The sequence below is a fragment of the Salmo salar genome, chromosome 15 (genome assembly GCF_965601325.2).
Source record: "Salmo salar chromosome 15, fSalSal1, whole genome shotgun sequence".
Lineage (NCBI taxonomy): Eukaryota > Metazoa > Chordata > Actinopteri > Salmoniformes > Salmonidae > Salmo > Salmo salar.
In genome coordinates this window covers 70,769,464-70,998,545 of record NC_138305.1, presented here as the reverse complement: position 1 = coordinate 70,998,545, position 229,082 = coordinate 70,769,464, and the positions used below count along the sequence as shown (strand labels likewise).

Sequence of the window (229,082 nt, the reverse complement as noted above, 5' to 3'; positions counted from 1 at the left end):
TACATGCAGTCATATATATAGGTGGTGGTCCACCTACACCGGCATCCCTCTATCGCTTAATATCCCATCAACAATATTCATCGATTTTTCTTCCTCTCAGAATACAACCCACACCCTCACATTACCATTCATGTAAAGCAGGTGGTTGATAAAGACTGCAACGGTGGTTTTAATCAGTTGCCTGTGACAGATTTCCAGGAGAAACATTGTAGGAGAAAATGGGAGATTGATAGATCCTAGGACCGACAGTAGGTACATACACTAAGTGTACAAAACATTAAGAACAGCTGCTCTTTCAATGACATAGACTGACCAGGTGAATCCAGGTGGAAGCTATGATCCCTTATTGATATCACCTGTTAAATCCACTTCAATCAGTGTAGATGAAGGGGAGGAGACCGGTTAAAGAAGGATTTTTAAGCCTTTAAACAATTGAGACATGGATTGTGTGTGTGTGTGTGTGCCATTCTGAGGGTGAATGGTCAAGACAAAATATTTAACGGGGTACGATAGTACATGTCAGGCGCACCGATTTGTGTCAAGAACTGCAACGCTGCTGGGTTTTTCACGCTCAGCAGTTTCCTGTGTGTGTCAAGAATGGTCCATCACCCAAAGGACATCCAGCCAACTTGACACAACTGTGGGAAGCATTGGAGTCTGCATGGGCCAGCATCCCTGTTGAATGCTTTCGACACCTTCTAGAGTCCATGCCCTGACGAACTGAGGCTGTTCTGAGGACAAAAGGGGTTGGGGGGGGCAACTCAATATTAGGAAGGTGTTCCTAATGTTTGGTGTACTCATTGTAGAACTGGAATATACTGGTAACTGACAAAATAAAGGAAATAGCAACATAAAGTGTCTTAACTGGGTGTAGGTGTCTGGAACTCTATCAGAGTAATGTGACATCATTCTTCCATGAGAAATTCCATCATTTGGTGTTTTGTTGATGGTGGTGGAAAACACTGTCTCAGGTGCCACTCCAGAATCTCCCATAAGTGTTCATTTGGGTTGAGATCTGGTGACTGAGACGGCCATGGCATATGGTTTACATCGTTTTCATGCTCATCAAACCATTTGGTGACCACTCTGTGATGCCCTGTGATGGCGGCATTGTCATCCTATTGGGGCATAGGCATGGTAGCCAAAATAATGGCCTGCCCAGCATTTTTATACATGACCCGAAGCATGATGGGATGTTAATTGTTTAATTAACTCAGGAACCACACCTGTGTGGAAGCACCTACTTTCAATATATTTTGTATCCCTCATTTACTCAAGTGTCTCCATTATTTTGGCAGTTACCTGTACATAGAACTGCAATCTGCGCCGAAAGCATCACTCAAATGCATGCCTACTAGACGGCCATCTTGGGGACTTATTTGGAATGTTCTGTTTTACTGATAACTTCTGCTGGATTACTCAGTGTACCATGCCTTATGATCACAACAGTAGATCAATTGAACTGCACCTTCACAATGGTAGCCAAGGTCCATAGAACTTAATGTGAGATAGAAAACTGTCCATTCTAGACATTTCTCTCGTTCCCCTGACTGTACGCTGCCTCCGTCTCCCTGAGCACACAATAGGCCTCTGTGTGCTGGGCCCACGGAATGCTGTGAGATGGCAGGGCAGTGGGGATCGCTGCCTGATGAGGATGGTGGCTGGGGGGGTTGAGGAATGGTGGGGAAGGTGGGAGGATGGAGGGGTTGGGGGGGGGTTGATCATTCAGGACTGTATGACTGCAAAGAGGCTCCATGGGTCTAGAGGGTGTCTAGGTTTCAGCACGGTGGCCACTGTGGAGGGGTGGCTGAGGTTTGCTGAGTACACAGAGCGGAAGGGGGGGGGGGGGGGGGTCTGCTTCAACGTGGGGAAGTCGAGCAAAGGACAGGGCCATTCTCAGTCTATAAAATATTTTTCTTATTGTATCCATTTTCTATTATAATTTCATAAATGGTGCAGGAGGTAATATTTGTAAAGTTGGACAGCTTACCCAGATTACCAAATAGTAGATAACACAGAGACCATGGGACCAGAAAGGTGATAGAATATAATCTACTTTTTTTTCTCAACGCTGTACAATTGCACTGTGTTTAACTAGAGGAACTCTAACTTCTGCTGAAGAGAATGAGGAGAATCTGTGGAATATTTGGATTTCAGTGCACATCTCTGGCGTAAAGATGTCTTGGTGAAAAAACTCCCCCCAGTGGAAGTAAGGTAGTACTGTCTGGCTACTTCAGCTTTAGCGGTGTGCCTTGTGTGTGTGTGTGTGTGTGTGTGTGGCGTGCGTGTGTGCGCCTGTTTGCACTGTAAGGCCTGTATGTCTGTGTCATTATGGGGAGGAATGTGGGAGAGAGTAAAGTTGGCAATGAGTGAGAATTCCATTCACGCTGGGTGGTAGATGTTCTTTAATGAGAAGTGAAATGAATGATGCATCAAATCTCTACAATTCTCTAATTATGGAGTTTTGTTTCACCACTCCGCACACAATTAAAATGTTCCTCTCGCTATGATCAATATCAAATTAACGTCTAAGAAGTCATCTAAAATTGAAAGCAGAGGATATGTAGAGATTGGAAAGTAGCAATTCCCTTTGGATAGTAAAAGCATAAAATGAAGACGTCACAGACACTTCTTTCCTCATTGGCTTTTCTTCCAACATCATTCTAACCTTCTGTCCTACAAAGTAGAAAGCATGCCTCTCAGACCCAAGAGAGTTTAGTGAGGGTCAGAAAAACAAACCTTTCAAACCAAGACGTTTTTTCGCCAATTTTAGCATACCGGCAACTTTTTGCAGACTTTTCTTCATACTGTATTTGAACGATTTTGCCAACAGCAAAGCCTGTACTTGTATTTCCACCAACCGACGTAGTCATGATTGTGGTAATATGTTGAAAAGTCCCGCCAAACCCTCAGTATTAATACAAACAAACAACATCCCCCTCTTCCTCAGAGAACACCAGCGTAAATGGAGAAAGATGCCAGTGAGAAGTAGCCTGACTGTGGACAAAACACTTCTCTTTGTTCTCTTCTTTAGCACTTCATGAAGTAGTTGTGATACTGGGGTTGTGTGCACTCTGATATTGTCAGGCGTGTGCGTACTTGTGGTGAAGTCAGGTGCAGGAGAGCGGAGAATTGTGAACAGGCGCACACTTTATTACGGCAGGAGAGATATACAGATGGATGCAGCTGTGTCAAAAAAACTCCTCCAGCCAACAAGGCAAAGTGTATAGCGCGCACAAATGTCACACAACATAAATGTATTGCAATACAAATAAGCTTTGTGAAAACACATGGAAAATAACAAACGCATAGCCTAGTGCGTAGAACACGTAACACACAAAAATGTCACACAAAGACATGAGGGGGAACAGAGGAATAAATACATGTAGTGTGATTGGGGAATGCAAACCAGGTGTGAATGGAACAAGACAAAACAAATGGATAATCGAAGAATGGAGCGGCGATGGCTAGAAAGCCGGTGACGTCGACCGCCGAACGCCGCCCGAACAAGGAGAGGGGCCGACTTCGGCGGAAGTCGTGACAGATATGTGCTTGTGTGAAATCGTCCAATGATATTAGCTGAGTACAAGGTTGTGTAGGTTACTTTCTAAATGTAATCCGTTACAGTTACTAGTTACCTGTCCAAAATTGTAATCAGTAATGTAACTTTTGTATTACCCAAACTCAGTAACGTAACCTGATTACTTTTTGTTACTTTTGGATTACTTTCCCTTTAACAGGCATTTTAGGTGAGTCTGTTAACTACTATATTTCACCAGAATACTTTTTCACCCATAATCCTGTCCAAATACAGAATCTCCAACCCCCAAGTCTTTCAAACTGACTGTCCATTGTAGATTCTTCTAAGCTCCAGGGCTTTATCCAGGCTCTCAGACTACTGAGGCTGAATCAAAGCAGCAGGCACCGGTATATTTCTTTTCCCATGTGAGACGACGGGGGGGAAGTTAAATTTGTGCAGGCAGGGAGGGTGGGGCATGGGGGCTTCTCACACAAGATGGAGGCTGAGGGGACAAAGCTGGCATTCATGGGCTGAGGAATGGAAAACATTTTCTCCTGAAAACAGAGAAGCTACAACCCGGGAGAGGTAGTGTAGGGAGACCATTGGTTAGCGTGTGGCCCTTTGGAGCAGTCACATTCCTAGCGAGGCAAATCCAAAGGCTCCACCAGTACCGGGTGAGGCCTCGTTTATTTGGTAATGCAGGTAATATTATGTCACCTCGTAGAGTCAACCTGGAAGTGGATACTATAGCATTCTACCCAACAGCTGTACAGACTACACAGTCTAAAACCCACGTAACCTTATACGGGTGGGTGCAGAAACGTTTCAACTACGAGGACGTTTGGATGGGGAGTCTGGGGACCATTGGGGGCCTTGACTGTCTGCATGACAATAATGTCTCCTGAAAGAATTCCTTGAAGTGCCTTGAAGTGAGCTCCTCTTGATAGAATCTTGGTAAATGTAATCCACCAATTTATTCCTCTCCGTAGTGAGGTTTTTCATACTACATGAGAGATAGATATCCGATAAGGTACACATTGTAACTGTTTAAAAATATGAGAAAAAGTTGATAAATGCACCTGTGTAGGTTCCTATTATCTTATGTTTACTGTAATAGCCCGTAATGTCTTAACCAGTCAAATAATTTCCCCTTAGCAGGAGAGGCTAATTTATACCAGTGTGCTGATAATGCTGAAGAAAAGGTCAGTTAGTGTGTTGCACACAAACACTGAGCACATGAAGGATCAGAGAGGTGAGGAGTGATGTGTGGGCAGGCTGCCCAGACAGAGACTGAAGAACAAGACAGGAAGCCTGTCCCCTCACTCAGAGGCTTGTGGGTAGGAACACTGGGCCTGTGTGTGTGCGTGCATGCGTGCGTGCGTGCGAGAGAGAGAGAGTGTGTTTGCGCGTGATGGACCCCTGACAGATGCCCTCTCATGGGATACAACAGACACACAGACAGTGACACAGCCCGGATGTGAGGCGCTAGATCTGGAGTGAGTCTGCCACCTGCAGGCAGAGACGTAAACAGACAGCAGAACAGGTCTTCTAGGTTTATGATGGAGTAGCATCGAGTTGCCTCAGCCTAGAAAGGTAAACCGCTACCTGCACTGCCCTACTGATCTTAAAACGGTTGTGTATTTACTGTTTTTCAAGGTTGTGGATTTGAAAGGGTTATTTTAAACAAACAATAGAGTAACAGTAATGACGTCTTTTTTAGGCACTAACTCCAGCATGGCTCATTGGCCAAAGCCTATGGCCAAAGCCTATGGGGAACTGGATAAACACAGAGAATAAGATCTGTGGTAAACACTGGCTTGGGCGTTCTTATACGTTTTGTTCTATGAGATTTTCATCAGCTAGCATCACTTTTTGGGACATTTATGTAATCAAAACAAGCACATGAATCACACGAAAGCTTCAAAATTCATAAAGGTTAAGTTAACTGACTAATATCAAATCAAATCAAATCAAATTTATTTGTATATAGCCCTTCGTACATCAGCTGATATTCTCAAAGTGCTGTACAGAAACCCAGCCTAAAACCCCAAACAGCAAGCAAAGCATGTGAAAGAAGCACGGTGGCTAGGAAAAACTCCCTAGGAAAAACTCCCTAGAAAGGCCAAAAACCTAGGAAGAAACCTAGAGAGGAACCAGGCTATGAGGGGTGGCCAGTCCTCTTCTGGCTGTGCAGGGTGGATATTATAACAGAACATGGTCAAGATGTTAAAATGTTCATAAATGACCAGCATGGTCAAATAATAATAATCATAGTAGTTGTCGAGGGTGCAACAAGCACGTCCGGTGAACAGGTCAGGGTTCCATAGCCGCAGGCAGAACAGTTGAAACTGGAGCAGCAGCACGGCCAGGTGGACTGGGGACAGCAAGGAGTCATCATACCAGGTAGTCCTGAGGCATGGTCCTAGGGCTCAGGTCCTCCGAGAGAAAGACAGAAAGAGAGAAAGAGAGAATTAGAGAGAGCATATTTAAATACACACAGGACACCGGATAAGACAAGAGAAATACTCCAGATGTAACAGACTGACCCTAGCACCCCGACACATAAACTACTGCAGCATAAATACTGGAGGCTGAGACAGGAGGGATCAGAAGACACTGTGGCCCCATCCGATGATACCCCCGGAGAGGGCCAAACAGGCAGGATATAACCCCACCCACTTTGCCAAAGCACAGCCCCCACACCACTAGAGGGATGTCTCCAACCACCAACTTACCGTCCTAAGACAAGGCCGAGTATAGCCCACAACGATCTCCGCCATGGCACAACCCAAGGGGGGGGCGCCAACCCAGACAGGAAGACCACGTCAGTGACTCAACCCACTCAAGTGACACACCCCTCCCATGGACGGCATGGAAGAACACCAGTAGGCCAGTGACTCAGCCCCTGTAAAAGGGTATACATACAATATTACATCATTGAACAAAACGTCTAAGATCTCCTAAGCGTGTGTTAACTTCAGACCTTATTTTCGGCGTTTATCCCAAAACCCCATTCTTTCCCCATTTATTTCCTGGGGCGGCAGGTAGCCTAGCGGTTAGAGTGTTGGGCCAGTAACTGAAAGGTTGCTAGATTGAGTCCCTGAGCTGACAAGGTAAAAATGTTGTTCTGCCCCTGAACAAGGCAGTTAACCCACTGTTAAAAGTACACATTGTTACAACTGTAGTTTCCATCTCATCCAAGGAACCCTGTAGTTCTGTCAGAGTGGTCATTGTGTTCTTGATCACCTCCCTAACAAGGTCCTGTTTGGTCAGACTGACAGCTCTAAGCAGAGTCTGGGTAGTTCCATATTTTTACAATTTCCCAATGATGGAGACCACTGTGCTCTTGGAAACTTTCAACACTCTAGAAATTGTTTTATACCCTTCCACAAATATATGCCTCATCACAATTCTGTCTCGTTGATCTACTGGAAGTTCCTTGGACTTCATGGTGTAGTTTCTGCTCTGACATCCACTGCCATCTGTGGGACCTTATATAGACAGGTGCGTTTCTTTCTAAATTAAGTCCACACAATTGAATTGGCCATAGGTGGACTCCAGTCAAGTTGTAGTGACGTCTCTAGGATTATCAATGAAAATTTGATGCAACTGAGCTCAATTTGGAGTGTCATAGCAAAGGGGTGTGAATACTTATGTAAATGAGATATTTCTGTATTTCATTTTCAATAGCCTACATTTGCAAAAATGTCTAAAAACATGTTTTCACTTTGTCATTGAGGGGTATCGTGTGTAGATTGGGGAGAAAAACAATTTAATCAATTTTCAATTCAGGCTGTAACACGAGAAAATGTGGAATAAATCAAGAATACTTTCTGAAAGCAATGCATGCTACGTGACACACTACCATATGGTGTCGCTACACAAGCTACAAATGACTAGAAAATCCACCAATGCCATCTCTGCTCATTGGTATGCTTCATTTCACCATAGCCAATGTAACCATGAAATTGTAAGTAGTTGAATTAAAAAAAAGGTAATTGTATTATTTATTTATTCACATTTATTCACAGGTTCACAGGTGACAATACAACTTCTTGTTCAACAGTTGCAAGAAGGTTAGATCATATTGCATCTTACAGCAAGGTATTTAAAGGTTTTGGCAACGTTTTCCATAGAAACTGCTCAGAAAAGTAGCCTATAATTAGATTTGTACTGTGCCCCTAGCCACTGAATCACGTAACTGAAATCATACCCATACGCGTGCCAAGGATCGTACATTTCTCACCCTCTTCCCGGGGAAGAGTCTAATCTGGATCCTCGGGACGTACAACTCTGACGTCACCCCATTGCGGTTGACAGCTCTACCCAGGTAAGAGTTAAGATTGGGTTTAGGTAAAGGTCGGGGTAATGGTAGGGGGTTATGTTAGGTTAGGTTAGGGGTTTAGGTTATGGACGTCCCAAGGATCCCGTAACAGCACAGCCATCTTCCCGTTTGGATTCACTTGTCATTGGTCACTGGCCCATTTCATCTGTCGACCAACTTCTGCCAGTCACAACTCCACCCCCCACGCGATAGTATCAAGTCCTCAAGTGCATGAAAACTGACATAAAGCCTCCGAGGAACGAAGCACTGGACACAGATCTGATTCCTCTACAGTGTTTATTATATTCTAAGTGTATTGTTGTTTTGGTTGCGATCCACACCTTTAATAATGCATTGTCTGAAACGTCTGCGGACTACTAATGCGGGAGTTTTACAACTGCTCAAACACGCTGTCAACTCCGCACGGGTTGGGAGCGACAGCAATGGCTTATCCAGGATCGAGCAACAATCTCAGCTGTTATGCACAAGCGCAGCGTCACACAGCCAGCGTCAGCAACCCTTCCATCATCAAGCTGTCAATGACACAGACGAAGCAGAGTGCAGGTAAATACATACTCTTTCCGTAATTGGTACTGTAGAATAATGTGACTATGCAGTGCCTACAGAAGGGTTGCCCAACTGGCGGCTCATAAGCCAAATTCGACCAGCAGGTGATTTTATTGAAACCCCCATTTATTAAAATACATTTTCATTGTTGGACATAAAATACTTTAAAATCACCAAGATATCAATTTCAATTGAAGAAATATTTTCCCAAGTATTCCCACCCATAAATATAGACATATGTTATCGTATCCTAATGTAATACAGGTTTGAAATTATAATTTTTTTGTCAATTACTATATCATTGTGCTTCTTGATGTCAAGCTGAAACAATTGATATAATTGTTCCAGCCCCCCGACCATCTGCTCAAGAAAGAATCGGCCCACATCTGAATTTAGTTGGGGAACCCTGGCCTACAGTGGTGACAAGTTGTCTCAAAGAGTGAAATGATATTCTTCAGTTGAGATCATATAGGGTCGTTCCATTTAATTTCAATCACTTTTTGACCGCACCCCTTTTTGATTTGAACGAAACTTTCTATACATATTTGCCCATGGTAAAGTGGACAGAAACTAACTTTTTGAACCTGAATGCCAAAACATTTCGAAAAAATGGAAGTGCACGAAGTTGACCCATTTTGCATACACTAACCTACCATGAGACATTCATGTGTTTATCACTGGAAAAGATCAACAGTCGAGTTTGATATCATTGAAAAGCTTACAAACAGGGTTGTCAAACTATTTAATCATTTATTGAAACATAAGACAAATATATATAATCATGTCCTTTTTAAACCTTTAACTTAAATTATCAAAAATAATCTAATTTTCGCATATGTCATAATTTTACATAATCGGCGGTGTTTGTGTTGTGTCCATCATCAGTTAAGACATAGCATGCTCTTGAATACAGGGTGGGTGTCATGTTGCTGTCTCGACCTCTGAATGCTCGGCTATGAAAAGCCAACTGACATTTACTCTTGAGGTACTGACCTGTTGCACCCTCTACAACCACTGTGATTATTTGACCCTGCTGGTTATCTATGAATTTGAACATCTTGAAGAACAATCTGGCCTTAATGGCTATGTACTGTTATAATCTCCACCCGGCACTGCCAGAAGAGGGCTGGCCACCCGTAGCTTGGTTCCTCTCTAGGTTTCTTCCTAGGTTCCCTGACTTTCTAGGGAGTTTTTCCTAGCCACCGTGATTCTACATCTCCATTGAGTACTCTCTAGGGTTTTAGGCTCGGTTTCTGTATAAGCACTTTGTCACAACTGCTGACCTAAAAAGGGCTTTATAAATACATTTGATTGGTTGGCTGAAATGGGAATGAAATGTACATTTTAACCTTAATATGGTAGCACAAAGATGGTTGGAGGTCCAAACATCAGAGAATGTTGAATTGAATGGGTATATATATATATATATATATATATATATATATATATATATATATATATATATATTATACTGTCAATCCTCCATAGGAAACCTAATGAAATCATAGAAAGATACATAATACAATAGACATTTGCATTTATGATGATATTCCACGATGAATTGTATTTATATGGTTGAATGACATGCACCCTTATTCAAGAGCATGCTGTGTCTCAACAGATGGTGGGCACAACACAAACACCTCAGATGTCAAATAGGGTCTAAGCTATAACATTTGCGAGAAAAATAAAATCAGTTAAAAAAAAAAGTACATAATTGTCATTAAAAGAATTACAATTCAAGAAATTCTAAAATAGTCTGTCAACCCTGTTTTGTAAGCTTTTAAGTGATATCAAACTCAACCGTTTATTTTTTCCAGTAACGAAGACATGGATGTCTCATGGTCGGGTGGGGTATGCAAAATAGGTCAACTTTGAGCACCTTTATCACCTAAATGTTTTGGCATTCAGGGCACTTTCTTACCACTTCTCCCATAAGCAAATATGTATGGGAAGTGCTGTTCAAATTAAAAGGGGTGCGGAAAAAAAGGGATTGAAACCAAATGGAACGACCCTATAATAATGAGTTAGTGATTTTCAGTGATGGGGAGTAGTGAACTACATGGCCATCAGCTAGTCATTTAAATACATGTAGCTTGGTGGAGGAAGTTGAACTAACTTCAAATCTTGGTAGTGTTTTCAGTAGTTACCCACTGGGCACAGACGTCAATTCAATTGGTTCAACGTCATTTCATTGTAATAATGTGGAAGCGACATTGATTCAACCAGTGTGTCCAGTAGGTAAGAACTTGTTTTGCCATGTAGTGGTGTATCTAACTACTGGAACTACACACTAAATTTTTACAAAAATAACAGAAAATATGGCTAAAGTAGGCAAGATTTCCTTTCTTTTTCGCCATCAGACTTGCCTAATTTTCACTTCAAACAGTTTTTGTGTTTAATAGGCTAAATGACATTATGTTAACTTCTGACTCCAGAGTGATCTGTTCTTCCAATTTGTATTTGATGACGTTTCTGATTTAAATATAACTTTTCACGAAGTAGTTTGGATGTAGTAAACGACTTTTTCAAAGTAACTTTAAGTAAACTATATGTTTCTAGATTTAGTGTTGCTTAACTTCTTCCAGTGTGAAGTAATCGGAAGCTTGGTAAACCACACTGAGTGTACAAAACATTAGGAACACCTTCCTAATATTGAGTTGCACCCCATTTTGCCCTCAGAAAAGTCTCAATTGGTCGGCGCATGGACTCTACAAGGTGTCGTAAGAATTCCCCAGGGATGCTGGCCCATGTTGACTCCAATGCTTCCCACAGTTGTGTCAAGTAGGCTGGATGTCCTTTGAGTGGTGGACCATTCTTGATACACACAGGAAACTGTTGAGCGTGAAAAACCTAGCAGTGTTGCAGTTCAAATCGGCGTCATGAATTGTGTCTCAATTGTCTCAAGGCTTAAAAATCCTTCTTTAACCTGTCTCCTCCCCTTAATCTACACTGATCTGAAGTGGATTTAACAAGTGATATCAATAAGGGATCATAGCTTTCACCTGGATTCACCTGGTCAGTCTATATGTCAGGGAGAGAGCGGCTGTTCCTAATGTTTTTTACACTCAGGGTATATTTTCGGAGTACCATCCCTATAACTGCAGATTTTTTATTCAAATTAGGCTTGTCTACAGGAAATTAAATTAAGCTATTATTTTTGATTCAGACATTTTGTTATGCATACAAAGTGGACTTCAAACGAAATTCCCAATAATACTCCATCCAAACAACTACTTTAATCAATAATACTCCATCCAAACAACTACTTTAATCAATAATACTCCATCCAAACAACTACTGTAATCAATAATACTTCATCCAAACAACTACTTAATCAATAATACTCCATCCAAACAACTACTTTAATCAATAATACTCCATCCAAACAACTACTTTAATCAATAATACTCCATCCAAACAACTACTTTAATCAGACTAAATGTAGGAACATGGAGCTGAATAGTCAGTGGAATTGGTTTGAAAGCAGATGTTAAGATGAACTACACTTCTACACTACACTACTGTGCATTAGATCTTCACTACACTACTGTGCATTAGATTTTCACTACACTACTGTGCATTAGATTTTCACTACACTACTGTGCATTAGATTTTCACTACACTACTACTGTGCATTAGATTTTCACTACACTGCTACTGTGCATTAGATTTTCCCTACACTACTACTGTGCATTAGATTTTCACTACACTACTACTGTGCATTAGATTTTCACTACACTACTACTGTGCATTAGATTTTCACTACACTACTACTGTGCATTAGATTTTCACTACACTACTACTGTGCATTAGATTTTCACTACACTACTACTGTGCATTAGATTTTCACTACACTACTACTGTGCATTAGATTTTCACTACACTACTACTGTGCATTAGATTTTCACTACACTACTACTGTGCATTAGATTTTCACTACACTACTACTGTGCATTAGATTTTCACTACACTACTACTGTGCATTAGATCTTCACTACACTAGTGTACATTAGACCTACACTCCACACACTACTGTACATTAGGCCTACACTACACTACTGTACATTAGGCCTTACACTACTGTACATTAGGCCTTACACTACTGTACATTAGGCCTACACTACTGTACATTAGGCCTTACACAACTGTACATTAGACCTACACTACTGTACATTAGACCTACACTACAAACACTACTACACTCTCCTTCTGGTGCTGGGGAGAAAAGAAAAACAGAACATTGTTCATACACACTTGTCTTTAGTGGTTAAGTGCTCTTTTGCACATGTTGTATGTTTTGAGAAAAGTTATGCAGATGAGAGTGAACTATCAAAACACAGTGTACAACGTATATGCACTGGTAATCTTTAACAATGACCCTGTCAGACCTACAGTAGTATTGACATCACAGGAAGTGGTAATGGCTGGAGCGGAAAAAGGGGAATGGTATTAAATACATTGTTTCCATATGTTTGATGCCATTCCATTGGCTCCATCCCAGCCGTTATTATGAGTCATCCTCCCCTCAGCAGCCTCCACTGATTGATATGATGCACTGTGTTGTCTGGTCTTAACAGGAGCAGGTTGATCTCTGGGATGGAGGACCTTCTCTTCTACACCATTACAGAGGGCAAAGAGATGATCCCTGTCTCTCAGTTCATCTCTGTGAGTCTCCATCTCATCACATCCACCCTCACTGTGTGCCACCAAACAACACTAACCCATACAGTGTATTTTTTTATTTAACCTATTTATTCATTATTTTGCTGGAATGCGCATTGATAATATTGACAACTACTCCGGCTTTCCGTGAGGTCCTTTTAAAGTTGACCCAACATGTACTGTACCACAACACATTGTAGTTCCTAAAGCAGCCTTTGGGCTTGCTGTTTTCACTTGAGCTAAATGCACACCGAAGGAATCCCAGGAAGTGTAAGACGAGCCAAGGCAGGAATCCATCACACCATGTCACAAGCCCAGGCTCAGGTTTGAAAAGTGTTGGGGAAATGCCTTATGTAACTTTATGACTAATAGACAGGTGTAGCTGTTGTTAATGAGGCTAGAAGTGAATTCTCTTAACCCTTTACACTCGTGGCAATTGGCCTATATGGATAGGGCAAAATTGAAATGTTTCTTACAGAATAAATATGAAATGCATAAGCATTGTAGCAATTGAAAGGGAACCGTTTGGAGATTGTGGGAACATTATTAGACCAAAGTGGAGGACACAACAGTTCAGCTGACACATGACTTAATCCAAAAATGACACTGTTGATTTTATGTGCATTTTATATTTACTGTACCTTTCGCCGCATTTGTTGATAACGAAATCTAAAAATATTTTGGATCAGGAGCATCAAGGGGGTCCAATCCGGCCTGAGTAAAACATTTTTTTGGGGGGGGACTCAATTTACTTTAAAATGACTAAAACCAAATCAAAACTGTGTAGAAATAATAATGTGCCTATATTCATACAGTTTCTTGACTGTCCAGTTCATTAATACTCACTAGACAGTCAGGTCGCATCGATAATTCCATAAACTATGGTTATGGGACTATTATTAGCACATTTTGAAAGCAAGGAAATATAACACATTTTCAGTATGGCCCTCATGGGATTTTTTTATTTGTAATTCTCTTTTTTTTTTTTTTACACAATAGACAACAGGCAATTTCTGTTCAAAACAACCCAGGGTATGACACCATGTCAACTGTACATCAAACATAGTGATCATAAACACTGTATACAGTATGACATGGGCTTTTATGATATGGAAATGTGAAGTGCACATTTGGACTCATGGGCGTTTGGCTTGCTTTTATGACATCAAAGCGGTATTTGTTGTAATAATCAACGTCTCATCTTTCAAAAAATAAATAGAGCACTCAAAATGTACAGCATTTCCCTCACTCAGACAACAAAACATTTGCAAAAGTTTCCCAATTCGCGGGAGGGATGTAGGTCTCTTCTCGCCGCGTGCGGTGCTCAGGATCCGATGTAGTGCGTCTTATTTTGTGTGAAGTGGTCAAAGGTAATGCAGTAGCAGGGGAGTGCGCAGTGCTTCTCAAATGTACATTTCTATGCGTTCTCCACACTCTTGTTGTCACGTTCGTCGTAGGAAGGAGACCAAAGCGCAGCGTTGGTATCGTTCCACATCTTTTATTTTAATGTGAACCTTTGCAAAACAAACAAACTACAAACAAAACACAAACCGTGACGAAAGAGGTGCAACATGCACTCACTCAAAATAATCTCCCACAAACACAGGTGGGAAAAACAACTACTTAAATATGATCCCCAATTAGAGAAACGATAACCAGCTGCCTCTAATTGGGGATCATACAAAAACCCCAACATAGAAAAAAGAAACTAGAACCAAACAACATAGAACTAGATAACCCCCCCCCCCCCCCCCCCAGTCACGCCCTGACCTACTCTACCATAAAAAATAAGAGCTCTCTATGGTCAGGACATGACACTTGTCCTCACCAGAACGTACTCAAGAGAACTTCTTCGAACTCGGAGCATGAGAGTGTGGAGCGCGGAAGTATGCATACTGAGAAACACCTGCTGTGTTCCCTCCCAGGGCTTTTACGACACAATTTAGAACAGGGATGGGCAACTCCAGTCCTCGAGGACTGAGTGGTCACACTTTTCCCCATCCCTAGCGAACACAGCTGATTAAACTAATTACATTATTAGTTGTTTTAGCTGGGGGCGAAAAGTGTGACACCAATCAGGCCCCCGAGGACTGGAGTTGCCCATCCCCTGATTTAGAACATCATAGAAGTCTCAGCGCAGTTGGTGAAGAAGTCATACAAGCACAGTCATCCATAGCACCATGCATGCTAAACTTGTGTGTGAAGAGACTCTGTGTCCCCTCCCAGTGCTTTTACACCATAATTCATACCTTCAGAGCCTTTCTTGGTGCCCCTCATATGCATATTCAAATGAACTCTGAACAGTACAGGGTACCGGGGTCTATTAAAAGATTGGGTGGTGTTGTGGCACGGCGTGACATTTGACAGGCCATTGTCTCATGAACTTTGAATCATCATCAGCATGGCTTTGAATCAAAGAAACACTGGTAATGGTTTTTAGATGGCTCTAACCAATGACTGTATATGAATAAACAAAGCCATCACTCACATGACACCATTCATTACCATGCGAAGACTCATATAGCGCATTTGAAGCCAAGGAAGTCGGTTAAAGGCCCAGTCCAGTCAAAAACGTGATTTTCCTCTGTTTTTATATACATTTCCACACTGTGAAATTTCAGCCTGTTTTGGTGGGATGGAGTTTTGGCCTGCCTGGTGACATCACCAGGTGGTAAAATTAGATAATAGACCAATAAGAAATAAAGTTCCAAACCTCTCTGCCAATAACAGCTAGTTTTCAGTTTTCTCTTACCCACTATGAACCACTCCCAGACAGTCCTAGCTAAATTCTTTGCTAAGAAGCTATTTTTAATTCTTTGTTTGAAAACAAGCACAGTAAGGTACTTAATTGTTACCCAGAAATGATTTGAGTGCTGCCACCATTCATTTAGAATCTCAAGTTGAAAGCCGACCGGGGTATGGCAGGCTGCCATTAGCGACTAAATTATCCTTAGGGATGGTTCTAAATATACAGAATGGTTACCTGGAGGAAAATGGCGGAGGGTCATGCTTTTTCAATTTCAGTCATGGGGAATGTTTAGTATTTTTTAAATCCAGTCCAGGGAAGGGACATGTCATTTTTAATTGATGACATTTCTATATTTCTCTGTGTTTTAGAACTAGTTGCTTATTAGGCTATATATTGATGTGTGCCCGATGCCGCCTCTCATTTCTGAATCTCCACTGGGCGCGCAATATCAAGCGCGCCTATAGGCCATTTTAGTGTGCTCTCAATCAAATGATCCATAGCCTTTAGGCTATGAAGTGCATGCTCGGAGAAGCACAGAGCAAAGTTACATTTCTATGATGATGATGTAAATAAAACTAATCTGCATTACACACTGCAATGGCTATTCCAACCCTGAGCCCCTGCTCTGATCTTGCTGATCCAAACCTTTTGTTGTGCTGTCTAACCAAGGGCTGTGCTGTGTAGGGCTATGGTGGCAGTTCAGGAGGAGAGTCAAAGGCTTCTTCCGAATGAATGAATGAATGAATGAATGAATTATCTTGTGAGCGGACTAGCCTTATAGCCTATGTTCTGTTTGAGAAGCGGAGAGCGAAGGCGAGGAGGACCAGAGGTCAACTTTGATAGCTTGCCCATGATGTATTTATCAGAGTTATTGAATCTCACAGTAAAACCAGATTAGAGTAAATGACGTTGTGGTGCTGAAACTTGAAGCAGCAGCTACAGCATAATCAATGGGAAATGGACAGTTCATGGTGCTGAAACTTGAAGCAGCAGCTACAGCATAATCAATGGGAAATGGACAGTTCATGGTGCTGAAACTTGAAGCAGCAGCTACAGCATAATCAATAGGACATGGACAGTTCATGGTGCTGAAACTTGAAGCAGCAGCTACAGCATAATCAATGGGAAATGGACAGTTCATGGTGCTGAACGTAGGCAAATTATAGTAGGCGTAATTCATTTCAACGTCTTCATTTTAATTAGACTTTACTAACCACAAGGGGGCTTTGTGTTGGAGCCTATTTCTTCCTATTTAAGAGGTAGGCGTACCAGTTTGACAGATGAAATTAGGCAATAGGCTGCCATATTCATAATTCCTCCACCCACCATGTACTCTTTAAATAGGCTACCTCCGTGTCAGTGAATGGCTGTTAAGTTAAATCCAAGACTCGAATTGAGGAGGTATGAGAGGGTATTGCATAGGCCTACCTTTCATTTTTTTTAAAAGCACAGGCCTAACCCTTGTTAGCTTAAGATTTTGAAGAAAATAAAAACGCATCCGATTATATAAAGTGATCTGTAACCGTGCTTTGGTCAGCTAGCTTTGCTTTATGCTAGAAATAAGATTTAAAATACCTGGGAAAGGATGCAACACATTATCATAGCTTATTGTGAAATAGACACAAATTACTTATTTGAAATTCGTGACAGGCACACGAAAAGTAAACATTTTTGTTTGTATTATGCGATTTTCATCACAAAGCATTTCATGCATATTACACCATTTTCTTTCTTCATAACACATTTGTGTACATTACACAAATTCCAATATGTTGTGGCTAAAGTTAACTAGGCCAGCTAGTCGAGGTCCAGAACCCGATGGGTTAGGCCAGAGCCAGAACACACGTGGGTAAAGCGGCAGTTTGAAAATTCGTCACTGGCTTTCATACTCTAATTGTTTAGAGACGATCCAATCGCTAATGACTTTGTTTTGTACAACACCCATCGTGCCCCTCATCCCCACAAACAACTTTTATGATGGCAGTCGCGACTGAAGTATGTAGCGTGCGACAGAGCAGTGGAAGAATATACTGTGTGTCGTCAGGCTACACTTTCTCTGCTTCTCGCAGTTTTTTTTTTCGTGCTGACAGATTTTGGGGCAGAGTCAAGCCTCTCGCTTTGCCTCTTCCTCTCTGAGCACTGTATTATCTTTGTGCATGTCACATACCAACATGTCTTACCATCTTGTATTTTAATATGGTGCAATGCTTGATATTCTTACATAATGATGACATCTGCTTTGACCTTATATTGATCTGCCAGTTTAGAGGAGGGAGATGTGCCATTTTGTTATGTTATTCTGTATATGTTTGGCATGACAGGGAACAGTGACATGGCAGAGGACTTGGCTGTAACACACAGTGATCTGAAAGGACTGTCACTGAACTGTAGCTGTGGTTACCCCCCCCCCCCCCCCCCCCCCCTTTTTCTCCCCAATTTCGTGATTACGATCTTGTCTCATCGCTGCAATTCCCCAACGGGCTCGGGAGAGGCGAATGTCGAGTCATCGAAACATGACTCGCCAAGCCGCGCTTCTTAACACCCGCTCGCTTAACCCGGAAACCAGCAGCACCAATGTGTCGGTGGATACACCATCAACTGACAACCGATGTCAGCCTGCAGGCGCCCGGCCCACCACAAGGAGTCGCTAGAGCGCGATGAGCCAAGTAAAGGTCCCCTCCCCTAACCCGGACGATGCTGGGCCAATTGTGCGCCGTCTGTGGGACTCCCGGTCACAGACGGTAATGACACAGCCCGTCACTACAACCCCAGGCTGTAGTGACACCTCAACACCGCGATGCAGTGCCTTAGACCGCTGTGCTACTCGGGAGGCCAGCAATTCTGTTTCTTAACTAGTTTCATTGAAGTACTTTCTCTCATTTAACTTCTCAGTATCTCAATAGCTGTACAATTCTGTCATCATTTCTTCTGCCATAAATTACAGATACACTGTACTTCCCCCAGTAAATATAGCTTTGAATGTTGCTGTCCTATACAGTATGTCTGAATATGATATCAGCCTCTCATGAAAGCCACTGCCCAATGTGAAGTATTGACATGCGATAATTAAACACAACAGTTCAGTGAAGCAGTGTGTGTGTTGCTCATTAATGCATTGATCAGACACTCAGGCTTGAAAATAACCTTCCGGACCCTCCCAGGAGGCAAGTCTGCTGTCACAGCATATGATGCCCCAGAAATAGGCACACTTGTTGCATATAGATGTCAGAATGACTTGAAGTTGGCTTAGGGGAGGGATTTCAATCAGTGATGTACTGGTGAAAAAAAATAAAGTAGGTGGATAAACTCTGATCGCTGGTTGCGGTGAAAAAAGTCATGCTCCCGTTTTAATGCATTTTTCCGCCAAAGGTGGGCAACGAAAACCTCTACACCACTGATTCCAATACAGCAGGGACAGTATGTGCCTTCCTCCATTACAGAGTCGTTTACAGGACTGCTTGAACCCTTGTGGCTGCTCACTTAATGGGAAACAGGGTTGGATCCAATTCAGGTATTGAATATGACACACTAAAACAATTATTGTAGTCCTGTATATCCTCAGTTTTCTCTAAAACGAAATAAAAGTAATTATATTATTATTAACCTTTTAATGTACTACACATGTCCTTATCATTATGTACAAATATATATATCGACTCTATTAGGCCCAGCATCTGCAAGACCAGCATGGGGGTTAGCTCAGCAGTCTACTGAGAGAGCTCAAATATGGACCTCCCTACCCTAGAGATGCTGTGTCAGTGTTGATCAGCTCACCACAATCCCATTCCCCTTTCTCCCCCCCCCCCCCCCCCCTCATTTCTTTCTCATTTCTCTCGGTCTAATTGTCTCTTTCTCACTCTCATTTTGTAAATGTTCCTCTCTCCTTCTTCCAGGCGTTGAGGAGCACAGGTTTATTGACATCGGATCCCAGGCTGAGTGACTGTATGCGTCAGCTGCGCCAGTCAATGCAGGACTCTGCCGGAACAGTCATGATGGACCAGAAGCTCTTCAGGAAGTGAGCAATGCTCTATTTTCACGTTAACCCCTTACACTCATGGAAATTGGCCTATATGGATAAGAATATGCATGAAATTGAAAGGGAACCCTTTGGAGATTATGGGGAAATGATCAGACCAAAGATGAGGACACAAGACTGAATCCCCCAAAAATTACACTGTTGATTGTATGTGCATTTTACACGTACGGTACTTTTCACAGCATTTGTCAATAACAAAATACTTTAGATGCATTCAGTAACATACATTTTGAAGTAGTTGCAAGATAAGGAAAAAAGATGACAAGGGTTTGAGTAAAAGGTCTAACTGGTGTGGCCACTCACCTCTCCAAACTTTGCACAGTTCCTTAGTAATTTCAATGCACTTTTATGACTCGAGGAAAGAGCCTTCAACTAGAAGGTGCTTGTTTGAGCTCTCCTAGCTTTGCCGTTGAGGAACTGAATCAAGCACACTTGTACTTTTTTATTTGTAATACAGCACTGCGTCCCCACTCTCACACAATTACTGTTGTTGTTTACACAATCCAAAAAACGGTCCATTTGAAATCGCAATCTGAGTCAGGTGGGAATAATTTGAATGTTTATTCTATTGCCAACATGACTAGCTAAGTTATAAAATACGATCATACATGGTTAGGCTTTTAAAAGGCACTTCAGACTAACAGATTGTACCTTTTTTTTTGTGCATAGAATGGCGTGCGTTCAAGTGCGTGTTCTGCTGCAAATTTTCTTCACAGTACGACAAATGCCGGCCCATTCTGTCCAGGGTGTAACGCATGTCATCCTTGTAACTGTGGATCAAACCTAGCAATCATAAACGTTGATAGTGTAAATTACATGTTTTCAAATATAGAAATGTGAAGTGTACGTTTGGACCATATGGGTGTGCGGTTTGCTTGTGTGACATCAAAGTGATATATTTATTGAAATCTCATCTTTCAGAACACATCGACTCCTCTGCGTTTACAGCATTCCCCTCACTCAGACGACAACAAATGTGCAAAAGTTAGCCCAATTTAGCGGGAGGGATGGGGGAATCTTTTTGTTGTGCGCGGTGCTCAAGTTTAGAACCGCTCAGTCAAAACCCATACAACGCTGTTAACTGGAGAACCTAAGCTCTGACGTCATGTATAGTATTTTACTGTACAGCCACTGGGTTCCAATTTGGGTGCTTATCAATGGCAAAATCGTTTTCAACCCGTATACAGGATGACAGGAGCTGTGAGTGAAAAGGGCTACTATTCTTACCAATGTCCCAACCACTCTCTCTGAATGACCAACCAGTGGAGGTGGTTGAGAGTTTAAAATACCAAGGGACACAAATTGATAACAATCTGAGTTTTACAGAGAATGCAGGTTGTATTTTTATTTATTTTTTAAAGCAAGCCAACACCTGTTCTTAATCAGGAAATGAAATGGGTTTGGGGTCAGCCAGGATGTCCTGGAGAGGGTGTACAGCAGCTTGGTGGAGAGCATCCTCACATTCAATATGACAGTCTGGTATAGTCATCTGAGCGTGAGGGGCAAAAGCAAACTGACCAGCATAGTAAACACAGCCAGCAAAGTAATTGGTTGACCGCAGGCACATTGTGGAACATTCTGTTCCACAAGGCAACCAAAAAGAAGGCACTGGCTATCATTGGCGACCCCTCCCACCTTCTACACCCTCAGTTTGAGAGGCTTCCCTCTGGCCAGCGCTTCAGAATGCCCATGGCCAAGAAGAACGTGTTCAAACATTTATTTGTTCCTTGTGCTGTTGGACTACTAAATGTAAAGTAAATTGTATCGGTATATGTACTTATCTATCTAGTGCAGTTGGGACAGTGGCTGTTTGTGAGTGAATGTATTAATGTCCTCTGTTGTTAGTATACGCAACATGGTGGACTGACTGGTTTAAATGTGTATGATGTGAGAATGTATGTGATTCTTTTAATGGAAAAATGTCCATCCTGGATGGACAATAAAGTTTTTATTCTATTCTTTTCTCTAATGATTTGGGATAAGATGGAATGGATATATCCTTACTTTGCCATTTTATCATATATATTCTCTTGTGAGATGGTTTAGAGAGAGTATTTACTAGTAAACACTATGATTATTTAATTCAGAAAGTTTGAATGATGTATTGTGTCTCTCTATCCCACATCGAGTATTCTCATTCTTCTGGCTGATTTGGCAAAACACCACACACACACACACCAAAGAAACTTCCAAGACTATTGTTTTCCACTCTCTCTGTCTGTATCTGTGTCTGCTCTTCATACCTCTACAGTGGACAGGTGGAGATTTGTTATGGAAGGGATGTTTTGATTGTGGGTGTATAGTAGTGTTTCTGTTGCGGTTAATGTAAGGCGAAGACAGATGGACCGCGTCTGTCGTTTTAATGGACGACAGCTGCCTCTGATCCTCACTGATGCACATGTAAACGTAAAAAATGCAGAGAGAGAGAGAGGGAGAGCGATAGTTCTGGAATTGTTGGCGAACAGAGTATGACATTTGTGCAGGGCTTAAGGCTAGACAGGAGCTAATGAAAGGCCAGCGCAGTGGGTGAACTGCAGACAGTGCTGGTTGTATTAGCTCAGCTTATCAGCGAGGTCTGATGGGCTCTAGACTGCTGTCCAAACAGTATTACTTCCTAAGTGGCAAAGCTAACTTAATGAATGCAGCGATGATTCAGACACTGGCCTGCTACAGTAGCGGGTCACTGAGTCCTGTCTGGTAGACTTCTTCTTACATTGAATTACTATATTCCAGTGATTGAATACTGCATATCTACAGTCCCTTTGTAAATCTTAGATTGCGATTTGGTATTGTGCTTGGTATTGTTTCTAAAGTAGGGCCAAAGACACAGACACACACACACACACACACAGAGAGAATGTCATGTAGAACAGAATAAGAATGTGTTGTGATGAGACATTGGTCTTTCCTTCTGTGGAACACTCTGAGGTGGTCATTAGCGATAAGCCACAAAAAAAAATCCAATTTCTATAAATGATGCGATCCTTCTATTCGCCTCCCCAGTGGCCCAAACTCTAAACCAAGTTGCGTATTAACAAGCCCCGACGGATCTTTCAGCTCATCACAGCTATGAGAGCAATTTCAATGCCGTTCTTTGGGATCACGTCAGTGCTTACTAAACTTAGCGCAATGTTTGTCTAGTGCTAAAGGCAGGTGTGTATCTACAATATGATAGGCTGTCTATTCTCAGCGTCTAATTTGGTCACAGTTGGGGTCCAGTTTTTTATTAGGATTTCATCATAGGATCAGTAGTGTATCTGTTCCACAGTTACAGGTCACTTAGCCGTGATACATGGTTGTTGACTCCTAGACACTGCATAACAGTCAACAGCCTTGTATTAGTGCTATAGGTCACTGACACTGTGTGTGCTAATACAGTAGTTATACTATTAAAAAAATAATCTAAAGTGACTGATCATAGTGTGTGCATACATTTGTACGGCTGACCCCAGCAGGAATCGAACTCACAACTCTAGCGTTGCAAGCACCACGCTCCACCAACTGAGCCACAGTGAGTATAGAAATCAAATCAAATCAAATGTATTTATATAGCCCTTCTTACATCAGCTGATATCACAAAGTGCTGTACAGAAACCCAGCCTAAAACCCCAAACAGCAAGCAATGCATGTGAAAGAAGCACGGTGGCTAGGAAAAACTCCCTTGGAAAAACTCCCTAGAAAGGCCGAAAACCTAGGAAGAAACCTTGAGAGGAACCAGGCTATGAGGGGTGGCCAGTCCTCTTCTGGAAGGCCGGGTGGATATTATAACAGAACATGGTCAAGATGTTAAAATGTTCATAAATGACCAGCATGGTCAAATAATAATAATCATAGTAGTTGTCGAGGGTGCAACAAGCACGTCCGGTGAACAGGTCAGGGTTCCATAGCCGCAGGCAGAACAGTTGAAACTGGAGCAGCAGCACGGCCAGGTGGACTGGGGACAGCAAGGAGTCATAATGCCAGGTAGTCCTGAGGCATGGTCCTAGGGCTCAGGTCCTCCGAGAGAAAGAGAGAATTAGAGAGAGCATATTTAAATTCACACAAAGTGTATATATGTGATGTGTGATATTTATGTATGTGTTTCAGGTGTGTGGGCGCTAACATCCTGCTGCTGACCCAGGCGTTCAGGAGGAAGTTCATCATCCCAGACTTTGAGGCGTTTGCATCCAACATCAACCAGCTGTACTACAGCACTCAGAGGCAGATTGGGGGACACGTGAGTTCTGCTTTCAAACCTTTGGTCCGTGGGCTACACTATACACACATTAATTCCCACGTTAATAACGTTCTCTCACATACTGTACACATACACACCTTCACGTTCACATATGAGGACATGCTAAAATTAGCACACCACCAAACATTTGCTTGCACGCATTAAAAAAAACATTCGCTTGGACACTGTGAAAAGGTTACATCACTGCACCATGCTAAAGTAAGCTCACTGACAAGCGCGCACTGAATAAAAGCATGCACACATTGTACATTCGTAGATGCATGCATATACTGTACACACGTACTGTACATACCTGCCTTTGACATACATGACACGTGACTTATCCACTCCATTCCTTTGTCTGTGTGTCTTTTGCTCAGGTGGCAGATTATATTCCTCAACTGGCTAAATTCAGCCCTGATCTGTGGGGGGTGTCACTATGCACCGTGGATGGACAGAGGTGAGATTACAGCATTTGTGTTATCTGCTCTATGCACCGAGTCTCCTTTTATCCCCACTGGTTTCCATCTTAAGACACACATCCCATGTCACTGAAATGAAGAGCATTGTATAGGCAGTCCGCATGTCGTCGTCCCCCCCCCCCCCCCCCCCCCCCTCTTGCCTTGTCAGTGTCTGCCTAACTTGTTCATGTAGAATCCTCCTCTGTATCTGCTTTCACCTCAGCCTCCCTCTCACTGTCCCATGATCTCTCCCCTGTGCCCTGCTGGCGTGATGCAGACATTCTGCAGGTGACACCAAGGTTCCATTCTGTCTTCAATCATGTGTGAAGCCTCTGGAGTACGCCATCGCTGTGCACGAGATTGGCACTGAGCATGTGCATCGCTACGTGGGCAAAGAGCCCAGCGGACTCAAATTCAACCAGCTGTCACTGGATGAGGAGGGTGAGAGACTGTTACCGTAACCCTGACCCTGACCCTGTCTGTCTACACTCTTAGAAAGGTGCTATCTAGAACCTAAAAGGATTCTTCGGCTGTCCTCGTAGGAGAACCCTTTTTGGTTCCAGGTAGAACCATTTGGGGTTGTATGTAGGGTTCTACATTGAACCCAAAAAGGATCCTACCCGGAACCAAAAAGGGTTTTTACCTGGAACCAAAAATGGTTCTGCTATGGGGACTCTTAGAGCGTATTGCTAGACTCAGACACCTAGAACGTGGATCTTTCAAAAAAATATTGGGGCCAATGTGTGACATTGGGATCAACCTTTTTAAATGCGTTGTTTTAAAGCAGTTCCACATGTGAACTTAGAGGAATAAAAGTGAAGATATTCAAATTGGCCCATAACTCCACCTATCCAACAACATAGGCCTAGGACTAAGGATCGTTTAAGCTGGGTTCATACAGACATTGGCAAGTCAAATTCAAGGACTTTCAGAGACTTTGTCAAGCACTTTCTTCTAATTTTCAAGGACCTCGATGTAATGCAGTTGTATAATGTGTATAATTGTACAAAAAAAGCGTTAAAAGACAATAGGCCTAGCATTGATATTCAAGCTACTATTACATTCTAAAATATGTGAGAATAATGTGGACATTGCCTGACTTAATAGATTGGATGTAAATTTGGCGATTTTTCTGTAGCTTATGTAGCAGTAGCATTCATCTCACCATTTGAATCTCACCATCGCTGTTTTTATAATGAGAAAGTTACCAAAAACCAGATTCCTTTTTTAATTGAAGGACTTGTATGGAAAGTCAAGTTGAGTCCTACATTAGATGTTGTCGTTCTCATAATAACCGCACGTGGTTTTACCACAACAGTGTAGCGCGACACCCTTCAATTGAAGCCGCAGGAAACAAACGAAAGTGGCCACATCTCTCACAAAAACGGATACAAAATGAAATTACGGATAATTATAAGGGAGCAGGAGAACTTGTAAATTGGATACAATAATTACAAGGACTTTTCAATCACCAAATTGAGGAAATGTCTGATTTTCAAGGTAAGGCCTATTCCAGTACTTGCATTTCTGAGCTCCAAATTCAATTTCAAATAGGCAACATCAAGCCCCTGTGTTTAAAATTGCAGTTGTAACATGAATAAAAGTATGTATCTGTCATGTTATTTCATTACCAGATCATTTTGTCAATAAACCCACTAGGCTATGTCATTTGTTGTCATTATATCCAGAACAATCCATAGAACTAGTTTTGGGTGTTGCGCAATAGTCTATCCTACACGATTGCGCACAGTAGACTTGGTGTCCAAACCAAGGCACAAAAACGTGAACACATTACCTTGATGCTTTCCCTGTTAAATCTAACGAGACCCTGTTGTAAATCAAGCAGACGACAGATGATCAACCTCAATTCGCTAGAGATATTAGATCCAACGTGGATCCAGGCACAACTGTCTTCACCAATTGAACAAATGAGAACCAAAATATTCTGGACGTTCCTTGCGAACAGCTTTTTTTTTCCAGCACTTGGGCTGTTGCTGCATCGCATGCACTATCACAACAGCTGTTCGTCACTCGACTGTCATTCGGAAAATTCCTTCCTAGATCAGATGACGATGTTTGAAAATATCACAGCATATCTAATCACCAAATGCTCAAGAACCACGTGAATGACAGTACCGATTTTAGGTTTTAATTATCAGTGTAAGGGGACTTTCGGTTAGAAGGATTCGATTTCGCGACACATTTATTATTTTTGGACATGTGTACCCATGAAAACTGTTTTCAGCCCCATAACATGTAGTTACGCTGCATTTCGGAGATCTCCTATATTAACAACTGTGACAGCTAGATCCAGGATTCTTACAGGGTTCAAGTTCAATGTCAAATTTAACTGATTAATGCTTATATGTGATATAATGACAACTTACACTGTCATAACCCACTGTTCCTAGGCCTTCATTGTAAATAAGAAGTTGTTCTTAACTGACTTGCCTAGTTAAATAAAGGTTAAATATATATTTTTTAAAGCCATGATCCCCCTTATATCTCAATGAAATGACAAGAAAAAAAAGGAAATTATTATTAATGACTTATCAACAACTGTAACAAGTTGTCCAGTGTAGGAAATCCTCAGTGGTACCCTAGTTCATAGAAAGACCCATGTCTCTCTATCCACTTCTATGTAGATGCTCCACACTTGAATGCATCTGAGTACTGAGGGAAAAACTTCCTTACGTTGAACCCTCAAATGATAACATTGACTATCGCCTGATCTAACCTAACTCAGTTGTAAGGGTAGTAAGTAGTTAATTCCAATGTTACACCGTGGAAGCAAACAATTACACATTTCAGTAAACAATTGTGGCAAGACGAGAGCCAACCTCTCTGCAACTACAGGGGAAAATATCCATCAGCTTGACCAATGATTGCAACAAGCTGTAGGTACAGTCAATAGAGCAGGAACAAGCAAGAACAGGCCATCTGATCATAAGCAAGTCAATACATCTTATCTGCAGGTTCCCTCTCAGCTGGCTAGGTGCCGTTACATATGTTCATCTCTGGCACACACGTGCATGTGTTAACTTTCTTATTGGAAGTTATTTTAGTGGACATATCTTTAGGTTATATGGTGGTGGTGGAGTGTACGACAGTGACAACATTGTCCTCTCTCTGGACAGATAAACCACACAACCCTATGGTGAATGCCGGGGCTATTGTCATCAGTTCTCTGCTCAAGGTAAGAGGATTCCTGGGTGCACTGATGTTTATAATTAAGTGATAATGCCCTCGAAGCCGGTGTTTGGAGGATATATTGGCACTGGTGTTAGGCGTTTTACTCTAAAAGAAATGTGAGATAATGTCTTGATATTTTTTATAGTGGAGATCAAGTTTATAAATTGCCTGGCTGGGCTGATGAGACAGTAGATTGTGCAGTCAGATTGAACAGAGGAAATAGGCATTTTAACATCATAGATTTAGCCGGTGGTAACTTGTGGAATAGATACCGGCTGTAATGCGGTTTTAACCAATCAGCATTCAGGATTAGACCCACCCGTTGTATAATCTCTTATAAGATTTTCATGAGGTTTTGGAATTAGAGCTCTACTCTTTGCTCGCTAACTGAAACAAAATCAGTAGTACATTACATTCACACAGATTAAGCATTGCTTTGCATATACTGTATGAATGCAAACTGCTATACACCAAATCCAGTCCAACAAGAAATCAGGAAAACTGTCGTAACTCGTACAGCCAAGTATCACGGTCAGACTTTACAGTCAATCATTGACCAATTCCCCCAATTGCTCAATTTAGTGTGGACAGAGGTCAATAAGCTATCACCAGCGGACTCGCTATCAATCAGCATAGCCCTCATTCTAACAGCTAAAGCAGTGGGGAAAGAGGGCTGGCCTCTGCCTTATGTAGACATGTACCTCTATTCTACTGTGTTTTTCTCTCCCTGCCTGGCTGCCTGTCCTTACCAGCTGACTGGAGAGATATGCCTCTTGGCTATGCGGGTCACGTACAGTAGTGGGGGAGGGGGTTACTGTCGGGGGGGGGGGGGGGGGGGGGGGGGAGTCGGGCCAATGAGACAGCTGGGAAGAGAAGGTGTGTTTGTTTATTTTTTATGTCTTTGACAATCATAGGGTTCTTTAATGGTCTGATGCAGACGGTTTTATCTCAATATCATATCATTTCTGGGTAACAATTACAGTGCCTTCAGAAAGTATTCATAACCCTTGATTTATTCCACATTTTGTTGTGTTACAGCCTGAATTCAAAGTTGATTAAATATTATTTATTTTTTCACCCATCTACACACAATACCCCATAATGACAAAGTGAAATTAAAATGTCTACATAGGGTCCTTTAAAGGTCCAATGCAGATGTTTTTATCTCAATATCATATCATTTCTGGGTAACAAATAAGTACCTTACTGTGATTGTTTTCAATTAAAATGGTCAAAAAGAGAAAGAAAATGCTTCTTATCAAAGGGCAATTGACCCTTCCCTAAGCCACGCCCCCCTTGTTTACTGTTGCAACCTCGGACAACACATCACCATTCAACCAATGGTGAAATCCCCTCACAATGATCTCAAACTGTGTTTCTAATAAACAATTAAATTAAACACAGACCACCCCTGGCTAATCAAGAAATGTTGGGCTGGGCTTAACGAAGAGTCAATTTCTCATGCAAGAAGTTTGCTAGGTTTGTCTGGGAGTGGTCTGAGTGGGGCGGGGAAAACTGAAAACTAGCTGTTATTGACTGAGAGGTTTGGAACTCTCTTTCTTATTGGTCTATTAACTAATTTACCACCTGGTGACGTCACCAGTCAGGCCAAAACTCCATCATACCAAAACAGGCTGAAATTTTAAGCGATCTTTTAAAATGTACACAATTTCACAGCATTATTCCAACCTCATAGTGTGGAAATATATATAAAAACAGAAACATCAACTTTTTGACTGCACTGGGCCTTTAAGTACATGAAGCAAGAACAGATAGAGATGGCTGAAAGTTATTTAATTGGCTAATAGTCGTTTACTCATACTGTACTACTTGTACTCTTCCAAGTCAGTGTAGCACCTCTAGCACGTTTTATTTAGAGTTTATTCAATTGATTTATAAATGTTGTGCAAATTTCAGTTGATCTTTCAGAGAGAGCAGAACTCTCAGAAGTTATGAGTGGAAAAACGTGTCCCTACTCATGAACACTTCATCAGAATATTACTAATCAGTAAGCCATGGGTTGCACCACATCAGAAGAAACCTATTCCTTGTGGACAACTCAACTAGTCACAGTAATGTTTCAGATCATCTCTGACCTTTCAGGACAGGGTGGCTCAGAGCAGTAAGGGGAAGTACCAGTCTGTGCCCTTTTTGGTGACTTAACGACTTGGCGCTGATTTTTCACTGGACCCTGAAACCTAAGCAGGGCAATAATCTGCCTCTGAGCTGCAAGCCCATGTCATACTCATCACATTACCACACGTGGACAGACAGGCGGACAGACAGACACCGTGACTAAATGTACCCCACACGCCCACCCAGAATCTGTCTGACAGGTGCCAGAATACACAAACACTGCCACCTAGGGGCCGAAAAGCTCTCTGCATAGTGTCAATACAGAAATGCTACAGCATAAGAACACTGTACTAAAATGTTTTTTTTTTTTTTACAGCCTAACTCGAACAAGGCAGAGAGGTTTGATTATGTGAGTATCCTTTAAGATTTCAGACTTCTGACATGTCTTATTAGTAACAATGTACATGTTATACACTGAGTGTACAAAACATTAAGAACACCTTCCTAATATTGAGTCGCACCCCCTTTTGCCATCTAAACAGCCTCAATTTGTCGGGGCACGGACTCTACAAGGTGTTGAAAGTATTCCACATGGATGCTGGCCCATGTTGACACCAATGCTTCCCACAGTTGTGTCAAGTTGGCTGGATGTCCTTTGGGTGGTGGACCATTCTTGATAGACACAGTAAACTGTTGAGCATGAAAAGCCCAGCAGTGTTGCAGTTCTTGACACAAACTGGTGCGCCTGGCACCTTTTCCTTCACCCTCTGAATGGCACACATACACAATCAATGTCTCCCAATCAATAAGGGATCGTAGCTTTCAGCTGGATTCACCTGGTCAGTCTATGTCATGGGAGGAGCAGGTGTTCTTAATGTTTTGTACACTCGGTGTATTCTTTCATCTCACAACTGACACATCTTTTACCGTAGGTAATGGAGTACTTAAAGAAGATGGCCGGCACAGAGTATGTGGGCTTCAGCAACGCTACGTGAGTGTCGAATTGAACGTTATAATATGCAAATGCAATTATCCATTATTGCAGCCCATACAGTAACTTCACTTTGTGGTGCGATAAACTGCTTGTAATATGTATTTGCCTTCACAGTTTCCAATCGGAGAAAGAGACCGGAGATAGGAATTTTGCTATTGGTTACTACCTGAAGGAGAAAAAAGTGAGTCTGGGTGTTTGAGCTTCACGGAGTCTTACCAATAGTTGTACCAATTCCTAAACTCTTAGACTATGTTGATTGTGATCTAAAACTGTGGCCTCTCTCTCATTTTGCCTGACAGTGCTTTCCTAAGAATGCAGATATGATTGCAGCCCTCGACTTCTACTTCCAGGTGAGACAAAACATTTTTAAAGAAGTTTGCTGTTGAATCCAAGAAGGTCTTTAGCTTTTTCCTAGGCTTAGATTCAATCCGTAGCGCTGAAGGTCTGTGCTGTAGCGCGATGGAAATTGAAAGGTGATTTTTCGATTGAACCTACATATGCAGCGTTTACCATGAATGCAGTCTCTGCAAACGCGGGAACATTGCCTTTAAATTTCAATCAAGCTATAGCGCAGACCTTCAGCGCTACGGATTGAATCTATCTCTGAGTTTCTGTCCCTGGTGGAAACACTCTGTATTCGACTAAAGTACTACCCTGTACAGTAAACCAGAGGTCTCAACTATTCTCTGTTTTCCTCTCAGCTGTGCTCCATCGAGGTGACGTGTGAGTCAGGCAGTGTCATGGCTGCCACACTGGCCAACGGGGGCATCTGTCCGATCACAGGCGAGCAGGTGCTGAGTGCGGAGGCCGTTCGGAACACCCTGAGCCTCATGCATTCCTGTGGAATGTACGACTTCTCTGGCCAGTTCGCTTTCCATGTGAGTTATTGAGAAACAGAGGTCAGAGGTCAATGACCCGAGGTGATCTTATTCTACTATAAAGTATGTGGTCAATTAGAACATTCCCCTTTATCTCAGATGTGCAATATTGCTTTCACCTATCCTATGTTGTCAGATAAGTAGTTAAATGAAAGGAGACAAGTTATTGTTATTTTTCAGAATTTATTGCTTTTGTTTTTTGTTTCTGTTATTGTTTATTTGTTTTGTACTGTCTTGGTGTGATGCGTTGGTGGGGTTGGGTGGGATGGGTGCCGTGGGTGTGGGTTGATTAAGGACTGGGGATGTTGTATTGTTTTCAATGTCTCTTATGTTCCCAACTGAATTGTATTGCTTTTCTTAAAGATAAGAATCTATTTTAGACTATTTGAGATGCACCTGGCTGTAAGTGTCCTACTAACCTTCATTCCACCTGTTATTTTTTCCAGGTGGGTTTACCTGCTAAGTCTGGCGTTTCTGGTGCAGTACTACTGGTGGTCCCTAATGTAATGGGAATAATGTGTTGGTCTCCTCCGTTAGACCGTGTCGGAAATAGTGTCCGAGGCATTCACTTCTGTCAGGTACACAGACAAGAACAATTTCTATCACCTATGACTTACGTTTTTGGCAAACCCAGCAGTCGACATTTATTCTCAGTGATGGCCTTGTTTGTTTTTTTTACATTTAGAAAGTATACTTTGTAACTGTATGAGACATTGTAGAAATGGAAGATTCAAATGGAATAGAATGTTGAATAGTAGAGTAATCGGTTATTTTCCTGTCTGAATTTTCCCATTCTATCTGCTGATTGATCAGGAGCTGGTTTCTCTCTTCAACTTCCATAACTATGACAACCTGAGACACTTTGCAAGGAAGCTGGACCCTCGCAGACAATCACTTGATGATAGAGTAAGTAAGGGATAGAGTACACACTAAATACTTATTTTCATTTTTTCTTATTTTAACATTTTAAACTCTTTGGAAAATTCATGTTTTCTGTTGTCTCCTTTACAACACTTGAAACACCTCTGCACTTCAATAGCCTTCTTCTATGTTGATCGCCCATCATTGAGATGTTTTCTTCTGCCCCCTTCAGAACAAGTCAGTGGTGAACCTGATGTTTGCAGCTTACAGTGGGGATGTCTCTGCCCTGAGGAGGTAAAGACTGCATCCTGGAAGACTAGTTATATAAATTCAAACCATTATAGTCGGTCCTAATGATTTTATAAGAAATTATAGTTTGCCTTTTCATGACCAAGTGCTGGGCGCCAGACAGACGAGAAGAAACTTGTGAAATGATTCCCATAATACATTTAAATGTATGTTCTGCATGGAACAGACGACCCCTCGTATCAAATCAATTTCGGTTAACTTCAATATAATTACTATAGAGCTTTTCAGAAAGTCATTTGTCTCAAATCCCTTATCTCTTAGTCTCAACCATCTGTCATTCCAATTAACCTTTTGCTATACTCTTCTTTTCTTCCTAATCTCGCTCCTGTCCTTCCCTAGGTTTGCTCTCTCGGCTGTGGACATGGAAGAGAAAGACTATGATTCTCGTACAGCCCTCCACGTGTCGTCAGCTGAAGGTGACACTATAATTTATGATAGTACTGTACTCCCACATAACATGTACTTCACCTTATCGTTCACATTTGGAATTCAAGTGTGGCTGATATGGTTTAATTTGAGTGGATGGCGTCGCTGTGTGGACAATAGATATGTAAATGCATCACTGGTTAGTTGCACAAACGCATTACCGTATATTGAAGTTGAATTCTTCCTTCCTGTTTCTTCAGGTAATGTGGAAGCGGTGATCTTCCTAACAGAGACGTGTAAAGTGAACCCCCATATAAAGGACAGGTAGGGACACCACTGCCTCTGCCTGACACTTTTAATAACTCACACGTCTCTGAGAAATGTTCCATAATAAAGGCCCTTTTGGCATGGATAATGGAGACTTTTTAAAGTGTCCAGATCATTAAAATCACTCTGCTACACCAGAATAGTTAAGGGCTAGAATGATATCTTCAACTGAGTCTCATTTGTCACTTGTTTCCCTTTGCCTCGCACCACATTTGCCTCAGTAGCTGTAAGCCCATTTCGAAAGCTTTTTCCTGGCCGCTCATATCTTTCTCTGTGTTATCAGGTGGGGAAACACACCCCTGGATGACGCCAGGCAGTTTGGTTGTGACGGGGTGGTGTCAGTCTTGACGGAGTACCAGCGGCTGTACCCACGCAGTAGTGAGTCCCAGTCAGAAACAGAAGACCAGAGAAAGTTAGACACATTGAAGGTGGTGGTTTAAGCCAGACGGACTGGATGTGTCTAACCATACGAAATGCAGCCATTAGTGAAGAGGTGTAAGCGAGTATATTTGATAGGGTCAAACATCACTGTGTATAAAGGTTGGGGTTTGCCGCAGCATATCGCACTCCGCTGTGAGAGATTGTGCTGTCCCAAGCACACTTTCTTTGTCCATGTTGCTGCACATAAAAGCTTCAGGAGTCTTCAGGAGTGGACAGAATCATTGTAGCACTGTTTTATGTTGACATGGCACCAACAAGTGATCAGTTGCTAGTTCAGGTGAACTTGGCAATTTTTTTTATAAGTACACACACACTTTGTCCTTACGCGTCACTTAAAAATGCCAGTGTGATGCACATGTTATGTATATATGCTGCCAGTGTTTGTAATGTATTTATTTATACAATGGTTTGTGATGGTTTAATTATGTATGAAGCTACAACGTTAGTATTTAGTTAGTGGATTTTATGCCACTATACATTCATTATAACTGCATAACGCACACAGCATTGTAACGTTACATATTGGCAGGTTATAAATATACTGTACAAATCTAGAAATATATTAATCTACCTCAATAGGAAGTTTCATAAGCAGGTCAGAAGATATTTACATTTTTACATTTTAGTCATTTTAGCAGACGCTCTTATCCAGAGCGACTTACAGTAGTGAATGCATACATTTCATACATTTTTTCCCCCTGTACTTGTCCCCCGTGGGAATCGAACCCACAACCCTGGCGTTGCAAACACCATGCTCTACCAACTGAGCCACACGGGACCAGATATGAGTGAACTATGCGCCACGACAATCATTTTGCTTCTGGTCTTTTCTCCTCTTTGGTGTGAATACTCATTGGCCCAACATAAGAGAAACACAACTGTTATGTAACTATAGAAATGGCATGTCTAAATGGGATCTTTTGAGTGATTGAGACTGATGAATATTCATGTATGACAGTGTCCCATCAGTGTTTCCTTTTTAAACATGTACATGAATCTACTGATTTCAGATGACTGTTGTTTTGATATGTTATAAAACCAAAGACACACACATCCAGGGGTTTCTTACTGGGAGTAAGTGATGCTGTTTTTAGACTGCTTCCTCAGGTTAAACTGTCAATGTAAGCTTGCTGCTGTCAATAAATGAGTGAAAATGTCTAACGGTTTTTATTTCAGCATGCAATCTCAGCACACAATTGGATTATATCAAAAGGTTCAAAAGGGCGTGGTTTTGGTTAAATTCAAGTTTGACAAGATAATGGAGGATGTCAAGACATTAAGCAATAGTAGCAACATTCCCAGTACCTAATGATCTCTTGTTACACACAGGATGGCTACATATTGTTGCCATTTATTCCACATAAAAATAAAAAAAGAACACGAGAGGTAATAAAAACACAACTTATTGTGCTGTGTCTGTATGGCAGTGAAATTACAGATTGGATCAACTCCTTGCTTCCCCTGTTGAAAATAAACTTCAGCTTTACATTCAGATGGAGAACATTGCTCTTCATGGGAGATTTGAAAGACATGTTCAAGTGCTGCCCGCTGTAAGTGTTCAGTTTACAAAAACCAAGTTGGAAGAGTTAATGCACATCGCCGCTCCTGGGCCCCCTCTCGCCTTGCCATCCACTTGCCTGCCATATTGCCATCAGAGTCCAGAGATCCTTCTGCTTCACTTCAAGCCTTCAGGCTCCTCCAGACCTGAGTGTGTAAGCAGCTCTCCATCCCACAAGCCAAACGCTGGGCAGAGAGGCCCCCTGAACGTGGCCCTCATGCTGTGGATCACCTTGGCCTTCGGGATATCCACCAGGCCTATAAGGCCGGCCTCATAGTCTAACAGGATGCCCACGCGATCAGGCTTACCCACCAGAGGCACCGGCACCCTCTGGTTGGTTGTCATGGCGAACCACTTGCGCTGTACGTAGCCGAACACCCAGGAGGAGCGGTTGGTGCCTACGCAGTCGTCCCGTGACATCGCCTCCTCAGCCACGCCTAAACGGAACTCTGAAGACTTCTTCACTGTCACCTCCCAGTAGTGGCGGCCACCTGTGATTCGCCCGTCTCCGAACACCACGGCCCAATCACGGAAGCGCTCAGGGTTCTGTTGGACATGGCTGGGGTCTAGGCCCAGGACCCGATAGATGACACCTGTATCCTTCTTAAAGAGGTCCAGACTGCTGTGGGCTGTCCTGTCGTCCAGCTTAAACTGCACGTCTTTAGCGAGAAGCAGAATAGAGAGCAAAAATGATTAATAGATATTGGCAACTGCAGAACGTTCTCTAGAGGGGCAAATACATATGCATGGTGAAAGTGGAGACATACATGACGTAAGACATGTTAAAACGTTGTGATTTACTAGCAAATCGATTTAAGCTACTAGGGTATTTAAGCTACTAAGGTAAGAAAGCTGAAATGCAGTTTACTAGTCCTTCCAAACACGATGTAACCAAACTTTTCAAAGCTTGTAAATTCTGTAAACTTGGTGAAATGTCAGATTTCAAAACAAAAGTTAATTTACGCATGGAAACTTTCAAAAATAGGTCTACACGTTAAGATTTACAACACAAGCAGCTGGTCGCGAGCGCACTCAGAATTCGTATTACGCAATCTCCCCTGCTCTGACCTCTAGTTTGCTATGAGCTGAAACTAAGGCAAAGGGCGCCTCACTCAGTGTCCACACGCAGTTCAAGTTTCTACTCACTATTGCCCGCCGTTTGGGTAATATACCATCTTATCGCTGGAAGAAGTGTCCCACGCGTTTGTCTGCGGGACAATGCGCCCCTAACTCGTCCTGCCAAGCGACAATAATGCCCCAAGCCAAGGGGCATCGCCATCTTTACTCACACAACAAAGCTATTTCCTTCGTGGTAAATCTTCAAACTATGATTCTTGCTAAATGGCGCCATCTATGGCACCGGAGAATGCATTGAACATAACCATACTGGACTTCATTTACCATTGAAACCTGGTTAGGCGCTGTCCATGGTGCTAATTTGACTTTTGACTGGCGAAGGAACACTCAACACGTGGGCTCTGTCCGGTGGTAGGACCTCCACTTTGTATTTTTAAATTATAGAGTACCACAGTATGAGTCATAATACCCATAAAACCTAACGGTCAAACAGGGAAATGGTTCCAATCGTTTTTCCACCATTCATTTTTCTCATAGGGGATTTCAGAAACACTTAAAATAATGTCTGTGTTTTGCGTAGGCTTACCCTGGCGTGACATTTTCATAACCGTGTAAATCTCTCTAGGACAAGGTAACTTTTATAAATATATTCGCCTGTATTTACCCCCCAAAAATGAAATGCTAATTAGCTGCTAATGTGGCTATCATAAAGAACTATAAATGCCATGATGATCTGGACGAGTCTGCCGAATGGCGGCAAAGGTAAGAATCTCTGGATTAACTATCTAATGTTAGATACATGTAGTAATGAATAAATTGTCTACATTTCTTTAAATTGACAATTCTGTGAACTGTCTTGTGCAAGTTTTAAATTGCCACAATATCTGTTTGCAAAGGTGTCAGCTGGAGATGACGTGCAGGAGCTTGCAGAGATTTGTAGATTTGCATGATGTCTACTTTGATGATAATTAGCAGTTTCGAATCTGAGAGTAATTAAAGCCGAATATATATATATATTGATAAAAGTCACCTTGTCCGAGAGAGATTTACATGGTTATCAAAACGTCATGAAACACAGCCCTTATTTGAAGTGTTTCTAAAATCCCCAATGGGAAAAAGTAATGGCGGAAAAACGACTGGAACCATTTCCCTGTTTGACTGCTAGGGTTTATGGGTATTATGATACTTCCACTGTGGGGCTCTATTATGGCTCTGACTATCTTGTTTCAAATGTTTGTTTAGTCATCCTACAGCCAACACATTCAAATGTTTGTTTAGTCATCCTACAGCCAACACATTCAAATGTTTGTTTAGCCATCCTACAGCCAACACATTCAAATGTTTGTTTAGTCATCCTACAGCCAACACATTCAAATGTTTGTTTAGCCATCCTACAGCCAACACATTCAAATGTTTGTTTAGTCATCCTACAGCCAACACATTAACATGAAATTAAATTTTTTCTAACTTTTCTTTGACTACCATGCGGCCTACGTCACAAAGGGGGACAGGTGTTTCATTCAAGGAAAAGAGGAAGATAACTATTGGCTTAATATAGGCCTAATGTTTTCTTGGTGTGAGGAAATTGTCTTTATTTTTAAGAATATGCAGCCAGTCAATGACTTACAGGTGACAGAAGAGCCTCCTAAAAACGTCTAATGTAGGGCAATATCTAACCTTAGGCTACTTTGAATACAGAAATAGCTAGTCTGTATTTTATTTTGAAACTCAAGCACCTAGTCCTGATGCCGATGATAGAGGTAGCTAGGACTGTCCCTTGATACTTTGTACCAGTGTCAAGTGAAACACTGATTGAGCAAGGTTTTAAAAAGTGCTTGTCCATATCCCCGAGAGACTCTCGCATATCTAATGACACATAATATATATTTTGTTCTATTAGTAAGGCCTGAATTACTCCCATGTTACATAACTAGATTCATTTTTTCATGCATAAACAGTGCCTTCAGAAAGTATTCATACTCCTTGACTTGTTCCATATTTGGTTGCGTTACAGCCTGAATTCCAAATGTTTTGTCACCATCTACACACAACACCCCATAATGACAAAGTGAAAAAAATGTTTGCAAATGTATTCAAAATGAAATGCAGAAATATCTCATTGACATAAGTATTCACACCCCTGAGTCAATACATGTTAGAATCAACTTTGGTAGCAATTACAGCTGTGAGTCTTTCGGGGTAAGTCGCTAAGATCTTTATACACCTGCATTGAACAATATTTGTACATTATTATTTTTTAAATTCTTCAAGCTCTGTCAAGTTGGTTGATGGTCATTGCTAGACAGGGATATTCAATGTCTGCTTTTTTTTTTACCCATCTACCCAGTGGTGGTTCTAGCTTGTATGGCTCCCTGGGCCAACCCCCCCCCCCCCCCCCCCCCCCCCATTATGAATGATTTGTGGTTTATTTGGCTAATTGCATTAGTACTGTACAAAGTTAGAGGTGTGCTATTTGATAGATTCCTCCACTCCCCCTACCTCGGGCTTCCAGTGGGGAGACCCGAGGTCAACATACCCCCCCCCCCCCCCCCATCTCATACTTCTGAGTGGGAGACCTTTCCAGGCAGTAGCCTGCCCAGCTCACAAACTAGAATCAGGGCGCCCACTCCGACAAGGTTAATTGACCCACAGTCCCACACGGTGACATGATATCATTGACATGACGTGCAAATGAGCGATAGAAAACCGATCGTGCAAATGTTACCATTCCAATTATTTTGTGCGGGCGCCCCCCGTGCCGCCCCCAGCAAGATGCCGCCTTGGGCGGCTGCCCTTGTCACCCATACCTAAATCCGCCACTGCATCTACCAATAGGTGCCCTTCTTTGCGAGGCATTGGAAAACATCCCTGGTCTTTGTGGTTGAATCTGTGTTTGAAATTCACTGCTCGACTGAGGGACCTTACAGATAATTGTATGTGTGGGGTACAGAGATGGGTTAGTCATTCTAAAATCATGTTAAACACTATTATTGCACACAGAGCCCATGTTTACTGCAGAATTTATTTAGGCTTGCCATAGAAAATGGGTTGAATACTTATTGACAAGACATTTTAGCTTTTCATTTTTAATTACACTTGTAAACATTTCGAAAAACATAATTCCACTTTGACATGTTGGGCTATTGTGTATAGGCCAGTGACCCAAAAATATGAACGTAATACATTTTAAATTCAGGCTATAACACAACAAAATGTTGAATACTTTCTGTAGGCACTGTACCCGTTGGGAGCTAAATGTGTCTTGGTTTATTGATGAACGCATACAATACATACAATGTAGGCCTACAGTTGATTTCTTTAGTGTGTATATCGTTAGAGAGAGATTATAATGTTGATATGGCGGGTGCGTTCTTTAGCGTTCTCCTATCATCTGTTTGCATGATTGGAGAGTTAACTCAGATCACAACTGCATGCCACAGTTCACATCTCTCAGTGTGGCGCAGGACTTGTTCTCTCGCTTGCACTCTGCTCTCACTGCCTCGCTGCGAGTGCTAGACAAATATGCATGAAGAAAAAAAACGCTCACGAGTCACGACCGACCAATGCAAAAGCGAAGCCCTCAGTCCCACAGAACATCCCTTCGGACCTCTCCCCTGCGGATATAACCGCGGTTCTGCCAAAAGACAGACACAAAGGAACGACGGGTATGAATTCGTTTTCAACAGGGAGCTGAAACTGGACAGTCAACACGGATGAGCCCTGTCTCACTCACTCCTCTTCATGCCTTCATGACGTGCGTTTCTCCTTTTGTTCAGTCAACAATTAATCTGAGACCAACGCTCGATGACCGAACGTGGTCCATATTTTTCACAGCTGTAATTGCTTTACACGTTTTGAGATCGGCTACCTGGACTTGACAAGACAGCACAGAAGCAGTGTTTCCGAACACCGTCCAATGATCGAGACTTTTCTTGGGGAAAAGAGAAGCATCTTGGTGACTCATAGGCTACTCTTGATTTATTTGCTTTATGTTGACTCTTACTGAGAATTCGTGCGCGCCTGACTTCAATGTGGGAATCCTGCGTTTTTTGCATTCCGCCTTTTGGATGGTGATAACCACGCGACAGCAAATCCCGCGCTGGTTTCCCGCACGTTTGGGCAGTTAGTCGTTAAATTGCTATTACTTGCTAATGCCAGGTGTATTGGAGATGCCACAGGTGCATGGTATGGGTTTTATATGAAGCAGATGCTCAAAGATCACATATTATTCAGTGTATGAATATGAACGAGTACATGATTCTTTTGCGTGTGTTTTTTAATCAGCTTGGATAGATAGTTGAATACGGTTGTGAGGTGAAGTAATTTACCTGCCTTCTGAACTGCAAACAACTTCAATGTCCCTCCGCATTCTGTATAGCTATTAACCCAGACTGTAACACAATGGACCTCAAAGTAGAATCTGAAGAAATGGACTGCAAAAAGCCACCCGCTATTGAGATTTTTGCTCACAACTCAACGCTGCACGGAATTTCGCACATCTTCACCTATGAGCGAGTCTGCGTCAAGCGCAGTCTGTGGGTCGTGTTCTTCCTGGGCTCCTTGACTTTATTACTGTTTGTGTGCGTGGACCGAATACACTTCTACCTGGAGTATCCGCATGTCACCAAACTGGACGAGATCTCGACCCCGATGATGGTATTCCCCGCTGTCACGTTCTGCAACCTAAACTTTTTCCGCTTCAGTCACGTGACGCGCAATGACCTGTACCACGCAGGGGAGCTGCTCGCGCTGCTCAACCAGAGGTGCGTTGAAACGTGTGACAAAATGGGGATTTGCAGTGGCACTCTATTCCCTATAAAAATGCACTAGGTTACGTTTTGTCTAGAGCCCTGAAATGCTACCTTATGCTCATGTGGCCCTGGACAAAACTACACAGGGAATAATGGTGCCGTTACAGATGCAGCCAAACATTTGAACTTATAACCATAGATCAGAGGGGAGTCATCAGTGGGAGTTTATTAGTCGTAGTTAGGCAGTAGCCCTAGTTCCCTTCGACTAATAATCACGTTCAGACTGATTTGCTATGTGTACTCAAGAAGAGGATGTGTAGTGTAGAGAGATGTGTGTGACATGATCTCCTGTGCAGAGCACATAGCCCACAGGTGTCACCAGTAGCCACCAGTTTGGTGTAAGACATGTAAGTTCAATTGAACAGTGCTGTAGTGCAGGTCTATATTGTTAGCTTATTGATTTACAGATCCTCTCTGTGAGACATTCAGCCTTTACAATAGTCATGACAAGTCAAAGGCAGAACCGAATCAGTCATAAGTAAGAAGAATGGTGAACCTGGCAAGGTGCTCCATTGTCTGTAACAGTGTTGTGCCTCACATCCTCAGGAAGCACTTTGTTTTCCCTCTGATGCTTTGATTTCCTTATTGTTGGTGAGTCATGCCAGCCCCGCTTAGAGAGAAATCCCCGATTTGTCTGCCTTGGATGGATGAGCCGAGAGGGCTTTACTGTCACAAAACCCCAGAGAAGAGCAGCTGCAGCAGCTGTGAGAGGACGGTATTACCGCCTCGCTCACTGGTGCACAGCTCCATGCCATCTCCAACTTGGAGTAATGTGTGGGGCTTAAGACGCTAGAGACAGGCTTTGCTTGCTCTGATTAACAGGAGCCACAAAACCATATTGTAAAGAATGCATTTTGCAGACTCTCCAGACTGCACTCCGTAGTCTTTACTAAGTATTGTAATATTAGTCCCTACATTCCATCAAACCCTTGGGATTCATTATTACCCAATTCCAAACCTACACTCCAAAAAGGGTTCTTCAGCTGTCCCCATTGAAAGCGTTCTACATAGAACCCAAAGGGTTCTACCTGGAACCAAAGATGATTCTTCAAAGGGTTCTCATATGGGGATAGCCAAAGAACCCTTTTAGGTTCAAGACATAACCTTTTTCCTAAGAGTGTGTGGTTCCTTATTGTTTCTACCAGGGATGACAGATAAGGTATAGTTATCTTAAATAAAAAAAAACGGTTTATATTGTACAACACCGTGTGCAACCAGACATTGGCTTTCTAAGAGTGCGAGGAGGGAGTGGAGGAGGTGTATCATATTTCCATGCAGACAGAGTTTGACTAATACCTGCCGGAGACTGTGTGATTAACACACCGCTATCCCCCGTGGTGTTTTGATTTGATTTGATAAGGATCCCCATTGGCAACAGCTAGTCTTACTGGGGTCTGACACATAGTGAAAGAGACATTACAGACAACAATGCTTTACACTTTACATACAAAAACATAAATGTGTAAACATCACAGACTTAAAAAAAACAAAAAAGACAACTAAAGACACACACATTTAAATAAGAACAGTACAACTGGAGAATAATAATGTGTGGGTGTGTGTGGTGTCGGTATCGTCTCACAAATGTCAGGGCCGATGGCTGGTGAGACGATCACAGCAGGCATGTCTGGCTCTCCATCCCCTCCCTGTTTGATCGTGTTGCTGCCCTGCCGGACTCCGCAGCGACAGCTGATGCATTTCATCAACACACACAGCATCTGAGGTGGAGCTACGGGAAAGACACAAGTGGTGGCAGGAAGAGGAAGGACTGTCACTGGACCGAGAGAAAATACAGCAGAGAGACGGAGAAAAACCATGAGGGAGTGGAGCGAAGGGATAGAATGAGGGAGAAGATGAGAGATGGTTGCGAAAGTGGGAGAGAAACACAAGAACTGACATAATTAAGGATATAAAAGAGGAAATCCAAAATAGTATGTTATAGGGCCCCGTAGGCACCAGTGGGTTTGGTGGTCTGGTTTTCATTCAGGGGGAAACGTCCCATTTCATCATTTATGACAATTCCACGCTGTCACTAGAACTGGTATTTACGTCACGGTGGTATGACTGATGAATGCTTTGTACAATGTACCATCTGATATAGGTTTCTGCTTCTTGATTGAAATGGTCAGTCTTTGTGAATTAAGCTTTATGAATGAATACATTTCCTTGTCCTCGCTCTCAGGGGAAGAAACGTGTGTCACATTATCAAGAGGGCGCATTTCCATATAATATCACATGACAGCAGACCCAGTAGCTGTTTGAAATGGTAGACCGACATTATATAATCATGTGGGCACTTGTTCTGAGGCAACATTTATATTGTTATGTTAAACCCATAGTCTTCAGAAAAGAAAACGCTTGAGAGATTAGATTTTTTTTTTAAAGGCACGCTTTTCAATTTCAAACAGGGAGAATTTAAGAATTCTGTTTCCAAAAAGTATGAACTTTGTCTATTCAGGGAGTCAGTGAGAATGGCTGCTTAAGCAGAGAGGGAAATATCAGGTTTTCTTCCCCATTTCCACAACTTTAAAACCACTTGACTTGTTTGGCGAATTAGAGTCGGTGCTTATTCACTTATCCGGTCTCCCATGGTAGAGAGGCAATGTGGTTATTTCCTCATTTGTTAAGCCCTCATCCAGAAATGAAAGTGCTGGTGGTGTGAAATCCAATTGAGCGTCTCTCTCTCTCTCTCTCGCTCTCGCTCTTGCTCTCTCTGTCTCGCTCTCGCTTTCTCTCTCTCTCTCTCTCTCTCTCTCTCGCTCTCTCTCTCTCCCTTCCTCCCTCCCCTCTCTCTCTCCCTTCCTCCCTCCCCTCTCTCTCTCTCTCTCTCTCTCCCCGCCACCTCCAGTGTTTGCCATGGCTGCTCTGGGGAAATGTCTCGTGGCGGGATATTAAAACTCCATCCATACTGTGGGAAAAGTGTCAGCTCGTACTGATTCTGTCAGGCTTGTGTGCGTTTGGGATTTTTATCTCATAAGTACACACTTGACAGCTTTATCCACTGCAGCAACATTGGGGAGCAAAGGCCTCAACTCAATTAAGTCCTCCTTTAATCAATGGAAGGCTCTGTTTGAGATGGCACTTAGCAACAGCCGTAGAGAACATCTAAATTGGATCAGATAGGTACCTTCCGAGGTACTGGGCTGTACTCTCACCTCATTGGCATAATGAACCAAATGTGGGAGGTGGAATAGTAGGTGGGTAATTCAATGTTTAATGGCTTTCAGTTTGATGAGTCTGGCTTTCTATTAAACTTAGTTTACTCAGGTGATTTGATGGCTCTGTAACCCCTAGACTTTTTACATAGATTGGCCACAGACTTTAATGCAGCACATGTATTTTATGAGAATCATTGTGTGCCCGTTTACACTCTGCCAAGACCAATTGTTCCAGACCACACATCTGATTAAAAACCCCTTCTTATGAGTCAAACCTAAAACGAAATCACACTCATTCCTTTAAAGTTTTGACGTGTTTGGTAAAGCCATGTAGTGATAGCACAACACGGCACCACCAAGTCAATATGGAGTGTGCCAGCGGACGTTATGCTGCTATTTATTCATGCTGGGCAGCAGGCAGACATCACGGTCAGATTTAGCCGGCCTCTCAGCTGCTCTATTACAAGAAGATCTCCCACTGATTATGTTGTGTGCAGTGAGTGGGTTGACTCTCCCTTCCCACTCTGTGACTCGCGCGCAATTATTATTGTGTAGATGGAATGAAAACATACACACATGAACACACATGCTTGTGCAAACACACGTGCACAATCCAACTCACATGGACACCCACAGATGCACGCACGCATGCGCACACACACACACAGTGTGTGTGTCGTGAGTGAGTGAGTGAGTGAGTGCATGGGTGCTAAGGTGCGGAGAGTCAGTGCAGGTGGTCAGTCCAGTTCAAGTGTTCAGCAGTCTGATGTCTTGCAGATAGAAACTGTCTCTGAGCCTGTTGGTATCAGACCTTATGTTTCGATACCGTCTGCCCGGCAGTAAGGGAGTGAACAGCTCGTGGCTGGGCTGTGTGGGGTTCTTGATGATGCTGCGGGACTTTCTCAGACACCGTTTCAAGTAGATGTCCTGGATGAGTGGGAACATGGCCCAAGTGAAGACAGTTGGTTTTCCCAATAGTTGATAGAATTCTCTTCTTATTAGTAAACCAAAACTAAAGGGATTCACAATAAATTTTTTCAATGTAAGATCACAATGTGACATTGTCTTAAAAAATATCTATATATATATTTATTTGTGTTATGCCATTTCCATAAATGTTTCACATCTTATTCTTAAAAGCTCACGTCTGCCCAAGCTAATTGTCATGCTTTGAAATATGTTTTTTTTTTGTGGGAAGAGGAATAGCAGGAGGAAGGGCATCAATTGACCTATTTTTGAATATGTTGAACAATTAAGTTTGTGACTAAACTATTTTTGATGCCTTCCTTCCTTCCTTCCTTCCTTCCTTCCTTCCTTCCTTCCTTCCTTCCTTCCTTCCTTCCTTCCTTCCTTCCTTCCTTCCTTCCTTCCTTCCTTCCTTCCTTCCTTCCTTCCTTCCCTTCCTTCCTTCCTTCCTTCCTTCCTTCCTTCCTTATCTCTCTAGGTATGAGATTAGGGACACCCACCTGGTGGAGGACAGTGTTCTGGAGGCCCTGAAGGACAAAGCTGACTTCCACAACTTCAAGCCCCGCCCATTCAACATGCGCGAGTTCTATGACCGCACAGGACATGACATCAAGGACATGTTGCTGGCGTGTCACTTCCGGGGGGCCGAGTGCAGTGCCGAGGACTTCCAAGTGGTAAGTTACCTGAGGGCCTTGGATCATCTTTCAAGACAATAGTTGTATTTATGTACCAAAGACAAAAAAATAAAACAGCATCTACTACTAATGCTTTCAAAAACGGTATGATCCAGTATGTGCATCTCTGCTCTGCTTCCTGAGTCTGTTTGTAGTACATCTGACTGCACCTCAAAGTCAAAATTGACCTATATCTAATTTAATGCTGTAATGAGCGTGGTGGCTCTACTGTGCTATTTGACTCAACCAGGCAGGAATGCCTTCTTGTGATCACCCACCATGCCCACATGTTTGAGAGCTCTGGCAACAAACAGAATCCTTTTTCGTAATTTGTTTGTTAATTTATTCAAACACCGTTTGTAGTGTAATCCCTCAAACTCAGGTTGGAAGCTAGTCTTTTATCTTTCATTATTTGGGATTTATCCCATCAAAACAAGAGAGCGGCTGGCATGGCATGCTGTGTGGAGCTATCCTCAGAGACTTGGTGTTCAACGCTGCATGTGGGAAGTAGATGTGGAATATGCGGTAGAGATGGGATGAAAGATTCATGTTTAAGGGAGACTGTGGGTGTCACGGTCGTTGTAATAACATGCAGACCAAAGCGCAGCGTGATATGGGTTCCACATGTTTATTGAATGAAACGCACAAAAAAACAATAAAGAACAAACGAAACGTGAAGCAAATGAAGTGCTCACAGGCAACTACACATAAACAAGGTCCCACAAAACACAGTGGGGAAATGGCTGCCCAAATATGATCCCCAATCAGAGACAACGAAAAAACAGCTGCCTCTGATTGGGAACCATACCAGGCCAACATAGACATAAAACAACCTAGATAACCCACCCTAGTCACACCCCGACCTAACCAACATAGAGAATGAAAAGGCTCTCTATGGTCAGGGCGTGACAGTGGGATACTGTATGTAATGGACAACATATGTGGCTGGCACTGTAAACGTTTGTTTTGTAGTTACTGCAGCTAGCTGATGCTACTTCATCATAGGGTCGCTGGTGGACTTACCATTAGGCAGAAGAGGCCATTTCCTTAGGCCTCACATTATCAAGGGGTCTGGGCATATAAAAAATACCTTGGCAAGAAAAAGTATGTGAACCCTTTGGAAATACCTGGATTTCTGCATAAATCGGTCATAAAAGTTGATCTGATCTTCAGCTAGGTCACAACAATAGACAAACACAGTCTGCTTAAACTAATAACACACAAACAATTACCCGTTTTCATGTCTTTGTTGAACACACCGTGTAAACATTCACAGCGCAGGGTGGGGAAAGTATGTGAACCCTTGGATTTAATAACTGGTTGACCCTTTTGACAACAATAACCTCAACCAAATGTTTTCTGTAGTTGCAGATCAGATGGTCAGGAGGAATTTTGGACCATAGATCTTTACTAAACTGTTTCAGTTCAGCAATATTATTGGGATGTCTGATGTGAACTGCTCTCTTGAGGTCATGCCACAGCATCTCAATCGGGTTGAGGTCAGGACTCTGACTGGGCCACTCCAGAAGGCGTATTTTCTTCTGTTGAAGCCATTCTGTTGTTGATTTATTTCTGTGTTTTGGGTCATTGTCCTGTTGCATCACCCAACTTCTGTTGAGCTTCAATTGGTGGACAGATAGCCTGACATTCTCCTGCAAAAATGTCTTGTTAAACTTGTGAATTCATTTTTCCGGCGATGATAGCAAGCTGTCCAGGCCCTGAAGCAGCAAAACAACCCCAAACCATGATGCTCCCTCCACCATAGCTATGTTAGCATGTTACAGTTGGGATGAGGTTTTGATGTTGGTGTGCTGTGCCTTTTTTTCTCCACACATAGTGTTGTGTGTTCCTTCCAAACAACTTAACTGTAGTTTCATCTGTCCACAGAATATTTTGCCAGTAGCGCTGTGGAACATCCAGGTGCACTTTTGCAAACTTCAGACGTGCAGCAATGTTTTTTTTGGACCACAGTGGCTTCATCCGTGGTGTCCTCCCATGAGCACCATTCTTGTTTAGTGTTTTACGTATCGTAGACTCGTCAACAGAAATGTTAGCATGTTCCAGAGATTTCTGTAAGTCTTTAGCTGACACTCTAGGATTCTTCTTAACCTCATTGAGCATTCTGCGCTGTGATCTTTGCAGGACGGCCACTCCTAGGGAGAGTAACAACAGTGCTGAACTTTATCCATTTATAGACAATTTGTCTTACCGTGGACTGATGAACATCAAAGCTTTTAGAGATACTTTTGTAACCCTTTCCTGCTTTATGCAAGTCAACAATTCTTAATATTAGGTCTTATGAGATCTCTTTTGTTCGAGTCATGGTTCACATCACACAATGCTTCTTGTGAATAGCAAACTCAAATTTTGTCAGTGTTTTTTATAGGGCAAGGTGGCTCTAACCAACATCTCCAATCTCGTCTCGTTTATTGCACTCCAGGTTAGCTGACCTCTGACTCCAATTAGCTTTTGGAGAAGTCATTAGCCTAGGGGTTCACATACTTTTTCCTACCTTCACTGTGAATGTTTAAATTATGTATTCAATATAGACAAGAAAAATACAATAATTTGTGTTATTAGTTTAAGCACACTATGTTTGTCTATTGTTGTGACTTAGATGAAGATCAGATCAAATTTGATGACCAATTTATGCAGAAATCCAAGTAATTCCAAAGGGTTCACATAATTTTTCTTGCCATTGTAAAAAATGGTTTAATTCATTTTTTCCACGGGGCGCTGTTGGAAACCAAGGATGTAGAACGCGTTTCCCTATCGCCCCTGAGTTAGTGACCAAATGTATATACACTGATCAAAAAAATAAAGGGAACACTATAACAACACATCCTAGATCTGAATGAAAGAAATAATCTTATTAAATACTTTTTTCTTTACATAGTTGAATGTGCTGACAACAAAATCACACAAAAATAATCAATGGAAATCCAATTTATCAACCCATGGAGGTCTGGATTTGGAGTCACACTCAAAATTAAAGTGGAAAACCACACTACAGGCTGATCCAACTTTGATGTAATGTCCTTAAAACAAGTCAAAATGAGGCTCAGTAGTGTGTGTGGCCTCCATGTGCCTGTATGACCTCCCTACAATGCCTGGGCATGCTCCTGATGAGGTGGCGGATGGTCTCCTGAGGGATCTCCTCCCAGACCTGGACAGTCTGTGGTGCAACGTGGCGTTGGTGGATGGAGCGAGACATGATGTCCCAGATGTGCTCAATTGGATTCAGGTCTAGGGAACGGGCGGGCCAGTCCATAGCATCAATGCCTTCCCCTTACAGGAACTGCTGACACACTCCAGCCACATGAGGTCTAGCATTGTCTTACATTAGGAGGAACCCAGGGCCAACCGCACCAGCATATGGTCTCACAAGGGGTCTGAGGATCTCATCTCGGTACCTAATGGCAGTCAGGCTACCTCTGGCGAGCACATGGAGGGCTGTGCGGCCCCCCAAAGAAATGCCACCCCACACCATGACTGACCCACCGCCAAACCGGTCATGCTGGAGGATGTTGCAGGCAGCAGAACGTTCTCCACGGCGTCTCCAGACTCTGTCACGTCTGTCACATGTGCTCAGTGTGAACCTGCTTTCATCTGTGAAGAGCACAGGGCGCCAGTGGCGAATTTGCCAATCTTGGTGTTCTCTGGCAAATGCAAAACGTCCTGCACGGTGTTGGGCTGTAAGCACAACCCCCACCTGTGGACGTCGGGCCCTCATACCACACTCATGGAGTCTGTTTCTGACCGTTTGAGCAGACACATGCACATTTGTGGCCTGCTGGAGGTCATTTTGCAGGGCTCTGGCAGTGCTCCTCCTGCTCCTCCTTGCACAAAGGCGGAGGTAGCGGTCCTGCTGCTGGGTTGTTTCCCTCCTCCACGTCTCCTGATGTACTGGCCTGTCTCCTGGTAGTGCCTCCATGCTCTGGACACTACACTGACAGACACAGCAAACCTTCTTGCCACAGCTCGCATTGATGTGCCATCCTGGATGAGCTGCACTACCTGAGCCACTTGTGTGGGTTGTAAACTCCGTCTCATGCTACCACTAGAGTGCTAGCACCGCCAGCATTCAAAAGTGACCAAAACATCAGCCAGGAAGCATAGGAACTGAGAAGTGGTCTGTGGTCACCACCTGCAGAACCACTTCTTTATTGGGGGTGTCTTGCTTATTGCTTATAATTTCCACCTGTTGTCTATTCCATTTGCACAACAGCATGTGAAATTTATTGTCAATCAGTGTTGCTTCCTAAGTGGACAGTTTGATTTCACAGAAGTGTGATTGACTTGGAGTTACATTGTGTTGTTTAAGTGTTCCCTTTATTATTTTGAGCAGTATATTTAACCTTCCAAAATGGTATATATTTATGTTTGGTCAGGCGTCTGAAGAGGCTTCTAAACAATTCAGATCAAGTCTGAGAAATGTAAGTTTGTGATGTCGTCTACCTGGCCAAAAACGGAATCTGCAAGAGCAGGCCGCAGCAGATTCCGTTTTTGCCCTCTCCTGATTCACCCCCGCCACCGGATGCTGCGGCTAATGTCGGCCCCATGGGAACACTGATTGTGGAGCTGCTACAATCCTTGATGGGCACCCTCAAAACCGATATTTTCGGTAAAATTGACTCTCTACCAATTTCTGGTCAGAGATATCAATTGTCAAAGACAAGCTTAAAAAAATCTATTGAGAGTATACAGAATAAGCTCAATGCACACGGAGCAGCCTTGAGACCTGGAGCACAGTGCTACAGACCACAGCTCTCGCATTAGCGAGCTAGAGGCTAACATTGGCTCAAGAAACAACTACCTCAATAATAGATGCCAAGATATGGAAAGTAGAATGCAGAGGAACAACATTCGTCTTCTGGAAATACCGGAGGGAGTGGAGGGCCCAAGACTGACAGAGTTCATGGCCCAGCTGCTTCAGGAGCTGCTCGGCCTGGAGGAGAAGCCGTTGCTAGACCGGGCCCACCGCACTCTGCGTAGCCGACCCCGGGATGGAGAACCCCTTGACCATTTGTCATCAGGGTGCATTTCTTTCACGTCCGCAATGACATACTGAGGAGATCAGGAGAAGCATCTCCTCTCCTCTACAAGGGTAAAAGAGTCTCGATATTTGCGGACTACACCATGGCTGTGGCTAAGAAGCGGGCTAGCTTCGGAGCTGTGAAGCGCCAGCTATGCGTCTACCCTGCGGTTCTGAGACTGACTTTATCGGACGGCTCCATGCACAGATTCGAGGACCCGGCTCTAGCCACAGATTTCATCAACAAGAACGTGAAAGCGGCTGTTGTACCGCATGGTGTGGAACAAATGGTTGGTTAGCTGGTCTTGTTAGCAGGCTAGTTAGCAGGCTGGCAGACTGGTTGGCTAGCGAAGCCAACTTTGCTGGGTTCATTGACCCTTGAATGTCATTATTTTTTTAATTTTCATTTCCAACCCATGTTGGTGAGTATACAGTTGACTCCCAACTATAATGTGATGCAGTGCAGATATGTATATATATATATATATATATATATATATATATTCTTTATTCCACTCACATTGTTGATTTTTATTTGTATCATTACTATTTTATTTTGATCTAAGGCGCCTCTAATGTCAACATCTGTCTGTTTTCATGGTTCAGTCGCAGTTTTACCACTTTTATTGGTCTTAAACCTCTCTTAACTGAGGTTAGGTTTCCTTAGACTCTACTGGGGACCAATATGTGCATGTTTGGTTTACTCTGGTTAAATGGTCACACATCTCAGGTAGCACAGAGTAAGCGTTATCATGCTTTGCTCGAAACTTTTTTGTATTTAGGGTTTTGCTTACATCTCAGTTGAGGAGATGCTTCGGCAAGGGAGGGTGTGAGGGAAGGGGTTTTCCCCTCTTTATTTGTATATAGTTATATGTTTTTTGCACTTCGTCGCTTGTCTTTGTTTTTTAAATCTGTGCTATTAGGGTCAACTAAGATCTTTAGTTTACATTGTACCTTGTCCTTAACACATCCTCTCTCTCTTAAGACATGACTCAGCCTAGTGTAGCCCATCCAGCTGGAGGGAAAGGTTTGAATTTTCTTACTTGGAATTGCAGGGGCATCAAGAACCCAGTTAGTAGTAGTAGTAAGGTACTACACCACCTTCATCAATTGAAAGCTCACATAATCTTTCTCCAAGAAACTCATCTGAAGGTATCACAACACTCAAGTCTTAGGTGCAGATGGGTAGGTCAGATGTTCCATTCCTCAATTCAGAGTAAGGCAAGAGGGGTGGCTATTGTACTTCACAGATGTTCTAATGTGATCACAGATCCCCATGGTAGATACATCATTTTCAGTGGTAGGCTGGTTTTCTCTCCACTCCCTGATATGTCCTCCCATATGTTGATCTTAGGTGGTGACTTTAACTGTTGGTTAGATCCACATTTGGATCGATCCTCCACTAAACCTACTACCTTGTCAACCTCAGCTAGAGTTGTCCGAACCTTTGTCTGAATTCGCAGTTTCAGACCCTTGGAGAATGTTTAACCCATCTGGAAAAGCATCCTCTTTTTTGTCATCGGTTCACCACACTTTTAAACGCGTAGACTACTTCCTTGTAGATGACAGACTTCTCTATTCCATATCTTCATGTTCATATAATCCAATTGTTGTATCTGACCACGCCCCTGTTACTATGGAAGTGGTCTTTCAAACCGTTGACAACCTGTGACCGCCTTGGCGGCTAAATACTCAACTGCTCTGTAATGAACACTTTTGTCCATTTTGTTGTGGGTCAAATCGGCTTTTTCATGAGTACAAATAGAACCCCAAACATCTATGCGTCTACTCTCTGGGAAACTTTGAAAGCTTATATCAGAGGTTAAATTATTTCCTACACCGCACATGAGAGCAAACTGAAAAAAGATAGCATGTTAACATAGCCTGTATTGCCTAATTAGATGACATCTCCAGATATTTATAAGGAGCGTTTGACTTTGCAAGCAGAATTTGACACACTATTAACAGACCAGGTTGCTGAACTGCTTGTCAAGTCTAGGAGCACTTACTACGAACATATAGCGTTTCAGGTAAGACCCAAGTGCAGACTGTGTTGATGTACCAATGTTTATTACAGCAACAGGGGCAGGCAAACGACAGGTCAAGGCAGGCAGGGGTCAATAATCCAGAGTAGTGGGGCAAAGGTACAGGACGGCAGGCAGGCTCAGGGTCAAGTCAGGCAGAGGTTGGTAATCCAGAGTAGGGGCAACGGTACAGGACAGCAGGCAGGCTCAGGGGCAGGCAGAGTGGTCAGGCAGGCGGGCTCAGAGTCTGGACAGGCAAGGGTCAAAATCAGGAGGGCGAGAAAAAGAGTGGGGAAAAGTAGGAGATGAGAAAAACACTGGTTGACTTGACAAACTGGCAACAAACAAACAGAGAACACAGGTATAAATACACAGGGGATGATGGGGAAGATGGGCGACACCTGGAGGGGGGTGGAGACAATCACAAGGACAGGTGAAACAGATCAGGGTGTGACAGAACACGGAGATAAAGCCAGTAAATGATTAGCTCACAAGTTACGTCAACTATCATCATCACACCAGATTCCTAAAATTCGTACATCGTCTGGGATATCATTAGACCCTAGGGGGATCAATGAGGAGTTCAAGAGATTTTACCAGTCTTTATATACTTCTGAAAGTAAAGCGGATATATTGGAATTGGATAATTTCTTCCAAAAGCTTCTCTCCCCTATTCTAATTGAAATGTACTATGAGGCATTTGTAAATGGTGCTCTCCCACAGACTCTCACTCAGGCAACCATTTGTTTTATTCTTTAAAAAAAACTAAGACCCTCGTGACTGTGTATCATACCATCCAATTAGCCTGCTAAATGTCGACTATAATATTCCAGCCAAACTTCTGGAAACGTGTCTGGAAACAGTCCTCCCATCAATTATCAAACAGGATTTATTAAAAATAGACACTCATTCTTCAATCTTCGATGATCATTTAATAGTATATATAATCCCTCTGTCACCAATGCCTTTGAAGCCATTATATCCCTGGATGCGGAGAAAGCGTTTGACCGGGTGTAATGGAAATACCTTTTTTACACTCTAAATAAATGTGGCTTTGGATCCAAATTCATTACTTGGATAAGACTTCTGTACTCATCCCCTCAAGCCTCTGTCAGGACTAATAACACTCAATCAGGTTGCTTCCCTTTGCACTGATCGACACGCCAGGGTTGCCCTTTATGTCCCTTACTGTTTGCCCTCGCCATAAAACCCCTTGCAATAGCACTTCGCTCCAACCCCCTCATCAAATGTATAGTCAGATACGGACACCAACACAAACTGTCTTTATATGCAGAGGATTTATTATTATACACATCCAACCTTTCTGTTTCTGTTCCTGCTGCCCTTGCCACTTTCACATCTTTCAGTCACACATCCTTCAGTATAAACTGAATCTCAGTAAAAGCAAATTGATGCCGCTTAATGTGGCTGCAAAAAAAATCCCTTTACATAACTTGCCATTTAAAATTGCTCAGAGTAGTTTTATTTATCACAATCAGATTTGAAAACCTTTTTCAGGCCAACTTTGCTCCTCTTTTAACTCGTACTAAGGACGATTTGGAATGCTGGTCTTTTCTACACCTCTCCTTACAATGCTAGACTTCATGTGGCTGGAGTGTGTCAGCAGTTCCTGCAAGACTAAGGCATTGATGCTATGGACTGGCCCGCCCGTTCCCCAGACCTGAATCCAATTGAGCACATCTGGGACATCATGTCTCGCTCCATCCACCAACGCCACGTTGCACCACAGACTGTCCAGGAGTTGGCGGATGCTTTAGTCCAGGTCTGGGAGGAGATCCCTCAAGAGACCATCCGCCACCTCATCAGGAGCATGCCCAGGCGTTGTAGGGAGGTCATACAGGCACGTGGAGGCCACACACACTACTGAGCCTCATTTTGACTTGTTTTAAGGACATTACATCAAAGTTAGATCAGCCTGTAGTGTGGTTTTCCACTTTAATTTTGAGTGTGACTCCAAATCCAGACCTCCATGGGTTGATAAATTGGATTTCCATTGATTATTTTTGTGTGATTTTGTTGTCAGCACATTCAACTATGTAAAGAAAAAAGTATTTAATCAGGTTATTTCTTTCATTCAGATCTAGGATGTGTTGTTTAAGTGTTCCCTTTATTTTTTTGAGCAGTATATTTCTATCAGTGTCTACTGTTTTTTCTTCCCAATACGTTTTTCAAAAAGATCGACCGGCCTAATTCTACCTTTTATATGGTACAAAAAGATCGACCGGCCTAATTCTACCTTTTATATGGTACAAAAAGATTGACCGGCCTAATTCTACCTTTTATATGGTACAAAAAGATCGACCGGCCTAATTCTACCTTTTATATGGTACAAAAAGATCGACCGGCCTAATTCTACCTTTTATATGGTACAAAAAGATCGACCGGCCTAATTCTACCTTTTATATGGTACAAAAAGATCGACCGGCCTAATTCTACCTTTTATATGGTACAAAAAGATCGACCGGCCTAATTCTACCTTTTATATGGTACAAAAAGCCCCATAGGATACGAACACAGCTTTTGCAGAGGCCCAAACATCATCTATACCGACATCTTCCCTCGCCCACTCCTCCGTTACGGTCCCTTACTCCTCCTTCACCAAAAATAAATGTCAAAACAACATTGAGTATCTGGAATCAATTTAGACGTGACTTTGGGTTTCAGACAACCTCTTCTTTGGCTCCGGTAGCCTCAAACCCAGCTTTTCCCCCATCTATGGTTGATGGTGCTTTCTCAACATGGTCTAGTCTCGGTATTAAAAGATTTATATTAACAATACATTTAGTACGTTTGAACAATTATCAGCTTAATTTGGTCTCCCCAGACATAATTTCTTTAGATTCTTACAAATCCGGATTTACGTCCACAGCATAGATATCCGATTCCCCATCCTTCCTGGTGAAACCCAGTTTGACACATTTCTTATCCCACTTCCTACTCTGAAAGGCACCTTGTCAATAATCTAGAGTCAAATTTGCTCACTACAAACCACCTCATTAAACAATATTAAATCCTCATGGAAGGAAGAACTGGGTGAGGAAATATCTGATGAACTATGGGAAGGGCCACTCAAAAGGGTACATACCATTTCTATTTGCGCTCGGCACGGACTCATTCAATGCAAACTCATTCATAGGGCTCACTGGATCAAAGCAAGATTATCCAAAATGTACATGGATGTGAACCCTAAATGTGTACGATGTAACCAGTCTCCTGCTAATTATGTACATGTTTCGGTGTTGCCCATCTCTTGTTGGTTTCTGGAAAGACATCTTTAACACACTCTCAGAATTAAGCAGCACATAGATCGAACCAGACCCTTTTATTGAATTATTTGGGGTTTCCTTATCCACAATACAACTGACCAAAATGAATACCGGTGTAATTGCCTTTGTCACTTTGTTAACGAGACGATTCATTTTACATAGATAGAAATCCTCTACACCTCCTTCTCATGCTCTTTGGATTAAATCCGTTTTGAATTGCATAAAGTTGGAAAAATTTAAACACACGCTCAATGTGGGCTCCCTTCTTTTCTTATGTTAAACGACTACATTTCCCTGCAGTTCCTGAGTGATGTTTATTTATATTTATATATCGGTGATGTAAGAGGCCTGGTATGTGTATACACGGCATCTCAGATGTTAAGGAGGACTGTATTATCTGTGCTAGTTGACCTGTAACAACTGTATCAAAATATATATATAATTTGTCTTTGTTTTTTTGGTGTTATATTTCTGCCTCACGCTTTGTTTTGCTGTATTGTTGTCTTTGATGTATTGTTTTATATTACTACCAAATAACTTACAAGTGCAATTATTTTTTAAATGCTGGTGTTGAAAACCCAATAAACAAAGTAAAATAATATATATATTTTTTTCTTCCGCTTGAGGCTCCCTCTTGAGGCATAATAAAGAAATAATAAAAAAATCCCCATCAAAATGTGTGTTTAAGCTAGAGATATCATTGTTTTGCATGGGCTGCGTCTCAATCCACCGCATCCACCGATGTCGGCCTTCCGCATCTGTGGTGGAAGGTGGCCGAGCTACAGCAGTGTTTGTCAGACCAGGAGACATCCCGAAAATCTGTCTTCTCACGAAAACATCTGTAGTGTCCAAACGGTTTGGGATACACACTAATATGACCCTATATGGAAAGATGAGACTCTCCATTTTGCTCTATGAAAAATGAATGGAAGTGAATAGGGCATTTCCACATAAAAGGCATACGGGGAATTCCACTATAAATTATTATACTTTTTTCCTGAGTTTTCTTATATCATATATCTCTCACATACTTCCTTTTTATTTTATTTTTGACTATCTGTTTTTCCATGTATGATTCTCTTATTAAATGCATGTCTATCTGCTAGTAGCAGTAAGGCCAAATTCAATGTTTCTTCAAATAATATTTTGAAATGTATATTGTTTATACCGACAGGGGTGCTAACATTCAAAATCAAATAGCCAATTGATCCTTGGTATGACCATCTTGAAACAATTCCATATGTTAGCTAAGGAGAAACAGCCCCGGGCCCTTAGACTAGCGGCAGGCACGTGCACAGATAGGGCTCTACCTCTACCTAGGGGCAGGCACGTGCACAGACTCCAGTCTTGCCCTTCCAGACTCCAAAGTGCCCTTTTGGGTGGTGGTATAATTTTCCCCCTAAATGATACTTTTTTGTATACATTTGTATTCATAGTTGTTCAGAGCCCACTGCCCTGTACGGGGCTCACGCACGACCGGTTGCGCCTTTTCCCCCCAGTCTGCCCTGTATGGAGATTGCGCGCGCCCGGTATCCAAACATGCATGGCTTGAGAGATGTGCTTACCGGTTGAGTCTGTGTAGCTACCTAGTTTAAAAATACACAGTACTGCCACAGCAGCATATCATTTGATTAACACTTTGATAACACGTGAGTTAGCCTACATCATCATCAATATTTGATCTGGTTGGCTGATACACGGAGCAGAGAGAGGCAGAAAGACAGAGAGGTAAATCACAATCAGTAAAAGAAATCGAGCTAGCCAACAAGCAGATGTACATCAATCATCCACATCAATGATCAGCTGATAGCCCACCCTCTTTTCCCGATGCCAATCATGCCTTTAAGATAAAACAGTAGTTTATCAATCCCCCAGAGGGGAAATTTGATTGCACCAGCCAAAACATACATTACCAGTAAATACACCATAAAAACAGAACATAGACACGTTAGACATTAAAAGCATCATCATCAATATTTATTACAAAAAATGAAGTGTCCGTGTTAAAAAGCCTCATATCTTATGGTAAGAAGGCTCTGTGGAAGGTCATCACACTGTCTGCCATCACACTGTGATGCTCCAGGCAGGTACTATGGAGTGTTGGCTTCTAAACTTCTACGCTTTATGAGGATTCTCTTATCCAACATGGTCTCTAATTTGTCCTGGTTGGTGCCGATGCTAGATCCAGCCTTTTATGATGATTTTGTTTAGCCTGTTTGCTTCCTCCCAGGAAGATTACACTGTAAAGCAGGACACTAGCCACAGAATGGGTGCATTTCTGAGCAGACATCGAAGGATCTGAGCTTCCTTAAAAAGAATAACCTTTGCTGAGCCTTTTTAAAAACCATGGAGGTGTTCTCTTTCCAGTGAGGCATATCGTCAGTCACATTTAGCTCCAGGTGGTTTTGGCTGCCCCATGCCACAAATTAGGATATGTCATCTCTGTATAGGGAATCATCATCCTTCATGATGCAGCCTACAATGGCTGAATTGGCTGAAAACTTTATGTAGGTGACAGGTGGCTTGGGAGTGTCGGCAGTCTGCTGTGTAGAGAGAAGAGGAATGGTGACAAAACCGTCCCTTGTGGGGGACACCTGTGTTAGTGATGATGTTGTCTGAGACCAAGTGGTTCAGTAGTCTGACGACCCACTGCAGCCTGTCGGTGAGGTAGTCCATGACCCAGGTGATGGTGAAAGGATGTACCTGCAAGACCTGGAGTTGGCCGGGCTCGAACATGGGGCTGGATGCAGGCACTGTAACTAGCTTGCTTACAGTTTGTGATGATGAGTGAGTGTGTCGTTGTTCCATTCATGTTCAGTCTTGGAGAGAACACAGCCTTTGTACTTTGCTCCATTGATTTAGTTTTGATGAAATGGTGATTTTCCTGGACACTGTCGTATCTCACCAGAGGACAGTTATGGAGGATTTTCTCTTTAATGCATCTTTGAAAGCCCTGTCCGGCCATCCCTCTCCTGTTCCACTCCCCTCCTGTCCACGCAGCACTCCTCAGAGAGAGAGAGAGAGAGAGAAAGAGAGAGAGAAAGAGAGAGAGAGAGAGCGAGAGAGAGAGAGAGATCTCCTCAGAGACTTGGCATTCAAAGCTGCATGTGGGAAGTAGATGTGGAATATGCGGTAGAGATGGGATGAAAGATTCATGTTCAAGGGAGACTGTGGGATACTGTATGTAATGGACGACATATGTGGGTGGCACAGTAAATGTTTGTTTTTTATTTTTCTGCCGCTAGCTGATGCTAATTCATCATATGGTTTTACTCTAAAATCTCCCACTGGGTTAAAGTCTCCTCGCCATCAATCTGCTGCGTTGGCTAATGATGGACACTCCGCCAGTTGCCAATAGTCTTAGCTGTCTTCCATTCATTTTCAGTCTTGGAGAGTACACTGCCTTTGTACTCTGCTTACTGCCCCATTGATTTAGTTTCAATTCAATTGGGATTTTCCAGGACACTATCATATCTCACCAGAGGACAGTTATGGAGGACAGAGAGGGAGCGAGAGAGAGAATTGAGTCAAGGTGTTAAGATATGAATTGTTAACTATTTACAATCTTTGGTCATACGCTGGCATGTGCAGGTGAGGCTGGAGGTGAGGTCTTTGCCAGCGCCCCATTGATGGGCATAGCAGCGTTGATCAGTTCCTGGCACGCACAAACACACACTGCAGGATCTACAAGCTCTAGATAAGTGGAAAATCTGTTTGCTTTGAAGATCTTCTGGTCTTTGATGTTTTGCAATACACTGTGAATGCTAGCTACCATATTTATATTTTTCACAAAGAGTTGTTGATTATTTTTCAGGTCAGCAGGTCAGCGTGTGTGGAGTAAGATTGTGTTTTCATATTGGTCTCATCGCGACAACGTCCGTTGAGATCAAGTAAGATTTTCTGATCGCATTATCCAATCATTACGGTGAGTAAGATGATGTCGAGGATGAGTTGGATGAGATGTTTCATGTAACAAGCCTCAGCCATTAATTCTGAATTATATATTCCATTATGATATGCCAACCAATGGGATGGAGATGATATATTGCAGAAAGTGCCTGGGGTGATGGATGCTTGTACAATTTAACAACCAATCCAATGATGTGGAATAAGTGGAAGGCCCAATTGCATCTGATTAAAAACTGATTGGTGAAAAAAAACACTAATTTAATTAAAAGATTCGAAAAACATCCTTCCTAGATTTCATTATGATATCGGCCTCATTCTTAGACCATTGCTTTTTTTAAAGGGTTGTCTTTAAAGCAGTAGCCCGATGTGCATGTAGGGAGAGAAATTACTGTCCACTTGATCTACACTGAGTACTTTTTGAATCATCTACTTTCGGCTGATTAGCGTTATTCAGGTACTGTACCAATACCCCTAGCGCAGAGACCCCTAGAGGGCGGAATTCTTCCTGATGTCGTATTACCTCTAGTTGTCAACGCAGTCAGCCCAGCCGGTAATACACCCGAGTCTCCCATGGACTGGCTCATATACACTGCTCAAAAAAATAAAGGGAACACTTAAACAACACAATGTAACTCCAAGTCAATCACACTTCTGTGAAATCAAACTGTCCACTTAGGAAGCAACACTGATTGACAATAAATTTCACACGATGTTGTGCAAATGGAATAGACAACTGGTGGAAATTATAGGCAATTAGCAAGACACCCCCAATAAATGAGTGGTTTTGCAGGTGGTAACCACAGACCACTTCTCAGTTCCTATGCTTCCTGGCTGATGTTTTGGTCACTTTTGAATGCTGGCGGTGCTAGCACTCTAGTGGTAGCATGAGACGGAGTTTACAACCCACACAAGTGGCTCAGGTAGTGCAGCTCATCCAGGATGGCACATCAATGCGAGCTGTGGCAAGAAGGTTTGCTGTGTCTGTCAGTGTAGTGTCCAGAGCATGGAGGCGCTACCAGGAGACAGGCCAGTACATCAGGAGACGTGGAGGAGGCCGTAGGAGGGCAACAACCCAGCAGCAGGACCGCTACCTCCGCCTTTGTGCAAGGAGGAGCAGGAGAAGCACTTCCAGAGCCCTGCAAAATGACCTCCAGCAGGCCACAAATGTGCATGTGTCTGCTCAAACGGTCAGAAACAGACTCCATGAGGGTGGTATGAGGGCCCGACGTCCACAGGTGGGGGTTGTGCTTACAGCCCAACACCGTGCAGGACGTTTGGCATTTGCCAGAGAACACCAAGATTGGCAAATTCGCCACTGGCGCCCTGTGCTCTTCACAGATGAAAGCAAGTTCACACTGAGCACATGTGACAGACGTGACAGAGTCTGGAGACGCCGTGGAGAACATTCTGCTGCCTGCAACATCCTCCAGCATGACCGGTTTGGCGGTGGGTCAGTCATGGTGTGGGGTGGCATTTCTTTGGGGGGCCGCACAGCCCTCCATGTGCTCGCCAGAGGTAGCCTGACTGCCATTAGGTACCGAGATGAGATCCTCAGACCCCTTGTGAGACCATATGCTGGTGCGGTTGGCCCTGGGTTCCTCCTAATGCAAGACAATGCTAGACCTCATGTGGCTGGAGTGTGTCAGCAGTTCCTGCAAGAGGAAGGCATTGATGCTATGGACCGCCCGTTCCCCAGACCTGAATCCAATTGAGCACATCTGGGACATCATGTCTCGCTCCATCCACCAACGCCACGTTGCACCACAGACTGTCCAGGAGTTGGCGGATGCTTTAGTCCAGGTCTGGGAGGAGATCCCTCAGGAGACCATCTGCCACCTCATCAGGAGCATGCCCAGGCATTGTAGGGAGGTCATACAGGCACGTGGAGGCCACACACACTACTGAGCCTCATTTTGACTTGTTTTAAGGACATTACATCAAAGTTGGATCAGCCTGTAGTGTGGTTTTCCACTTTAATTTTGAGTGTGACTCCAAATCCAGACCTCCATGGGTTGATAAATTGGATTTCCATTGATTATTTTTGTGTGATTTTGTTGTCAGCACATTCAACTATGTAAAGAAAAAAGTATTTAATAAGATTATTTCTTTCATTCAGATCTAGGATGTGTTGTTTAAGTGTTCCCTTTATTTTTTTGAGCAGTATATAAAACAACCTCCATTCAGTCTGAAAAGGAGTCAAGCTCCTCCATAACTCGATTTAAGGGCTCAACGGTGGGAAAAAACCCCGGAAAATATGCAAACCTTTTCACCACCATGCTTGAGTGGCAAATGCTACTTCCTGATGTTGCGGTGCGCTTTCAGCCAGGAGTAAACAACAGACTCACGGGGTGTGCAACATCCGGAAATTATGTAATTAACAGCCAATGTTTACTTTTTAATGTGGGGCTATTACAGTCAATTGCAAATTAGTCTGACATAATGTATCTTACCTCACCACCACCAATGAGATGGGTGTGGTTGATGCATGTCGAATCGGAGCTTCTCAAAGTTAGGGGGCGTGGTCGACAGTGCGGACCTCATCTTTGCTCTCACATCCAACCTGGATCAATATTTGGTTTTAATGCAGACGAGAGCACTTGATAGTGCTTTCAAGACAACTGGGAATTCAAAAAAAAAATTGTGGTCAAATCATGACGTCTGTGATCTTCAGGTCGGAAAGTCGGAGCTCTAGAAAGTGGCCAGAGTTCCCGAGTTTGATTTCCAAGTTGGATGACCGTTAAACATTTTTTTTTATCCCAGTTGGAGCTGGATTTTTCTTAGTTCCCAGGCATCTTGAACGCACAGAAGTCTGAGATTTCACTTACCGGCATGTCAACTGAGCCAGGATCACAGTAAAATGGATTGGGAAGTAGGTCCCAAAGTGCTCTTCCAAGCGTTGGAGGTGAGCAGTCGTCACTCGTGTGGGACACTTACTGATGCTGTTTTCTGTTAGCAACATGCACAGCCGAAGAAAGGTGGCATGGTTCGCTTTTGTGAAAGATCTCTCCAATAAGAATTCTTCCCTCTGAATCCACTGATTCGGTCACTCATCTGTAGAATGTTTTTGTTACACAGGCAAGGAGACACATTTTATTTTCATTATCTAGAAAGTCAACCAAGTCTGTATTTTTTTTTTTACATCCATTGTGAATGACAACAGTTCCTCTCTCAATGTGAAAAATCTTTCCAACACATCCCCCTTGACAACCACCAAGCCTCTGTGTGAAATAGAACATTGTCATACTCTGATCCCATATCTCCACATAGTTTCACGAACAGGCGTGCACGCAGTGGATGTGGTTTGATGTAGTTTACAATCGGAGTTACCTGCTGCAGTATATCTCTGAGTTGTGTGCTCAGCTCTTTTGACGCCAGTTGCTCTTGCTGTATCATATGGCAGAGGCAAATACATTCACAACTAGAGTGCAGAGGCCTACCCGCCATAGATGGGGCCCCATCTGTGAAAAAGCCCACCATTCGATCCCATGGAATCTGTTTTTAGTCACTATAGCACACTGAACATCCTCTGTGCCGTTTCATGCTCGGGAATCTTGAGACAGAACAATAAGTCCTCATGAATAGCATCCCCCAACATGTATATCGAACAGAAGTCAAAGCATGGGCATCTCAGCCCTCGCAGCCAACGTCCATTTGGAGAGCATAAGCTGCGTAGTTTTTGATTCGTTCAGTCAAAGTTTACTCTTGATTGATAGCAATAGCATAAATTCCTAATTTAACAGTGGTATCTGACAGTTATTGATGTGAGTTTCTGTGCCTCTGCCTCCCCAATCATTGTTTTCACCATAGCAACTGCAGCCGGTAATATCAAGGCCTCTGCAACAGTGTGGGGTTTCATAGTGTAGCAGGCCCAGCCATTCACCGTGGGAATGATTCAAGTGCAACGGTCAAGGGCGGCCTTTTCCCACGATCTAAGGACATTCTCTAGTTGAATTTTATCTTTTAGATTTGAATAGCGAACCACATTACAATGGTTTTGAGATACAAAAGAAGATATTATAATATATCGTTTTTATTATTATTCTATTCAGGGTCCCACATGGGGTTGCGACCCTTAGTTTGGGAACCTCTCGGTTATGACACAATGACAGCGAGCTAGTGCAAGAAGCAACTAGGAAACATATTTGTCTGAGGTATTCGTATCAACAATTAAATCAAATGTTTTGAGAAAGAGGGAAAATGACGAAGTGATTGCCAAATGAATAAGCATAAATGATAAAGAGACAGCAATTACAGAGTCATTGAGTGAATCCTCCACCCCCTTGCTGCCTCTCAACGGCTGATGGATGGAGGGAATGATCAGGGATAATTGGCCTCTTTAAATATGGCTGTGGGACAAAGAGATGGAGCTGGTTCAAAAAGCCTCCCAAATGAACTGAGGGAGAGAGCTGCCGAAAAATTAGAAAAATGAGAGACAGAGAGAGATATACAGAGAGAGACAGACGGAGACAGAGAGGAATAGAAAGGGTGAGAAAACACCTCTAGGGACCTCTGCATCCTGCACTGATTGTCTGCCCCTCTTTCCTGTTTGTCAAATGCAGGCTTTGACAAGCCTACCCAGGGAACCGGGCACAGCAGCTGTTAGGTTACTGTGGGTTTCTTCTATGTTCCCTGCTGTACGCTGTGCCATGACAGCTGTGCTATTACTTCCTTCCTCTGATCACTGTCTGTCTGTCATGTCGACTCCGGCAACTTCCTTTTCCTTGCGGGGCTTGGTGATAGACAAATGCAAAGCAACAAATCGCCGGCTTCCTCACAAAAAAAAAACTTTTGATCTTTGCACGTTGCTACCTCATTTTAGCTGTGAAGGCAATGGAAGATAGAAAGCATCAAATTGCATCTGAATTGGGCTGAAACAAAAGCACTCTGTGTGACGATTAGACGATTAATGATTAACAAAACGAAGTCAGGCTTAACTTCAACTTTGTGACCTGTGTGGGTGTTCTTTATTGGAGGCCTCTCCAACGTAATCTAGGAAGAATCAGGAATTGCCCAAGGCAACTGTCTAGGCCCCTTACTTTTCTCATTCTTTGCTAATGACATGCCACTGGCTTTGATTAAAGCCATTAAAGTGTGTCTATGTATGCGGATGACTCAACACTATACACGTCAGCTACTACAGCGACTGAAATGACTACAACACTCAACAAAGATCTGCAGTTAGTTTCAGAATGGGTGGCAAGGAATAAGTTAGTCGTAATTGTTTCAAAATGAATAGCATTGTTTTTGTGACAAGTCATTCACTAAACCCTAAACCTCAACTAAATCTTGTAATGAATAATGTGGAAATTGAGCAAGTTGAGGTGACTAAACTGCTTGGAGAAACGCTGGATTGTAAACTGTCATGGTCAAAACATGTTGATACAACAGTAGCTAAGATGGAGAGAAGTCTGTCCATAATAAAGCGCTGATCTGCCTTCTTAACAACACTATCAACAAGGCAGGTCCTCCAGGCCCGAGTTTTATCGCACCTGGACTACTGTGTGGTCCGGTGCCACAAAGAGGGACTTGGCTCAGAACAGGGCAGTACGGCTGGCCCTTAAATGCACATTAAGCGCTAACATTAATCCTATGCAGGTCAATCTCTCTCTTGACTTCATCACTACTTGTTATTGTAAGAAGTGTTAACAAGATGAATGTACCGAGATGTCTGTTTAAACTACTAGCACACAGCTCGAACACCCCATGCATACCCCACAAGACATGACACCAAACGTCTCTTCACAATCCCCAAGTCAAGAACAGACTATGGGAGGCGCAAAGTACTACATAGAACCATGGCTACATGGAACTCTATTCCACATCAGGTAACTGATGCAAGGGGTAGAATCAGATTTAAAAAACAGATAAAAATACACCTCACGGAACAGCGGGGACTGTGAGGAGACACACACAGGTGCAGACACATGCAAACGCACACACACGCCTACACACGCACTCCACACACACATACATTGTAATATTGTTGTATGGTGGTATTATACATTTTGTATTGTAGATATGTACTGGTGTAATAATGTTATTTGATGTGCTGTTTTATCTTTTGTTTTTTGTGTGACGTAAATGCCTTAATGTATTTGGATACCAGAAAGAGTAGCTGCTGCCTTTGCATTAGCTAATGGGGATCACTAATAAATGCAAGTACAAATACCCTCAGGTCCTCGAGTGGTGTTTATCCAACCATTCTCCCGCTTTCTTTTTCTCTCTTTTTTTCTCTCTTTTCTCTCTTTTCCTTTCAACAATTTCTCTCATCTCTCCTTCATTTTGACCACAACATCTCCTTCGCACCACCCCCATGGGCATGACAATTCTCATTATCTTTTCATGCTGCACTCTCTCTATCCTCCACTCCTTTTCCCTTTCCCTCTTTCTCCCGTTCCCCCGGAATCCCTCTTCACCCCTTTTCTGTGAGTGTCAGGTTTTCTAGAAAAGACAAGAGAAGTGAGGCGGAAATTTAAGGAGCATGTGAAATCACTTAAAGGGCAGCGTTGAAGTTGATCCCTCATGCCGTTGTGATGAGGCATGCATGCTGTACCAAATGAGTTTCATTCCCTCTGCTGAATACAATGTATTTAGTGCTGACCATCTCAGAATTTTGATCAATGGTAAAGATAACCACTTTACCTAAAGCAGTGGGTGAATACTCGTAAAGCTTATGAAGAAGAGTGATACAGTAATGTTATAGGCTAGCCAATGCCCAGCTGTCAGCACTGGACCTTCCAAATAGAGCAGGAGACTGGAGGTGATGGGAGAGTACATTGTAGAATAATAGTGAAGACATCAAAACGATGAAATAACAAATATGGAGTCATATAGTAACCAAAAAAGTGTTAACCTCTTACATCTAGATGTTCCGCTAGCGGAACACCGCTCCAATATCCAATGATAGGGCGTGGTGCGAATTACAAACTCCTCAAAAATCCCAAAACTTCAATTTTTCAAACATATGACTATTTTACACCATTTTAAAGACAAGACTCTCCTTTATCTAACCACATTGTCCGATTTCAAAAAGGCTTTACAACGAAAGCAAAACATTAGATTATGTCAGGAGAGTACCCAGCCAGAAATAATCACACACCCATTTTTCAAGCTAGCATATAATGTCACAAAAACCAAAACCACAGCTAAATGCAGCACTAACCTTTGATGATCTTCATCAGATGACACTCCTAGGACATTATGTTATAAAATACATGCATGTTTTGTTCAATCAAGTTCATATTTATATCAAAAACCAACTTTTTACATTAGCATGTGATGTTCAGAACTAGCATACCCACCGAAACTTCCGGTGAATTTACTAAATTACTCACGATAAACGTTCACAAAAAACATAACAATTATTTTAAGAATTATAGATACAGAACTCCTTTATGCAATCGCTATGTCCGATTTTAAAATAGCTTTTCGGTGAAAGCACATTTTGCAATATTCTGAGTAGATAGCCCAGCCATCATGGCTAGCTATTTTGACACCCACCAAGTTTGGCACTCACCAAACTCAGATTTATTATAAGAAAAATTGGATTACCTTTGCTGTTCTCCGTCAGAATGCACTCCCAGGACTTCTACTTTACACCCAATGTTGTTTTGGTTCCAAATAATCCATAGTTATATCCAAATAGCGGCATTTTGTTCATGCGTTCAAGACACTATCCGAAGGGTGACGCGCCGGCGCGTATCGTGACAAAAAAATTGTAAATATTCCATTACCGTACTTCGAAGCATGTCAAACGCTGTTTAAAATACATTTTTATGTGATTTTTCTCGTAAAATAGCGATAATATTCTGACCGGGAGACGTTGTTTTCGTTCAAAGACTGAAAATGTAAAAGGGACTCTTCACGTGCACGCGCACGCCCGTGTCATTGTTCTCAGATCGACCACTATCCAAATCCCCTACTGTTTTTCGCCCAGGGACTGCAGAGTCATCATTCCCCGTTCTGGCGCCTTCTGAGAGCCTATGGGAGTCTTAGAAAATGTCACGTTACAGCAGAGATCCTCTGTTTTCGATAAAGAGGCTATAGAAGGCCAAGAAATGGTCAGAGAGTGCACTTCCTGTATAGAATCTTCTCAGGTTTTGGCCTGCCATATGAGTTCTGTTATACTCACAGACACCATTCAAACAGTTTTAGAAACTTTAGGGTGTTTTCTATCCAAATCAAACAATTATATGCATATTCTAGTTTCTGGGCAGGAGTAATAACCAGATTAAATCGGGTACGTTTTTATCCGGCCGTGAAAATACTGCCCCCTATCCTAAACAGGTTAAACAAATCAAAATATATTTAAGATTTTAGATTCTTCAAAGTAGCCACCCTTTGCCTTGATGACAGCTTTGCACACTCTTGGCATTCTCTCAACCAACTTCACCTGGAATGCTTTTCCAACAGTCTTTAAGGAGTTCCCACATATGCAGAGCACTTGTTGGCTGCTTTTCCTTCACTCTGCGGTCCAACTCATCCCAAACCATCTCAATTGGGTTGAGGCCAGGTCATTTGATGCGCAGCACTCCATCATTTTCCTTCTTGGTCAAATAGCCCTTACACAGCCTGGAGGTGTGTTGGGTCAATGTCCTGTTGAAAACCAAATGATAGTCCCACTAAGCGCAAACCAGATGGGATGGCATATCGCAGCATAATGCTGTGATAGCCATGCTGGTAAAGTGTGCCTTGAATTCTAAATAAATCACAGACAGTGTCACCAGCAAAGCACCATCACACCACCTCCTCCATGCTTCACGGTGTGAACCACACAGCGGAGATCATGCATTCACCTACTCTGCGTCTCACAAAGACACAGCGGTTGGAAACAAAATTCTCAAATTTGGACTCATCAGACCAAAGGACAGATTTCCACTGGTCTAATGTATATTTCTCGTGTTTCTTTGCCCAAGCAAGTCTCTTCTTCTTATTTGTGTCCTTTCGTAGTGGTTTCTTTGCATCAATTCAACCACGAAGGCCTGATTCGCGCAGTCTCTGAACAGTTGAGATGTGTCTGTTACTTGAACTCTGTGAAGCATTTATTTGGTCTGCAATTTCTGAGGCTGGTAACTCTACTGAACTTATCCTCTACAGCAGAGGTAACTCTGGGTCTTCCTTTCCTGAGGCGGTCCTCATGAGAGCCAGTTTCATCATTGCGCTTGATGGGTATTGCGACTGCACTTGAAGAAACTTTCAAAGTTCTTGAAATTTTCCGCATTAACTGGCCTTCATGTCTTAAAGTAATGATGGACTGTCATTTCTCTTTGCTTATTTGAGCTGTTCTTGCCATAATATGGACTTGGTATTTTACCAAATAGGGCTATCTTCTGTATGCCACCTTGTAACAACACAACTGATTGGCTCAAACGTATTAAGAAGGAAAGAAATGCCACAAATTAACTTTAAACAAATCACACCTGTTAATTGAAATGCATTCCAGGTGACTACCCCATGAAGCTGGTTGAAAGAATGCCAAGAGTATGAAAAGCTGTCATCAAGGCAAAGGGTGGCTACTTAGAAGAATCTCAAATATAAAATATATATTTTGATTTGCTTAACACTTTTTGGGTTACTACATGATTCCATATGTGTTATTTCATAGTTTATGTCTTCACTATTATTCTACAATGTAGAAAATTGTAAAAAATAAAGAAAAACCCTGGAATGTGTAGGTGTATCCAAATCTTTGACTGGTACTGTATGGGTGTACATGTTCACATACACTTAAGCTGACAGGCATGCACACACAAGCACACACAGGCAGACACCAGACGCATGGATACACACACACACACACACACACACACACACACACACACACACACACACACACACACACACACACACACACACACACACACACACACACACACACACACACACACACACACACACACACACATATGCAAATGTACACACACATTCACAGGCATATGCATACCACAGGAGGCTGCTGAGGGGAGGAGGGCTCATAATAATGGCTGGACTGGAGTGAATGGAATGGTATCAAACATATGGACACCAGGGGTTTGATGAGTTTCGAAACCATTCCATTTATTCCATTCCAGCTATTACTATGAGCCCTCCTCCCCAATTAAGGTGCCACAATCTCTTGTGATGCACACACAGGCATAGGCACACACACACACTTCATGGCTCACTCTCCACACAAAGCACATGATCTTGTCTGAGAAACCAACCCAGAGGGACAAGAGGAACTGACCCAAAATAAATATTTTATTTGTTTTGCCATTTCTCCACAAAATACAGCAAGATAGATTACAGGCGGCATAAAAAAATACATTGAATGAGATACAGAAGTTTAAAGTGGATGAATGCATTTCTCTACCATCAATTCTAAGCTTCCCATGTCTTAGTCCAGTCTGATAACCCTATCCAAACCCCTCATTGAAAGCGGCCTCCAGATGGGAGATAATGCATCTCCGATTGTTCTGGGAATGGAGCGTCACCGTGCATCACTGTGACTCCAGTTGGCTCCTAGACGGATCAGTGGCGTTGCTCAAACGCAACCTATTTGCCCAGACCTGAGAGAGAGAGCGAGGGAGGGAGAAATGCTCTTTATGAATACATTTCAGACGGTGTAGAAAAACATTGTGTCTGAAAATAGCTCTATGCTGGCTGCACAGCTTTTCTCTACGCATGGTTTATTTATCCTGAGGATTAGTGCAGGTGAATGGAGGGCTGGCTTTCTGTGCTGTGGGGGTTTGATGCAGGCTTGCATGGGCATGGACCGCCTCTGACTCAGACCCCTTTAATGCCGCTCTGAGGGAATGGCAGAGACAGGAGTGGGGAGTAGGGTTGAATATTTTCCCGGTATTTTACAGATGTTCCATCTAAGAATAAATCATTTTTCTCCCAGGTAACCCGGTATTTCCCGCCAAAACCGGAAGTGTCATTCAAAAGCATTATAAAGCGTATAAATAGGCCTATGTCTGGATTTGATTAGAGCTTGGATCAAAAATTCAAGCCCGATACTACCTGAGCCTGATGAGCCATACATTAAATACATTTGATGAGCCCTACAGTAAAGAAATGCACTGAGCCCAAGCCCAAAATAGCCCAAATTACATTTACATTACATTTAAGTCATTTAGCAGACGCTCTTATCCAGAGTGACTTACAAATTGGTGCATTCACCTTATGATATCCAGTGGAACAACCACTTTACAATAGTGCATCTAAATCTTTTAAGGGGGGGGGGGGGGGTTAGAAGGATTACTTTATCCTATCCTAGGTATTCCTTAAAGAGGTGGGGTTTCAGGTGTCTCCGGAAGGTGGTGATTGACTCCGCTGTCCTGGCGTCGTGAGGGAGCTTGTTTCACCATTGGGGTGCCAGAGCAGCGAACAGTTTTGACTGGGCTGAGCAGGAACTGTGCTTCCTCAGAGGTAGGGGGGCCAGCAGGCCAGAGGTCATTATCCAATACATATATGATATAGACTACTGCACATTACACACGACAGAAACACATTAAAGCCCATAGATGTAGCTAGCTATATGCTCTCTTTGGTAAATACTGTAATGAAACTAGCTCCAGTGGGCTAATCTTTCTGAGTGTGAACTGTATTACTGTACTGTATTGTATTATGCTGTATTATATGGCTGGAATTATGAAACTCATTCAAACCATGATAAAGCAGGAAGATATCACGGGATTCTGGTGCAGCACATGCGGCCAACAAGTATAGGCTAGTAAATTTGATTTTAATTTTGAAATATAATCCAGCCTATAGGTATAATTAGTAGGCTGACACATATATACCTTTCATAATATTTCCCCTAATGTTATTAGCCTTCCTCCTCTTTATCTATTGTTGCTACATTCGTGGTTGTAGTTTTCTCCGCGGCTCTAGATTGTGTCTGTTCTAATGGATACGTCAGGTGTACAGATGGTCGTTGCATAGATAGATGCTTCCGCAGTTGTCGGTATTCTCGTACTAGACTTACGTAATTTCAAGCTGCAGACTAGTAATTCTACATCTAGGATTTGCTCTTATTCTGTAGTGATCGATTGTCTCAGAGTTGAACCATTTCCAGCCGTGTAGCCAACGCTACACGCTGTCTGGTCTCCGTGGCCTATGGAGTTGTAGTTCTTAACCATTTCAACATGTAGCGTGAGCTCTTCAACATGTAGCGTGAGCTCCTGTCCTTCATGAGATCACCGAATGAAGCAGACTCGTCATGACTGTCCCTTAAGTGTCCATGGACCACTCCCACATTCTCCAAAATAGAAATATTGTTTAATTATTCAAACTTTTGATGTCCAAGGGTCTCTCTGTGTTCCACAGTTTACATTCCAATCTGGAACACTACAGAGCATAGAGGCAGCGTATTTTATGACCGACCATAATACAGCCGACTTCCCGCTCTCCCCCTCTACAAGAGAGAGCATGCTGTAGAGCGGACCCACTGTAACCTGATCCTTCAGATTGTCACAGGAGAGTAATGACAAAATGTGGCCTACCTGTCACAAGAAAAAAAGTTACCATGATGAGATGATAGGTCTACATACATAGTGAACTGCGCTCCATACTGAGATGGGCTGTCTTTTCCCACCCTGAGAGTTGATGATTCATCATGCAGAGGTCGTGGAGAAGCCAGATTTAGACATTGCATATAATAATTTAACAGTTCCATTTCACACCATGCTGTTCATATAAATAATTTATTATAATTTACCGGTTTCTCACAGTTATTTATCCCATGAAAAGGGAGTGGTTTTGGGCGGTAAATCCTGGTAAACCTGCCATTCAAACCTAGTGGGGAGCTGTGGTGGTGGAATTTAGACTGGACTGTCCTGACCCCAAATGTGTGTCTCAGGGGGTTGTGATGGTAAATATGTCTGTAAGTGGGTGTGTGTTTGGATATTATTTAGTCGTTGACGCTGCCTTTGTTTCATTTCATCCAGTGTCACCCCTTTAAAGCCTCCCCAGGGAAAATGCAACATGAAAAACACAGACATAAACAGACACACAGACATGCACACACAGACACACACGCACAATCCCTTGTTAGGGAAAATACACAGAAAACAGGGCTAAATTTCAAATAATGGCAGACAAGGAACAGAACCTGTAAAACAGCAATTGTGTTGAAAAATAATCCAGGCACAAAAGCAAGGGAATGAGAGAGGGAGAGAGAGAGAGAGAGAGAGAGAGAGAGCTGAGGAGGTAGAGCGGTGGGGAGAGGAAGGATAATGAGGCAGGTGCTGCAGGTTCTGGTTTGTGTCTGTGTGTCTTGGGTGTCTTTCATGTGAACCATTCCAAAGCCACAGTCTCTCTCCTATGCATATGAATGCAGGGGAATTGTAGAAGTAATGTACTGTAATCACAGCAGGAGGCTTTGAAGTCCTAATAAGTATTCACTTCATCTTCAGCACATCCTTTGGCAAGGTCGGACATGCGGACAACTCAATATTAACCCCATGCACTGTTACGTGTGTTTGGATGGGCAGGGACAGACTTCTTGAATAAATGTATCCACAGCACAAAGTGGGTCTGTGGCATGTCATTGTCACAGACTGCTTAAACTGTGTATTTAAATGTTTGGCATGGGCCTAATATCTAAAGATAAACTCTGAAGTATGCAAGCCCTCTGGGTGGAGGGAAGGGCGTAGGGCGGAGAGGGGGGTGGGTGCAGGGGACAAGGGAAGGGGAGAAATGAAACAGAACAGATGGACAAAGTGAGGGGAGAGAGAGGCTGTAGGCAGTGGAGCTGTCAGACACAGACACCCATTGACATCCCAGTATGGGCAGGAAGCTGATCTAAACTACACAAGCACACAGGGATGATGAGGGGAAAGGAGGGAGGAGGTAGGGGCAGAGTTAAATGAAAAGAAAGATATAATAGCCTAGGAGAAGAAGGAGGCTAGGTTAGATTGAGGCGTAAATGGGGGGGTGAGATAGGACAGAAATATATAATAGTCTAGGAGAAGAAAGAGGCTAGGTTAGGTAGAGGTGTAAATGGGGGGGTGAGATAGGACAGAAAGATATAATAGCCGAGGAGAAGAAGGAGGCTAGGTTAGATAGAGGTGTAAATGGGGGGGTGAGATAGGACAGAAAGATATAATAGCCTAGGAGAAGAAGGAGGCTAGGTTAGATAGAGGCGTAAATGAGATAGAAAGATATAATAGCTGAGGAGAAGAAGGAGGCTGGGTTAGATAGAGGCGGAAATGGGGGGGTGAGATAGGACAGAGTTAAAAGAAACAGAAAGAAAGATGACATACACAGTAATTGTTGAGAGAGGAGGTTGAGTCTAGGATAGATAGAGGCAGAGGGCACATGCAGGGACAAAGCAGGGGGATGTAGACTAGAGGAACAGGGGGATTTAGACTAGAGGAACAAAGGTTTGTAGACAAGAGGAGCAGAGGGGTATAGACTAGAGGAACAGAGGGATGTAGACTAGAGGAACAGAGGGGTATAGACTAGAGGAACAGAGAGATGTAGACTAGAGATATGTAGACTAGAGGAACAGAGGGATGTAGACTAGAGGAACAGAGGGGTATAGACTAGAGGAACAGAGGGATGTAGACTAGAGGAACAGAGGGATATAGACTAGAGGAACAGAGAGATGTAGACTAGAGATATGTAGACTAGAGGAACAGAGGGATGTAGACTAAAAATATGTAGACTAGAGGAACAGAGGGATGTAGACTAGAAATATGTAGACTAGAGGAACAGGGGGATGTAGACTAGATGAACAGAGGGATGTAGACTAGAGGGATGTAGACCAGAGAAACAGAGGGATGTAGACTAGAGGAACAGAGGGATGTAGACTAGTGTCACGACTTCCGCCGAAGTCGGCTCCTCTCCTTGTTCGGGCGGCGTTCGGCGGTCGACGTCATCAGTCTTCTAGCCATCGCCGCTCCACTGTTCATTGTTCCATTTGTTTTGTCTTGTTTCCCCGCACACCTGATTTACATTCCCTAATCACACTACATATATATTCCCTCTGTTCCCCCCATGTCTTTGGAATTGGTTTTGTTACATGTTTCGTGTTATGCGCCAGGCTGGTTTTTCCCCGGGTACCGTGTTGTACTCGAGTGTGTTTGATGTTTAACTTATGCATTATTGTGACTGTTGTCGCGCTTTGTACTTTTGCCATTTGGCTGGAGGTTTTTTGATGCAGTTGCGTCCGTCTGTTGTTACTTCTGCCAATTAAAATGTGCGCCTGATCACAACTCTCTGCTCTCCTGCACCTGACTTCTTACCAGTAGCGCACGCTTGACAGAATTCCACACCACCCATGGAGTCAGCAGGAGCAGGTTCCCCGGTCCGAGGGATTGAGGAGCGCGTCCGAGAACACTCGGCGATGCTGCAACATCTTGGCACCACGATGGATTGCGTTGTCCAGACCATGGACCACTGGGAGAGACAGGGAGTCTCTCCAGCGCCTCGACCAGCACAACCGGGGTTACCACTACCCGTCCCTCCTGTATCCGGTCCCAGTGGGATACGTCTCGCCCTTCCCAGGGAGTATGATGGGACGGCAGCACGGTGCCAGGGGTTCCTATTACAGCTGGACCTATACCTGGCCACCGTTCACCTGGCTCCCTCGGGAAGGGAGAGGGTGTCCGCCCTTGTCTCGTGCCTCTCGGGGAGAGCTCTGGAGTGGGCAAATGTCGTGTCGGGAGAAGGAGATGCGGCATTGGACCACTTCAACGAGTTCATCCGCCGCTTCCGGGCAGTCTTCGACCATCCGCCCGAGGGTAGAGCGGCGGGTGAACGTCTCTACCACCTGAGGCAGGGGACAAGGAGTGCCCAGGAGTTCGCCCTGGAATTTCGGACCTTGGCCGCCGGAGCAGGTTGGAACGACAGGGCCCTCATCAACCACTATCGATGCAGCGTGAGCGTGGACGTCCGTCGGGAGTTGGCCTGCAGGAATGCCACCATCCCCTTTGACCAGCTGGTGGATCTGTCCATCCGGTTGGATAACCTGCTGGTCATCCGCGGACGTCCACAGAGGGCTCTGTCGGTTTCAGCTTCCAACACCCCTGCTCCAGTGCCTATGGAGCTGGGAGGGGCTGCGCTCAGGGAGGCCGGAGGAGGGGCCTTCACGTGCACCACCTGTGGCTGCAGAGGGCACACTGCTGGTCGGTGCCGGGTTGGTGCCTCTGGGAGTCGAGGCAGCAGGCAGGGCTCTCTGGCGTCACCCCAGGTGAGTTTGCACCACTCTCATCCAGAGCCCTCTGTTGTCCACCTGTTTGTGCATGTTGTTTTTCCCGAGTTTTCCCCGCATTCCCAGCATAAGGTGCTCGTCGATTCAGGCGCGGCTGGGAATTTTATCGACAGAGCATTCGCCCTTAGTTTAGGGATCCCCATTGTTCCTGTGGTTAGACCCTTCCCGGTACACGCTCTGGATAGTCGACCGTTAGGGTCCGGGTTAATTAGGGAAGCCACCATCTCTCTGGGTGTGGTGACACAGGAGGGTCACGAGGAGCGAATCAGTCTCTTCCTCATTGACTCCTGCATTTCCCGTGGTACTAGGCCTTCCCTGGTTAGCTCGTCATGACCCCACTGTTTCATGGCAACGGAGGGCTCTCACGGAGTGGTCACGAGAGTGCTCAGGGAGGTGTGTAGGAGTTTCCGTTGGAGCTACCACAGTGGAAAGTCCAGACCAGGTCTCCACCGTGCGCATCCCCCCCGAATATGCCGATTTGGCTCTCGCATTCTCCAAAACGACTCAATACCACCCCATCGACGGGGGGATTGTGCGACAAATCTCCTGATAGACGCCGCACTTCCCAGGAGTCACGTGTATCCCCTGTCGCAAGCGGAGACGGCGGCTATGGAGACATATGTCTCCGAATCCCTGCGTCAGGGGTACATTCGGTCCTCCACTTCACCCGCCTCCTCGAGTTTCTTTTTTGTGAAGAAGAAGGAGGGAGGTCTGCGCCCGTGTATTGACTATCGAGGTCTAAATCAAATCACGGTGATTTGATAACCTCTACCTCTCATCGCCACGGCGATTGAGTCACTGCACGGGGCGCGCTTCTTCACTAAACTGGATCTCAGGAGCGCTTACAACCTGGTGCGTATCTGGGAGGGAGACGAATGGAAGACAGCGTTCAGTACCACCTCAGGGCATTATGAGTACCTCGTCATGCCTTACGGGTTGATGAATGCTCCATCAGTCTTCCAGTCCTTTGTAGATGAGATTTTCAGGGACCTGCACGGGCAGGGTGTAGTGGTGTATATCGATGACATTCTGATATATTCCGCTACACACGCCGAGCATGTGTCCCTGGTGCGCAGGGTGCTTGGACGACTGTTGGAGCATGACCTGTACGTCAAGGCTGAGAAATGCCTGTTCTTTCAGCAGGCCGTCTACTTCCTAGGGTATGCATTTCCACCTCAGAGGTGGAGATGGAGAGTGACCGCATTTCAGCTGTGCGTAATTGGCCGACTCCCACCACGGTAAAGGAGGTGCAGCGGTTTTTAGGGTTTGCCAATTACTACCGGAGATTTATCTGGGGTTTTGGCCAGGTGGCGGCTCACTGCTGAAGGGGGGTCCTGTACGTTTGCAGTGGTCGGCTGAGGCGGACAGGGCATTTGGGCACCTAAAGGCTCTGTCTACCTCGGCTCCCATGCTGGCCCATCCGGATCCTTCTTTGGCGTTCATAGTGGAGGTGGACGCGTTCGAGGCTGGGATAGGAGCCGTGCTCTCTCAGCGCTCGGGCACGCCCCCAAAGCTCCGCCCCTGTGCCTTCTTCTTGAAGAAGCTCAGCCCGGCGGAGCGAAACTATGATGTGGGGGACCGGGAGCTGTTGGCTGTGGTTAAGGCTTTGAAGGCATGGAGACATTGGCTTGAGGGGGCTAAACACCCTTTCCTCATCTGGACTGACCACCGCAACCTGGAGTACATCCGGGCAGCGAGGAGAATGAATCCTCGTCAGGCAAGGTGGGCCATGTTTTTTACTTGTTTTGTGTTCACCCTGTCCTACAGACCAGGTTCCCAAAATGTGAAGGGGGACGCACTGTCCCGGCTGTATGACACAGAGGAGCGGCCCATGGGTCAGACTCCCATACTCCCGGCCTCCTGCCTGGTAGCGCCGGTCGTATGGGAGCTGGACGCGGACATTGAGCAGGCGTTACGTACAGAGCCCGCTCCCCTCCAGTGTCCCGTGTTCCGTCTACTGTCCGTGACCAGTTGATCTATTGGGCCCACACATCACCCTCCTCTGGTCATCCGGGGATCGGTCGGACGGTGCGCTGTCTGAGTGGGAAATACTGGTGGCCTACCTTGGCAAAGGACGTGAGGGTTTATGTTTCCTCCTGCTCAGTGTGCGCCCAGTGTAAGGCTCCTAGACACCTGCCCAGAGGTAAGCTACATCCCTTACCCGTTCCACAATGGCCATGGTCACACCTGTCGGTGGATTTTCTGACCGATCTTCCTCTCTCACAGGGAAACACCACGATCCTGGTCGTTGTGGATCGTTTCTCTAAGTCCTGTCGTCTCCTCCCTCTGCCCGGTCTCCCTACGGCCCTACAGACTGCGGAGGCCTTGTTTACGCACGTCTTCCGGCACTACGGGTGCATGAGGATATAGTGTCTGATCGAGGTCCCCAGTTCATTTCGAGAGTCTGGAAGGCGTTCATGGAACGTCTGGGGGTCTCGATCAGCCTTACCTCAGGTTTTCACCCTGAGAGTAATGGGCAGGTGAAGAGAGTGAACCAGGATGTGGGCAGGTTTCTGCAGTCTTATTGCCAAGACCAGCCGGGGGAGTGGGCGACGTTCGTGCCCTGGGCAGAGATGGCGCAGAACTCGCTCCGCCACCCCTCCACTAACCTCTCCCCCTTTCAGTGCGTATTGGGGTACCATCTGGTTCTGGCGCCTTGGCATCAGGGTCAGACTGAGGCTCCTGCGGTGGACGACTGGTTCAGGTGCGCGGAGGAGACATGGGAGGCCGCCCATGTTCACCTCCAGCGGGCCGCGCTGCGCCACAAAACCAGCGCGGACCGTCACCGCAGTGAGGCCCGACCGGGTCTGGCTCTTGACCCGAAACCTGCCCCTCCGCCTGCCTTGCTGGAATCTGGGTCCGCGGTTTGTGGGGCCGTTTAAAGTCCTGAGGAGAGTGAATGAGGTGTGTTACAGGTTACAGCTTCCCCCCGATTACCGAATTAACCCCTCGTTCCATGTGTCTCTCCTCAGGCCGGTAGTGGTTGGTCCGCTACAGGAATCTGAGGTACGGGAGGTTCCTCCGCCCCCTCTGGACATCGAGTGGGCCCCGGTGTACTCCGTTCGGTCCATCCTTGATTCGAGGCGTCGGGCGAGGGGCCTTCAATACCTTGTGGAGTGGAAGGGGTACGGTCCGGAGGAGAGGTGCTGGGTTCCGGTGGAGGACGTGTTGGACCCTGCAATGCTGCAGGAGTTCCACCGTCTCCGGCCGGATCGCCCTGCGCCTCGCCCTCCGGGTCGTTCCCGAGGCCGGTGTCGGCGCAGTGCTGGAGCCGCGCGTCAAGGGGGGGTACTGTCACGACTTCCACCGAAGACGGCTCCTCTCCTTGTTCGGGCAGCGTGCGTTTTTTGATGCAGTTGCGTCCGTCTGTTGTTACTTCTGCCGATTAAAGTGTGCGCCTGATCACAACTCTCTGCTCTACTGCACCTGACTTCTTACCAGTAGCGCACGCTTGACAACTAGAGGAACTTGAGGGATGTAGACTAGAGAAACAGAGAAATGTAGACTAGAGATATGTAGACTAGAGGAACATGAGGGATGTAGACTAGATGAACAGAGCGATGAAAACTAGAGGAACAGAAGGTTGTAGACTAGAGCGATGAAAACTAGAGGAACAGAGGGTTGTAGACTAGAGGGATGTAGACTAGAGGAACAGAATGATGTAGACTAGAGGAACATGAGGGATGTAGAATAGAGAAACAAAGGGATGTAGACTAGAGACACATGAGGGATGTAGACTAGAAGGATGTAGACTAGATGAACAGAGGGATATAGACTAGCGGGATGTAGACTAGAGGAACATGAGGGATGTAGACTAGAGGAACAGAGGGATGTAGACTAGAAGGATGTAGACTAGAGGAACAGAGGGATGTAGACTAGAGGCACTTGAGGGATGTAGACTAGAAGGATGTAGACTAGATGAACAGAGGGATATAGACTAGCGGGATAAAGACGAGAGGAACATGAGGGATGTAGACTAGAGAAACAGAGGGATGTAGACTAGAGGAACAGAGGGATATAGACTAGAGGAACAAAGGGATGTAGACTAGAGGAACAGAGCGATGTAGACTAGAGGAACAGAGCGATGTAGACTAGAAGGATGTAGACTAGAGGAACAGAGGGATGTAGACTAGAGGAACATGAGGGATATAGAATAGAGAAACAGAGGGATGTAGACTAGAGACACACGAGGGATGTAGACTAGAAGGATGTAGACTAGATGAACAGAGGGATATAGACTAGCGGGATGTAGACTAGAGGAACAGAGGATGTAGACTAGAGGCACTTGAGGGATGTAGACTAGAAGGATGTAGACTAGATGAACAGAGGGATATAGACTAGCGGGATGTAGACGAGAGGAACATGAGGGATGTAGACTAGAGAAACAGAGGGATATAGACTAGAGGAACAAAGGGATGTAGACTAGAGGAACAGAGCGATGTAGACTAGAGGAACAGAGGGATGTAGACTAGAAGGATGTAGACTAGAGGAACAGAGGGATGTAGACTAGAGGCACTTGAGGGATGTAGACTAGAGGATGTAGACTAGATGAACAGAGGGATATAGACTAGAGGGATGTAGACTAGAGGAACAGAGGGATATAGACTAGAGGAACAGAGGGATGTAGACTAGAGGAAGAGAGGGATGTAGACTAGAGGAACAGAGGGATATAGACTAGAGGGATGTAGACGAGAAATTTGGTCAAATGGATTAAAGTCCCCGGCTATTGGGAGCACCGCCTCTGGGTGAATGTTTTCTTGTTTGCTTATGGCAGAATACAGCTCATTCAATGCTGTCTTAGTGCCAGCCTCTGACTGTGGGGGTATGTAAACAGCTACGAAAAATAGTGTGGTCTACAGCTTATCATGAGATACTCTACCTCAGGTGAACAATAGCTGGAGACTTCCTTAGATATCGTGCACCAGCTGTTATTTACAAAAATACATAGTCCGCCGCCCCTTGTCTTACCAGACGCCACTGTTCTATCCTGCCGGTGTAGCGTTTAACCTCTCTAGTGGGTGTGGGACGCTACCGTCCCACCTGGCCAACATCCAGTGAAAGTGCAGAGCACCAAATTCAAAAACAGAAATACTCATTATAAAAATTCATGAAACGCACAAGTGTTATACATCGGTTTAAAGATTAACTTCTTGTTAATCCAACCATGGTGTCAAATTTCAAAAAGACTTTACGGCGAAAGCAACCTATGCGATTATCTGAGAACAGCGCCCAGCAGACAAATCATTACAAACAGTAACCAGCCAAGTAGACGAGTAACAAAAGTCAGAAATAGCGATAAAATTAATCCCTTACCTTTGATGATCTTCATATGGTTGCACTCCCAAGACTCCATGACACACAATAAATGTTTGTTTTGTTCGATAAAGTCCCTCTTTATATTCAAAAACCTCCGTTTTGTTGGTGCGTTTTGTTCAGTAATCCATTGGAACAAAGCGGTCACAACAGACAGACGAAAAATCTAAAAAGTACCATAAAGGTTCGTAGAAACATGTCAAACAATGTTTATAATCAATCCTTAGGTTGTTTTTGTCATAAATAATCGATCATATTTCAACCGGACAATAGCTTCGTCAATAGAAAAGGAAAAACAAGAAAGGCACGCTCCCGGTCACGCGCAAGACTCATGTCTGGAAATTTCCACTGTCCTCTCATTGAAAGTGGCCTTTCACAATGCCTAAAGACTGGCCACATGTAGTGGAAGCCATAGGGATCGTGAACTGGGTCATAAGTCTTTGTATGGTGGATAGGCTTTCAATGGAAAAACAGGCATTTGAAAATAATAGCACTTCCTGGATGGATTTTCCTCAGGTTTTCGCCTGCCATATCAGTTCTGTTATACTCACAGACATTATTTTAACAGTTTTGGAAACTTTAGAGTGTTGTCTATCCAAACCTACCAATTATAAGCATATCCTAGCTTCTGGACCTGAGTAGCAGGCAGTTTACTTTAGGCACGCTTTTCATCCAAAATTCCAAATGCTGCCCCCTACCCTAGTGAGGTTAACCAGCCAGCTGTATGTTGATAGTGTCGTCGTTCAGCCATGACTCCGTGAAGCATAAGATGTTACAGTTTTTAATGTCCCATTGGTAGTTTAATCTTCCCCGTAGCTCGTCGATTTTATTCTCCAAAGATTGCACATTTGCTAGCAGAATGGAGGAAAGTGGGGGTTTATTTGATCGCCTATGAATTCTCACATGGCAGCCCGCCCTTTGACCCCTTTTTCTCCGCCTCATCTTCGTGCAAATCGCGGGGATCTGGGCCTGTTCCTGAGAAAGCAGTATATCCTTCGTGTCAGGCTCGTCAGAGTCGTGAAAGGAAAAAAAGGATTCTGCTAGTCCATGGTGAGTAATCACAGTCCTGATGTCTAGAATTTATTTTGGGTCATAAGAGACGGTAGTGGAAACATTATGTACAAAATAAGTAAAAAAATAAGTTACAAACAACGCAAATAAACAAACAAAAAAAAAACAATAGGTTGGGGACACGTAAAACGTCTGGCTTCTCCCCGACGCCATCTTACATCATCTCCAGTGAATAATATACTGTGCTTTCTACTATACAGTGACAGCAGTGGTATATTCACTATATTGTAATGTGGTGGTAAATATGAAGTATACTTAGTATACAGTATTATGGATTTGATCAATATTCAGCAGACAACAAACCGTCTCCCACCCTGATGTACTCTACATGTAGTCTAATGTAATGACATGTTTTCCATCTTACATTAGCTAGTACTGTAGGCCCTTGGGGACCCAGTCATCCATACACACATTACACAGTACACAAACCCACAGATCCACAGTCACTGCATGGCTTAGCACAGTTTCTCTGGACCCCAGCAAAGTCGGAGGTTTCCTCCCCTCCCTAAAAGAAATGATCTAATGTGTCAGCCACTCACAAAGTATAGATTACTGATCGCTGTCCATGGTTGTGAAATTGCAACGTCTAGGCAGCTGCCTATCAATCGGCTTTCAGATTATGTGGTGCTAGTACTTGTAGTAGCCTATAGCTTTGATTTAATTACATTTACATTTAAGTCATTTAGCAGACGCTCTTATCCAGAGCGACTTACAAATTGGTGCATTCACCTTATGATATCCAGTGGAACAACCACTTTACAATAGTGCATCTAAATCTTTTAAGGGGGGGGGTTAGAAGGATTACTTTATCCTATCCTAGGTATTCCTTAAAGAGGTGGGGTTTCAGGTGTCTCCGGAAGGTGGTGATTGACTCCGCTGTCCTGGCGTCGTGAGGGAGCTTGTTTCACCATTGGGGTGCCAGAGCAGCGAACAGTTTTGACTGGGCTGAGCGGGAACTGTGCTTCCTCAGAGGTAGGGGGGCCAGCAGGCCAGAGGTGGATGAACGCAGTGCCCTTGTTTGGGTGTAGGGCCTGATCAGAGCCTGAAGGTATGGAGGTGCCGTTCCCTTCACAGCTCCGTAGGCAATCACCATGGTCTTGTAGCGGATGCGAGCTTCAACTGGAAGCCAGTGGAGAGAGCGGAGGAGCGGGGTGACGTGAGAGAACTTGGGAAGGTTGAACACCAGACGGGCTGCGGCGTTCTGGATGAGTTGTAGGGGTTTAATGGCACAGGCAGGGAGCCCAGCCAACAGCGAGTTGCAGTAATCCAGACGGGAGATGACAAGTGCATGGATTAGGACCTGCGCCGCTTCCTGTGTGAGGCAGGGTCGTACTCTGCGAATGTTGTAGAGCATGAACCTACAGGATCGGGTCACCACCTTGATGTTAGTGGAGAACGACAGGGTGTTGTCCAGGATCACGCCAAGGTTCTTAGCACTCTGGGAGGAGGACACAAGGGAGTTGTCAACCGTGATGGTGAGATCATGGAACGGGCAGTCCTTCCCCGGGAGGAAGAGCAGCTCCGTCTTGCCGAGGTTCAGCTTGAGGTGGTGATCCGTCATCCACACTGATATGTCTGACAGACATGCAGAGATGCGATTCGCCGCCTGGTTATCAGAAGGGGGAAAGGAGAAGATTAATTGTGTGTCGTCTGCATAGCAATGATAGGAGAGACCATGTGAGGATATGACAGAGCCAAGTGACTTGGTGTATAGCGAGAATAGGAGAGGGCCTAGAACAGAGCCCTGGGGGACACCAGTGGTGAGAGCGCATGGTGCGGAGACAGATTCTCGCCACGCCACCTGGTAGGAGCGACCTGTCAGGTAGGACGCAATCCAAGCGTGGGCCGCGCCGGAGATGCCCAACTCGGAGAGGGTGGAGAGGAGGATCTGATGGTTCACAGTATCAAAGGCAGCAGATAGGTCTAGAAGGATGAGAGCAGAAGAGAGAGAGTTAGCTTTAGCAGTGCGGAGAGCCTCCGTGACACAGAGAAGAGCAGTCTCAGTTGAATGCCCAGTCTTGAAACCTGACTGATTAGGATCAAGAAGGTAATTCTGAGAGAGATAGCAGGAGAGCTGGCCAAGGACGGCACGTTCAAGAGTTTTGGAGAGAAAAGAAAGAAGGGATACTGGTCTGTAGTTGTTGACATCGGAGGGATCGAGTGTAGGTTTTTTCAGAAGGGGTGCAACTCTCGCTCTCTTGAAGACGGAAGGGACGTAGCCAGCGGTCAAGGATGAGTTGATGAGCGAGGTGAGGTAGGGGAGAAGGTCTCTGGAAATGGTCTGGAGAAGAGAGGAGGGGATAGGGTCAAGTGGGCAGGTTGTTGGGCGGCCGGCCGTCACAAGACGCGAGATTTCATCTGGAGAGAGAGGGGAGAAAGAGGTCAAAGCACAGGGTAGGGCACTGTGAGCAGGACCAGCGGTGTCGTTTGACTTAGCAAACGAGGATCGGATATCGTCAACCTTCTTTTCAAAATGGTTGACGAAGTCATCCGCAGAGAGGGAGGAGGGGGGGAGGGGGAGGAGGATTCAGGAGGGAGGAGAAGGTAGCAAAGAGCTTCCTAGGGTTAGAGGCAGATGCTTGGAATTTAGAGTGGTAGAAAGTGGCTTTAGCAGCAGAGACAGAAGAGGAGAATGTAGAGAGGAGGGAGTGAAAGGATGCCAGGTCCGCAGGGAGGCGAGTTTTCCTCCATTTCCGCTCGGCTGCCCGGAGCCCTGTTCTGTGAGCTCGTAGTGAGTCGTCGAGCCACGGAGCAGGAGGGGAGGACCGAGCCGGCCTGGAGGATAGGGGACAGAGAAAATCAAAGGATGCAGAAAGGGAGGAGAGGAGGGTTGAGGAGGCAGAATCAGGAGATAGGTTGGAGAAGGTTTGAGCAGAGGGAAGAGATGATAGGATGGAAGAGGAGAGAGTAGCGGGAGAGAGAGAGCGAAGGTTGGGACGGCGCAATACCATCCGAGTAGGGGCAGAGTGAGAAGTGTTGGATGAGAGCAAGAGGGAAAAGGATACAAGGTAGTGGTCAGAGATTTGGAGGGGAGTTGCAATGAGATTAGTGGAAGAACAGCATCTAGTAAAGATGAGGTCAAGCGTATTGCCTGCCTTGTGAGTAGGGGGGGAAGGTGAGAGGGTGAGGTCAAAAGAGGAGAGGAGAGGAAAGAAGGAGGCAGAGAAGAATGAGTCAAAGGTAGACGTGGGGAGGTTAAAGTCACCCAGAACTGTGAGAGGTGAGCCATCTTCAGGAAAGGAACTTACGGCGTCAAGCTCATTGATGAACTCTCCAAGGGAACCTGGAGGGCGATAAATGATAAGGCTGTTAAGCTTGAAAGGGCTGGTAACTGTGACAGCATGGAATTCAAATGAGGAGATAGACAGATGGGTCAGGGGAGAAAGAGAGAATGTCCACTTGGGAGAGATGAGGATTCCAGTGCCAGCACCCCGCTGGCTCGATGCTCTAGGGGTATGCGAGAACACGTGGGCAGACGAAGAGAGAGCAGTAGGAGTAGCAGTGTTATCTGTGGTAATCCATGTTTCCGTCAGCGCCAGGAAGTCTAGGGACTGGAGGGTAGCATAGGCTGAGATGAACTCAGCCTTGTTGGCTGCAGACCGGCAGTTCCAGAGGCTGCCGGAGACCTGGAACTCCACGTGGGTCGTGCGCGCTGGGACCACCAGGTTAAAGTGGCAGCGGCCACGCGGTGTGAAGCGTTTGTATGGCCTGTGCAGAGGGGAGAGAACAGGGATAGACAGACACATAGTTGACAAGCTACAGAAGTGTTGTTTCTTGTATTATTGTCTCTTGTGTCTTTAGAGAACTGTTTCACTTTGATATCCTTTTTCTTCTGTCATGATTTTCTCTTTCTTTTCTTCTGTTAACTAGATATTCTTTGTTGTTCTTCGTTAGCTAGCTAGCTTCTTCCAAAAGAGTCCCTAGCAACTGCTTAGCAACTGGTAAACAATTCAGCTAGCTAAGATAACTACAATTTTATGAAAAATAGTTATTTTTCAAAAGCCTATCTTCTTTGTTTGTTGCTTGTTTTTTCTCCTCTTCATTCTTGCAGTTTTCTTTTGCTTTTTTCCGATGTACTTCACTCTAAAAACCATGTAAATTTCAATATTTGTAGGAGCTCATTTTTCAGCTGCTGCTGCTCAAATATTTAATATATATATATATATATATATATATATATATATATATTTTTTTTTTTATATTTGAGCAGCAGCAGCTGAAAAATGATATATATATATAATTTAATGGATACAGTGGCTTGTGAAAGTATTCACCCCCCTTGGCATTTTTCCTATTTTGTTGCCTTACAACCTGGAATTAAAATAGATTTTTTTGAGGGTTTGTATCATTTCATTTACACAACATGCCTACCACTTTGAAGATGCAAAATATTTTTTATTGTGAAACAAACAAGAAATAAGACAAAAAAAACAGAAAACTTGAGCGTGCATAACTATTCACCCCCCCCGAAGTCAATACTTTGTAGAGCCACCTTTTGCAGCAATTACAGCTGCCAGTCTAAGCTTGGCACATCAAGCCACTGGGTTTTTTGCCCATTCTTCAAGGCAAAACTGCTCCAGCTCCTTCAAGTTGGATGGGTTCTGCTGGTGTACTGCAATCTTTAAGTCATACCACAGATTCACAATTAGATTGAGGTCTGGGCTTTGACTAGGCCATTTAAAGACATTTAAAGGTTTTCCCCTTAAACCACTCGAGTGTTGCTTTAGCAGTATGCTTAGGGTCATTGTCCTGCTGGAAGGTGAACCTCCATCCCAGTCTCAAATCTCTGGAAGACTGAAACAGGTTTCCCTCAAGAATTTCCCTGTATTTAGCACCATCCATCATTCCTTCAATTCTGACCAGTTTCCCAGTTCCTGACAATGAAAAACATCCCCACAGCAATGATGCTGCCACCACCATGCTTCACTGTGGGGATGGTATTCTCGGGGTGATGAGAGGTGTTGGGTTTGCGCCAGACATAGCGTTTTCCTTGATGGCCAAAAAGCTCAATTTTAGTCTCATCTGACCAGAGTACCTTCTTCCATATGTTTGGGGAGTCTCCCACATGCCTTTTGGCGAACACCAAACGTGTTTGCTTATTTCTTTTCTTTAACCTCTTACATCTAGACTTTCCGCTAGCGGAACACCTGCTCCAATATCCAATGATGGGCGTGGCGCGAAATACAAACTCCTCTAAAATACAAAAACTTCAATTTTTCAAACATATGACTATTTCACAGCATTTTAAAGATAAGACTCTCCTTTATCTAACCACACTGTCCGATTTCAAAAAGGCTTTACAACGAAAGCAAAACATTAGATTATGTCAGCAGAGTACCAAGCCAGAAATAATCAGACACCCATTTTTCAAGCTAGCATATAATGTCACAAAAACCCAGAAAACAGCTAAATGCCTTCCCTGTAGCTCAGTTGGTAGAGCATGGTGTTTGCAACGCCAGGGTTGTGGGTTCGATTCCCACGGGGGGCCAGCACAGAGAAAAAAAAAAATAAAAATAAAATAAAAAAAATGGGAAAATAAAAAGTATGACATTATATGAAATGTATGCATTCACTACTGTAAGTCGCTCTGGATAAGAGCGTCTGCTAAATGACTAAAATGTAAGTGTAAATGCAGCACTAACCTTTTATGATCTTCATCAGATGACAACCCTAGGACATTATGTTATACAATACATGCATGTTTTGTTCAATCAAGTTCATATTTATATCAAAAACCAGCTTTTTACATTAGCATGTGACGTTCAGAACTAGCATACCCCCCGCAAACTTCCGGGGAATTCGCTAACATTTTACTAAATTACTCACGATAAACGTTCACAAAAAGCATAACAATTATTTTAAGAATTATAGATACAGACCTCCTCTATGCACTCGATATGTCCGATTTTAAAATAGCTTTTTGGTGAAAGCACATTTTGCAATATTCTAAGTACATAGCCCAGGCATCACGGGCTAGCTATTTAGACACCCGGCAAGTTTAGCACTCACCAATATCAGCTTTACTATTATAAAAGTTTCATTACCTTTTGTTGTCTTTGTCAGAATGCACTCCCAGGACTGCTACTTCAATAACAAATGTTGGTTTGGTCCAAAATAATCCATCGTTATATCCGAATAGCGGCGTTTTGTTCGTGCGTTCCAGACACTATCCGAAATGGTAAAGAAGGGTCGCGCGCATGGCGCAATTCGTGACAAAAAAATTCTAAATATTCCATTACCGTACTTCGAAGCATGTCAACCGCTGTTTAAAATCAATTTTTACGCCATTTTTCTCGTAGAAAAGCGATAATATTCCGACAGGGAATCTCCTTTTCGGCAAACAGAGGAAAAAATCACAAAGGCGGGGGCGGTCGGGTCACGCGCCTAAGCCCAGAGTCCCTTGATCGGCCACTTGAGAAAGGCGATAATGTGTTTCAGCCTGGGGCTGGGATGACGACATTCTGTTTTTTCCCGGGCTCTGAGCGCCTATGGACGACGTAGGAAGTGTCACGTTAGAGCAGAGATCCTTAGTAAAAGATAGAGATGGAAAAGAAGTTCAAGAAATGGTCAGACAGGCCACTTCCTGTAAAGGAATCTCTCAGGTTTTGACCTGCCATTTGAGTTCTGTTGTACTCACAGACACCATTCAAACAGTTTTAGAAACTTTAGGGTGTTTTCTATCCATATGTAATAAGTATATGCATATTCTAGTTACTGGGTAGGAGTGGTAACCAGATTAAATCGGGTATGTTTTTTATCCAGCTGTGAAAATACTGCCCCCTAGCCATAACAGGTTAAGCACTGGCTTTTTTTCTGGCCACTCTTCCGTAAAGCCCAGGTCTGTGGAGTGTACGACTTAAAGTGTTCCTATGGACAGATACTCCAATCTCCGCTGTGGAGCTTTGCAGCTCCTTCAGATTTATCTTTGGTCTCTTTGTTGCCTCTCTGATTTAATGCCCTCCTTGCTTGGTCTGTGAGTTTTGGTGGGCGGTCCTCTCTTGGCAGGTTTGTTGTGGTGCCATATTCTTGAATTTTTTTACTAATGGATTTAATGGTGCTCCGTGGGATGTTCAAAGTTTCTGATATTTTTTTGTAACTCAACCCTGATCTGTACTTCTCCACAACTTTGTCCCTGACCTGTTTGGAGAGCTCCTTGGTCTTCATGGTGCCGCTTGCTTGGTGGTGCCCCTTGCTTAGTGGTGTTGCAGACTCTGGGGCCTTTCAGAACAGGTGTATATATACTGAGATCATGTGACACTTAGATTGCACACAGGTGGACTTTATTTAACTAATTATGTGACTTCTGAAGGTAATTGGTTGCAACAGATCTTATTTAGGGGCTTCATAGCAAAGGGGGTGAATACATATGCACGCACCACTTTTCCGGGGTTTTTTTCTCTAATTATCTGAAACAAGTTATTTTTTTCATTTCACTTCACCAATTTTGAATATTTTGTGTTCGTCCATGACATGAAATCCAAATAAAAATCCATTTAAATTACAGGTTGTAATGCAACAATATAGGAAAAACACCAAGGGGGATGAATCCTTTTGCAAGGCAATGTACATGTTTAGTCTTCTCATGCTAAGCCTAAAGTTTATGTTCCACGAAACTATAAGCCTACGGTGTTGCAATGCTGCTATTTAGAATGCTGACTGGTGGTAATAATGTATTTACTTGTTCAGTAATTAAAGTGTGAAATTCAAACATTGCCGATTGTAAATTGAATTTTCGTGTCAACAGCATACTAATCAGTAACAAATAGATTTTTTGTCCTGTATTAGCCGTCCTGTCGCTCTCTTGCAGTTTGCATACAAAGTTTGTGCTGCTTAAAACCTGTTGAGGACAGACGTTCCGCTAGCGGAACCCCGTTCTGCCAGCGGGACCCCTAGCCAACAGCCAATGGAATAGCAGGGCGCGAAATACAAAACAACAAAAATACCATAATTCAATTTTCTCAAACAATCAACTATTTTACACCATTTTAAAGATAAGACTCTCGTTAATCCAACCACATTGTCCGATTTTAAAAAGGCTTTACAGCGAAAGCATAACATTAGATTATGTTAGGACATCAACTTGACAAGAAAACCACACAGCCATTTTCCAAGCAAGGAGAGGCATCGCAAAAATCAGAAATACAGCTAAAATTAATCACTAACCTTTGACGATCTTCATCAGATGACACTACCAGGACTCAATGTTAGACAATACATGTATGTTTTGTTCGATAAAGTTCATATTTATATCCAAAAACCCTATTTTACATTGGCGCGTGATGTTCAGAAAATATATTGCCTCCCAAAACTTCCAGTGAATGAGCACATCAATTTACAGAAATACTCATCATAAACGTTGATAAACTTTACGACAGTTATTGAAAGCATTATAGATACACTTCTCCTTAATGCAACCGCTGTGTCAGATTTCAAAATAGCTTTACGGCAAAAGCACATTTTTCAATATTCTGAGTACAGAGCTCAGCCATCAAAGCAAGCTATACAGTTACCAGCCAAGTTATGGAGTCAACTAAACCCAAAAAAGGTATTATAAATCTTCCCTTACCTTTGCTGATCTTCGTCGGAATGCACTCCCAGGACTCCCACTTCAACAAGAAATGTTATTTTTGTTCGAAAAACTCCATATTTATGTCCAAATACCTCCTTTTGTTAGTGCGTTCAGATCACTATCCAAAGGCATAACGTGCGAGCGTAAAACCAGAGACATAAAGTCAAAATGTTCCATTTTTTCCAAACATGTCAAACGATATTTACAATCAATCCTTAGGGTCTTTTTATCATAAAACTTCGATAATATTCCAACTGGACAATAGCGTATTCATTACAGAGGATGAAGAAGCAGCGGCGCGCCAGCGTGCTCGTGCAGTAAACAACTCACTGGTCCCAGGCAGTCCACTGATCGACTGAGCTCCTATTCTCTGCCCAGTAACAGTAGAAGCATGAAACAAGGTTCTAAAGACTGTTGACAGCCAATGGAAGCCTTAGGAAGTGCAATATGACCCCACAGACACTGTATGTTTTGATAGGGATTAGAAAGAAAAACTACAAGCCTCAGATTTCCCACTTCCTGGTTGGATTCTTCTTAGGTTTTTGCCTGCCATAGGAGTTCTGTTATACTCACAGACATCATTCAAACAGTTTTAGAAACTTCAGAGTGCTTTCTATCCAAATATACTAATAATACGCAAATATTTGACTCTGGGCCCGAGTAGCAGGCAGTTTACTCTGGGCACGCTTTTCATCCGAACGTGAAAATACTGCCCCCTATCCCGAACAGGTTACTAAAACCAGTATTTAGCTGAAAACCTATTTATATTACACATTGGTACTCGGACTCCACCCAGTCGGGGCTATCCGCCTCATCACTCGCAGACTTCAATCCGTCTGCACGCTTCTTCTATAAAGTCTTTGTTGTCATTAAATGAGACGGCTCATTTTCATGCATTTTTTTGTTGTTGAAAAATGCTGCACCGAAGATCTTAGTCAGATGTAAAAATGCACGACTGAGATCTCTTTGGCAAAAACGTCAAAATTAATAACACATTTCTTATCTTAGATTAATTCTCAAAAAGGACAAACGGTACAATTGCCGCTTTTTTTCTAGTTTTTCAAGCAAAGGTCTTTTAAGGAAGTATGACTTTACCAGTGTTCACAGAAGGCGAGTCACGCTCATGAGCGCTGCTGGGTCTCTGCAGTCACCAGATTGTTTTCTGGGAGAGGACGGTGAGGAGAAGAGGGCCGGCACTCTCACTAGAGGAACTGTCACTATTCTCGTGGAGAGGAAGAAGAGGAGGAGCAGGGCCACTGTCATTGTCGGGCTCGTGCAGTGAGATCTGTGTCGGGACTGGGTGGCTGCCTACAGTACTAGCGTCCACCTGCGATGGTGTTTCGTCAGTCGAGGACAAGGTGGTAGCTTTGCTGATGTAGCCATCTTCGGTAATTTTGCACGAGCTTGATCAGATAAAGCTTTTTTGCATCGTTTTTGTGCACCTCTTGGTATGTTCTTTTGTTCGTCCATCTTGAACAACGCACTCACTCTCCATCCGAGTCCGACCTGATTTACCTAACTGTTTAAAAACTTGATAGCCCATTAGGTGAAGAGGCAGAGGAGGGCTGCATCCTGCGCCGCCGAGTAATAGGCTAATTAGATGCATGAAAACAATATTGTCTGTCTGACTCACCTACTACCCATGTAGATTGGACAACAAACACTTTACATTTACATTTACATTTAAGTCATTTAGCAGACGCTCTTATCCAGAGCGAGTTCACTTCCCTTGCTACATTTGGAAATGAAACAGGGCTACTGTCAAAATTATTTTTTTAAATAAAAAAAATTATAATTTAGACATAGGTGTGAGATGAAGGGCCCATGAGCCCCCCAGCCTTGCGGGGTCTGCGGGGTTCCCCTACTCCAGTGTCCACGGTCCTACAGGCTATAACAGGATGCAGTGACATTCTGCCAACAGTGTCTGGGGAATGGTAGCCTCATGCTACTGAGGCCCTGAAAGCTGATTCATATTTCCTCGATGTTCATGTGCAGTTTTATGTCAGACTCAGACTAGCATTTTCTCCACCTTCACTGAACTATTCAATTAACAACCGACGGCTCTGTCTTGGCCTGCAGGGCTGGGTCTCAGGATCATTTATTTGGTTTGACTTTATTTTGGTTTTGTTGGGTGATTTGTGAAGAATAACAGCCTCGGCATCCGAGGGGGTGGAAAGGGAGCAAGATGGTTTGTGTATGTGTGTGTGTGTGTGTGTGTGTGTGTGTGTGTGTGTGTGTGTGTGTGTGTGTGTGTGTGTGTGTGTGTGTGTGTGTGTGTGTGTGTGTGTGTGTGTGTGTGTGTGTGTGTGTGTGTGTGTGCGTCCTCCCTCCTCCTCAGGTTGCAGATGTTATGGAGATTTATGAGCCATCATCCTCCAGGTATTGATGAGGAATCACGTTGAATTAAGTGTGTCTGTGCGAGAATGTGTTTTTGTGTACGTGTGTGCACAAGTGTGTGTGTGAATGCATGCGGATTCGTGGGTAAGGAAGGATACAGTGAGTGTAAAGTGTGGGTGTGTGACATGTGAATCTAACTGTATGTGACGTCCTTTCGTACCTCATATCACTCATTCTGAGGATATGTCTCCTGTTGCATCCAAAACATTGCCAAACCGTGTCACCTGTGGCAATGCAAGCATTAACCCACAGAGAGCTGCACGGCTATAGTACTCATAAGTCAATGTGTCTTTTGAGTGGCCATTCCCCACTTGTACACCTGATGAGTGGACTCTTAAGCTGAACAAGGGCACAAAGCAGAAGACAGTGTTCCCCACCAACTGTGACTGTTCACCCCAACTCTAATGTGTTAACTGCTAGTGTTTACCACCCACACACACACTACAAGGGTAAATGTGATCCGTCTTTTCTCTTCATACAAAGGGATGAAATTAAACTCATCGCTCACATAGACCGAACCATTACACTCATTGATTACCAAACAGACCCAGAAAGGGGACATAATTCATCTCCCCAATCTGCAGCCTAAACTCTTGTTTCGGAATGACAGCTATATGTGAAATTTCTGATACAGAATCTTAATTTGACCAGTATTTTCTACTATACAGAAAAAAAGCAGGAAGGGAAAGGAAGTATCTAGTCAGTTTCACAACTTAATGCGTTCAACCGAAATTTGTCTTCCACATTTAACCCAACCCTTCTGAATCAGAGAGGTGCGGGGGGCTGCCTTAATCGACATCATCTGCGCTCGAGGAGCAGTTGTGGTGGGGGTTAACTGCCTTGCTCAAGGGCAGAATGGACCATTTGTCCACCTTGCTGGCTCAGTGATTTGAACAAGCAACCTTTCGGTTACTGTCCCAACACTCTAACCGCTAGGCTACCTGCCGCCCCCAAATTCAAACTTGTAGTGTATTTGAGTTTTGAAAAGGCTACTTAAGTTTGTAGTTTCTACTTTGAAACTTCAGACTTGATTTGCCCTTATGAAAAAATGTATCAACCTCTACAGAAATGTCCATTTAAAGAGACATTTCTAAAATGTTCAACTCCATATTCATCATCTCCAGCAACACCTCAACATCAACATATGTGAAAACTGCACGTTTCAATGTTTTGTAGTAAAAAAAAGATAAGAGGAAGATAAGTGTTTCCAATGGCATCATCGGTGTGCATTGTGTGATTTTAACCAGTTATGAGTAGGCGTTGGCTACTAATTGCCTGCTAATGATCTACTAATTGGTGATCACGTCATTGGACACACTTATCTTCCTCTTATCTCTTTTACTACAAAACATACTGTAGAAACACACCATTTTCACATATGTTGATGTTGGGGTAGTAATGGAGATGATGAATATGAAGTTGAACATTTTAGACATTTCAGTTGATAATAATCCACCTAATAATTCACATTTCCTGTTGCTGCAGGATTATTTCCTGCTGTAGCAAACTGGTTCAAATTAAGATTCTACATTTGTAAGATGTATTTTTCTTCTTCTTTATTTTTTCGTCATTGGTTTATTTCTTTATGCTATGCTGATAAGTCGAGTGGCGCTCCAGAGTTGGACGGCGTTGTTTTCTCCACCACATCTCTCTCTCTCTCTCTCTCTCTCTCTCTCTCTCTCATTGACCTTCAGATGACGGGGACACACCTGCGTAATGTGGCTGGCTGTGTTATCTCACTATGCTCCTCCAGCCGACAGCTTCTGCTTCCTCTCGCTGCTTATGGCCCTGCAGGAGCCGCCAGGCCCAGGCTCAACCACTTCATTCCCCTCCCCTTGTGCTCAATTAGGAAAGAGACTATTTGTTCACATCCAGAAGGGTACACACAACAGCAGCGTGGAGCTCTGGGAGGGAGAGACGAGCGAGGCCCACCGGACTGAGGAGAAGCTTAGCTCAGATCACATACCCTGCCTCGGGTCTTAATTAATCTGTCTCTTTATGAGGAATCTAGTTCCCCTCCTCTAGCCCTCTTATCATGCAGCCTTGAGCTTGGCAACATTAGGAGAGGACGGTGAGTGGTTGATGGTGTTTGGGTGGCTGGGGTTATTAAGACAACAAGCATCACCAGCTGTTCTCCAGATCGCAACTGTCTCCACTGTCTTAGGGTGTTTGTAGCACCCGCCGCGTTGCACAACCACAGTTACGACCGTCATCATAGCCCTCGTATCACAATGCAAACGCTCTCCATACGACATCTTCCCGATGGATCGTGTATACATCGTGCCTACGTTGAGCAGACGCGCGCGTGTGTGTGTGTGTGTTATCTGGGATGTAGAGATGCGACCTGCCCCATTTATTGAATGTGACTCAAACAATAGAGAGCATTCATTTCAGCCATAATCAAACGCACAATATGCAATATACTGTATGCAAATAAACGACGTCAAGAAATAACACAGAGGAATTACAAGGTGTATTACCAGCAGCTCGGCAGGCGTATTAAGAGACCTGTGTTGTTTTAATTACAGCCAGATAGCAGCAGGCAGAGATAACTTTGAGTGGCAGTCATCCCCTGTGTCTTATTACACTTCTGAGACTGACATTCACAAATGACTTCATGCTGTGGCCGCGGGCTGGATGGGTTCAGATTATGGATAGACGGGGGAAAGCTGGCATCCATTGACTTGCACAGAGAGTAGCGGAAGGAAGATAGCATTGAGAGAGGAAAGAGGGGGTTTACGACGCTGTGGTTTGGAATTAAAGAGAAAGTGATTGCTCTTACACTTGAACACTCCGGGAATGTAAATGATGTCTTTGTGAAGAATATGAGGGCATAAGTCTCAACGAATTATAAGGCTGCCAGTGGAGGCTGTGCAGTGATGGGAAATATTGATCCCATGGAGGATAACAGTATATTACTAGAACTGTGAAGTCATTGGTGGAAAACAACAGATTTGTTTGGGTCATTCATGGAAATTCATGCAGTTTCAGACAAAACTCTGTCTCTCTTTTTCACTGCTTGTCTTTTTCCTTGTTCCAGGAAACACGTAATAAAGCCATCCTATTCCCCAGTACTGCTCTATTCCCCAGTACTGTTCTATTCCCCAGTACTGCTCTATTCCCCAGTACTGTTCTATTCCCCAGTACTGCTCTATTCCCCAGTACTGCTTCCCCATTACTGCTCTATTCCCCAGTACTGCTCTATTCCCCAGTACTGCTCTATTCCCCATTACTGCTCTATTCCCCATTACTGCTCTATTCCCCAGTACTGCTATATTCCCGAGTCCTGCTTCCCCATTACCGCTCTATTCCCCAGTCCTGCTCTATTCCCCTGTACTGCTCTATTCCCCATTACTGCTCTATTCCCCAGTACTGCTCTATTCCCCATTACTGCTCTATTCCCCTGTACTGCTCTATTCCCCAGTACTGCTCTATTCCCCATTACTGCTCTATTCCCCATTACTGCTCTATTCCCCATTACTGCTCTATTCCCCAGTACTGCTCTATTCCCCAGTACTGCTCTATTCCCCAGTACTGTTCTATTCCCCAGTTCTGCTCTATTCCCCAGTACTGCTCTATTCCCAAGTACTGCTCTATTCCCCAGTACTGCTTCCCCATTACTGCTCTATTCCCCAGTACTGTTCTATTCCCCAGTACTGCTCTATTCCCCAGTACTGCTCTATTCCCCAGTACTGCTTCCCCATTACTGCTCTATTCCCCATTACTGCTCTATTCCCCATTACTGCTCTATTCCCCAGTACTGCTCTATTCCCCATTACTGCTCTATTCCCCAGTACTGCTATATTCCCCAGTACTGCTTCCCCATTACCGCTCTATTCCCCAGTCCTGCTCTATTCCCCTGTACTGCTCTATTCCCCATTACTGCTCTATTCCCCAGTACTGCTCTATTCCCCAGTACTGTTCTATTCCCCAGTACTGCTCTATTCCCCAGTACTGCTCTATTCCCCAGTACTGCTCTATTCCCAAGTACTGCTCTATTCCCAAGTACTGCTCTATTCCCCAGTACTGCTCTATTCCCCAGTACTGCTATATTCCCCAGTACTGCTCTATTCCCCAGTACTGCTTCCCCATTACCGCTCTATTCCCCAGTCCTGCTCTATTCCCCTGTACTGCTCTATTCCCCAGTACTGCTCTATTCCCCATTACTGCTCTATTCCCCATTACTGCTCTATTCCCCATTACTGCTCTATTCCCCAGTACTGCTCTATTCCCCAGTACTGTTCTATTCCCCAGTTCTGCTCTATTCCCCAGTACTGCTCTATTCCCCAGTTCTGCTCTATTCCCAGTACTGCTCTATTCCCCAGTACTGCTCTATTCCCCAGTACTGCTCTATTCCCCAGTACTGCTCTATTCCCAAGTACTGCTCTATTCCCCAGTACTGCTCTATTCCCCAGTACTGCTCTATTCCCCAGTACTGCTCTATTCCCAAGTACTGCTCTATTCCCCAGTACTGCTCTATTCCCCAGTACTGCTTCCCCATTACTGCTCTATTCCCCAGTACTGCTCTATTCTCCAGTACTGTTCTATTCCCAAGTACCGTTCTATTCCCAAGTACTGCTCTATTCCCCAGTACTGCTCTATTCCCCAGTACTGCTCTATTCCCCAGTACTGCTCTATTCCCCAGTACTGCTCTATTCCCAAGTACTGCTCTATTCCCCAGTACTGCTCTATTCCCCAGTACTGCTTCCCCATTACTGCTCTATTCCCCAGTACTGCTCTATTCTCCAGTACTGTTCTATTCCCAAGTACCGTTCTATTCCCAAGTACTGCTCTATTCCCCAGTACTGCTCTATTCCCCAGTACTGCTCTATTCCCCAGTACTGCCGTTCGCACTAAGCAGACCTCCTAACTCCTTCTCCTGTGGTATTGATGGTTGTCCTGTTTGATGCTAATGCCTTTTAAACCCAATGTCCACTTCAAATGTCCCCACTTTTCTTCAAATCCAGCTCCTCATTTCTCTTAATTACAATCATCACTGGATCGGCTACGTTCAGGTCTCAGTGTGTGCTTATGGTACTATGGTTGGTTTTCACCATAGCAACTGTTCCAATGAGTCAATTACTCCTGCACACACACACACAGAGAGAGAGAGAGAGAGAGAGAGAGAGAGAGAGAGAGAGAGAGAGAGAGAGAGAGAGAGAGAGAGAGAGACCTGTAGGACTTGACACCTGTGATTTGTATTTGTATTTATTATGGATCCCCATTACTTCCTGCCAAGGCAGCAACTACTCTTCCTGGGGTCCGGCAAAATTAAGTCAGTTATACAATTTAAAAACATTACAATACATTCGTTCCATAATTCACAACACACTAAGTGTGTTAGTAGTGGGTCAGGTGCTGTTTGGATTCTAGTTACTCCCTCAGGCATCTGTGAATGAGCTGCTTCTCAGGTCAGTCTCCTCCTCAACTCTCACACCAGTCTGTGATCCACACTATCAAAACCAAATGGGACCTCACTATGATGCATTTCTGGGTTAATAGAGGAGTGAGATATTCTGTAGCTACTGACAATGTCAGTGTTCATTAAAGGTGTCGAGCAATTATGTTTCTACGGTTGAATTAGAAAAGAGGAGCGCATGTTCTCTAAGAGCCAGCCCATTATGAAGGCAGTGCTGCCAACTCACAGAAATCTATTTCATAATTATTTGCCATGGAGTGGTAGGCCTCAGTGTTGATCAGTGTTAACTCATAGACACTATTTTAATTGTTACATTTCTCAATCATGCAAAATGTGTTACGAATGGAACCGATTATCCAATTCCAAAAACCATTTTCATATTCATCTGTAATACAACAAAGAGAGATTGTTCACACTGCCTGCCCTATTAGTGTGACTTTCACAATGTGGCAGTTTTAAAGCTCAGAGCTACAACCCGTCTCAACCTTTTGGTCAAAAATGTGTGTTGCATAAAACTGTCCTAATTAATTTTTCACCCTGAACCCTTGGCCCTCTACCAACTATTAGAGCAGTGTTCTTTTGGGAGGGTTTGTCTCTATGTTTTTGAGGGCATACTTTTGTGTGTGTGTGTGTTAAGGCCCCTGTGGCGATCGTCATCCCCTGCTGTCCTTTTCTCTCTGGCAGAGCGCAGCAGAGAGGCTGGGGCTTCAGCCCTGAGCGTTCATTTCACTGGGCTGTCTGGACCAATCACAGCCAAACACCATCCCCCTAACCAAACACACGCACAGAGACAAAAAGAAAACAATCGATTCTCTATTCAAGCTGTGTCTGTGTTTAAACTGAAGCCTTGTGCACAAAGCAAAGCACTTTCCCTTAGCTTTAAACATAACAGTATGAATTATTCCCTGCAGAGTTATTAAAGAATTTTCGATTCACATTAAATCATCATAGCTGGCCAGTGGCTAGATACTGTATGAAATTGTACAATGATCCAGCTACTTCTGTCTGTTGAGGTGAGCACTTCAAGTGTTGTGTACTGAATCCGTTATGATGTCCGTTCTCACTCACACCTCCTGCTTGGTTCCCTGTGACCAGCCAAGCGTTGAGTTATCTTGAACTCCCAGCTTCCTGTCACTCTGCGGTTCAGCAGGAAGTGATGGTGTGAATGCCGCTCGTTGAGAAGTCAGAGTTGCTTACATGCGCTATCTGAGAAACGTATTAATCTCTATGTGCTCAGGAACGCCAAGCGACAGCCTGGGAAATCTGGAACCTCAGTGGATTTCCGTCAGCAGAGTGTAACATTTGTCACACGAGGGAGGGGGGTTCGCTGGTGGGGGAAACTGCCAGCGTTTCATTCCCCTCAGTCGGTCCTTTCCCTCCTGACTGCACCAAAGGCAACACGAGTCCCACGGATGATTAATTAGTTAATTTATGAGGCCATTCCCTAGTTCTCTAAAGAACTTTGTTGGAACCCTGTTTTTGGCTGATAATGGCTGATTTTGGAGTATCAAAATGATAGGTGTTACATTAAAGAGGACCTCGCTACTTAAATCTTAGTTTCAAGCTGACTGCTGCGAATCTGATGAAACAGAGACTTTCCTGATTAACATCTTATACAGAACAGAGCATGCAGATGAATAAAGAACCTTCTTATCCCTCACCCAAACCCTTTCTTGTCATTGCCCTTTGTTTTGAGCGTACACTATATCTAGGCCCGTAGAGACATCTACAGATGGGAAATGAGGATGAGGAGTGGAGAGTTAGACAGTAGGGAAGCAAATCTCAAACAGGATTTATCCACTACAGCAGTGGCTCTGCCCTGCATCTGCATCATGGCTTCTTCCACTTTCTCTGCCTCTTTTCCCAGTGGTCAAACAGCCCACTGCACAGAGCTCTGGGCAAACTGCCATGGAGCCTCACTGGAGGGAGTGTCAGAGGGCAGATCTACAGTATGTGACCTTCTACCCGAAATTTTTACACTGTCTTGACTAGGGAGGTACTCAGATGTTGTATAGTGGACCCCACTGTGTGTGTGTGTTAGTGTTGCGCGGGTCAGCTGTTTGTTCACCCGCACCCGTCCACAATTGCTCATGGCACATCCGTAACCGCCTCACTATGTGATTAAGTGAAAACCTGAGGCCTGCACTCGACCCTATGCGCTGTAGCCTATACAGTAAGAGACAACAGATTATTTTTTTATTTTTTTTACAGGGGTGCAGGAATTTTTTTGGCCTAATTTTGATATGTTTCTGCTTAATTTCCAACATTTTGGTAGGCTATTTGTTAGTTAACTTGCCCATAATTAGATACATGCAGCTTCTCTCTTTAATTGCTTGTTACCCTATAAGAATAAATAAACCCTTGCTCACAAGAATGTCATAAATCGAATGAATGCTTCAATCTAGTTGACATCGGTAAAGTTTTCGCTTTCATCTCGTCTTGCTCCTCTCTCGGAGCAAAGACATTTAGGGATTAGAGAGTGTTACGTGAATTAAGTTATCAATGTTCTTAAACCAAACTTCAATTGGACTACTCAGTCTACCCCACCAGAGTGTGTAAGATTCTGGTTGAATGAAGCAGACGGATAGCCAGCCTACAAGGGTCAAAATGTTTATTTATGAGAGCTCTGAAAATCCTTACAATGTACAAAGCCTTTTATATTAACACACACACACACACACACACACACACACACACACACACACACACACACACACACACACACACACACACACACACACACACACACACACACACACACACACACACACACACACACACACACACACACACACACACACACACACTAGCTTACATCAGTAGAGAACTCCACCCAGCTTTAGGCAGCTGTATTTTTCCACAGTACCCAGACCACCTGTCTCCTTATCTTTTGCCAGCCTAGCTGTTCCCAGGCCGTTGTTTCTCTCCCTAACTTAAGGAGGCCTCTTCTCCTGTTCCTTTCCCAAGGTCGTCTTATCAACTCTGCCTCCCTCGTTTTGATGTGGTACCAGTGTCTTACTCACACACAGTATTGCAATATAGTTTTTAACCCATTATTATAGCCTTATTTCGAATACATTTCAACAGGTTATAAGGTTTCTGAGTGAAATCATTTAGTCAAACCTTTAATCATATAATATCATTACAGAGAGAAAATTCAATAACAAAAACAAAAATGGTAAGATTTTTGTGCAAATTGTCCAAATGAGTTTGACCGATTTTAAGGAAATTAAAAGCTGTGAAAATGACCCAACATTTTTCTGATAAGATTTCAGTTCAGCTTGGATGCATATTTGATGTAGTTTAAATACTATCAGCTTTAATGATGCTGATAAAGTTAGCACCTTTACAGACGATCCCTAGCCGTCAATTCATTCTCTCAAGATGCTAAAAGAAATCATATTTCTCCAGTCCTGTTTCCAAGTCAAATTAACATTTGGTGTATCATAATTCTTTCAGTTAGGCTACTATTTCATTTAACCCATCTGAACAGTACAGTTCCCTTGAAGTGTGTCATATTTGAAGTCCCCGTCTTGTGACTGTCGAATCTCTTTGTATGGCACCTCACAATCATCACACATACAGTGCCTTCAGAAAGTTGACTTTTTCCACATTTTGTTGTGTTACAGCCTGAATTTAAAACAGATTAAATTTAGACTTTTGGTCTCTAGCTACATAAAATACCCCATAATGTCAAAATATATATATATATATTTTTTTTACAAATGAAAAAGAAATGAAAAGCTAAAATGTCTTGAGTCAATATGTATTCAACCCCTTTGTTATGGCAAGCCTAAATAAGTTCTGGTGTAAAACATTTCTTAAATCTGCTATATTTAACTTTTTGGGCGACCCAATCAAATTCATATAGAATTGTGAGTTATAGATTTGTCATTCTCATTGAAAGCATGTCTAAGAAGCTATATATCTGTTCTGTGTGCTATTTTTATGCTTCCCGGTCTTAAGTTTAGTTTCTGCATCTTTTACTTTCAGTTTTGTACATCAACTACAAACAGCTAAGAAAACAATATTTTCGGTTAAGTAAAATATATTTCACAGCAGTTTCGATGGTAAAATGATTCTTTACACTATACTGTACATGCTTGTTTTGTCACAAATTAATATGAAGTGAATTACAGAAAGACTCACAGCTGTAATCACTGCCAAATGTGCTCAGGGGTGTCAATACTTATGTAAATGAGATATTTCTGTATTTCAAAAACATGTCTTCACATTGCCATTATGAGGTATTGTGTGTAGATGGGTGAGAATTATTTTATTTTTTTAACCATTTTGAATTCAGACTGAGTAACAACAAGATATGGAAAATGTAATGGGATAGGAATACATTCTGAAGGCACTGTAACAAAGCCGGCACTGCTATCATCCTCTTTTACCACTTCACCAAATCTTACCCAAACATTTCTGTCCCGGGCCTTCCCTTCTCTTTATTTTCAACTTTCCATTTAACCCTCCATCCAGGAAATGTTTTCTGCCCAAGTTCCCAAAAGTATTTGGCGATTGGCATGTATTTGACTGGCATATACCACACGGACACATGGTGAAAAGGGCGTGTCAGCGACTCTTCAACCTCAGGATGCTGGAGAAATTCGGTCTGTCCCAGAGGGCCCTAACAGTGTTCTACAGGAGTACTATTGAAAGCATAATGTCGGGCTGCGTCACGGCCTGGTACGGCAACTCCACTGCAAGGCACTACCCAGGGTGACTGAGCGCACCATTGGGTGCGCACTGCCTGCCCTCCAGGACAGGCCAATAAGATCATCAAGGACCCCAGCCACTTGAGCCATGGCCTGTTCTCCACACTTCCTTCACTCAGATGCGGGCAGTACAGGAGCATCGGGGCGATAACTGGAAGACTGGCCAATAGCTTCTACCCCCAGAACATCAGGCTGCTGAATAGCCGATAGGCAGCTACCTGCTCCCCCTGTCCCCCTCTTGCCCCCCCCCCCCATGGATATGCTACCCGCCCCCAACAAACATTTACCCTGCCCACACCCACCCCCCAATGGACATTAAATCCTTGTTACAGCGTAAATATGTTTATATTATATATTTTTTTATTAATGTTCCATTCACTTCTCACTTCCCCCCTGCTGCTCCCCCTATGGACATTCCACAATGGACTCTTCCCCTGCCCCCACCACCCAATGGTCATTTAACATTGCTACAGTTGTAAATGTAATAATATTAATAAATATTATTATTATTTTTGTTATTATTATTATTCTTACTATCCATATTTTATCTCATTCACTTCTCTTTTTATTTGATATTTTATTTTGACCTGCACTGTTGGAGCCCAGAGCATAAGATTTTCACTGTACCCTGCAATTACATCTGCGTCCCTGTACATGTGACTAATAAACTCAATCTAATCTAATCATAGGCTACAGTTAGGCCCTAAAGCTTATAGGCTTTCGCACTAATATCAGATACAAATAACGAAAGAAAAACCTCAATGCAGCCTATAGATATGAATTGCACAAGAATTACACATTCTATGCCTTTTATCTCCTTTCAATATGTATAGAGGCGTTTCTGTGGATGCATACAATATGTATATGGGCGTTTCTGTGGACGCATACAGTATGTATAGAGGCGTTTCTGTGGACGCATACAGTATGTATAGAGGCGTTTCTGTGGACGCATACAGTATGTATAGAGGCGTTTCTGTGGACGCATACAGTATGTATAGAGGCGTTTCTGTGGACGCATACAGTATGTATAGAGGCGTTTCCTCGCAGCCTGAAGGCTTGTCTGCCTGACTTAATGTGTCTCTTTTCTCCTGTTCTAGAGCGATGTCAGAGTGAAACAGGGAAAAGCACACATCAGCATTCCCTGGTGTAATACCCACTATGCGTTCCTCTATTTCCCCGACACTTCGCTATGGATGCACTGCAAGTAGCACAGAATGTCCTATGTGTTGTAAATCCAGGAAAATGGGATTTGAGTCTGCTTATTTACCTTTGTAACGGCCGTCGTGAGAGAGAGTAGACCAAGGTGCAGCAGAGTTAGTGTTCATCATTGCATTTAATAACAGAAAGAACACTATACAAAACAAAACAAGCAGACCGACAGCCAAACAGTCCTGTCAGGTGCAAAACACTAACAGAAACAACTACCCACAAAAGCCCAAAGGAAAACAGGCTGCCTAAGTATGATTCCTAATCAGAGACAACGATAGACAGCTGCACCTGATTAGGAACCCTACTCGACCCAAAACAAAGAAATACAAAAACATAGAAAAAGGAACATAGAACGCCCACCCAATGTAACACCCTGGCCTAACCAAAATAAAGAACAAAAAACCCCTCTCTATGGCCAGGGCGTTACAACCTTAGGTAGCATATCACAAGTAAATAAAATGCATGTAAGTAATTATATTATTAAAGAACTGAAAGGGCTACTGATTTGAGTATGCCCAAATTATTAGGATACAATGAAAACAGAGAGAAGGAAGTAAATTGAGTAGATTTCTCTATAATGTAGCTTTTCTTTTCTGTAATTGTCTTCTTTTCCATTTTTTAGGTGATTATGGTTGCTGCAGATATGCGTAGTTTTTTTCTGAGCGCTCCCAATTCACGTGCACATGCATGCACGCACACACACACACACACACACACCACACACCACACACACACACACAACACACACACACACAACACACACACACACCATTCCCCACATGGGGCCTTACCACACACAGACACACATAGGCTGACATACACTGACTAGACTGACCAGGTGAATTCAGGTGAAAGCTAGGATCCCTTATTGATGTCACTTGTTAAATCCACTTCAATCAGTGTATATATGTCACGACTTCCGCCGAAGTCGGTCCCTCTCCTTGTTCGGGCGGCGTTCGGCGGTCGACGTCACCGGTCTTCGAGCCATCGCCGCTCCACCTTTCATTTTCCATTTGTTTTGTCTTGTTTTCCTGCACACCTGCACACCTGGCCCTCTGTTCCCTCCATGTCTGTGTGGGGTATTGTTTATTGTCAAGGTTGGCACGCTTCCGGCTGGTTTGCGCCGGGTTTTGTTTTTGTACCCGTGCTTTGTGGCAGCCGGTGCTTTGTACTTGGTTGTTGTTCTTTGTGCTGCCTCACTTGTTCTGTGGGCATTTGTTTTTGTGACGCGGTTGCGTTCTGTTCTAATAATTGCGTCAGTAAAGTGCTTTGTCCACTCATCTCTGCTCTCCTGCGCCTGACTTCCATGCACCAGCTACACCCACCGTTTGACAATATAAGGATTCTTTTCGAGACATGGATTGTGTATGCGTGCCATTCAGAGGGTGAATAAGCAAAACAAAAGTGCCTTTGAACAGAGTATGGTAGTAGGTGCCAAGAACCGCAACACTACTGGGTGTTTCACGCTCAACAGTTTTCCTGTGTGTATCGAGAATGTTCCACCAGCCAACTTGACAAAATTGTGGGAAGCATTGGAGTCAACAATGGCCAGCATCCATGTGGAACCCTTTCAAAACCTTGTAGAGTCCATGTTCTGACGAATTGAGGCTGTTCTGAGGACAAAAGGGGTGCAACTTAATATTAGAAAGGCATTCCTAATGTTTTGTACACTCATATATATATATATATATATATATATATATATAGATATATATATATATATATATATATGTGTGTGTGTGTTCTGATAGTTGGTATGGATGTGAACATATACACACTCATGCACACATACTGGCACACACACCCCTCTCCTCATTATCCTAAAATACATTGTCAACTCTGATCACTGATTAGTAGTAACTACGCAGTCTGCATTAATGAATGAACCTCTTCACTCCCTCTCAGCGGGGTGCAGGGTACCAGCTCGAGAGGCAATCAGCCAGATCTGAAGCACAACATGTACCTACTCACAACAGAGTCCCCCAAACCATTGATGAATATGTGTTTGGAGAACAGAATTCTCTAAAACACAAGCTACTGACTGAGCCTTGTTACAAAACAGACACATGCACGATCGTGATTGACAGCTCCTCAACTCAAGAGACAACAAAGCACCCTTTTAACAATACCGTGCCGCCCGAAACCAAACTGTGCTCAGTACAGCTTCGTTTGGCTCAGTAGTGTGTAAAGTCGAACATTTCCCTTATTAAAGCGGGCCCAAATAGACCTTTAAATGAATCTTCTCATGGCAAAGGTTTTTGAGAGAGCCAGGGTGTAAAACAGGATCCCATGTACCCACTTGATTCAGTCAAGCTCACAGATGAACTCTGCAGAGACTCTCGTAGCAATTATCTTCTAGAAACCCTTCTGCTACAGTAGGCGACATAAGGCCATTGACTTCCCTCAGGCTGGTTATCCATTGATGTTTACTCAGCTGTGTATGAGAGGACACAGCACTCTGGAGTTAACAGCTATCACCTCTGTGCCCAGCAGAGCTCTCACAGCACAGGGAGCGTGGGTATTGTAGGCGGCCGGCAGAACCAGTCGGCCGATTCGTAGTCGCTAAAAAAAAAAAGAAAGAAACTGACAGGTTGGGGTTGGAAGTCTGCTTGTGCATGTTTTTATGGTTGACTTTATTAACAAGATGAAGGGTATCACTGGAGGAGAGCTGGGGAAGCACAGCGGGAAACAGAAAGGCTGCCATTGGTCAATAGCTGTGCCTATCTGTGCATAGGTAGAGAATTCACTTTAATTGGATGAAATTACCAGATATAGCTGCCTTGCCTCACTGTTGATGATATCGTCTACGGTTTTGTCCACTAATATAGAGATTCAGGCACAGAAATTGAGTACTATGTACACTATATATACAAAAGTATGTGGACACCCCTTTAAATTTGTGGATTCGACTATTTCAGCCACACCCGTTGCTGACAGGTGTATAAAATCGAGCACACAGCCGTGCAATCTCGATAGACAAGCATTGGCAGTAGAATTGCCTTACTGATGAGCTCAGTGACTTTCAACGTGGCACCATCATAAGATACCACCTTTCTAACAAGTCTGTTCGTCAAATTTCTGCCCTGCTAGAGCTGCCCCGGTCAACTGTAAGTGCTGTTATTGTGAAGTGGAAACGTCTAGGAGCAACAACGGCTCAGCCGCGAAGTGATAGGCCACACAAGCTCACAGAACGGGACCGCCGAGTGCTGAAGCGTGTAACGCGTAAAAATCGCCTGTCTTCGGTTGCAACACTCACTACCGAGTTCCAAACTGCCTCTGGAAGCAACATCAGCACAAGAATTGTTCGTCGGGAGCTTCATGAAATGGGTTTCCATGGCCGAGCAGCCGCACACAAGCGTAAGATCACCATGTGCAATGTCAAGCATTGGCTGGAGTGGTGTAAAGCTCACCGCCATTGGACATTGGTAACGCGTTCTCTGGAGTGATGAAACACGCTTCACCATCTGGCAATCCAACGGATAAATCTGGGTTTGGCGGATGCCAGTTAAATGCTACCTGCCCGAATGCATAGTGCCAACTGTAAAATTTGGCGGAGGAGGAATAATGGTCTGAGGCTGTTTTTCATGGTTTTGGCTTGGCCCTTTAGTTCCAGTGAAGGGAAATCTTAACACTACAGCATAAAATGACATTCTAGACAATTCTGTGCTTCAAACTTTGTGGCAACAGTTTGGGGAAGGCCCTTTCCTGTTTCAGCATGACAATGCCCCCATGCACAAAGTGAGGTCCACATAGAAATGGTTTGTCGAGATCGGTGTGAAAGAACTTGTCTGGCCTTCACAGAGCCCTGACCTCAACCCCATCGAACACCTTCAAGATGAATTGGAACGCCGACTGCGAGCCAGGCCTAATCGCTCAACATCAGTGACCAACCTCACTAATGCTCTTGTGGCTGAATGGAAGCAAGCCCTCTCAGCAATGCTACAACATCTAGTGGAAAGCCTTTCCAGAAGAGTGGAGGCTGTTATAGCAGCAAAGGGGGGACCAACTCCAAATGAATGCACATGATTTTGGAATGAGATGTTCGACGAGCAGGTGTCCATCCACATACTGTTGGTCATGTGGTGTATCTTTATGGGTTCAGATCTATTTTGTATGTACTGTAGCTATGTAGAGTTACTTCCATATTCACTGTAGATACTACACATGGTTGGAAAATGGAAGTGTATAAACTAAGGCAGACTAACAGGGAATAGCCCAGTCTCCTTGCTGTTTTCCACCTCACTCAAGCCTTGTTTGGCTCACTCTGGGGGGGAATCATGGCTTTACTGCTGCCTGTGAGATTGTATAGCAAATTGCATGTCTCTGATAGAGAGATTGTCTGCAATCCAACCACATTCTGTATCTAGTGTTGATATCCAAATGCCCGCTTTCACCATTCACCAGGGGAGGACTATAAAAATGGCTGATAAAGTGCCCGTTTTCAATAGTTATTTAGTATGCCCTTGTTTAAATATGGAGTTATTTTCTTCTCCATTTAAGAAAAAGCCAGCAAGAGGGAGGGTAACTTTATTTTTCCCACCTGCTTTTTTTCTGTCTTGAAAAGGTCGTATTTTTTCAGCATTTTGGGCAGTTTTCCTCAAACCATAGACGACAGGCATGGCTTCAAACTACCAGTTTTAGTCTCCCCTGGAGAAATACCGTACAGCAGATTCTACCCAACAGTGTTATTCACCATTTGATTGGACCCCATGCAGTTTTTACTAGTAGTTTTGGATCTCAACACTGTTGTTTTTTTATGCCTGAGTACTAGAGGCTGAATACAAGAATTAATACATCAGGGAATGGCCAATCCAACTGCTGTTGTTCATTGCTTTTTAAATGCTTTTTTGCAATTATTCTCCAAATATGTATCACAAAAACATCATAATAATGCATCATCCAATAGATGCAGACATGCAGCCACCTAAACCCTGCTAACATCTGGCATATTTGGTTCCTATCCTAATCTGAATTCTGGTCTGATATATTCAACAAATTCAAATCCTAACCTTTGACACAAATCCACTCTCCGTAATATCATTAATGCCACCTGACATAAACTCACCCTAAAGTGAGGTCTGTTACTTTCCCTCCTAGCAACAGGCTTTTTACTTATTAAGTGGGAGCGTACTTCCCCTTCTTTATATGATACGCTTTCTCTACTCTCTCTCACTCCCTCCCTCCTTCTGTTCCCACTCTCTCCCTCTCTTTTTTTAAATATTTTTTAAAAATCTTTCTCTCTCTCTCTCTGTCGATGTCTTTCGCGCCCCATGCTATGATGCTATCGACTCTGAAGGTGATCGGTACTGAGAGTCCTGGCGGTGTCTGGGAGTGGGCTCATGAGGAGTGGGCTCATGAGGAGTGGTGGTGGCCTGTAAAATATTCATCAAACTGAGTGGGAGGAGGGGGAACGGAGGGAGGAGATGGAAAGGAGTCCACTGGGAATATCACGTCATAGCTCAGAGTAGACGGCGAGGAGAGGCAAGGAGGGATGGAGTGAGGAAAGAAGGGAGCAGTGAAGAGAAAGAAAAACTCATTGTGTGGGAGAATGTTTAAAACCCGGTGCTCGCGAATGAAAGGATGTGGGTTTGTGATGGAACGGTAAAAGAGAGGATTCGTCTCAAGGATATCATATAAACCACACAGCTAATGATTGTAGTAATAAATCATGTGATTCTGACAGGCAAAATGTATTTGAGGATTTAACTGAATTGCAGAGCATCAAGGCATGTAGTGCTGGATCTCCCCTGCGAATCCACTAAAGTGGAAAAATACAAGTCAACAGCGCCTGTTCTATTCACTCTCTTTCTCCGTCGTTGTTAATTATGTATGTCTTAGGTCTTGTTGTCCGTATATCCATTAACTGATCATTAGACAACTGCTTACAGGCCTGTCTGGCTCAGGGTGCTATCTGACAGGAAATCCATTGGAAGTGGATGGTATTGGGTGATCAATTCTGTCTCATTACTCTGAACTGTGTGGAGGTGGTTTAAAGGCCACACAGACATGTCTCCTTTCCTTACTGACAGTTGAATGTACAGTGTTTTATGATGTTGAAATAGAAACTGCAGTAGGTAGTTGACATCTTTATACACCTCTTCAAAAAGGCAGGGTGCACTGTAAACATTTTTTTCTTTGGATGAAAAAAAAACATTTTTAGCTGTTAGAATTTTTTACACCGTATTATCCACATCTTTTTTTGGGTTGTAGAATAACGATTGCTGGTGACAGTTTATGGATCTCTCTTTTTACTGCCTGAACACAAATTAAAGGAAAGACTTAGTGTGTGGCAGGCTTTCATTTAGCCATCTTCCCCGCAGAGGCCTGTGGTTTACTTCAGTTCACTTGTTCCCGACAGTTGTTTGTTTGTTTCGTGACAAAATTTGACAAGCATCTATTGAGCCGTCATGCTTTTCAGCCGTCATTAACACACTCAGCTTGACACACACAGGCACACGTACACATTTGAAATCCCCTAGCCTTGGTATTTGAAGTCCTCCCTCTGGGAAGACCTTCAGTTGAAGTTTGTCATTAGTTTGGTGAGTCAGCAGCCGTCGTCCAATCACACACAGTCAATAGCAGAACAGAGAGCCATGATGACAGAACAGGGTAGGACAGTGGATTGTTATTGTTCCATCCGGACTCGTTATCTATCTGTGTTCGGACATGACGGATTAGGGCTCCAAGAGCCTTTGAGCTGCAATCTCTCTCCCTCACAGAAGTCAGTAGTCGACAGTCTCCCTGTTCTTACTGTTCTTGGTTTGCCCTTCAGTTTGGGCGGGAAAGACAGATGTTAGCTAGATTAGGAGAGACAGGTCTCAGGTTGGTGAGACTCTGATCGGAACTATGGCATTAAAAAGCTGTGTCCTTTTTTTAATGAATTTGAATAGACATACTTTTTTTAATGAGCCCAATTAACAATGCGTAACTTTGTTTACCCTCTTCCCCGTTCAATCAAAGTATTTTAAAGTGTTCTGTCTACCGCATGACAACTACAGTTCAACAAAGTCAATTTGTCTGTAAAGTTGGCATGGGAGTTGTTACAGATTTTCCAGATGACTTAGAATGCCTGCTGCATCAACAAGCAAATAACAACATTAGCACGACAGGGCTAAAACCACTGTCTGGGAAAAAGATGATGGGTGCCGACTGGTCACTGATGCCTGTCGCATGGCTGCTACCACAGTTTAAATCACAATCTCTCTGCCAGTGCTATGGCTGTTTGAGACAGAAGATGAATAACTGAGCTGGTTTACGAAGGCTGTTCTAAGTCTCTGGAACATTCCCTCATATAACAATGTTAATGGGTTGAATTCACCCTGCAGAGGCATCCATTAGCCGATCAGGGACGGCTGGGGCATATTAGGGGTCCTCCAACAGCTAGGAGTGTGCGGATTAGTGATTTAGGACTTGTTCTCCACTGTCTGGCCTGGAAGGAAGGAAATGCACATTGATGTATGATTAAACACAGGAGAGCGTTAAGTGCTTTCTAATGGTGGGGAATGCACTATGACTGACTGTCAGTGATTGACTAGGGAGCTCCAAAGATTATAGAATGTACAAACTCTTTAAGATGTGTTTTTAATCATTAGGGTGGTTAAAGAGGATTGATTCCCTTAAGTGAAGTGGCAACAAAGAGACTAGAAAGTAAAAGGAAAGATGAGCCCAGCAACCCTGGAGGAAAACTAAGTGAAACATTTAGATACTGTATTCAAAAAGTAACTGTAACCTTTCTTCTTCTGGTATGGTGGTGTTCACCTGTCAATGAGTCCTGTCGTCTTATAGTCAACAGTGCATTAGGGGAGCCGTCCAAACCCACTGTCTGGTCACGTAGGCAAACTGCAATCTGAAGTAGATAGCAATGTACACAGACACAAACTGCACGCCACACCCAAATGCACTCATTCATCAGGAACATGCATTACATTGTAATACATCAAATCGAATTCCTAACTTCAGAAAAGAAAACATGTTCATTCATGACTGTATTCGTAAAGCACTTGCTGACATCACACACTCATTCATTGATTCATGTATTAATAACGAACATCTGGCACTCTAACCTTACACAGTCATTAAAAGGTTCAGTGGGAAGGTGGGAGGGTAGCATGACGGAGAAAGGAGTGGGGTAGTGTTTATGTGGGATAAATAAAGTAGGAAGGAAGTAGGAAAACACATTTCTGGGATCTTTTATTTCAGCTCATCAAACATGGGATCAATACTGTACATGTTGCGTTCATCGTTTTCAGACCCCTTGACTTTTTCCACATTTTGTTACGTTACAGCCTCAGTTTAAAATGTATAAAATACATTTTTTCCTCATCAATCTACACACAATACCCCATAATGACCAAGCAAAAACTTTTTTTGGGACATTTTTGCAAATGTATTAAAAATAAATCCAGAAGTATTCAGACCCTATACTCAGTACTTTGTTGAAGCATCTTTGGTAGCAATACAGCCTCGAGTCTTCTTGGGTATGATTCTACAATCTTGCCACACCTGTATTTGGGGAGTTTCTCCCATTTTTCTCTGCAGATCCACTCAAGCTCTGTCAGGTTGGATGGGGAGCGTCGCTGCACAGCTATTTTCAGGTCTCTTCAGAGATGTTAGATCGGGTATAAGTCCGGGCTCAGAGACTTGTCCCGAAGCCACTCCTGCGTTATCTTGGCAGTGTGCTTAGGGCCGTTGTCCTGTTGGAAGGTGAACCTTCGCCTGGAGCAGGTTTTTATCAAGGATCTCTCTGTACCTTGCTCCATTCATCTTTCCCTCGATCCTGACTAGTCTCCCAGTCCTTGTCGCTGAAAAACATCTCCACAGCATGATGCTGCCACCTGTCACGACTTCCGCCGAAGTCGGTCCCTCTCCTTGTTTGGGCGGCGTTCGGCGGTCGACGTCACCAGCTTTCTAGCTACCGCCGATCCACTTTTCATTTTCCATTTGTTCTGTCTTTGTCTTACACACCTGGCTTCACTCAACCAATTACTTGTTTATTATTTAACCCTCTGTTCCCCATGTTGTGTTTGTGAGGGATTCTTTATTGTAATTCGGTCCGTCTTTGTGGGCTCGTGATGTTACTTTGTAAATTTGTCTTTTAGAGTAAAGTATGTTGATTACTCATATCTGCTGTCCTGCGCCTGACTCTCTACACCAGCTACACACAGGACCCTTACACCACCACCATGCTTCACCGTAGGGATGGTGCCAGGTTTCCTCCAGACGTGACGCTTAGCATTCAGGCTGAAGAGTTCAATCTTGGTTTCATCAGACCAGAGAATCTTGTTTCTCATGGTCTGAGAGTTCTTTAGGTGCCTTTTAGCAAACTCCAAGTGGGCTGTCATGTGCCTTTTACTGAGGAGTGGCCTCTGTCTGGCCACTCTACCATAAAGGTCTAATTAGTGGAGTGCTGCAGAGATGGTTGTCCTTCTGGAAAGTTCTCCCATCTCCACAGAGGAACTCTGGAGCTCTGTCAGAGTGACCATCGGGTACTTGGTCACCTCCCTGACCAAGGCCCTTCTCCCCCGATTGCTCAGTTTGGCCAGGTGGCCAGCTTTAGGAAGAGTCTTGGTGGTTCCAAACTTCTTCCATCTAAGAATGATGGCCACTGTGTTCTTGGGGACCTTCAATGCTGCAGACATTTGTTGGTACCCTCCCCCAGATATGTGAATTAACACTGACGACACAATCCTGTCTCAGAGCTCTACAGACACTTCCTTTGACCTCATGGCTTAGTTTTTGCTTTGACATGCACTGTCAACTGTGGGACCTTATATAGAGAGGTGTGTGCCTTTAAAATCATGTCCAATCAATTGAATTTACAACAGGTGGTCTCCAATCAAGTTGTAGAAACATCTCAATGATGATTAATGGAAACAGGATGCACCTGAGCTCAATTTCCAGTCTCATAGCATAGGGTCTGAATACTTATGTAAATAGGATATTTAGCAGTACAAAACCATCCCTAGACTGGCACATTAGACAGCACATTCCTCACTAGCTAAATGCAGCAATTTACAGGTCAGATGCACAATTAAAGGGGAATTCTATATAAAAAATATATATATATTTTCTTCCAGACCCCCAAAAAAAGTATTCTGATGGGATTTAAGCATTGACAATGCCTCAGAGCATCCAGTCTTGCTGTTTCTCTATGAACAATTGTAATTTTGAGAGTGAAAAACTAGGAAAAATAAAACTGAGAAAACAGAATTTGGGATAATATAAAACATAATTTTTTGAAAAAATTACAGATTTTATTGGGGCCCCCTTAGAGTTGTAGGGGAAAGGGAAATAAGGTGCCTATTTGAATACTAGAAAAGGTTGGAGGCCCCCTGCTATAGCCTGTTCTGTTCAGTTTGAGAAGGAAAGCGCAAAGATGAGAAGGAGGACCGGAGGTTAACTTTGATAGCTTGCTACTACTAGGCTATAATTGATTTTATTGAAAACAATATGTTTCTTGCCCATGATGTATTGACCGACCTCACAATAAGCCAAATTCGCATAACTTACAATATGGTGCTGGAACAATCAATCGAAATGGACAGCTCATGGTGCTGAAAGTAGGCAAATTCGAGTAGACGTAATTCATTTAAACATATTTATTACAATTAGACTTTACTAACAAAAGAGGGCTTTGTGTTGGAGCCCATTTCTTCCTATTTAAGAAATTAAAGGTAGGCCTACCTGTTTGACAGACGAAATTAGGCTATTGGCTGCTATATCCATAGATTTGTTGGTCAATTCCTCCACCCACCATACAGTCTTTAAATAGCTTACCTCGTGTAAATAGTGTCGTGACTGTCCTGTGAGGATCACAATGGATCAGATCAACTTGGCAATGGCTGACAATAACCAGACCCTCTCCCAGGGGGGAAGGGGGGGAACTGCCCGTTAGACAGCTCACACTCGGTTGTAAATTAAGCCAGAGAGGGCTCTCTCTTGCTCTTAAGTATCAATCAAAGGAATGTCTTTGTTCACAGACACTTTTTCCCGCCCAACACTCTAACGTCCAAAAAGTGAATAATTAAACAATATTTCTAACATAACGATGTGGGAAATGGTCAGTGGGGAACTATGGGAAAAAAATGTAATATTGCTTTTCATTGTGTGATGTTATTAAAAACTGTATGGACCAAATACTGTAACTTGGAAAGGTTACCACCTATATCTGTGAAGTGTTCATCCAATATATCATGCATAGGATTTGATAAATGATGAACGTATTTTTGTTAAGATATGAATGTGATTTTAGGAGTCATACGAGATAACTTCTAATCATATCCTTTGCACATTAAGTAGCCGTGCCCCGAGTGAGGTCAGAGAGCTTGTTAGCATGATGGAATGCCCCTTTTGACTAAGAGTGCAAAAAGGCTTGGAAGAGGAATCAACCTTTAGACTGGGAAACGTGAGGCCAGAGAGCTACACGTTTGAAATGGTTGAAACTCTCAACCTCAACACGAGGTGAAGAAAATGAACTTACCAGACCAGGACATTGCCAGTCTGCAGCTGCGCGTGTAAAGTGTTTCAGACTCTGATTATCCACACGAGATGGAGAAAGGAGAAAACTCCCCTCTCAGACAATCACTGGTACGGCTAAGAGGAAGTTCTGAGGAAACATCCCATATAGACCGGACAACTAAGAAGAAGGACATTGTGACCTTTGGTGGACAATCAGAGCATGTACAAGTCACCCACAGGAAAGGCCCACCAAACCCTTTCCAAGAAGGCTTGGTTCCGACAGAGGAACGAACAAAGGCATTTCACACGTAAATACATTCATGATTTCCTACTCCAAACGGGCGGCAGTTCGTGAGCAAACTATATGATAAACATTACTGTAAGAATAGTTCTGAAATGTCTCGACGATAAGTCCATCTATGTTGTAACAAGCCGTCATATCTTGTCAGTCCACTAGGAACCTTTGTCTCATGTAAGTTTGTGTATTCTGTGTTATTATTTAGTTAGCTAGTAAATAAATGATTAAACCAATTTGTGTAGTACTGAATAATGCGCAAGGCTGGGGGTTTTGCAGATCCAAGAAGGTTAGGATTGTTCAGAATGAGCATTTGACAAGAGGTAATGATTAATAAGATGACTGTTTATCGATGAAATAGGTAAAGACCTCATAGAGTTGAATTCGGGAGATGGTAAGTCTCTTGACAACTTATTCTGTGGCGCCCCAAATCCTAATGAGTTAATTGCTACATGATGTCACGCCCTGACCATAGAGAGCCCTTGGTTCTCTATGGTGTAGTAGGTCAGGGCCTGACTAGGGGGTGATCTAGTATGTTTATTTCTATGTTGGTGCTAATATGGTTCCCAATTAGAGGCAGCTGTTTATCGTTGCCTCTGATTGGGGATCATATTTAAGTAGTTATTTCCCCATCTGTGTTTTGTGGGATAATGATTGTTAGTGTGTTTGGGCACTATGTCCTCATGGTCTTTTTAAGTTTTGTTATTCTCACTTAAATAAATATGTGGAACTTTACTCACGCTGCGCCTTGGTCCGATCATTTTCAAGAACGTGACACATGATTAATTTAATCAGGTAACAATTAAACATAGTTAGGGGATTAAATAAATAAGTCATCAGATTAATTAAAGTAAAGTCACAACAATAGAATGCCAGTGAATGGCTGTTAAGTTATAATCAAGACTGGAATTGAGAGTGTATGCCATAAACCTACCTTTAATTAAAGAAAATGGCAAAAAGCACAGGCCTAACCCTTGTTAGTTTAACATTTTGAAGAAAATAAAACAGATCTGATTTATATAAAGTGATCTAGAACTGCGCTTTGGTCCGCAATGCTTTATGCTAGAAATTGTTTTGTTTCTTTTACATTCAGAGGCTGACTTTGCATGGGAAGTAATCTAATTCTGCCACTATCAATTGATTAAGCTATTCACTTTCAGTACAATAGATGTTTAAACTCAGACAGCTTTTAGGGAAACACTTGTGACCTTGTCCCATTGGGTTAAGTTATGGAAGAAGAGCAGCCAGCAGTTAAGCTTACATTTTTCTGTGTCGGTAGGCCTACTGTCTGGGGTGGAACGGTACGCCTCACTTTTGAACGTACCATGCTCAGATTCATGATGACGTCTCAGTTTTAATTATTTACAAACAGGGACAGTTTAGTTGAAAACAAGACGCACTGATTTGGCATTGGAGAAATAGGATAAGAGGAACACATAGGCATATCAAGGGTTTAGGTAAATAAGATTTTGCTGAAGGGAGGGCCATCCATATTCATTTCAGAGAGTTCCGATTTTCTCCATGAAACCCCTGTTATAAATAAAGTTCACTCCCTTACTCCAATGTCTCTCGACCTGTGCATCTACGTTAGAAACGTTCATTTGTAGGCTAGGTTGTAGCAACCTCATGATGGGTATAGGGCAAGTATCGTGTAGTAGCCTAAACCTATTGATGTTACATTGAGCTGGGAGAATGGAATATGAATGACAGTCATCCAATATACTGTAATAGAAATAAGGCCGTGCTCATGATTTTATTTGACAAAAATTGTCCTCCCTAATCTAAAACAGTCCCGACCACCGCTGGTGTGTGTGCGTTGAAAGATGGCAAGGCTGAGCCATTTAATTGCCCTTAGCATGGCACAAATTCAGTCGTCAATCATTGTGTGTGTTTGTCAGCCCTCTCTCTAATCGCAGATGTGTCCTGTTGTACCATAGCGCCGAGCAATGGTCCGCTCCCAGCTTTGCACAGTGAGAATGGAGCTCTCTCTACTTCCTTTTCTCTCTTTACCTCGCTTAACTTCTCCCTCTCTTTCTATCTCGTTCTTTCCCTCGTTCCCTCTCTCACATTTGTTTCTCCCGTCCCCTCTCTCTCTTTCTTCATAAGTAGGCTGTGACTCAAATCGCACGCCTCAAGTTACTGTATAGTTAGCTATTTAAACACAGTGTCAGCCATGCTGATGTTTGTAGTTCTTTGAAACACTTACTGCCCTTTCTGTGCCCTGCATCACCAGATGTGCTCTTTCTTTACTCAATTGAGTTTCTCATAGCATTGCTTCACTCCTCCATCTTGGGGGGCCTAGCATGACTTCTGACATGCTGCGACAGCTTCTTTCTTAAGCCATCATAACAGCTGATGAGTTCATACAGCAACCATACCATTCTGTGTGATTCTTTCTGTGTTGTTTGTTCCCTTGACCAGAAGGCAGCTTCTTCACAGGCATGTTTGGTCTCCATGGTAACAGCAGGTCTATTTTTATTTTTTTATTTAACCTTTATTTTTAACAGGGAGTCATGCTGAGACCAAGTTCTCTTTCACAGATGAGCCCTGTATACACATAAATACACACTATACATACCAATATTCACATCAATACACGACAACCAAAACACAAATCATAGAAAACAAACACACTATTTAGTAAGAAATTGCCCTAAGAGGCCCCCAGTTCATTCTATTTTAGAGAGCCTTGGAGATCGTTCCACAAGTAAGGTGCAAAAAAAACTCAAAGCAGATTTACGTAACTCAGTGGCGATCGAAGGGATATCCAGAGTTAGCCAACCCTGAGACCAGGTCTGACATCTTGTACGTTTTTTTTTTCTTCTTTTTTTACGTCTGTAAGTAAACAATGAAGTAAGGTACAGCGTTTTTGAAGGAATGTTTTAGAAACAAAAAGCGTTCAGCGCATCGATCTACCAGACATCAAAGAGGGTCAGCCTACTTTCTGATACAGAATGCAGTGCTGGCTTTTTTTCAATCCAGATACCCCGATATTTCTAAGCGGGGACACGATCAACAAAGGCACCATCCAATGTATACTGAACAAAAAATAAACGCAACATGTAAAGTGTTGGTCCTGTGTTTCATGAGCTGAAATGAAAGATCCCGGGAATTTTCCATACACACAAAAATATTATCTCTCTCAAATGTTGTGCACAAATTTGTCTAGTGCACAAATTTGTCTACATCCCTATTAGTGAGCATTTTTCCTTTACCAAGATAATCCATCCACCTGACAAGGGTGGCATATCAAGAAGCTGATTAAACAACATGATCATTACACAGGTGCTTGGGACAGTAAAATGCCATTAAAATGTGCAGTTTTGTCACACAACACAATGCCACAGATGTCTCAAGTTTTGAGGGAGCGTGCAATTGGCATGCTGACTGCAGGAATGTCCACCAGAGCTCTTGCCAGAGAATTTAATTATAATTTCTCTACCATAAGCCGCCTCCAATGTTGTTTTAGAGAATTTGGCAGTACGTCCAACTGGCCTTATAACCGCAGACCATGTGTAACCACGCCCGCCCAGGACTTCCACATCTGGCTTCTTCACCTGCGGAATGGTCTGAGACAAGCCAACCAGACAGCTGATGAAACTGTGGGTTTGCACAACCAAAGAATTTCTGCACAAACTGTCAGAAACCATCTCAGGGAAGTTAATCTGCGTGCTTGTCATCCTCACCAGAGTCTTGACCTGACTGCAGTGGACAAATGCTCACCTTCGATAGCCACTGACACCCTGGAAAAGTGTGCTCTTCACGGATGAATCCCGGTTTCAACTGTACCGGACAGATGACAGCGTGTATGGCGTCGTGTGGGCAGGCGGTTTGCTGATGTCAACATTGTGAACAGATTGCCCCATAGTGGCGGTGGGATTATGGTATGGGCAGGCATGAGCTACAAACAATGAATACAATTGCATTTTATCGATGGTAATTTGAATGCACAGAGATACCTTAATAACGATATTGCACAGCCCCATGTCGCAAGGATATGTACACAATTCCTGGAAGCTGAAAATGTCCCAGTTCTTACATGGCCTGCATACTCACCAGACATGGCACCTGTTGAGCATGTTTGGGATGCTCTGGATCGACCTGTACGACAGCCCGTTCCAGTTCCCGCCAATATCCATCAACATCGCACAGCTATTGAAGAGGAGTGAGACAACATTCCACAGGCCACAGTCAACAGCCTGATCAACTCTATGCGAAGGAGATGTGTCGCGCTGCATGAGGCAAATGGTGGTCACAACAGATACTGACTGGTTTTCTAATCCACGCACCTACTTTTTTTAATCCACGCACCAACAGATGCATATGTATTCCCCGTCATGTGAAACCCATACATTAGGGCCTAATGAATTTATTTCAATTGACTGATTTCCTTATATGAACTGTAACTCAGTCAAATCTTTGAAATTGTTGCATGTTGTGTTTATATTTTGTTCAGTGTACATATGCATAAATTATACATCATATATTTTTACATGATTTGGAGAATATATAGTTGGTTTGACCTGCATTAACTACCAATTTCAGTTCAACAAAGGCTTTCTGCAAAGAAATGAAGGCAGATTGAAGCTCCGAAAAGAATCTGGTCAACCGTGGGGGCCAATAGCACACACAACAGTGTCATCTGCATACAGGTGTATGTTAAAAAGAATTGCAACTAGACCAACATTGTTAATATAGACAGTATTAAGTACAATACCTAAAATTGATCCCTGTGGGACACATTTCATAATATCAAGGAAAACTGACTTAACACCATCAGAAAATTCTATCGAGTCATTTCAAAACAATGGCACATGGTTCATACCGATTGCACACAATCTTCGAATCAACAGTATCGAAAAGTCAATAAAAAGGACAGCATAGTGCTTCCTCCTATCCATGAACTTTAACACCAAGGGCGCAGCAGAGATGAGGATATACCCTGCCTGAAACAAGACTGGTGAACACTTAGAAGACATTGCTAGGAAGGATCGAAGCTAAAAGGTGATTAATGATTTGAAAAGTTTTGCTAGGCAAGACAATTTTGAGATAGGAAGATAATTATTTAGGTCGGAAGGATCACCACCTTTGTGGAGCGGGAGCACATGGTCCGCCTTCCAAACCCTGGGATTAGCACCAGAGATAATCACAAGTAGGAAGTTGTTGAAATGAAAACAAAGATTCACTGATCTTCCATCGAGCCTGCAAGGGGAGAGCAGTCGACTGACTGACCAGGGTCAATACATTTTTTAATTTAACTAGGCAAGTCAGTTAAGAACAAATTCTTATTTACAATGACGGCCTACCGGGGAACAGTGGGTTAACTGCCTTGTTCAGGGGCAGAATGACAGATTTTTACCTTGTCAGCTCAGGGATTCAATCCAGCAACCTTTCGGTTACTAGCCCAACGCTCTAACCACTAGGCTACCTGCCGCCCCATTAAACCACCATTAAAATAAATAAAAATGTAAATCCTGCAGAGATAAAATCCTGATTAAAAGCATTACTTATCAAATGTTTCTCATGCATGATGTCAGAGTCTGATACAACGTGCTTAGGCAGGGAAGGAGAGGAATTTCCACGCTTCAGTGCATTAACTGTTTTCCAAAATGTAGAAGGATCACCAACAGTCTGAGATAGAACTCAGGAAGTAGCTTGATTTAGTGTTCTTAATTGAGGATGTACATCTATTTCGCTATTGCCTGAAACAATGCACAATCAGCTACCGAGACAGTTCTTCTAGGCTTGGCCCAGATCTGAAGGTTCTATAGAGAACCAAGCATTTGATCTATTTCTAACTCTAAGGCGTTCAAAGGGGACCTGTTTGCCTGCCAGAGATATACAAATATATGAGAAAAGTTCTAGAGCCAATTCAGGGTCAGACATGCAGCTGATAGAGGAAAGCTCAGAGGAATACATATAATGAAAAAACACCTGGGGAGAATTTTCAAAAAACATGTATCTTCATAATGTTTTTCTGTTTGTTACCTCTAATCCATGCAAAGGGACAGTGATCACTGATGTCATTATCAAAGACACCAGTCAACAAGTACTTGTGAGCGCTGTTTGTCAAAATTAGGTCAATCAGCGAGGAGTTAGCTAGGTTTCTTAAATTAATCCATGTAGGTTTGGAGATTAGTTGAGTCAGGTTAAAATAAAGACAAATATTCTTCAAATTATCAGAGCCCGGGGTAAACCAATCCAGTTTAAAATCTCCTAAAATAACTACTTCAGGTGACAGAAAAGGTTTTAAATATTCAGAAATAGTATCAACAGCATCCTATTATAGCTGCTATAGCAAAGAGGTTGTGAGGGAATGTTAAATCCCTGGCCCTTTAGTCTCCATCAGCCCCAAACCCAGAGGAATACCCTCATCACTCGTGGCACTGTGGTATCTAATGTAGATTAACACTGACCCCCAGTGGCAAGTTACATCTACTATGGCTCTGCTAGTGTGATGGATTGTTCCAGGACATCTGGTCTTGCTATCTATTCATATTTCATATTTTTCATCTTTCTCCTCAGGTGTTCACTCGCTATGGGAAGTGTTACACATTCAACGCGGGGGGTGAGGGCCGCACCCCTCTCATAACTACCAAGGGAGGGATGGGTAACGGGCTGGAGCTCATGCTGGACATTCAGCAGGATGAGTACCTCCCAGTGTGGGGAGAGACGGGTGAGGTCAAAAGTGTGTGTGTGTGTGTGTGTGTGGTTTGATTCCAGTTCATTACACAGCTCACACGTGTGTTGCTCTATCAAACAGACTACTCTAGCTGCTCGCTGGAGCCAGTGGGTTCATTAGTTAAATAAAACATGCATGGATGGTGCAGTGACCCCTGCCTCTGTTCCCCTCCCCACAGATGAGACCACGTTTGAGGCTGGGATCAAAGTTCAGATCCACAGTCAGGAGGAGCCTTCCTTCATCGACCAGCTGGGCTTCGGGGTGGCACCTGGGTTCCAGACCTTTGTTTCCTGCCAGGAACAACGGGTAGGGACGTTACCCTTATTTGTAAAACTTTATTTCGACAAAGAAGTCATCATTTTACAATATGCCGTCAGCACCACCTGTGTAACTGTTGTAGTGCTGAACACCTATGCAATTGTAGTTGTAGCTTATGTGTGTGTGTGTGTGTGTGTGTGTGTGTGTGTGTGTGTGTGTGTGTGTGTGTGTGTGTGTGTGTGTGTGTGTGTGTGTGTGTGTGTGTGTGTGTGTGTGTGTGTGTGTGTTCTAGCTGATATACTTGCCCCCACCCTGGGGGGACTGTAAGGTGACACGGATAGACTCAGAATTCTTTGAGTCCTACAGCATCACCGCCTGCCGTATCGACTGTGAGACGCGCTACCTGGTGGAGAACTGTAACTGTCGCATGGTACATATGCCTGGTAGGTGAACCCTCACATCCAGCCGTTTACCTAGTCTGGACTTTTTACCTTTTCAAGTTCAGCTTATATTGATTGATTTTCTCTCTGTGTGCAGGAGATGCCCCATACTGCACCCCTGAGCTGTACAAAGAGTGTGCTGATCCAGCTCTCGGTAAGGAATAGATCCAGACTGTTGTTTCTTAGACCATAGCAGCTCTATTTTGGTCCCTATATCACTATCACAATGCTGCGGCCTTTCTCTTTGCCCCCAGACTTCCTGGTGGAGAGAGACAATGATTTTTGTGTGTGTGAGACACCGTGCAACATGACCAGATACAGCAAAGAGCTGTCCTTTGTCAAGATCCCCAGCAAGGCCTCTGCCAAGTATCTGGCCAAGAAATACAACAAGTCAGAGCAATACATAGCGTGAGTCTTGTATTACAAACACCAGATAAAAACTTTACAGTGATTATGGAGTACCCCGGGCAAGAAATGGAAAATACATTTGCTTTGGGCTTTGGCCCTTGCATCTTTTACCCTCCAGTTCCATTTCCAATACACAGCAACAAAATAATGATTTTCTCTATCAGAACCTTCATATGTAAACTGTTTGCTGTTTAGATGTTGAATATGGTCTCTTTCTGTAACAGTGACAATATCCTTGTTCTGGACATCTTCTTTGAGGCTCTAAACTATGAGATGATCGAACAGAAGAAAGCCTATGAAGTAGCAGGACTTTTAGGTATTTCAATGATGATGGAAAAAAAACATGGATTTTCTTTTAAAGGACACTTTGTTGGAAATGTGTTATCTTTCGGAGAAGTTTATTATCTTTGATAATCTTGTCCTTCTCTGTTCTTCCCAGGTGATATTGGTGGTCAGATGGGTCTTTTCATTGGAGCCAGTCTCCTTACTATTCTGGAGTTGTTTGACTACATCTATGAGGTAATCTTTTAATTATTTCTAGTACTCTACAGTGACAGAAAACAACCACATGTCCATTATGCTTTCTGCCTGACTCATTATTGTAAGCTCTTAGAAAAGCAGAATGAAACATTTATGGTTGCTACACATAACTCTCAAAGAGAGAGGCACGCACACAGGAATGACTCTAAAAATGTCCACCTTTTCTCTTACCAGCCTTTGTCTCAAATCGAGAGCATCACTGACCTTCATATGGGGTATCTATGTTTCCTTACAGGTGATAAAGTACAAGCTCTGTCGAAGCTCAGAGAAGAAACACAAGCACAGCAACAACGACCAGGGAGCTGTTCTGAGCCTGGACGATGTGAAATGTCACGTCAGTAACTTTCACTAAGCATTTGTAGCTCTCAGAAGAAGGCAGCCATATTGCTTCATGTCTAAACATCTAAATTAAGAATTTCATGTGCATGAAGCCAGGTTGTTTTTGTAAAAGAAAATGTGTTCTAAATGAACGTACCTGGTAAGGTTCATGAATGTGTGTGGGGGGATATTCCTAGTTTAACCTTGCACACAGCAGGATACAAGACAACCAATCCAATGATCCACATGTATCCCTTAGATTTCATTGGCTAATGTAAATTGCTTTGCAACAGAACAATGGAATACCAAATCAAAGATCCAAATATAGAAAAGTATTATCTCCAAAACTTCAGTTGATATTTTTTTCTGAGCAACGGTATAGTTAAAATGGATATCAATGGAGGTTGTGGTGTTGTGTATCAGCTTGAGAAACATGTCTTCACCCCATCAATTTCCATCAAGTTGTCTCATCTATATTTTTTGAAAAATCGGAATCTTAAAATCTTAGTGTGTAATTTAAAAGGGTGCTTTCTAAAAATGTTTAAAGCATATCTACAAACGGATACACTTTTAAATGCATGACTATGTTGTCCCTTAACTCTGCCTAACCAGTAATCAAAATAATGTTAGCTATACAGTATGAAGTTATCTTAGCCAGCCAGGTAACGATAGCTATTAAGCCAACTAGCTATTAGCCCAGCCAGCCTAGCCAACCACCACAAACACATCACAACTATAACCGCAGATCAAAAGCAAAGAAAGAGCAGAGACTTACAGATTCATGGCTGGGGCCCATCCGATAGTAACACTTTTAAAAGAGTACAAGCTGAGTTAGCTACCAAAGCAAGGGGGAGGTGGGCACTTCACCAGGGAGGAAGAGTCAGGAAAATCCGATAGCTATATAGTAAGAAAAATCCAAAATAGATAGATTCCAGATGTCAGTCAGCTAGTGGGCTAGCACCAAGCCAAGGTGGAAAAAGTTACAAAACTCCTGTAGCCAGAGAACATGCCAAAAAGTTGACAAAACAAAAAGGAGAACAGATGCTGTACTACACAATTAGAGCAAGCAGGTATGATTTTCTCTTTCTTTTTGAGCCCACAGCAAGAAGGCACCATAACACAGTCACAAAGTCCATGGAGAGCATCATGATGCAGCATGGCCGCACAATCTGTTCATTGTTTACATCACACTTCCTTCTGATTGGTGGATTGTAGCTCACCACCATCAACACTTGGTCTGGAATGTAATTACATGCTAGCATGGCTAATGGCTAATGATAGCCAGTTTGAGAAATAGTGCATTGTGGGTAGTTTAGAAGATATCAGTAAATGAGTTTATAAACATGTAATAACCCAAATATATAACTATGTTTGTACTTATAGGTAACCAGATCGTGACTACAACTAAGTTACTTAAGCAATAAGACCCGAGGAGGTGTGGTATATGGCCAATATACCACGGCTAAGGGCTGTTCTTAATCACGACGCAACGCGGAGTGCCTGGACACAGCCCTTAGCCGTGGTATATTGGCCAAATATCACAACCACCGAGGTGCCTAATTGCTATTATAAACTGGTTACCTACATAATTAGAGCAGTAAAAATAAATGTTTTGTCATACCTGTGGTATACGGTCTGATATACCACAGCTGTCAGACAATCAGCATTCAGGGCTTGAACCACCCAGTTTACAATAAGTCTTTGATCACACTGTGTTGTTACATTGGTGAGTAAAAACTCATGCTTCCTACCCTTTAAGTTTAACTTGTCTTTTTGTTTTGTTATTGGCTCATACTCCCACTCTTTTTTTGTCACCAACTATCCATTTCACATTATCCAACCCAGTCTCTCCGTGACAATTCTCATCCACCTCCTCCATACTCTGCCAATATGCTACCTTATCACACAGAGCGGAGCAACTCAGAGGACTTCACCTGCTGAGCCAATTAGAACACAAGGTAGTAAGGAAGTGGAGCATTTCAGTTTCATTCAAAAGTAGACAGATGTCAGAGTATAAAGCTTATTTGTACAGAATCTTGATGATGGGTAATGCGTAACACTTCAATAGCACTTAGATCTCCACTGGTGCAAGATTAGTGATAGCCACGTGTAGCTTGCTTGATGATAATTACTGCAGCCCACAACGTCATGAAACTGGCTATTTCATCCCATGTATACTGAGCAAAAATATAAACTAAACATGCAACAATTTCAACGATTTTACTGAGTTACAGTTCATATAAGGAAATCAGTCAATTGAAATAAATTTATTAGGCCCTAATCTACAAATTTCACATGACTGGGCAGGGGAGCAGCCATGGGTGGGCATGGGAGGGCATAGACCACCAACTTGGGAGCAAGACCCAGCCAATCAGAATACAGAAATACTCCTCAGTTTCATCAGCTGTCTGGGTGGCTGGTGTCAGATCATCCTGCAGGTGAAGAAGCCGTATGTGAAGGTCCTGGGCTGGCGTGGTTGCACGTTGTCTGTGGTTGTGAGGCCAGTTGGTCGTACTGACAAATTCTCTTAAACAACGTTGGAGGCAGCTTATGGTTGAGAAATGAACATTCAATTCTCTCGCAACAGCTCTGGTGGACTTTCCTGCAATTAGCATGCCAATTGCATGCTCCCTCAAAACTTGAGACATCTGTGGCATTGTGTTATGTGACAAAACTGCACATTTTAGTGGCCTTTTATTGTCCGCAGCACAAGGTACACCTCTGTAATAACCATGCTTGTTTAATCTGCTTCTTGATATGCCACACCTGTCAGGTGGATGGATTATATTGGCAAATAAGAAATGCTCACTAAAAAGAATGTAAACAAATTGTGCACAAAATTTGAGAGAAGTACGCTTTTTGTGCATATGGAACATTACTGTGATTTTTTATTTCAGCTCATGAAACATGGGACCAACACTTTACATGTTGCATTATATTTTTGTTCAGTACAAAATACAATGGTTCTTGTATCTTCTGAGAATGTAATTTTACTCGGGCTACATGTAGATATAGAAACCAGGACTAAGGGATTTTGGCTTTGGGTGTGTGATGGTGGGAAATGTCCTCTGATCGACTTGTAGATATTGGTTGAATGTGTGATGAGATCTTCAGGCTCACCACTGGGTTGCATGTATGTCAACATAAACCGTGTGTTTTCTGTAAGCAGTATATTGGCATGTTTGTCCATGTTACATCTGTTGTCTGTTTATGTGTATGGTTGTGTGTGTGTGGGTGGGGGACGGGGGACGGGGGACGGGGGGATGCATGCTTTATTTGAGTCTGTCTGTTTGTGTTTTGAATGTACGTGTGTGTGATACTTCAAAAGTAATACACTTTCTCAAGTTGATGAATAGCAGTCATGAAATTGGCCCGTTTTCTAATTTACTCCCTCTGTCCAATTGGTCAAGTTGACACAATTCAATGAAGTTACATTTTCAGAATGTATTATAGTGTAAAAACCAATACATTTTTAAATTGAAAAGATTGTTCACCATTTTCTAAGAAATAAAAGTCCAAATGGTGCTTTCCTTGTTTAATAGTTTTAGAGCTAAATGAATAGACTAGCTAGAACTATGATGACAGATGTCAAACCAGCTCTTCGACAATGGTAATATTGCTTGATTCCCCAATGTTAAACAACTGGACCACTGTTACTACAATATATTTTAGTATGAACCATTGGAGGTAGTTAGGAACACCTACAAATGATGAAGCCAATCTCTTATCACTCATGCCTCATATAACCACGCTAGATGTCTTTCTCATAGGAAAAGGGGAGTTATATGATAGTGTGTAGCTGTGTGGTGTTATTCTCAAGCACAACAGTATCATCAACATGTAAATTGAATGTAAATAAAATGCCGCAAGTAAGGAATATGGATAATGTTCTGATCGTGATTACAGAGTCTTGCCTATTGTTGTTGATGTAATTAATGTAGCTACAGTATGTGTATGTGATCTTACCTTTGTTTTTCTATTAATACTATGCTTACCAGTTTACATGTTTTCAAATGTTTTATTTATCTCAAATGCAACAATAAAGTATAACGACATTTCAATTCAGCGGAATCTGGCTTCATTTTTGGCAAGATCGAAGACAGTCTTTATTATTTTTTATGATGGCCCAAACTCCTTACAACTGTTTCATATCCATGCCAGCTGTACCTTTCCTGTACTACAAAGAAACAGAAAAGCATGTACGATACTTCCCAGAACTTAATCTTAATAAAAGGAATTACCATACCAAAATATATGTTCACAACATGGGGTAAAGGAAGTTTACAACCAGGGTCTATGTAAACCATGTCTGAATAGGCACTTTCTGTGTAAAAAACAACTGAAAACTTCCTCTATTTGACCATATTGTAGAATCTAAACTGCTGAATATATTATTCTATTGGAATGTCTGCCTTCCCTTGTGACCAGTTCCTCCCCCCCAACAAGGTCCCCTTTTGTTACAACATTTCAATAGTGTCTCACACAAGACTCCCTCCTTCTGCCAGTTAGTGTTGGTTATGAGATTATGGTCTGTGAAATGTACAATTGACACAATGAACAACACCCATACCCATCTGAGGACAGCAGAGGAGATTAATGCTGCATGCACGACTTCTGCACGAGGCACACCAAACCCATTGAGATTAGTCACAGTTTTGGGAGGATAGTTAAAGATGGTTAAAATACAAATGGGCAGGGTAGTAAAAATGTAATTGAAGGAGAGATACATCCCTGCCTGAGGGAAAGGTGTAACAAAGTAAATATTTAGCCCTCTCCTTTTACATCTGCTGAGTTGCATATATGAAATCATTTGAATTGAGATCAGTGGAATGTTGAGTATGCCAGCCCTGCTAAACTATTCGGTTTAACAAAGGCAGATTTTTATTCAAGGTGTATATATATCCAAGGTCATCCAAGGTTATGATGCAAGTCTCAGCGTTGATTTAATAGTTTCTCAGTAAGAATAATGAAGAGCCTATGTCCATCACAGTTGTGTTTTTTCCAGATGGTGATGTGTTTACTTCATGAGAAAAAGAAATCATGAAGTGTGACTCTTAAATTTCATCAATTAAAATTGTCCCACATGGATCCGTTGGCCAAGTTACTTTTCAGCTAGGTTAGGTAACTTTTCAGCCTACTCGACAACGACTGACAGAGTTCGATTAAGCTGAACCGTGGAGCACCGGTCTATGGCCCGTGACGTGAACTGTGAGGGAAGTGCCGTTCTCAAATCGAACAGTATTCTGCGCCGCTCGGTCATGTTGTCAACAAGGGAGCATCGTTCAGAAACATAACATCTCTTTTCCATAAAATATATGTTCGAATTAAAGCATATTTATCATCAGCAAATCCTTTTGCATGAAAAACATAGAATCCTGCTCATCATTAATCAACGTGTTTAAGCGCTTAAGCTATGTCACTTTTGTTTTGAGACGACTTCGCCATGGCTCACGCCTAGTAGGCAGCCCGGTTACAAAACGAATGCAATTACTTTTCACCCGGTGTAATCTCCTTTCACCGGGGTAAAACGGACCAGATAATCGAATGCCCTCAGTGATAGTACTGGGCTGAAAATAGTGGGCGGGACTGTATCTACCTTAGACTAACCAATGAAATAAGAGCTAGATCTGCCAAGCCCTCTACGCTGCCTGTATTTACAGTTCACATGACAGTTTTGTTCGTCGGCAAGGGTCTTTTCAATGGCAACTCCCAAGAAAGTCTGCATTATTGGCTCTGGCAATTGGTAAGAAAATGTATCTATATCGAAGGCTTTGTGTGTGGGTGTACTGCAGCTAGCTAACATAGCTTGGCTTGACTGACCGGCTAATTCTAGCCGCATTTTCAAACAGGTCGCTCGAGCGATAACTTTAGCTAGAATGGATCATCGATAGTGCAGGGCGCCCCTGACCATCTGTGCGTTACGGTTTGGCCAAACTGGTTCTGCATGTTTAATTTTGGTTAATTGTCACCAGATGCGTTCATGACACACAGGTTAAAATACCAAAGCCAACTATATTAATTTGACGACCGGTCGAAACACATGAGACGTTCATGGGCATTGTATCTAGCTTTCTGTTGCTAGGTAATTTGTCCTGGAACTGGAGATAAACATTGGGTTGTTGTGTTACTTGCCAGAAAATACAGACCCTACCATTAAGCTTGTTTACACTGAGCTGCACTGAAGTCAGAACGCACAACGCACCATCACAACTTATTGTGAAATAGACACACGATTTATTCAAAATTCGTGACAGGCACATGGAAAAGTCCACTTTTTGTTTGTACTTGATTTATCACAATGCATTTTGTGTGTAAACACTTTTCTTTCTTCATAATTGAGGGCCTTATTACTGATGAATGTTTTTTTTTTATGACCATGTTCTTTCTGCTTGCATTTTGAATTTATATTGATGTGTGTATTTTCTGTCTTTATGTAATTCAAGGCTCATCTGTAAATGAGATCTTGGTCTCCGTATGAATCCCTCAATAAAATAAATAACACATTTGTGTACATTACACAAATTCCAATTTTGTTGTGGTTAACTTTAGCTAGGCCAGCTAGGTGGCTAATGTTAGCTAGGCTAGGGGTTAGGGCTAGCTAAGTAGTTAAAGGGTTAAGGTTCGGGGAAGGGTTTGCTAACATGCTAAGTAGTTGCAAAGTATCTCAAAAGTAGTAGTTAATTAGTGAAAATGCTGAAGTTATCCATAATGAGATTCAAATATTCAACCTTTGGGTTGCTAGACATTAGCGGTATATGCTCACCGACTGGAGTGCGGACCTCGTTCATCTTTCAATTACCCACGTGGGTTAGTATGCTTGTAAAAATCAATGAGTCGATGGGAGAGGTGGGACTGCGGTGTCCAAGTTCTATTTTAGCACCTGGCTATGCAGACAGCTGTTGACGTGCGCGAGCAGGGTGGATGACATGATTTAATAACATGCATGTGTACATTTTATTTTGCAACACTTGTGCACACAATGCGGCTGGTTTAGTTAGCATGTTAGAGGTTGACAATGAATATGATGGGTCTAATCTTTAATGCTCAGGAAGCTGTGACTCAAACTCCCATTAGACACCTATGCAAGCTTTATGCCAAAATATGTTCCTTACTCACCAAATTGTTTTATTTAACCTTTTTAACTAGGCAAGTCAGTTAATAACTAATTCTTATTTACAATGACGGCCTAGGAACAGTGGATTAACTGCCTTGTTCAGGGGCAGAACAACAGATTTTTACCTTGTCAGCTCGGGGATTCGATCTAGCAACCTTTCGGTTACTGGCTACCTGCTATTGAGCAATTATCTTCATTTACTCCAGCTAAGGCCGATATGTACTTCCCAAAAAAGCATAAATAAATCTGCAAGCAACCGAGAGGAGAAAAAACAAACAATTTTTTTATTTTTTATTTTTATATTGGGTATTCTGGTTTTCTCTCGTAAATAGCTATTGAACCAAACATGCCATGACAATGAAAATGTTATATTCTGATTCAGGGGAGGATGGAGAACAATCAGCACCTTTTTTCGTGTGAATTATTATAAAACTATTTTAAAGATTGAAAACTGAATAAAAAATCCACACAAGAAAAGGTTGATTGTTCTCCATCCTCCCCTGATTCAGAATATCCAATGTTCATTGTCATGGCATGCTTGGTGAATGCAATTGACGAGAGAGAACCGACTATCCAATATGAAACAAATTTGACCTCTGTGCCGAACCAAGCCATACCTACCTTCTCTCTAAAAAGTCAGGTAATTAATACTTTCCTGTTGATATTTTGTCTGAAATTTCGAGCAGCTGACGAACAAACCGCACAGACAACCGGTAGAGTAAGTTTACATATTGTATTCCACCTTCTGAATTATAAGAAACATTTACACTAGTTTGCAGGCATTAGTTTCAGACTGTATATACCAGTTAATTGTGTATTACAGCCTGATTTATCAGACTAGAAGGACATTTTCTTTAAAACTGCAACATTTTCTCTCAGCCTCATGACAAAATGTGTTGAAATGCAGGAAGTTAGCCGTTTTCCCAAAAAATATAGATTTTGGGGGGGGGGCTGGAAATAATTATATTCGACCCTAGTGCCCCAAATGAGTTAGTCCAGCCCTGTTGTTCATGAATCCATCAGTCTCCAACTCTGTATTCCCCACCTTAACTTTTTTAAATATATATTTATATAAATGCAATTAATAAAAAATAAAAAAATCTAAACAAATAAATAAAAACTGTTGCTGTGCGATGTCTCATTACCAGGTGGATTATCATTAATCCAAAATTGCCATGCCAATTTTAAAAGTGAAGCTGCTTTTGGCTTGAAATGACATGCACAGTTTCAGGTGGAGTTTGCAACATTTGTAATCTTTCATGTATCACCACAGGTATTAATCCAGTTATGAGATGAATAGTGTTGTTGCATTATGTAATGTTAGCCATAATTGGCCATTGCATGCAAACAAACTTTAGCTGGGTGACCATCAATCCAATTACCCTTAACCATAAAATAGAGCAACTACCATTTGCCTAATTAATAGGATAATTAAGGGTCAATCTGGCAAGTTGTACATTTGCAATAAGATTAAGTTGTTTGGGCTCCTTTCTGTCAAGTATTTTTGGCACTTGCATTCTTCAGTCTAGGGTGCAATTGTTCTTGTAGAAAACCACAGAGCAAATATAATAATTTACATTGCAATTTCTCTACTACACAGGGGCTCTGCCATTGCCAAAATAGTAGGCGCCAATGTTGCTCACAACTCCAAGTTTGACAACACTGTGACCATGTGGGTGTTTGAGGAGATGGTGGACGGTCGCAAACTGACAGAGATCATCAACACTGACCATGAGAACGTCAAGTACCTGCCTGGACACAAGCTACCCCCCAATGTGGTGAGGAGCACATCGCATGCTGCTATGTGTTGTAATCCTGCTCAGAAATGTGAAGAAAAAAAAAATATATATATATATATACAAATTCTATAATCCATTATTCACATAATGGAAATTGACCTACCCCTCAACCAATACCCTTCATGCCTGGTTAATTGTTACCCTCATCACATCTTTGCCTAATGCTATGTGACAGTTTGTTCTGTCACAACTAGGAGGTCCTAAACCGGCTGAGTAATAAACTGCTGTGGGGAATGGTGTCAGCTGCCTTCTGCTGGACTATATGTGTAAAGGTTCAGCCCTGGCTCAGTTATGTGTTGCAGCTGTCCTTGCAGCTCTCACTACAATCCACAGTACACCCCATAGCAATTTCCAGAGAGGAGTTCTCCAAGGATTAGAATGAAACTGAGAATGCTGTTTAATGACTACAGCTCAGGGTTCAACACCATAGTGCCCTCAAAGCTCATCACTAAGCTAAGAACCCTGGGACCAAACACCTCCCTCTGCAACTGGATCCTGGACTTCCTTACGGGCCACCCCCAGGTGGTAAGGGTAGGCGACAGCACGTCTGCCACGCTGATCCTCAACACTGGGGCCCCTCGGGTGTGTACTTAGTTCCCTCCTGTACTCCCTGTTCACCCACGACTGCGTGGCCAGACATGACTCCAACACCATCATTAAGTTTGCTGACGACAACAGTGACATGATCTCCGACAACAATGAGACAGCCTATAGGGAGGAGGTCAGAGACCTGGCAGTGTGGTGCCAGGACAACAACCTCTACCTCAATGTGAGCAAAAGAAAGGAGCTGATCGTGGACTACAGGAAAAGGCGGGCCGAACATGCCCCCATTCACATCGACTGGGTTGTAGTGGAGCGGGTCGAGAGTTTCAAGTTCCTTGGTGTCCACATCACTAACAAATTATCATGGTCCAAACACACAAACAGTTGTGAAGAGGGTACGACATCACCTTTTCCCCCTCAGGAGACTGAAAAGATTTGGCATGGGTCCCCAGATCCTCAAAGGTCTACAGCTGCACCATCGAGAGCATCCTGACCGGTTGCATCAACCGCCTGGTATGGCAACTGCTTGGCATCTGACCGTAAGGCTCTACAGAGGGTAGTGCGTACGACCCAGTACATCACTGGGGCCAAGCTTCCTGACATCCAGGACCAATATAATAGGCGATGTCAGAGGCAAGCCCAAAAATTGGTCAGAAACTCGTGTCACCCAAGTCATAGACTGTTCTCTGCTGCCGCATGGTACCGGAGCGCCAAGTCTAGGACCAAAAGGATCCTTAATAGCTTCTACCTCCAAGACTGCTGAACAATAAATCAAATGGCCACCGGACTATTTACATTGACACCCCCTCCCCCCCTCCATTTGTTCTGTACGCTGCTGCTCGCTGTTTATCTATGCATAGTCACTACACCCCTACCTATGTGTACAAATGACCTTGACTAACCTGTACCCCCGCACATTGACTCGGTATCGATACCCCCTGTATATAGCCTTGTTATTGTTATTTTGTTACTTTTTATTTAAAAAAAATTACTTTAGTTTATTTGGTGTATATATTATCTTAACTCTTGAACTGCACTGTTGGTTAAGGGCTTGTAAGTAAGCATTTCACGGTAAGGTCTACACTTGTTGTATTTGGCGCATGTGACAAGGTTTTGATTTGATTTGAACCCCTGGCTTGCAGTCAACAGATTTGGCAGAATGAGTCATGCTGTCTTAACTGATTTAGCACAGACCAAGCAATCACTACATTATGTTACACAATTATAAAATAACCGTTTTTTTTTTATACCTTTGATGTACTGTAGCTTTTTGGACCGTGGCACCCACTATTTAGAATCAATAACACATTAATTTGACAATGTACAACCTAACAAAGATCCTTGCAGGATCGAAATGTTGTTTGTGAATAAAGGTGCATGATGGAGCTTATGAGTGTGCAGGCTCTTTCTTTTATATTTACAATGTGCAAGGACTACATGAAACCAGCAGACCAAGACCAGTGCCTCTAACTATCCTCTCCTGTTTCTTCCCCAGTTGGCAGTTCCTGAGCTGGTGGATGCTGCCAAGGAAGCAGACATCCTAGTGTTTGTGATCCCCCACCAGTTCATTGGCAGAGTGTGTGACACCATGAAGGGGAAGATAAAGATTAATGCACTAGGGATGTCACTCATCAAGGTTTGGCTAATACCCATGCTCTCTTCAGCAGACCTATAACAGTAGCCCAGTTGGTAGAGCATGGCATCATAGAGTTTTGATTCCCGGGACCAACAATATGTTAAAGTAACAATAATACATTAAAATGTATGCACGCATGACACTAAGTCGCTTTGGTTAAAGGTGTCTGCTAAATGGCATGCATTACCTTCAGAATGTATTCACACCCCTTGACTTTTTCCACCTTGTGTTACAGCCTGAATTTAATGTGTATAAAATTGAGATTTTTTTTTGGGGGGGGGGGTCACTGGTCTACACACAATACCCCATAATGTCAAAGTGGAATTATGTTCTGGAGTAAAAATGTGCTTAACAAATCACATAAGTTGCAATAATAGTGTTGCTTTTTGAATGACTACGTCATCTTTGTACCCCGCACACACACATATCTGGAAGGTCCCGCAAACACAGAATTCCAAACACCGATTCAACCACAAAGACCACAGAGGTTTTCCAATGCCTTGTAAAAGAAGGGGACCTATTGGTAGCTGGGTCAAAAAAATATCTAATATTAAGCAGACGTTGAGCATGGTGAAGTTATGAATTACACGTTGGGTGGTGTATCATTACACCCAGTCACTACAAAGATACAGGCATCCTTCCTAACTCTGCTGGAGAGGAAAGTAACCGCTCAGGGGTTTCACTGAGTCCAATGGTGACTTTAAAACAGAGTTGAATGGCTGTGGTAGAACTGAGGATGGCTCCACAACATTGTAGTTACTCCACAATACTAACCTAATTGCGGTGAGGGGCGACGAATACAAAGATTCCAAAACATGCATCCTGTTTGTAACAAGGCACTAAAGTAATACTGCAAAAAATGTGGCAAAAGCAATTTACTTTTTGTCCTGAATAAGGTGTGTTGGGTCAAATCCAATTCAACACATTACTGAGTACCACTCTCCATATTGGTGGTGGCTGCATCATGTTATGGATATGCTTTTAATCTTTAAAGACTAAGGACTTTTTCAGGATAAAAAAGAAACGGAATGGAGCTAAGCAAAGGCAAAATCCTAGAGGAAAACCTGGTTCAGTCTGTTTTCCATCAGACACTCGGAAATGAATTTGCCATTCAGCAGGACAATAACCTTAAACACTAGGCCACATCTATCAAGAAGACAGTGAATGTTCCTGAGTGGCTGAGTTAGTTTTGACTTAAATCTACTTAATCTACGGCAAGACCTAAAAATGGTTGTCTAGCAATGATCAACAACCAATTTGAGAGAGCTTGAAGAATTTTGAAAATAATACTTGGCAAATGTTGCACAATCCAGGTGTGGAAAGCTCTTAGACTTACCCAGAAATACTCAACAGCTGTAATTGCTGCCAAATGTTCTTCAAAGTATTGACTCGGGTGTGAATACTTAAGTAAATGAGATTTCATTTTCAATAAATTTGCCAACATTTCGAAAAACATGTTTTCACTTTGGCATTATGGGGTATAGTGTGTAGAACACATTTTGAATTCAGTCTGTAATACAACAAAATATGGAATGCGTCAAGGGGTATGAATACATTCTGAAGACACTGTATATTGTGATGTAGGTCATAGCTCCACTGTAATATATTGTGGGGTCTGAAATTATTGACAACCTTGGCCCTGATAAAGACGAGCAATAAATTCAAATACTGAGCTATATTGTCTGCCCAAAATAATTAGGAAATTATATTTTATACTAATACAATTTCACAGAGAAAGAGATTTGGTTTAACAAGTAATACTTTTTTCCCCCCTCAAAGGTAGGGGTCAAAATGATTGACACCCCTAAAGATTCTTATTAAATAAAGTAGTCAAGTTTAGTATTTTGTCCCATATTCCTAGCACGTACAAACTTGTTAAATGTATTTGCAGTTCGTTTTGGTTTTGTTTCAGATTATTTTGTGCCCAATATAAATGAATGGTAAATAATTTGTCATTTGGAGTCACTTCTATTATAAATAAGAATAGAATATGTTTCTAAACACTTCTACATTATTATGGATCCTACCATGATTATGGATAATCCTGAATGAATTGTGAATAATGATGAGTGAGAAAGTTACAAAGGGTCAATGTATGCTCACCTCTGTTATTGGTAATGATCAACAACAAAAAATACTTGTTTAACAAAATCTCTTTCTCTGAGCAATTGTTTCAGTATAAAATCGTTTAAATTCCATTTTTTTTCAGCATACAATATAGCTCAGTATTTTGAATTATTTATTTTATACAGTCATTGTTGCTCATCATTATCAACGGTGTCAATAATTTCAGACCCCGCTGTACGTCTTTTGAATTGCTTTACTGTGTGTACTGTGTACTCGTGCTACGTATTCGACTCCAGGGTGTGGATGAGGGTCCTGACGGACTGAAGCTCATCTCTGATGTGATCCAGGAGAAGTTGGGCATCGCCATGAGTGTGTTGATGGGGGCCAACATCGCCAACGAGGTCGCCGATGAGAAGTTCTGTGAGACCACTATCGGTTAGATTCCACATTGTAATGGGCTTGAGTTATCATTGTCTTACATACTTCTGAATGGTGTGCTGTCCAGCATTTTTTATTTTTTTTCTTCCCCTTACTTTTCAGTTTGCACTGTATACATTTATCCAAACCAAATGTTCAGTAAGGCATTCATTTCATTCTATTTTGTCAATATGTGTGGAGACATTTAGTAAAGGTATTCACTCTCAACATATTTCCAACCTCCAAACAGTGGTGAATGGAAAGAGACCTCCGTTACATAAAAAACCCAAAAGTATAATGACGTTTTCCAATTGCCATTAGGCCAGAATTTATCTGTCTACTGCAGTTCGCGTGTGACTCTGCCTTTTCATAATGTCAGTGTTCTCGTTGAACCACATCACATTTTAGAGTGTAGGCTATACCACCCGTTTTCAAGTCCATTCGCTCGTTTCATGCCTCTGACATGTGGTAATGATAAAAAGTGGTGTAATAGCCAACTTTGAGGACCATTAGTGCTTTTTTTTTTGCATGTGACCTTACCATGAAAACCCTGTGCCCTAGCCAGTAACGAGAGCCTGGTAATTAGGCCTTTAATTAGGGCCTGTACCTTGAGTTTTCCTCGTTATGTCATATGGTAAGTGCTAGAGTTTTTCATTAAATATTTGAAAGATAAATATATGTTAGGATTGAAAAGGGTTAACTATTTCTCTCTCCAATTCTCCCTCTCCCAAGGATGTAAGGATAAAGAACATGGGGCTTTGCTGAAGGAACTCATGCAGACCAGTAACTTCCGGGTCACTGTAGTGGAGGAGTCCGATGTGGTTGAAATCTGTGGAGCACTGAAGGTGAGCGAGCACTCAACCATTAAGGCTGTGTTTACATAGGCGGCCCAATTCTGATTCCTTTTCCACTAATTGGTCTTTTGACCAAACAGAACAGCTCTTTTGCCAATAATTGGGCTACCTGTGTTAACGCAGCCTTATAGATTCTCCCTGGCCTCGCCTTGCTTAATGTCTAGTCATGTTGTCTCGACGTCTGAATCTCAACACTCCTCATTTCCAATTGTATACTTTCTACTTTCCCTTCATCGACTTCTTAGATGAAGGGCAGACTGGAGAAAGTGTGCTTGTAAGAAAAAGGGCTGTCCTTATGTGTTGAAGCCGTTAAACCCTGCCCTCCTCTCTGTGGCTGTCAGAACATTGTGGCGGTGGGGGCGGGCTTCTGTGACGGCCTGGGCTTCGGGGACAACACCAAGGCCGCTGTGATCCGACTGGGGCTGATGGAGATGATCGCCTTCGCACGCATCTTCTGCACCGCAGGACCCGTCTCCTCGGCAACCTTCCTGGAGAGTTGTGGCGTGGCCGACCTCATCACGACCTGCTATGGCGGCCGCAACCGTAAAGTGGCCGAAGCCTTTGCCAAGACGGGGAAGGTGAGACGGTGACTTAATTGGCTTTTAGATAAAGACAGGGCGACGTAAAAATGAAAAATGGTTTGAATTATAGCCTTTAAGATTGGAACGGGGAAAATACAGAAGATGAGAGCTTTAAATTGATTTTTTTTAAAGTTTTTTTTGTCAGATGACCTCATGGATAACGTTTGTATGTCTCTGCATCCAGTATCAAGGAAGTTGGAGGTAGTTCCGTTAGCCAACGCAGAGAACTGAAATGGTATCCATTATTTCATCTGATAAAGTGCATAATTGCCAAAAATATCGCACTATCCCTTTAATGATAAGCTTTGAAAATAAAAAGGGGGCCAGAGAGTGAATTTTAGTTCAAATGTAATTTTGGGGTGAGAGTGGCCTTGACTTCAACAGCCATGTTTTTATTCTGCTCAGTCAATTGAAGAGCTGGAGAAAGAGATGCTGAATGGACAAAAGCTCCAGGGACCAGCAACAGCAGCTGAAGTCCATGTCATCCTAAAGAGCAAAAATATGCTTGACAAGTAAGTTGGCACAGACATCAAACAGCTCTTTCACCCATGAAGAAACTGATGTTACTTTGCATGTGGTGATTCCCTTACAAATAACCTCTGGCTCTGTCGAGTGAATCACCTCGGTTATATGCAAATAAAAAGGATACATCTGAAATAGTTAAAACAATGGAGTTATTCTTAAAGGCCAAGGATAATGACTGTGACAACTCCCCCCCCCCCCCCCCCCCTCTCTTGTCCCAGGTTCCCACTGTTCAACGCTGTGTACCAGATTTGCTACCAGGGTCATCCAGTCGCAGAGTTTATCAAGTGTTTGCAAAACCACCCGGAGCACATGTAGGCTAGCAGACTGGCCAAGTGACTGGAGAAGCAGGATCAACACCACTTTCACTTTGTACCTGTTAGAAAATAGATGGGAGAATACGCACAGTCCACAGCTCCGATGCAGCAATCAGACTCCAACGGACGACGTTGAAGTAAGGTTAGCTTGCATTGGACTTGTGGTGTATGCTGCAGCTATTCTACTGTGTACTGTCTTTCGGATTTGTACGTACCTCCTATATTATAGAAGTGGTTTCCTGTTCTTGTTTTCTACAGGAGTATGCTCACCCAGCATGTACTTGTTGGCGTCGAATCAAACGCCACTCTCCGTCCTCAGCTGTTGTTGGCACATCCATTGTGATACCTCACTTCGTTATCGTTTGGCTTATTCATGTTAATTGTGGTTAGGCTTTGTGGCAGATGCTAGGCTATTTGTGTCCTTTTTTTGCTTGTGTAATTCTGTTTTTCTCTGCATCCTTTGACGTTTGATTCTTGACTTGTATTGGTCGTTAGGCTAGTTGCTCGATTCAATCCATGTTGCGGATGTTCAGCTCTATAGCACGATTGGAATTTAAAGGCAATGTTCCTGCGTTCACTGCGTATGTCCGCTCAATCGGAAATGACCTTTAAATTTCAATCAAGCTATAGTGCTCAACTTCTGTAATACGGATTGAATCGAGCCCTAGATTTACATAGCAACGGGTAAGAGAAAAATGCAAGTGCCTTACAATGCCACATTGCTGAAAAGTCTTGGCTGTTGTGCTTTGTGAAACCAAATACCTTTTACCTCTTATCGTCCTTCCATTTAGCCATTCGTAACCATGACGCTGCCTTTGAATTGCACTAACATGTGGCTTATGTTTGAAAAGGGTGTATTTTACAAATAAGATTTGCCTTTTGAAATAAATGTTTTATTCCAGTGCCGTCAAATGGCTGGCCTTTTCATTTGGCTGCTTGTTCACAGCTCTAGAGGGCAGTTCTATTTCAGTGATGTCAACTGGAATCTCAGCACTGTAGCTCGTGGTCAGAATAAATAGTTGCTATTTACATGGACAAGCACATGTCAGAGCCAGGGAATGGAGATTCGAAGAAAAATGGAAACTCTTTAGGTTAACAGCCAAGCCACTGTGAATAAAATGGGTCTACAGTTACTGGCTAGCTCCTGGCTGTGGGCTTTGCTCCAACCTAGCTGGAACTATCTTTTTTGAATGAAATCTTTGTACTTAAATATACGACAATTGTAATACAAAGCTTTTTCTTTGTGAATCATATATATATATATATATATATATATTTATATACGCACAGTGCCTTCAGAAAGTATTCAGAACCCTTTACTTTTTCCACCTCAATGTACACACAATACCCCATAATGACAAAGCAAAAATATTTTTTTGCTAATTTATTAAAAAAAAAAAAATTAAAGATTACATTTAGGTAAGTATTCAGACCCTTTACTCAGTACTTTGTTGAAGCACTTTTGACAGTGATTACATCCTTGAGTCTTCTTGGGTATGACGCTACAAGCTTGGCACACCTGTATTTGGGGAGTTTCTCCCATTCTTCTTTCCAGATCCTCTCAAGCTCTGTCAGGTTGGATGGGGAGTGTCGCTGCACAGCTATTTTCAGGTCTCTCCAGAGATGTTCGATCGGGTATAAGTCCGGGCTCAGAGACTTGTCCCGATGCCACTCCTGCGTTGTCTTGGCTGTGCGCTTAGGACCGTTGTCTTGTTGGAAGGTGAACCTTTGCCGGCACTTTGCTTCGTTCATCTTTCCCTCGATCCTGACCAGTCTCCCAGTCCTTGCCGCTGAAAAACATCCCCACAGTACGATGCTGCCACCACCATGCTTCACCGTAGAGATGGTGCCAGGTTTCCTCCAGATGTGACGCTTGGCATTCAGGCCAGAGTTCAATCTTGGTTTCATCAGACCAGAGAATCTTGTTCCTCATGGTCTAAGAGTTCTTTAGGTGCCTTTTAGCAAATTCCAAGCGGGCTGTCACGTGACTTTTACTGATGCGTGGCTTCTGTCTGGCCACTCTACTATAAAGGCCTAATTAGTGGAGTGTTGCAGAGATGGTTTTCCTTCTGGAAGGTTCTCCCATCTCCACCATCAGGTTCTTGGTCACCTCCCTGACCAAGGCCCTTCCCCCGATTGCTCAGTTTGGCCAGGCGGCCAGCTTTAGGAAGATTCTTGGTGGTTCCAAACTTATTCCATTTAAGAATTATGGATGCCACTGTGTTCTTTGGGACCTTCAAATGCTGCAGACATTTTTTTGGTACCCTTCCCCAGATCTGTGCCTCGACACAATCCTGTCTGTTTCTGAGTTCTACGGACAATTCCTTCGACCTCATGGCTTGATTTTTGCTCTGACATGCACTGTCGAAGTTGTCATCAAGGCAAAGGGTGGCTATTTGAAGAATCTCAAATAAAATATTGTGATTTGTTTAAACACTTAACTACATGATTCCATATGTTATTTCTTAGTTTTGATGTCTTCACTATTATTGTACAATGTAGAAAATAGTGAAAAGAAACCTTGGAATGAGTAGGTGTCCAAACTTGACTGGTAGTGTGTGTACACACACACACACACACACACTTCGAGACCAACCCCTTAACACAAAATACCTGCATCAATGGAGAATGCACACTGAAGAAATTACTGGTTTATTGCAAGTTGTGGAAATATAACATGAATGTTCGGTCTATAGCAATACAGTACGTCATTATAAAGATGGCATCATATGTTGACCCTGTGACAGACCTTGCTGTTTCTAAACGAACATCAGTAACTTAATAGGCCTGAAAAATGTAAACAAAAAGGAATGAAACAGCAGAAAGGTCACAGCTCTTTTCTTGGAATTAAGCACACTAAAGCCTTGTTCTAGTACAATTTTTGCTTTGTAAGAAATTGGAGAGGAAACTGCCTGCAGAAAATATTGACCCCTGCATTCAACCACCATGTTTTAAACCCACTTCAATACATCAATTATTATTATGCAATCATGATTTTGCTTGGTCCAAAATAGCATAAGAAAAACAAAGATTACATTCATAGAAAAAACCGTAATCTGTTAAAGGGATACTTTAGGATTTTAGCAATGAGGCACTTTATTTACTTCCCCAGAGTCAGATGGACTCATGGCTACCATTTGTGTCTGGGTCCAGTATGAAGGAAGTTAGAGGTAGTCAGGCAAGCAAATGTTAACTAGCGTTAGCGCAATGACTGGAAGTCTATAGGTATCTACTAGCATAATAGCAGATACCTGGTTGATCCTGCCAGTAGCATATGCCTGTCTCAAAGATTAAGCCATGCCAGTCATTCGTGCTAACACTACAGTAGTTAGCATGGTCTTGCGAAACTACCTCTGTCTCTGTGTCCAGTATGGAGGAAGTTAATGGTATCCACGAGTTTTGGCCTCATTGCCAAAATCTCAAAGTACCCCTTTAATACAGGTGGTAATAGCAGAGGATGGTAGACATTCATTGTAATTCCCACCATTAAACAGGTTATCCATGTTTTGTTCTCAGTCTCCATGTAAAAACACCCAGGTCTAACTTTTGGTAGCTATGATCACTAGCTGATCACAGAGCTGTAGAATGTTTTGTCTAAGATTAGCCAAATTCTGTTTCTCGCCCTTCTGCCTGAAGTGTGTACTGAAGTGGAAACCTCTCCAGCCCTCTGCTCAAACCTCTCTGCTTACACCCATTCAATGGTGCCAGTCCTATTCTCTACCACTCTCCCAGTCTGAAGTTTGCACTTGTACCCCCCCCCCCCCTTATGGGATGGACTGGTGTGATGAGTATGTTGGAAAGAAGTGCACACTTCTAGGTGAAGGGTAGAGAATCGGAGAATCGGATCAACTTTTGAATCCATGACGAGAAGTAAAAGCTGAAACAGAATTGGGCTAGTGTTCGCTCGCTCTTCCCTTGTTCCCCAGAGGTTAAGCACCCTCCCTAGTTAAGACCTGACGGATACAAGTGACACCAGGTCACTTGTACAGAGCATTAATGTAGTACCTGAGACCTAGGCTATGCTCCAATACTATTAAATAGCTACCTTTCCATATTTCCTTGTCTTTCTTGACTGTTGCCGTGACAGGTCTGGAAAGGAAAGAGCAATAGTAGGAACCGCCAGACCCAAAGAAGACATTCAAAAGTATTGCAACGTAACGCTACTCATTTACACCACTCTGCCTCCTTCCTCTACCCATCCCTCTTCTTCCTCTCCTCCTCCCTCTCTCACAGTCGGTGGGGGTTGACCCATTTGTATGTTCCTTCGTAACGGAAACCGACCCTCTTTGAGAGCTCGTCCGCTTCCGTTGGACCCCGGCTAGGAAGAAGGAAAGGAACAAATCCATCACAAAAATAACAATATCGCTGACAAATGAATGTGATTATATGAGATAGTTGTTAAACTGAATGGTAAATCTTACCTTCCATATTTGTAGGGTGTGGGGGGAGTCTTCTCGTTCTCTATCTGATGAAGGAGAGGCGTAAAGATCCTCCAGGCTTCCCTCAGCTCATCACTAAGAGAAAAGAGAAGATATAACGTAAGGGAGAGTACCACATGCAGCCAATGGGGGAAGCAACCCTATGGCACCATGTAGTGGACAGAATAATGCTTGTTAGGGTTTTTACCCTTAATACCGTATACTGTGATATTTCAAAATGCCAATGGTATGATTTTCAATACCACAAATTTGGGGGGGGGGGGGGTGAGGCTTGGTTTAATCCAATCGTTGCAGCAGGCTCAACCAACACCCTGCCCGTTTTCTTAAGACAGACCTTGACAATAGTTGTTAGGATCACACAGCGCTTCACACGGTTTGAGTGAGAGATGCGTGCTGGCAGCAGAAGATAACCTTTTTGCGATGACAGATAATTACAAAAAAAAATACTTGTCATAATCGTATTCGGAAAATTCGCCATATCTGTTACGATACTTGTTATGTCCGATTACTCTGCACACCCCTACCTGGAAGTGCATCCCCCTTGTGTACACTTCCAGTAATACTATAATACGGTACAGAAACAGGGTGGGAAATCTGGTTACGGCACAACCCTAATGCATGTTCATGGTCTTATTTGCATAACACAAACATTATGGCAACAGAGGGAACTTCCGAGACAGACGGACTGACCTTCTGACAAAGTGCATCTGGCTGCCACAGAAGACGTCCAGGATGAGACGCTCGTAGGCGTCTGGCAACTTCACATCCTGAGGAGAGAAGATTACAGTGAAAACGGGGCAAACATGTTTGAATGTTTGTGCCTGCATATGGGTTGCTAAAATGGGTGTACCTTTTCAAGGAATGATTGGGTGTGTGTTCATTCAGTATCTCACCTTGTATCTGCTCTTGTAGGTGAGGTCCAGCTCCGTCTCCTCGGGGTGGAAGTACACTCCTGGTTTCTTGCTCATCATCTTGGCGTAGACGGCCTCATTGGGCTGTACGCGCACCACCAGCTCATTCCTACGACACTGCGCACCAAAGATGTCCCCCGGGACGTCGGTGAACTGCAACCGCACCTCCGCTTTCCGCTCATTCAGGGCTTTGCCGCAACGCAGGATGAAGGGAACACCTTTGGATGAACAAATAGTTATTTAAAAATGTCCAATGCAGCCGTTTTTATCTCGATCAAATCATTTCTGTGTAACAATTAAGTACCGTACTGTTATTTTAATTGGAAAATGGTCAAAAAGAAAAAAAATGCTTCTTAGAAAAGAGCAATTTCTCAAGCAAGAATTTTGCGAGGACTTTTGGAGGGTTTTGAGCTGGGATGGAAAACTGAAAATGTGTTATTGGCAGAGAGGTTTGGAAGTCTTTATTATTGGTCTAACTAATTTACCACATGATGTGACATGGAAGGCCAAAACTCCCTCCCACCAAAACAGGCTGAAATTTCAGGCTGTCTTCTCAAATAGCTCTTATACTAAGGGCATTATCATAACTTTCAGTTTTATTTGAACCTCCGTGTGGAAATACAGTACTAATCAAGTTGACACCTACTCATTCCAGGGTTTTTATTTTTACTATTTTCTACATTGTACAATAATAGTGAAGATATCAAAACTATGAAATAACACGTATGGAATCATGTAGTAACCCAAAGAAAAGTGTTGAACAAATAAAAATATATTTTATATTTGAGATTCTTCAAAGTAGCCATCCTTTGCCTTGTTGACAGCTTTGCATTCTCTCAACCAGCTTCATGAGGTAGTCACCTGGAATGCATTTCAATTAACAGATGTGCCTTGTTAAGTTAATTTGTGGAATTTCTTTCCTTCTTAATGCGTTTGACCCAATCAGTTGTGTTGTAACAAGGTAGGGGTGGTATACAGAATATAGCCCTATTTGGTAAAAGACCAAGTCCATATTATGACAAGGACAGCTCAAATAAGCAAAGAGAAACGACAGTCCATCATTACTTTAAGACATGAAGGTCAGTCAATCTGGAAAATGTCAAGAACTTTGAACATTTCTTCAAGCGCAGTCACAAAAACCATCAAGCGCTATGATGAAACTGGCTCTCATGAGGACCGCCACAGGAAGGGAAGACCCAGAATTACCTCTGCTGCAGAGGATAAGTTTGAGTTATCAGCCTCAGAAATTGGAGCCCAAATAAATGCTTCAGAGTTCAAGTAAAAGACACATCTCAACATCAACTGTCCAGAGGAAACTGTGTGAATCAGGGTTTCATGGTCAAATTGTTGCAAAGAAACCACTACTAAAGGACACCATTAAGAAGAAGAGACTTTCTTGGGCGAAGAAGCATGAGCAATGGATCTTAGACTGTCGGGAATCTGTCCTTTGGTCTGAGGAGTCCAAATTTTTTATTTTTGGTTCCAACCAATGTGTCTTTTTGAGACGCTGAGTTGATGAATGGATGATCTCCGCATGTGTGGTTCCCACCGTGAAGCATGGAGGAGGTGGTGTGATGGTGCTTTGCTGGTGACACTGTCTGATTTATTTAGAATTCAAGGCACACTTAACAAGCATGGCTACCACAGCATTCTGCAGCGATAAGCCATCCCATCTGGTTTGCGCTTAGTGGGACTATCATTTGGCCTTCCCTGTGGCTCAGTTGGTAGAGCATGGTGTGTGCAACGCCAGGGTTGTGGGTTCGATTCCCACGGGGGGCCAGTACAAAAAAAAAAAATGCATGAAATTAAATGTATGCATTCACTACTGTAAGTCGCTCTGGATAAGAGCGTCTGCTAAATGACTAAAATGTAAATGTAAAATTTGTTTTTCAATAGAACAATGACCAAAGACACCTCCAGGCTGTGTAAGGGCTATTTGACCAAGAAGGAGAAATGGAGTGCTGCATCAGATGACCCGACCTCCACAATCACCCAACCTCAACCCAATTGAGATGGTTTGGGATGAGTTGGACCGCAGAGTGAAGGAAACACAGCCAACAAGTGGGAACTCCTTCAAGACTGTTGGAAAAGCATTCCAGGTGAAGCTGGTTGAGAGAATACCAAGATTGTGCAAAGCTGTCAAGGCAAAGGGTGGCTACTTTGAAGAATCAAAAATATATTTAGATTTGTTTAACACTTTTGGTTACTACATGATTCCATATGTGTTATTTCACAGTTTTTATGTCTTCACTATGATTCTAAAGTCTCATAGTGAAAAGAAAGAAAAACCTTTGAATGAATAGGTGTCCCTAAACTTTTGACTGGTACAGTATAGATAAAACACAAAAAAATATAATCCTGTTTTTGACTGCACTGGGCCTTTAAGAGTTATCACTGAGTAGTGAGCTGGTTTGACCAGACAGTGAAAGCACAACAAGCAACACCATGCAATGGAGAGAGAAAGCAGAGGTTCTCACCATCCCAGCGCTCGTTGTGCACGTAGAGCACAGCTGTGGCAAAGGTGGCCTGGGTGGAGCCTTTGGGGACAGTGGGGTCATCAAGGTAACCCAGCTTGGCGTCCCCCTCTCCCTCTGGGTCGCCCACGTACTGCCCCAACACCACATCTGACATGGTAATGGGGGCGATGCACTTCAGCACCTTCACCTGCAGGGGGAGACAGTGGTCAGGGAGAGTAAGTAAGAAGTGATAGGTTTGAAGACTAATTGTTGATTCCGTTGTTTGTGTTTTTACTAATAAAGATATCAGTAGTTTTCTAGAGGAGCCAATGGTAAAGTCAAGTAAAGATGTGTTTTGGGCTTTAGCCAGGTTGTGCCCATGTTACTGTACCTTTTCATCCCTGACATCATCAGAGCTGGTGGAGGCCGGCTTCTCCATGGCAACCAGAGAGAGCATCTGGAGCAAGTGGTTCTGCATGACATCACTAAAGAAAATACGGAATTGGTGGTGAGAAGTTAGACGGACTAGTAGAACATGGCAAGAATAAATGCCTTCATTGAGGTTTGATTTCATTAAGCACTAAGCCAGTTCCCCTCACCGGATGATGCCAAAGTCGTCAAAGTAGCCGCCTCGGCCCTGGGTGCCGAAGGGTTCTTTGAAGGTGAGGACCACACACGCTATGCTGTCCCTGTTCCAGATTGGCCCAAAGATCCGGTTCCCAAACCTGGAACATTTACCACTGTTTAACCTCAGCCTTATTGACTTGGACATAGCTGAGAGACATAGCTGTCTGTGACAAGGTTTATTCATGTTCTCTCATCTCTGTACCTGAGGACCATGAGGTTCTGCACCATCTCCTTGCCCAGGTAGTGGTCTATGCGGTAGATCTGATCCTCAGTAAACAGGGAGGAGAGGTGGGTGGACAGCTCCTCAGAGCTCTGCAGGTCACGACCAAACGGCTTCTCCACAATCACCCTGTTCCAGCCCCTACTAAACACACAGATAGGAGGGGAGTTCAGCATGATTTGGTTATTTAACAGCAGAAGAGGGGAACTTTCATCTCATGACCAACCCTTCCCAGACAATACCAATTACATATATAGCAAGTGGATGAAATATGACCAGGCCTGTCCCAGTCCCTACCAATAGAGAAGGATTCAGAGGAGAGGGAGTCTGAGACTAAACAGTAAGACAGACAGAACTACAGTAGACATAACCGGCTCACTGACTTGGTGCTCATGCAGTGGTGCTTAATGTTCTTGGTGACATCGTGGTAGATGCTGGGCGGCAGGGCCAGGTAGAAGAGGCGGTTGGCCTCACCACCCCCGGGCAGGGACAACAGGTGGGTGTGGAGGTTGGAGAAGGCACTCTCATCCGCGTACTTCCCACTGACGTAAGAGTTACGGCTGAAGAACACAGACAACCGCTCCGCCTCAGAGTCTGCCACCTGGTACCACGGAGAGATAGGAATGTTGTCATATGATGTCATTGGTTTTAGCACATGCACAAACGCATTAACTGTGTCAAATGTGGGTCATTGTGTAATGCTAGATGATGTGTTAATGGGGAAAGTCTTACCTTCAGATAGGGCATGCAGGCAGTTTTGATGGCATCCACCGTGAGGTCAGAGCGGGCAAAGCCCACAAAGTGAGTCTGTTCAGGAAGGAGCCCATCTCTAAACAACCACCTGAGTGAGACGGGGGAGAAGAATAGAGAAAGGCTCATAATTAGTCTTATTACATGACACCTCACAACTGCCCTGGGCTACACATACTCACCATAGAGTTGGGTAGATTTTCTTTTTGGCTAGATCCCCCTAAAGAGCATCGTAAACACAAGACCAGATTAGTCACCTCTAAAATGTTAGTTGAAACAGAGGCTATAAATAAGGGTTCCTTACTTGATACTACTGCTGGTTGCAGTTTGGACAGTTAGTAGTAGGCTGTAGTGGCCTATTTAGGATTTATGCAATAGCAGTAATCCAACTGGGAGCACTGCTAACTACAGAGAGGCAGCAGCAGCGACACAGCTTGAAGAAAACTGGCAGAGTACAAAGCCAAAGAATATTCTGAACGCAATAACCCTTACGAAAGCTAGTATGGAATAAATGAGAGATTACCTATCATCACAGAGAATAATAAAAAAAACATAAATGACAGAGCTACACTGTTAAACATCTATACTGAGGAACATAAAAAAATGTTTTAAAAAAATCTAACAAAGCATTCCTCACTAGTTTCAGCACCACTATACCACGGGTCCCTCAATAATGTTTTTTTAGCAGATGCTGGGTTATCTGATGTTTGTCACTTGAGGAAATGCTTCAAAAATAAATCATTCATCCGAACGGCCTTATTGACTATTATTTGTGAGCTTATCTGTTTCCTATTCCAGTGAGGTGTGTTGGTTTGCTGTGTAATACTGAATCATTTGTTTAGTGTGCCTTTAAAATGACACATTGAGTTACACCTTTAAAACTGATGTGCTATGAAATGCTTGCCTACTGTCCCGCCTCAGCTGAGAGAAAAATGCAAATACAGGGTGACTCGACAAACATCTCTTCACTCTTCCGTTCATGATGAAGAGGCATAAACACCGATCCCACTATATTCCTCTCTCTCCCTTTCACAAAAGGAGACTCACACACACACCATCTCAATAACCACGTTTTCATCCACAGTTTTTATGCAAGTTAACTCATACCGTAGAAAAGAAAATCACGACAGCTGTGATGGAAACAGGAAGTTTCCGTACAATTATATAAATTGTAACAGATATTTTTTGGGTTCGACATGGTGGGATCTTTCTGTGTTAACGATGCAAGAAATGGTTGTGGAAACGTGTTTATGCACAAATATTGATATAATAACCCTCATATCGAAGTAAACTTGGAGTCACGTGATGAAACATAAGCCTTATTAGATAGCCTAGGTTTCTCTCACCATGACTATGTTTTCATTGCTTCAGTGAAGTGAAAATAGAGATTACCTTCAATAATTGGAAATGTGACCATGTTCCTGTGCCATGTATCAACAGATGTATATTTGGCCTACAATCTTACATCACCATTAGGCTAAGTACAGTCCCATTTAGCAAGCCTGTATGGTGCCTTGTACCAAGGTAAGCGTGCAATATTTACTGAACCGTTTCATTGGCACAGCAACTGCAATGAGGCCATGTTGAGTGAGGTGGTGTGCACGTGCAACTCCAGCTGGTGATTGGTTTAGCTGGTGATTGGTTTGTGCTTGTGGAGTGACAAGGACAGACTGCAGCATTGGAAACAAAGCCTATTTTACAGTAGCCTATGCATAGCCTTTTGTAGTACAATCACTGTTCCTAAAAACCACAGCTCTGCCTTACCATTGCCCCATCCTGATTCCAGACTTGCCTCTATTGCTATGACAGGAAACTGCTGACAGACAGTGACACTGCACTATTCAGCCCTCGCTCCACTCCTTTCAAACAAAAGTAAATGGAGCAGGAGAAAGTAGATGGAAGAGAAGTGGGCGGAATAATTAAATATCAGAACTACTCTCCCACACTTTATCAGCAAACGAGGCAGGTCTTACAAGTCAGCAGAGAACAAGGAAACAGGAAATAAACCATGTAGTCCTAGAGAGGGTGTCATTCCTAGAGAAGGAAATAGTATAAGAAAATGCAACTTCAGAGTGACTGGACTTTGTCACTGGATTGATAATCCTAGTAGGTATTGAAAGGAGAATAAATTATTATAGGCTGTGGGAAATATGAAATTCTGGCTCGTTAAACTCGCTCTAAATGACTGGGTAACTTGGACATTATGCTGAGCTCTCAAAGCAATTGGTCAACAAAAGATCAGTTCTTAAACCATGATTGGCCAACAAACGGTCTGTGCCCAAATGATTGCCTAACAAATGGTCTGAGCTGACCATGATTGGCTAACAAACAGCCTGTGTCCAAACCATAACCAACAATCAGGAACCTTGACATGTTCTCTGTATCAAGGCCAGTCTACAGAAAGCTCAAGTGATTCTGGGGTTACTTAGTTACACAAGCGCAGTTATGTCTCAATGAAATTTAGACATTTCCGAAAAACAGGTCATGTGCAACCTCTCTTTTCCGTTTTAAATTTTCTACACACCTTTCTCACAAAATGTGTTCCCTTCTATGTCCACAAAAAATCTATTATTAAGTGTTTATAAAATAGGTATAACAGATTCTGCAATTTGGTAGCCTACATTTAGTAAATAGCTAGGCTAATCCAGTGCTTTACATTTATCTTGAACTTCCTCATTAAACAACCTTTTTATGCGAGTAAAGTACATGTCGGATTTGTTTTTAAAGTCATGACAAGCCTGATGGTAACAGAACATTCTTCGGTAAACTTTCCAAATGTCGACAAAACAAAACACGCTACACAAAGTCGGATATTTCTGTGTCGGTCAAATTAATATTGCAAGAAATGTTGGTGGAAACACTTTTACACGCAAACATCGATATAATAACCATCATATGGAAGTAAGCTTGGAGTCACACGATGACATGTTGTGTGGTCCTCCCACTACAACTCATCAGGAAAGCAGGCAGTTTATTAGGCTACTGATGAAATAAGTGATGAACTTCAGGGTGGTGAAAGTGCAAGGTGATGAGTTTGATGCTCCTTTTCAATAAATATCAAGGATCTTATTCTAATAATCGATGCTTGGCTGCCATGACATATAAAAATAATATTGCTCTTTTATCCATAATAACCTCATCATGTAGGCTATACATGTGCTCCAGCCAACAGAGTGCATGTGCAAATGACAGAGCAAATGACATTCGCTATATACAGTAACAAAACAAATTCGGTGACAAAACCATCAGTAGATTTGAAAATGCGTTGGAAACCTCTTTAACTTTATTTATTTGGTACATGGGAATTTAACCGCTAAATTAATTTTTATGTGCACTACGTCATCTCGCACAGCCTTTTATATGCAACAAGTACATTTTATGGAAACAACATTATGGAAAATATTGTTTTTATGCAGATTTTAGAATATTCGCATGAAAATCTGTCGCCAATATAACAGAAACCTAGCTAAAGAATGCATTACAGGTTTAATTTCATAATCACTCATACATTTTCTGAGCATTTCATAAATGTCCACAAAAAGGTTAGATGATGTTCACAATTTGATTCACTTATTTTGTCAGTAAGCATCCAACACACACACACACACACTCACATCCATCATTCCATTTACTCAAACAACTTTTGTGACGATACAAATCATTTTGACAGTGCTTCAAAAGGTCTAAAACGTGCAGGGTCATTGATCAATTATCAAAGTACCCCCCCCCCCTCACCGATGCTCCCATGATGATGAAGATGTGAGCATCGGACTGACGGAACTCCTCATCCTCATGCAGCTCCTTCCGCAGCTCCCCGAACACCTCGGACCGAGAGAGGGGAATGGAGCTCATTTTTCCTTGGCAAAGGTAAATGTCAAAAGACAAGTTATTATCAAGAACAGGATTGATTGGCCTAACATTTATGAGAACACTTGTAGGAGGAACACACACATGTTCACACAATAACAATACAGTGTAGTCCGCTGTAATCTAGTTTAAAAGCATAGGCCTATTGATGGCGTGATTTCAAGTAAAAACTATTTGTAGAATATCACACTATTACGCAAATAGACTAGAGCACTGCCTGACACAATGATTCATACCAATGGAGTACAAACAGCCACAACCACTTTTCAAACACAAAACAAGTTAAACACTGCTTTCTTTCAAACAATGGACTTTCTAGACATTCAGAGAAACAGTCTTGGGATAAACAGAGGAGGCTGGCACCAATAAGTGAAAGAGAACAATAGATTGAAACATTCTTAGTTGTACCTCCTTGTGTGCTATAGGCAGTAAGATTGGACATAGAGGAACAGATATTTGGAAAATGTAGATCTACTTTCAGGAAGCACTTGTCGTTTTCTTTTCAGGAGAACAGTTTTAGCCCTAAATATTTTTGACAAATTTCACTTTATTTGAAAAGGACACTTAACAACACTGCCTATATAGAGTCTATAAAACTACCATAAACACAAATCATATAGTAAAGATATTACACCATTTTAGGCCAAACTTTTCTTCTCATAAGGCTGATAAGAAATCAAGACATTGTGTGCCACCTTCAAAAATAATAATACTCTTATCTTACCTACACGGAAATGGTGTAGACCTAAGTCCTTGTTTAGTACCTCTTCTAAATCGATAATTTGTCACATAATATGTAAGTAGAATAGACTAAATAAGTCCACTTAGAAATACACAAAATCTACATGCAAGACGACACAGTTACATCACTATTTCTGTATGCGCCAGTAGTCATAATCATACCGGGTCCTTGTTGTGCAATGGCACCACCGGCAGGTCTCTCTTGGGTCAGGGAGAGAGAGGACCCACAACAAGAGCAGGGAGAGAAGTCATTAAAACGGTCAATGTAATATTAGCTAGCTAGCTACAGTTTACAGAATGTGCAACTCTCTCGGATAAGCATTCTCCACTTTGCAGACACAAATAGTCACAACACACCATCCACTATAATGTTATTAGCAAAATCCTCAACCCAATCCCGTATTTAAAAGGGCTCAACCCACCTAGCTGTGACCACAAATAACACGGGGTACGTTTAGCTAGCCAAGCTAGCTAACAGACGAATTTGCACCTGTACGCGGTAACGTTAAGTTAGCTAGCTAGCAAACTAGTCGCGCTCTGTACAAAATATTTGGACCTTGGTTACCCACCAAAGTAACTAGCTAACTATAAATGACACCAGTTTCTTTAATAACAAAACACCAAACAGACACTAACGTTAGCTAAAACATCCCAGCATCATATTCGTGGCTGTTTTGACAAAATGACAAGCATGCAGTCAGCAGTAAAACGACCCGTTAGCGCGCAGCTAGCTGTCAATGTGTTCGTAGTAGGCAGAGGAATATCTTTATTTTATTTTTAAAAAACAACACTTACTTCCAGGCATTTCCAATTCAAACGATTAACTTTAACTGAGAATGCGGCGATTACAGCGCGAATCTTCGACTGACACTTCTGTAAATTACCAAGCTACTTGCAGCGCATCACTAACGCAGTTTCCTTCTTCCCTGTTAATATGACACAACCGAATTCAGTGATTTTATTGGTTTAAAGAGAAACTCACCGGCGCTCGATGCACTTCCCATTACTGATGGCTTCAATAACGGCACATTCCCAAAGACAAAAAAAGATGGGCGGAGATCTAGTGTGCACTCTTCAGAGAATAATACACCAATCAAAGTGAAGAACTAGCCCACTGACATGTACATTAAGTAGATCAGTAGTAGTAGGCTACTAGAGGCTAATACTGCCTGGGATTATCAATACAGTGATGTATTAAACCGCATGAACGAACATGGAAGAGATACCAAAAGGCAAACACTTCAAATTCTAAGTACTAAAGGTCAACAGGTCATCATCTGGTATGGAAGATGTCCTTAGTCCATTATCTGAAAATACTTCATTTCGGAGGGGAATATTAGAACGACGTATATGCTTATGCTTGATTTAATTCTTCGTGATATTGTAGAGAACGGCGGTTCAGGGAAGCGAATCCGCGTCGCTGGGGTGAAAAAAGCAAGCACCCTATGCATCGCGCAAATAGGGTTAAACCACTTGGTAGAAATTGTAACATAGCTCATATAGCGAGGATAGCTACAATATATACCACACACAGTACACAAAAACTTAAAGCAAAACAAATGTCGTTTGCGATGGTGAATTGTAAAGAATCTCACAAATTAAAATTTGTATTTTGAAAGTGTATAAAGCACTAGTGCCAAAACAGAAACTATCACACATTCCTCTAATTGGGATCCTCTACAAAAGATCTTCAAAAGCCTCAACATTTTCAACTTTTCCTTTTAATAAATAAATAATACAAAACATTAATTCAAACTGGGCAGTGTGCCATATTTCATAAATTCATGGGTTGTAATCAAAAAGTTCAGGGCTCCCAAATGTAATGCATAATGGAGATGTCCACCTTCCTCCATGGATCCCATTGCTCAGCTGGCTGAGTCACAGCTATTCATCACCACTTTATCTCTGTCTACTGTCAAGCATTTGCCCGGAAGAGGGATTCTACAGAAGAGAACACCATATACACACATATACAACATAATTAGAACAATGTTGAGCAGAATAAAAGGCTATTGTGCACTGCAAGTGACCACAATGCTCTGTTCTGCACTTGCCTCCTAAAATACTGTATATGGAACCAACCCATGGACAAGAACCACAGTAAGACTTCCAGAGCAGTGAAGAAGAGATGTATTTATTATCATTGTGTAACTGTGTAATAAACCAACCCTAATAAAAGATTTCTTGACAGGTTAGAATGTCATGGTTACGTACAGGTGTGAAATGCCACACTTGCGCAGGGTCCACCGCATTTCTAATCCCTACAGGCGAGAGAGTTCAGTGACAACCAGCGCTGCCCCAGGGGTCGCATGCAGACACAGCTTAGTGGGATGTGTACTCAAAAATACTACACACAGAAATGTTATGTTAGGAAAAGAAAACTGTGTGGCAATTATATGGAACCTGCATGCACATGGCTCTGTATATTGTACATGATTTAGACTAAAGTACCTGGTTTCCTCCCATGTTGTGGCATGTGTAAGATAACTGGTTTCCCACCCTTATTATTTTCTCCCACATCTAGGCAAGTCTTAGAGCCAGAGTTCTTGAGCTGATAAAATAGCTTTTTGGCAGAATATAGGTTAAAAAAGTAGATGAGTAATTATAAACTGCCAATCCAAATTCTAATGAAAGTGAAATAAATTGAACATAGACGTTGTGCAAGTACCATGTGACATTTTTGCAGTTTAGCTTCTCTTTAAGTTTGAGGCTTTCTGAGATGTCACCATATTTCTTCTGAGTGAACAGGAAGAAGAAAAATAAGGCAAAGATTGCTGTATCATTTTTTTGTTTTTTTTGTTACATACACCGGATAGCTGCAGTGAAATGTGTTGTTTTTTACAGGGTCAGCCATAGTGCAAGTTAGGGTTAAAGGGCAATTCCACCACTTTTCATCATCATTTTCACTATCTCCAGCACAATACGAGTGTCAACATATGTGAAATAGCACATTTCTAGAAAAAAATATAATGTGAAAAAGTTCTACCCTATGACATCACCAAAAGTTAACAGTGATTTTCAAAAAAGTTATTTTCAAACACCATGAGATTCGGGGTGAGCAAGAAAATACCCTCCCTTGGGCTAGAAACCCGTTGCAGGTTTTGAAAATGGCTGTTTTTTTGCTTTCAAGCCTACCCTGTAATGTCACAGAGAAGCATTTTAGGACCTTTTTTCTTATCTTTTTACCCACAGATCATAGAAACGCACTGTTTTCAAATAAGTAGACACTGGTTTGGTGTTGAAGATGAGGTTGAGAATTGAGAATTGCCCTTTAAGTGCCTTGCTCAAGGACACAGCGACATATTTTTCACCTTGACGACTCAGGTATTCAAACCTTTCGGTTACTGGCCCAACATTCAAAAATCTAAAATATATATTTTTTAAATTTGGTTACTACATGATTCCATATGTGTTATTTCATAGTTTTGATGTCTTCACTCTTATTCTACAATGTAGAAAATAGTAAAAAAGTAAAGAAAAACCCTTGAATGAGTAGATGTGTCCAAAATTTGGACTGGTACTGTATATATATATATATATTTAACTGAAACAATGATGAGACTGGTGGTGGGGAGAAGAGGGCAGCGCCGGAACCTTTGATGCATACAACTGACGACAACAAAGACAAGTGATCTGCTACATAAGCTTTGATTATACACATATCATCCATATAATATTTATATGGGCACACATTTGGACAGCCCATCCTGCTTCTCTTTAATCTCTGCAGGGGCCATCCTGCCCAACATAAAGGGTTGACCATAGGCCCCGGGGCCCTCAGGGTCCTGTAGGGGCCTCTCCAGGTGTAGAACCCATGTAGACAGCATCAGTCAGGGGGGTTAGTCCCAGGCTCTGAGGGAGGGGGCAGGGGACCACCGATCTGGAAGCCCATGTTTGACACGGCCCCTCTGACCACACCGATTTATCAAACAATAAAAAGAGTCTCCGAAGCACTAACCTTAAGACTTCCTTATGCTGAACTGGAGTCCAGAGCAATCTCACTCATATCTCTACATATCAGAGGATTAGGCTACGACGTCATGTCTCAGTACACAAGTTCCTCATTCATTTATTATAAATAGCTGGAACAAATATGTTTACTGTAAGAAAAACAGTTAAAGGAATGCATGCCAGTCATAATACTGCTCAGAGTCTGAAGACACTGATTTCTTTACAGACATAAAGCCAGTGTGTCTAACAGCATTATTGTAGGAAAAGAGACCCAAATGTCCCATTATGCACCAAGTTTGTATTGGAAACATCTGTTGTCTAGTTATTGTGTGCCTTCTGAACCACGATAAATCTTCTTAGGGCTAGGCGTCCCGCTACCGGGACAACTTCAGGTGAAACTGGATGTCGCGCAATTCAAATAAATAACCATAAATACTATGGATATTAAACATTTAGGTACATACAAGTGTCTTATATCGGTTGAAAGCTTACATTCTTGTTAATCTAACTGCACCGTCTGATTTACAGTAGCTATTACAGTGAAAGCATGCCATGCGATTGTTCGAGGACGGCGCCCCACATCAAAATATTTTTCCACCGGCACAGGTTTCATAAATTCACAAATAGCGATTAAATATTTGTTACTTTTTGAAAATCTTACTCTGATCTGTCATCTAAAGGGTCCCAGCTATAACACGTAGTGTCATTTTGCTTGATAAATCCTTCTTTATATCCCAAAAAGTCTGTTTAGTTGGTGCCATCGATTTGAGTAATCCACTCGTTTAACCTGCTGAGAAAGGAATCTACCAAAAATCTACCACTAAACATTGTTTCAACAAGTCAAATACGTTTCTATTTACTCCTCAGATACTCTAAAATGTAATCAAACTATAATATTTCTTACGGAAAGAAGTATGTTCAATAGGAAACCGATTTTAGCAGGTGTGTCTTGTCTTCATGGCGCGACCAAACACAAATTTCCAAGACTACTATTACTATTTCCCTGTACTAAAACTGATATTTCTTATTCGTTTTGGAAGTTACAAGCCTGAAACCTTGAACATAGACTGCTGACACCCTGTGGAAGCCATAGGAATTGCATCCTGGGAGCTCAAATTCAGTATGCCCCTATACTTTCCATTGTAAGAGCATGGTCTCTCAAAAAACAAAAAATCCGGTTGGTTTTTCTTTTGTGTTATATTTCATATCTATTTTGTTATATTCACCTACATTATTTTAACATTTCTACAAACTTCAAAGTGTTGTCTTTCCAATGGTACCAATTATATGCATATCCTGGCTTCAGGGCCTGAGCAACAGGCAGTTTACTTTGGGCATGTCATTCAGGTGGAAATTGAGAAAAAAGGGGCCTAGTTGGAAACATTTGTGGTCTATTTATTGTGTGCCTTCTGAACCACTATAAAGAACGTTTGTCACAGTGCCTACAATAAACACAGTACATGCATTATTTGAAATAAGATGTTAAACTGGCAAATAGAGCACAATGTTGATTTTTTTTCTTTATTTTCTCTTTCTTCTTCTTTTTTAAAATAGTAATATGTTTCCTTAGTCATTGTGGTCTTAGTTTAAATTTGTGTTGCTGTTCTTGTCCATTACTGTTCAGTATTTTGTCATGTTCTACACTGCTGCTTCTTCAACAGATGATTTTATTTAACTAGGCAAGCCAGTTAAGAACAAACTCTTATTTAGAATGACAGCCTAGGAACAGTGGGTTGTTCAGATTATTAACCTTGTCAGCTCATGGATTTGATCTGGCAACCTTTCAGTTACTGTTCCAACACTCTAACCACTAGACTACCTGCCGCCCCAGCTAATGGGGATCCGAATAAAAACTTCTCACCATATCATCATTCTTAATGTGCCTGTTGTTACATCTTCCCTGCTCACCTTTTGTCTCAAGCACATTGTTCGATTTTTTTCAATAACGGAGCTAGAAGAGCATCTGTCAAAATGCAATTATATCTGGACGTTTTGTAACGTCTCAACCTTTTGAACAGACCCCTGCTTCTTCGCCCAGGCTCCACGGCAAAGTCTAAATGGGATACGTGGGACGGTTAATGTAAGGGTTATGTAAGGGTAGGGTTGGTTAAAACCTATTAAGGATCCGCCCCTTTTTTCAATTTTTGCCTAAAATGACATACCCAAATCTAACTGTCTGTAGCTCAGGACCTGAAGCAAGGATATGCATATTCTTGATACCATTTCAAAGGAAACACTTTGAAGTTTGTGGAAATGTTAAATTAATGTAGGAGAATATAAAAGATTAGATCTGGTAAAAGATCATTCAAAGAAAAAAACATGAATTTTTTTGTACCATCATCTTTGAAATGCAAGAGAAAAGCCATAATGTATTATTCCAGCCCAGGAGCAATGTAGATTTTGGCCACTAGATGGAAGCAGTGTATGTGCAAATATTTAGACTGATCCAATGAACCATTGCATTTACGTTCAACATTTTGTATCAAGACTGCCCAAATGTGCCTAATTGGGTTATTAATACATTTTCAAGTTCATAACTGTGCACTCTCCTCAATAGCATGGTATTATTTCACTGTAATAGCTACTGTAAATGTCTTGTTACTTACAACCTCATGCTCATGTGACAAAGCGAAAATGAAGAGTTTCCATCAACCTCACCCGCAATGTAGATATCGAAGAACTCCGCAGTTCGCGGGTAGAGTAGTGGGTCAAACCATTCACATCAGGAAAAGGTGTGATATAAATAAAGTTTCCTTTCATTATGTGTTGTTGAATTCATAAGAATATTTGCTGCCATTGTAGTAAGGTTGGCATACGAGAGGTCTTCAGACATCATTTATGTATTATTTTCTTTGAAAGAACAACTAGTGGGTTTTGAGTGCTTCTCCCTTATTTGGGAAGTTGGTCTGTCTGCTCCTCAGTCTGAGAGAGATATTCTGAGAGCAGGTTTGTGTCTCCTTTCTCTGTATATAAAAACTGTTTAAAACTGTCACAATAGTGTCTTTGGAAAACGGGTTCATATTTCCCAAAGTCAATAGCGAATGTGATTTTCTTACAACCTTTAAAGGTTTATATAAAAAGGGTTGTGCTTGTGCTCTGTATTTATGGATTAATATCACTTCACATTGAGGGCATATATCATTACTTTTGCTCATATCTAAAATATATATTGTGTCCTACCTAACCAGTGAACGTGTGGCTGTGACCGTCCTGTCATCACTGTTTGATATCTTTTACTGCAGATCAAAACCGAGTCAACCTGAAGTGTGGGTGTCCGTGTGCCTTTCTGAGGGGCTATGTGACGTTGGTTACACTAATCACATTAGCCGACGTTAGCTCAACCGTCCCGCGGGGGACTCACCGATCCTGTAGACTGGTTGGGTTTAGGGAGGATAGGGACGTGCCAAGGATTCAAAATAGCGCTAACCCCGGCTCCACCCACTGATAGCCGGAAGTCCAGCTGATGGGTGGCACTTGTTACCATGGTTCCGTGTAAAACAGAACACATTGTGATTTATTTACAGAGCGCTTGCTTGCCTTGCCCACGTTTTTATGCTATCCTGGACATTCAGACTGTTGCTGGCGACGGTACTTGATGGCTTTCTTCGGGATAACAAATTTGGGCTATCAAAATCCCATCGGAGACAAGATGCTAGTGAATCCACGAGCGTCTGCTTCCCACCGCGGTGAGTGACAAGTGCTTTGTTAATTCTATCTACGTTAACGTTAGCTAGCTATTTAGCTAAGAGCCTTTGGTTTGGGCAATTCCATAGTAACGGAATTACGCTGAGATTCAGACGTATCACTTTAAAATGTAGCCATACCAAACAAAAAACATTGATTTCAAAGTTTAACAAACATAACTCTACTATGCACAAGGATTACTTTTAACAATTTCCAAAGACATTTTTACAAAAACACATTTACCGGAAGAACTGTGCAGATAAATGTAGTAACAGAATAAAATTGAGGGACATTTTACCGTAATTCTGTTACCAAGCTGTGCATCTGCATTTATTTTTTTTACCTTACTTGGTTATTATTTCTAAATAGGAACATTTTAGCTAAATGTTCAATTATTATAACAAGCAAAATAATTCCACATTTGTCGGTCTGTAAATTGTGATATAAGCTTTTTTTCATAACTGTGTTAGTTAATATGTGCTGACATGGATAATCATTTGAAGGTAAAAGCACGCCAGACTCCCTGACCTTTACAGATGAGGTTGATTTAAGGAGCTGTACCAAACAGTCAAGACTGCCCCCTATACAAGCCCAGAGGGGACCCCCAAAATGCACTGATACCTGCAGCATCTACAACCAGCCACCTCCCTTCAGCTCAGACATACACCAGGGGAGCCAGGAGCGATACAGAGAGATGCTCAAACGGGTTCAGACACCCAGATGTCAGTTTATGTGACTTCTTTTTGCAGTAATTGAATACACTTATCATCCCTAGGATCAGTATTAACTGACATGGGCTCTCTCTTCCCTAGCCCCGAACCAGCTGTACTCAGTGCCCCTGACAGACAGCCAGCAGTGTGGATGGTGGATGCCCAATGGAGGCCAAGGAAATACGCAGGAACGCTGGACCCAAGTCAAACGATTCCCCCGCAAGAACAGTGAGATGACGAAGTGAGTGTCATGTCTGACTTTAGCTTTACAATTTGTTTCTTGAAGTCAGATGTGTCAGTGGCCTGTTCTCACTCTACCTACTGTTTTTCCTCAGGTTTGTGAAAGAGATGTCAATGACGGACCGGGAGTTCAGCTTATTCTGATTTCCTGTGGTTTCCTGTGGTTTGATAAACAGACACTTTTGTCATAGCATGCTATTTGTTTGGGAGCTACTGTATCATGTTGTCAATTGACGTCTGCCTTTCAACTGGTACAATTGAGCTGTTACCTCCCTCCAGAGGAATGAAATGGTAATACCCACAAGGAAAGAATAGAGAGTTTTGTTTCAGTAATTAGCTACTGTCACTCAGTAAGACCATTCAGTAGACCTTAGATCATTCAGGAGACCTTGGGGATAGTAACTGAATATCTGGGATCAGGTATATTGTTACTGAATAGTGTCTAGCTGCCAAATATTTGATAGTGTGTTTGTATTTTTGGTAAAACTGGTATTTTGCATAATTTCAGTACATTAACTAAAGCAATAAAATTATAACACAAGGAAAACATTTAGTTACCTTTAAAACTGTTTTCTAAATTAGCTAACGTTACAGTATCATTATTATAACATATGAGGTCAAAGGAATATCCAGATGTTTTTTTGATATTACTGGAACATTATTAGGCACAAGTCATTTTTTACTTTCTGTCAGTACACTTTTGGCAGCACAACTGGCCTTCAGACATTCATTATCTTTACCCTGTCCTAAATCCTCCCTCACGCAGTAGCATCCGTCCCAATTCTCTCGTATGCAGTGCGCTTTAACTTGCTAGTCCCTTTCCAATATGCACGTGTAAATGTAATGATCTGGGAGCGAGCCACTCTACCTGAGGAGCGATGCTGTTTCCGATTACAGGGTCATTGAGTGAGTCAGTCAACACACGCACCCATCTCAATGGTGGCCTTTAAAAATTCAGAGGACGTGGCTGTAGCTAGCAAGTTTCTGTATGTTTAGCACTGTAACTCCTTCATGATAGTGCATGGAGGAACAGAGCTATTAATCCTCTCATGTATGAAAGTTTGTGGGTATTTGTGGCTGCTCGCTCTCAACATCATCTAAGGCATCAACATCTGCTCAATGACAATCAGCCAATGGTAATCCCAGTTTTTACAGCAGGTAAAGACAGCTGCACTAATACCACATAAAACGAATTAAAACAGCCATTGATTTTAGATTTTTTTTTATTCAATGGGAAATATTATTTTTCTCTTTGTCAAAGTCCTCAACTCTTGTCCTTCAACTCAGTGGTAGAAAACAAACTAACAAAAAGCAAAGGGTTCGAAAAGGGTTCATTAGGCCTGAACAAACCACTGTTTCAGTAGTACTGGGACAACCCTCTTCCTCCCGTGTCCCCTAAAAACATCCCAAGAGTCAACAATCAACCTCCACCCAACCCAAAGACAGGACAGCCCATAGAAATAGAATGGACACAACGTGCATAATCTTACTTACCACATCCATTCTATGTATTATATTTCTATGTGAATCACTCTTAGTTGGTCACCTATGTCATTTATCGACCCCATGACCTTTACTGTTGCCTGGCGGTCCCACACGCTCAAAGCCAAATATCACCGCACTGGGAGGGACCAATAGCATGAGGCAGCATTAGCTTGCTTTGGTACGAACATGATCAACTGTTACTGTAGTTGCCATAGTTAAGTATGGTAGAGAGAGGAACGATGACTTGGGTGTTTTGAGGATGTTATGGGGAAACGTGAAGTCAAAATGAACTAAATGAAGTCAGTGTTGTGTCAATGCTAAGGTCAGTAAATGATTTATATTAGCTTTCACAGGCTCTCTCTACCCTTCCCTCTCTTTCTCTCCCTCACTCTCTGTATAACATCCTGTGAAACTCAGATGTAGCAATCAGGCACAGTTCCTGCTAACACTATTCTCCAGTGGCTTGTTCAATTAAGGCCGAGTTCAAGTAGGAAATACCACTCACACTGCTGATTGTGTCCCGTCTCTCTGCCCTGAAGTCCGATAGGAAGGGGATCAGCTCACAACCTGACTGAGTTGAGTCTTGAAGTAGTGTTTGCTCAATAAAAAGGTACAGTGTATAATTTGTTTATCTGCGTGTAAACACTTCAGTCCTTCGCGATTGGGGAATATGCACCACTTTGATGCAAAAGCGACAGCTAATGGGTATGTGTCAGCAGGTCTAGAGCCAGTGTTTGAATACTGTAGGGTGGTGAGGAAACAGCGCTGAGTGAGTTGGCTGCAGTTGATCAGTTGGTGCCAATGAGCCTGAGCTTACGTCTGGCATTTTAAAAGAAAGCGTTCTGCTCTTTGATCCTTATCGTTGGAATGGAAATATCATAATAAGCATAATAATGAATCATAATTCTAATCATAATAACAGCCATAAGAATAATGCAAATGATGAATACAGAGGTGATACAAGATACCCAACGTTAAAACAAAATGAAAAATGAAAAGAGGATAGTACAATCAGACATGCTTTAGAGAAGCTAAGTTTGGCAAGAAAGCAGTTTGTCGTATTATAAAAACCTCACAGCGAAAATAGTTATGGGCCTTCAACATGACAAAGCATAGTATTCAGTAATAATTATTTTCCTCATCAATCTACACACAACACCCCATACTGACAAAGCAAATACAGGTTTTATATTTTTTAAATGTATTACAAATTTAAAAAACGATCACATTTACATAAGTAATCAGACCCTTTACTCAGTACTTTGTTGAAGCACCTTTGGCAGTGATTACATCCTTGAGTCTTCTTTGGTATGACGCTACAAGCTTGGCACACCTGTATTTGGGGAGTTTCTCCCATTCTTCTTTGCAGATCCTCTCAAGCTCTGTCAGGTTGGATGGGGAGCGTCACTGCACAGGTATTTTCAGGTCTCTCCAGAGATGTTTAATCAGGTTCAAGTCCGGGCTCTGACTGGGCCACTCAAGAACATTCAGAGACTTGTCCCGAAGCCACTCCTGCGTTATCTTGGCTGTGTTCTTAGGGTCGTTGTCCTGTTGGAAGGTGAACCTTCACCCCAGTCTGAGGTCCTGAGCACTCTGGAGCAGGTTTTCAATCAAGGATCTCTCTGTACTTTGCTCCGTTCATCTTTCCCTCGATCCTGACTAGACTCCCACTCCCTGCCGCTGAAAAACAGGTGGACTCCAAGTTTGAGTCCATAGCAAAGGGCCTGAATACTTATGTAAATAAGGTATCTGTTTTTTTCTAATTACGAAATTTGCCATTATGGGGGATTGCGTGTTGCTTGATGAGGATTTTTATGTATTTAATACATTTTAGAATAAGGCTGTAATGTAACAAAATGTGGAAAAAGTGAAGGAGTCTGAATACTTTCTGAATGCACTGTATATATGCACCACTGCATCTAATGTCCAGATTTTCCCCTCGATGGTTCTGGGACATCTTTTTTTAGTTTTGAGTCTTTTCATTTCCACATACAGTTGACCGTATATGCCTTTATGGCCACGACGTATACAGCTGTGCCTTGGGTGCTCAAGCTCTGAGCTGTAATAGCTGGACTGAGCCATGGAGCGGGGAACCAATCTGACAAGGGTTTAGGAGGAGGGGGACCATCATCCTGGGTGGAACTGCTATTTCCTCTCATTTTGTTGAACCTTCTCCCCGGACTTAAAAATGGCTTCCAGGCCACTATTTACTATTGAATTACATGTTTTAGAGATGGGGCAGAGTAATCCTACAGATGTCATCGATGATAAACTGTGCTTGACCTCAAAATGAAAGTTGTTACACATTTTGCCCATACTGAGAAATAGCCTTTGACAGCACTGAAGTACAAAGACTGAGGGTATTGCCGTGCAACAGATTGAGTTAGTGATAATGGCAGACTTCTGCAAGAACATAACAGACAGGTCTTGCCTTGTTTTTTGTAAATACTTTGGTCTTTGGTCAATATTTTCCTTCTCAATTATACACACACAAATATGCATGTACATACACACTTGTAATAAACTGGATATTTGTGCACGTATGTATTCACACTTTTTCATAAAGGACTTTTTGCACAAAACATCAAGATTAAAATAAATAAGTAACCCAGAAATAAAACATGAGTACCTGTTTCATAGTTATCCTGAAATAAAAAATGACAAAAAAAAAAATCACACAAAATGAATAAAATAAAAAAAGTTGTCTTATATACAGCTTTTTCCTTCTTTTGACACAGGCTAAAGGCGTTGCTTTAAATATACACACTTTGCAACTTTCAAGTAGCCTGAGAGAGAGGCTAGACATGAGAAAAACACTCGTCCTTCCAAAACATGGCTGCCACACAAGAACACTTTCCTTCTCAAGTCCTGGAGTCTCACAGTCTTTTCTCTTTGCTCGGGTTTCAAGTGATGGCGTCGCTAGTTGTTAGCCGCTAGCTCGCGGTGCGAGTCCTCCCTCAGTAGTGCTGCCGTGTCCTTGCAGTGGGAATGGTCCCGGCTAGCGCTGCCACGGCTGCTAACTATTGGGCGGTCCATCATTCAGGAAGTAGGTCGTCATTTCCCCTTTACCCTTGACCTTAACGACCCCACGACACTCCAGAACGTATCCTATATCTGAAAGCACCTGGTGGAGGTCCGTGGTCACCTGAGGAGAGAGTGGAAAAATAAATAACAGCAATAAAAAGTTGTTGGCTAAAATGCCAGGTGAGACATTTTTTTGTACTATGCCCATGTGACCTACTTGTTGTGTGTACAGTCATGGCCCAAAGTTTTGAGAATGATACAAATATTAATTTTCACAAAGTCTGTTGCCTCAGTTTCTTTGATGGCAATTTTCATATACTCCAGAATGTTATGAAGAGTGATCAGATGAATTGCAATTAAGTCCCTCCTTGCCATGCAAATGAACTGAATCCCCAACAAACATTTGCACTTCATTTCAGCCCTGCCACAAAAGGACCAGCTGACATCATGTCAGTGATTCTCTCGTTAACACAGGTGTGAGTGTTGACGAGGACAAGGCTGGAGATCACTCTGTCATGCTGATTGAGTTCGAATAACAGACTGGAATCTTCAAAAGGAGGGTGGTGCTTGGAATCATTGTTCTTCCTCTATCAACCATGGTTACCTGCAAGGAAACACATGCCGTCATCATTGCTTTGCACAAAAAGGGCTTCACAAGCAAGGATATTGCTGCCAGTAAGATTGCGCCTAAACCAACCATTTATCGGATCATCAAGAACTTCAAGGAGAGCGGTTCAATTGTTGTGAAGAAGGCTTCAGAGCGCCCAAGAAAGTCCAGCAAGTGCCAGGACCGTCTCCTAAAGTTGATTCAGCTGCGGGATCGGGACACCACCAGTACAGAGTTTTCTCAGGAATGGCAGCAGGCAGGTGTGAGTGCATCTGTACGCACAGTGAGGCGAAGACTTTTGGAGGATGGCCTGGTGTCAAGAAGGGCAGCAAAGAAGCCACTTCTCTCCAGGAAAAACATCAGGGACAGACTAATATTCTGTAAAAGGTACAGGGATTGGACTGCTGAGGACTGGGGTAAAGTCATTTTCTCTGATGAATCCCCTTTCCGATTGTTTGGGGCATCCGGAAAAAAGCTTGTCCGGAGAAGACAAGGTGAGCGCTACCATCAGTCCTGTGTCATGCCAACAGTAAAGCATCCTGAGACCATTCATGTGTGGGGTTGCTTCTCAGCCAAGGGAGTGGGCTCACTCACAATTTTGCCTAAGAACACAGCCATGAATAAAGGTTTTTCCAGCATGATGGAGTACCTTGCCATAAGGCAAAAGTCATAATTAAGTGGCTCGGGGAACAAAACATCGATATTTTGGGTCCATGGCCAGGAAACTCCCCAGACCTTAATCCCATTAAGAACTTATGGTCAATCCTCAAGAGGCAGGTGGACAAACAAAAACCCACAAATTCTGACAAACTCCAAGCATTGATTATGCAACAATGGGCTGCCATCAGTCAGGATGTGGCCCAGAAGTTAATTGACAGCATGCCAGGGCGGATTGCAGAGGTGTTGAAAAAGAAGGGTCAACACTGCAAATATTGACACTTTGCATCAACTTCATGTAATTGTCAATGCCTTTGACACTTAAGGAAATGCTTGTAATTATACTTCAGTATTCCATAGTAACATCTGACAAAAATATCTAAAGACATTGAAGCAGCAAACTTTGTGGAAATTAATATTTGAGTCATTCTCAAATATTTGGCCACGACTGTATGTACTCACATGTATATGTAACTGATTGATGCACACACACGCACACTACGTGTTTAATGATTATAAAAGTATGTAAATTGTAAAGTATTTTGTCTGTAATGTCTTTTTCGTTGTGTCGGACCCCAGTAAGACTAGCTGTCGCCATTGGCGTCGGCTAATGGGGATCTTAATGCAAAAAAACATTAGGGACTGAGTATGAGCTACTGAGTGTTAACTGATTGACATCCTCCATACCTGAATGCGGTCGGGGACTCCTGTGCTGTCCATGCGACTGGCCACGTTGACCGTGTTCCCCCAGATATCGTACTGTGGCTTCCGTGCTCCAATCACCCCTGCCACCACTGGCCCAATGTTCAGACCTGAGAAAAGAGAGCTGGTTATAAACATAGCGGTTATTCATACCAAACTCATGCACCCAACTATATTCTACTCCATGTACTATCAACCAACTCTCTCTTTAGTCTGCCACACCGGTTTCGATCCCACTCAATTCCTGTCTGTTTCAGAGGTTCATGTGAACTTCAACCTCACCTAGCTTGTTTAAAGCTTTGTTTCGCTTTTTCAGACTGTTTCCCCTTACCTATCTTCATCTGGAAGTTGTTGAAGGAATGCTCGTTGATGTACTTCATCTGCTCCCTCAGTCTCATGGCGTAGTCGGCCAGTGCTGTGATGTGGGAGCGACCCTTACGGTCGTAGGTGGAGTCGTTGAGACCTGAGGCGGCCATGTAGGTGCTGCCGATGGTCTTGATCTTCTCCAGCTGACGGAACTTCTCCTCACTGATGATCTTGGAGCAGGACAACACACACAGGCTCAGGTTTGAGACAGACCAAAAAAGTATCCTGTTTAAATGCATGAGGCCAAAGATGATAGCACCGAAAATTCACCAAAGGGCAAAAGACACTGAATGAACAATGATACTTAGCGTCTAAAATCCCATAGGCTACCCTCCCATATCCTCTCCTCTGCTCTCCCTCTTTACCTCGTCAAAGTCGGCGATGATCTCGTTGAGCAGCCGGAGACACTCCACTCCCTCGTTGTTGGCTTCCAGCTCCACGTAGAACTCAGAGAAGTTGGAGATGGAGGCGAACATGACGGCCACACACTCACAGGACTGGTAGTAGAGCTCGTCGTTCCTTCGCTCTCGCGCCAGGAAGTGAGCGGCCACGTCCTTGGGCAGGATGTTGTGGAGGAGGCGGCGGTTGTACGCCTGCAGCTCCTCCATCTCCTCCTTCTCTTCTGTGGCCTGGAAGGAGGACGTGAGGGAGCAATGTTAAGATAGGTGGGGGGGCATCTTACGTTACACTGCTCTGCTGTAGCCAAGGAAGTGGAGTGCTCCCCTGTAGGCTCATGGTACCTGTAGTTTCCAGAGGAAATCGAGGCGTGATGTGGACTCCACCTGCTGGGCGTGGAGGTAGAGCGCCAGCACAAACACAGTGAGAATCACAGGAGTCATGACCCTCAGGGATACTTTGGTCTCACTGAATGGGCTGCAGAGAGACGGAAGAGGAGGTCAGAGAGAAATTGCTAGAAAGAAAACAAAGAAAGACACAAACCAATCCGCAGACAGACGGAGTTAGTCAAAGATAGAGAAACTGGGTCATACACACATCCCTACACAGATCTAAAAAAAATGATTTCAGAAAAGCTTTTGAATCCAAACGTACCACTCGTCTGTAGTTTCATTGAAACTGGACCATTGAATAGTTTCATTGAAATCACTAGAGGTGAAAGATAAGAAAAGGGTTTAGTCAAATCCACATTCAAAAGAAAACATGTTACGACCACGTTGTGCCCTCCTGAATGCAGCCCCAGTACTCACAGGGCATTGGAGGTGACGAAGAGGTCAGCGTTGTCAAACAGCGCCACCTGTGGCCACTCCACCAGCAGCAGGAAGGTGAGCTGGATGAGCAGCATGAGGGCCAGCTTCCCTATACTGCTGATCTGTAGGAACACTGAACACGCCAGCAGGGTCAGCAGCACACTGTAGCTGAAATACTGAGGGAGAGAAGGACAGAGAGAATTTGTCAACTTTTCGTCTTCATTGATTGATTATCAGATTGATCTGTTATTACGAAGAACATAAAGGCAGTTTCTGGTCCATATAATCGGCATCAGTGACACACCCACTCACCTCTGGGAAGGGACATGAGGGGCCCTGGCTGGGACAGATCTCTAGACCCCCGTCTACAGACACAGACAGGTTGCGGATGAGACATGGCGTCACCATGGCAACAGAGATGTTCAGCTCCCGGGAGATACAGACCACCAAGCTCTCTGTGTCACAGGCAAACTACAACAGAGGAGACACACACAAACATGTTAATTTGTGTGTGTGTGTATATGTGTGTGCGTGTGTGTCAATCTGTTTAGTCTCACCATGTTGACAAAGGCAGAGATGAAGACGAGGATGATGGTGAACACCCCCATCAGAGTGCTGTTGGTACGAGACTGGACTATCTTCTTTGACACTGTCTGCATCGCAGCTGGAAACTGCTGCAAGAGAGGAGGAATAAAGGAAAGAAAGTTTAGTGTCCGGAATGCACGTGGGTGTGTACACGTGGTAACGTGTGTGTTGTGGAGGTTCCTACCTTAACGCAGGAATATATGGCACAGATGAAGAGAATGTTGGCGAGGATGATGAAGATACTGATGTAGATCCCTAGCATGACCGGGGTGCTGCAGGAGAAGACACACAGACGGAGGACTCAGAAACGTGTACGCGTGTGAGTGTGTGTGTGTGTGTGTGTGTGTGTGTGTGTGTGTGTGTGTGCGTGTGTGTGTGTCACTCACTGTGGAAATATGACAATCTGGATGAAGGAGATGAAACAGAAGACCAGGAGAGTACAAGCTACGTAACCCCCAAAGCGATCGTCCACCTTCTTCGAATACTACCAGAGAGACGGATCAAAACCCATTTAAAAACGGACTCAGCAAAAAGCATCAGCAGACTTTGACTGTGGATAGGGACGACACAATGCTCCAGGGATTAACTAAATAAAGCCCAGAGGCGGACAAACCTTTTTTTCCAAGCTGGAGGTCTGGAAGGTGAGCAGGAACTTCTTGACGTGGTCCTTCCTCAGCTGGTCGATGCTGCGGGCGTCGATGGCTCGCCCCAGAAACTCGTCCACCTCGTCCTCGGGGTTCATTGCCTCCTGTGCACCACGGCTGGGAAGGGGGAGAGTAGCGAGGGAGGAGGAGCGGCGGGAGAGAGAGAGCGAGGGAGAGAAGAGATGGGTAAAATGGTAAGACCTTTAGAGTACGTGAAAGTGTATCTCGGCGCGTGAGCCTGTCTACCTGGGTGTGTATATAGGTGACTGTATGTGTGTGTATCCCAACAATCATCAGAGCAATAACCACTCACTTGTCTTTGCTGGATGACTCGTCAATCCCCTGAGAAAGAGAAAGGAAATGAGGATTAACCAACATACAAAAACCCAGAGGAGAGATGTAAAATAGAGGGATTAGGCAATAGATAAAACCCTGGCTGTGAGAGATGCAGCTGGCCCTCAGGAGACAGGAGAGGAGAGAGAGCAGAGACAATTGGTAGACACAGAGCAACATAACGGAGAGACCAGTGAGACACAGAGCTCTCTCAGGAGAGGTGACATTAATGGGTGAGACGATTGAGAGACTATAAGTAGAAGCAGGGGAGGTACAGATAAGCCGAGAGAGAGGTCTCGTCTCACCATCTGTCTGAAGACTTTGGAGTCCTTGGTCCTGGAGAACCTTGTGTCGGGCACCCAGCGAGGCATCAGGCCCTCGTTGGAGTTGGACCGCGTCCTCTGCATCTTGGCCATCATGGCCTTCTCGTCTTTCTACACATAGGAAAGCACACACAGAGAAAGAGGTTAGACAAATTGATCCGGTGAAACCCTGGTGTGGATTAAAGGGGTGCAACCCAACATAAAAAATACAAAGGTTATTCCTGCCCACTTTTTAAGGCATCCCCAAGAGTTTCTAACCCTGGTGGAAATGTAAAGCTGATTGGAATGGGTGAGAAACATTACTGATCTCTAGTGTCCTGTATAATGGTTGTGACTAAATAGAGTACAGCTACGGACCAAAAGATGAATGTTCAAGTCGCGTCGGGGACAACTGTAACATTTTAGCTAACCCTAACCCTTTTCCTAACCTTAACCTAATTCTCCTAACCAGCTATGTTAGTTGTCATAACCTGCTACATAGTCACTTTTGGTCCATAGCGGTACTCCATCTTGCCAAAACTCTGTATACTGTAACAGAACTGTATGTGTGGTGGTTGGCAGGTGTAGGAAATAGTTTTGTTACTAACCCTTTTCTGGCTGCAGCCCAGCACCAGGAAGGTCTCGATGCTGTTCTCCTTCAGGTAAGCATTCCTCTCCCCTCCGAACCCAGGCTCCACCTCATAATCCCCATTCAGATACTGCAGAGTGGCCTTGGTGATGTGGATCCTCCTGGAAAAGGGACACGAGGTCAGTCTCTGTGTGTGTGTGTGTGTGTGTGTGTGTGTGTGTGTGTGTGTGTGTGTGTGTGTGTGTGTGTGTGTGTGTGTGTGTGTGTGTGTGTGTGTGTGTGTGTGTGTGTTTTTCCCTCACCCTGCCTTGCCCCCAGCCTCCATATGGTTGGCTAGTGTGACATCATTGGACCACACATCAAACTGCCACTTCCTGAGTCCCAGCACCCCACAGTGCACACGGCCACTGTGGATACCCACACGCATGTTCACGTTGACTCCTGTCACCTCTCGCACCAGCCTGCACACACACACAGACACACACACAAGATGTATGTTCCATTTCTTTCCAAAAAACACATGATACAACAGGCCGAGGCAATACATTATATACATTTTCATGATTTTTCATGTCTAGAAAATATGCCATCTCCCCACACAAAGACGTTCCTCATACTCACGAGATGGCCTCTATCATGTCGACGCCCATCTCCACACAGCAGTGGGCGTGGTCAGCACGGGGCTCAGGAAGCCCAGACACACAGTAGTAACAGTCACCCAGGATCTTGATACGGAGACAGTGGTTCTCCTACAGAGAGAGAATCAGCAGTAATGACAGAGAGAGTTAACACAGGATACTGAATGGAGGAAAATGAACAAAATGGGGAGAAGGTGAAAGAGAGAGGTGAAAGAGAAATGCTTATTTACCGATGCTAGTTTGTCGAAGCGGGCGAAGAGCTCGTTGAGTGTCATGACCAACTCCTGAGCCGTACACTGAGATGCCAAGCTGGTGAAGCCCTCAATGTCAGCAAACAGAATACTGAGGAAAAAGAGAAAGATAGGCTTGATTATTGATTGATTGAATTATCAGATGATCCTTTATCCGCCTGTCTCTGTCTGTTTGTCTGTCTGTCTGTCTCTCTGTGTGTGTGTGTGTGTGTGTGTGTGTGTGTGTGTGTGTGTGTGTGTGTGTGTGTGTGTGTGTGTGTGTATCTGAGACTTAGTGTGTATAATCAGTGCTTTAATTGAATCTGGGCTGGAGCTTCCTATCTTTGGGGATTATCTTATATTGGCTGCTGGTAATTAAGTATTCCCTTACTATCCTTAATTAGCCTGCTCTCTATCAAATCCTAAGTGTGTGTGTGTGTGTGTGTGTGTGTGTGTGTGTGTGTGTGTGTGTGTGTGTGTGTGTGTGTGTGTGTGTGTGTGTATGAGAATATTGATCTGCAAGTAACACTTCGTTTTTTAACTAATTATTCTGAGATCGATAGCACTAGAAAGACCATATTTTAGGACAAATAACTTATATATGTCCTCTACCATTAGCAACTATAATTTCATTTTTAGGGTAAATTAGTTGAAATTAAATAGACCAAGAACAGAAATACCACAATGTTACTTTTGTACTTGCTGGCGGGGCGGGAGTAACACAGTCTTGGGGCGGAATTAACAGCTGGCGAGAAGTGCACAATATCTGTCTTATCTCCCTGTTTCTGGTTTGTAATGCTTGTTACTTTCAACAAATGTACTATCAGCCATCATTTCATGTTTGTGTCGATTTTAATAATTAATGCTATCGAAATTTATGGAAATGAACCATGCATCAACATCGCAATGTTGCGCAACCACAATATTTTGCCTTAAAATATTAATCTGACTAAAATAGATGAAATAAATATTAACCATCATTTTCTCATCTCACTTTAATGGTATATGCAGTAGATGTTTTTCACAATTTTCAGTGACTATTCATGCTTAGCCCTACCAATCAGGTGCGCTACAGCTGTACTTGTCATGTGCGCTCCGTGTGTCTTGATAGAATAAACATTTGAATTCTCTTCACAAACTGATCATGCTTATCACATGTCCATGGCTTGACACAAGGTAACTGACCCCCAGAATCATAAATATATATATTTTGAACCACGAACCTGTTGATAAAAGCTTGTGAGAAGCTGATCCTTCAATTCAATTGATTAAGGCATAATTCTAAAAATGACATATATCATTTTCAAAAATTCAGTCACTTGTTGATATTTTGCTAACATTATAAAAGCAATATGAACTAGAGACAATGGCCTGTGCTTAAACGTTTATTTTATTCCAGGTCATCAGGTTCTTCGGCTGTCCCCAAAGAAGAACCCTTTGAAGAACCCTTTTTGGTTCCAGGTAGAACTCTTTTGGTTCCAGGTAGAACTTTTTGGGGTTCCATGTAGAACCCTTTCCACAGAGGGTTCTACCTGGAACCAAAAATGGTTCTAGCTGGAACCAAAGAGTTATCCTATAGGGACAGCCAAATAACCCTTTTGGAACCTTTTTTTCTAATAGTGTAGCTAGCATGATACTTGAAACCTATGCTGTCATTTAGTCACTAGATGGGTTAAGAAAATGACATATTTTTGGAACCTTAAACTACTAAATACTCTACAATCCTCAAAACCCCTTTTTGTTGATAACATGGTCGGACAGGGCTGCTTTTTTAGCAGGGAGCTCGTCCTCCGTATTAGGAACGAGCTGAGTTCACTACGTCATTCTAGCTTCTGTGTTAACTTAGAAAATGGGTGAGCTACTTTTGCCTGTGTTACTTTCATCCCTGCTCTCCCCTACTGTTGAATATGAGGCACAGAAATGCTAATAGTAGTTTGCCTAGAGCCATTTTTTTTAAACCTTTATTTAACTAGGAAAGTCAGTTAAGAACAAATTCTTATTTACAATGACGGCCTACACCGGCCAAACCCGGACGACGCTGGGCCAATTGTGCGCTGCCCTATGGGACGCCCAATCACAGCCGGTTGTGATACAGCCTGGATTCGAACCAGGGTGTCTGTAGTTACGCCTCAAGCACTGAGATGCAGTGACTTAGACCGCTGCGTCACTCGGGAGAGTGATAAAAGCGTGACAAAACCCATGAACATTGTGTTAAGACGTTAGAAGTCATAGCTCTTGTCAGTTTGGCTTGTTCAAGTAATGCTGTGATTACAGATGTGTTGTTGTCAGGGGTTATAAGGACGAAAGTGTCTATGCTGACCTGACGTTGTCATGTTTTTGGATGTAGATCTTATGGAACATCATGTCTTCCTTTTTAGCGTTGATGTCAGCCTTCATCTCCATGGCAACATGCCTTGGCAACACAGAGAGCAACAGGCGCTCCTGAAGTGTTGGGAGAGAAAAAAAAAACTGTCTTGGTTAGCAGCTGCATGTAATACTTATGTCCTTCAAAATTCCTGCTTTCTGTCAGTCAATGGAGGTGTTTACAGTGTGTGTTTGTGTGTATCTGTATTAATATGTCTGTCTGTCTGTCTGTCTGTCTGTCTGTGTGTGGTGTACCTGCTGCTGGTTCTCTCTCTGCAGGTGCAGTCTGGCCTGAATGTATCCTCTGGTCTCCTGGAAAGCCTGTCTCTGAGACACCTCGGCAGGGTAGTGGGTACATATCCCAATGATGTTAGTGCACAGGAAGATCAGCACATTGGCGTTCAGCTAGAAGAGAAGAGGATAAAGAGAGGGGGGACATTTAGAGCCTTGACCCCACATTTAAAAATGATCTGTTTTTCCCGTAGCCCTTTACACTCGTACCTGTATACAGGTTGAAAATGGCAGATTTGGACACTGATAAGTTCCTAGATTGGAACGTAGTGGCTGTACAGTAACACGCTGTACATGCTGTCAGAGCTCAGGGTCTCTGCTTCACAGAGCTGTATCGGTTTTGACTGACAGCCGTTCTAAACTTGAGCTGTAAATGAAGAGGATAATAAACACCGCTTTGATGTCATACAAGCAAGCCAAACGCCCGTGAGTCCAAATGTGCACTGCACATTTCCATATCATAAAACTCTGGGATGCAGGGCTGTGTTCCAAACAAAACAACTACAAAGTCTGCTTGCTCTAGCTCCTCAACGGCACAGCCTGGAGAGCTCAAAAAAAGCACCTTATTGTTGAAGACTCTTCTTTGAGTCATAAAAGCAAATTGAAATGACTTAGGATCTGTGCACACTGTGGAGAGGTGTGTGGTCACATGGAGACAGCAGTTTGACCTCTCACCCAAATTTTCCAAGGCTATTATTATCATGTTACTGAATGTATCCAGAGTATTTTCAGATGTAGTTATCAACAAATATTGCAAAAAGTACAGTAAATGTAAAATGGACCTAAAATCAACAATGTAATGTTTGGATTCAGTCGTGTCAGGTGAACTGTTGTGTCCTCACCTTTAGTCGAATCATTTTCCCATAATCACCAAACGGTTCACTTTTATTTGCTACCATGGTTATGCATACGCTTTCCATATGTCTTGTGTAAAACATTTTAATGTAGCCCTATCCATATAGGCCAATTCCCACTAGTGTAAAGGGTTAAAGGCCTAATGCGTTCAAACATTTGATTTCTCTGTGTTCTTTGAGAACACTATGAAAATGGGATAATACTGTGAAATTGTGAACATTATGAGTGTAAGAGCTGTTTGAAAAGGCCACCTGAAATTTCAGCCTGTTTTAGTGGGATGGAGTTTTCGTCTGCCTGGTAACATCACCAGGTTGCAAATAGTGTTAATAGCCCGATAAGAAAGAGCATTTCAAACCTCTCTGCCAATAACAGCTAGCTTTCAGACCACTCCCAGACAGTCCAAGCTAAATTTTTGCTTAAGAAATGTATCTTTGCTATGAAGCTATTTTTGCTATATTTGACCATTTTTATTGAAAACAATCACAGTACGGTACTTAATTGTTATCCAGAAATGATTTGATATGGAGATAAAAACAGCTGCATTGGACCTTTAACATTCTGTGCTAGGGGGCGGAGTAGAGTCCTGTTGTGGGTACCTGGATAGGGGTTCACAGTACAGAATCAATACAGTAATGAAATACACAAGGAATCTGATACTGAAATGGTATTTTCCTTGCCATGCATTAAAACAGTGGCACAGGGCTACTGACATTTCTACGGTTGACAACATCTCCAGGAAATGCACCTAATTCTCTAGTGGGAATTTAAAGTATACGGATACCTCACAGTGGCCAAAACTATACCGTAATGAACACGTACCGATATCATAAAATCTACCCTCCCCATCTTTATCTCTCTCCCTACTAGAGATGAAACAGTATGAACATTTCATATCACGATTAGTGACCAAAATTATCACGGTTATTAGTATTATCGTGGTATTGTTAAAATGTGCTGGAAATGTTCAAAAAGTACTGATACACACACTGAAATCATTTCACCAAATTTTATATTGAAAACCAACAAACAAATAAAATGAGCAGCACTATGCACTTTTTGTGGGCATAAACATTAAACTAATAACATTAAAGATGGCACCATGTGGCCATGAGAGGTAAAAGTTTCCCTAGCACAGGTTTAAATGAGCACAACCTTAAGCAAATCAAATAAACAAACAACAAATACAATTAGCAGCACTCACTTTGTCGTGAGGCACGGCAACCTCCATCAGCCTCAGAAAGACAGGCCTCTCAACAATTTGAAATGGCATCATGTCCCTTGCAATGTAATATAAAAGGGGTCTTGAGCATTTTTTAATGGGTGCATAAGCAGCCTGCCTTTTTAAATGCTTGCTCGAGTGTCTGTGTCACAACTGTAGATGAGGGACCAGTAGCATCACTGGGTTTGCCTGCTGCACATCCACTCTGTAAACAAGGGAATAGCAAATGTATTATTACTACATTATAATTATTGCGCACACACACACGATTGTATATACTCACACAATAACCCCATGCACAATTGACAAATACAAATGAGTCTTAAGAAGACAGTGATAGTAATTGCAATGAGCCCAACAATTGACATAAATACAGGAGTCTTGTATAGGAGCCTATAGTGTTTCTCCTGCTGGAACAGTTGTAGAAACAAGTCGTCTACCGGATTTTAAATGAACAAAATATGTTGGTTGGGTGACTAAAACTACGTCACGTGTTATCGTGTGCAATGGGCGAATAGTGTCTGCAGACACGACGCATGTAGCAGCAGAACAACGTGTCGTGGTTTTACAAGAGTAGGTAACACTGACAGCTTCAGTTTACATCATTGACAAGCTATTAGCAAGTTAGACAGACAAACCATGACATGTTCCCCCATTCCGAAGTCCCCACATCATGCATTTAGCTAAAAGTTAACTTACCTTGCATTCGCTATAAAGTGGTGGGTGGTGGTCATGAAGATGACCCAAGAGATTTGAAGTGTCGCCCCCTTTCGCAGCGATTTTTGATTGTTGTTGCATGTTCTGCAGACAAGGTGATCATCTTCGATGAAGTTTCCCTCAGCACTCTTGTAAAAACCCAAAATACGACCACACTTCAGATATAGTCCTCTTGGAAGGCTGAAAAATCTCCCGAGCGCTGTCACTGCCTTCCTCCATGTTTTCACACAAAACAAAACCCACGTTGCATGCTGCGTCAGACTGTTGCTACATTTGGTTGATGCTGGATAGTATTTACCGTGAGTTTTTCAAACCGTGGTAATCAAACACGGTTTTAATGATAATTACAATTTGAAAGGGTAATACTAATCGTCGGGAGTTTTACTGTGGTTGATCGTGAAACCGGTAACCGTTTCATCCAGGGGCGAAAATCTGATATCCACTTTGGAGGGGACAATTACATTACATTTTCTCAAGAGCAATTCCTGAGGGGTACACCAAAAGTAGTGCTGTAACACATAGCCTACATTGTAATATGGTAAATGTATATTGAGGAACCAAAGAAATAAGGTGTTTGCCGTACTCCTAACTACCGGTACCCAAAACTACACAACTAATCACAACAGCAATACCATTGCCTTTAACAAATCTTAGTTCAGTCACCAGTTTAAGTTGAGAGTGGGGGTATCCATGGCATTTTCCAATTATGTTCCTATTTTACAAGTCAAAAAAATTGAGAACTTTTCATAATGTTGCCAAACAAAGACTCAACAAACTTACCTGAGACTCCCTGTCTCTGCCAGTCTGTCCCTGCATATCTGTCCCCAACTCTGCTGTCTGTGTGCCATCTGTTGCCTGCTCTGCCTAATGACATCATTGTGAAACATACCATTAGCATTTCACTTCTTTCTTATGAACATTTTATCAACTAGTCTTTGAGATATTAGGCTACTAGGGTTCTTACTATGCGTTTTGGTGTACTGAAAAATACTCTGATGTCCGTCTTTTATTTTTCTGCCATTTTTCTACCTGGCTGGCTACACACACAGTGTGTAGGTTATTTACAGTAGGAGACGGGCTTCTATCATCTTCAATCATTCTATATGGGCTTCGATCTAAAAGGTAGCTAGCAAATGTGAAACGGATTAAAATGACAAGAGTTGACAGCTGTATGAGTTCACCATTTACACAACATATGCAGCAACCTTTTGTAATTTTAATAGTCTGTTTCATATTGGCTGGCTTCCAACAATAGCTGAATTTGCAAAGCTAGCGAGCACCAATTCAGTTTCAGTGGTGTTTGCTATAATCTTTGCTACCCGGGTTAAATAAAAGGTGAAATTAAATAAATAAAAGTTCCCTTGCGACAATTTAGCTTTTGCAACGAGACCATTAAATATATTTAAGACAATGGTAGATGAGAGTGTAGTTCTGTTCAGTTTGGACTTCAGTTTATCGCTAACCTTATCACAGGGACTTTGAAGCACTAACTTACATCATCTGCATGCTGATTCCATCTTTGACGACGCCACATAAATGGAATAGGTACTAGCTAGCTTAATAGTTAATATTTGCGCGCTAGCTCTGCATATTCAGCTAGTGTGTGTGTGCGCGATTGACTGGATGAACCTCACGGCAGTTACGTAGCAAGCTAAGGAACTGGCAGTGGATCAAACCATTGTGAGGCAAAGGGCGGGGGGATCGCAATCTTTTGAAACTTAAAAACGCGCTATTAAGTGTCTATAATCAGCACAATTGCTTTCATTGCGTATTATTAATATTATTTAAATGACATAGTTATGTTTCAGTGATATATTGGGGGGGACAAATCATATTTTTCCCAGGATGGGGGGGTCGTGTCCCCCCCGTCCCCCCCGGGATTTCCGCCCCTGGTTTCATCCCTACACAGCTCTCTTTCTTTTATTCTATGATGGCTTACATACAGATTCACAGGTCATACTGTGGTCAAAGACAAAGTGTCCTTCTCATGGGCTGAGATGTACAGGTACATCATTATAATACCTTACTTACACCTGACCTTGTATGGAAACACACAGTAGCCATGCATTCACACATACACTCCTGCAAACACACAAATTCACACCCACGCGCTTCCACACATGCACACGCACACCAACAACAGCAACATTAACATTCCCTTTGGAGGCATGTTGATCCTGTTTGTGAAATCGTGTTTCCTCCTGTTCTCATCCCCTCATTGACCACCTCATGTTTTACAGCTTGCTTTCTGAACTCGTTACACTTTAAACGAAACAGGCATTTTTTATGTGTCCTGTGCCTGTCACACTGTCCCCAGAGTGTCCCCGGCTGCAGTGTGGGAAAAACAGCTGCCCTTTGACCCGCCGAGAAGCAGTTTCCTTTTAAGATGGCCTCTTCTTTACAGTATGCTGCGTGAGAGAGAGTAGAAACCCTCCACTGCTTTTGGACACAAACACAGGCTGGCCGCATGCCAACAGGAAACACTGTGATGTCACACCCTATGTGGAGACCCTAAATTAGCACAGAAAAGTTGTTAAGGGGCTAATGTGCCAGAGAGGGTTAACCAAGGTCTTCCCAATCTATACCACATCTTTCCATGGAGGTATAAGATAATGTATTTTGCCAACCCTCACCGTCTTTCTTTCTCTCTTATGCTCTCCCTTTACTTAATATGAAAGTGATTCTACCCTTCTAAATATTTGAATCATCCTGAAATAGACAGTTGAGTGCCACATCATTATGCAGGTGAAGCCTGACTCCTACTGGGCAGAAACAGTAACACAGGTAGGATTGGTTTGAATGACTTCAATTGATTTCAGTTTACAGTTTACAGCAAACATACAACCGTATTATTTTCCACACTTGAAAATATTCCTCCTCCCAAGAATATCTGAGTTCCGAAGATACTCGCACTCAAACCAAAAAAGAACAAATCCAAGCAGGCCGAGATGCAAAGATATACTTAATTTAATCCATGCTCGAAACAATACAAAGCTGAAAGTGCACAGTGCTAAAAAGTACTACAAAAGTGAGAGAAAAAAAGCACCTTTAGCACTTTTTTGCAATGTGCACTTTCAGCTTTGTATTTTTTTAAGCACGGATTAAATTAAGTATATCTTTGCATCTCGGCCTCCTTGGATTTGTCCTTTTTATGGTTTTCTCACGCACCTGCTGCCATTCATTCTAACCCTCATACAGGCTTCCTCCCAAGATTATTACACAGAAAGGGATGAAATCCCACCAAGCCCATGATGTGTGCATTTCGTCAAAGAAAGTCAGTTGGTGGCTAATACCCCCTGATCTCCTAATCCACATCTGACCCATGAATGAACTTTGAACTCTCCCTGACTTGCACAGGTGGATATGCAGTTTTTACACCAAAGAGGGAAAAATAAAACAGGAAGAATAAAAGAAAAGAGAAATATACATGGGGCAAGGGGGGAGCAAGAGATATAGAATGAGAAACAGTAATAAAAAAATTGAGAGACAGGAATATATGTGACCTAAGGGAAGGGGTGGAGACTGGGAGGGGTGAAGGGGGGTGAGAATAGAAAATAGAATAGCATACAATGGACGACAACAGATAACATGGAAGACAGGGGGATGTTGAGGGGAGGAAGGATGTGGTGGTAGTGGAGTGAGAGAGGGAGAGAGAGATAGTAAGGGAGGGAGTGAGGGAGAGAGAGGGTGAGAGAGAGATAGTAAGAGAGGGAGAGAGGGGAAGGAGTGAGGGGGAGAGAGAGAGCTGGAGAGGACAGATATGGGCCACAGTGACATTAGGCAGATGGCTCCTAGCACTCAGCTCTGTTTACATTACTCTCACAGTTCAAGCAAAAACAGCCCAGAGAGAATAATGAAACCTGGTATGTGTGTGTGTGTATGTGTGTGTGTTTACTTAAGTGGTCTGTGTGTACAGGTGAATGTATGCTGCCTGTGTGTGTCTAGAGAGTACTGTATGCATATACGTGAGGGAGAGTTTACATTGCCTTTGTGTCTTCTTGCTTGTGACAGAGTGTTGTCTGTGTGTAGTTGTACTATACGGTATGTATGTAGGATCACAGGCCAAGCCTAATTGCTTGTTTTTCTCAAGAGGGAGAGAGCCTGCAGGTTTAGGCGACAGCACACACACGTACTGTTCAGGCGCTCCACTCAGCACCATCTACCTGTTGTGGGCCTACACCTGTCCCAGTCTACAGTCACACACACACAAACACTAGTAACCTTATATTGTCCACGCCACAATACAGTAGGACATACTACTATTGTCCATTAATAATTTCCTGTAGTCAAATGACCTAGTGGCCTCATGTTACTCATATTCTTCATAAGTTCATAATTAATAAACAATATGTCTTTTTTTTTTATGCCGAAAATCCAGTGTTTCTATGACAAACAGTTTTGTCATATTTCAGTCTTCTGTGATGTATTTAAAGTGTAATATTGGGGATGCAAACTCAACATTGAATACATTCCAACTCTATATCTGACATGGTTCAGGTGTCTGTTTCTGTTTTATAAAGCCCATCACGAGATCCATACTTTTGTTTGAAAGTAGATTTCTTCAAGGCGACCGAGAAACACTCTTTGTGAACGCGGATTTAGCCCACTGCGGTAAAAGGTTAAGTCTATTACATAGTGATTATGACGACCCTCTAAAACAATAATAGTTGTAGTATCTCAGGGGGTACAGTCCAGATTTCCCTCAGAGTGACACACTGGGGGCAGCCAGCCACTCTGTAGACAGAGAACCTAATCCTTGGTTATCAAAATGGAGTTACGTAAACCAGTAGTCCCTGATTTAGACAGGGAAAAGAACAGCAGCAGCAATGACAAAACAGCACAGGATAAATTAAAATGCATTTAAAAAACCTCTAAAAGGCTTAGAGTGGATGGGCAGGCTCCATCAATAAAATGACCAAATGACTCAATGAATACGCAGCGGAATAAAAGACTGACGGACTCACTCAGTGATGACCTGAGATGCCTAAGAGTCTACAGTCTATACTTGTCAATCTAAAACCATACAGAATCTGGTACAACTTTGTTCCTCACAGCAAGAGAACATTCCAATTGATATGCAGTTCTGTTTTGAATCAGTGCATATTGTTTTGTTGAGTAAACAAATCCAAAAATGCATTGTTGCAGCTCTCAAATATTATTTTTTAACTTATCCTGGAAACCTCTTAAATCTCGTTTGATTGAATTGCACCTAAATCTCTTTAAGCATCGTGGCATAAACAAGAATGTATTCTTATGTGGACACACTGAAACATACACAATCAACCACTAGCAATTTACCCCCAGTCCCCCAGCCCAGGCCATGCTCCACCAAGCTGAACTCCTCTCCTCTCCTGTCCTATCCTCCTTGAACCCCACCACAGCTCCCCCTGCTCTACATCTGCTCTCCCTAGCCATCATCACCCTGGAGGGCCAGATGAAGATGAGAGTGAGTTAATGGAATATCCAGGGGGTTTATTTATAAGTTCGGCTCCTTTATGATGGATTTAGCTCACCGGTCATTTACTTTAGCAGGAAGTCTATGCTCTGGCCCTGGTGTCTATAAACATTGTCTTTTAAGGCCAGAGGAGATCCTTTCAACACGTCAGTCCCACCAGGGAAACAATTGTGCTTAGAAGGAGAGAGAAAGTCAGAATGTATTTGGAGAAAAGAGACAGCTGGGAGAAGAGAAAGACACAGAAAGAGTGAGCTCCTTTACGTAGCATCATCTTATGCTAAATAGCATCTTCAAATAGTGCCACAGACCACATTTGTGTCCAACATACTTTGCTAATTTGTCTAGAATCCCTTTCTAGTTGCCCATTACAAGTCAACCAAGCATTTCCCAAGCCCAACATCTTATACCTTATATGATTTATATTCAAATAGGTTTCCTTTGGGGAACGCTGGCGGTGACCTAATCTCAGAACCCAGAACCAAATCTTACACACGCTAAAGCTAGTAGCTGACTATTCTTTTAACTTCTGTCACCAGAGATTATGTGTGACCTAAAACTGTCCTGAACTGAGAAGGAGGACAGGGTCTATGTGGGGCCTCGTGCTGCTTATAAAGGCTGTAGAAGCACATATAAGCATTGATATAAGCAGAGTTAGGAAGTAGTGCTGAGTGATAATGTTGTTTATTTTTTGGTTATTTAATAAATAAAACTAAACAACTAAACCACAACCGACCGACGTCCCCTCCATTTTTTCAAAAAAAAATTGTGAGCCCACGTGCCGTTTCTCTAGAGAGAAATCACATAATTAATGAGAGAAATCAAGTCAATAACTATGTGGGACGTTGGGCTTAAGCAAATATTTAACCTAGTTCAGCACAGAAATGTGGTAATGAACTACAATGACCATGATCCATTACGCCTGTTCTTTCCTGCTTGGACAGAGACGAACACAACTTTAGTAACTGATTACATGTAATCTGATTACAAAAACTGTAACTGTAATCTGTTACATTATCTGTTACAAAACATTGTAATCGGATTACAGATACTATAGAAAAACCAGATGATTACTTCTTGGATTACTTTTATATTCAGAAAGGATGTTTGCAAAAAAAATACATGACACCTTTATGTTTTCTCAATGACATTCAATTCATTCCACTTCTATTTTACATTTTAGCAGACACTCTTATCCAGAGCGATTTACAGTTCCCAGCAAGGACACATATGGTATAGTAGCACTGCAGCAGGCTCATTCCTCCCCTCTTCCTCCCATCCTGCCCTCCTTCTTCCCCCTTTACAATATTCAGCCAACACCCAACACTGACGAACCGATCACAGCAGGGTGCTAGGAGCTCAGAGTGCGTGTGTGTGTGTGTGTGTGTGTGTGTGTGTGTGCGCGTGTGGATGTGTTTGGACCAGAAGTCCCCACAAGAATAGTAAACTAACAAACATTTTATCAACTGGGGAAATGTTGTTAGTCCCCACAAGGTCAAATGCTATTTCTAGGGGGTTTAGGGTTAAGGTTAGAATTAGTGTTAGGGTTAGAATTACATTAAGGGTTAGGGTTAGGAGCTAGGGTTAGTTTTAGGGTTAGGAGCTAGGGTTAGGTCTAGGTTTAGGTTTAAGGTTAGGTTTTTGGGTTAAGGTTAGGGTTAAGGTTAGGGTTAGTGTAGGAGTACGGGTTAGGGTTAGGGGTTAGGGAAAATAGGATTTTGAATGGGACTGAATTGTGTGTCAAGGTTAGCTGTACAAGACTGTGTGTGTGAGTGTGAGTGTGTGTGTGAAACCAGCAACCAGTGGAATCATTTGACAATTGAGCTTGCTTCTCCGAGCATTCCATCTCACACCAACTTCCCTTGGGTTACTAGCTGTGACTGTGAGCATGTTTGATGTTGTTGTTTACCTTTCAGTTACAATCCCATACAGTAAATCCATTCATTAGCTCCTCCCATGCTCTTACACAGACTGAGGTATACAATATTCAAAACAAAGGCCAAAGAAACATGGAAATACTGTGTAGTTGACATTGGCAGGAACAGGTCCTTAATCATTAATTTAGGTCTAACAGATAATAGACCTTGATGATACTGATGATGAGGATTTTTAATCAATATCCCTCTGTCCTCTCCCCTTCTCTGTAACCCCAGGGCTAAAGGGTTGTGGTTAGCATTAGCCCTTGGTGTGTGCGAAGGCCAGTGCCTCACACCTTGGAAGACTCTGACCTGTCAGAGAGGCTGTCAGAGAGGCTAGCACCACACAAGGTGTTCACTTAGCGGGCATTGCCCACATTCCACCGGCTCCCTCCAAAGACCTGCCGTCCACTACCCAGGAGGGGTCACTGAGGGTACAGACCTGGACCTAGAGAGTTAGGGTGGAGGGTACACTGGAACAGGAAAACTGTCAACTATACGCTAATGCTGATTGTTATCAACAGTAACTTTGTTGCCAGGTATAAAACACAAAATATTCATTGATATGCTGTAATGTGTAAACACATTACTATAGCAACCAACCTGCTAGCACCAATCCCATTAAATTACGGTAAAACACTAAAATCTCCCATCAATGAATTTAATTAATTTATTGATTCATTACAATTACGGTAGCATGTACTTGTTTACAGTACAACACAGTCAATTATATGGTATAATACTTTGCGTCATTACACAGTACATGCTTTGATGCTATATTTAGATTACAGTAGTGTACTGCAATATGAAATACAATAACTTACTTGCCACTTTACTGTCAAAATTACAGCAACCCCTTTACAGGGTACAGGCTAGGGCCCGGAGAGGGAGGGTGGGTGATACAGACCTGGGTCTAGAGAGGGAGGGTGTAGGGGGCTCAGGCTAGCAGCTAGCTATCCCTGTTCGGGACCCAATCACTGACTTCCATTCACTGTTTGTTCACTGTACCCAGAACTAGAACTAATCACTGTAATCCAGAACCAATCCTTCTGGAACATCAGCTTCCTCAATCCAAAGCCACGATCATGCATTTTCGTACATTCTATCCACAACAATCTGTGCAACCAGGAAAACAACAGGGCTGTCTCCTACATGCAGAAACCTGAGGTGTCTTAGAAACCTAACAGCATGGCTTTACAGTAGGAATTCTATTACGATTGAGGTCATTTCAAGACATGGATTAAGACATGGTAGCACTAGGTGGGAAAAGTCATTTAGTGGGACATAACTATACAGGAAGCGGAGAGGAGAGCTGCAGTGAATTTATAAGTCAATTTTCCCAGTGGGAACCGTGACTGATGGGATATTATTGCTGAAATGGGGACAGGGAGAGAGCAGTCGGAGCGCTATGGCCTTTCTGAAGCTTCTGGAAGTCCTTCAAACATCTGTGTTAGATCAGTCTGAGAGGGAACTAGTGACAAAACAGAACATGAATCATTCTCTATGAGCTTTGCCTCATGTCTACCTGTATATGTGTGTGTGTGTGTGTGTGTGTGTGTGTGTGTGTGTGTGTGTGTGTGAGCGCGCACGCACGTGCACGTGTGTACGCGGGATTGTCTCTCTTTTTCTTCAGCTATTTCTCTCAGTTTTTCTGTTGCAGTTTCTTCATCTTCCCCTTCTTTTTTGTTTCTCATTGGCTCCCTTTTTCTCTCCCTCTCTCACTACCAGTCTCTCCCTTTCCCTACCTCCCTCCCTCCCGCTGTCGTGCTAGGAAGGCATCTGCTGGGTTTGTGTACTCAGCCTGGACTCCATGTCTACACAGTTCTCTCCCTGCCCTTATCTGAAATGACCAGAGCTGTATGGACAGATAGAGGGAGGACCTGCCTATTCCAGTTCTGCTAGCCTGCCTGTCTTCTAGTGATGGGGAGAACAAAATCGATACAGTTACATATCGGGATATTATGTTTAACAATATATTGTATTGTATCGTTTTGACAATATCGCAATATTATGTTTGCGCTAGTTGGCTGTAACTGCACCAAAACTCCTTTATAGCTTGTTCGCCATCTTCTTTTTAAATAGGGAGTCAATCTGTTTACAGCACTTATATTTCCATAACTGATCAAAACTCATTTTCTAATGGCTGTCTCATCGAATCGCAACAAAATCCCAGTATCAAATCACAATACCTATTGAATCGAGAGAATGGAAAATACATATTGTATCAGTATCGTGTCGTGAGGTGCCTGGCAATTCCCATCCCTACTGTATTCTGTACTACTGTTTATGGGTGCAGACTAATCTGTCCACAAGAGATTAGCTGCTGACTGACTAACTAGTTGTCACGTGTGCTCCCTCTCCGGCCTCTAGGTCACCAGGCTGCTCGTTATGGTGCACACCTGTCACCATTGTAACGCACACCGTGTGGCTCAGTTGGTAGAGCATGGTGTTTGCAACGCCAGGGTTGTGGGTTCGATTCCCACGGGGGACCAGTACGGAGAAAAAAAATGTATGAAACGTATGCATTCACTACTGTAAGTCGCTCTGGATAAGAGTGTCTGCTAAATGACTCAAATGTAAAATGTAATGTCATCAGACTCCATCACTCCCTAATTACCTTCGCTATATATATGTCACTCCCTTTGGTTCCTTCCCCCAGGCGTCATTGTTTCATGTCTGTGCGTTATTCGCGTTTTGTATTACGTTCCGCTTATTTTATTAAAATACTCACCCCCTGAACTTGCTTCCCGACTCTCAGCGCACATCGTTACAGCAGTTAATTATTACCCCTTTCTATCAAGGCCTCACAAACTCTCAGCACCATCATTCCGAATCTGAGCCATCAAACAGGTCTGATAATAATAATACTAATGGTGGAACGCCCAAACAAAACCCCAAGCCAAACCACTATCAGAGTGAGGGGATCGGGTTATAGGCTTACAGCCTCCCACACAGTTCCTACTCCTCGAGGCTTGAAAAAACAGTGAGCTTTCACTACACCCGGAAGCATCCAAAACGTACAGCCTCACAAGCCCCTCAGCTGGCCGACCGCAGATAAGCTTCTCTGAACCAGACGGGTGACGGGCAACAACAAGAAAAAACACCCTGTGTTTCCCTCTCCCTCCCACACATTGCCCCCAATCTCCACTCAAGTGTCCTCTCTCCCAGCCATAGTCCATTCTACATTGGGACTGTGCCACATCGGCACAGGTTGTTTACAGCACAATGTACTGTTCCTATGGTCAGGCCTGTGGATGGCAGCCGCATTTAGCCGCCGTTTTGTAATTTGTGTTAGAGAACAAAGTCGTAGAACAGCCCGACCACTAACGTAAACCATTACCCTTGTCTTAACCTTAACTCCCTAATTCTGACATTCGGATGGTGAAAAACTGAGGTCACCAAACAAGAATGGTACAGGCTCAGAATTTGTCACCAGGCAGGTATGTCTATATGGTATCCTTTTCCACAATCTGATGGAAAGGGGAGAATTTTTTCCCCCCCATGCTAAAACGCAACAGCAACTCAACTGTATATACCGACACAGGCTACTGCGTCTTGAATACTTGAGTTGTAATTGTTTCCATGGCAACCGCGGGACTGAACTGAACACAAGCGCCGAGAGAGACACATGATTGGTTAGTGGTGGTGGTGCTTTTTTTTGTTTTGTTGTTCCAGTCATTCTCAGAAGTGATGCTAAAACGATGATTCCTTTCTCATGTTGCTCATTGGTTCTTGTCTGCTCTAGGGGGGTTGTTGCAAAGATCCTAGAAAACCTTGCTGCTCCAAAGGAAAGAAAACAACAACTTTCATAAACAGCAAATATAAAATGTGTGAAGTGTAAAAACGAGACACTAGGTGTATTCTCACCAGCAGAAACCCTGTATATCTGTGTATATGTATAGATCAGTGTGTAATATCTCTTGTAGAATCCCTCAACACCCCTCAAAATGACTAACCACAGTCAGCTCAGAATCCTGTCCAGGCAAAAGGAATTAAACCTTTTCCTCAAACCCTGATAAAACCCCACTGTTGTGTTCTTGTGATCCCAGAAGACGTGCTGGTAAGGATGACAATCTCAGTGTGACAGGTAGCCTTGTTAAAATGCCACTGTGGCGTTAAACGCACAAATAATTTATCAGGGTGGCTGCGTGGGAAGAATGTCGTATTCTCCTCCTTTGATTGCACAGCCTCGCTACCTTAACCTCCTCAACCTCCTCCTCTTCCTCATCCTCCTCCATCTCCACCTCCTCCTCACCCTCCTCCTCCTCTGCCTCCTCCACCTCCTCCTGCTCCTCTTCCTCCTCCTCTACCTCCTGCTCCTCACCCTATTCCTCCTCCTCTACCTCCTCCTCCACCTCCTCCTCTTGCTCCTATTCCTCCTCACACTCTACCTCCACCTCGTCCTCCTCCACCTCCTCACCCTCTTCCTCCTCTTCTTCCTCACCCTCCTCCTCTACCTCCACCCCGTCCTCCTCACCCTCTACCTCCTCCTCTACCTCCTCCATGAGGTATCTTGTTCTACACCCGAATGGCTGTTCAGGGGTTAACACCTCTGATGACCTGTTCTACACTGCTGAATAGGATGCCATGGGTTAAACAGTGTTTCCTTTAATGTTTCCCTTGTCTCAGGAAACATGGACCTTGGCTTCCCCGTCAAGGTCCAAGATCATACATGTAGGCCTGCTGCTCAAGACCCATTATCGAAAGCTTAATATGGGAATATTCAACAATATTTGTGGGTCATATATTATGAAACACTTAAAAAACACTCACTTATACAATATCTACAGAAAAACAATTACACTTGAGACATCCAGAAAGTTGTTTACACAGTGAGACGCTACAAGTACTCATTTTCCACTTCATTTGTCTAATGAAAGAAATATACTTTTTTTAACCATGTCGTGAGAAGTCAAACAGGCCTGAGAAACATTCTGTCTGTCTGTCCGTCCGGCTGTCTGTCCGTCTAAGTGCCACGGAAAAAATGACCAGCATGTTTGACTTTGTGTGTTTACGTGTAGTACCTGTGTATGTGTGTGTGTGTGTGTGTGTGGTGTGTGTGTGTGTGTGTGTGTGCGTGTGCGTGTGCGTGTGTGTGTGTTTGTGCATGTGTGTGCTTGTGCTTGTGCATGAGGGAGAGTGTGTGTTAGTGCGTGTGTGGCGTGCGAACGCACACATTGCTGTGAGTGGGAGTATACAGAGCGGGATAGAGTGAGTGGCTGATATGACGCAGACTCTGATAAGACTGTTCCATGTGACGCAACACAACGGTTAGCAGAAACACCAGGGGCTGGTTATTTTTAGGAACCAGTCTCTGACCTCTCTCAAGCCCTATATCAACAATGTCCAACCGCTACAATACACCAAACCTGCTGTGTCATGGACTCCTGGACCATCAAGATATATGTATTACAGTTTCAACCACAACACCGTTCTTAAAAATAAATCAAAACTACAAAGACCAACAAATTAGCTTGTAAGGGGGCAAAAATGCACATGGCCAGTTTACAGTTCCACTTTGCCTGTGGTGGCGGACACACATTGACAAGAACCCTGCCAACTTTTCCAATGTTTACATCACAACAATGAATCACACAACTATTACGACAATGTCTCAGTGAGATGGTTCCCATTAATGAGCTCCAAGAGGTTACACACACCACACACACACTACACACACACACACACACAGAGGAAAATGTGTTGGCCGTCATGTTCCTAAGGAAAAACAAAGAACAGCATTTCTGACAAAGCCCTTAATGAGAGCCCTGAGGGAGGGTGTCAACCAACAGAAACCAGGGGTTGTGTTCTGTCCCTGTGTGTGTGTGTGTGTGTGTGTGTGTGTGTGTGTGTGTGTGTGTGTGTGTGTGTGTGTGTGTGTGTGTGTGTGTGTGTGTGTGTGCAGTTAATTGATTCCAGCTGGGAAAAGAGAAGACTGGGGATTACTGAGAGAGAGAGGGAAACGGGGGGGGGGGGGGGGGGGGGGTATTTTGTAATTGACTGAGGCTTACTTCCAAAATATTTTATTTGGTTGTTTACAATAAAAAACACAGAGAGAGGAGGAAGAAGTTTAGGCCTATTTCGCTGGTTTTGACACCAAAAATAGTCAAACATAAAAACCAGGCTACACTATACACAGAAGCGATAGATGCTATCCAAGTGACACTGCCGGCACGTACCGAAATGTTATCCATAGGAAATGTTTGGTTCTAAATGCAGCATCCTTCAGGTCTACATTTAGACCTCTTGCCCTGTTACACAATGTGGATTTACGATGCCCCACCGGTAGCAAATAGCATCAGTGGTTATAATGTGCTCTCTCTCTCTCACTGACGTCTCATTCACAGGAGGTTTGTCTTAGTTCATTTGAGTCTGCTATCAACAACAGCTGGCTACAGTGAGCTTTATGACCTACTACCCATAATACTATTAGTGAAGCTAGACTCTCTCGGACGGCCAGTCAGGTTACTGCGGTGGGCCTTTCACTCCGCTACAGTATGCTAGCTGTTACATCATGATCGGTTAGAAACTTAACTGATCAGTCGGGTCATCTTCAACTCCCAGAGTCTATGGGCCATGGTCACTTCATTGTAACAGTTTTTTGTGCTACAAGGTTCAAAGACTTAAGGGCCATATCCCATCCCTAAGCCTCAACCTTTGTCCTATGTCTCCGAGTCTGTCCAGACGATTAGCCCTGAATTTAGCGGCTATGATGCAGCTAAAGGTACTAGTCTAGCATAGGGTTGCAAAGCTACCTGTAACTTCAGATAATATATGGCAATGTACACTATATATAAAAGAGTCTGTGGACACCCCTTCAAATTAGTGGATTCAGCTATTTCAGCCACAGCCGTTGCTGACAGGTGTATAAAATTGAGCACAATCCCCATAGACGAACATTGGCAGTAGAATGGCCTTACTGAAGAGCTCAGTGACTTTCAACGTGGCACCGTCATAGGATGCCACCTTTCCAACAAGTCAGTTCATCAAATTTCTGCCCTGCTAGAGGTGTAACTGTAAGTGCTGTTATTGTGAAGTGGAAACGTCTAGGAGCAACAACGGCTCAGCTGTGAAGTGGTAGGCCACACAAGCTCACAGAACGGGACCGCCGGGGTTGCTGAAGCGTGTAGTGCAATAAAAAAATTGGGTGTCCTTGTTTTGCAACTCTCACTAACGAGTTCCAAACTGACTCTTTAAGCAACGTCAGCACAAGAACCTTTTGTCTGGAGATCCATGAAATGGGTTCCATGGCCGAGCAGCCTCACAGATCACCATGCGCAATGCAAAATGTCGGCTGGAGTGGTGTGAAGCTCGTTGCCGGTCTCTGGAGTGATGAATCACGTTTCACCATCTGGCAGTCCGACGGTCGAATCTCGGTTGGCGGATGCCAGGAGAACGCTACCTGCCCCAATGCATAATGCCAACTGTAAAGTTTGGTGGAGGAGGACTAATGGTCTGGGGCTGTTTTTTTATGGTTTCGGGCTAGGCCACTTAGTTCCAGTGAAGGGAAATCTTAACGCTATAGCATACAATGACATTCGAGACGATTCTGTGCTTTCAACTTTGTGGCCCTTTCCTGTTTCAGCAGGAAAGGTCCATACAGCAATGGTTTGTCGAGATCGGTGTGGAACAACTTGACTGGCCTGCACAGAACCATGACCTCAACCCCATAAAACACCAATGGGATGGCCTGCGAGCCAGGCCTAATCGCCCAACATCAGTGCCCGACCTCACTAATACTCTTGTGGCTGAATGGAAGCAAGTCCCCACAGCAATGTTCCAACATCTAGTGGAAAGCCTTCCCAGAAGAGTGGAGGCTGTTATAGCAGCAGAGGGGGGACCAACTCCATATTAATGCCCATGATTTTGGAATGAGATGCTCAACGAGCAGGTGTCCACATACACTACATGATCAAAAGTATCTTAACTTTGGTTTGTTTATATTTTATTAACTACAAAAATTGTATTTGTATTTAATATAATTGTTTTATATCAACAATGGCATTATTTTCAACTATACCGCTGCAACTCGTCCAACTATAAACTTTTTTCACAACGGCCACCAGCTTGATGGCAAAACATTTACAGCAAGTACACGTTGGCCTAGTAAGATAAATAAAAGTGTGTAAAAAATAAATAAAGGATATTTCATCCTGAAACCCTCATATTAAAACACCAATGGTATTCACTAAGTTGATGGTTTATATTTAGGATAATATTTTACAGCTTTGTCATTCCATTTGTTATTTAAAAATCATATTTTTATTATTATTTCATATATTTTACATGTGATAAGGCCACACAGAGGGCCAGAGATAATTACAGACACCTGTGATAATTGGATCCGGTCTGTAATACCAATTTGTTTCAAGCAGACCACCATAGTCCCCGTGCTCAAGAACGCCAATGACTATCACTCGCATTATATAGCCATGAAATGCTTTGAAAGACTGGTCATGGCTCACATCAACACCATCATCCCAGACACCCTGGACTCACTCCAATTCGCATACCGCCCCAACAGATCGACAGATGACGCAATCTCCATTAAAGGTCGACGGATTAATCGGCATGGCCGATTAATTAGGGCCGACTTCAAGTTTTCATAACAATAGGTAATCAGCCTTTTGGATGCCGATTATGGCCGATTACATAGCAATCCACGAGGAGACTGCTTGGCAGGCTGACCACCTGTTACGCGAGTGCAGGGTAAGTTGCCAAGGTAAGTTGCTAGCTAGCATTAAACTTATAAAAAACAATCTTAACATAATCACTAATTAACTGCACATGGATGATGATATTACTAGTTTAACTAGCTTGTCCTGTGTTGCATATAATCAATGCGGTGCCTGTTAATTTATCATTGAATCACAGCATACTTCACCAAACGGGTGATGATTTAACAAAAGCGCATTCATGCCAGGGTATATGCAGCAGTTTGGGCCGCCTGACTCGTTGCGAACTGTGTGAAGACCATTTCTTCCTAACAAAGACCGTAATTCATTTGCCAGAATTTGACATAATTATGACAAAACGTTTATTCTTTCAGTGAAATACAGAACCGTTCCGTATTTTATCGAACGGGTGGCAACCCTAAGTCTAAATTGTCACGACTTCCGCCGAAGTTGGTGCCTCCCCTTGTTCGGGCGGCGTTCGGCGGTCGACGTCACCGGCTTTCTAGCTGCCACCGATCTACGTTTCTTTTTCTATGTTGTTCTGTCTTGATTGTACACACCTGGTTCCCATTACGTTATAATTTATTCCCTATTTAACCCTCTGGTTCCCACATGGTTTTGTACGTGTTTGTTCTTTGTTTAGTGTTCAAGACTTCTGTGAGCTGGTGTGTTTTTCCCTGCGTGGAAATCATTGTTGTTTATTTTCGAGTAAAGTACGTCTTTTACTCAGTTATGTGTCCTGCGCCTGACTCTGTCCTAACCGCTGCACACTGACACTTGACAGAAACACGCACCCTAAAAATGGAGTCAGCAGGTGCACCCAGTCCTCCGTTACCAGTGGAGGAGCGCGTCCAGCAGCACGCGACGATGCTCCAAAATCTTGGTACAGCCATGGATCGCGTGCTGCACATCATGGAGTGATGAGATTGAGGGGGTTTTCCCACTCCCCCATCAACTTCACCCCAACCCACACCGCTATCCACCCCTCTGTCACCTGGACCCAGTGGGATTCGGCTCTCGCTCCCGAGGGCATATGATGGGACGGCTGCCGGGTGCCAGGGGTTCCTGCTCCAGTTGGAGCTCTACATGGCGACCGTCCACCCGGCTCCCTCGGGACACGAGAGCGTGTCCGCCCTCATCGCCTGTTTGTCGGGGAAAGCGCTTGAGTGGGCCAACGCCGAATGGAGAGGAATAGACACAGCGTTGGTCCGCTAAGAGGATTTCACCCTCCGCTTCAGGGCGATCTTCGATCATCCACCAGAGGGGAGAGCGGCGGGGGAACGCTTTTTCCATTTCAGACAGGGGATGAGGAGCATACAGGACTTCAGGACCCTGGCTGCCAGCGTGGGATGGAATGAGAGGGCCCTGATCGACCATTACCGGTGTAGTCTATGTGAGGACGTTCGTCGGGAGCTGGCCTGCAGGGACACCACCCTTACCCTCGACCAGCTGGTGGATTTATCCATCCGGCTGGATAACCTGTTGGCCACCCGCGGACATCTGGATCGGGGTCCGTCCATTCCATCCCCCAGCACCTCCGATCCTACACCTATGCAACTCGGAGGTGCTGCTCTAAGGGTGACTGGAGGGGGGGGCCGTTTCCTGCACCACTGCTGGTCGGTGCTGGAGAGGTTCCCCAGGGAGTCGAGGCAGCAGGCAGGGCACTGGTGGATCGCCCCAGGTGAGTAGGCACCCGACTCACCCAGAGCTCCCTGTTGCGCACATGTGTGTATGTATAGAATTTCCTGAATTTTCCCCGCATTCCCAGCATAAGGCGCTTGTAGATTTAGGCGCAGCTGGGAACTTTATTGACCGTTCATTTGCACTTAGATTAGGGACCCCTATTGTTCCTGTTGATGTGCCCTTCCCTGTACATGCCTTAGATAGTCGTCCTTTAGGGTCGGGCCTGATTAGGGAGGTCACAGCTCCACTATGTATGATAACGCAGGAGGGTCATGAGGAGAGAATTAGTCTCTTCCTGTTCGATTCTCCTGCGTTTCCTGTGGTGTTGGGGCTTCCCTGGTTGGCCTATCATGACCCCACTATTTCGTGGTAACAGAGGGCTCTCAAGGGATGGTCACGTCAGTGCTCAGGGAGGTGTATAGGTGTTTCCATAGGTGCAACTACGGTGGAGACTCCAAACCAGGTCTCCACCATGCACATCCCCCATGAATATGCCAACTACCACCCTATCGACAGGGGGATTGTGCGATAAATCTCCCGGTAGACGCAGCACTTCCCAGGAGTCACGTGTATCCTCTGTCACAGGAGGAGATATATGTCTCCGAATCTCTGGGACAGGGATACATTCGGCCTTCCACGTCACCTGCCTCCTCGAGTTTCATTTTTTGTGAAGAAGAAGGATGGAGGTTTACCCCGTGCATTGATTATAGAGGTATAAATCAGATCACGGTTAAGTACAGTTACCCACTGCCTCTCATAGCCAGTGTGACCGAGTCATTGCACGGGGCACGCTTCTTCACCAAATTGGATCTCAGGAGCACTTACAACCTGGTGCGTATGCGGGAGGGGGATGAGTGGAAGACGGCATTTAGTACCACCTCTGGGCACTATGAGTACCTCGTCATGCCATATGGGTTGATGAATGCTCCATCAGTCTTCCAATCCTTTGTAGACGAGATTTTCAGGGACCTGCACGGGCAGGGTGTAGTGGTGTATATAGATGACATTCTAATATACTCCGCTACATGCGCCGAGAATGTGTCCCTGGTGCGCAAGGTGCTTGGTCGACTGTTGGAGCATGACCTGTACGTCAAGGCTGAGAAATGTCTGTTCTTCCAACAGTCCATCTCCTTCCTAGGGTACCGCCTGTCCGCGTCAGGAGTGGAGATGGAGAATGACCACATTTCAGTCGTGCGTAATTGGCCGACTCCAACCACGGTAAAGGAGGTGCAGCGGTTCTTAGGGTTTGCCAACTACTACCAGAGGTTTATCCGGGGCTTTGGTCAGGTAGCGGCTCCCATTACGTCCTTGCTGAAGGGGGGACCGGTGCGACTGCAGTGGTCAGCTGGGGCGGACAGGGCTTTTGGTCACCTGAAGGCTCTGTTTACCTCGGCTCCCGTGCTGGCTCATCCTGATCCCTCCTTGGCATTCATAGTAGAGGTGGACGCGTCCGAGGCTGGGATATGAGCTGTGCTGTCTCAGCGCTCGGGTACGCCACCAAAGCACCACCCCTGTTCCTTCTTTTCAAAGAACCTCAGCCCGGCGGAGCGAAACTATGATGTGGGGGACCGGGAGCTGTTGGCTGTTGTCAAGGCTCTGAAGGGGTGGAGGCATTGGCTTGAGGGGGCTAAACACCCTTTCCTCATTTGGACTGACGACCGCAATCTGTAGTACATCCGGGCGGCAAGGAGAATGAACCCTCGCCAGGCAAGGTGGGCCATGTTTTTCACCCGCTTTGTTTTCACCCTCTCTTACAGACCAGGCTTCCAGAACGCTAAGGCAGACGCACTGTCCCGGATGTATGACACAGAGGAGCGGTCCACGGATCCCACTCCCATACTTCCGGCTTCTTGCCTGGTGGCACCGGTGGTACGGGAGGTTGAGGCGGACATCGAACAGGCGTTATGCGTTAATCAGTATTGGCTTTTTTTGGTCCTCCAATGAATCGGTATAGCACTCTCCATAGCACTCCACACTGCCCTCACCCACTTGGACAAAAGGAATACCTATGTAAGAAGGCTGTTAATTGACTGCAGCTCAGCATTCAACACCATAGTCCCCTCCAAGCTCATCACCAAGCTCAGGATCCAGCAACTAGATCCTGGACTTTGGGACGGGCCGCCCCCAGTCGATAAGGGTAGGCAACAAGACATCCACCACATCAACACGGGGGCCCCTCAGGGGTGTGTGCTTAGTCGCCTCCTGTACTTCCTGTTCACCCACGACTGCGTGGGTGAACGACTCCAACACCATCATCAAGTTTGCTGATTATACAACAGTAGTAGGACTGATCACTGATGACGATGAGACAGCCTATAGGGAGGATGTCAGAGACCTGGCAGTCTGGTGCCAGGACAACAACCTCTCTCTGTCAAGAGGTGAGTGTAGCTGGTGCATGGAAGTCAGGCGCAGGAGAGCAGAAATGAGTGGACAAAGCACTTTACTTAGGCAATCATGTTAACAGAACGCAACCGCGTAACAAAACAAATGCCCAAAGACCAAGTAAGGCAGCACAAAGTACTAAACCCAAGTATAAAGTACCGGCTGCCACAAAGCACGGGTAATAAAACAAAACCTGGCGCAAACCAGCCGGAAGCATGCCAACTTTAACAATAAACAATCTCACACACAGACATGGGTGGAACAGAGGGTTAAATACACGACAAGTAATGAGGCTAAATGAAAACCAGGTGTGTGGGAAAACAAGACAAAACAAATGAAAAATGAAAGGTGTATCGGCGATGGCTAGAAGACCGGTGACGTCAACAGCCGAACGCCAGCCCGAACAAGGAGAGGAAGCGACTTTGGCGGAAGTCATGACAGTACCCCCCCCCCCCCCTGATGCGCGGCTCCAGCAGCGCGCTGACATCGGCCTCGGGGACGACCCGGAGGGCGAGGTGCAGGGCGATCCGGACGGAGACGGTGGAACTCCCGCAGCATTGAAGGTTCCAACACGTCCTCCACCGGAACCCAGCATCTCTTCTCCGGACCGTACCCATCCCACTCCACGAAGTACTGAAGGCCCCTCGCCCGACGCCTTGAATCCAGTATGGAGCGAACGGAATACGCCGGGGCCCCCTCGATGTCCAGAGGGGGAGGAACCTCCCGCGCCTCAGACTCCTGGAGCGGGCCAGCCACCACCGGCCTGAGGAGAGACACATGGAACAAGGGGTTAATACGGTAATCGGGGGAAAGTTGTAACCTGTAACTAACCTTGTTCAGTCTCCTCAGGACTTTAAATGGCTCCACAAACCGCGGCCGCAGCTTCCAGCAGGGCAGGCAGAGGGGCAGGTTTCGGGTCGAGAGCCAGACCTGGTCCCCCGGTGCGAACACCGGGGCCTCACTGTGGTGACGGTCTGCGCTGGCTTTCTGGCGCAGCACGGCCCGCTGAAGGTGAACATGAGCAGCATCCCATGTCTCCTCCGCACGCCTGAACCAGTCGTCCACCGCAGGAGCCTCGATCTGACTCTGATGCCAAGTCGCCAGAACCGGCTGGTACCCCAGTACGCACTGGAAGGGGGAGAGGTTAGTAGAGGAGTGGCGGAGCGAGTTCTGGGCTATGTCTGCCCAGGGCACGAACGCCGCCCACTCTCCCGGCCGGTCCTGGCAATAAGACCTACCCACATCCTGGTTAACTCTCTCCACCTGCCTGTTACTCTCGGGGTGGAAACCCGAGGTGAGGCTGATCGAGACTCCCAGACATTCCATGAACGCCCTCCAGACCCTCGACGTGAACTGGGGACCCCGATCAGACACTATATCCTCAGGCACCCCGTAGTGCCGGAAGACGTGCGTAAACAAGGCCTCCGCAGTCTGTAGGGCCGTAGGCAGACCGGGCAGAGGGAGGAGACGGCAGGACTTAGAAAACCGGTCCACAACGACCAGGATCGTAGTGTTATCCTGTGAAGGAGGAAGATCGGTAAGGAAATCCCTCGACAGGTGCGACCAAGGCTGTGGAACGGGTAAGGGGTGTAGCTTACCTCTGGGCAGGTGCCTAGGAGCCTTACACTGGGCGCACACCGAGCAGGAGGAAAACAAAACCCGGCGCAAACCAGTCGGAAGCGTGCCAACCTTAACAATAAACAATCTCACACACAGACATGGGAGGAACAGAGGGTTAAATACACGACAAGTAATGAGGGAAATGAAAACCAGGTGTGTGGGAAAACAAGACAAAAGAAATGGAAAATGAAAGGTGGATTGGCGATGGCTAGAAGACCGGTAACGTCGACCGCCAAACGCCGCCCGAACAAGGAGAGGAACCGACTTTGGCGGAAGTTGTGACACTCCCTCAACGTCAGCAAGAAAAAGGAGCTGATCGTGGACTACAGGAAGCGGAGGGGAAGGCACACCCCCATCCACATCGATGGGGCTGTAGTGGAGCAGGTCAAGAGCTTTAAAATCCTCTGTGTCCACATTACCATTGTCCAAACACACCAACACAGTCGTGAAGTGGGAACAACAACGCTCCTTCCCCCTCAAGAGGCTGAAAAGATTCGGCATGGGCCTTGAGATCCTCCAAAAGTTATACAGCTGCACCATTGAGAGCATCTTGACTGGCTGCATCACCGCTTGGTACGGCAACTGCAAGGCATCCAACTGCAAGGCGCTACAGAGTGTGGTGAGTACAACTCAGTACATCACTGGGGCCGAGCTCCCTACCGTCCAGGACCTCTATACCAGGCGGTGTCAGAGTAAGGCCCCAAAAATTGTCAAAGACTCCAGCCACCCAAGCCATAGACTGTTCTCCGTGCTACCGCATGGCAAGCAGTACCAGTGCACCAAGTCTGGAACCAACAGGACCTTGAACAGCTTCAACCCCCTCAGGAGGCTGAAAAGATTTGGCATGGGCCCTCAGATCCACCAAAAGTTATACAGCTGCACCATTGAGAGCATCTTGACTGGCTGCATCAGCGCTTGGTATGGCAACTGCAAGGCATTCAACTGCAAGGCGCTACAGAGGGTGGTGAGTACAACCCAGTTACAGCTCCCTACAATCCAAGACCTCTATACCAGGCGGTGTCAGAGGAAGGCCCCTAAAATTGTCAAAGACTCCAGCCACCAAAGCCATAGACTGTTCTCTCTGCTACCGCAAGGCAAGCGGTACCAAGTCTGGAACCAACAGGACGCTGAACAGCTTCAACCCCCAACCCAGCAGACTTCTAAACAAGACTGCTAAATAGCTAATCAAATGGCTTCCCGGATTACCTTGCTTCAACCTTTTTTTGCACTGACTCTCTTGCACTAACTCTATGCACGCACACTGTATTCTACCCACACACTCACACACACTGACAACCCAACACACACATACGCAACATGTGCACACATGCATACTGTCGCCACACACAAACACACTTTCACACTCACCACATACGCTGCTGCTACTGTCTATTAGCTATCCTGTTACCTAGTTACTTTACCCCTACCTATATGTACAGTACATACAGTGCATTTGGAAAGTATTCAGACACCTTCACTTTTTCCACATTTTGTTACGTTACAGCCTTATTCTAAAATGGATTAAATAAATCAAATCTACACACAATACCCCAATAACGACAATGCGAAAACAGGTGTAGAAATTTTTGCAAATGTATCTAAAAAAAGAATACCTTATTTACATAAGTATTCAGACCCTTTGCTATGAGACTCGTAATTGAGCTCAGGCGCATCCTGTTTCCATTGATCATCCTTGAAATGTTTCTACAACTTGATTGGAGTCCACTTGTGTTAAATTCAATTGATTGGACATGATTTGGAAAGGTACAAACCTGTCTATATAAGGTCCCACAGTTGACAGTGCATGTCAGAGCAAAAACCAAGCCATGAGGTAGAGGGGAATTGTCCTTAGAGCTCAGAGACAGGGTTGTATCGAGGCACAGATTTGGGGAAGTGTACCAAAAAATGTCTGCATCATTGAAGGTCCCCAAGAACACAGTGGCCTCTATCATTCTTAATTGGAAGTTTGGGACCACCAAGACTCTTCCTAGAGCTGACCACCTGGCCAAACTGAGCAATCAGGGTGAAGGGCCTTGGTCAGAGAGGTAACCAAGAACCCAATGGTCACTCTGACAGAGCTCCAGAGTTCCTCTGTGGAGATGGGAGAACCTCCCAGAAGGACAATCATCTCTGCTGCACTCCACCAATCAGGCCTTTATGATAGGGTGGCCAGACGGAAGCCACCACTCAATAAAAGGCACATGACAGCCCGCTTGGAGGCACCTAAAGGACTCTCAGACCATGAGAAAAGATTCTCTGGTCTGATGAAACCAAGATTGTACTCTTTGGCCTGAATACCAAGTGCTATGTCTGGAGGAAACCAAGCACAGCTCATCACCTGGCCAATACCATCACTACGGTGAAGCATGGTGGTGGCAGCATCATGCTGTGGCAATGTTATTCAGCGGCAGGGACTGGGAGACTAGTCAGAATCAAGGGAAAGATGAACAGCGCAAAGTACAGAGAGATCCTTGATGAAAACCTGCACCAGAACGCACTGGACCTCAGACTGGGGTGAAGGTTCACCTTCTAACAGGACAACAACCCTAAGCACACAGCCAAGACAATGCAGGAGTGGCTTCAGGTAACCAAAAAAGTGTTAAACAAATCAAAATATATTTTTGATGACAGCCTTGATGACAGCTTTCAACACTCTTGGCATTATCACAACCAGCTTCATGAGGTAGTCACCTGGAATGCATTTCCATTAACAGGTGTGCCTTGTTAAAAGTTCATTTGTGGAATTTCTTTCCTTAATGAGTTTCAGCCAATCAGTTGTGTTGTGACAGGGTAGGGGTGGTACACAGAAGATAGCCTTATTTGGTAAAATACCAAGTCCATATTATGGCAAGAACAGCTTGAATAAGCAAAGAGAAACAACAGTCCATCATTAATTTAAAACATGAAGGTCAGTCAATCCATACAATTATTCTAGTGCAGTTGCAAAAACCATCAAGCAGCATGATGAAACTGGCTCTCATGAGGACCTCCACAGGAAAGGAAGACCCAGAGTTACCTCTGCTACAGAGGATAAGTTCATTAGAGTTAACTGCACCTCAGAAATTGCAGCCCAAATCAGAGTTCAAGTAACAGACACATCTCAACATCAACTGTTCAGAGGAGACCGTGTGAATCAGGCCTTTATGGTCAAATTGCTGCAAAGAAACCACCACTAAAGGACACCAATAAGAAGAAGAGACTTGCTTGGGCCACACCTCCAGGCTGTGTAAGGGCTATTTGACCAAGAAGGAGTGTGATGGAGTGCTGCATCAGATGACCTGGCCTCCACAATCACCCGACCTCAACCCAATTGAGATGGTTTGGGATGAGTTGGACCGCAGAGTGAAGTAAAAGCAGCCAACAAGTGCTCAGCATATGTGGAAACTCCTTCAAGACTGTTGGAAAAGCATTCCTCATGAAGCTGGGTGAGCATGCCATGAGTGTGCAAAGCTGTCATCAAGGAAGAAGAATCTAACATATAAAATATATTTTGATTTATTAAACACTTTTTTGATTACTGCATGATTCCATATGTGTTATTTCATTCTATAATATAAAAAAATTGTAAAAATAAAGAAAAACCCTTGAATGAGTAGGTGTGTCCAAACTTTTGACTGGTACTGTATGTAAATGGATAATTTCAGTTTTTTATTTTTAATACATTTGCAAAAATGTCTAAAAAACGGTTTTTGCTTTGTCGTTATGGGATATTGTGTGTAGATTGATAGGGGAAAACATAACAAAATGTGGAAAAAGTGAAGGGGTCTGAATACTTTGTGAATGCACTGTAGCTACCTTAATTACCTCGTACCCCTGCACATCGACTCGGTAGTGGTATATAGCGTTGTTGTTTTTACTCGTTATTGTTACTCGTTATTCACTGTGTATTTATTCCTTGTGTCATTATTTTGAGTATTATTATTTATTTATTTTCATCTTTAACTCTGCATAGTTGCATTTCACTGTTAGTCTACACCTGTTGTTTACGAAGCATGTGACAAATAAAATGTGATTTGATTTGCAGCACCCAAAAGGGCCACTAGATGTCTTGTGATAAATTACATAACATCTTTGAAAGATACCAAAATTCTGGTAGTTTATTGGTAAACTTCTAAAGTTTCCAGTAATATAACCCCCCTTTGTAACCGTAGTCTAGCATTTGGGGATAGGGTTTGGCCTGGAGATGCACACACACATTACATTTTTTTATCACTTTGGTACAAGTATGTGGTAAAATTTCACAACTCTTAGTACAAAACTCAAAACACATCATCAAAAAAGCCTGTATTTTCAAAACTCTAAGCCATTTTCAATTGACTAAGTACAACACACAAAATCACACAGTAACTTTTTCACCAAATCTAATCAGTGTTTCATCTAGAAATACCTTTCATATAAAAGAATTGCCTTTCACAATGCAATGCTCACAATGCTTTTCATATGATTTTCTTCTCATTTGTTTAAATACATTTGACCATCACTTAATCCAACTGTGCTTAATGGTTAACCACTTAACTGTTTGGTAAACCTATAGACTTTCAACTGGTTTGTCTACTATATATGGATTTTGAGAACTACAGAAATAGAATGCGTGTTTGTAAAGTTCTCTCCAAAACTCTTGAGCGTGCAGTCCTTGGCCAGCTCTCTTGCTATCTCTCTCAGAATTACCTTCTTGATCCAAATCAGTCAGGTTTCAAGACTGGTCATTCAACTGAGACTGCTCTTCTCTGTGTCACGGAGGCTCTCCGCACTGCTAAAGCTAACTCTCTCTCCTCTGCTCTCATCCTTCTAGACCTATCTGCTGCCTTTGATACTGTGAACCATCAGATCCTCCTCTCCACCCTCTCCGAGTTGGGCATCTCCAGCGCGGCTCACTCTTGGATTGCGTCCTACCTGACAGGTCGCTCCTACCAGGTGGCGTGGCGAGAATCCGTCTCCGCACCACGTGCTCTCAACACTGGTGTCCCCCAGGGCTCAGTTCTAGGCCCTCTCCTATTCTCGATATACACCAAGTCACTTGGCTCTGTCATATCCTCACATGGTCTCTCCTATCATTGCTACGCAGACGACACACAATTAATCTTCTCCTTTCCCCCTTCTGATAACCAGGTGGCGAATCGCATCTCTGCATGTCTGGCAGACATATCAGTGTGGATGACGGATCACCACCTCAAGATGAACCTCGGCAAGACGGAGCTGCTCTTCCTCCCGGGGAAGGACTGCCCGTTCCATGATCTCGCCATCACGGTTGACAACTCCATTGTGTCCTCCTCCCAGAGTGCTAAGAGCCTTGGCGTGACCCTGGACAACACCCTGTCGTTCTCCGCTAACATCAAGGCGGTGACCCGATCCTGTAGGTTCATGCTCTACAACATTCGCAGAGTACGACCCTGCCTCACACAGGAAGCGGCGCAGGTCCTAATTCAGGCACTTGTCATCTCCCGTCTGGATTACTGCAACTCGCTGTTGGCGGGGCTCCCTGCCTGTGCCATTAAACCCCTACAACTCATCCAGAATGCCGCAGCCCGTCTGGTGTTCAACCTTCCCAAGTTCTCTCACGTCACCCCGCTCCTCCGCACACTCCACTGGCTTCCAGTTGAAGCTCGCAACTGCTACAAGACCATGGTGCTTGCCTACGGAGCTGTGAGGGGAACGGCACCTCCGTACCTTCAGGCTCTGATCAGTCCCTACACTCAAAGAAGGGCACTGCGTTCATCCACCTCTGGCCTGCTCGCCTCCCTATCTCTGCGGAAGCACAGTTCCCGCTCAGCCCAGTCAAAACTGTTCGCTGCTCTGGCACCCCAATGGTGGAACAAGCTCCCTCATGACGCCAGGACAGCGGAGTCAATCACCACGTTCCGGAGACACCTGAAACCCCACCTCTTTAAGGAATACCTGGGATAGGATTAAGTAATCCTTCTACCCCCCCCCCCCCCCAAAGATATAAAGATATTGATGTACTATTGTAAAGTGGTTGTTCCACTGGATATCATAAGGTGAATGCACCAATTTGTAAGTCGCTCTGGATAAGAGCGTCTGCTAAATGACGTAATGTAAATGATTGCTAAATGATTTGGTCATCATATAAAAGAAGGTATGTGAACACTTGCAATTTCTTTCAACATGGAACAGGACAGACAGCATGGGAGAGGAGGAAATCAAAGAGCTCGTGTACAAGGGGCCCGTCAAAGAGGTGTGCATGGGTCCTGTCAAAGAGGTCAAAGAGGTGGGTATGGGCCCTGTCAAAGAGGTCAAAGAGGTGGGTATGGGCCCTTTCAAAGAGGTGGGCATCAGAGAGAGGGAGGCAAACGGCGTGGAACTGTTGTGTCTAATGAAGTCCGGGCCATCTTGGTTGACCATGGGGTAAACAGAGGGTGCCAGATTAGTTCCCCCCCCCCCAATCTGAAAAGATCATTTGTCAATTCGATCGTGAGAACATTTCACCAAGAAGTCTGCAGGATATGCACTATGCTTTACCATTATATTTACAGTAAATAACATACTGTAACGCATGTAAATTCCCAAAACATGTTACATTATTCTTCCAGTATGATCTATTGACAGTATACTCTGTTCTAACCTCAGAATTGACAGAAGAACCCATGTTGGTGTCCGTGGCCGTGTGCTGACCGACCAGCAGGAGTGGGCAGTGGTGAAAATGGTAAGGGCCAGGAATGACATATGGCTTCCGAAATAGAGCAGGCCATTGAGGAGAATGATGACACCTTAGGCCAATGTGACATCCCTCAGCCTACCAACAATCACCTGCCTTTTGAAGAGGCAGCAGGTATCTATGAAACACATTTACCTGGTGCCTTTTGAGAGAATCAACAACCGGGTGAAACAATTGCGGGCCGAGTATGTTCAGGTACACCACTATATACTGTATTACAGTTACTGTTTGATGCACATGCTACTTGACAACTCCATATTAGAACTATATTGTAAAAAATAAATAACCAAAATATATTTTTAGAAGGTGATGGTGCTTGATGCTGCTGTGAACCATCACAAGTATATCTTTGTCGATGGAGTGGGCTTCAACCTGGCCAAAACTCGTCGCCGTGGGCGGAACCACATCGGCCAACGGGCGACCGTCCAAGTGCCTGGACAACGTGGGGGAAACATCTCCATCTGCGCAGCTACCTCTGAAGATGGTGTGGTAGGACGTAGGCCACTACTTGGATCCTACAACGCTGCAAACCTCATTGTTTTTCTCAATGAAATTGAGCAGGCCTGTCAAGGTGAAGGGGTCACCTATGTCATTGTGTGGGAGAACGTCAGGTTCCATTATGGAGAGGTGGTTCACGCATGGTTTCGGACTCATCTCCGATCTGTAACCCAATCTATACCTGCCCCCATACTCTCCTTTCCTCAACCCTACTGAGGAATTTTTTCAGCATGGAGGTGGAAGGTATACAATCGCCATCCCCATGAGCGTGTCACCCTCCTTCTGGCCATGAAAGAGGCATGCAACGACATCAATGCAGACCAATGTCAATCTTGGATTCACCATTCCAAAAGGTTTATCCCGCAGTGCATGAACAATGAGGACATTCACTGTGAGGTGGATGAGAATTTATGGCTAAATGCTCAAGACAGGCTTGATGCAAATGTATGCGTGCTAAACATTGTTTAATTTTCATTAATTTCATTTGTTTCATTTAATTTCTTACATGTGATTACATACAGTACACCAATGTTGCAATTATATCTGAAAAATAACGTTTTTTTTGCATTAATGATTGAAGAGAATGTCTTCCTTGAGCACACTTTTGATTACACATTGGATAGATATTATTGGGTAATGTAAGTGTGTTGCCTAATGTGAAAACTGTGTAATTTACAGTACTGTAGCATATTACTTTCAGCACTTCTAAGGGCGATTTGCAACACGTACAGTATCTTACATTGTTTGCTATTGGATTAACTGGTAGTTAAAACGACTAAATTGAGAAGATATCCTTATGTTGTGTTTGGGTGATTAAACCCATGTTCTCATTACATTTCACAATAAACTTATGTTGAATAAACGGTGGTGTGGTGAGAAATGTTTACAATCCAAATTAATGCACAGTGACATGTTTTGAATGAAGGACTGGCTGCGTTACAAATGTGAACAGTTTGGAGTTTTGTACTAAGAGTTGTGAAAATGTACCACATACTTGTGAAAACACTGCCAAAGCGATTAAAAAAAATTGTAAAAAGGCTACAGTGCCAGTGAGTGAAGAAGAGGTCTTATTTCCACATAGACCATGGCAGAGCAAAGGCCCCAACACATCCTGGGTCTAGATTTCTAATCCAGCCCATGTTCTCAGCAGGGGGGGCTTGGATCAGTGACAGGCGGAGTGAGGCCAGCCACGCAAGTGGCAGGCAGGCAACATACCCTACATCCTAGTTATACCACAATGTCATTCCACTGTGTGTGTGTGTGTGTGTGTGTGTGTGTGTGTGTGTGTGTGTGGCGTGCGTGCGTGCGTGCGTGCGTGCGTGTGTGTGCGTGCGTGTGTGTGCGCGTAACGATTTCACAAATTCATTATCTGTAGCTAACGACGCCAACAGAATCCCAGCAAGGTTAATGAGTTATCGGAGAAAGGGGAAATACTTGCATAAAAGTGATGGATGGCACTTTATTACTGTACAGCCATGTACACACATATACGATGACATTCAGAGGGAGCCTCGTTCACTTTAGCACAGCAAACAAAACACTATGTGCTTTGTGTCACATGCATGATGTGGGGGTCATTGAGAACACCATCCCATTACGCACATACCCAGTAGCCCAGTTCTCACCATATAGCACAATAGAGACGTTACACAGATGCTGGTGGGCTACCATATTCTTGAGCAGTGATCTTTCCTTACACTGGCTTGAGTAATACAATCAAACATCTGCCTCATCAATAATAGACATTCGTCTAGTCAGAGGTGACAGCTTAGTATATTTCAGCCTCAATATATGACAGGTTGTAAACTATCTCTTAGCTCTCTTTCATAGTAACCAAAGAGGTTCCCTTTTCCTCTTCCTAAATAACATCCTTTGGTAAACAATGACGCTTTCTACAAAATATAATGTGTATGGAGTCTATAGTGTCTATATATCAGGGCTGGGAATTGCCAGAGGACCTCATAATACGATATTATCACCATACTTAGGTGCGGATACAATGTATTGCGATTCTCATAATTCTATACGTATTGCAATTCGATACTGTGATTTTATTGCGTCTTCGTTGTTCCAAACATATCGCTCATCATGTTTGCTGCAGAGGGATAAGAGACAGCCAATTAGAAAATCAGTTTTGACGAGTCGTGGAAATCAAAGTGCTGAAAACAAATTGGCTCGCTATTTAAAAAGATGATGGAGAACAAGATCTGAAGGGAAAATACTAGAGTATTGAAGCAGGTACAGCTGACTAGCGCAAAAAAAAAGATATTGCGATATTGTCCCCAAAAATACTACGATATATCATCAAAAATAATACCCTGATATGTAACTGTATCGATTTCCCCCCCGTCACTAGTATATATAAAGCCTAGAATTCTGACATGAAGTCATTTCATGTACAATTGCCTTCTGAAAATGTGAACCTTTACAGAGGCTGAGCACTCTCCCAGTGGGAAGAAATCCTGTTGTTTTAAATCAAGGGGGGAAACAACATTGTAACGACTAATATTCCAACATGAACTAGGCCAAACATTCTTTTGTGTCCCCTTATTGTTTTCGTGGAATGGTCTCCCCATTATTCCTTTCCTATACCTTCCCCCAATGGTCATAAACAGTTACACAACAGTTACAGTAGTACAGAATGCACCCAGCCTCAGCCTCCATACAGCACCCCCACCCTTGTAAAAATGCACAAAGTGTCCCTTGTGTGGGAGCACAGAGACCTGAGTGATACGGCTTAATAGTATTATGGGCTATGGTATTCTCTCTCTGGCACACACACACACACACCCGCCAGTGTGAGCATGTGCACGCAGACACATACACACAAACACGCACACATCCGGCCGGCCGGCCGAGGTGGTTCATTCAGCCCATTGACCTTCAGCTAGCCCCTGGGTCCTTGGCATGACGCACAAACAACATACAGTAGGCCACACACACACACACACACACACACACACACACACACACATACACCGACTGCCTACAAAACATTCAGAAATCTACTGGCAACACAGCGACAAACACAGTGTTCCACCCACTGAGCAAAACACAGTGAAACACATTCATACAAGCTGCCAAAAAAACGATGTATTGTCAGTAGGGAGGGGCAGGGTTATTAGAATATTCCAATATCCGAACGGACTTTAGTATTGGATCTACTTTTGGAGAGTATTCATTTTTGAGATCATTATATAAAATGTTGCGTTTTATGAAGAAAAAAAAGTATGCGGTGGCCCATAAAAAAAGTTGCACAGGTAGCCTACACACGTTTCACTCATGTAGCTTGTTGTTATTGTTGGTCAATCAATGCGGCGCTACAGTCAGAGGCTCCATGTGTAGCAAGTGAAGTGAGTTGTAAGCAAGGACGCCTCAAAATAGCCTCAGTTAGCCTCAATTAGCCTTGCAAACTTTAGCTAGCTAGCTGGCTAACTTAGCTGGCGACTGTAGCTAGCTAGCTTCTTCACAACAAGTTGACGCAGTCAAGACAGTCACTACCAGATGGTGTGATAAGATAAAACTTGGCGGCAAAAAGTTTGTCTAACTAGCATGAGTCGGTTTGGCTACTTTCTATCTCTCTCTTTCCCTCCGTGCCACACACATAGTCACACACACCGGCCCCTGCTCCTCTCTCACCCTTCACCCACCCTTCCAAGCAGGTTCTCTCTTGAGTCGAGCGAGCAAGTCTCATATTTTTTTATACACATGTATTTCGACTATCCAGATATCCGAAAAACTACTGTGTTATTTTTCTAATAGTGAAATAATTTCCAAATGCCTATCTCTACTTGTCAGACTAGAACCACATGGTCGCCTGCACTGACACAATAATAATATTGTAGCCTGTGCTGTAGGCCCAAGAGGAAGGCCCAGATACCACAAAGTCTCAGCGTGCAGACACTCACTGCAGCCTTAGGAAAATCTTAATAAATGAATATAACACACTGTAGGCCAAGAAGCCTACCTGTTTCCAGAGGAACACGTCTTCCTGGTTGAACTGCCAGGTGGTGACCAGGTGAATGGTGGAGAGCACCCCTCCGCTCAGCACGGCTGCCCTCATCCTGACAGGCAGCAGCGTGTAGATGATGTAGATGAAGAACACAGACCACCAGATGCCCTCAGATGCGCTCCGAGGCGCCACCATCAGCACGCCGAACACCTGCATCAGCAACAGGACCCCGATAACCAGGTAGCTCACCATCCACATGTAGTCCTGGTGGAAGCCGTTCCGGTTACACACAACCATGAGTGCCATGAACAGCGCCATGGCCACGGAGAGGGCCGAGGAGTAGGCCACGTCCGGGGTTGCGTGGACACAGTGGAAGGTCAGCATCACGCCGCACACGATCACTAGCACCCCCATCAACATGGTGAGGGAGCTCTGGTTGAGCCTAAAGAAGTAGCGCTGGTACAGAAGCTCCAGCTTATGAGACTGGAACTTCTTGGACTGGAACACCCGCACCACCCGCAGCCAGCAGTCTGCCGCCGTCACCACCCCTCCCCCATTGAGGCCCTCGTCACCCCCCTCCCCGCCACCCCCCCCATTCCTCCCCTTCAGGTCCCCGTCCTCAAAGCCCAGGTCGACAGATTTGAGCCCCACCCCTTCACCGGTGACGCCGCCTTTGCCGTAGTGATCCTCTTGCCAGATGCAGCGCACACCGAAGTTGCCCCCCCCGCCCCCCCCTCCGCAGTGGTGGGGGTTGAGGGGGGCTCCAGAGGGGGGCTCCATGGCGTCCGGGTCCCTCAGGCAGCTCATGTAACGCGGGTTGCAGAGGGATGAGCCTCCCTTCTGCTTGGACTTCTTGCCATTGCGCTCCCCCCACACGGTCTTGCGGTTGTCGACTCTGGCCACTAGGAAGCCGCTGAACCAGGACATTCTGTGTAGGAGGGATGGGGGAGAAGCACAGCGTAGGGCAGGTGGGGCTGTTAAGAGTTTGAATAATCATTCATAAATCCGTCAACTTTAACTAGACATGCAACAGTCTTTCTGAAAATTCGACAGAAAAACCCCCACAAAAGACAACAATCTTGACTTGTCTTATCCTAACCTAATGTCCTATAAAAACAGTTCACCTGTTATTCTACGGACACCAGTATGACTGTGGACTTTACCTGTGTGGGTTCTGGTATATATCCCAGCCCTATCCTCTCCAGCAGGTCCACTCATTTATTCCAGTGGGCAGAGGTTTGAAGAAGTGAGGGGTTTCAGACGCTGTTCTGCAGGGGTGTGGTTGGGTGGGTGGGTGTGGTCCAGGGGTCTGTCAAACCAGAGCTTCGGACCTAGCAGGTGGTGTGAAAGGTTTAGGGGATACTCTATGATCTCCAGGGCTTCTGAGTCTGGGAGGAGAGACACAAAACACACACAAATAGAGGTGGAATTAGAAGGGCAGTAGAAGTAAGAGTTGTGTTTGTAAGAAAACCAGAAATCCAATTAACCCTACAATTATGTCATGAGTCAGTGCCAGCAGCAAAAAACAAGTCATACATGGAAGTTATATAATCATCATTTGGAGATGCAGAGCGACTCTCAACACATGTCTTCAAAGAAATGTCAGACAACAACACCACAATCATCACAAATTAAACCTTTGTCAAGGTTTAGTCTATCATTTCATCATAGACCAGTCTGGTGGCTTGACTCGTTAGATGTAAAGAGGAAGGAGATAACAGGTGGTGGGAGCCTGGCATCACTGGTAGGAAACACAGAAGACATTAATATTATCACTGACTCATTCTCTCACTGATGAAGACAAGATCACAGGAAACTAATCAGATTGGGCAACCATCATGGACATCCTGTATCACTACCCTCCTCCGTCTGTTTACCAATACAGATTAGGGTAGGACAAGCTGGACCTAGATCTGTGGTTTAGTGGCAACTTTGATTCCGAGCAACTAACCCCTTACAGTGGCTTGCGGAAGTATTCACCCCCCCTTGGCATTTTTCCTATTTTGTTGCCTTACAACCTGGAATTAAAATAGATTTTTTGGGGGGGTTGTATCATTTGATTTACACAACATGCCTACCACTTCGAAGATGCAAAATATTTTTTATTGTGAAACAAACAAGAAATAAGACAAAAAAAACTGAAAACTTGAGCGCGCACTATTCACCCCCCCCCCCCCCCCCCCCCCCACTTGAACTATTCACCCCCCCCAAAGTCAATACTTTGTAGAGCCACCTTTGGCAGCAACTACAGCTGCAAGTCTCTTGGGGTATGTCTCTATAAGCTTGGCACATCTAGCCACTGGGTTTTTTTCCCATTATTCAAGGCAAAACTGCTCCAGCTCCTTCAAGTTGGATGGGTTCTGCTGGTGTACAGCAATCTTTAAGTCAATCCAATTGTGAATCTGTGGTATGAGGTTTGGGCTTCGACTAGGCCATTCCAAGACATTTAAAGGTTTCCCCTTGAACCACTCGAGTGTTGCTTTAGCAATATGTTTAGGGTCATTGTCCTGCTGGAAGGTGAACCTCCGTCCCAATCTCAAATCTCTGGAAGGAAAACTGAAACAGGTTTCCCTCAAGAATTTCCCTGTATTTAGCACCATCCATCATTCCTTCAATTCTGACCAGTTTCCCAGTCCCTGCCGATGAAAAACAACCCCACAGCATGATGCTGCCACCACCATGCTTCACTGTGGGAATGGTGTTCTCGGGATGATGAGAGGTGTTGGGTTTGCGCCACACATAGCGTTTTCCTTGATGGCCAAAAAGCTCAATTTTAGTCTCATCTGACCAGAGTACCTTCTTCCATATGTTGGGGGAGTCTCCCACATGCCTTTTGGCGAACACCAAACGTGTTTGCTTATTTCTTTCTTTAAGCAATGGCTTTTTCTGACCACTATTTCGTAAAGCCCAGCTCTGTGGAGTGTAAGGCTTAAAGTGGTCCTTTGGACAGATACTCCAATCTCTGCTGTGTTCTGGGTTATCTTTGGTCTCTTTGTTGCCGCTCTGATTATTTCCCTCCTTGCCTGGTCTGTGAGTTTTGGTGGGTGGTCCTCTCTTGGCAGGTTTGTTGTGGTGCCATGTTCTTTCCATTTTTTTATAATGGATTTAATGGTGCTCCGTGGGATGTTCATAGTTTCTGATATTTTTTTATAACCCAACCCTGATCTGTACTTCTCCAGAACTTTGTCCCTGACCTGTTTGGAGAGCTCCTTGGTCTTCATGGTGCCACTTTCTTGGTGGTGCCCCTTGCTTAGTGGTGTTGCAGACTCTGGGGCCTTTCAGAACAGCTGTATATATACTGAGATCATGTGACACTTAAATTACACACAGGTGGACCTTATTTATCTAATTATGTGACTTCTGAAGGTAATTGGCTGCACCATATCTTATTTTAGGGGATTCATAGCGAAGGGGGTGAATACATATGCATGCACCACTTTTCAGTTTTGTATTTTTATATAATTTTTTGAAACAAGTTATTTTTTTTCATTTCACTTCACCAATTTGGACTATTTTGTGTATGTCCATGACATGAAATCCAAATAAAAATCTATTTAAATTACAGGTTGTAATGCAACAAAATGGGAAAAACGCCAAGGGGGATGAATACTTTTGCAAGGCACTGTACACCATCAAGGCTAATGACCCATCAGACTTACATTTCCTGAATCAATTAGATAAAGAAGGGATTCTCCTCAATCCTGTAAATTGAGGTCTATTTGGGCACAAGCACAACAAATCTAGCCACTGATATAAATTGCACATTGAAAGAGAATCCCCATTATAGGCTTTTCTAACGTGTTAAAGGTGCTTTACCTTACAAATCACTACTAGTGATTTACCATCTGTGAAGAGCTATAGGCCTACCCATCCACGATAATAGTAAGACTAGTTCAACCTCTAGCTAAGGCATATATGCGTATGGTTTACATAATTATTTATTATTACTATATGGTTATATATAATTATTAGGCTACTGTATGTCTAGTTCTCCCTAAATCAGCAGAACAAAAGAACACATTGCCTTTAACATCATAAAAATGATCCGAATAATTAGATTGATCACCATCACGACTCTTCAGTATCAAAGCTGATGTCGTCCCATAAGTATTACCTACATTAGGCTAGCATCAGCTGAACATAGCAGGGACAGACAGGCCTCAAAAAAACCCGAGCTCTTGAATGTGCAGAACGGCTTCTATCAACTTAACGCAACGCTGATGTGCTGCTGTCGCCTATCGTTGCATATTTTTAGTGGGAACTGGGAACATGAGCAGGCGCTCATGTCGGAAGGCATGTTGTGTGGAAGGCATGTTGTGTTGTTGAAGCAAAAATAGAATTTATTCCTGATGGCTAGTATGCCTTCTCTGGCACGTATCCGTCCAGGCTGCTGATTGTGGCTTCTGGTGGATCAAGAGAGTTCAATGAGATTTGCCTTCAGTCAATGGACGCTACTACAGCCCCTCCAGCTCCGAAAACTCCGTTCTCTCCCGTGCACAAGGTCGTCCAGTGCCCCCATTGCAAATGTTTTGACTTTGCCAATCGTTACGGCGTTCAAGAACTACAATTATCTCTGATTTTATGTGGCTGTACACATACTGCGTGAATCCTTTCCCACCTCTCTAGCGCTTTTAGGACAGAATGTAGAGGGGGCTATGGGGGGGGGGGGCTATTCCTTAGGGACGTTTGCACGACATACCGACCGGACAGCGACACACTGGCGTTACATAATGCAAACAGCGTGTGCATTGAGATTGGCATCTATTCGTAATTGTTATTAATCAGATCCTTATTTCAGTTTTTCTATTACAGCTTATATTTCTATTCGCTTAGTCTACTGTGCTGTAGCCTATGAGGAGCGCATCAAAGTAAATACATATTTGATAATCGCATCATCAGCCATATTTAAGCAATAATGCACGAGGAGGTGTGATATATGGCCAATATACCACGGCTAAGGGGAGTGCCTGGATACAGCTCTTTGCCATATACCCCAACCCCCGAGGTGCCTTACTGCTATTATAAACTGGTTACCAACGTAATTAGAGCAGTAAAAATAAATGTTTTGCCATACCAGTGGTATACGTCTGATATACCACGGCTGTTAGCCAATCAGCAATCAGGGCTCGAACCACCCAGTTTATAATGTCTGTTATAGACTATTTTTTATTGCAGACTGGTTAAATGAATAGCCAATGTAAAATGTAAAATGTAATGTCAGCATAGACTAAATGTTTTATAAATGGTATCTAGGCCTAACATCCGTGTAGCCTAATAACATAGAATAAGAGTGTATCCAAAGGCTATGTGAGGGCTATATTATCGCCGGCATTCACACACTCGTTACATAACTGTCCAGTGTTGCCTATGTGACAACCATAACAGAGATCACAGCTATTACCATTTTGACGGTGTGTTTTGTACAGTAGCGGTGTGCGACTAGTTTACTTGTAGGCTACAGTGTTGCATGTCACACCCGCCCGCCAAGTAGTTTTATGTGTCTTGTTGTTCAACCAGAGAGGGGAGAGGAAATTCAAGCATGCCTCAGGCCCTGACAAAACAAATGCCATGAATCAATAAACACATGACAGGCAATACAAACTGTGGACTGTCATGCCCGAAGTCCATCAGATGCCTAAGTGTTTTGTTTTGCCGGATGTCTAGCCCACATTCGCCGTACTTGAAGCACGTGCTTCGCTTTTCAACTAGCTAAAACCAAGCTTCCGTTAGTACCACCGCACGGTAAAGCAGAGCACGAGTTGAAATTGTTGAGCGGCTGCGGTACAAGGAACACACTGCATCCATTGACAATGAATCACTTCTGCCAGAATGCAAAGAGTTTGATGGATCTGGTGGACTTGAGGGGCCACTATTCCACATTCCAACGCATCACATCACCTTATTTGTTGTTTTGTAGGGCTGGCTCATCAGTAGGCTAACCTACAAAAACATTAGCCTATCATTAATTTTTTTTTAACTTCCTACTATGATGACCTAGCCTATATTTCATTTTAAATAACTCGAACATGGCAACAAACAGAAGTGCTGCGGTTGGTAATTCATTCTAGACGTGTACCTCCTGCAGCTGCGACCTTTGAGTTAGTGGCTATGACAGCGATGCCTAGACGGCAGCAGTCATTTTAGTGTGCTTCTCTAACCTGCAAACTCATCGATTTTAAAAATCAAGATATTAGAGCCTATAACGTTAACTGTATGTTTTTTTTTTTTGAATATCAGTGCTTATACAGGGCTATTGACATTATTGAGCCGTAAGAAACACTGATCGATTAGCCCACTGGGCCACTACTGCGAAAAACAGAGGTATCAGGCGCACAACCCCTATATTAATAAAATACAATTCTGCCGACTCCCCTCAATTACGCACTGATGGAATTGCAATAATCCCGTTTCTCAAATCAAATGGGTGTACGATAGCATTAGTAAGGTCTGGCCTTCCCTAAACAGCATAAAGAAGCCTACATTATTAAACATGCGCATACTCGGCCGGATCACGCTGGAAAGAGGACTCACCGTGATCATCCTTCTCGCTTCTTTCCCTCCAAACTAGACCGCATGAGACAAACCAATATTGGGCAGGATAGGCCGAATTGAAGTCACTGGTACCGTTGACGGTTTGAGTGGTCAGAATGGGGGATCAGTCCAGTGATGACAAACAGACATAAACGCACAATATCGCTCTCGTTGCGCCTCTTCTGATGTTTTCTTTCTCCTTTGCCTGCCTCTCCCCCTCTCTCCAAGCTTAGAAGCACCACCGCTCACACTCTTCAGCTGTCTTCCGCTCAGCATCTCGCAACTCCCTCTAGAGGCGCAGCTCTGTATGAAACAGTGCTTGGCTCTGTAGGAACCATAACACAGACTACGAACTCCATTATTTTTCTCACCTGTTACTTTGTGTGTCGAGGAAAGGTCGTGATGGTTAGTTCCAAGCCAGATGCCAGATAAACCACCATCGGATGCCCAACACCAAATTATTTCAAAAACCCTGTACACCAGACAGGCCAATGCACATTTCAGAATTCCTAAAAGACAACAAGATTGTTGTTGGAATTGGATGCAAAACAGTGAATAATGTCTAAAATGTAGTTGGAAAAATGAAGCCTACTGTGATTTAGTCTACTGTGATGTAGCCTACCGTGATGTAGCCTACTGTGATGTAGCCTACTGTGATCTAGCCTACTGTGATCTAGCCTACTGTGATCTAGCTTACTGTGATGTAGTCCCTGTGATGTAGCCTGCTGTGGTACAATAGACTTTCTGTCATGACCAACCTGTTACCTAAGAGTTCTTACCAACAGATTACAAAGTGTGATAATTTACCAACAGAAGAGAAAGAGGGCGTATAAATCAAACCAAGTCGTGATGTTGGGCTGTGTAAGCATACAGTAATAAAGAGATAATAGCACACAACAGTATGACAGTAATAGGCAGTGTTACAGCAACCAATCACAAAGTCCTGATTGCAATGTTTATCTAATGATCATACCACACACCAAATTTTGTCTGGTTAAACTACAACAGGTCCGGTCCTTGGGGGCCGCAGTGTCTGCTGGTTTTCAGAGTCTGATTTTGACCTGGGTAGCCAGGTCTATCTCATGAAGATTTCTTCTCTTTCTCTCATATATATACACTGCTCAAAAAAATAAAGGGAACACTTAAACAACACAATGTAATTCCAAGTCAATCACACTTCTGTGAAATCAAACTGTCCACTTAGGAAGCAACACTGATTGACAATAAATTTCACATGCTGTTGTGCAAATGGAAAAGACAACAGGTGGAAATTATAGGCAATTAGCAAGACACCCCCAATAAAGGAGTGGTTCTGCAGGTGCGGACCACAGACCACTTCTCAGTTCCTATGCTTCCTGGCTGATGTTTTGGTCACTTTTGAATGCTGGCGGTGCTTTCACTCTAGTGGTAGCATGAGACGGAGTCTACAACCCACACAAGTGGCTCAGGTAGTGCAGCTCATCCAGGATGGCACATCAATGCGAGCTGTGGCAAGAAGGTTTGCTGTGTCTGTCAGCGTAGTGTCCAGAACATGGAGGCGCTACCAGGAGACAGGCCAGTACATCAGGAGATGTGGAGGAGGCCGTAGGAGGGCAACAACCCAGCAGCAGGACCGCTACCTCCGCCTTTGTGCAAGGAGGAGCAGGAGGAGCACTGCCAGAGCCCTGCAAAATGACCTCCAGCAGGCCACAAATGTGCATGTGTCTGCTCAAACGGTCAGAAACAGACTCCATGAGGGTGGTATTAGGGCCCGACGTCCACAGGTGGGGGTTGTGTTTACAGCCCATCACCGTGCAGGACGTTTGGCATTTGCCAGAGAACACCAAGATTGGCAAATTCGCCACTGGCGCCCTGTGCTCTTCACAGATGAAAGCAGGTTCACACTGAGCACGTGACAGACGTGACAGAGTCTGGAGACGTCGTGGAGAACGTTCTGCTGCCTGCAACATCCTCCAGCATGACCGGTTTGGCGGTGAGTCAGTCATGGTGTGGGGTGGCATTTCTTTGGGGGGCCGCACAGCCCTCCATGTGCTCGCCAGAGGTAGCCTGACTGCCATTAGGTACCGAGATGAGATCCTCAGACCCCTTGTGAGACCATATGCTGGTGTGGTTGGCCCTGGGTTCCTCCTAATGCAAGACAATGCTAGACCTCATGTGGCTGGAGTGTGTCAACAGTTCCTGCAAGAGGAAGGCATTGATGCTATGGACTGGCCCGCCCGTTCCCCAGACCTGAATCCAATTGAGCACATCTGGGACATCATGTCTCGCTCCATCCACCAACGCCACGTTGCACCACAGACTGTCCAGGAGTTGGCGGATGCTTTAGTCCAGGTCTGGGAGGAGATCCCTCAGGAGACCATCCGCCACCTCATCAGGAGCATGCCCAGGCATTGTAGGGAGGTCATACAGGCACATGGAGGCCACACACACTACTGAGCCTCATTTTGACTTGTTTTAAGGACATTACATCAAAGTTGGATCAGCCTGTAGTGTGGTTTTCCACTTTAATTTTGAGTGTGACTCCAAATCTAGACCTCCATGGGTTGATAAATTGGATTTCCATTGATTATTTTTGTGTGATTTTGTTGTCAGCACATTCAACTATGTAAAGAAAAAAGTATTTAATAAGATTATTTCTTTCATTCAGATCTAGGATGTGTTGTTTAAGTGTTCCCTTTATTTTTTTGAGCAGTGTATATATATATATATGACCCAACTCATCCCACGCTGTGTAAGGGCTATTTGACCAAGAAGGAGAGTGATGGAGTGCCTGATCAGATAACTTGGCCTCCAGAATCACCTGACCTCAACCCAATTGAAGGAAAAGCAGCCAACAAGTGCTCAGCATATGTGGGAACTCCTTCAAGACTGTTTGAAAAGCATTCCTCATGAAGCTGGTTGAGAGAATGCCAAGAGTATGCAAAGCTGTTATCAAGGCAAAGGGTGGCTACCTTGAAGAATCTCAAATATAAAATATATTTTGATTTGTTTAACACTTTTTTAGTTACTACATGATTCCATATGTGTTATTTCATAGTTTGATGTCTTCACTATTATTCTACAATGTAGAAAATAGTAAAAATAAAGAAAAACCCTTCAATGAATAGGTGTGTCCAAACTTTTGACTGGTAATGTATATACAGTGCATTCGTAAAGTATTCAGACCCCTTTACTTTTTCCACATTTTGTTACATTACAGCCTTATTCTAAAATGTATTAAATCAATTTTTGTTCCTCATCAATCTACACATAATACCCCATAATGACAGAGCGAAAACAGAAATACCTTATTTACATAAGTATTCAGACCCTTTGCTATGAGACTCGAAAGTCAGCTCAGGTGCGTCCTGTTTCATTGATCATCCTTGAGATGTTTCTTCAACTTGATTGGAGTACAACTGGGATAAATTCAATTGATTGCACATGATTTGGAAATACACATACCTGTCTATATAAGGTCCCACAGTTGAAAATGCATGTCAGAGCAAAGACCAAGCCATGAGGTCGAAGGAATTGTCTGTAGAGCTCTGAGACAGGATTGTGTCGAGACACAAATCTGGGAAAGGGTACCAAAACATTTCTGCAGAATTGAAGGTCCCCAATAAACCAGTGGCCTCCATCATTCTTAAATGGAAGAAGTTTGGAACCACCAACACTCTTCCTAGAGCTGGCCAAGAACGCAATGGTCACTCTGACAGAGCTCCAGAGTTCCTCTGTGGAGATGGGAGAACCTTCCAGAAGGACAACCATCTCTGCAGCACTCCACCAATCAGGTCTTTATGGTACGGAAGCCACTCCTCAGTAAAATACACATGACAGCTCGCTTGGAGTTTGCCAAAAGGCACCTAAAGGACTCTCAGACCATGAGAAACAAGATTCTCTGGTCTGATGAAACCAAGATTGAACTCCTTGTCCTGAATGCCAAGCGTCTCGTCTGGAGGAAACCTGGCACCATCCCTACAGGCTCCCGAATGGCGCAGCGGTCTAAGGCACTGCATCTCAGTGCAAGAGGTGTCATTCCAGTCCCTTTTTTGAATCCAGGCTGTATCACATCCGGCCGTGATTGGCAGTCCCATAGGATGGCGCACAATTGGCCCAGCGTTGTCCGGGTTTGGCTGGGGTAGGCCGCCATTGTAAATAAGAATGTGTTCTTAACTGACTTGCCTAGTTAAATAATGGTTAAATTAAAAAAATATTCTAATAAAATACGGCGAAGCATGGTGGTGGCAGAATTATGCCGTGGGGATGTTTTTCAGCGGCAGGGACTGGGAGACTAGTCAGGATCAAGGGAAAGATGAATGGATCAAAGTACGGAGAGATCCTTGATGAAAACCTGCTCCAGAGCGCTCAGGACTTCAAACTAGGGTGAAGGTTCACCTTCCAACAGGACAACGACTCTAAGCATACTGCCAAGACAACGCAGGAGTGACATCAGGACAAGTCTCTGAATGTCCTTGAGTGGCGCAGCCAGAGCTCGGACTTGAACCCAATCAAACATCTCTGGAGAGACCTGAAAATAGCTGTTAAATGTGTGCTATGAACTTAACAACAAATTAAACCAAACTTTTTTTTGTGCTATGAAAAAAACCAAGTGAAAAGAGAATGTATGTGCTCTGTAACTGAGCCAACGCCTGAGGTGGAGGGAAGTGAAACGTTAGAAGGTCAAAGTCAAAAGAGCTGTGTTTGCCTTGCGCTCAGCTGACTGATGGCTCTGCCTCTGCAGCCAACCTGGTGCCTTTGGCATGTTCACTGTTGCCTGATAGTAGGACTGAGCAGTGCCTGCCACCTTTTTCTGGTACTATTTGACTAGTTCCAAACAGTGCAAATTTACTGATAGGCTACACACATTTTCTCTCACAAATGACACACCTACCATCCAATGCACCATCCAATGCACAACGAGGTAAAAAAAAAATGCTTTTTGCAAGAAACAAAAAATAAAATGTGTGTGTGTGTGTGTGTGTGTGTGTGTATGTGTGTGTTTCTGTGTGTGTGGGTGCCTGCCTGGCTGTCTGTCTGTTGTAGGGCAGTGGGGGTTGAATAGAATAGATCATCATCATAACATTACTGTCAGTCAGGGATCAATTCAATCCAATGGCTGCTCATTGATGAAGAGAGCACAGTGCTCCCAATACTCAATGATTGACAATTCAAAGTTACCCACCAAGCATCCCTCTTCCTCCCTGCCAAAGAAACCATTCAGATCTGATTGCCAATACAAAGCATAGCCCAGCTGTAAATAAGCCACCACTGTCTCCTGCTGTCACATCCACATCACATGGGATCTGTTAACCACTGACATGTCAGGGCCTGGTGGCCTACAGTGCTCATCATCAGGTGATTGAAAGCTAGGCTGTTTGATTGTGACAGGCGTGAAACTCAGGAAATTGCCCCTGGATGTTCTTATACCACCAACCACTGATATGTATCCATCACTGAGGTTTGACTGCTGACCCATCTCTCTCTCTCTCTCTCTCTCTCTCTCTCTCTCTCTCTCTCTCTCTCTCTCTCTCTCTCTCTCTCTCTCTCTCTTTCTCTCCCCCCATCTTTTTCCCTCTCTCTATCTATCTGTCTCTCTTTCTCTCTCTATTTTATACATGAGACGTTATTTGTTTTACCATCGAGGACCTCTTTGGAAAGAAGTGTTTTAATTCCTACTTTCAACTGCTTTCCTCTGGGGATCCAACTTACATCTTGCTATACATGTTTTTACCCAAATAAATTCATATCAACTAACTCTCTCAATCTCTTTATCTCTCTCTCTCTCTCTCTCTCTCTCTCTCTGTTGAAGAGAACCAATTGGTTTTAGATGTTGCTATTGAAGAATCACTTTCTGCTCATTGCTGCTAGATGGTGCTGCAGGTCACAGATGTATTCAAACATCTTTAAGTTTCTTCTCACCTCGCTTATGGAACAATCTTCAGAATAGCAGTGAGGAATGTGATTGATTTTATTATTGTGTTTGTGTGTGTGTGTTTCCTATGCTCCTGCCTTGACTGTGTAATTGGATTTATATTTATTATGGATCCCCATTAGCTGCTGCCAAAGCAGCGACTACTCTTCCTGGGGTCCGGAAAAATTAAGGCAGTAATACAATTTTTAAACATTACAGAACATTCAAAATAGATTTCACAGCACACTAAGTGTGTGCCCTCAGGCCCCTACTCTACTACCACATATCTACAACACAAAATATATGTGTGCGTGTGTGTATAGTGCGTATGTTATCATGTGTGTATACATGTGCCTATGTTTGTGTTGCTGCACAGTCCCCGCTGTTCCATGAGGTGTATTTTTATCTGTTTTTTAAAATCTGATTCTACTGCTTGCATCAGTTACCTGATGTGGAATATAGTTCCATGTAGTCATGGCTCTATGTAGTACTGTGCACCTACCATAGTCTGTTCTGGACTTGGGGACTGTGAAGAGACCTCGGGTGGCATGTCTTGTGGGGTATGCATGGGTGTCTGAGCTGTGTGTTAGTTGTTTAAACAGAACAGCTTGGTGCTTTCAACATGTCAATACCTCTCACAAATACAAGTAGTGATGAAGTCAATCTCTCCTCCAATTTGGCCAGGAGAGATTTACATGCATATTATTAATGTTTGCTCTGTGTGTACATCCAAGGGCCAGCCGTGCTGCCCTGTTCTGAGCCAATTGCAATTTTCCTAAGTACCTCTTTGTGGCACCTGACCACACGACTGAACAATAGTCCAGGTGTGACAAAACTAGGGCCTGAAGGACCTGCCTTGTTGATAGTGTTGTTAAGAAAGTAGAGCAGCGCTTTATTATGGACGTACTTCTCCCCATCTTAGCTACTGTTGTATCAATATGTTTTGACCATGACAGTTTACAATCCAGGGTTAATCCAAGCAGTTTAGTCTCCTCAACTTGCTCAATCCCCACATTATTTATTACAATATTTAGTTGAGGTTTAGGGTTAAGTGAATGATTTGTCCCAAATACAATGCTTTTAGTTTTTGAAATATTTAGGACTAACTTATTCCTTGCCACCCATTCTGAAACTAACTGCAGCTCTTTGTTAAGTGTTTCAGTCATTTCGGTCGCTATTGTAGCTGACATGAATAGTGTTCTGTCATCCACATATATAGACACACTGGCTTTACTCAAAGCCAGTGGCATGATGTTAGTACAGATTAAAAAAATTAAGAGGCCAAGACAGCTGCCCTGGGGAATTGCTGATTCTACCTTGATTATGTTGGTGAGGCTTCCATTAAAGAACACCCTCTGTGTTCTGTTAGACAGGTAACTATTTATCCACAACATAGCAGGGGATGTAAAGCCATAACACATGCGTTTTTACAGCAGCAGACTATGATCGATAAAGTCAAAAGCCACATTGAATCATCAGTTATTTGTGTAAGCGCTGTGCTTGTTGAATATCCTTCCCTATAAGTGTGCTGAAAGTCTGTTGTCAATTTGTTTACTGTAAAATAGCATTGTATTTGGTCAAACACAATTTGGTTGGTAACAGGCTGATTGGTCAGCTATTTCAGCCAGTAAAGGGGGCTTTACTATTCTTGGGTAGCGGAATGACTTTTGCTTCCCTCCAGGCCTAAGGGCACACACTTTCTAGTAGGCTTAAATTGAAAATATGGCAATATCATCTGCTTTTATACTCAGTAATTTTCCATCCAAGCTTGTCATTGTTGAAAAAAAACTATCATTTGTTTGCCTCTTCCACACTCACTTACCGGAATTCTAAATTACAATTCTTGTCTTTCATAATTTGGTCAGATATACTTGGATGTGTAGTGTCAGTGTTTGTTGCTGGCATGTCATCCCTAAGTTTGCTTATCTTGCTGATGAAAAAAACATTAAAGTAGTTCGCAATATCAGTGGGTTTTGTGAAGAAGGAGCCATCTGATTCAATGAATGATGATGCTGAGTTCGTCTTTCCCCCCCCCCCCCCCCCAAGACTTCATTGAAGGTGCTCCAAAGCTTTTATTATCATTCTTTATATCATTTATCTTTGTTTCATAGTGTAGTTGTAATTGCTTGGTCTTATCATGCAGGGCTGCCTTGGAAAATATACTTTGGTCTCAACTGGGACTTAATAATGGTTCCAGTAAATGGTCTTGTAATGTACATAATAGCCTAACTAAGGACCACAGTTTATCACCAGTCCATTGGATGCCAAAGAAGCAGTAGCTGCCATTATCTTCCATTTCTTTTCTAAACGTGAACTATTCTAAATCAGGGGAAAGGGAGCAATAGCAAAGATCATGGCAATCTTCCTTCTGCACAGAGCCACACCCGAGAGGACGAGGCAAAGTGAGAGGGTTTACTCCCGTCAAAATCTGTCCACGATATGCAGACCAATAAGCAGACAACTAGAACAAACCCCAGCACAGGTGAGCCGAATATCCTTATTACTAGCAGTGAGGTGGGCTGGATGCGGTAACATAGGTGCGGCGCTGACCGGCGACCGGAGGTGCTGAAATCCTCTCTGGTTTGATCGTGGCGCTGTCCATGGTGCTGAATGTTTGTACGGCGGTACAGGGCACCATGGATTCACGCAGACAACTTTAATATGTCGTTAGTAGGCCTTTTTTGGGCTACCTGCGGCTTTTGACATAGGTTACTCAAAAATGTACTGAAGAAAAAACATATAGGAATATTATGACCTACTGAAGAAAATATTATA

General features: G+C 43.4%; 7 protein-coding genes and 1 non-coding gene across 19 annotated transcripts; 4 read left to right on the top strand and 4 right to left on the bottom strand.

Annotated features, from left to right (window-relative positions):
* Positions 1–7,926: 7,926 nt before the first annotated feature.
* On the top strand, positions 7,927–35,138 carry gls2a (glutaminase 2a (liver, mitochondrial)). The gene is made up of 18 exons (XM_014145547.3): positions 7,927–8,408; positions 12,992–13,079; positions 19,719–19,840; positions 23,948–24,077; positions 24,458–24,537; positions 24,816–24,979; positions 27,676–27,734; positions 30,183–30,215; positions 30,739–30,797; positions 30,915–30,981; positions 31,100–31,150; positions 31,502–31,678; positions 32,125–32,256; positions 32,492–32,584; positions 32,772–32,833; positions 33,188–33,264; positions 33,475–33,538; positions 33,825–35,138. The coding sequence occupies exons 1-18, from the start codon at positions 8,194–8,196 to the stop codon at positions 33,979–33,981; spliced, it is 1,830 nt and encodes a 609-aa protein (XP_014001022.1). The 5' UTR covers positions 7,927–8,193; the 3' UTR covers positions 33,982–35,138.
* On the bottom strand, positions 34,688–34,761 carry trnaa-ugc (transfer RNA alanine (anticodon UGC)). Its single transcript has one exon. It is a non-coding gene; the product is annotated as a tRNA-Ala (tRNA).
* On the bottom strand, positions 35,135–36,868 carry LOC106571951 (SPRY domain-containing protein 4). Its single transcript, XM_014145552.3, has 2 exons — positions 36,687–36,868; positions 35,135–36,199 (listed from the first exon to the last, which is right to left on the bottom strand). Exons 1-2 carry the CDS (start codon positions 36,817–36,819, stop codon positions 35,658–35,660), a joined length of 675 nt encoding a protein of 224 aa, XP_014001027.1. The 5' UTR covers positions 36,820–36,868; the 3' UTR covers positions 35,135–35,657.
* Positions 36,869–40,070: 3,202 nt separating this feature from the next.
* LOC106571949 (acid-sensing ion channel 1) lies at positions 40,071–129,834 on the top strand. Of its 2 annotated transcripts, XM_082962010.1 has the most exons (11): positions 40,071–41,380; positions 46,031–46,226; positions 123,653–123,803; positions 123,988–124,115; positions 124,360–124,510; positions 124,605–124,661; positions 124,762–124,915; positions 125,140–125,231; positions 125,355–125,434; positions 125,691–125,790; positions 127,608–129,834. In XM_082962010.1, the coding sequence occupies exons 1-11, from the start codon at positions 41,019–41,021 to the stop codon at positions 127,712–127,714; spliced, it is 1,578 nt and encodes a 525-aa protein (XP_082818136.1). In that variant the 5' UTR covers positions 40,071–41,018; the 3' UTR covers positions 127,715–129,834. The 2 variants fall into 2 exon arrangements, with proteins under 2 accessions (XP_082818136.1, XP_082818135.1); XM_082962009.1 differs by having other exon boundaries at positions 125,691–129,834.
* Positions 129,835–131,379: 1,545 nt separating this feature from the next.
* On the top strand, positions 131,380–142,535 carry LOC106571950 (glycerol-3-phosphate dehydrogenase [NAD(+)], cytoplasmic). Of its 2 annotated transcripts, XM_014145550.3 has the most exons (8): positions 131,380–131,516; positions 134,488–134,665; positions 136,725–136,865; positions 139,229–139,367; positions 140,082–140,194; positions 140,545–140,781; positions 141,190–141,296; positions 141,528–142,535. In XM_014145550.3, the coding sequence occupies exons 1-8, from the start codon at positions 131,473–131,475 to the stop codon at positions 141,622–141,624; spliced, it is 1,056 nt and encodes a 351-aa protein (XP_014001025.1). In that variant the 5' UTR covers positions 131,380–131,472; the 3' UTR covers positions 141,625–142,535. The 2 variants fall into 2 exon arrangements, with proteins under 2 accessions (XP_014001025.1, XP_014001026.1); XM_014145551.3 differs by lacking the exon at positions 134,488–134,665 and having other exon boundaries at positions 131,401–131,516.
* A 1,724-nt stretch (positions 142,536–144,259) lies between these two features.
* Positions 144,260–156,718, bottom strand: g6pd (glucose-6-phosphate dehydrogenase). Of its 7 annotated transcripts, none has more exons than XM_014145544.3 (14): positions 156,617–156,718; positions 155,797–155,835; positions 154,762–154,883; positions 151,209–151,246; positions 151,009–151,117; positions 150,660–150,877; positions 150,259–150,417; positions 150,029–150,154; positions 149,821–149,914; positions 149,451–149,637; positions 146,956–147,191; positions 146,753–146,829; positions 146,045–146,137; positions 144,260–145,941 (listed from the first exon to the last, which is right to left on the bottom strand). In XM_014145544.3, exons 1-14 carry the CDS (start codon positions 156,636–156,638, stop codon positions 145,851–145,853), a joined length of 1,611 nt encoding a protein of 536 aa, XP_014001019.1. In that variant the 5' UTR covers positions 156,639–156,718; the 3' UTR covers positions 144,260–145,850. The 7 variants fall into 7 exon arrangements, with proteins under 7 accessions (XP_014001019.1, XP_045551905.1, XP_014001020.1 ...); XM_045695949.2 differs by having other exon boundaries at positions 150,259–150,420; positions 156,617–156,716; XM_014145545.3 differs by lacking the exon at positions 156,617–156,718 and adding an exon at positions 156,430–156,610 and having other exon boundaries at positions 150,259–150,420.
* A 6,330-nt stretch (positions 156,719–163,048) lies between these two features.
* spmip11 (sperm microtubule inner protein 11) lies at positions 163,049–164,766 on the top strand. 2 transcript variants are annotated; one of them, XM_045695946.2, is made up of 4 exons: positions 163,050–163,271; positions 163,773–163,991; positions 164,082–164,220; positions 164,315–164,766. In XM_045695946.2, exons 1-4 carry the CDS (start codon positions 163,181–163,183, stop codon positions 164,361–164,363), a joined length of 498 nt encoding a protein of 165 aa, XP_045551902.1. In that variant the 5' UTR covers positions 163,050–163,180; the 3' UTR covers positions 164,364–164,766. The 2 variants fall into 2 exon arrangements, with proteins under 2 accessions (XP_045551903.1, XP_045551902.1); XM_045695947.2 differs by lacking the exon at positions 163,773–163,991 and having other exon boundaries at positions 163,049–163,271.
* A 658-nt stretch (positions 164,767–165,424) lies between these two features.
* adcy6a (adenylate cyclase 6a) lies at positions 165,425–220,669 on the bottom strand. 3 transcript variants are annotated; one of them, XM_014145539.3, is made up of 23 exons: positions 220,415–220,669; positions 215,047–215,271; positions 213,899–214,811; positions 178,206–178,355; positions 177,907–178,028; positions 175,587–175,698; positions 175,340–175,467; positions 175,021–175,179; positions 174,738–174,879; positions 174,133–174,261; positions 173,808–173,836; positions 173,464–173,611; positions 173,237–173,334; positions 173,035–173,122; positions 172,823–172,939; positions 172,578–172,736; positions 172,266–172,441; positions 172,111–172,164; positions 171,801–171,933; positions 171,426–171,689; positions 171,026–171,230; positions 170,680–170,804; positions 165,425–168,849 (listed from the first exon to the last, which is right to left on the bottom strand). In XM_014145539.3, exons 3-23 carry the CDS (start codon positions 214,808–214,810, stop codon positions 168,721–168,723), a joined length of 3,579 nt encoding a protein of 1,192 aa, XP_014001014.3. In that variant the 5' UTR covers position 214,811; positions 215,047–215,271; positions 220,415–220,669; the 3' UTR covers positions 165,425–168,720. The 3 variants fall into 3 exon arrangements, with proteins under 3 accessions (XP_014001014.3, XP_082818132.1, XP_082818131.1); XM_082962006.1 differs by lacking the exons at positions 213,899–214,811; positions 215,047–215,271; positions 220,415–220,669 and adding exons at positions 180,298–180,520; positions 181,015–182,752; XM_082962005.1 differs by lacking the exons at positions 215,047–215,271; positions 220,415–220,669 and having other exon boundaries at positions 172,823–172,936; positions 213,899–214,435.
* Positions 220,670–229,082: the final 8,413 nt, after the last annotated feature.

Excerpts from the sequence above, each read along its gene's own strand:
- LOC106571951 (XM_014145552.3), bottom strand. The coding sequence starts at position 36,819 with ATGGCGATGCCCCTTGGCTTGGGGCATTATTGTCGCTTGGCAGGACGA. Across the intron at positions 36,200-36,686 it reads TACCCAAACGGCGGGCAATA|ACGTGCAGTTTAAGCTGGAC; the intron begins GTGAGTAGAAAC and ends TTCTCGCTAAAG.
- g6pd (XM_045695949.2), bottom strand. The coding sequence starts at position 156,638 with ATGGGAAGTGCATCGAGCGCCG. Across the intron at positions 151,247-154,761 it reads TCATCATCATGGGAGCATCG|GGGGATCTAGCCAAAAAGAA; the intron begins GTGAGGGGGGGG and ends GATGCTCTTTAG. Across the intron at positions 146,830-146,955 it reads CCTACAAGAGCAGATACAAG|GATGTGAAGTTGCCAGACGC; the intron begins GTGAGATACTGA and ends TTCTCTCCTCAG.
- gls2a (XM_014145547.3), top strand. The coding sequence starts at position 8,194 with ATGCATTGTCTGAAACGTCTGCGGACTACTAATGCGGGAGTTTTACAA. Across the intron at positions 30,216-30,738 it reads AGGCAGAGAGGTTTGATTAT|GTAATGGAGTACTTAAAGAA; the intron begins GTGAGTATCCTT and ends CTTTTACCGTAG. Across the intron at positions 31,151-31,501 it reads CCCTCGACTTCTACTTCCAG|CTGTGCTCCATCGAGGTGAC; the intron begins GTGAGACAAAAC and ends TTTTCCTCTCAG.
- adcy6a (XM_014145539.3), bottom strand. The coding sequence starts at position 214,810 with ATGTCCTGGTTCAGCGGCTTCCTAGTGGCCAGAGTCGACAACCGCAAG. Across the intron at positions 178,356-213,898 it reads ACGTGTTCCTCTGGAAACAG|CTGAACGCCAATGTGCTGAT; the intron begins GTAGGCTTCTTG and ends CTTCTCTTCTAG. Across the intron at positions 173,837-174,132 it reads CCAAAGTCTTCAGACAGATG|GGGATTGACGAGTCATCCAG; the intron begins GTGAGACGAGAC and ends TCTCTTTCTCAG.
- LOC106571949 (XM_082962010.1), top strand. The coding sequence starts at position 41,019 with ATGGACCTCAAAGTAGAATCTGAAGAAATGGACTGCAAAAAGCCACCC. Across the intron at positions 41,381-46,030 it reads CTCGCGCTGCTCAACCAGAG|GTATGAGATTAGGGACACCC; the intron begins GTGCGTTGAAAC and ends TTATCTCTCTAG. Across the intron at positions 46,227-123,652 it reads GTGCCGAGGACTTCCAAGTG|GTGTTCACTCGCTATGGGAA; the intron begins GTAAGTTACCTG and ends CTTTCTCCTCAG.
- LOC106571950 (XM_014145550.3), top strand. The coding sequence starts at position 131,473 with ATGGCAACTCCCAAGAAAGTCTGCATTATTGGCTCTGGCAATTG. Across the intron at positions 136,866-139,228 it reads TAGGGATGTCACTCATCAAG|GGTGTGGATGAGGGTCCTGA; the intron begins GTTTGGCTAATA and ends ATTCGACTCCAG. Across the intron at positions 140,195-140,544 it reads AAATCTGTGGAGCACTGAAG|AACATTGTGGCGGTGGGGGC; the intron begins GTGAGCGAGCAC and ends TGTGGCTGTCAG.
- spmip11 (XM_045695946.2), top strand. The coding sequence starts at position 163,181 with ATGGCTTTCTTCGGGATAACAAATTTGGGCTATCAAAATCCCATCGGA. Across the intron at positions 163,272-163,772 it reads AGCGTCTGCTTCCCACCGCG|GTAAAAGCACGCCAGACTCC; the intron begins GTGAGTGACAAG and ends AATCATTTGAAG. Across the intron at positions 163,992-164,081 it reads ACGGGTTCAGACACCCAGAT|CCCCGAACCAGCTGTACTCA; the intron begins GTCAGTTTATGT and ends TCTCTTCCCTAG.